We start from the raw sequence: 276319 nt of genomic DNA on the forward strand, positions 1-276319 counted from the left end.
TTACTCAGTGAACTGTTATTTTGTTACACTGCCTCGTTCCCATAGCGGAAAACTTTCTGTATTTCTTTGCATTTATGTCAATGAATTCATTCTATGATGCAGCAATGCAACTATAAATCCTGCTGCATACATTTTTAGTTCCCTTCACTTTCTTTCTTGGTTAAGAAAGAAAATTCTTTAACAGCAAACCAGAGCCCCACCCTACTCTCTCTCTCTCTTTTTAAATAGCATGTTTAAAAAAATCAAAATCAATAACACCACAAATCTCATAAATATCAAAGCTTTCTAAATCCTGGCATATTATTGTTAATTTGCAGACATTGTTGTCTATTTCCCAAAATAATTTTTGAGCCGAGCACAAGATCTTTAGTAACTGATTATGTCAGTATCAGAAAGTTTATATCACTTGATCTTTTATTTACTTTTATTTTTTTAATAAACTTTTTTTTGGCACCTGGGAGTTTAATTTGACTAGACAAAGTAATAATGGCATGCTTATAAGAGTTGGGAAGCCAAACTTCAAATAAAAAAAAAAAAAAGATTTGTGGGAATTTCTGCTTTACTTTAAGAAAAGAGACTTCTAGAATTGTCCTAACTTGTGTAATTATTAGTCTGAAAATGCTTAGCTTGCTTTGAATAATCACCGCAGCATGCATTATTCAAATGGCCATAAAACCTTTGTTAGGGTAGGGGTCATAGGCCACACATGAGTGTTTGGGCCATTGCACTCACGTGTAAGTGGCAGCAGTGTGCTTCATTTTCAGTGAATGCTTGAATTAAATGATTTAATGAGGTGTTGGAGAACCAACCAAACATCGAAAATAATAACATAACCTTCGTGATGCATGGATCTCATGTCACTCTGTCCGAAACACTGTGTTCACAAGATACCTTTCAGGTATTGAGTGCTGAGGCTGACTGTTAAACGCTCACGTGTGTGACCCGTGAAGCAGCTCCAGCGTATCTTGGATCTTCACAATTCGCTGTTCACTTCATGATGCCTGAAGGCATCCTGCAGTGCCTTTGTTGAGGTTTGTGTGCAAGCTGCACAAGATGGAGGTGTGCAGATGGTAAATGTTTTTTGTTTCTCTGCATTTTTTCATTGTTGAATTGTTGTGTAAGAATTAAGCTGTAGGGGATACTTGCAACTCCTTGTTGATTTTGCAACCCAAAGGTTAGCTTGATATTCACAAAGTCAGCAAACAATCATAAATCTGTTTGGTTTTTTTCATGCATTTTGCCCGAATCTTATTATATGATATTAGTTAGGATTAAACACGGGGATAAACATGACACAGATGTGCAATGCCACATAGATATTACGTTAGGTAATTCTCCAGAGAATGCTTTCAAATCATCCTCAGAATGCAAGAAAAGCAAAACTACAGCACAACTACAATACATACATCAAAAAGTCAACATTTGCAGTAACATTTTAAAGGCTCTTGTGAGATAATACATGAATCAGAGATGCTGTCATCATAGAGTAGAACATAAGAGCATGTTTGTCCTACTCGGCTCCCAAGGGAAGTCATGAAAACTCTTCTCTCCTGTATTTTATAGAGTTGTAAAAAACAAAGGTTTTTCCTTTGTCTGTCCCTAAGCCCTTGTCAAAAAAACAAGTTGACGCAGGCATAAATTCCACCTGACAGCCTCTGCAAAGCTTTGGACAATAAACAAGAAATTAAAGTGGATGTTCCCCTGCCATAAAGGTTGTAAGTGGATTGTGGTATTGCCCGTTGATTGCGCTGACCATTTCTAAGCAATTATTGTACAATAATTCAAACCGATAGCGAGGGGCAATTGTGTTTTATACAACCAACGATGCTGAAATTGACGCAAAATAGCAAAAATGGAATTTAAATTGGTAAATCTTAGCTTTTAACAACCCGACGGGCTTGGATAGGGTGCTTAAATTACACTGATCAAATAATAAATAAGTGGTCTACTATTCAAGATGACCGATATTTGTCCTGTTCATTGTAAGCACCCATTTCCCCAAGATAACAGTGGCTATCCTATTATTTCTACTCCAGTGGTCAACCTCTTTGCACTCTCTCAAAAGCCCATAAAAGTCAATGGCAAGAAACAACAATATGCATAAGGCAAACTCATTAGCTTGGTGCAATGTTTGTCAGTAAACACCAAGAATGTAACAGGCCCCTGATAATAGAAAGGGCAGACAGTGAAGTTTTCACAGTAGAATAAGCCCCAGCTAATGCACTTCTGAAGAGCAGTTTGGGCTCCTGCATAGAGGTGAAGTGTTTGGATTGCCATCAAGGCCAAGATAATAGCACCTGCAGGGGTGCCACTGATTTCAAAAAACTTTTTCTCTCTTGTCTTGTTCAGTTTTACCAACTTTTCTTTAGTGATATTGGTGCCGCTGATGTGTGTTACAGCATTATGTATTACATTTAAAATGAAAGACTTCTTTAGCTTAGCAAAACTTAAGCAAATCTACTTACTGTAGGCATTTACCTGCATTCTCCAAACGTAGCCCTAAAAGCTTTTCTCCTGTAAGTCTGTCTTTACTTTAGATAGTAAACCCACCTCCATTTCCATTTGCATTACACAAGCTAGTTCCCAGTCCAAATAAGAACACACACACACATATATGCAGGGAGTCCATTGTGGTGTAAGAGCAATCTGCCTGGAGAATGTCTGACTCCTTCCTGCCTTTGCAGACAGTAAGGGGGAAATGATTAGGCCCTTTTTATTTTGCCTTATCTCCCGAACGGGGTAGCAGCTAATATGAGCAGAGTGCTTTTCAGACAGCCAGGTCTGTTTGCACACCTCGGGAGACAAAACGGGGCTGCCCACCAGCAAAGGGCAATAATTCAAGAGCACATAAGTGGCTCGAAAGGGGTCTATGAGGGGCGCTGTAGATGGGAGGCCAAACATAACACACATTTCTCTTTCACGGTACATACTTACTGTCTGTCTGTCGATGACACATGTGCACACACACATAAAATGAGCTTCTTCGCCACAGCAGGGTCAAATAACAGGTGCACAAGTCACTGCTTCACATTTTCTCATTTGGTTTCCAAACCAGTTATACCTCATATTATTTCCTTTCTCCCCTCCAGGGGCTTTCTCCGCCAGCTGCAGCATTCATCGTGACCATTTGTCTGTTTTGGGAAGCAGAGCTGACGCATTACATCAATATCCCGCCAACGGATACGTGTATGAACGAGCTGGCAGCGGCAGTCAGATGGGCGATGACACACAGGTTAGACAGCTCAAGTGGGGCTGATGATTTAATTCGGTGAATGTCCTCAAATATATTACAAATTAAGGAAGCCATTGTGTTATTTAGGTGCCCAACCTGTCCCCTGAAAATCTGTCACGCTCTATAATGTGAGGTGTAAGAAAAAAGGAGATCATACTAGATGTGATTGCAAAGCAGCTCATGGAGATATTTGATATTTCCTGTAAGCTGTGGGGATTTTGAATCTGTGGGGGATTGATTTGGGATATCTTCACGATGGACTTGGCAATTACTCAAAACATGGGAGAATCTAAATGAAGAATGCGCCCTGGAGCCTAACAGGCACGGTGCACACCTACCAAAGTCAATTCTTTTAGTAATTACACCAAATGAGTTTCATGGAACTAGTTGGTCATCAATAACTAATCAAGCAACAAAGAGAGTCATTGTTGTCTATGAATGCACGTGTTGTGTGTCCATTTTTAATTCACAAAGGTTACATGTGCTCCTTGGATGCCTTAAAAAGCCTTTAATTAATGCAAACTGTTATCATGATTACTGTTATTGAGCTGTTTCTTAAAGGGGACCCGTGCTCATTTCCTGCTACTGCCAGAGCTGCCTGCCTGAGATGACTGTATTAAGAATATCCCCTCTCACTGATCATCATATTCGCCTCAGCTATTTTTCTCAAGTTCCATTTCCCATTATAAGAAATTCTAATGCAAAGTCTCGGTTAAATGGCCGGACAAGAGTGCAGACATTTCAGTTAATGTATGACTTGCTTAAGTGCGAAATAAGGCGTGCATAATACGAGTCAAATTATATAAGGGCGTCGCAAAGTGGCTCAGAGTAGGTTTACTTGAATGAAGGACCATTTTTTTGAACATAAACTAACCAAGACACGAACATCCAAGCAGGTGGATGCCAGGTGGAGAGGAAGAGACTGAGCAGTTCATCTGGGCCGGCTTTTATAGCCTGGAAGGCCCAGGTGAGCTGCATTACTGGTGACCCACCCATGTCAGCCAATTATCAGTAAGCGTAGGCCAGGACTTCCTTGAGGTAGTGGGAGGGGTGACGCGATGAGTTACTCTACAGGTGACTGGATTCTTAGACACACAGGGTTAAAGACAGACTTTAGCTAGGAGTGATAAAAAAAAAATTAAAATGTGCAGTTTTAACATTTATTTGGTGAGTTGTGCTCTTAATAAATGTTGTAAAGTAGCCAAAGACAACATTTCCAGACCTCCAAATCTCACTGATGAAGAGGACGGTGTAGCTCAGATGGGAAGTCAAGAAAACTATTCGGTGCCCCGAAATTCATGGTTGCCAGTAATGAAAATATATCCATCCCATATTCTTGATTTGAGATGGTTCCTAACAAGATCTCTGGACTCTTTCATAATAATGTATCTCAACAACTGCACTGACTTTGTTTAATTCAATATGGTGATGATAGTCTCCAAGTAAGCTTTTAATCTACAGTGGGAGAACCACCCATCCCACATCCTTCATCAAATCCCTGCTACTGTTCTTATTATTCTTTAACCCTTAACCTCCTGAGATCCAGGCACTTGTCTGGGATGAATTTTTAATTTCTCCTGGTGGAATTAGTTGGACCTGATAAAAACAAAAACTAACAATCACGTTTGATATAAATAGTGCAGAAAAGCCGAAATGTGATGCCTGTAAGTGAGTTTGTCCAGTTTCTGGGTGTTGATGCATCCACACAAGGGATGATGGCTTCCAGATAAAACACACAAACTCATTGGCTTTCAATTAAGCATTCCTGGTGCTAAATCAGCTGCTGCAGGACACTTTGAGCTATTCTGTTACAGAGTCGGCGTTCTGTGTCAATGACATGATGATAACTAGTTGCCGTGGTGCTCAAATGTGACTCCAATGCAAATGCAAATAAGGAAATTGGATTTATTGACTTTGGGCTCCATTCCCAAAGTAACAGCTAACATGTATGCCTATGTGAATCAGTTAATAATGTGGATAATATATCTTAAATAGGATTTGTATGACCCAACAGGTGCACATATGGAGTGTGTCATGTATACAGTGAGTCACTATGAAAACCTCACTTTTGCAAGGAACACAATGCACGCAATCTCGTGCACTTTTGTGCATTGGCAGTATCTTTACAGATGTGTAATGTAACAAAAAGAAATATATTATATAAACTTTTGAGCTGCGTCAGTCCTCGCTTGTTGCGTTGCCAATTTGAAGGAAAGGTTTTTACAACAGATTGCCTTCCTCGGTGAATGGAAACTTGAGGCAAATGGCTTGTATGAGTGTGGCCACAACTAGTAATGTTTTTTTTCTTGACTCTGACCAGCAGCAAATACCCTGGCAGTTTTGCAATCAATCACTTTAAATCTCAGGCTTTAAAGTGTGTGTGCGTGCACGTGTGTGTGTGAGTCTTTGTTTACCAGCAGAGCCTTTGAAAACAAGCGGTGATATTGGAGTAGCCTGGAGAGCCGGTGAAAGATAGCGCCATCAAGAATAAACCACAGACAACAACAGTAATTGTTTCAGCTTAAAAAACAAAAAAACAAAGACACAAAGAAACTTGAAAATAAATCTACAAAGACATCCATCTATTTTCTTAACCACTTACCGACTACAGCATCAGAGGGTTTGGAGCCTACGTCTGACTTTGGGAATAAAGGGTAGGGTATTTTTTTTGGGGGGGGGGGGGGTTGTTGTTGTTTTTAAAGTACTGGGTATGAATTCTGGAATTATGTCAATCATCACAGTTGATTTTGTGACCACTGATCATAAAATCTAATCATGCTTGAGTCCCATGTGACCATTTGTGTCAAATTTAAAGAAATTTCCCTAAGGACTTCAAACGGCGTCTCCTTGACGATGACGGGACAAATGGATGGAAAATTCCTCTCGCTGGCTGTCACAAAGGCATAGCGAGGCAAAGAGGTGGCCACCTCTGGATTTGCCCTTGCACAACATTGAGGAGCTAAACAATGCAGAGGCAGCTCTTCAATCACAAGAGGCAAATAAGGCAATAAGTATATAAAGGTTATGTACACTTTGTAACTATAAAGTGTAATAGCTGTCAGATGTGATTTAAATACATAACGACGGCATGTTGATTATACACACAAGCACTTGCATACACATTTAAGACATGAGACACGCTAATTCCATCTCTTAAAATGTGTCTATATGTGAGACGCTTTGCCTTGATTGGTTGGAGGGACCACACTGGAGGTGCGAGTCCGCCGTGTAATGGCTTATGCCATTACAAACGAGCTAGCCTCGGTACTCAACTGAGCAGGGAAAAAACCAAGGACAAACCAAGGTCATTTAAAGATACAGCGCTGTGCAGATGCATATTTGGTAAGTTTTACCGTTTATTGTAGTTTTATGAGCCTAAAGTGAACAATAAAGGGATCAATTGATGTGCTGGGTGTGTTTCACATTTCCTATGTCCGGTTTTTGCTATATTACTTTGTCTTTCTTAATAACAAGACTTTCATGTCCGGTTAATCTGGAGATGGAGTCTTTGCAAAGATCCATCTCCAGATTAACCGGGTTAGGGTTAGGTCTTCAGCTTGTTTAGTCCTCGGGTTGTACAGTTTGTACAGTTTGTACAGCCCGAGGACCCCATGTTTATTTTGTTTTAAAGGATACACGGCACACCAGGCTAAGACTCACTTTTTCCGCTCATAGCTCTTACGACTACTGGCGGCAGTCATAAATATTGTAAAAACATAAATTGCGCCCTGATGATGGCGCAGTTTATGTTTAATGGCAATTAAAGCTCTGGTCATGCATTTGTGTGCTGAATTTAATGGCAGCCCTTCCAGTTGTTGGTTCTCACCAAAGGACTCCAGGTATTCTCGAGCTCTTTTTCAGTCCAGTCCTTGCCCCTGACCATTTTCAGAGGAATATTTGTTTGTTTGTTGTTTGTTAGGCCACTTAGCAACACTGATGATTCAAGCAGAAAAAAGGCAAGAACGATGCTATGATTACACATAACAGACAACTTAGCAAATAACCAATTTTAACTCGTATTTGTAGGCACTTTATTCCTACCAGCCTGTCATAAAAACACACGTCTTTAGTCAAATCTATGACAAATCCCAAAGATAGTTTACCTGACATGAAATAGTATTTTTGTTCCAGCAAGGTGATTCCCAAAGAGCTGTTAACATGAAAGTTGATATATATAAAAACTAACTGCAACAGATGACGAGTATGTGAAAGTCATATCCTTTGGAATTAGAAAAACATCAGCAAAGACCTGTCACAGAACCTGCCTGAGCCTTAACATTACTGAAGCAGTGAGAACAAAAGGCAGCCAACATCCAAAGAAGAGCTTTGAAAGTCCTTCAAGACATCTGGAGAACTAATCCTGAAGACGATTTTTAAAAAATATGACAAGAAGTAAGAGTGTTCAGGATGCATTGAAGAATAAAGGTGGTAACACCAAATGTTAACTTTTGACCTCATTAGAATTACTGTTTTTTCTTTATTTACTCAGAAACACAGATGTTTGCACATTTTAATAAGTCAATTTCCATTATTTTGCTTACAAAATGTAAAGGAAGGAGGGGAGGATTGTGAAATATGGGCCAAAAATCAAACCAAAACTGCACATTACCACAAGTTTCCTTTTTTTAAATAGCAGTCAGACCCAAAATACACTGTGAATCGTGAGGGATCACAAATATCGTGACCGGCTGGGTCATACGTTACAGTTTCCTCTGTAATAATGTGGCAACAATAAACATCCTGTCATTAATGTGAACCAGCGTCAGATTAACATGTACTATCTCATCTCAACACTCTTTATCATCACAGCTATCTCCATAGGCCTATCTCACAAGCAGACCATCTGTATTTCCCTATAAAAGTGAGATGAATGATGTTAATCAGCACATGGGAGCTCTGTGCATCCCTCAGCTCCACCTTGTCCTGCTGTAATAAAGAAGACTGCCTGCCTGAATAATTACTCTCATCTGTCTAAGTCATATGAGCACAGAGCCGACGAGGGAAACAGAAAAAAAGAAAGCTTCGCCCAACGTCTTCTTTCTGGAAAACCGTGAAACAAACAACTCTATTTTTGCAAATTTATTACACTTTACAACTCTTTATGTAAAAGAAAGTGTTGAGAGGAAGAGTTTTTACAAAAGGACTTTATTCAGCTGAAAACAAGATGTGGAGCTGTCTAAACCAAACAGAATGACTTTAAAAATAAGACAGTAAAACTAAGTCACGTTAAACTTAAAAATGGGCCAATCAGAACCTCAAATGTGAAATATTCAAGAACTCAGAAGCACAAACGTACAGTATGAATGAAAACCATTAAAAACATATAATACACAGCTGTTTGTCCCTTTTTTTAATGATTCATTTACACAGCATTTACTGCATCTTTTTTCATAACTAATACAAAAAAAATCTTTCATTTAGGGAAACATATTGCCTTTTAAGCACTAGCCTCTTCTTTTTCTAACAATGTCTCTACCATCTTGGGTAAGAAAGCTTCCAGGAAATGAAAGAAGTCTTGAAACACTCCTGTCTTGTCGCTGCTCGGCTCTAACTTGAGCACTGCCCTTGTGCTTTCTGTTCCTCCCAGCATCTGGGGCTGAACATTAAACTCCAGGGGTTCCTTGAGCTCTGGCTCTTTTTCAATGATGAAAGCCGTAACCTGGGACTCCAGCTCCACACAGCTGCCCTCTGGCCTCGAGTCAGCATCTTTGATCAGCTCCCGTTTCACTTTCCTCCTGCCCGCCCACACTACGTGTTTTTGCATGCACATCCACGCCAGGAGCTCAGGCTTCCCTCGTCTCGCCATTCTTGGCTTTTTGCCTTGCGGCGACACCGAAGCATCACTGCCAGAAGACAGCGGCCTCTTGCCACCGATAACAACTGTACCCAGAGGGCTGGCTTCGATTTGGGCTTCAGCACCGTCAAAGCTGTCACTGAGTGACGATGTGACAGAAGCTTGTGTAGTTTCCATTTCCTCAGCAGAAATGGACGAGTCCTCGCCAAATACAGCATCTTTAGAGGGAGCGAGGTGACACTTGAGAATGTTTTTCAGTACTTCCTCCACAGCAGAGCAAACTCTCTGAAACCACAGCAGCCGGAAACCGTCTCCCGCTGCGTGCAGTTCGTCGCGCAGTCGTTCTGGGAGCGAGGCCGACTTGAACGGGATACTGATGGTCAGCTGCTCTGTTTTGCACGGTGTCGCTTCCCCATGTGGGCTAAATAAGCGCACCAGGCCCCACGGTTTCCCCTTGGTAGATTTTCGCTGATACTGCAGGCTGCGGCAGTACTTCTCAGCCTCTTGGCACTCCCTCTGAAAGCTGCGCTGACAGCGTTCATTCAGGTTTCCCGCTACATTGTGGGAAAGCTCAAAGGGGTCTAAGAGGTTTAGGGGGCCAAGTTTGGGACGTTGCTGATGGGCCTTGGTGGACTGGTCCTCTTGCAAAGCATCATCCTCTTTATTCTGACTGAGGAAATCTGTGATTGGAAATGAACGGCCCTCCCTAACAGATATAACACTACTTGCAAAATCAAACTTGGCATAAAAGGAGAAGAAGGCAGCCAGCAGGGTACCTGGACAGAGAAACGATTTGTTTAGAGCGAGGAAATCTCTGACTAACACATTTCTTTCTTTACATTTTAACTTTAACTTACAGAGCTGCTGAGTGTTCTTGCTGGGGGGAACAGCAATTGGCTGACTGGGGAAGGTGCAGTTCCAGCCTTCAATCACACACTCTTCCTCCTCACCTGCAATCAAGTTAATAATTATTAACACAGGTTAAACAGTTAATACATAAGCTAAAGTCACAGCATACATTATCTAAGTTACCTTTAATAGAAACGGTCATTTTAGTCTGTCTGCAAGACAAAATATATTAAGAAGTATTTTGTTTTTTATTAAAGTTTTTCTTTAAATTAAACAGTTAATTGTAAAAGTAGGGTCAGGTAACTCTTGGTGCTCATACACACAGATTTGTTCCTCAGTGCAAGTGATGAGAGTTAAGGGAATTCAAACTAAACAGTAGTTTAAGGAAGAAAAATTTATTTATATAGCATATTTGACACCAAAGTGCTTTACACTAAAATAAATTCGAATAAACAGACACGCATTCACAGGGTTTACATGAAAAACCAAACAGTAATCAATCATCCAAACAGAGGTCTGGCAAAGTTTCCAAAAGCATAACAGAAAAGCTGTGTCTTTATTTTAGATTTAAAAACAGCCACATATTTGTCTGAGGTCATTTGGGAGGTCATCCCATAATTTTTGGTGCAACTGCAACTTCTCTGGAAATAAACTTCAACCACAGAGTGATTGAGAAGCAAACCTTAAAGATCTCCAGGGAGCGTATCCAACACGAGACAACAAACTGTGCCACTTTATACTGGACTCTGTAATGCACCAGAGCCAAAGCTGCCAACGCTGGAGGAACGTGACCTCGCTTCGTCCTACTCAGTAATCAGCAGCTGCAGCGTTTTGGACTAATAGTAAACAGGCAAGGGATGATTGATTAACTTTAGCATACAGTTCATTACAGTAGTCCAGTTTATGTGTAACAAAGACATGCATAATCCTTTCCAGATCAGAAGGATTTTGTTTCTGAGCTCTTGATCTATTCCTTTGTCAAATTTCTAATTTTTGTCAAAGATTGTCTCAATGTTCTTAACCTGTGTTTTGGTACAAAAAGAAATCTTAAGGGGTCGTGAGCCGCTGAAGGAGCCATGAACAGTTTGACTCTCTCTAGGACAAAAACCCCCCCAAACATCAAAATGGAAATATATACACGAGAATATATTTTTTCTCTTCCTGAAGCATTCTTCAGGAATCGTTCTCCAAGCTTCTTGAAGGACATTCACTGTAAATACATTGGAACTAACATTTACGAGGTGTGTTTGCTAGTCCCGAAAAATGTCTATTAGCTACAAAAAACAAAACAAAAATAGACTGAGAAAAAGAAAGAAAGAAAGACAAGTACTTTTTTTTTACTTAAGTCAGAGGTAAAGCCGTGTGTTCAGCTTGGGGAAAGCAGATTGCTGTTTAATTACTACAGTTTGGAGAAAGAAATATAAAAACTTGAATGAGCAGAACAGATATCTAAAGCTTTGTTAGCCAAGCTGCAAAAAAGCCTTTTTCACTGAGCTGTACAAATCTAGGTATGCAGCCGTCAGGACCAGCTTTGTGATTTCCCAGAAAATCACATAAAATTAACACTGAGCAGAACTGAGTTCAGCTTATTGGTGCACCCACAAAAGCACCTCATGTGGACCCTTGGGTAAATTAACTGGCCACCTCTGACGATCACTAAATACTCACTGTTCTACCTCTACCAACCTCCGTGCATATTAATGATGATATTAACCAAAATTTTTCATTTGGATTCATCACTCCATCAGACCCATTGCCACTGGTTTTCAGCCCAGTTCTTTCTCCCTGTGCCTCCTCCTTAATAATGGCTTCTTGACAGCCACCCTTCTACTGAGACTATTTCTCATGAGGCTTCAGTGAACAGTAGGCAGATTAACTGGTCAGGTGCATCTCTCACATCCTGTGTCAGAACTTTGCTGGATTTTTTGTTAACGACTTCAGATACTGTTCATCCGCTATAGATAGTTTTTTAGGCCTTCCACTTCTTCTTTTGCCCCCCTTGTCCAGTCCGCTCATTTTCTAAGCAAACACTGTGCAGAGATAAGCCAGGCTTTAAAATTAATATTCTGTGTGCTTTTGTTCCTATTAAACAGTGTTATCTTTGGCATTTTTCATAGATTCAACTAAATAAAAAGAGAACAGATTATGTGTTTTTGTGACAGGCTGCTAGTAACAAAGTGCCTAAATTTAAAAATTGCTTAGTTGCTTGTTATGTGTAGACACAACACAGGTTCTTGCTTTGAATTAGGTGCCTTTTTTATCCTTGGATGACTCACAGCTCAGTTCTAAGTGACTTAATAAACAAAGAAACATTCCTCTGATATTTGTCAGGCACAACAACTGGATTGAAGAGGATTTAAAAAAGCAGCCAATGCCCAAGGAAGAGCTTTGAAAGACCTTAAGAAAGCCCAGAGAACTATTACTCAAAACCACTTTAAAAATGATTAGCAAGTCTGGCTCCTTGGAAGCAAAATATAAAGAAATGAGGGGTGGCTCAAAACTTTTGCACAGTACTGTATTTAGTTGGTTAAGTATACAAAAATGTCCTTGTGTGAAGTGTAGAAGCGATGCAGCACTTACAGGCCAAGTCTTTGAGCTGATCCACTGTAGGGAGGACAGCAGGCTCACAGTTTTGCAAGAAGAAGATGATCAGCAGCGTGAGAGCGTAGTTGTTCAGAAGGGGACCGGCACCACTGGGATTACCTACACACCACAATGTGACAGCATGACTAAGAAGAAGAAACGAATCAGAACACAGCCACAAGTTTTTTGGGGGGTTTTGTCACCTGTTTGTTTACGCACTCGGACTGACGGTGACTCACGCAGCCATAACGTCATTACAGTTCACTAATAAACCCGAATAATTGTTGTGCTGCTGTGACAACTGGAATAGAGGAACCATGGCTCAAGAGTAAAGGTAATCACCAGAAAGGCAATTAGTAGTGTCAGTGAGCAACATTCATTAAGATTTTAATATGAGTCGACACTGGCAATACAAGAAAAAAAAGCTGTTTGTGTCGTCTTATTTCATCATAACAAGGTAATAAAATTGTAAAATCACTCTTCTCGCATCAGTGATCTAAGAGGCAGTGAAGTTCTACTGACATCTGTTGACCAGAAAATGAAATAACCACCTAAAATACAGAGGAAACTGAAACACGGGCATCCGTTTCAATGATCTTGTTTTAAGTTGCTGCGTCTTACCGGCAAGCTGCTTCTGCTTGGCCCAGTACCGGATCGTGTACACAAGAGGCCTCAGCCTTTCATCAATCCCTGAGCACAGCTGGAGGAAGCGGGTGTTTCTTACTGCTAGTCTAGTGAGGAAAAACAGCTGTTACGCTCACAGATAAAATAAAAACAGAGCTGAAGACAGCAGATGCTGCACAATATTGCATTCGCTCACCAACCTGTTATTAATGGTGATGTCCCCCTGCAGGTTAAGCTCACGGTGATGGAATTTGACAACGGGGAGACGAGCGCTGCTGACCACGTGGACTTTATGCACGCTGGGGACGCAGCGTTTCAGGATCATCGCCAGGAGGTCGAGAACCTCAGCTGGAGCGGCTGTGGACAGGTCGATATCAGACAGTATAGAGTCCTCAGACCGCCCATCGTCTGACACGCCTTCCCCTGGCTGAAGAAAGAGGGAATCTCACCAAAGGCGTCTTCTTTATCGAGCTACATGTGTGATATTATGTGACCAAATGTGCGCATCGAACCTGTTCTGTGGTTGACTTGGCATGAGCCTGGAACACCTTGGTGTGTTCTAGGTCTAAGAACAGGTCCAGGTCACATGAATGGATGCCAAACGTGTTGACAGATGAACCAAATGGGAGAATCTGGCTGTCTGCAAACCACCCAACATATGGCCACAAAAGTTAGAAAAACATTTCCTTCTGCTCTTTTCCCCTCACCAATATGCATGCAAGACCTGTGTACGGGTATTTACAAAGATCACCTGGGAAAAACTCTACAAAAATCTCCTGCATGAGTTGAACCAGCAAGCTTCGGGCATTCTTTTCATTTTCTCCCAGCTGAAATTGCTCAACAACATGCTGCATCTGGGCGTTCACCTAGAGGGGAACAAAGGGCAACACCGTAGTCCCTTTGTTAACAAACATATATGTTATAAGCTTGTCTAGTCTATTCTCAAAGCTGCATATTTTAGATTACACTAAACTTGTCTATTAGCAGAGTTGAGAGTTTCATTGCTCCACAAGCACCAAACAAGTGTATTTGTCATTTTTTAAAGACACACACATTTTAGCAAAGTTTAAAAGAGGATGCTTACAGACACCAACTGACACAAGTCGGGTTTAAGGCGGTCAAGAACTTGTTGGAGGTTCTCGGGATCGTTCTTCTTCTTGGGAATCAACTTGAAATTCTTCTTTTCCCGAGGTTTGACGCGCAGCTTCAGGCCTTTCAGCTTATGCTCAATACAGGACAGAGCTGCTTGGATGCTGTCTGTCTCGCTGAATTGCACGATGGCATACACACCCTGTGAGCGCAAAGAGATAAAGTCATGCTTTAATAGAAATGCAGTGATTTGGGGTTGCTTTAAGACTGTGCACATCTGGATTGCGTATAGTTGTCTGACCTTGTCTTTGTCAATGATGACATCTGCGACTGACCCAAACTGCTGAAAATACTCCGCTAAGTCAGTTTGGGAGATCTCAGGATTGATGCCACCAACGAACACGCTGTGGTCTTCCTGGGTCTTCCTAGTGGCGCGCACGCCACTCAGTGTCTGATGCTTCTTCCCTTTCAGATGCTGATCCAAACTTGCCGCTGCAGGACAAAAATAATGCTTCAATAAAGTTCAGGTACGGGCTCTGGAACGGGGCAGATGCATCTCTCAGGTCCTGTGCCAAGTGTTTGCTGGATTTTTTTTTTTTTTTTTAAACTTTGAGACACTGAACATCTGCTACAGATAAGTGGGTGTTTTTTTTAAGCCTGACATTTTTTAAGGACACACTGTGCTGGTTAATAGCTTTTTAAGAATCATCTTGTTTATTATTTTGTGCCTTTTAAATTGTGTTATCTTTGGCAGTTTTCATAGACTCAACTAAAGAAATGTGAACAAAATATATATTTTTGCAGCATGCTGCTAGTAACAAAATGCCCAAATATACAATTTAAAGATGGTTTATTTTTTTTATTTTTGAATGAGCCAAAGGTATGCGTTAACCGGCTTAACAACCAAAAGATTACTCTGAATATGGTCAGGTAAAACGACTGGACTGTAAATGAGTGAAAAACAGTCCATGTCAAAAAAACAAAACAAACAAAACCTTGAGGCTGGAGAACTAGTGCTCAACAACACTTTACAACATGGCAAGAACGTCTGGCTGCTTGGAAGGAAACTATAATCCTTCGGATCAAGACTTTTGCACAGTGTTGGAGAAAAAATTACGAATTTTCTGAGTAATGTTAAACTTTAAAGCTACGGAAAATAAAGCAGACATAACTTAGTAATTATGTGTAATTTGCAAAGTGCGGTAACACTCATTAAACTTATGACGGAAATGACTGCAACGTTCAAACTGTAGCCGCAGTTTTATTAGTTATCTGTAAATTAAAGAAACTATTACATTCACAGCACTTCAACAGACTCGTATATGGTTGAGTTAGCTTCCGTTACTTACAGTTGGGTAAATTGACGTTGCACAGGGTGCACTGAAACCCTCTCGGCGTTGTTTTTATGTCAATGTCCTCTGACATGATGTAAAGAATAAGTTATAACGACAAACGCAGGAAGCACAAAAGTCGCTTGTTGAGGCCAACAACCTTCCACGCGCCTCTCAAATCTCCCTCCAGCGTCGACTCCGCGTTTGCTTTCAGTCCGTCACCTAACTCCGTCCGGGTTGCTCCCATGTTTTTAATCATAAAGTTCCTCTTAGCTTTTGAACTAGAGCACTCACTGTAGCAGGAATAGTCTATGGAAGTTTATTTATAAAGGGGTGGCATTGAGGCCATAGAGAAGCGCTAACATTAACTAAAAAAAAAAAAAAAGAAATATTTTAAAATTTGTCCAATTTCACTTGAGGTCTCTAAAGTAGAATTATAAAATGCATCATTTTTAAGCCAATTTATTTCAGCTTGAAACCTTCAAGCCTTTCACTTAAGGTAAACTGTAAACCTACTGCAGAATAGAGCTTAAATTACAACCTCTGAGGTAGTTACAGCAGAGGTCTCAGGACACATTTAATTAAAACATTGTCACAAAGCCCACTATGATAACAGGCTAAACATACTATTATTTTCTTTATCACTAATTCTATTACACTAATAACTATTTGAGTTATAAACTGTGTTTACTTCTAACCTGATCATCTATTTACCAGCTGAACCCAATATGCAGATGCATTCAAAAATTGTGATTTAAACATTTTTTAATAAAATAAAAACAATTTCCACACATTTTCCAATGTAGAAAAAAAAAATTTAATAACCAATTTTTTGAACCATAAAGTATTTGCAGAATCAGTGAAGAATAATACAGCTTGACACCAAATGATTAAAAACAAAGATTCCCTGCTGAACTCAGTCAAAGCTTTTTCACTATAAAACTATGGACTGCAAAGCATTACAATCTAAAAAATAAAAAAAAAAAAGCCACAAGTACAAAAATAGATTATCGTTAAAAATGTACTGATGTGTACAAATACATCTATTTGTTTGCTGATCTTCCTCTGCGGGTTTTAGGCTGCGTTTTGGCTTCAACGTTTTTCCCTGGGTTGTTTGCAGGTTCCACTTTGGCAGCAGTCTTCGCCCCTCGCCCGACTCTCTTAACAGGTCTACTGTCAACAGCTTTATCTGAGAGATCCTCCTCTTCAGTTTTGTTGGCATCATTTGACACATTTTTGCTTTCACTGTTGATTTGGTCTGCAGCTTTAGACTTCCTACCTCGCGCTGCTTTTACAGGTGTCGCCTTTGGAATCTCAAAGACTTCCAAGTGTGATTTCCACTTAACGCATCTTTTGGGCATCTTTGCGTTGCTCTCAACAGCTTCAGGATTCTTCTGGTCAGTAGTTGTCGTAGGCTGTTCTGTTGTGGACTTGAATGCTCCCCGTCTTCCCTTTCTTGCTGGTTCCACTGACGTGGGAGCAGGCTCGGAAACCAAAACTGTGGATTCTGTGCTGACCTCCACAGGAGAAACCGTTGTACCTCTGCGGGCTCTCTTGGCTGGAATGGCTTGTGAAGTCTCACATTTAGCAGAAGCCCTCACTCCCCTCGACCTGCTAGTTTTCATAGACGAGGAAAGTGGCTCAGCATTTTTCGCCTCCTCAGCCTTCGGCTTGTGTTCAGGACTTTCGGCAGTGGCTTTAGTTTCTTCGGCAGCTGGTTTTCCCCTCCTGCCTCGTTTGGGTTTATTTTCTGTGCTGAGAACAGGGACCTCAATGGATTCCACACTCTCTGTGTCTTGTTTTGCTTTCCGCCCTCCTCTTCTGGGCTTCGTGGCCACACTGGCCTGTTCGCTTATCTGGGCTGGTTCTGTTGTCTCTGAAATGACCATTTCAGCAGTTTGGGCTTCTGTTAATTCCGTTTGGGCCTCCTCAGACTTTCTTGTTAGTTTTATTTTTTTAGCAGGCTCATTCATCTTTTCTTCATCCTGTTTGGCATTTCTGCCCCTCTTTACTCTGGCTGGAGGCTGAGACTGCTCATTCATCTCCACTGCTGCCTGCTCGACCACCTCTTCTGTCACCTCATTCTGTTCAGCGGTATCCTGTCTTGCCTTTCTCCCTCTTCGTGGTTTTCCAGCAGTGGGAAGAGTGGGCTTCTGAGGCTCAGAGTTTTCCACTTGGCTCTGTTCCCCACTTGCTGTTTCAACCGTTTCAGGCTCTGGTTGAGCTGGCTTAACAGGTGTTTGTTTTGCTCTCCTCCCTCTGACTGGCTTAACAACAGCTTCTTCTGTCTGGAGTGCAGACAGACTGGTGTTTATCAGAGACGCTTGGGCACTGGCATCAGCGGAGGTCTCAGAGGTGCTCTCCTGAGACTTTGCATTTCTGCCTCTTTTTGTGTGTCTAGCTGCAGGTGGCGCTACAGCTTCCATTTTCTTCCCTCTTCTTTCTCCTCTCGCTGGAGTAGGCACAATGGGATCTTCAGCAATTTCAGCTGCCTCTTTTTTATCTTCAAGTTCCTCAGATTCGGCCTGTTTTGCTCTTCTGCCTCGGACAGATTTCTTCTGAACTGAAGCTGGTGTCTGCACGTGAAGTAAGCTTTCAGCTTGACGTGCTTGGACAACAGTTTCCATGGCATCAGGTTTGTTTTCATCAGCTCCGCCTGGCAACACCTCAGGCTGGTCACTGCAGGCTACATTTGCATCTAATTTAAACAAGAGCAAGATAAAACAAGGGAGAGAAAATTATACATAAATTATAAACATACATATGATAAAAATGAAATAACATAATGCAACATGTTCAGTTATCAGTTATACTTCCTAAGAGAAGACACTAAATAATCTAGAGTGTTATACCTGGTGTATCTTGGGGAACATCCTCAGTTGCATTTCGTTGCTGTGACTTTTTGGGTTGCTTAGCTCTTCTTCCTCGCTTGGGCACAGCACTTTCATTTGTTTTCTCCTCAACATCAAGTGGCTGGCTCTGAACACGCTCAGCTTCAGCAGCAACTTCAGGCTCATCAGAAGACTGCTGTGCACTTCTACCCCTTTTCGGCTTAGGAGTAACTTTGGGAGAAGAAAGGCGATTCTCTTCTGCTGACAGCTCAACATCCGCGCTTTCAGCTGTCTTCGCATTTCTGCCTCTTGTCGTCTGTCTAACAGCAGGTGGTGCTGTAGCTTCGGTTTTCTTTCCTCTTCTTCCTCTGGATGGAGCAGGGATTACAGGCTCTTCTTGTTTATCCTCAGCTGCTTTAGATTTCACCGTTTTTGCCCTTCTGCCTCGTACAGATTTCTTCTCATGGGCAGGATCTGCATTCACAGCAGTCTTCACCTCAGCTTCCTCAAGAAGTACTGCATCTGCCTGAGAGACCGTTTCCATGGCATCTGATGTTTTATCATCATCATCCAAAGGGGGGGGGGGGGAGAGAGAGAGAGAGAGAGAGAGAGAAGGGGGGGGGGGGAGGGGCGAAACAGTTTAACGCTGAATCTGTTTGGAGGCTGATATGTTTTGACAACATTTCAAAAGAAAGTCACACTGATCAAACCCTTTTCAAGTCCACGCTCCCAAGAACAAACATTTAACAGTTTTAGTCAACCTAACCCACCTTTTACCACGTTTCCACTGCTGTCGAGAGACATCTGAGCTTCACTCTGCTAAAAATAGAACAAAACCAATTTGGACAATGAGGTCTTGTTAGAAAACTGTAAACCATGCACACCAAACAACTTTCTAAAACCAGGGATTAGAGGCAATGGCATTGATAAGAGTTAACTCAGTAACAGACAGATGTTCAGACTTAATTTTAGAGTGAAATGATCAACCAAACAGTCTTTTTAGTGTTTTGCCCCTTTTTTGGGGGGCATGTATTTTGTATGAATACTGAATGCATTACCTCCTTTGCCTCTGGTTGTACTGTGGGCTCAGTCAGTGGCTCCTCCATAAGTTCTTGAAGTCCCTCGAAGTCCTCCACTGGAGCATTACCCCTCAGCCTTGGCGACTTCATGAGTCTCTTGAGCCCGAAATTCGCCTCAACAGGTTCGCCTTTCTGTCTGGGAGTTCTCATGAGCCTCTTCACGCCAACCACATCTTCGACAGGAGCACCTTTCTCCACGGGTGTCTTCATCACTCTCTTGATTCCAATGAGGTGAACCACTGGAGAGCTCTCCGTTTTTGGAGTTTTCATGCCTTTTGCATCAGATTCTTGCAACTGTGCTGGCGTCTGCAGAAGCTCCTTACCACCACCCAAACTGGCATCACCAGCTTCTGGGACTTCGGGGGTCTTCAGAATCTTCCCTTGAAGGTCTTCAAGCGGTTCAGCCTTCTCCTTTGGAGTTCTAAATATTCTCTTAACCCCAGTGAAGCACTCTTGCTGTTCAGGCTTCTGTTTGGGAGTCTTCAGAAGATTCCCTCTGATGTCCTCTAAAGGTTCGGCTTTCTGTCTCGGAGTCTTCATGATCCTCTTGACTCCAGTGAGGCACTCCTGTTTTTCAGGCTTCTGTTTTGGAGTTTTCAACAGCTTCCCTCTCAAATCTTCAACAGGCTCAGCCTTCTGTTTTGGCGTCTTCATGATCCTCTTAACTCCGGTCAGAGAATCTGGTAATTCTGGCCTCAGTTTGGGAGTTGTTACAGTCGACGCCTGCAAATCTGCATTCTGCCGTTCACTTGACTCTGACTGAATCTGGCCGATGAAGGTGGCGTCTTGATCTTCATCAAGGAGGCGTTGGACTGCCTCATTGTTGTATCTTCTGCCTTTTACTGCAGATGTAACACTCAGCGGAGATACTATCATCTCACCTGTAAATAAGTCATATTTTTGTTTTCCTTTATAACAATTTAATGTCCCAGCCAGCTTATTTGGACTATGCAGAACTCAAGATTCACTACCAATCAAAACACCACAAATACACAGCTTACCTGGTTCCTCTGGTGTGCTCAGCACTGATGGCTCCATCACAGATGCGCTCTGACCTCCTGCTGGTGTCTTTGTGACGCTGTTATCATCGATTAAAGACTTCCGCTTCCTTTCGTTTACAGGAGTTTTAAACATTTCAGAAATACCTGAAATCAAACAGCACAATGTAAGAAGGCACAAAACTGAAATTGGCCACAAGTTTCACCACCTGCTGCGGATGAAGGAGAGGTGCTTACCAGTCAAGTCTTCATCCATTTTCATGTTCTTTTTGAAGAGTGCAACATTGGTGACCACTCTTGGTGCAGCACCAGTTGGCTGCACAAGGGTCTGTCTGTGTGCTCTACCCACAACAATGGTGGCGGGCGAGTCTGCATGTCCAGTGCTCACGTAGCCCTTCAGATTTCTGGCAGGTGTCTGATTGGTGTTTTGGAAAGACAAGTAGATTTGATAAAGATCATTATAAAGATTCAAAACAACAGACACATAATTGTTAAATTCATCTGCAAACACTAATTAATGCATTAATGATGTGCCCTAAAAGTTTAATACTACCCAATCTCGACACATAACTTAAGAAATAAAAAGATTCTACTTAAAACATAACTGTACTTGGTACAATATGTTTCTGTACCTGTGGTTTGGGCACTGCTTTCTTCTTAGGCTTTTGGCCAATGGTTTTTTTAAGTGGAGCAACAACTTGAGCCTTAGGTTGACCAAATTTCACAATGTGCGCCCAAGGATTGGAGACTGGATGGACATGAGAGAAAAAAGAAAGAAAGAAAACACACAAAATTAATCTTCTCATCGTGTTACCAAGATCATCAGATTTCTTTTTCTACAACAACTGCATTAATTAATTATAAACATAGGGCTGCACGATTAATCGTTAGAAAATCGCGATCTCGATTTATACTTATGTGCGATCTCATTTCCAAATGACAACGATTACAAAAAAAAAAAGAAAAAAGAAAAAAAAAAGATGACGATTGTACCGCATTTTGATCCGGGACATAATCTGCATGAAAACAAGCGCTCACTCTTCCTGCTCAACAAATGACAAGGGCGGAGCCTTATACCACGTGATACAGAAGCTGTGCCGTGTGATGCTAAAATTAGCAGGGAAAAAACAACGGAGAGCACGTCAGGGATGACGAGAAAGTGACAGGAGAAAATCCGTCCCGGTCAACCAACCAGACATCAATAACGGGAACCTTATACAGCGCTTCCCTATACACGTCGAACTCCCGCAGGCACAAAGAAATTACGGAGGCTATCACTTATCACCTGACCAAAGATATGGCTCCCATCAACACTGTGCAAACGAGGGATTTAGGAAAATGATCAACACCCTAGACAAATGCTACACAGTGCTGTCCCGCAACTATTTTTCTATTGTTGCACTACCTGCTCTATACACGCAGTGTCGAGCAACGGTGGAGACGGAATTTCAAGCAGTACAACATTTTGTGGCAACAACAAAATGTGAGACATTTGTTGTTTTTATGTTTATTTACTGTTTTTATGTTCAGTCTCAACTGTTATGAAGTTGATGTGCAGTTAATAAGTGCAATAAATATTTATACTGGAAAAGAGAATCGTGATCTCAATTCTAAGCCAAAAAAATCGTGATTCTCATTTTATGCAAAATCGTGCAGCCCTATATAAACAGCTTTGAAAGATTAAATTAAATTTACATTTTTAAAGATGATAAAAAGAAAATGAGTAAAACAAGTAGCTTTCAGCTACTCCCACTAATGACCTTCATTCTGACTGGAACTGACAGATTTCTAGTGCTGGGAACAAAAACCAAGAGTTGAAACCAGCTATCAAACATTTCAGCACTTATCATACCTTTTATGGATGCTCTTGAAATGCCACTTCTTCTGTGCATCTTTACTGCACTCTTCGCAGCACTTGGAGTCTTCTGCGAGGCGCTTTTCCTTCCCTTGTGTGTTTTAGGGGTGACGGTGGGCAAAAGAACCTGGTCAGTGACCTTGTCGGCTTCAGCTATTGGAGAGGGTGTACTAATTTGTGACACAGAAAATCGCCCCTTGACTGTGGGGGTCTGAACTCCTGAATTAGTGGGAGTTTTAGCTGGTGTAAGGACGACAGCAGGGACACTTTCCAGAGAAGTACCAGGCAAACCCACAGTTGCCCTTCTTTTTCCAGCAGGAACTTGCTCGTGGGGAATCTGCCCTGGGGCTGAAGCCCTGCGTTGAGTTTTCTGCTGTTCATTGGTTTTAGGAGTTTCCACTTTAGAAGGAGATCTTCCTCTTGCAGGAGATGGGCTCTTGGATTTTGGCGATTTATTCGCGGTTGCTTTAGGAGAAGCAGATCTGGATTTGGGTGATTTATTGGCAGGAGAAGCTGCTTTGGGAGACGAGGACCTGGACTTGGGCGACTTCTTCGCAGGAGACGGGGACCTGGACTTGGGTGACTTTGCAGGAGATGGGGACCTGGACTTGGGCGACTTCTTCGCGGGAGACGGGGACCTGGACTTGGGTGACTTGGGCGACTTCTTCGCGGGAGACGGGGACCTGGACTTGGGTGACTTTGCAGGAGATGGGGACCTGGACTTGGGCGACTTCTTCGCGGGAGACGGGGACCTGGACTTGGGTGACTTGGGCGACTTTGCAGGAGATGGGGACCTGGACTTGGGCGACTTCTTCGCGGGAGACGGGGACCTGGACTTGGGTGACTTGGGCGACTTCTTCGCGGGAGACGGGGACCTGGACTTGGGCGACTTCTTCGCGGGAGATGCTGCCTTGGGTGATGGCGATCTGGATTTGGGAGACTTCTTCCCAGAAGTTGGAGTCTTAGGAGAAGCCATTTTCTTGCTCGGTGATTTCTTAGGTGATGGTGTTTTTGTTTTTGCAGGACTTTTTGCACGTGGGCTGCCCTCCTATGGAAAACAATATATGTTTTAAATAAGTGTATAACATTCCAAGTATACTGTCACTTTAAACTGCCCATTCTTACTTTTAGCAAGCCGATGACGGATGCTCGTCTAAGCAGTGACTGCTTGGGTCTCAAGAGAGACAAGCTCCTCCGTGGGGTAGCCCCTTTGCGTAATGGAGAGTCAGGAGGCAACCGTTTGTCAAACAGCTCTGGGCTCAGGTAACCTCCAAAGGAAACGCGTTTCCTCTTCGCTTGCTGTTTGGGCACGTCTTCTCCGAGTTCTCCACTCTTGCGTTTTTTGGACACTTCTTTTCCTATGAAAACAAAATATGCTCGTACATTAGTATCAAGCTACCAGAAGTGTACAATATCAATTATACAGCCACACCCAGAAATATTATAATTCAATTTTGAGCAGTAAAACCTTTTCCAGCTGAATTCCTGGGTGATGCCTTTGTTTTTTCTTCTTGGTTCTTGGTCACTGGAGTTTTGCCAGGTGACATTTCCTTACTCCTCCTCCTCGCAGGCGACTTGGGTGTTTCAGCTGTAATTTGCTCAATAACCTCATTTACAGTAAACTTCTGAGGAGTTGCGCCGTTTCTTTTCCCAGGTGAAGCCGTTTCAATCACGCTGCCATTTTCAGCCTTTTCTGCTCTGGGTTCAGCCGTCTCAGGAGCTGGAACCTTCGCTTGCTTCCTCACAGACGCTGGGGTTCCCTCGTTTGTACTTCCAGGTCCAGCTAGAACTTCACTTTTCTTAGGAGTGCTTTTTCTCTCAGTGAAAATGGCACTACCTTTTCTGACCAAATTGGGTTTTGGAGAGGCGACCTTTGAGGAAGGAGTTGCAAGCTGACTGGCACAAGATTTCCGAGGGGTCTTGACATCCAGAGATTTTTTGATCATTTGATACAGGTCGCTGAAGGGGGAGTTGCTCTTGCCTTGTAGCAGGCTATCATCTGCCTTGGACTCCAACTCTCCGGTTTTCTCCAAGGAACGCTGAATATTGTCATGGCTGGCTCCATCTTTAAGACAAGTATCTTAAAAAATAAATAAATAAAACAAATCAGTCAGTGGCTGTTTAGCTGCTTGTTCTGCAAGACCATTTACAGCTTTGGTTACATGGGTCTGCTTATTTTCAGACATATTTAGTAAGTGTACGCTGCTTCACATAGCTACATTGCTAAAATGACTGTTTCTAAATAGAAATCACACCTGATGACACTTCAGAGAATCTCTTTTCTCCTTTTTCCACAATAGGGGTGTCACCCACTTGCTGGTCTTGAAGAACCTAAGAATAAGACGCCCCCATTAGTAAAACAATCGAATTTTTTTAGAAAGGTAATAACTTTTTTAAGAGACTTGTGGAGGGCTGAAATATTCAGAGTGGTTTAAAAGGAAAATAAATAAATAAAATTACCTTGAGGGTTTCAGGTTTGCCTCCGATATCAGACCTCTTCTTTGGCGTTGGTGCCGGAGGATACTCAAACCTGAAATAATCAAAAGCAAAGACATAGAAGACGCCCTTTAGGGTGACCATTACAATGCTAACATGGAGACGCTAAGTACAGGACTGTTTCATTTCCACTGCAAGCAGTATAATCTATGAGCTCTTAAAATATGTTAAACACATCAGAAGATTCCAATTACCCACCACTTTTCTACAAGATAAATTATCTCATTTTTATTTCTACATGAAAAACAATAAATTAACTCCAGTGCTGCTCACCTGAATTTGCATTTAGCAATAATAACCAACAAACCAATATCATGTTAACTGAAACGGCCAACACAGATTTCATATTACGTGGTATTGTTGAGCTTAAGCATTACATTCTGTTTCAGCGGGTTCCTCACATCCTTGACTTTTTGCAGGTTGCATTTCAGAGATTAGACTTCTGTTCCAACAACACACTCTGCTAAACGCAGCTTGAATGCCCTTTACCTCAGCGTTTGTCTAACGGCTTATGAAAAAAGGTTGTTAAAATGTTTCTTTCACACCACACTCACCTGAAAGAACGGTCGATAATGGTTATAACATCTCCATGCTTCAAGCGCTCAGACTGCTGCAAAACCTCGCCATTGACACGCGTTGGATTTGCTGAGCTTAAATTGGTCAAAATGACCTGGTAGAAAGACAGAGCGAGAGAGAAACACCACATGAACAATGAAAACATTTCAAAGCAGAAGCACAACTACATGATTACACAGCATCTAAGCAAACATTCCCCACAGCAATCATTTTTTAAATATCGGCAAACTAAGGCCATTAAAGCAGTCGCGCTCCTTGTATTTTCTTACCTCTTTATTCTCATTCAAGTCAATCCGGCAGTGCTCCTTGGAGACTTGAGGAAGCTGAATACGAATATCACAGTCAGGCTTCCTGTAAGGTCACAAGCAGAAGGCATTCAGCTGCATGGATAAGTGGAACCTCTTCATATTTACATGCAACTGGGAGCTGATCTTTAAAGGCTCATGAAGGGTTAGTATCTTGCCCAAGGATACTTGACATGCAGACTGGAGGAGCCAGGGATCGAACCACCAACCTTCCGATCAGTAGGTGACCAGCTCTACCTCCTGAGCTACAGCCGGTCAGATGGTGCAAAACTGATGTGGATTTGCTTGAGAGCTTTGATCTAACAATGTCTACTGTATATGAGAACATAGTTTCTTCACTTCAACAGCTTAACAGTAAAGTTTTTATAGCCCATCACAATCGCAACATGAGAAACATTGATGAAGTGTATGCGTTTTCTGTAGTATACGAGGATGTCTTACATGTATGAACACTACTGTAAGTGGGATTAAAACAGAAGGTAAACAAAGGCCAACTCTACCAACCTTCCAAATAAACATGCTGCAGTCAGAGGAAATTCAGTCCCATCTCCTCCACTCCGCTTAATCACGACAATCTTACCGTGCAACGGCATTTTTCCAACGTTACCTGGGAACATTACGAAACACAAGTGTCAGCAGCGAAAGGCACAGTCAAATCCACATTAGACAATCAAACTTTAAATGTTAAATAGCATTTAAATGTCGTTCCAAGCCGAGGAAAGACATTTACTAGGCGGCAACATTGTATTCATACCTAACGATGACATTTAGCTATTTTTTTTAATTTGGTTTATGACATTTTAGGTAGTTTTAGTTTATTCTACACTTCTTTTTAACTCCATGTAGAATTAATCTAATCCTAGATTTGTTTTGTATTTCAAACAAACCAGCAGGACCGTTGGTCCTCAGTAAAGCGCTAGCAAACGTTTTCCCAGTATCCCACGTGCATGGTGGCCTCGACTGTAGAGTTTTCGTCTTGCCAGAAATACATAGCTAGCTGTAAGTTTGATTGTTTTCTATCATTTACTACATGCTCTAGTTAAAAAAGAAAAAAACGTGTATCGTTATAACGCCACCGTTAAAAAAACTTAATGTCGGGTCGCCACTTGTGTTACACGACTTATTAAACTCTAATATAACGGTAGTTTAGGACTATCGTATCCTCACCTGAAAGTCACTTTGCAGATGCGTAAAATCCTGGGAAATCCATAAACATAGACAAGGATACAACGAGGACTTTAACTACACGATCATATCAGCCTAAAGTTAAAACGACAATCTGTCATGCCGACGACTACCTAACGTAAGCAACCTTCAACAGCGGTCCCTTGTTGTCCGTCGCCTGGTCCAGGGAAGTGTTGTGATATCAATCCGCCGGACTTAAATGCACTCGGTCGCCCCACTAAAACTTGACTTCACTTGTGTTTTGTAATGAAATGCGTGTAATATTTTGTCATACTAGGTTTGTCATGCACTGTGTATTTGCTCTGATCAAATTGAACTCGCGTTTAGACAAAAGGGACTATTTTGTTTACAAATTTGGCGGAACAATATCACATCGGTGAATGGATGGGCATTTGAAAATATTTGAAATTCCGCGCGAAGAATCGTGATTGGCTCAGACGTCATCGTTTCGTAAAATGGGTGGGGCTAGTAGCGCAGAGTAAACTTCTCGAAGCAGCACTCCAAGCGCCCAAGTAGTACCTACAGATATTATTGTAAACAGGCACTGATGGCTGGTTACAGCTTTTATTTACATGATATGACAAATTTTATTATTATTTAAAGCTCAGCAGCATATTCAGTCCACTTTGATGCAAATAAATACAAAAATAAAAAGTTACTAGTACTTACCTTTTTCATTCACAGCAGCTCCACAATGGTGAGAAATACAGTCTACACAATCACAATAGACATTTTTCACACATTTACTGGATAGCTTACTGGCTAACTTGGGATATTTATTGAAGAACATTTACTGTATTGTTTACAATGTTTTCTGTACTGGTATCTTTATCTTGACACTGGTTTCTTTTCCAGTTAGTATATGCTGCACACATCTCTTTTCCACTATCTGCATATAGATTCATCAGCCAGTTTTTTTGTTTGTTTGTTTTTAAGAATATCTTGCTACTACTGCGTTCAACCCCTTTTCTTTCAAGGTGCTGGAAAAATTCCTCTGATATTTTCTGACCATACTGACATAACAGCATCACATAGTTGATGGCGATGTGTCGGTTGCACATCTATGATGACAATCTCTTGTTCTACCACCTGGTGACTGTGGAGACCATTTGAATACAGTGAACTCATATTCTGAAAAGCAGTTTCAGAAGATTTGTGATCTGTGACATGGTGCGTTATCCTGCTGGAAGCAGCCACTGGAGGGATAGACGTGGTCAGCAACAACACCCAGGTAGGTTGTGGCATTTAAACAATGCTATTTCGGGATTAAAGGGGCCAAAAAAGAAAATATCCTCATACTATTACACCATTATCAACACCAGCCTGAAAAGATGGATCCATGCTTTCATGCTGTTTATGTTAAATGCTGAAGGAGACTCATCAGACCAGGAAACATTATTCCAATCTTTTTCCATTCAGTTTTTTTGGTGAGCCCATGGAAAATTGTATTTTCAATTTCCTGTTCTTAGCTGATAGAACAAGGTGTGGTCTTCTGCTGTTCGAGCCCATTGGCTTCAGGATTTGCTATGCTGTGCTTTCAGAGATGCTCTTCTCCATACTTTGGTTATAACAAGTGTTTATTTGAGTTACTGTTGGCTTCCTATCCTTTCAAAGCAGCTTTGCCATTCTCCTCTGTCATCAACATTGTCATATTTTCACAGAGAACTGCTGCTCACTGGATAGCTTCCTTTTTTTGATCATCCTCTGTAAACCCTAGAGATGGTTATGTGAGTAAATCCCAGCAGATCAGCAGTTGCTGAAATACTCAGACCAGCCCACCTGGCACCAATGACCAGGCCACATTAAAAGTCACTTAAATCACTCTTCTCTGTGTTGACCTTATTAGGACATCTTTACTATATTTTCATACCTAAATGCACTGAGTTGCTTTGATTTGAAAAAAAAAAAAAAAAATACCCAAACCATTTCAAGAGAAAGTATTTTTACAGCTTACAAATTTGCAGTGCTGGATAATGTTTTACTCTGACATTACTGTAATGGAGGTTTTCATTGTGGTCATAAAGCTTCTCTGTTATATATTCATGCAACACAGCTCCTGGCTGTTAATAGTGGCCCCAAACCTTCCAGAAAGCATAATTAAAGTCAGTGACTGCGTGTGGATGGTTCACCAGTGTAAATGAATGAAAAGCTAATGAGTGCGATGCTGTAAAGAAAAGAATTGAAAAGACCACCATATGAACAACACAAACGTTTAATTATTAAATGTTGGTTTTATTATTTTTTCTAAATCTTTTTTCTCGTTTTGTTTTTTTTTGTTTTTTTCCAAAGTCGCTTGATAATCTTGACAAAAATTGCAACATATTCCATACTTTTCAAACTGACGGTGTGTCTGTTGCCATTTCAGATTCGCTGTGGAGGGAAAATTTGTGCACCGTTCTGGACAGGTTAAGTCCTAAAATGACGAAAGCAGCTTTGACCGTACAAGAAAAAAAAAAAAAAAAAAAAAAAAAAAAAAAAAAAAAAAAAAAAAAAAAAGGAAAAGAGGACATGTGAACGACTCGGAGAGAGTCCACACTGGCATCCTACGGATGTTGGAAAAATGAGCGGTCAGGGGTCAGTGTCTCTCGGCACAAGTCCTGGTTTTGCCAGGCCAAACAAAAGCGAGTGAAGAAAAATCTGAAGGGCTCAGTAGCAGAGGTGTGTGTGTGTATGTGCATCTGTTACCGGAGAGGGAGGGGGTTGCAGCACAGAACATATACAAATGACAGGCCAAGCACACAAAAATGATTCCTTCCTGAGACATTGGTGCGCGTACAGTAATGATGGTCTGGGTGACGTGTAGCAATGGTGAAGGCGTTTTTGGTGTCACAGGGCACGAGGTTGCTCTGGATTCAGTTAAGTCACATATTGTTTCTACCACAGGTTGCCAAGGTGGAGGTGAGGGGCGGGGAGTTAGCTGACAAACATCACATTTGGGACCTCGCCTTGCCTGATCGCTGACAGGGCAGAGGTAGAGGAGGGGGATCAACTAGAGTCTAGTCTTCTCCTATTGACTACAAATTGATGCACTGAGAGAGAGAGCACTGAGATTTACTTGTGTTTAATACAGAGTGTATGTACACCATTGTTCACATTTCAACTCTCTTTGAAGCAGAGCCGCCGCCGCTTGTTTGAGCCCGTCAGGCCACAGAAGGCGTCTAAACCATTTCCTCAAACGCCACCTTCTCTTTCTGCTACATGGCCAAACACACAAAAAAAGCTATGCCCCGACAGGAGTGCTACTTTCTTACCTACTGTACATAAAAAAAAAGAAAAAAAAAAAAAGAAAAGAAAGAAAAGTGGGGTCGGGGGGGCAAAACTGTTCGTGAAGCCAAAACCTTTAGAGCCAGTGATTTGTGATGGGTCTGCCATGTTTTTGTTTTGTTTTTTTAAAGTAGGACACGAAACATGAAAGAACTTCCTTCAGTAAAATGTGCTCAAAACGTCTTTTCTTGAATCACAAACCTAAAAACACATAAAACGGTATTCTTTTAAAAAAAAAAAAAAAAAAAAAAAAAAAAAAAAAAAAAAATCGATCAGGTGAACCCTAAAACTCTTCATAGTTTTAAAGAAATGAATACAGCTTATATACACAAACTCAAAAGGCTACTTAAAATACACCTTAATAATGAATCTTCATTAATTTGATTTCTTGAAAGGACCTGTGACCATATCATACAACTGAGTTCATACAATCATTTCCCCCCCCCCAATCTCTTGGAAGAAAAAAAAAAAAAAAAAAAAAAAAAAAAAAGGGAAAACAAATCTGACCTGGAATAGTAGGTGATAATCATTGCGACTTGTTTTCTGTGCACATTTGTGTGTGTTTGCTTGTGTAGACTGGAAAGGGAAAAAAAAATAATCTTTTATTTTTCTTCCCCCCGTCAATTAGAATATACAAATGTGAAACCAAAGCATTTTTCTCAATACTCGATGGGTATGAAAAAGATTCAAACAGTGAAGGAGTACAACAATTTCTAATCTCAGCTCAGAAAACATGTCCTCATTTCAACCTGCCATCCTGTTCTGGACATGTCGATCGCAATAGGTCCTTAATTTTTCTCTATATATTTATATATCTTTTTTTTGTACGAAATCTGTTATTTTTTCATGAAACTGGAAAAGAGGAAAAGACCCAGAGTCTTTGAGGAGTGGGTTCTTTTGACAAGTCCCAAAAGTTCAGTTGTAGTCTGCCTCAGAGCACAACAACAACAACGAAAAGAAAAGAAAACAAAAAAAAAACAAAACAAAAGTGTCTGGTGTTTGTCAAGTCAGTCTGTGTTCATTGTTCTCGTCCTTATATTTGTTCTATTGTGCTCCAACCGCTCTCGGGTTCATCCACACCTCATCTCCGTTAGTCTTTTCAAAAAGAAAAAAGAAAAGAAAAAAAAGGTGGAGAAGGGAGGGAGAAGGAGGAAGAGTCATCAGCAGTATTTACGGTGTGGTATGTTGGAGGCATCCGGTTACCCCGGCCTGCTCCAGCCTCATCTCCCCTCATGTCTGGATAGAAATCCAGAGAGAGGGGAAAGCGGATCAGGAGATGGGGATTTTTGTTGTCGGAGAGGAGGTGGTTGGCTCTGCTGGTCTCCTGTGTTCAGCAGTTAGGGGTCAAGAAGACCCACCTCCTTCACCCCTCCTCTTCAGAACATTAATGGGAGGAGACAGAGCGCAACACAAAGAAAAAATGAAAATGAAAACGTGGGCCGTGACTACGGCGATTGTGTAGCTGGACTGCTTTGGGCAGAGCTGGGGGACAGGCTGGGGCTGCAGCTGCCTGGGGGGGCGCCGCTGGGTCGTCCGCCTGCGGCTCCGCTTTCCAGACCTTCTGAGTTCTCCAGCATCTCCTGGATGAGAGGTGGCATGGAGCCGGGAATCTCCATCTTCAGCGTGATTACACGCTCAGCTCCTGCAAGATGGAAAAATGTAAGCTATCAGTGTAAGTTCTGGTAAAACATACTCATTCATTCATTCATTCTAAAATGGAATATACAAAAGAAAAAGTAGAAATGATCAATTGTACACCTGAGTAACTAATCACTGTAGCACTATATATGTAGAAACACAAGGGAACTACAGACCTTTAGCACTGATGCTTCTAAGATCAGTGATCTTCATCAGCATCTTGGGGAACATGTGCGGTTTGTGTGGCCTCCTCTTCCTTACATAAATCTTCAGCGCCTCCAGAAGGGGTTCCTGCAGGATGTCCACCTTGTCTGCCTCTTCCAAGTCCTGTCGATCTGTAAACAAAACAAACAAACAAAAAAAAGCACAGAGAAAAGGGTCAGCCAATACTCTTCGACTGTTAGAACCACAGTGGCCACTAGATGGTGCTAAGGAAAAGAGTGCAGCATTGCTACCCCGCTGCTGTTTCTGACACAAACATGACCCAAGCAAGCTTTAAGGGCCTTTTTCTAAAGACCTGCCGTACCTCCACACAGCAAACAGATGGCACTAAGCAACCCCGTCTCTGCATCATCCATCTCCAGAGGAAGGAGCTGGTTGGCGAAGGCAAAAACCAGATCAGTGAGGGGACCGAAGCCAGCGTTGTGCATCTGGTTTCGGTTTAGCGTAAGTCCATCTGAGAAAGTCATCGTGTCTTGCTCTGGTGTGTAGCGTGTGCAGATCCGCAGTATCTGTGGACAGCAGACAGACTCTGTTTGTGAAAAAAATTAAAACCGAACTTCCAGTTTTATCCATTGAAAACATCTAAGCTAGATGTTTTTTGTGTGTGCGTTATTCGTACCAGGATGTCCAGACAGGCAGCTTTGAGCAGAGTGATCTGGTCGGCGATGGTGAGCGTCGTGAAGCCGGGCAGCTGCTTGGCAAACTCCACTGTCTTGATGATGCACTTAGTGGACAGCTCACTGAACTTGTCCCACAGGTCTACGTCCAAGGACACACGTCGTTCTGAGCTGTTAGTCTGTACGAATAAAGGAAGAAAATATTTGCAGATCAATTTTATTTCAAAGGCAAAGAAAAAAACAAAACTCTCACACTTGAAAAAGGTGAATGAACATAAGGACACACAGACTGTCAGTCTCATGCCACTGACCGTAGTGTATTTGCCCAGCTGGCAGAGGGAGGGGAAAGTATCCTGGTGTGCCTTGCGAACCCTGTCGATCATCTGCTCCGTGTCAGGACTCAGCACGTAGCTCTCTGTGCACTCCTGCTTCTTCTCATCCTTTTTCTTCTTGTTCCGGTCGTTCCTCACCGCTAAAGGGACGGAAGGAACAGAGAGATTAGTATGCATCTCGAACCCTTTCGACAAAACACAAAGTCTTGGCAAACTTTACATTTAATCTTGTATTCTTTTTCTCTTTAAACACAGCGGTTCATGCAGCAGCATTTCAGAGCTATTTCAAGTGTAGCGTACAGTTCATGGAGCTAATTACAGTCTGCACGCATTCCTTTATCAGTAACCCCTGACTGCAGATCGAGGTAAAACTGAGGCGAGTTATAAGCAGGAACCGATCCTCAGTGTGCAGCAAACAGCGGCAGCAAATACATCTTTTCTTATCCGATACTGTAAGATAAATGTTGTGAGACAGCTCCATCCAGGATGGGCTATGGTAATGGAGAGGGAGAGAAGGGGAAAAAAACAAAACAAAACAAAAAAAAAAACCTTGAAATAATCCTCTGTCGTTTCCCTTCGGGCGCTCTGGCTGCGAGTGGTGTGCTCACCCCAAATGACAAAAAACACTAGGCGGGGTGTTTAGCATTGGAATCCCATTATGAGCTCGATCCATTTCTCCCATCCACGTTTGGATGCGGTTTTGCTTCGACTATGGTGTGTGTACGTGTGTGCGCTGAGGCTGGGGTGGGGGTGTGTTGGGTGCGATGGGGTGCTAGTTGATAAATAGTGGTGGGGGATGGAGCTATCCATAAGGCTGACAAATTGCCACAGCTTTCATTAGAGGTCCCAGCTAATCTAATAACATAATATGACAAATATCCTGCCTCTAATGGTTTTAAAAGGGCTCGGCTGCGGAGACCATACCGGGGAGAGAGAGAGAGAGAAAAACCTTCCAGCTTTTTCTCTCTCTCCCCTCTCACATCTCTCTCCCTCTCCTGGTTATACAACACGTTCTCACTTTCCTAGTCATCCTCTCAGTGTGTCTCATTCTCAGCCAATGCACGCCCTCTCTCATTTTCAAAATGCTTTAAATCATCCACCTTTCCAACTCTATCACTTCTCCAATCTCTACCTCCCCTCAAGGTACCTGCACCCCCCTCCCCGCCTCCCCTAGCCACTAACCTGAGATCAGATTTTCCTTGTCTTAATACCAACCTTGACCATTAAGGGCAAGAGCGCTCGGGCTGATGGGAGATCAGTGTCTTTTGACAGAGGGGGCCTGGACCAGGGCCAAGGAGAGGGGGGGGGGAGCACTACTCTGTGCTGCTGCTCATTCATCAGCCCACAGACAGGCCTCCCTGCCTGGGAGAACAAGAAGGCGAGGAGGAGGGCGGGGGCTGGAAGTCTGATCCGGCATTATGTTATTGCTAAGCACCGCTCACCACAACAAGAAGTGAAGAAGACCCCGCTGCGATCGTGGTAATGCATTATTTTCCAGCATGCACTGGTACTTGCACAGAAAACGCTGCAGCAAAGAAAGGCCGATGAAGAAGAGTATGCTGTGATGAGACCGCTTCATAAACTATGTGGGTATAAACACGGAAAACAAAATGTTTTTTTCATTCCCATTTACTTTAATGAGCTAATTATGACTTAGTTAGGGAAGGAACACCCTGTTTAACAAGCCCTCATCTTAGGAGGCCGGTTGCATAACACTGTAGTAAGCTGCTGAAGATATTTGGGCCAGCCCTGTTTGTGGAGCTGATTGGGATTCTGTGTCCTGTGTGCAATGAGGGGAGGGGTGGAGGGCTGCAACGCACTCAATGTCCAATTAATTCACAAATAAAAGTGGGGCATCCCTAGTGCCCAGACATTACCCTCGCTGACAAATCGGCAGCACAATCATAAGCCGCACAACACAATTTAATGAAGTCATTAAAGAACTATTAGGCACGACTGGCGATCTGTCATGGCGAATTGCCACATGCAATAACTTGGGGGGGAAGGAGGCCTCTGGCAGGGGAGTGCAAATGAAAGAAATACTGCCTTGCCTTGCTTTTCTTTTTTAAAAGTATTTATTATTATCATCATCATCATCCGCGTGTGGATGTGTGTAGATACAAATGTACATTTGATGTTTGTGTGTCAACTTCCAGCCATGAATCTAAAAAATGTATTATGAGAATATGAATGCTAATGGAGGGACTTGCATCATGGATTGTCCACAGTTGCGCGCTCGTTGCATAAAAAGGATTTACATGAGCCGGTGTGCAGCGTGCACAGAATACTGCGTCGGCGCACACGCGCGTGCACGCCCAGCCATCACTCAATCATTCCCTCTCGTAGTGGATTTCGGCTGCGCACGTGCAACTTAATAGACAATTTCGGTGCCACGGGTGTGTATGCGGGGTTTTTTTGTGCCGCGTGTTTGTGTCTGTGTACAAGACAGAGGGAGGTGGGCAGACAGGGATAATTCGTGTGAGGAAAATTAAAGCTCTGGCAGCTCGTCCATCACACAGATTAAATTCAATGGAAAGATAAAAATGTCAATGTTACCCCTGCTCCTGCTGCTCGCAGCGCAGAGCCACCGTCGACAGTGATGAAACTTTCCCCCCCTCTTTCTCTCTCTTTCTCTGTCCTCCAGCCTCACTCCTCCCTTCCTCCCCCGACTCCCCCCTCGGCTCTCTCAACTCTAGATTTTCATTCTTGCTCACACCGGGTTCAGTACTCTTCTCTCCCTCTCTCTGCCTTCATCTTTCGTCGCTATCCTGCCTCTCTGGTTGATGTTATCCCCTCTTTGCACCATTCTCCATCATTCTGCGCTTCATCTTATTTTGCTTTTATTACTTTTTCTATCGCTGAATAACACCTTCCTCGAGGAAAGGGTGATTACTTTGGGAGAAAAAGGTGGGATACTGTTGAGAGGACTCCAACATGAACGCAACATGGTAGTGAACTGTGATTATATAACAACAGTTAAAAAGTGGAACTGATTTGCTATAAATACAGCCTTTTACTTGAAACTTCTGCTTCGTGTCCCTTCCCCCCCTTTCTTCTTGAGAATGTACATATTTCTCACAAAATTTAGAGAACAATGTTGCAGCTTTTGCAATCCCTTGGAACAGCTGTTGCTCGTAGCTGTCCGCTTCAACCACACACCGTCAGGTTGAAGCTGGCACTAGCCTTTACAGGCGTTTCCCTTGTAACCCTCCGCTTGCTGCCAACGCCCTCCCCGCTCCTCCCGGCTCTGTCTTGTGTGCCACTGCCACCTGGCAGCAGGCATGGCACTGTCATCTGGAGCTGTCTGCCAGCAGACACAAGGTCACCCAGACGTCCCCCGGCACTAGCGGGGGGTCCACCTTCTGCGTGTGTGTTTGACAGGGAAGTGTATGCCGTTCCAAGCGAAGCTGTCGGAGTATATTTCTGTTACAGGCTTTTTATTCCTACCAGCTTGTGTTTGTCACCTTGTATGCGCATAATTTATGCATACGTGCGCATGGAATTATGGTGAAGAGTGCACTTTGATGAGCGTGCCCGTTCTCGTGTCTGTGTCAGAGGCGAAGAGAGAGTCCCTGCTGGCCCCAGATGGCCAGTCCCTCCCGCCTCGCCACACCAGACCAGTTCCACTGGCCAAAGTCAGCACTGTGTGATATGAAACCTGCAGAACATGAACACACTCCGGAAAAAAAGCATTCAAGTAAAAACCAAAAGCAGCTCAACAAAAGGAGCCTGGAAAACTATAAACTTATAACAATCATACATCCTTCCCTTGAGTCTACTTCAGAAAAGCCCTCCCGCCTGTTCTCTCTCTTATCCAGTACTATACAGTCACCACTAGATGGCTCTCCAACTCCAGTCTGTTGTGTGTTGGGTGCCTCGGTGCCTGTGTGTGTAAAAGAACTGGCTGCTGTGATCTTTCTAACCATGATTAATGGCCCCATTCAAAGGTAAGGAGCTCAGAGGATAACTTCTTTTACTGTAAGCCACAGTGCTGTGGCGTGGGGAGCGCTCCCTGCACTTTCTGCAGCAGAGAGACGAGGTAAATAGCTCCGGGAAGACAGGAGGCGCAGAGAGACTGAGCAAGGAAAGCTGTACGCAAGAGTGTTTAAACAGGAAGGAGGCGTGCTGCACTTTCTGATCACGTGATTTTTATTATGATTTTCAAATCGACACATGCCCAGTTTCAGACCATTAAAAAGTGTTTATCAGAATATAAAAGCATCCCCCTCCTACACACAAGCACTCTCCCTCTCTTTTCTGCTGGGAAGTAAGTATGTGTGTGTGTGTGTCATGTGATCTGGTTGAGGTAAAAACCCTGCTGGCCTCTGTGGTCACACCTCTCCCAATTACTTTATCAAGTCTGACTGCATGCGTGTATGTGTGTGTTCACACAGCCCCCGGGGGTGCAATGATTGGAGCAGACGCCTGCTCTTTCACTCTCGGCAGGTGAGAACATATTCATCACAGAGGCCTGCCAAGCCTGGAGACACCCTGACTGCTAATGCCAGTCTGCATCACGACTGCATCTCTGCCGCTCGCACATACGGTGGATATTCTTTTCAAATGGAAAAATCGGAACAGCTTTGTGCTTTAATTTCTTTTGATAATCTTGATAAGACTCCATTTATCGAGTAGATTATGACATGTGTTGTCAGATTGTGCTGGAGGATGGGGATGAATTCTTACGCAATGTTAGCAAAGGAGCAAATGTCAACAAACGCTGCGACTTAAGACTTCCTGCGGTGGCCACAATCATGTCAAAACCCCTGGGATTAAAGAGCTGTGATGAGATCTGTGCTTGTCCCTAAATGCCCTGTGAGGGCAGGGCACTCTGGGTAAAAATGATCACGTTTTTACTCACACTCCTTCGACATCCCGACTTCCAGGCACTTCTGCAACCGACAGTACTGGCAGCGGTTGCGGGTGACTTTGTTGATGATGCAGTTCTTCTCCCGGTGACAAGTGTACACCATGTTTTTCTGAATGCTTCGCCGAAAGAAGCCCTGCGTGACAGAGAGACAGACGTAAGGTATTGAAGAGACATGGGGAGGGTTGTGTCGGTGGAATCATGGGTAGAAATATGACTGCCATAGGAAATGGAGCAGTTAGTAGTAAAATTATAAGCAATTTTGCATACTACATGTGTTTAGGCTTCCTCGTCCAAATTGCGCCTTTGTTATGGCATTCGCCTTTTGTCCAGTTCACATTAAGCAAACAATTTAGAAATAAGAAGCAAAAAGAGGCCATGCTGAATACTTAGAAACATCTGCAAATAAAAGGCAAACAACAGCCAAGTCCAGCAGTGGCGTAATCTGTGTGTAATCACTACAGAGATAATGGTCAGTGAACTGTCACCAACTTATGAGGCTGCCCACCTGCTCGGAGAAAGCTCAAATGAGAAACCTAAACAATAAACGATTCGGGAGGTTTTTCCAAGTCCAAAGGCTTTTGGGGTAAAAGGCACAGGGTTATTGGGTGTCACATAACCATGGCCTAGTTTAGAGAGCCAGAAATAAGCAATTCTAGATCCAGGCCAAGTGCATATAATTAGAGAGAGAGAGAGAGCGAGAGAGAGAGAGGGAGGGAGAGAGCGAGAGAGAGAGACTGACTATAGGCTAAAAGTGTTGTGTAAGAAATAAAATGTAATCCAGCCCCATGGGAGATGAGGGAAAAAAGGATAATGAACTCATTTTTGGTCAGTAGGCTGAAATGGGAGATTTCTGGGGACCACAAACTAAAAAAAAATATCTGATTTATACGACACACACACACCAAGAATGTGGTAAGATCATTTTTAACTCCCTAAAAATTTAATTACAAAAAAAAAAAGAAAAGGTAAAAAGCAGTGCAAAGTTCAACCTGAGAGAACCCAGACCATCTCACATGCATTGAAAAGTAGTGCATCCCAACCTATATATTCCTTAATATGCCCATGCAATAAAAATCAATGTTCACCCGTGCAGCCTCACTGCTTAAACATCCCTATCATGTCAGAAAGATAAAGAGAGGTTAATGCAAATTAAGCCCAATTGAGTGAGTACTCAGCAAGCAGGTCTCTGGACAAATGTAATACAGGTCAGTGTCAGTATTGATGCGACGAGGTGGGTCATGTTTTGTGGGTGGGACCAGCTGGGGCGGGCGAGAGGGAGCTGGGGTGGAGTGGGGTAGAGGAGCTGCCAGGGAGCCCCATCCCACGCAGAGGGATTAGCTTTGCTAGCTGACAGATGGCTGATGGATCTAAGCCCGCAATTTGTCCTTCCCGGATCACCGGCCTCTTTCTACATCTCCTGTCCTCCCGCCACAGAGACATTCAGGCTCCTGATAGGGGAACTGTGCGCAGTTTGTCACGTTTGTCATCTGTTTCAACAAGGCACTTTACAGGTGTGGGCGATACTTGTGATTACGTATGATGGACTCCATCTGCGGCTGGAAAAGAAAGCCATTTGGTGCTCAGGTCACCTCGTCAAAACCTTTTTTCCCCTGACTTTGTAAGCGCCTCACATCTGTGCTGCAACATGTCAGGTTTTTTTTTTTTTTTTTTTTAAATTTGAAAAAAAAGGGGGTGAAAAACACAATTTCCAAATAAAATGTACATTTTATTGCAATGCTTCCAGCAAATAAACAATGCATTTTCTGCTGCTTTCAGATATTTCCAACCCCCTCTCACCCCCAGCCGCCACCCTGGAAAAGAGCTGTTATCTCACAATAGAACAGTGCAACCTGAGCAAACAATCAAGTGAAAAAGAACAAGGATTGTAGCTTATTTATAGCTGCCGAAGCTGAGGGATAATTCTCCAGTCTTTGTTTGGGCGAGTATCATCTCCTCTTTGATCCAATAGTGCCGCGACCCTGACCCCAGGGTCATCAGAGGATTGACCACCGCCTGCAGATAATACAGAGGCTCAGGTGCCCGCTTGCAGCACCTCCTGATTGGCTGTTGCTGCTGGCTCGTGGGGCAGTCGATTGTTCCTGCCACCACCACCACCACCCCCCTCCAACTCCTCCTTTTAGGAGTCATTGCTTCCTGTGGCCCTTAAGCCTCTTTTTGTATCACCGCTTAATCCGCCCGGCGACAAGAGCCCTCAGCAGGCCTGTCAGCCACCCTGCAGAGTTCAGTGGAGATGAGGGCGGCAAGAGGAGGGAGAAGGGAGGGAGGCACGAAAAGGACGAGTGAATGGTTCCTAGTGCATTTGTGATTGCGAGTGTCATGTGCTCCTAAATTCCCAGCTGTCTACCTGGTTAAGAGCTTCGTGTGCTTGCGATCACGTTCCGCTCTGTGCATGTGTGTGAGGAAATGCTTTACTAAGTGGGATGTAAGGAGTGTCTAGAGTTGGTGAGTTCACAGGGAAGCACAGGAATCTTCTCTGACACGAATATCACACTGCGCCTGGATTAGGAACGCGTTCCCAACCTCCTACTGCGGTCATGGACGTGTGTATATGCAGGCCTGTGCTCTTGCTCCTATTACGAAACAACTATTGCAACAGCCCGCACACTAATAAAGGCTTTGTTTAACAAAAAGAAAAACCGCAAATAGGGGACATTCATCACGGGGAGGTTGGGGTTTTTTTTGTTGTTGTTTTTTGGGGAAATAGCCACTTCCCTTGCACTGCAGTGCATACCAGGAAGAAAGAATGCCTGCTTTGCACTGGCATGCCTCAAAGACAAAAACATAAACATGAGGGGGGTGGGCATGCATATTTAATGTTTAAGTGTTAATATCTGCAGGGGGAAAAAAAAAAAGAAAAAAAAAGAAGTGCAATTCTAGTAAGTGTATGCGAGCGGTAGAACTTAAACAACAAGAGAATGAGCTGTCTCCAAGCAGCAGAGCTCGATACCCCCCCGCTCCTGCTTCCTCCGTTCACTGCAGCCCCCAGGAAACGCCTTTGTAGTTTGGCATGCTGCAGTAAAGCAGACGCTGCTAACCCTCAACTTACCCCAGTCTCAGATGAGACACCGTATATATTCTCACGCCTGTAGTGTTGAATTATTGAGTATGCTATGCCAAGTCATCTCCTCTGAAGTGAGAGATGCGGTGAAGGCATGGTGAACTTTTCAAATTATTACTGCAGCTACTGAGTGAGGAAGGCAGCGGTTTGTGAAGAGGGATGGGACCAGCAGGTGACAGCGGCTGTCGAACTAATGAGGTTTTAGGAGTTTTAGTGCGATTATGACAACATGTTACTAACCTGATGAATTGTTGTGCTGTTAGGGCAATGAAATTATTTGAATGGAGCACAGAGGTTTATGTTTTTATTGCCTGCCTGTTTGGTAATGCAAAGAAGCGCCCAATTAACTGCTCCCTCCCCCACCTCTGCCTCAGTCTAACAGTGGCTCCCTCCCTGTATCTACTCAATATATCTGATTGACTGAGTAGAGCCGCTCATTATTCATGCATTCTCTATCTGGTTAATAATCTACCATTCACAGTAACACACCTATTCAGCTGAGAAGGCACGCATGCCAAATTTGCTCGTGGTTTTCTAGATAAAAATTTTATGACCTGAATGCGAAGAGATGAAAGAGCAGAATTTGTATATATAACGGAGGTGTTGCAGGGGGAGAGAGGCCGTCGAAAACTGACAGTGAAACCTATCTAGAACGTTACTGCTTTTCATCTGAAACAACTTATTTTGTGCAGAATATCTCATGACTGACTAAAATATCAGTTACATCTCCAGTGCATGAAAGCCTTCAAAGGCTGATTGCAATATTGGTTCTGACACAACTGCTCTACAGTCAGAAAGAGCAACACTCCAACCACTAAAGATGTCTTCATCATGTGCTTAATACACCGTTTAGAGTTTTTATCCAACCAAAGGAAGTGTATAATAACCGATTCAGTTCGTTAAAGAATAATATCAAATCAAATCAAATCACTTTTATTGTCACATCACATGTGCAGGTACATTGGTACAGCACATGTGAGTGAAATAATAATAATAATAATAATAATAATAATATTATTAAAAAAAGACTATCCACATTTCAGAATGTTGTAGTGTGAATTTTACAGTTGTTTTTTAACACTGCCATCTGAATATGTGAAAAAAAACTGCTTTATATTTTCCATTTTTATATCAAAAACCTCTCAGATTAATGCAGATAAAACTGCCTGAGGTGACACAAGGTGTGTTCAAAATCAGTAGAGACACACACACACACACACACACACACACACACACACTAGAATGAGGTGTGATTTAGCCTCATTATGTATCTTATAACCCTGCTTAATTATTGCCTGTGAGACAATGGGGATACATGTTAAGTGAAAACATTAAAAGCAGATTAAGACTTTGAATAGCCGCATTGTTGCAGTGCATCTTTTGAGATCAAAGTCAGAGCTCATTACATGCCAACAATCAGAGGGGGAAAAATGGATACGCCCACTCAGCTTTGCACCAAACCTGATATCCACTCTCTGTGCCACAGACAACTGAAACGCATTAAATGTCTAGAAATCCCAACTTGCTAATTTAAAAACAAAAAACAAAAAAAACAAATTGTGTATTCCTGAATTGGTCATTCCTTCTTAATGATAGTTTCACAGGATAACCCTTAGCCACTGAGGTCGTTAGCATCATCAAATCCCAGCATGATGGTTCTGGGAAGAAAAAAAACCCACCCATCAACTGTGTTTTTTGGTTTTGGTTTGGAGCTTGCATGCTCTCGACATGCCCGGGTTTTCCCTGTACTTGTCCAAGGTGTACCCCTGCCACCTGTCTTATGACAGCTGGGATAGCTTCCAGCCCCTGTGGCCCTTAACTGAAGATGATGAATGTATAACTAACTGTAGCAGGTAACAAGCTTACTAAATACAGCATACTTAAGTAGCTGTGCATCACCATTATCTGCACATCTGTGGGGGTGAAAACTAGGCATGCACCAAATATGAAATCCAGCAGTTCCTGACGTTTAATATAAAAATTAGACTGATCGCACATGCTTTCCTTCGTACCAAGAAAACAAAGAAATCTTTGCAATAAATGATGTTTTCAAAGCCTCTTTCAGCTCCTTGAAAATAAACTGGCGCCTGACACTGGTAAAGGTGCAAAACTGACAGATGCAGGGAAACCTGACAACAACATGTGCGCAGTTCACTGCTGGTGTAATGCTAAGCATCATCCTGTTGTTCAAACTGTTTGCTATTATAATCTGACACCACTCACAAAATGTCATGCACATGCCGATTCTAAATGAAATTATTTCAAATATATTTTAGACATTCACGTATTTAAATGGATTCATACATGTTTTCACATATTCAGATATGGCAGCACACAGTTATGACACTTCTGACCCTCCTTTGCTTCCAAAACTTAAAACAGTAAAATAAATACATATTCAGATACTCTAGTTCATACATGATAATTACAAAAGCGGTGGATAGTAAAAATATCAAGAGCAACTACAACATCACCATTCTCGTGCATTCAGACGCTGAACATCTTCTGCTGTAAACATGAAACAAAGACTGACAGCTCTGCCAATATTATACTTACATATATTTCCATTACTACTTATCACACAGGTAAGGACATGCAAAAACTAAATTTCATCTTGACCAAAGTGGTGGCTGGAAACTGCTGTCTTTTGCTAAACCATCAGTTAAAAATGCTACTTGTTAATTGTCAAACTACCAGGATTTTCCTTGGAAAGTGGATGGAGAAGCACAATAAGCAGCATTGTTGTTGGCCCAATTTATTTACTCTGCTAAGTATTAACCTGCTGGAAAGCCGGGTGTACTTTGTATCACACTCCCAACTTTCCTGTGCTCTCCTCCCTTTGTGCATTCTTTTCCTTACTTTTCCCCTTCCCCCTGTGCTCTGGGGCGCTGACCATCTTTTACTTTTGGTGTCAGTGAGTTCAGCTGTGGCCCCTGTGCCCTAATCGGCTGCCCCTCCAGCCATCCCAGCTTCTCTCTCTCTCCTCTTTTTTCTTTTTGCTTCTTCATGCCTTCCAGAGCACAGTCTGCTCTCTCGCTCTCAACCAGCTTAGGCCTCTCAGTCTTTGAATGGTAGCGTCTGCATTTCTACATCCCGCCTGAGTGTGTGCCCTTTAATGTGGACTTTTCTTTTTTCAGTACCCGTTTCCTTTCATTAGGCTACTATCCGTGCACGTATGGAAACAAATACACACTGGCCGAGGAGCCATTGGTCACAACTAGTACACCACCCTGCCTGTGCCAAACATACAGCATGTTTTAAAGGCGAAGACTTTCACTTTTTTTGATAGCTAGAAGACGACCAGAGCGTAAACAGAAAATATTAACAGCACGTTGGGTTTGTGAAATGCACACACCGCGCAGATATAAGGTATGCACCTGGCAGTAACATTACATTAGATTCCACAGATCCCTGCTCCTCATCTCTATCCTCCTCCGAGCTTACACAACTCTGGCTCCTTGCCTTGGGAGCCGTGAGATAAAGAAGTCTGTGTGCTCACACTAACAGGAGAGCGTGTACACGTGCACACAGCAGCTATCAACTGATAACAGAACAGATGGGCGTTATGAGGCTTCTTCTGCACCTGTGCAACATGGCTGTATTGATAATGGACAACCGATGCAGACACGTCAGCAAGAAGGCGATACGAGGAGCAGCAACACTCAAAAAGAAAAAGAAAAGAAAAAAAATGATGACTAGATGACAAAATTTCACATTTTGTTCATGATAAGAGGCACATTTATCATATACGTGTAAAGGCCTGAGTTTTCATATTCTTGATTAGACAGCTCAGTGATAATTCTCAACATGCATTCAAAGACATCTAAAGTCAACAGAAGAAGAAGAAAAAAAAACTGGGGGTGTGAAATACTCAAAATGACGTGATTCATCATTTTTATCATATGAGCTATAAAAAGTTTTTTTTCCTTTTTTCTTTCCAGTGGAAATCAAATGAAAGCAATAAGATTGACAAATATCTTGCTTGCTTGGCAGATTCAGAGGAAGGCCGGGAGTCTCACCTTGCAACCCTCACAGGCGCTGACACCATAGTGGTACCCTGAGGACTTGTCCTGGCACACAAAGCAGGGCTTGTAGACGCGGGGTGGAGGGGGAGGCGAGGGCGGGCTTGGCACTATCTCCTCTGAGCTGGTACTCTGGGTCTCTATTGCTGTGGAGAGGAAAGAGCAACAAGAGAAAAAGGTTAGTGGACGCTGCCAGATGGAGCTCCGGCACACTAGCAATAATCAATGAGTGGGATAAACGCATAATCTCATGTAGACACTCACACAGATCTTAAACAATCCAGTGCAAACAACATGAAGGGGGAACGCTCTCAGTTTCAAGTGTTTTCAGATCAGCCACAGGAAAGATGCCTTCAAAGAACAAACACTCTTGCACACACAGAGGGAGCACAAATGAATCCACCCCTCTACAACATTCTTATTTACAGCTGAATACGTGGTTTCTCTGCCTCTGTTTGGACATTACAGCAGGGGGTTACATCGCAAGCAGGGTTCAAAGGCAGGTTTTCTCCAGGCGGCCTCGAGTTGTGCCTTTTAAATTTCATGCTCTTTTTAAGTGCTTCAAAATATAAAAAGGATAAAGGGTACACGCTGTACTAGTCAAGAGAAACAAGCTGATTCTCACCAACCAAGACAGGTCTTTGAAACTCCACTACCCCACACAAGCTTATTTAATATCACACAGGTAAACATGAGGTTAATTACTAAGTAAAGGGTGAAATGACAAACCAAAGAGCAGTAAGGTGCATCAAGTTATTCCAAAGTACATTTGGTATCTTATTGTAGCATTTCTAAAAAAAAAAGTCCCTTCATTCTTATTTTGAAAGTTCAGTCACTTCTGACCAGCTATCTCTGGTTGGCACGCTGACCAGGTTGCTTTAGTGACTGTTATCCACAACATTTAGCTGCTTCACTGGCGCCTCGTCCAGCAGTCGGATGTACTCCAGCTCCACAGACTTGGGACTGCAGGTGGCGAAGGTAATTCTCCTTCCACATTGGTTATCAGCTGCGAGCTTGATGTGCTACTCTAAACAGAACCAGCAGCAGGTGGATAATAGATTCATGAACCACTACACCGAGCTCATTGAGGCAGGAATACAGAAACGTGGACCGAGGGCCAGTTCGGCTATAAAAGGGAGACTCACTGAAGAGGCAAGACGATCGCTCTGCACCCTTATTTATTTGTCACAAAGAATAAGCACCACTTTATAAATTGCATAACTGTGTGCGGCGGAGTCTCTGTTTGAGTGAATGACACACACACACACACACACACACACACACACACACACACACACACACACACACACACACACACACACACACACACACACACACACACCATGTATCCTGTCATATCATTTGTGCATGTACATGGTAAACAAAGCGACCAAGGATTATACAGAAGTAATCTCCCTTCACTGGCCTCAATGTTTTGTGTATTACAAAACACAGCGCTTCCATTAGATATAACAACACACATTCACAGCAAAGACCTTCACCCTGTAACTTATAAATGAAGCCTGTGATCCAGCAGCGTGTTCTACTTGTCATACCGACGCCAGAAAATAAGCCACAAACACACGAGTGACGGAGCAGACTGGAGCTTTAGAATCCCATGCTATGGCACTCAAAGCAGGTTCAGGTTCATGACATGCAGGTGTGCACCCTTTTAACCCACATTGTACCACCCAGCATCATCAGCTTAACAGAGAGAGAGAGTGTGCGTTGGCAAGAGGCTTAGGAGTTACCAGCACCTCAGTGCTTGTGTGTAAACAAGCCGTGTACAGTATATTATCAGAGGGGGTTGGCTCAGCAACACACTCCACGTGACTACACTTCAGACAAACCCTGCGCTTGCATGGTGCCTGCACTGCACAGTGGGCAAAAATAACAAAAGAATGCCTGCCTGCCTGCCTGCCTGCCCCCCACATGCACACACAACTATCCTTTTATACTGTCTCTGTGCAGGTGTCTACTTGCCAGTCTCTACGCGAACAGAGCAGATGGTGCAAGAGAAGATTATATTCAGAACAATCACAATAAATCTGACACCCTTATATGTTCCTGTTTCCTGGAAAAGGGTAACAGACACAATCACACTACACCAAAATCTAGTCCCTCCAAAGCCTGCTTGTTATCTCTGCCATCAGGAGAGAGAAAAAAAAAAAAAAAAAAATACTGCGTGTCCGAGCGGGTTTCAGGTGTCGGAACAGCTAAGCTTCAAAGTAATAAAGCTCACTTTGCATCAGCTAACGGTGACACTTAATAAGGCCTAGCATAGCGAGAGGCGTCGTTTATGAGGCCCAGATGTCGTATGCCACTTTCGCACCGACGGCGACCTTTAAAGCTCTTGGTGTAAATTGGTCAATGTGATTTAAGGGGGGAAATATGTGGCTCAGAGGGGGGAGATAGTGGTTTTCATTATTTTTAAAAGCAAAAAAAAAAAAAGTTTTATGGAGTGAGCAGAGGGGGGATATGGGGAATGAAAATTATCTTTTTGGATAATGAAGGGTGGAGATAAAAGGAGGAACAACAAATCTAGTTTTAGGGAAGAAAACTGTTGTTTGAGTAATAAAGCAAAAGATAAAAATACAAAACAGATGAACTGCCTACAGACATCAGCTTTACTCCTCCCTGAAGCTTCAGAGTCATCAGCAGGTGGTATATATCTGTCCAAGAGACTATTTGAAATCAAAAGAAATCTTCAATCTGACTCACGATTCCCCATTTAGTTGAACTCGTGTGATCACCCGTTTAGTTGTGCTTGGATACAAAGAACGGGACTAAAGTCAAAGCAAGAAGGTCCAGCTCCAACCTGCTTTAGATCATATTTTATTGGTAAAATTCGGACCTGAAGTGATCATTTTAATTGACAAACACAGAAGCCTGGGAAGGATAATCAATGCCAAAATCAGCTGTATCCATCTCACACCCGCTGCTGATGGATTCACTGCCTGCAGGCATCGTAGATGGAGAGAGGGGGTGGAGGCTGTCTCACTGCGCAGCAAAGTTTACAAGATTTGCCAGATTTTAAGATGCGCGTCAAATTAAGCTTTCATTTTATCTTAATCATAACAATTCATATAAGCCAGACATGGGCACTGTAGTGGTTTAAAACACTCTCAGACTCAAAAGTATAAAAAAGCGTGATAAAGGGCACGACTGGCTTCTTGCTCAATGCGTACACACATAAAGAGCACAGTTATCAGCTCTAGATTGATCTTTCACTTCACTTGGGTTCATTACAGAAAGCATCAAACTGGAATCTTATCCAGAGCAGCAGGTGATTTAACTGGACCAGAACCTCACCAGCATCTATCATCACGGATATCAAAGAGGTAACGTGTATGCAGAGCCTAAAGGGTACTAAGAGACGCTACAATACCCTGCCATAGCCGGTTCATCCTGGCGCCATCTGGCAAGCAATTAAAAATAAAAGAAATAAATAATAAAAATCGAAAAAGAAAAAAAAGATGTACCACCAGACATCAGGGTAGTTTCTTTCCTCTGACTGTGAGGCCACTGAATTCACCCTCCTACGCTTCATCATGAATTAAGCTTCAGTTATCAAATATCTCATCATTCATTTTTTTTTGGTAATACAAAGGGAACGCATCTGTTTGGTTATACAAGTTAGTGTTGTATAATGATCACTGAAATTAATCTTGAAAGCGGAATCAGTGTCCTCATCGCCGCATCTTTAAAGATTTATGCGTCAGATGAGAAAACTCAAGCTGCAGCTCAACCATGAAAAAAATAAAATATTTGCACTAAATCGGCAGGTGGTATGGAAAGAAAAAGCACCACCCTAGACTTAACTATATTACACATACTTCTGTTTGCACTTCAATCCAGGCATTCAATCCAATTATAAACATAACAGAGAATAGAGGGCAGGAATAATACATCCAAGAGAACATGTGTGGACATATCCAGAAAAGAAATTACAAATATAGGAGGTAATTTTGTCCGAAGGACGTGAAGGATTCAGTCTGAATGAACATGACAAGGACGACAGATTGTGGGCAGGGAGACGGCCTGCCCTTTGTTTGCATATTGCCGTTTTATTGGTGTCATTATGAGCCATCTTTGCCCATGCCACTGGGCCATGTAGTCACCACACTCATGTCAAACAAATTAAACTTAAATAGAGCAGGCCTTACATAACACCGCATCTTTTCTCATTACGGATAGAAGGGAAAAGAAAAAAAACATTCACAGTTTTGCGCGCTCTTCTGCGTCTCTTGATGTGGACTGATTACAGCCCTGCATTATTAGGGTGACCACAGAACTATTCATCCACATTAAAGCTGCCTTCATTAGAAACACATAGACAAACAGATGTGCCACCCACCCACCCACATGCATACACACACACAAAAATCACATCTATGCTTACATTTAAAGCAGGCTAAAGGGTCTCTAACGGCCATTTAAAAAAAGACCCAACAGTCGAAAACAAACACACACACAGAATGTACACTCGCTTAATGAGAGCACCCATGGAAATCTGGGACACAGGGATAAGAGTCTGTGAGAGGGCTGGCGACTGTAATTAAATACAATGGCTGGCTTCTGGAGCCTTGTCAAGCTGAGGCATGGAGCAAAACAATGGCAGGCCTGTGGACAGAGAGGCAGAGGAGCTCAGAAGAGAGGACAGAGCTACTTAGTCCTTAAGCGGCTCTCACCCAGGCATTATTCAACACCACCCTGCATCCAAGCTCTGATCAACACCACCCATCTTACAAGCCTGCCTTTTGTATGATCTGCAAATATCATACGCACAAGCAGTGGAAAAACTGACTCACGCTCGCCTGGAGAGCTTCCCTCAATATCCTTGAAACACGTTAACACTGGGGATGTGTGTGTCTATTAAGGTTTCCAGATCCGAGCCCCTTCCAGAGCTAAGTCACCGCTGTTAACTTCAGCTAGAGTATCACTCCTTTAACCAAGGCAGAGCAACAAAGAGCAGACAATAACCTTAGGGGATGTCGGTAGGAGTTACTGATAAGAAATCTATTGTGCTTCGGTGGGGAACTCAAACACAAACCATATGGTTGCAACAGTTGTTGTTAAGCAGACACAAGGGTGAATGAAAGTCTGCAGAAGCCTGGAATTTTGTCAGACGAGTCCCAGCAGCGGGAATAAGCGACACATACTGCCAGGTGTAACCAGCGAAAAACAAACTTGACATGGCGATGACTTGGAACTGCAGAACTTCCCTTAAAGGAAGCTTTGTCTGACCGCTGACTCGTGACCGTGTCTGAGAGTTACGAACGGCGGCTAACAATGAAAAGTTTGAAGCATTCTTCGGTTAGAAATTGTAGCGAGGAGCCAAACACAAAAAGAACAGAGTTATCTAATAAAACAAATTCTGAATGACCAGTATGTCCAAGCACCTTGATTTAATTTAGTTACACATCTCCTTTGATTCCCAGACAAGTCTTATACACATGTGCGTGCATGTGAATGTGCACGTTCGTGCAAGCTACCCCCAGATGTCTTAATAGCTTAATGTAGTGCGGTGTTCTCGAACTCAGAGCCAAAGCATTTTTGATTTAATTAAGTTCAAGTGTGAGTGGTCTGTAATGCTGCTCTTCAAATTCACTTTGCATACATCATGAGCCACAAGTGCACTTAGAGCGAAGCCGAGGCCTCCCAGCCACATCCTCCATAAGCAATTACCGCAACACTAGACTTAAATGGACAAATATGCACGAGAATGAAATGAAATTTATTCTTATGATAAACTATCCTTAGATGTAATACTGACACAAGATAGCCTGGCTAACATCAGCACTTCAAAGGCATCAAGACCAAGAGGCATACACGCTCTCACACATACACAAACCCCACTGGCTATTATCAAGCCTCCAGACACCAGGCCGTCTCGGCCCAGTGCTGCCGAGCAGTTCTTGAGGTTCAGCTCTAGGTTAGTCCTCTGAGATTTGATTACCTTCATCCCCACTGGTTACTGGGGCCAGCTGTGAGGCATATTAATGAGATTTCACCATCATTAGGGAGAAGCTAAGTACATTAGCAGGCTGGCTGGTTGGCTGGCTGAACTGTAGTAAAGACTATTGCAGAAGAGGAAGGAGAAAAAAAAAAAAAAAAAAAAAAAAAGGGATGGAGAAAGAGACAGAGGGCTTCATCGGGGTCCTCCACTTAGCTGAACCCTATTCAGTCACAGACTATTGCGCTCTCTGGGTTCCATTAGATTATCTGGACACACAGACATGCACACGTACAGACACATGCCGGCCATCTGTACGCTACGTACGACATATAGACTTCCATTTGTGTTTCTGTACAGTGAGTGTGCTGGAGAAGAGACATCAGACAGACCACCATGCCACAGGCTGCTGCATTAGGACTCGCTTTGAAGTCTGCTTAAAATAATGAGGTGGGATGGCCGATGGAACAGCCCTGCGGATAGAGAAAGCCTAGGGAGTTGTAAGCCAATGTATCATGACTGTCCACAAAAACGAAAAGCAGCAACCTAAGCGCTGTAACAGAGCAGCAAGCGAGCAGAGAAGGGCATCATTCATGCACGGTGTTTGACTTTTACCAAATATTCAGACTTTATTTCTGTTTTTCAATGTAAGGAATGCGTGTAAGCATAACAACTTACATACATACATATGTACAGGAATGCTTTGTCAGCACTCTTCAATTACCGAAGGGGGAAATGGGACCGCTTCCTTGCTTACGGGGAAATCCTGCCATTCTCTAACAAAGCGTCATAACAGCTCTCTGCTGAGAATGGACTGGGGTTCCATTCGCCGCTTTCACACCGATTACTGATGGCAAAGTCACGCACGGCATCTGAATATGAGCCGGAGCGAGGACACACACACACACACACACACACACACACACACACACACACACACACACACACACACGTAAGGAGACGATCAGTGGGGTGTGTTTGTGTTCAAACACAGAGTGCGAACAGTTATTAGATGGGAGAAGGGGGAGGAAACTGGTGGCGAGGCCGACAGGCGTAAGCGAAAACACACGCTCACAAACAGGAGAGCCTGGGGAGGTTAACATCGGGCAGGAGTGGAGAGCAAAGCCTCCTCCGCTAAGTGAATTTTTCCAGTTCATCCTTGCCAAAATGTGAGTCCCAGAGCTTTGAGCAGCAGTCATATTCAAATTTCTGCTTGTCAACACACAAAATAATCAACAATATATAACTGAAGTTTTCCTGGTGGAGGGCTAGCAATGGTAATCATGTCTCCACAGCTGTTTTCATACAAACTGCTGGTAACGATGGGAGAATGGGGAGAGGACAAGCGGTCCATTCGCTTTAGCCCTCAGCAGGAGATAACCTGCTTTGGATGTGTTCACACTACAAGCATAGATAACAACAGGCTGCTGACTGTGAAATCACCTGACAATTACCTGTGCTGCCCTAAAGCAGAAAATCAGCATAATCAGACATCGCACGGACTCTGTACTGGGGGCAGTTGGTGTAAAGACCATTTAACCTGTGATCAGCCTGAGATATTGAGACATTTGCGCTCTCATGTGAAGTTCCTTCGAGCAACATCTTTTAAATCAAAATGGCTCATGATTACAGCTTAGTTTGAACAATGTGAGTGTGCCACCTAAACATGCAAAGACAAGGACTCATAGGTAAGACGAGCAGACTGCTCACAATCAGTGCTCATATGAAGCTGGGTTAGGGAGATTATTGGGGATTGCCTTACTTCCCTGGATGTGCTCCACCTAAGCTGCTGCATGTAAAACCTTCATTCTACCATCTCAACGTACAGAGAGGGGGCAGAGCGAGGTGACGAGAGGAGGACAAAGTGACAGAGGAACGCATGAAGTTACAGGACTCTGTCACTAGTGGGTCTCCAGGCTTTCTGAGCATAATAGCGACCACATATTTCCGGAGTTGTGCAACAACAACTGATTCCAAGCCCTGTTTGAAGGTCACATGATTCACATATATATTTAAAATAAAGCATCGGACGTCACACTGCCCTTAATGCAAAGGAAGGGAAGCTCAAACTGACAAGTTTAGCCTGATTATATCATTTTCTGCAGCAGATGTAACATCACTTCCACTTAAGTGAGCGCACTGTGGTCTACATTTCAGGGAAATGACAGACTGGTATTTTGCAACCATTGCAGATATCCAGATTCTGCAGAGAGAGCAGAAATTGATGTGACAGCTTAAGTTTTTATTGTGCACCATGTTTTGAAGACTTCACCGACTCAAGACAAAACATTTTTTGATGGATAATGCACCAAATTGGGGCCAAACACCCCAAGCCGCCAAAATCGTCCCATCCCATCTAGACTGCAAGAAAAACACACACGTATGTGAGTGATAAATGAGGGCCCGAGCAGAGGCCGAAGGGCAAGGCGGTTCCCGAGTAGGGACTCTTTCTTGCCTGTTACTACGATCTCTCCTCAACACCAGGAAATGGTGATGTTTGTCTTGGACCAGGAGTGGGGAAAACAGCAGGTTGGGTTTAGCATGGGTAATTTATCTTCACACCTGGATGAGCAGGAGTGTCTGCATGCATAAACGTAACAGTGAGATGCACTTTTATTTTCTGCTTTATTAAGGGAAATAACTAACAAAAATGTAGTTAATCAAAAAGTCTTGTATGAAAAGAGCAAAAGTTAAAGGATTTTAAATTGGCAGTTGTCCCCTTTAAGGTATCCTCGTGCAGCAAACACAGCTCTGAGTGCAGATGTTATGCTTGGATCTCTCATAGGAAGTCCTATTCTGACCACCTGCTGGTTTGCACTTGCAACTTTCACTGGATATCCTCAATATGTCTGAATGCTGCGTTAAATTTCAATTCTGAGAAGGGGACAAGACATTTTTGGCTAAATTTAAGGTAGTCAAACGTTTCTCAGATACAACAAGATGATGAAAGAAATTCACACGACACCGCCAATAATAGGGTGAATTTACGATACAGAACTTTGGGAATTTTGAAGAAAACTATGTTCCTGGTTGCACTCCTGATCTGATAAGCGTTCTTTGGAGATACAGAAGGTTCTTTCACAAAGACCGCTGCTTGTTCTGTCATTAGGTCTTAACCAGAGACCACTCATCACCAATTATGATCCTTTTCGTGACTGCATTAGCATTACAAAAAAATTTGTTTACTCCTTTACAAGTTTGGGGTCGATGAAATTGTAAATGTGCACCAGCAAATGCTCACATTTCCAGGAAGCGCTCCAGTTCTAACACTGGAAAACTATCTCTGCATTTTAAGACAACTGATGTGAAGCAGCAAATAAGTTTATATTTATAAATGCAGTCAAACTGTATCTGGCACTTATGTAAATGTGGATCTGCCTCTCCAAACATGTATACTGTGTCATATTCTGTATGTGTCTCAGAGCATGTGCGTGTGAACACCAGCATCTTCTTGTCAAGGCGAGACCTGGTTTTTATCAGCGCAGTGGCCCCCATTATGTTCCCAAAGTCCTTCTCCAAGGGGCCCAAGAAAACTTCCCACTCTGTGCTGCCAGGACTCTGAAATAACAACACGCCAGGTTTTCCTATCACAAATGGAGAACGAACTGAGAACATGTGTGGACAAACTGGATCGTGGGGGGAGGGAAAGAGCAGAGAAATGAGTGATTCAGCATATGGCAAAGGTGAGCTCTACGGGTGCTAGACTTTTTAACGGAGACTTCGTGTTAACCTCAGTAGCTGCTATGTCCTGCTGCTGCTGCCGCCACATGCTGGCTTTTGGTACGGCTAATTCTAAAACACATTTCATAAATACAATAAAACACTCCAACATTTAGGGACCCAACTGAAAGAAAAACAAAAAGACAAAAACATCAGAAGGCATCCAAAGACTGCTATCTAGCTGGAGAGAACCACAAGATCCCTGGCAACAACGCTCCCCTGCAACCGCGAATGACGCGGTGTAACTCTACCCAGCAGCTGTCCATGCCTGCTGACTGACACTGGGACTATGTGAATTGGCACTCGCCCCGGGCTGACTGGAGATATCTGGCATGAGCTGATGGTGTGGGACATGGTGGTGAGCACAAGGGGGCAAAAGGCAGCCCCTGTAAGCCAGAGGATACCAGGATGTGCTCTGGAAAAGCAGCACGTTTTAGTAGCCTGTCGAACTATAGTGGAGACTCCGTGATAGTGAGTGCAAGAATATAAGCTCTTGATTAGAGAGCCATTAATCCACATGATGCCCACAATGGATCTGCCATTGAACATGGAGTTACTTTAAAAAGCTGATCACACACATTTAGCAGCTGTATAGAGCTGAGTATAATGACTGACCTACATTAAGGGAGAGAAGGGGGGAGGGAGGGGAGCGGGAGGAGAGAACATCTGAAGAAAAAAGACGAGATGAGCGACAGGACCAAGGGAGGATGGCGACACGTGAGACAAACATTTCAAAAGCAGGACCCAGATAAAAGCTCCGCATGCTGGCATGTTTGCTTTTAGACGTTTAGTTCAAAGTAAGAAAAAGCAGAAGGTGTAACCACAGTGTAACCTTCCTTTGTCAGCCATTATAAAAAGGGAATTTACGCAGCGTTTCTGGAGTAACATACAGCTGGGTTACTTCAGTACAACTCAAGATCAAGGTCATCATCGGATCATAACAGGAACACATGCAAGTAAAACCCCGGCCCTTTGCAAACTGTTCTTTAATGTTACCACTCTGACTTTAAAAACGACTTCATGAAACATTAAGCCTCTCTGTTACAGAGTGCCTGCATTGGTTAATTATAGAACTATGCATGAGCAGATGACTGTGTACATGTTTTTGGGCTTTTTCCCCCTAAGACAACAAACTGTACTCATGCACACTGTGAGCCAGGAGGGTGCCAAAACAATACTAATCCTGGGCCACCCAATACAGACTCAGTGTGTGGTCTGACAAAAAAAGCCTTGAAGGTTAGCATTTACTCATCTGGGTGATGCCGTTTTGCAGAGCCACTTAGAAAGAGTGCAACATAAGCTTCAATTCCCTCTATTCCCATAAAAGCCTCAAGGTCAGTGGCATTACAAGCAGAGTTGGAGGGTCAGGGGCCTGGAAATATTCCTGTGACCTTAAAGTAATCATGGAGAGAGACAGGTGCTGGGGAGGAAGGAACAATGGTTTAGAGAAAGGGTGAGTTTGTGAACACTGCAAGTCTTTTTCGAAAATTACAGTTGAGTGATGCGAGACAGATGATTTCAGTTAGACTGGAGATCATGAACACATTTCTGCCTTCAGCATTTAAAAACAACGACACACTAGGAAATGCTGGAAAGTGCATTTCATACAGGAACTGAATTACGTTCACACACATTAACCGGGCCCTATTCATCTTTATTGGCAGGAGTGCCACACACATTGCCTCTCCTGGTGTTTGAAGGCCAAAAGGCCTTCATGAATACTTGTGCTCTAGTGTTTGCACTTCACTTGCTAACAGAGAGGTTATCTGCCCATTGACACTCACTAATCCAATGTGGCTGGCAGCATTCAAAGTCCTCCGTTCTTAAGCGCATATTCAACAGTGGAGGAAGCGGGTCGTAAATATGGGAGGGAGAAAAGGGCTATTTGCATTAGAGGGCTGAAGTGGACAAGGAGAGGCCTCGAAGAGGTAGATAAAAAAGGGGGGACGAGGATCAAGAGGGGGGAAAAAAAGAAAAAAAAAAGAAAAAAAAAAGAAGAGGATCACGAGGATCTGGAGAGAAGAGAGGATCACCAGGGACAGGCTTTGTCATGTTAAATCGCTTCTCTCAGCCCATGTTCTCCCTTTCTCCTCCTCCTCTCTCTGGAGAATACAATAGTCAATCACAGGGGAATAGATTACAAGGGTCCGATCTTCTCAACTTTAGAGCAGGATAGTGACATTGGAAGTGGGCTTGAGGTCGCAAATAAGCGTGTGCGGGACTCAAGTGGGTGACGGCGTGTGCTCAGGGCAGAAAACAGAACCCAACAAAACCTACAGAATACCTCGAGCGCACACAACTTGAGCCAATTTCAGCAGGGCCAAATTTTAAATTTACAACATTGAAATCTCTACATCTATATATGCAAAAACCCACTGTTTCATTTGTGTGCTAGTTAAGTAAATGAAAAACACACTTTCTAATTTTGGCCTGTTTCGAAACAACACAGCAGAGGTCAGAAGGCAAATATTGGTTATGAGGCAATAAAAAAGGCTTTAAAAGGTGCCTCTTCATCACGCCATTTCTCCCCAAAATTAAGAATCCTTTTAGGTTTGTCACTTCATTTACTTGTCAACATGAGTTACAGGTTCTAGTTAAACCTTACATCTGCCTTCAAGCCTCAGCAGGTTAATGTGCATTCCTCTAACATAGACTGCAAACATAATGACCATGGTTCCCTTCATAAATTAGCTAAAAGTACCAATGTCAGCTTTAGAGTTAAAAGGGCATTGTGCATGTAAATGGAGGCATCTGCAAGAGTCTGGACAAGATGATGCAGCAGGCGTGCCATTATCCTGTCACTAGTCTGTTAAAGAAGTCAAAGATGCTATGACCCAAGGGCTTTTTTTTTTTTTTTTTTACTAGATCGGCAAAGTGGTTAGAGTGGCCTAAAGACCCCTCGGAGACAGCTGACATATGCAGAATTGCCAGACGCAGAGGAAAACAAGCTAAATGCAATTTAGCGCGGCTGCCCATCCTTCATATACAGAGATTTGGAGCCTATATCATTGCCTGACGAGGCCGCACATTTGACAGAGCCATTCTGCATAAAGCAATGCGAGTAAATCCAAAGACGAGAATAGCAGCTTTTAACAAAAGTTCCCCTAAAGGCTGCACAGCCAGCCAAATCTTCTCCTGCTCATGCCCCCTAATGATGAGTGATGACAGGCGTTTTATTCAAATGTCTGGTGCACGGTGTCGGTGGGGCTCCTCGGTGAAGATGTGGGCAGAGTGAGGGGTAAAACTGGGAGGCAGCAGGAGGCACATTCAATTGCATTTGATGTCAGTGCCATCGCAATAAAAAATAAAAAACCCAAAAGCAGAGGTGCATGTCAATAGCGCTGGGACATTAGGTTTGCTCTGTGTTTAGGACAAATGGCTGCTGACAGCAGGCAGAGTCATTAAGGGAGTGCAGTGGGATGTTACTAGAATTTAATGGAGGACATGTTTAGCTTCCTCGGGTATGGGTCGTGCTCTTCCCTTCTCTTCCCCTCTCTGTGGGTGCTGTCTCTGTCTCTGCAGACACTAATTTCCTGCATGGATCCCTGACCTTTCAATATAACCTGGGGGAACCATTTGATCACAGCACAGACACACATAAACCACACACCATTTCCTGTGATATGGCTGCCCACCAGTCAGTGGGACTGTTTTTTGTCAGACGACATTGCCTCTTAGAAATGGAAGCCTTTATCATAGAACATCAAGTAACTATATCTTCCTCAACTTCCCTTTTTTCCTTCTTTTTTTTGAGAAACAGTAACAAAACTGAAACTGACTTTCAAAAAAAAAATCAAAAAAACAAAAAATCTAGTTTATAAGTTTTGTGAGGTCGCCATTATTGTCAAACTAGTTTAAAAGTGAAAACATGAGTACAGTTGTGCTCCAAGCCAAGCGCTTGGATTAGCCTGGTGTTAAAGCTTCCACCTCTCCCTCCTGTCCTTTTCCCCCCAGGGTTCAGTTAACCCCAGCTGGCCTTTGCTGATTCAACTGCTGCCTCTGCCAGCCCTGTGACCTGGGCTTCATTATGACCCTCGGGGGCGACTGGGTCTCGTTTTGCTGCGACCCAGTTCCACTGCAATAGCAATGTATGCCACTCCCAGTTAACTCTGTCCATTAAGCTAAGTGGGGCCCGTCAATTATTCAACAGTTTCCAATGTATAATTAAAGAGATAAGGTGTACTGTCATGAATAGCGGCGCACGCAGGTGAGGAAAGACAGCAGTACTTTTAATTCAGCGTTCTTTGTTATCATATATCTGAATGGCAAATTTTTTCCAATGTGATGAGAGGGATGTTCAGAGAAACAATAATGTTAATCAGTAATAAAAAGCAGCAGCAGGGTGTTTCATAATCATTAGATAAAAGACAGGCGAGAGGACAAAATGAGGAAGTGGAGAATTAGGGGAAGTGGTTTAGCATAGGGATGATGAGAAGATGAGAGCTGCATAGAAAGAAAAAGATGCACGGCCCGAAGGATGGGTAGAACACACTCTGTGTTTATTCTTATGCTTTAAAAAGACAAAAAAAAAAACAAAAAAAAAAAACCAACTCATTTATAAATCACACTGAACTCAAACGAGAGTGAGTGCAGAGAGAAAATTAGGCCATAGTTTTAAAAGCAAGAGAAAGCAGATTTACAGAGCTGCCCGCCCACCCTCCCCCCTGCTGTGTAGGTGTGCGTCCTGGGGGAGCCCGTGATGTTAATACAGTTATTAAGCCTCTCCACTGAAGCCTGCTCCACCTCCTCTACCCCGAGCATCAAGGAGTTCTCTCTGCCTGCCAGGCAACGGGCAAGCTTGCCTCTTCCACAATGAGATCAAACAGACCCAAGTAGGCCAGCTCAGGGGAAGCCTGTGATGAAGCGTCCCACTGAGCAGCGAGGGCAGGTGGGGTTGGGTATGTCAAGCCCAAGGAGAATCCCAGCAGGCTTTAGGAGAAGGGGTGGGGGTTAGACTTTAACCTTGCGATAGCTCCTCCTTCACTTCTTCTTCTCTTTAAAGTCAGCTGACCAAGATTCCCATGCACCTCTTCTTGGAGTTGGGGATTACAGCCATGAAAGGTTTTAGTGAATGTATATGAGAGCTGACTTTTTCTCTCGTTAGCTTCAAGGATATGTGCAGCCATCAAGGAGGTTTGCAGGTTGATAAGACGTGCACGGCGTACAGCCAGGAAAGCCCCCTCCCCTCTCTCACACACAACCTAACTGGTTACCCCTGCAGCAGGGTGTAGGTGTGTGTCTAATCGCTGCGTTACTGCGTTATAATTCAGACAGGACAGGGAAGATTAGTGTTGCCACTCCTGCCTGTAGCCAAAGGGAGCAAATTTGGACAAACATCTAGACAGCATGCAAAAGTTGTTTTTCTAAAGGTTTTTTTTTTTTTTTTTTTTTTAAATAAAATCTGCAGCAGTTTTTAACAGGAATATAAATGAAATGGCTAAGTTTTGACAAACATTGTGACAATGCTGCCAACTGGCTCGCACACATTAAGAAGATCACAGGAGGGCGTTTTGTGTCATGATGACACTTGAAATTAAATGAAAGGAAAGAAAGTTAGTGACTAACGAGATGGGCAAGATAAGGCGTAATGTGCTGTAATGTGGTAAATAGGACGGGGATATAGGTCATTCTGTACCAGACTCAGTTCGCCAACACTGGCCTGTTGGCAGCTAATGGATGCAGGCCAAGTCTCTATCAGTCGCACTAGAACACTAATAATATGAGTCACCGTGCCAAGAATCTCTCCTTCTCTTTCCCTCTCCCAGTTTTATCCCTTTACTTGTTTGCCCCTCTTCCTCCTTTGCCATTTGTTCTCTGCTGCTTTTTGTTCAGAAGGAGAAAAGGCCAAAAATCCAGAGACCAAAAAAATGACATTAAACCCCCTGAAAGGCTCCACAGAGATTACTGTTTGAAAATGCCAGCCCCTGCCCGCCTCCCCCTCCTTTTCCCTGCGCCTGAGATCTCTTTTTCCTCTCTCCCCTTACCTCCATCTCAATTTCTTTCAGCTGAGAGGTGCTGACAGCCCAGACACAATAATCTGGCTCTATTGTGGAACTGCCACAGTGGCAGCAGCACTGTGCAAAGGTTTCCCACGTATGGCGCGAGGGCAAAGCGGGGTGTCACGTCACGGCGGTGCCACTGAACAGTGCCGCTACAAGGGGGTGGGGGGGACTGGTAACTACTTGCAACAGAGCACCATGCAGAGCTGCTTGACAACTCCAGTTCAAAATGTTGTCACCTTTTCCATTAGTCAGCTCCGGGGCTCAAGCAGAGACCGAGAGGAGGGGAAGGACTATCTAAAATCAGAAGTGTAGGAGCTCCTTGGCAAAGCACAAAGAGGGCTTCTCTTTGATCACAATGCTATCACTGGGAGCACAGAAAAGATTATTTGAAGGTTGTTAGACTATGGTCAAAACAAAGCAAAAGCCCAACACTGGAACACCAACTGAATTATTTAGTGAGCTTCATCATATCTTTGGGCAAACCTAGTGGAGCAAATGTATTTCTTCATACACTTTTCTCCGTTTCCTCCATCTTTTCAGCCAACTATAAAAAAAACTTCTACAGGTTACTGTTAAAAATCTCATGGAATAACAGAATGTGCCCTCCGAGCTCCAAGTGCTGCATGGCTGCATATTTCCCCGTAAGCCCAGCCTTAAACTAAAAGGATATCCATGAAAACAGGACTATTTTTTTAAAGAAAAAAAATAAGGAAAGGATAAGGAAAAGAGAATCATTTGTGTCTGATTTTTAACCAGAGAAGAGAGTGTGTGTCATCCTGAGGGTTGTTGACTTAACTCCACTCACTGCAAAATGAACAAGCAGCTAGGAATTCCGGCACATTATTTTTCCCCGGAACAAAAAGGACCTCGGCATCTGACATAACCATTTAATTAACATGATATGGGCCTAGAAACGCTCTCTCCTTACTATCAGCCAGGGTACATCAATAACAGTAGCCCAGATAAGAGAGAGCAGGTCACAGCAAAGGTTAGACGTATCTTTAAAAAGACAATACCACTTCCCTTTTGAACACACAGCAACTCCACTCGTAACAAACAGGATCGAGTTGTTTCAGTCTGCACTCGTCACCTTTCATAACCCGCACTGGTTTGGAGCTGCTCAGCTAGGATGCATCTCTTGGCTCACAGAGAGCACAAACATATCAAACGTGGTTACGGGGGAACAAGTGGCATGTAACCCGAGCCCGTCTGCCCCCTTCAGTCGGACATGCTGTCCTATCCATCACTATCCAGCTCTATACTCTTCCTTCCCACCTCGACCACACTGCTGGCAGTCTATTTCATCCTGGTCCCAGGTGGGTCTTTAAGAGTCAAATGTCAGAGGCCGAGCTGCAGCCAGACACATAATGAATATGAAGCGATTCAGAGGGGCTGTGGGAAAGAGAGGAGACTGGTGTCCAGACAGTCCTGAGTCATGCTGAGCAGACCTTTGGCTGGGATGATATGAGAGAGAACCACAGAGGAAATGCTACACAACATGGACATCTGATGTTATTTAGAAAGGTGCTTTCATAAATCAAGACATATGAACAGGTCTCATCTTCCTCCAGACTCTGTATGTTCCTGCGGGGCTTGTTAGAAACGGAGATAGCAGGTTAAATATAAACCAGAAAACAGACTCCAGTTATTAACTACAATGAGATCATCAGAAACACCGAGACCGTTTGCTATGTTAGGAGCTGGCCTGCTGGCTTAATAAAAGCATAGTTGAAGCCAAGGGGATTTTGTTTTGATGTGCACAAAATAACTGCGGAACATTTTGTGATGGGATCACACCTGCTGAGACGCGTTCTCAGACCAAATATTTTATATTGACAGCCCAGATGAGGATGGGTCACCTGAGGATTTATGAAATAGATTACAAATGAAAAACAATGTGGGACGGCGGTGTAAAGCTATCATTCCCACACCCTTTACACACTGCGCTTGTGGGTCGGATCGCACACGTGTTTGAACTTGACCTTCATTCTAATCTCAAATACACATGTGCAAAGTTTCACGGCTGCATATTGCACAGTTGAAATGCTACAGGGTTGAGAAACTCTGCCCACAGACTGAAGGGACATATGAACACCTGCCCTATAAAAACAGCCTTTAAAAGGCAGTCTCTGCTACAGCAGGTGTCACCGGGGAGCACACAGACTCACTAGGTGAAAACAATGGCAGTCATGCTGTTGCAGCTGATAAATAAGGGCAGGTCTGATTCAGGACTCCGTGCTGATTTTTTTTCCCCCTTGCATTCAACGCAAACACGAGCTGTGGCAGAGCATTCGTTTTCAGTTAACAACACCAACTGAGACGGCAGCAACACGGTGCTATTTTTTTGTCCCGCTCATGTGAAAGTGCCAGGCTTTTGTATTTTTAGCACACTAACCTCTAACCTATTTTTCCCCCCCTCGCTGTCCCGCTCTCAAAATAGGCGGGCATTCCGCTGCGGTGCATGTGCAAGTGTGCGTTTGTGTGTGAACTACTTGAGGTGTGCACAGTTGTCATCCATGTGATGCTAACACAGATCCCCAGAGGCAAAAACTGAGGATGAGTGTGCTGGTGGGAAGCAAACAGTCCTGTGCTCTGGCCTGGAGCTAGTGGCCTGAGAGAGCCTGGCTGACTGCACAAGAGAAGCAGAGGCATGCAGCGGTCCTCTGCAACTGATGAAACAAGGCAACATTCCATGTAATCACTCTATATATAGAGGATGCTGGAAAAAAAAAAAAAGAAGGTTGGAGGGCAGGAAATCTTGTAAAATATGAGGAAAAATTAGGGCAGGGAAGCATTAAAGATTAATCGCCACACTGACTGCCCGGCTCAGGCTTGCCATGCGGAGAATGCCACCACGGAGATGGGAAACAGGGAGGGAGATAAAGTGTGAGAAAGGACACACTTTAGGAATGAAAATGCCTTGCAGATGAATTCTGGGATGATAAATGTCCGTGGTTCAATACCCTGATGAATTTATGTGTGTTCCATTGTGGGAGGGTGGGGATAAAACATGGAGATGGGGAAGAGATGGGAAGCGCAGAGAGAGAGGGGAAGAGGGAGACAGTGCCGGTGAGCTAGCCATGCAGAGCACATTGCGAACAAGCCATCTGTAGAGATAAGTAAAGAAGTGATTACAACAGGCCCAGCTCAATTTCTGACAGTTGACGCTTGACTGCCCCTGAAGAGCAGAATTGATTTAAATGAAGAAGCAATGAATATTTTAGAGGGCAGAATCCCCCTTTAACCTGAACAGTTTTGATCTCCCTCCCAGCCCCGTGCGTGTGTGTAACGGTGCAGACACCAGGGAGAATGTAATTATTGATAGTGAGATTACAGCCCTGTTGTCGCAACGGCTGCAATCAGCTGCCTCCTTTAAGCCCTGATGAATCAATGACACTGCCTGGATCTTTTCTGTCTGCACTGCTTTGTTCATCAAAGTCAGCTTTGCAGTGTACACCAACCCTTGTTTGGGGATTTAGCGGCAAACCAAACTGGTGTACAGTACACTCTGACTTTTGCCTCCGGCTAATTCTCTCCGCAAACAAGCTGAGGCCCATCAGTTGGTTTGAGCGTGCGTTCATGTGTGCACAAAGGAAAAGAAAAAATGAAATGCCCAGACAAAAATATGCTGAATCCGTGATGTACTCGATATGCAATAGCAAGGCATTACGTCGCGCCACCTGCAAGACAACATCAAAGTTGCGAGCCAGCTATAGCAGTGTTTGGAAGTAAAAAGCCGGTTATTCTGCCACTCTGTTCAAGGTGAGGGACCACACCCAGTCATTACACTTTGTGGAGTGACTGAGCCAACGGGCATTTAAACAAACAAAAACACGCATCTTTGTTGCTCTTGGTAAACTTACTGCAGCGACTGTTGTAAGTAACTGTTGAATTGCATTAAAAGGGCAACGACTGCTCCACAGGTAGGTGGCAAGGTGCCGTTTTTGGGAGCAAGTGATGGCAGGTTGTGAAATGCTGCCCTGCAGCCTTTCCCAGGAGAATGGCAGGAGCAATGCTGAACTCCGGTCACTCCTCTGCCATTGCAAACATACCTTGATGACACAATTTGTTATTGATGTTACCCTGAAGGTGAGAGCAAGCGTATTCCAGTGGACAATCAGATTGCACTCTTTCACCCACACACATATCCCCGCTCTGTGATGTCCCAGGCATGCAGGCTACTAAATCACAATCACCTTTGGTTGATCGGGTTTAGATAGATGTGGCAAAATGAGGAGACTGCCTAATGCTTTCCTTCTCTAGAAGAACAGATGACCTTGTCTCAGAAGTGTACATCATTTCTGCCAGTCCCATCAAGTCCGGACCAATAAAGCCCCACAATAAAATCCTGATGTTCATGATGGCACCAAGACACATTTGTGTACAAGCAAAAAACATAAGACTCAGGGACTCCACAGTCGCATAAAGGGCACGGTCATTCAGGAATACTAAGGCCTGGAATTTGCATTCTTGCCTTATATAAACAGTCACAAGCTGTAATGTTATTAAAGTGGCTTTGCCAAGAAATCCTTGATTGTTCCAAGAAAATAAAATTTGTACTTTATGATCTTCCCCTTGTAGGATAGAACCCCCCCCCCCCACACACACACTTCTGTGCCAGAAACCGACAGTACTCTAGCCAGTTCTGCTTAGTGACCGGACTCACCGTTTATTTTCTGTTGTTCATGTTTTTCCAGTTTCCAGCATGCACTATAAAAAAAATGCACATAGAAAAGGTGCAGGAAGTGATATTTGCATTTCTTTCGTAAGGCTGACACAATCTGTTCTCCTGCACAAAGTCCAAACACATCACCCACTTTCCGTGTTTCAGTGTTGCTTCACAACACAAACAATTACGGGTGCTTTTTGTGGTGCTGTCTGATACTGCAGACTCAGAAAAAACTAAATGGACTTGCCTGTAAATCTGAAACTTAAAAAAAAATGCAAATTCAAAAAACTGCTCTTACAGCCAGAAAAAAAAAGAAAGAAAAGGGGGGGGACAAGGACTTAAGGACTAAATATCAAACAACTCAGATTAAGACACATACTGTTCATGTAAGCGCACTTTCATCATCTTTCATCATCAGAAGACAAACATGACAAAGAATGCTTTGCTCTCCATCTCACATATGCTCTATGCAGTGACTGATTCTTTTACACTATAGACAGCCTGAGAAAAATATACCCCAAAGAGCAAGACGCCCATGGGCTGCAGAGCATTTGAGCCTACCGTGCAATCCCCCCTTTCCACCATATCCCCAGTTTTTAGTGTGTGACAGTCATGTGAACAAAGCCGCGTGCATTCTTTCGTGCATGAGCCTATAACCGCTGTAAGGATTCTGACTGTGACTCAGTGAAAAATCAAGTGGATTTAATCTGCAAGGCCACAGACTTTTCACCTGAGCCATTCAGAGCCTTCTTCCAAGTAGAACCAAATTACAAACAGCACACAATGCCTATGACTGGGCAACCTGGTGATAAACAGAGGCTACATGTAAACAGTCAAACCTCTTAATACACACCATCTTTTAAGAACTTGTTTTACAGGCTCATAGTGTGCTGGATTATATCAACTGATGTAAAATGGAAACATAATCTTTCTCATATTGCACCTTTCAGTCTCTTTAAGGATCCCCTCGGGAAAAGACCAGTCTCCTATGATTAGTTAGCTAGCCTGGCAAAAGAGCACTGAACATTGGTTATGTATCATAACCTCTACTCTGCGAATGCTGTTGTAGGCCTTAACCCTTTATCATCAAAGTATCATACTTACTGTGTAATTCTGACTGTAAAATGACAAAATAATGCTCATCTTTCCTTTCTCTCTAGCCCAAAATGATTGAGGGGATATGAAAATCTAGGCAGGGCTGGTTTTTCTGTCTGTATTCAAAAAGCAGTACTTGCAACTGCATTGTGCTACCGTGATACACCGAATATCCCGGCAAAAACTGACTTCTCTTCTTTCCAAAAATCATTAATATTGTCTCTAGAACAAACAGTTATAGAGATGTGATCATCTGTCATTTAACTATAGCATTACAGATTCAAAACAGCCATGTCTAATGAAGTGCATGAAGGGGCTCTAACAGATGAATAACAATGGAAGAAGCTGCTGATTCCATGACTTAAGCTAGACAGGTATAATTCAAATATATATTGGTGATACAAGTAAGAAAATGAGAGGTAAATCTGAATGTCAGTAAATCCAAGCTGAGCAACAGCAAGTCCTGTACGACTTAATTACACCCCATTGGTGTGTGCTTTGGACTTTATAACGTTTAAATGCACAAAAGAAGCAATTTGAAGGAATATCACTAAAGGGAAGGGAGTAGGCTCAAAAGCATAATATGGCCTTGTTAAAGAACCAATAATACTGGGATGAAGCACCCATATGATGTGGATTTATACCCACTCACTTAGTGGGTCCAGAAGGCCGTTTTAGGCTAGATTCACTTTAGCAAAGATGTCACTGAGTGCATGCTTAGAGCCAGAAAGCTCTTCTGTGAAGCCTGTAATGAATAGTTAGATCCAATGTGGAGGGGTTGAAAAAACAGAGGACCAAAAAAAGAAAAGCACAGAGGGGGTAAAAAGAAAAAAAATGGTAAGACCTACCAGGAAAAGTGCAGAGGAACATACCATGACACTACTCTCTGAACTTCAAAAAACAAAAAAGCAAACAGATGTTTATGGGATTGTCTTGCGAATTTTTTTTAAATCTGGCTCATTTGGATTCCTGCGTGAGAGCGGGGAGTGACGAGGAAATCTCGCGCTGTTGTCTGGGTTGTTTTCTAGCCCTATGATCCAATAAGCCTCTGAGCCACGTGATGACACTTACGGATGTTGCGCCTCTCTGCTCTACACCCTCCCGTCAATGTTCTCTGGTTGTGCACTAAATTTTTTATTACATTCAAGCAGTAAGGCAAAGAGCAGATATGCTACCCCTCACCCACACACACACACACACACTCTCCCCCTGCAATTCCTCCATTGAGCAAAACAATGTGGAGTCGAGTAAAGGATCAGAGGTCTTTTCCTGGGCCAAACCCCCACAGTCTCCCCTCAGACGAGCTCACATGGTTTGAATCAATGCCGCCACTAGAGCTGTTTTAGTGGACCGGTTCAATAAATACTACCAGGCTCTTTGAATATCTGCTTAGAGAAAAAAAAAAAAAAATGTACGGGCTTCGCCTCTTTACTCAGGAGAGATCTTTTTCAAAACAAATAATGAGATGAGAAAGATGAAGAAAAGATTACAACACGTACAAAATAGTTATGGCTGCTTGTCTTTTGTTGTTGCTGCCAAACATTAGAAATTCCTGTCTAAATTTCCCTTTGTCGTGCGTTTCTATAGTCTTGAGACAAGGAGGAAATTGGTCCTTAAGAGCCCGTGGAGATTTCTGCCTTTTTTTTTTTTAGCTCCTTCAGCAGTGAAAGACAACAGAGCTATCCCTTTATAAAAAGGGCCTGCTCACACTTTATGCAGCCTGGCTCTACTGAGGTAAAGAATGGGAAGCAGCTCTTGCTATACTTTGTTGCTGCAATAAAACTCTCTCTCTCTCATATCTGCAGCAGATATGCTATCAGTAAAATTAAATCTCCCACGGCTGCTGGCGGATGCTGACCCAAGGAGATCATGCAGCAAACGCATGAACGTATCATCAATCTAAACGAAATCTCACTGATATAAAAGCACAATAAACCTGCCATTTATAAAGACTGCTATCCTCACTACCTAGCACAGGAGTCTACACATAAAATCATACTAACTGAAATATTGTTTTTTAAAAAATAAAGTTATGCGAGAACATCACTTCAAATTATTTATTAAATATAAATAAATGAGTGCAAGGCTTTCAACATTTAACAGATACAGTTGTCTGGTGAAGGCCATGGTGCTGCTGCTGAGGAACTTTGGCCTGTGGGTACAGCTTCCCAGATTACCAGAGGACCCGGGGATAACACTGGCATGAAAGTTTGATCTGATTAACGCTGGCATCGCTTGCACAAACCTGGTTTGCATTAAGTGCAGATTTCAGGAACGCAAAAGCTTCGGGTAGCGTGGCCTGGATCAGAGCGCAAACAGACTGGCAGGAAAGAGAAGGAGGGAAAAACCCCAAACCTGAGCGAACGCTCAGAAAGAAACGAGAGAGACGAAAGTGGGTCAAATATATATAGGCCTGTTGCAGCATTGACGGCTTACTGATTGTGATAACGTGCAGCGCTGTTGAGCACATATTGTGGGGTTTAAATAATTGAAGTGGTAACTCCAGAATAAAAAGGCCTTCAAATGATCGTTTCACATGCGACCGGCGTGTGCTGGGAAGCCCAGAATAGGAAATATGGTGATTATTATGCACACACACTAACAGGGAGGGTTCAACTTCACCAATTAGTGAGATGAAGGGGAGGGGGGTGTTTAAAAAAAAAAAAAAAAAAAAAGCACCTACAGTGATTGGAGCCGTTCCAGTGCTGGTTCCTGATGGACGTGCTGTACGGATGGGGCGCCCCGGGCACCAGTCCTTTCTCCGGGATCAAGCATCCTCTGCTCTGGTTGTAGTAATCCATCATTAAAAACGGGTTCGGGCTGGGATTCAGTCCCACAACGTCCACACTCTCATACATCATATGAAGCAGGGCGACGGCAGGGGGGAAATATTAGCAAGAGGGCAAAAAACAAAAACAAAAAACCCGAATTGTTTGTGAGGGGTTGGTTTTCAGCTCGCCACCAGCAGCGGTGCCGAACGGAGGGGGGGAAACTGCATTAAAATCGAGGGGAAAGTGGTAAATCCAAACACAGCAGGGACATCGGAACATTTGGCATCTTCTCACGGCAATGTGAAGATCGAAAACCAGACCGATGGATGAATCGGTGTCCGAATGCGCCTGATCGGATATGAAAACATAATCTCAAAGAGCAGTCTGCGTTGTGTCCGAGGTAAGAAACTCGACAACAGAAATACAATAAAAGGAAAAAAGAAAAAGGAAAAAAAAAAAATCGGGGACGAGCCGAATAACTTCAACAGAAGGTGTCTGTCTTTACGGCGCTGCTCAAACAGAGCAACATATGAGGCTGTATCCACACGACAAAGAATAAATCCAACCCCCAGTCCAAAAAAATCTTTAAATAAATACAACACAAATCTCCAAAGTCTGCGTGGACAGCGCAGGGAGATTTGGGAATGTGTTGCAGGCGCAAATATTAGGAGAGGGAATTCCGCAGAGTTGCAGTTTGTCCTTTTGGGTTACGGTCGGTTGTCCCGTTTGCGCCCGTCGTGGGTGGACTCCTGTCAGCTCCGTAAAACGAACCAGTCCCCCCTCCTCCTCCTCCTCCTCCCCCCAGCCTCGCAGACTCTGTTGCACTACAACGAGCGGCCGCTTCCCTCCGTCAGACCCTGCTCTCCAACATCCAGGCTCCCGTTAAAACGCGCAGCGCCGCCTTGTTTTGTATTCGGGGAAGAGAAGCCTAAAACCATTCCCACACCAAACCGTGCGGCTATCATGTTCTGCAGAAATGTGACAAGGCACAGCAGCTGAGAGCTTTGGCTCCACCTCCACTCGGCTCTTTCTCTCTCTCCTTCCCCCCCTCTCTCTCCTGCTTCCCCTCGGTGCCTTTCATGCGTTGCTCCGCCCCTTCTTTAACCCCTTCAGGGACGTCACCACGGATCTCCCTCTCCCGAAACACGGGCACTGCGGGAGTGTTTCTTTTTGGGGGGTGAGCCCGCCGGCCGCCGTCAAACTGAGCAGCGAGGGCTTTAAATAGGAAAGTATTTGAGGACATGATTAAGTTATATAAGCTCAGTAATTAGTCTTGCGTGTCTTTACAGAGTGATTGTGTTATAGCAGCCGCTGCTATAACACAATCTAACTCTCTTGTTTCTTTTTTTCCTGGAAGTCCCCGTTTATGTTCTCACTCTTTACTGGGCTCCTCCTTCCAACTAATTTGACCCTTTCCCCTCATCAGTCCCTAACCCTCCCGATTTTCTTCTCCCCCGGCCGCGGTCTCCCTAATTTGCCTAATGCTATGCGGCTGAACTTTTCCTGAACCCAGGCAAGTAGGCAGCCTCACCTTCTGGTGACCCACTGGCTGACTCGGATCTCTGGCTTGCTCTCATCCCCACATTATTCAAGGTTTCCCACCTTGTATACCCAGTGTAACACCATTACACTTTTCCTCTGGTGCTGCCCAGAGAGGCGCCTCGGTTCACACAGCACACACAAGGATAAAAAGTGACAAAGTCACCCAGTCATAGTAGCAGGGCGCTTAACTTTTTCTTTCCTCCCTCACAGTTTAGTTACAGCTAGAAGAAGTCCAGGAAGTTGTTTTCGGAGTTGCTGCCTTTATACCGCAACATTCCAGGTAACATTGTTCCAGCTTATTAAGCAAACCCTGCAGCTGTGTCATCCATGAGGCATAGCAAAAACTCACACTATAAAAGCAGTTTTAACAGTCAGCTGACGCTAATATCAGTGCTGATAAAATATAGTGGCAATGAAGTTTGTATCTCCGTGAGTGCATCCAAACTTCTCATGTTTTGCCTTTTTCCCCTTATGTGCTTCAGAAATCCCAGCCTGTAATTTTGTGATTGTCATGTGATCTGGAGGACAGCTGCTGGCCCAAATTGTCTGTGCATGCATAATAGTAGAGATTAAGGCCAGGCACCAACATACAAAACTGTGTGGGTTTTTTTTTTTAACCTTAACAATGTAAAAGCAGAAATGTAACGTTCGAAACACACAGAGCAAATTCTGCCCGTTTCATAACTCAGTGGGACGTCCCTGACAAAGTCGAGAACATAGGAGGACACTTTCCGAGCCGTTTTGGTATCTCGATGTGGACGCAAAGCTTTTCCAAAACTGCCTGGTTGGACAGTGAACATCTGATACCCGATCTTGTGAAATGTATCTGCGCAAACACAAGCACGGCCAAAAAACCCTGAGTGGCTTGTATTGTAACCTACACCACAGCCGAGACAATACCTCTCCTCCCCCACTTTCCCTACACCTGAGCCACAGGCCACAGCTGGGTCTGACCAGCATGTTTTTTTGTTTTTTTTTTTGAAAGGGATTATCTGCACACTGGCAGGGGGGCTCGGCTTGCTCCGCCTCCAGTGACTGTGACACTTATTTAATGCAGGCCCCTAGTGTGTTTACCCTGCCTGATAAGAGCCGATGTGCAGGCCTGGGCCATGGCGACCCCTCGCCTGCATTGATAGCGCAGCCACACATTCCTTGACAGGATTAGCCCAGTGAGTAATGGCTGTCAGAAAATGCTAATTTTCCAGGCTCTGTTTTCCTCTCTGAAGAGGGAGCATTCATCCCTGGGTAATACCCCATGATTGCATAAAACAAGCTGAGAGATAACAGACTGCTGATCATTACTTATTAAGAGAGGGGAGAATACAAGATTAGGCTGACATACAGTCCTTTTCCCACAGCTTTTTATTTGTAGCGAAAAGAGGAACTCCATTAAGTCAAAAAAAAAAAAAAAAAAAAAAGAACTGAATATATCCAAGTGGCTAAGAGTAAATACATGTGGCAATTTTCACAGGAGAAGGTGATATTGGAACAGCGGACTCCTCTGAGTACACAGTTGGAGAATTGAGTGTGTTACACTGCATTAGTGGAAAAATTAGGGCTGGTTTTTATTCCCAGTAATAATATGTAATATGTCACTCTCACATGCAAAGTCAAAATATAAGAGCCAGGACATACACTTGACGGCTGGTACCACAACAGCAGAAGTAAGAGTGGTAAGTTAAAGAGGGAGAGGGACGAGAGGCACGCACACACACACAGGTTTCAGCCCACATCAACACACACCAGTTCAAGTGGCTGTTCTTGTTCCAGCATCAACAAGCGCCACACTCCTGAGAACATGGAAAAGTACTTTGGCACTGGAAAGCCAGAGAGAATGAGATTGTGCCTCGATCCCCTAAGTTGACGCTGAGGACCCAGTCTCAGATTCGTCGCTCGGGCTTCAAAGTGGGGGTGCGTGAAGTGCCCACTCCAAACCGATGCACGGACCTGATCAAAGCTGCATTCAGACGCAGGGGCCTTGCAGAAAGAGTTATGCAACTGAAAATAATAGGGAGACACCACGAGCGGCAAACATAACAACCTTGATCTGAAGCAAAGCTGCAAGTGAGAGTCTGGTGAAGAATTAGAGAGAGAGAAATAGGGGGGGGGGTTTAGGAGAGAATTCAAAGAGTTTTATGGGCTAAGAGAGAAGAGGAGATTGCTGGCTGGACCTTGAGGGTGTCAAACTATTTTTACTGCCCCCACTTTCCTTCTTTCTGAGTCCAATCAGGGGCACTGGGAAGCTGTAAAAAGTGCACGCCTTGCCATTCCTTCCCCAAGGAGATGGGCAGACAGGTTAGAACAAACAATAGGTTGTTTTGTCATTTGGATTATGGCGCACGGCAATAGTGGGGGGGAGCACAAGTCCTGTGTAAGTGCACAAAGTGGACTCAGCAGTATCCTTCTTTAGAGCATGAGTGAGAATTTCTGTTTCTGGAGACGATCCACTTACATCTGCAATCAGCCCTTGGCTCTTGTGTTGCTACCTTCACTCTGGAGATCATTTCTGTCCTCTGTGACTAACGAACACTTCCTGCACAATGTGCTCTTTATTGAACATGATGGTCAAATCAAAACAGAATCAAATTGTCTCAATGTCATGGAAAAGTCTGCTGAGCTCTGGCTGCCTAGAGACACTAAACAGGCAAAACAAACAAAAAAAAAAAAAAAAAAGAAAAAACCAACCAGACCTGCCGTATCGCTCAGACAACAGTCGGCTTGGGTAATAGCCATCTCTTGACACGATAAGGCCAGAAATGTTCCAGTTAGAATGGCCTGGGCCTAATTTTAGAGTTCCTGTCTGCCTTAGTGGCTACTACACAAACACAGGCACTCATGGCTCACCTCCCCCAAAGCACTCCTGCACATGTGCCAGCAGATGGCTAATGCCCAGACGATAAAGAAGTTGGGGCAAGCCTCGGCAAAGGTTTCTATCTTTCTTAAATCTTCCCAGCGGCCTAATAAAGCAGCACAGCGGTGGAGAATTCAGAGAAGAAGCACTTTAAGGAGTTGAAATGTGTCCTAATTTGAGACGGCAAGATAGTGATCGAGTCTGTTCAGGTCTCTGTCACACTGTGAGACAAAACGGGCTCTCTGTATGTCAGCATTATCCCACGACTGATCAGCACCGTAATCCCACCCCACCCCTATCACTAGCATAGCCCTGGCAACCACTTCCTCCTGTCACTCTCCAACTAGAATCACATCTTTGGCGTGCATACCTGTGTGGGTTTACGCATGTTTGCTTTCAAGTCTACCTGAACCTCCGTGGCCCGTCTGTTACCACTCCGTTCCCCTTACTGCCTTTACAGTTTCCGTGTGTGTGTTTGTTTGCACAGCTGGTTTTGTGCAGCCTGTACAGGCAGCACCAGCCAAACCCAGCAGCTGTGCTCCCTGACATTGAGCCAGTGCGTAATGAGGGCCCGACCCTCCAATGTGAGAACAAGCTCCAGTTATCAATGAACAACTGTATCACTTCCACCTCCCTCTGTCAATCTAATGGAAACACATACACACGCATGCGCACGCATGAACGCACACAAACCTTGACCTAAAGTTAAACTGGTCTATAGATCTCAGCCTTGGTGCTTTGCCATCCTGTGTGTGTGTGTGTGTGTGTGTGTGTGTGTGTGTGTGTGTGTGTGTGTGTGTGTGAGAGAAAGAGTGTCTTTTCTAAAAGGACCCTCTTAGCCCCCCCCAGTCATTATCCCTTTAATGTCCTTCCAACAGCAGATTCCAGCATTTATGGTACAGGCATATATCTGCCCATAAAGCCTTTTATTGTTCAGCCCAGCTCTATGGTGGCCGTAACCTGGTTTTCCCATTTTTTATGGGGGACCTTCACTATATCACAGAGGGGGGAGGACAAAGCTGCCCACCATCGGTGTTTACCAAAGTATGGCCGACTCATAAATCTATCGTGGCCGGCGGCATTCTGGAAATACTTCAGCAGAGGAAGAGAACGAGAAAGAGAGAGAGAGAGGAGGTAAGCGACGTAGCTTATTGTATAGCTTGTAATTGTCCACACTCTACAGCCTTGAGTTAGAGAGCCATCTCCTCAACGATCATTAGGTCTATGTTGCTTTGCACCAAGTCCATCACTCAGCAAATCAAGAGAAAATTGCTATGGATGTTACCCTGGAGGAAGGATATCTCAATATCAGTCATCCAAGACTTGGAATGGCCTCCATTAGATGTCAGAGACGGGGAGATGTTTTAGTGCATACAGACGGATACTGGCTAATTCTATTTAGAGAAAAAAAAAGGACAAGAAGAAGAGAGAATAAAGCACAGAAACAAGGAACAACAAAGAGAGCAAGAAAACGAGAAAAACAAGGAAAAAAAATATGGCCAAATTCCTCCTGAAGTTTTGTTGGCAAATTTATAAGTTTTGTTGATTATCAATTACAAAAAAAGTGTTTATTCACACATTAACCATGATTAATCACAGAGAAACCATTGCAGAGAAACCAAACTGTAACCAAACCTTGACTGAGACTTGATAATCATTATCCTGATTTGAAATTATGTGCGCCTGTCAGCAGAGTCATCATACCCGTATGGTATATTGTCTGGACTGGTCCCGACACGTTGCTACCAAGCTATCAACCTCCAGGGCTGAAAAGTGAAGCCAACAGAGTTGAAGCAAGTCCCAGTCCCCATAGACTCCCGAAAGTGAAAAACTTCAGATGTTTACAGCCCAGCGCTTTAGTTGATTGCCATTGGTTAGTTCCACCTCGGCTAGTTCCAATAACTTCACTCTCAAAGCTACGCGGTGGTTGACGGCTGTGTTAATTACAGTAATCAATTACACAGATTGGAAATTAATTGCAAATTTAATGTTTAGCTCATTTTGACAGTGCTCCCTGCAATGGATCCCTTGCTTTTGCTTTTGCATACACGTTCCTGGATGACATCCTTCTATACTCATATTTTACCTGCAGCTGCTGACTAATTAACTAAACTGTGAGAAGCAGGCGAAGTATATTATAAGGAAGTTACAGAAAGGAGATGAGCTCTTGCAAGAAAGCGCAGAGGGAGAGTCAAAAGGCAAGGAAGCAGGAAGCTGGAAGAATAATCTCTCTGCTCTGCCAAAGCTCACTCAGAAACTGGCATTACTGATGCAATTACAACTCAAGCTACACTCATTTATCCAAGTCTGCATTTCCTGAATCCAGGTTTTCCCATCTCGTGGTCTTAAATCAGAGCTCTCAAAAACTAGAGATGTACTGATAAAAGGGGGGGGGGGGGGGAAGCAAGCATGTTCTGCATCTCTTTCAAGTTTTTGATTATGACCATGCTGTCTGCTTTTCTGGTTGAAAGCATTTCATCTCTTTCTTTTAGAGATCTAAGTATTTTCCCCACTCCCTCTTGGTGCCTTCTCTCTCACACTTCAGGATTTGAAGTGCTACAGAGGACCAATTTCCTGTTTTCTATTCAGAAGTGTGATGCTCGTGGTGGCCTGGAGGGGATATGGGAGGTGGTGGTGGTGGGAGGGGGTTAGTGGTTCACTTTAAGTGGATTGCCCTCATTCTTGTTGTGCCCAGCCCAAAGCATTATGATGCCTCGGTGACTGACCTCCGCTTCAGCAGTGCCCCTAACACCAGTACAGACAGGGCACACCAATTGTTGTGCTTGTTGCACAAAGGCTGAATGTGTGCCACGACCTGCACAAAAGGTTGGACAACTGCAGGCCAAATGTGTAGTCAACACTCACTGAAACCACAGTCTGCAGTGTGTGGAGTGGGCTGGGAGTTATTTGCGATACAGCTCTAATCCTGTGCTCGCTCTCTCATAAAAGTTGACTGCCCTCTCTCTCTTCTGGGCGCCCTTTCTCGCTGCAACCTGTTTTCTAATGCTTGTATGCATGTCCGTGTCTGTGCACAACTCTGCCAAATGATATGAAATGTTCAAAAAGTGCCGATCTAATTTGGATGTTGATGAAACGTGTGAAATCCTCAGCTTACCCAGCAAAGTTGGGAGCTGGTGGGGACAACAAAGGCCCTCGGGAGAGCGGCTCAGAGCATGAAAAATGCCCCTTGCCGTCATCACCGCCGTGGCCCCTGCTGGCCTGCCTTTTACAGAGAGGTGGGGGGAGAGAGAAAGAGGGGATGGGGGGTTGGGGATCTGCCTCATTCTAACTTGGGAAGGCAAGGAGGAGGAGGGTTAATGGAATGGATGACTCCGGCACATTAGATGAGAAGTGAGCAGAGCGATGAGCGGAGAGGGAGTCATCAGCGTTTCAAAAGAATGGGGTGCAGTGAAAGTAGACTGAGCAGCTACACTCCTTTCCCTGCCATTGCTCACCCACTCTGTAAATGTCCACCACACACTTCTCCCCTGCTCTATGACATCTGTGCGCGCGCATATATATATATATATATATATATATATATATATATATATATATATATATATATATATATATATATATATATATATATATATATATATATATATATATATATATATATATGTGTGTGTGTGTGTAAGAAACAGAGGAGTTAACTGGATGAAAGGCAGCCACATTTAGCCACAAATCCCAGAGGTACACATATGGGTCAGCTTCAAAGATATTCACTGTACGTGGGGTTGTTACTGCAGTCAAAAGGTTTACTCATCGTAGCCCCAGGGAGTAGAATAGAGCTGCGTCATTCTCACACAACTGCCACGTGAAACAGATATCAGTGGAAAACCTTTTGCCCTCAGACATTGGCTCGTCCTACCCTTGGCATTTAGGTGCACAAACATTGAGGTGGGGAAAAAAGGGAACTAGTGAAAGCAAAACTAACATCACATGGCTTATCATATGTTTAAAAAAATGCATTTGCATCTGTCAGCACAGAGAAACTTTTGTGCTTTTGCTTCACTCGGTTGCGCATAGCATTGCAATCCTAGTGAAATGTGACCGTAATAGAGAGGAGGAACCTTTTTAAAAAAATGAACAGATCTGTGAGAAAGTCAGGGTAGAGGCACTGCTAATTTCTTTCTATTCATTCACGCTGAAGAAAAATTTCTTGAAATGAGCTGCCTTTGCAGTTGGGCCTGCCTGTGATTAAAAAAAAAAAAAAAGGAGAAGAAGAAGAAGAGCACAGACTGGCTTTGGACTGATGGCATCCAATGGCAGTCGCTATGGCTACCCAAACCATCTGTGTTGTGAACCCATAGAGAGGGGGGAGTGTCTCTAAAGTAAGTAAATAGGCTAATACAAAAAGTGAATGGCTCAGAAGGGCAGATCATTAGCTGACCACATCTTGCTATTCTCTGTGTGATACCAGGACAGGAGGAGGGGGTGTTGATAGATTAAAAAAAAGAAGAAGAAAAAAAGCAGCCTGATAATATTTAACCAGCGGAGATCTGTCATCAATCTGGACCATCTTCCCCCCACCCCACATCATCTGTCCTCACCGCCAGCTCTGACCCATTGTCATTCAAACCCCAGCTCCCTTTCACTCCTTATTCAATATTTTTGAGCCATTGTTCCACCTTACATGCCCCGGCTACACTACATTACTTTTCCCAGTCAGTGGTTTAAAAGGGCGTAGAGCAACAGCCAAGAGAAAACAAAACAAAAAAAACCCCCATAATAAGTTATAATGTCAGAAAGTAACAAAAACATCAGCCGGCCGTCACACAAGTCTGAGTTTTGCACACATTTTCAAGCATGCACACTGTGACACTTTCTCCACTTCATACACACACTCCTTGTCTCCCCCCCCCACACACACACACACACACCCACCCAAACGGAGCAACCCTGTGGGCTTCACTGGGCTCTTTGAATAAAAAAGAGAAGTCATTTATCCGACTCATCTTTGCTGCACCTCGCAGCACCTTTTAAAAACACTCTATATTCCTTGCTAAGGCTAAAGCTGCACCTTACTGACAGCATGATGGAGAGCCCTATTCTACCCCCCTTCTCTCGCTCTCTCTCTCTCTCTGCAGTCTCCCATCTTTCCATCTTAGCTGCCAACAGCCCTGACTTACAAAAAAAAAAGTAAAGGCTAAGCTTCAGTGACGATGTAAGAAAGTGTAGATCCTTGTGCATCTGTCTGTGTGTGAGCTTCAGTGTGTGTGTGTGTGTGTGTGTGTGTGTGTGTGTGTGTGTGTGTGTGTGTGTGTGTGTGTGTGTGTGTATCAGTGTTTGCATGTTTAATCGGGGAAAAAAAAAAGTGGCACAGTTAAATGTGTAAAAAGGTGGAGGGGGAGTTCACAGATGAGCTTGCTCATGTGTGGAGGTGAGAACAGGAGTGCCAGAGGCTGCTGGGAGGCCTGTCGTGTCAGAGCTCATCAGCAGCTAACAAAATCATCCACCAGAACCTGTCAATATTCACTTCGCTACCCTCTCTCCGGATCAACTCGTTTGCTGTATTCCACTCATTCTATTCGGTTTTTGTTATTATTGTATAACCTGGAGAGACATCACAGGCACGCTTGTCAACTTTGCTGTTGCTAAATAAACTAGGTACATCTTTGCTTTCTCACAGATTACTTAGGTTTTAGTCTTTCATGTGTAGGGAGACCACACTATGCAAAGTGTGGACCTGTGTAGGTGTCACGTCACCATTTTTTTCTTTAAATCAGTCAAGGTCACTGCAGAAGCACATTACACTGAAATCGAGTTAAACAGCAGTATACCAACTGCACGCATTCATCTCAGGATCTCGTAGCATAATGCTCCATCTTATTGATTTTGGGGCAGTTGTTTTGCTTTCCTTTCAGGACATTGTGGGCCAGACGAGATGGTGCGCAGGCTGCGTCTCGCTTGATTAGGAGCGTGCTGCGTCCTCATTTTTAGAGTAAAAAGCAAAAGGTCTGTGTAAAAGGTTCTGTGGTGACTTGTGTTGTGGTATGGTGATATGGTAGCATGTAAATACAAATCATACAGATTGAACTGAATATAAATCAGTTGGAAATGTCAAAAAAAAACAGAAGGGAAAAAAAAAAGAAAAGAAGAAGATGGCGTATATTTCTGTTAGCACACGGTCGAGCATTGGGTTGTCTAGACTGTATTTGACCAAAGGTGTGCGCGCTCCACATTTGTGTGTTTATCTGGAACAGTTTCCATGTAACCGAGCAGACATCGACAGCAAAACCTTTAACCTACTTGGCAAACAGCCCGGTTCTTTCTATCTCCCTCTCTCCATGGACGGATCATTCATCATGCTCTTCCCCTCCCCTTTCTCTCCATACAGCATCGTGGTCTGCAACATTATCTTCATCAATACAGCTTTTAAAGCAGATAAAGGTCACGATCGAGACAAGATTGATTGAAAAGTGTTCTTATTGAATATATTGAATAAAGTAATAAATGAAGGGGGGGGGGGGGGTGTAAAAAAACTTATGGTATAAGCCTAAGAAAATGTTTGTTATTAACCTGTGCTGTTTCAAAGTCATTCATTATATTTTTTTTCCACCTCTGTGATCATCTGTATCTAAATCTAACTATGCATGCACCGATGCTCTCTGAGGCTCTCTGAGGCCTGGATGCTAACGGTTGCCTCTTCCACATTTTAACCCTTAAAAATATTAATATATTATCTGTTCAATTGAAGATGGTAAGGAGTTCAGAGTAAATAATCTCACACTGCTGCTATGTCTTTGGATTGTGTGAGTGGTGGGTCTAATTCAACCAAGCATCTGTCATGGGAGGTGCCGCTCCATGTCCTCCATCCTCTCCCCTCCTCCTGCTTCTCCACAGTGGTATCAATCTTCTGCCCTTAACGACTAAACTGATTCCTGAAGTGTTGCTGCTCGGCTCATCAGGGCAAAGTGTAGCTGTGATCTCCTGTGTGGATAACCCGAAAGCATTTTGTAACAGATTTTGAAACAAGTGCTGATAATTGTTACAACAGTGGTGACGGCAAAATACAGTAAGTGATGTCAAAAAGATACAAGCGCTGACAGTAAAGACCGATGGTTTCTACACTTCCCCGCTATCAAGCAACTTCCCTCTATTTCAAAATGGTTGACATCCATATTTCTGATACTCAAACACATTTTTTTTTGTGCGTGAGCAGAGTTTGTGTTGTAAGAGTTGCCAAATGTACTCTGATGGTGGTTTAGTCATTGTGTCATTTGCGTATCCTCCGGTTCAATTTCTATCATACTGCACTGTTGCGCACTGTTCAGTGTTATTGTTTCTACATCTGCACGTATATCCCAGCCTCCAAGAGCACTTGTCAATGCACTTGTGTCAATGAGTGTTTATCCAATGTGTCCACAGCTCTCTGCCCGAGATGTCCCAATAAACAGCTCAAAATCCTTTGCGCATCACTCGTGCTACATCCATTCTCAAGGTCAGGCCTCAGTATGATAGTGTTCTTAGTCTGCAGTGACTTGAAAAGGGCAAAAAATAAAATATCTGGAAAACTTCTGAGAAGTGACGTGAGACAACAACAGAAAACAAACAAACAAAAACAATCGGAACTATTCACTGAAGCCATTGTTTGCTTATTTCTCTTTTTGGTGAACGGTGCCGTTGTTACCATTTTCAAGCAACCAGCATTACACACAGCAGCACCAGCTTCAGGCTATGAGGAGGAGTCCAAGCAAGTGCATTTCTATATGCTCTGTGGTGGTTGAATTCCCAGAATTATCTATGCACAGCCAGAGAACTATGCAAATTGGTATCCACATGGGACCGTAAAATCCAAAACAACACAAAAACACAAGCAGAGAAAAGCACATCCCTATGGAGTTGGGGCTTTCTGTTTATACTGAACTATTGTATTGGGAAAAAAAAAACAGAGAAATGTGTTTTTTGACAGTTCCGCACATATGTATGTGTATATTTCTGTGTGTGTGTCTGAGTGTGTAGATGGTGGAGGAGATCGCGAGTATGAAGTGAAGAAAAAAATATAGTGTGAATAATTCATAAAGGACAAAAAGTGACAGTTAACGAGAGTGTCACAGGACACTAACGTCCTATCCGTCGAACCATCTGTATCCCGCCCCATCTCACCCTCTCCTCTAGGGAGTTCAGATAAAGGATAATGGATCTGCTGACATTCATCTGTCCTAAATAAAATTCACATAAAATAACCCTGTTGGTACGAAGGAGCATGAGAGTGCCGTACACGTATAGCAGTCAAATGAGATCACGCACGCTCTCAAGCCTGTTTGAGCTTTTGATCAGACAGGTGTATGCGCAATCAGTCCACCGCAGAGCATGTATGTGCATCCATACACCTGAAAATGTACACAGCTTCACAAAGTGGTGCACAAACGTATATACAAACATAAATTTATAAACTAAATATCACTCCACACATACTCTTTGCATTTACAAAAACTAATTCATAAGCGATTAAGCACGTTGACCAGCTAGCTTCTCTCTTTCTCCATTTTAAACACGCACATGCACAAAGTACCCTGCAGACCTGGATCCGAGATAATTGCTACACCTCGGAATTTAATCTTCAATTCAATTACTTTTGTACCATTAATTCACAACAACAGTCACTTCAAGGCATTTTATATTGTAAGTTAAGATCCGATAATATTAGAATGAAACCCCAGTAACCACAGAAACCCTATCAGCAAGCATGCGGGTACAGTGGGAAGGAAAAACTCCGTTTTAACAGGAACAAACCTCTGGCAGAACCAGGCTCAGGGAGGGGCAGCCATCTGCTTCAACCGGTTGGGGGAGAAGGCCAGGATGTGGAGCGAGAGATAGAACAAAGGGCACAGATGGGAGAGAGCCAGAATTTAATAATTGTTAATAATTAAATACAGCAGTAGTGTATACACACAGAGCGAAAAGAGATGTATAAAGAAGCCCATAACAAACTGAGTGGCAGCCTAAGCCTATTCCAGCAGGAGTAGCAGAGGATTCAGGTTTAACTGATCCAGCCCCAACTATAAACTTTATCAAAAAGAAAAGTTTTAATTCTACTCTTAAAAGTAGAGAAGTAAGTCTGTCTACCAAATCTAAACTTGGTTTCACAGAATAGAGCCCTGCTAACTTAAGTCTCTGTCTCCAGTTCTACTTTTGAAAACTCTAGGAGCCACAAGTAAGCCCGCAGTCTGAGAGCAAAGTGCTCTGTTAGTATAATAAGGTACCACGAGGTCTTTAAGCTGTGACAGAGCCTGATTATTCAAGATTTTGTATGTGAGGAGATTTTAAATCCAATTAAATGCAGGCAGTCAGCCAGAGCAGCGCAGGCTAAACATGGCTTTGGCAGAGTGTGACACCAGTGACGGCCACGTACGTGTCACTGCCACAGTTCAGATACCGAGTAATGGTCAAATGATCTGCGTGCTGTTTGCATGTGAACGCACAAAGAGTTGGATGCAGATGTACATAGGATGTAAATGGACAGAAAGTCGGATGTATGTGGATAATTAAAGAGACTGAATCAATAGATATGTGCAAACAATAGGTGACTTCAGCGTGCCAGGTCACCAACCACTAAGCAACACGCACATACTTGTGAGTATGTGCAAAAGTCACAGACCAAGCAGATTTTATCAGTTTTCCAAATCACTTCAGTGGAATTTTGATAACTTTTTCATTACTCTAAAATGAGTCATGAATGAATTAAAAGGTTATTTTATTTTCGTTTTTAAAACGAACTAAAGCAAAATGTTAAAGCATACCATTAACACACACACACACACACACACACACACACACACACACACACACACACACACACACACACACACACACACACACACAGATGGAGCAAATCCCACCATCAGCACCACGCAGGTGCACGATCATTCCAGCAAACCGATAACAATGGACACCATCCTCTCTCTGTGTGCCCAAAACCCAGTCATCTGGCAAAAGAGCTGAGTGGGACACATCATCAAGGGTATTTTTGTTGTTCCAAAGCACAACCACACAATATGGCTAACACACACACAAACGCATGTAGCTCTCACTCACACAGACAGACATGCACACTCAAAAGGACACACATTCACACACTTTTGTTGTGTCTGTAAGCACCCGTATTGCATACACCGACCATTCACAGCCACATACCTGCATGCACACAGTGCACACTCCACTTACCTGTTGTTTACAGAAAAGGAACGCAGGCTCAAGGCTCTGTTAAAACTGTAGGTGTTAATATAATAATTATAAATAATATATATAAAGATACAGATTTTATTCCCTGCTGTAATTTCTTTTTTTTTTTCCCTGTTTTCAGTCCTGTTCAGACATTTCTGGTGTGTACACATTATTATTATTATTTTTATTTTAGATAACAAAATGCCTTTTTATAAATGCACTTAAAATAACATTCAACTCAAATTACACTTCTGATTTGAAACCATCTAACGCAACTGAACAACCCCATGAAAGAATAATTAGACAAAGATCAGTGTGGCATTCATGTGACACTCAAATCACCTTCATGACGCTGCTCTCAACTTTGCCCCACTTTTACACAGGCAACAGGAAGCAAAATGGCAAACACCCGACGCTTTCAACCACCAGCTTAAAACTGCTCGAGCAAAAAGTGATAAGAATGAAGTGTCAACATAAAGACATGCAGATCTGGGTCGCTTGCTTTAAAAACCAGGCAACAGAATGAATACGGTGCACTGTTTAAGCATTATTACGCTATACGGATATATGGATGTTGCAGTCACTGCAGTTCTTTAAGCCAAACATCTCATGGTCTAAAAATCAGTGGGATTAAAACTCTTGTTTGTATTTTGGTTGATTAGAAACCTGAGACTGAAGAAAAAAGAAAGAAAAAAAATGTTGGCATGGTAACAAAAGCAGTACTAGCTTTGCTTGTTAAATATAGTACTTTTTTGGCAAGAAAAAAAAATATCCATTTTTAGAAAGCACATCCAAAAGTACAATGACTACACTTAAGGACTACTTGAGCGTCCTTTCAGTTCCGTCGAATTTGGGAGAGAAAAGGACGAACGTTTTTAGAACTGTTATTCTTATAACTCTTCCATTTACAGTTCTGATTGGCCAGAAGTAAAACTGAGTTTTACTTTGACTTTTTCAAATCTCACTCATCTAATAATAAAAGAAAATGAGACCTATTGTAGCCAGAAACATAAAAGTGTCTCTTTTCTATAGAGCTCAAGGTTTTGGGGTTTTTATTTTCCTAAGTTCTGTTCTGCACTTCTCTGAATTTCTGTGTTTATTCTCTCCCCATACAGCGTAAGAGCAGTTGGGTTGAAGGGCTTTTGAAGCTTTTATTAAGCAAGTAATAATTTGAAAAAACATTCTCCAGTAAATCCATGTTGTTTATTCCATCATACAAAATTACCCCTACAATTCTCAATAAGAACAACCTTTCTGAACATACTTGTATATTTGTTGACATGCCTGTTATTATGCTTCATTATCCACCATTATTTCATTATCCAGTTTGTTCCATTCTTGGAACTTACATTAACAGGATCCTTCCTCTCTTCTCCTTCACTCGGCATATCCTATATTAACTTATTTCTCCCTCCAATTACTCTCTTCTCGAGCATCACAAGTATCTCCTTAGCTCCCTGAGGCAATGTACATCTCTATATAATCAACTTAAGTGCTTTGCCGTCTGCCACTGCCCTGCTGCCATGAGGTTTACTGGTCACAGGACCGTACTAAGCTTGTTGTGCAGTCGTCAGAGGCCGAGGCTGGCAGCGACCGAGGATCCAGCTGTGCCTCGTATGCTGCTCCGGGTGGTTACGCCGACTGAGTAGCTAACAAAAGAAAGTAAGAGTTGGGGTTGTGGGCGGGGGTTCTTTTTTTTGGTTCAGTAAGTACAGTGTGGCAACAAGAACATTACTTTTAATACTTGTGGCAGAATAGGAGTAGAAATCCTGTGAAGAAAATCTACAAAATGAGTTTGCAGTAATTTTTAATAGTTACTGTGATTATTGATGAAGATGAAATTGCATCTTCTTTTTTTCCCCCTTTCCTTTTATCCAGCTTTCTCAGATATTAGAAGTGGGACAAAATATTGATAGGGTAATATGTCAAACAGTTTGCTCTCTGGATACAATTACTAACACATTAGAGTTAAAAAAAAACCTGGGTTTTTATTAAAACATTCAGCCGCTTTGGGCAAATTTCGCCACCAAATTTATTTCAAATCACTACTTTATGACTCCTTGCGGTGAAGCTTATCAAATGAACGAGGGTAGGGTGAACAGAAGCGGCAGTGGAGAAGAAGAAACTTACGGCGGGAAAAATGGCAGACAGCAGGGAAAGCAAATCAGCGAGCTAATGGACTGAACGGACGAATTTAAACAGACGCTGCGACGTACCGAACATAAATCCTGTATAATCTGTAAAGTATCACGGGAACACTGAATTGCGAGACCACTTTTGCTGCGTGGAATCAAGACAGTTTCAGATCGTGAGTTACTCCACATATGATTTAAAATGGAATATATTTCGAGGATTAGTTGTTGATCATCTTAACGGGCTTTTTGGTGTTTTTAGACGAAGTCATTAAGTTAACAAAACACACATTTTTCCTTTCTCTGTTTGTTTGTGCGAAGCTGAATGGTGGGCTAATGTGAATGCAGCAGCAAGAGAGGAAACAGGTTATAATCGGGTTTCCTTTTACTGTTAATGTTGCCAAGATACAAAATAATGCCTGCCTGTTACAAAGCACACCCAGATTCCTACTGAACGCAACTGGTCATAGTGCTTCTCCTGGCGCAAAGACGAAAGTCGACGGGGAGAGGTGCAAGCTTGACATTCGTCGGTGTGCCTACACTCACGGTTGCATGTCTTTATCCAGCAAAAATGAACTCTTATCCAAAATGCACAGGAGATGAGCCAAATCCTGCAACGAGGAAGGGAGGGTTGCTAAGGGAAGGATGGGAGGAGGTGATATGGAGCAGAAGAGGAAGATGGATGTCATAAGTGTGGGGGACTGTGTCGGCGAGGCTCGTGCACAGTTCTATCCGAGTGCTAAATGACTGTTACCAAAAAGGTTTTTCCAACTCTTTCTTAAAATACCTTTGCCAGTTGTTGTACACTGTAATCTGACCATTGCCTTTTCCTCTCTTCTCTTCCGTCTGTCCCACTTTATAGCAAGCATCCTACCCCCTCCTTCCCCTGTTCTGTCTCTGTCCGTCTCTCTCTCGGGGGAAGCTCTGTGACAGTGTGGGGTTTTATTTGTGTAATTTACATCCACCCTGACAGCCTTCTGTGCCCCCCTGCAACCCTTGGCTTTTACTACAGCCAGACCCTTGTAAAACAGCCGGTCTTTGTGATGAGAGAGATGGGGGGAGAGTGGCACTGTCTGAGCTACAATCCAGACAAAGCTGATTGTAAAAACACCACGCGGTCACTTGGTGTCATTTAGCTTCCTCGCCAGCTATTTGCGGGTGTGAGTGTGTGTGCTCGAGTCTCCAAATCTGGATGTTTGTGTGTGTGCCCTCGTGCGTTGCACTAAATAGGACTGGGGAAGTTGCACGATTGGTTTCTAGACCCAGCAAGCTCTAGTATATCCAGGGATCAGGCATTAATCCAGCAGTCATCATGGGCTTGCTGTGTACTTTGCAGGATCGCCCTTGGAGGTTAATGGTCAAACAGAAATCCCATTAATAGTTAGTAGGGACTTCCAACTCACCTGTAGAGGTGAAATCCCTTTGGGGTCAGGTACGTCGCAGAGTTAAGACTGCTAATTTAACACTAAGGAGACGAAAACAACCAACAAGAGTCTTAAAGCGAATCTTAAATGTAAATGGTTAAATTTGGATAACTTTTATCTATTGACAGAAGGAGAAAGAAAGAAAAAAAACATCAAAGAGAGCCAGCACCAATAAAATTCTGAGAGAAAATGCTAACTAGAGCAAGAGAGAGCAATAGGAGAACAAAAGACAGAAGCATGAAAGACTGAGAAAAATAGGTAATGAGGGGAAGAGATCAGTGAGTTGCTGCATCTCAATGAGAGAAAACACACAGATGAAGGCAGGGCGATTTAAAGCAAAGACTAAGGGGGGGGGGGCGCAAAAAGAGGCACCACCGAGAATATAAAAAGTAAAGTTGCTTGCTTGCAAGAATCGAAAATGTACTTTATGAAGAACAAGGTCACAGATGAATAAATCAGTGAAAGTGAGCAGCAACCCCAATCCCCCCTCTTTTATTCAGCTGTTTCTCAACCTCACTTGTTGTGATGTATTAAACGAGTAATGAACTCGTGGTGAGCTAACATCGGCACGGGCTGCACGCACAACTACACGCACATGTACTCGCACACGCTGGAACAACAGCAGAGTTTGAGAAGGAGCTTTGGGGAACAATGACCCCCAGTGGCTGCAATGATGCTTTAGAGTAGAGTGGATCAGAGATGTGTGGGTGAGAGCGCGCGTGTGTGTGTGTGTGTGTGTGTGTGTGTGTGTGTGTGTGTGTGTGTGTGTGTGTGTGTGTGTGTGTGTGTGTGTGTGTGTGTGTGTGTGTGTGTGGAAGAGAGCTGAGAAGGAGCTCATTAGGAGTGTTTGGCCAGTCAGCCTCTCACAGTTCAGAGCAGCCAAGGATGGTAAACAAGCCCACTTCAGCACCCACTCAGTAATGTCACACACATACACAGACACTCCGCAAGCAGCCTCTGTCTGTACGAGACAGCATTTGAAACGTGAACACAGCTTATTAAAGCTATGAACACACTAATACATGAAAACTTTGTTTTTATTTGTATTCTGTGAAAAGATAACTCAGACAAAAAGTTATTAGACCCACAGCGAAAAAGGCAGGTTGAGAGCATCCAAGCAGACAGCAAGTAGAAAAGCAAAGACGCAGTTAGCAAACACAAACATGCATCATGTGTCACCTGTGACCTGTTTCATCTGCTTTAATTGAAAACTTTATAAAAGGAGGAACAAAAGGACAGTGGACAAGAGAGGAGATTCCATGCTTTACTTTTTAAACCCACGAAATGTATTAAAAACAATCACGCAAAAAGCCATTTGACCGTTCATCAATTATAAAAATCATTGAATTTGCGCTATTAAATCGTTTTTCTACCTCTATAAATAACCAAACACCGGCAAACCACAATGTTTCACATATGCCCGTCCATCCATAAAATCTCAATCAGTGTTAATGTGAAGAATAACTCCCTCCTGTGATGTGGTTTCAGCCACAGTACCAGCAACATCATGACGGAGCGATGCGTCTTCTCAATGAAGGGGACCTGATGTGTTATTTTAATCAACTCGGCCTGCCGGCATTAATTATTCACCACGTTAGTGAAGTGGGACAGCCCGCAGGGTAGAAAGAGGGAGGGATGGGGGGGGGTTCCTTCTTATTAAGGGTTGTGGGGAGGGAAAAAAATAAAAATGAAAAGAGAAGAATGTGAGAGAAAATGAGAAAGAGGAGATGTTGAAGGAGATTTGTGCTATACCTCCTCCCCTAGATCGTGTTAGCCTTGTAGTATGTGCACGAGTGTGCGCGTGCATGCATGAGTGTTTGTGTGCGTGTGTGTGTAGGTAATAAAGTTGCTTACAGACACAATGGGAGTGTGAATGTGTGTCCTTTTGTGTGTGTGTGTGTGTGTGTGTGTGTGTGTGTGTGTGTGTGTGTGTGTGTGTGTGTGTGTGTGTGTGTGTGTGTGTGTGTGTGTGAGTGACAATGAGAGTGTCTGTGTGTGTATCAAAGGTCAAATCTAATCATGATGCTGCATAATCCAATTCTGAATGGCCAGGCAGGTCAGACCCCGCCTTCATGAAAAGAGGGACCACTGGATTGGTGAAATGTGATTGGTAGGACAGTATGTGGCCTGACGCACGCACGCACACACACACACACACACATCTGACACTCCTACAGTGCCTTCTAGGCTGGGATGAGATGCAAACCGATTGGACCAGATGTGGCACCCAATCTAAGGGCCAGTGTGTGTGATAAAAGTCTTAAGTGAGACCACATGAGCGCATGTCTGAGAGTGAGTATTTTTGTGCCAAAAACACAAGCACCCCATGAGTGAATGCCTGTGTCTAAGCAGCTCTGAGAGCCATTCTCACAGCAGAAACAGAAGGGGGAACAGAGCGCCCCTGCTGACACTCTCAGTGGGCTGACACAGAAAGCTTGTTTGGGGCATTAAATCTTAATACACACGGACACTGGGGAGGAGATAGGAGAAAGAGAGAAAATGAGAGAAAGAAAGTGAGAGGCTGGATTGAAGGTGGAAGGAAGATGATAAAAGAGGAGGAGCCGTGTTAGAAAAGGAAGAGGAGAAGGCTGCATAGCAGCACACTGAGGGGAAACTCCTGGGGGGCAGGAAGGATGTTGCAAGGGAAAAGAAAATTCTTTCCTCTCCAATCCACAGGAGGATAGCCCAAGATGCCAGAAAAATGTAGCACGGCACTAAATCAAACCACTTAAATCATCATGTGTTAATGACTCCGTTAACCCACTTCTCCCCCTCCCTCCCTTTTCTTTCCCCTTCACTAAAAGCCTGTACAGAGGCTTTGTCAACCCTAATTCATCCTCTCAGCAGACAGAGACAGACGATGGTGAGAGAATTTCGAGGGAGGCAGATGATTAAGGGCTGCGAACTTTCTCCTGAGATTTCTCTATAAATACATTCTGCCAATCATGCCTCAGTTTGTCGACAATATCACTGTAATGGCATCATTATGTTGCACCCCTGTGTAGCTGTGGACTGACGTGCGTCTCCACTGTATGCTACTTAGCATGTACAAGAATGACAGGTACACCTGTATGTGCTCATGTGCGACCCACTATGCACTGTTAGGTTTACCGTCATGTAGCAAGTTCCATGTAGCATAGTAAAAACTTTGTGTTTACTGCAAGAAAAACAATTTAGTCTTGTTAACAGAGTGTTTGTGCTGCTCTTCAACAAAGACTCTTAAAAGTGAGCGAGAATATTGTAATGTAGAGTACAGACTGTACTTCCTGTCAAGACGGGTTTGTTCTTATGACAGCGCGCCATCCTTCCACACCTGCTTTGTTTCTGCAACAGAACAAACTGGATGAACAAAAATTTTAGCATTTGGTGTCTACCAAAGAAAATCAATTTTATCCATTTTCCAACTGCTCGACCTGGCACTAGGAAAAATATGCACATAATCTCTGGATTACTTCAATCAGCCACAGCAAACTGGATCCATCATTGGTTGCTTTGTTTTGTGTTTTTTTTTAGTGGTCTCTCCCTCACTCTGAGAATTCAGCTCTGTAAAAAAGACCACAGCTTTGCTTCCCTTGTTCTTGTTTTGTTGAGTCGAACTAAAGTGAAGAACTGTCCACAGAAGGTAAATGGTAAATGGCCTGCATTTGTATAGTGCTTTACTAGTCCCTAAGGACCCCAAAGCGCTTTACACTACATTCAGTCATTCACCCATTCACACACACACACATTCACACACTGGCAATGGCAGCTACAGTGTAGCCACAGCTGCCCTGGGGCGCACTGACAGAGGCGAGGCTGCCGGACACTGGCGCCACCGGGCCCTCTGACCACCACCAGCAGGCAAACACGGGGTTAGTATCTTGCCCAAGGATATTTGGCATGCAGCCAGGAGGCAGCCTGGGATCGAACCACCGACCTTCTGATTAGTGGCTGACCTGCTCTGCCACCTGAGCTACAGCCACCCCACTGAAGGAGTTCCTCACCACTTCTGACTAGTCAGTGCAGTGATGTGAGACCTGACATCATATGGTTTATTTTTAACTAAAGAGCACCAGTGCAGATGTTCCCATTCATGCGTCCAACAGCTTGGTGAGCTGACAAGTTATCACAAAGCCCAAGTCAGGTAACCTATCCACACTTTCCTAACTCTTCTCCAACCTCACCACACGTTATAAGTTGCACACTCTTATAAATTAATAGCATGTTGTCCCCACTTGATTGATTATGTAGGTTTATATTATATTTTGACAAAATGCAGCCACATCAGTGACTGCATTGACCTGCTGTCAATTAGTTTGTAGAGGACTCAGAATCAGTGTTACTATACTCTACTGTAATCACCCTACATTTTTCTGTAACGCAGTAATATAACCCTTTATTATTCTAATTTCAGTAATTAGATTAGTTATAATTACGTCGTTACTTGTGTTACAAAGGTTCTTCAGTTATTCTTGCGCTACAGTCAGCCGACTTCAGTTCATGTGTGGGAGAAGGCAAATGGCGTGAGTCATCTACAGCGAAGATATGGAGATTACTTTGACTATTATTGCCCAAAGAGATAAATGTGCAATGGTAAAGTGCATCCAGGACAGAAATGACTGCATTATACTGCAAACACAACTTTGTCTCTTTGCACGCATCTGCACAGACAGCGTGCTAACGCAAAGCTAGCCAAGGACCCAAAGTAACATTAAAGCTGCTGCCAGACCCTGAACTTCAGCAGGTAACAAACTGATGAACAGTCAGGCTTGCAGGCTTTGTTTCTACCTGTTCATGTTTCTTCAGTATAATCACTGTGGAATTGCTTTGATTGCGTTGTCCGCCCTATGTTCATGCATAAACACTAAAAGAAAGATCCCATGCGTGTCTTTGTTGGGATACCTCAACATTGCTCTGAGTACATGTCTGTTAATAGTAGTGGCTTAATGTGTCAGTTCAAGCAGTTTCTATTATAGGATGGATGTTTTTCCATGGATTTGGCAGTTTTCTCCTCATAGGTTACACCAGTGCTTCCCAGACCAATGACTTGAGAGCATATTGAACAAATTGACCAGTGAATTTAACAGCTATTCTTCTGCTGGCATTATACTTTCTCCATCAAAAGCAAAGTTTGTGGCTACATCCTGAATTTAACAGTGATTCAGAACAGAGGACAAGTTTCTAACTTTAGCTCTCTAACAGTGCAGAACTAAAGGGTTAAAAGCTGTCATAATAATAAAACAATAAGACTGTGAGGAAGGAAAAATAAAAGAGCACATAATGTGTTCCGCTATGTTGTCCTGGAGGGCTCCAACACAAGGACACTCCTAACTGCAGATGTAAACACACAGTCAACACTTAAAACAGCAAGAAAATGCAATCGCAAAAGTCTCCCCGGGCGTTCTGACGCAATAATAAGAGCCTTCAGATGCTAATTACACGCAAAAACATTCATGTCTGCGCTACCTTTTAGCACCTTGTCACCATCCGCTGTTGATCAATCAACACAACGGAAATCATGTTTACTCCACTGGCTTTGCCCTTTGCAAACATGCAAAAATGTGCAATTAGTTTTCAACAGTCTTGAACAGTTTACATAATAAATTCAACAAACATCTTCAGTGGCTCTGCTTTGCCCTGTGAATGTGTTCAAGATGTTAACAGCATAATCATTTAATGATCCCTTTTCCAGAAACGGTTCCAGTCAGTCGGAGTGGTTCTGTATGCAAATAGCGGACAGGATCAGTGTTTCTCTACCCTGTTTTTCTTTTTGCTCCCCGCTTCTTCCCCCCCCAGCTCTTTTTACTCTGCCTCTCTCGGCTGAGTGATAAACGCTGTCTGTTGGCCATAAATCCAGGGGGAGTCCTGACAGGCGTCCCAATAAAGCGCTCTATTTTCTCCCTGTTTGGTGGGTTTGTCAGAGGCCCAGAGGAAGTGAGATAACATTAGGAAGAGGGAGAAGAAGAGGAGGTGGGGGTTGGAGGAGGAGATGCAATTTCATCAGTGGCGTACACACACACACACACACACACACACACACACACACACACACACACATTCATAAACAGTGGGAACGTCCACATGGAAGGATGAAATACGCTCAGCAACACACAGGCATACTCGAAATGAGTGATTCATGTGCCGAGCGGCCAAAACGCTCAAGCCGCAAGACAGCTGGTGAAAATGGCAGCCTGTAAGAGAAACACATTTTTTGCCTTTTATGTTTCTCACACAAACACACGCACATAAACAAAGCTAAGACCAAAATTCACAAAATCACAAACCCCAACTGCCTCGCAAAGAAAACAAGAACTCTCACCCCTTCCGTCTGCGGCAAGAGCCTGATGCATTTAGTACGTGCAAGTGTGATGCACTTACGCATCACACTTGCACTGATTAGTGTGCATTTCCTCAAAATCTACTAGTAAGATAAATTTATTGAGCCGATATCCAATGGTACAGCCTGGTTACAGCCGCTAAGATCACTGCCTAAAAACAAGCCATTTTAGCTCCTCAACCTTAAAAGACATTCTTGTTTTTAAGGGCTAGTTAAACAGCAGGTGGGTGGGACTCCCAATCAGACCTGTACACCTCACACTATATTAAGGATAACCACTCTCACTGACATCATACAGAGCATAGTAAGACACTTCAACTATGCAGATGAGGACACAAGTATTAGCCTCACTATGAAATGTGACATATTCGTTTTTATATTATATTAAATTATTAAAAGGATTATTTCAGAAAAAAACATTACATATAATATTATTAGGCCCCTGAGAAACTGACCTTTTTCTTGAGCCATAGCACAAACCACTGTTGTGCAACGAGCTGCTTTAAGGTCGTAATGCTAAAGTTAAAACTGAGGGCTACCTGCCAATTTACACACAGCATAAAAACTTCAGCAAGGGTTTGAGCTGTCACTTCATCAAGAAATTCAAAGAGAGCCACACAGTACAGAACAAGCCTGGCAGAGGTAGGAAGTGAAAAATTTCAAAGACTCTGGAAAGAAAACTAGTGAGAGACGTGTCTAAAGACCCCAGAACAACTGCCAAGACACCAGTGAATGACTTAGCCAAGTCGGGAATTGTAGTCTCAAAGAAGACAATCATTAGAACCCTGCAGGAATGGACTGCGAGGTTGCAGACCACAAAAAAACAACAAAAACCCTCCTCAGCTTTTGCAGAAGAGATACCTTCAAGCTAGATTGAAGTATGCTAAGGACAACTTGGAGAAGGATGCATAGTGGAAGCCTGTCATTTGCTCAGATGAGAGAAAACTAGACCTCTTTGACCTCAAAGACGTTTGGAGAAAGAAGGGAGAGCTGTACGACTCAAAGAACACTGTCCCCACAGTGAACCATGGTGGTGGGAGTATTATGCTGGGGGATGCTTCAGATCATCTAGAATCAGGAATTTGGTCAAAATGGAAGGAATCATGAAGAAAGAAGGACATGACTCTGAAAGAAAACCTCAAGCACTTGTGTTCGAACACAACGATGTATTTATCTATGAGCACCAGGAGACGCACGAGCTGTACGACTACATTTGAGTTTGAATAAAAACTTCCAGTGGCATGCAACATTGCAAATTTACTGCACAAAGACCAAGGACAATATTTCACATTTTATCTCATCTACCTGTTTTTTAAATTTGCATCTATCATTCACAACGTTCTCCCTCTGTTGGTCCTCATCGTTATTTTATACAAACACCCCCACTTCCTTAATTCATTCCATCCAACTTTTCACCTATTTTCACCCCTCTTTCAACTCCATCACTCTCTCACATGCTTAAATTTCACCACTGCTCCATCTCTCCCAGACTCACTGGGCTCCTTCTCCACCTCTTATCTTTTCTTCAATGACTGATAGTCGCGAAGTGCTGTTTTCTAGTGCTCGGGGCTAAGCCTTCACTTACACCACAAGAAATATAACAGCATAAAGTCAGACATGTTGGAGTGTGTGTGTGTGTGTGTGTGTGTGTGTGTGTGTATTTAATCAGCTTGGCGTTAATGAAGAAAAATGGAGAAGGGGACAGACAGAGGCAGGCACAAAATGAGATATGGAGAAAAAGTGGAGGCTGGGAGACAAGAGAAAGCAAGAAAGCCTGGCGTTTCTGCTCTTAAGAGGATTCCCACCTGGTAGCAATTTAGGTTGGGCCTGGTAAAGCAGGCCCTGGAAAGGAAAAAATAATGTCTTTTGGGTTAGTGGTTTCATTTTTCAATCAAATAAATCACGACCTTACAGAAAATAATTTTTGTCTTTTAATGGCCCCCACGGCGTTTGAAGTTTCTCAAGGGGCAGCTAGCTTTGAAGTCTGTGAGAGGAGGAGTGAAATTCCCTCTCTCCTTTCTGTGTGTGCGTGTGTGTCTGTGTGTATCCATTGCCTTCTCAAAGTCCTGTAACACAACACTTGAAGTAGTCCTGACAAAAGGCGTCCAATGAAGGAGCCAAAATGTTAGAAACACAAGCAAATTCCTACAAAAGCAAACACTTGTAAAAGATGAAGACGAGGGAAACTGCTACCCTAATTTAGACCATAAATAACAAATCTACCTACCAGCGTCTCTAAATGTCACTGATTAGCATGTTACATAACCAGAAAAAAAAAGGAAGAAAAATATGGGGGAAGAGGTCTGTGAGTAATTCAGATATCTCAATGAATATTCCTGTTCGCGGCCCATTTAGGAGAAGTCTATTAGGCTCCAGTAGAATGGTCCAAATGTGCAAATCTCGGGTGGGAAGTAAAGTAAGAAATGGACAGATGTGCACGTAAAGGTGACACAGGGGAAAACTACGTCAGCTCCTGGGCACACAGTTCAAACAGCCACGCCAATGTGTCGACAGACAGATGACTACCTTCATGATAAAGACTTAAAAATATCGCCCTGAAAACCTTTCCCCCCCTGAAGCTCCGCCACTACTTTCCATGTGTACTTTAAGTCCAAGCGATCTGCTTTTGACATAAAGGCTGTTTTTCAAAAGGTTTTAAAGAGACTCCGGCTTTGACGGCACATCTGTCAGGGCTAATGCACTTCAGAAAGACGTTCAAATACTCGCTGTCTTTGCGCCATTCATGTACGAGCGGCCAAGCCCACGGGGACAAAAGAAAGGCAAACTCAAACACACAAAATTAAGAAAAGGTGTGGACGTTTCCCGGACTTAATCAAATGCTAAAACACATTCACTTGTCTTGCACACGCCCGTGGGAACATCAGTTAGTGTATTATTTAAAGCAACATAATTCTCCAGGTCAAACCAGCTCACTCACTGTGTACTCTCTGTGTACACGGCTTGATTAGCATGTCCTATTTTTTTTTCTTTAAAGACAGTTGCTGTGAAAGGTTTGCAACAGTCAGGGGGGGGAAAAAAGGAGAAAAGGAATCTGATGCTTGAGAAAGAAGACGCTGGGAAAGACGGACAAACAAAAGCAAACCGGGGAGGGAAAACAAATCCCGCAAAAGTTTACAACGATGAAAGGGAGCGACATGAAAGCCTGCTCCAAGGGTGGGGGGGAGAAAAGGAGATAAAGCGAGAGGTGGTGCTGAGAGAGAGAGTGAGTTTGGCCTGACATGAAGTGCTTACAGGAAATAGTTCTGTTTGATGAGTAAATATTGAATCAGCAAAAACCCATCTGTGGCACAACCTGATCTCTCCGTCACTCCGTTTCAGGCTTTCTCCGTGTTTACAGTAAACAGAGTCATACCTACATTCCAATCACAAGTTCATAAACAGCTGATGTAACTAAAACTGCATCCACACCGCTGTACAGGCGTCTGAGAAACTGAAACACAGCGGCTCAGTTTATAGGGGTTTGGAGAATGAGGAAGCTAAACGTTTGTCTACATGGGGATACTTTCTCATTGCAGATCGTGCACCACCTGTATATTGCTGGAGGTATGTGAAAGAGTCGGTGGGCATCTGTGGAAAGCGTGAATCTGCTCCTGATTCTTGGTGAAGTCTGGGCCTGCTGTGATTTAAGATGCCTGCAGGGAGCCTTCACTACCTTCATTCGCGCTCTCCCTCTAACCATCTTTCTCTTTAGCCCTCGAGCTTTCTTTCAAAGAATCTATTAGAGGCATCTTCAGGTCAAAGAGCAAGGTCTTGGGCTCCAGGTATATAGTGTCACTCTAAATCTTTATCTTTGAGTATTGGCCCCCTCTCTTTGAGAAGTGCTGCTTTAGATATTCATAGTTGATACTGAATGGATAAATCATATGTGAAGGATCATAGTGTTTTTGTCTTGAATTTATTTCTCTTTGTTGTGATCCTGCAGACGATGACCAACACAGGCCAAAAGAAGAATGCATAAAGTGGAATATCCATAACTTTAAATTTGTACTTTATAGATCTAACACATCCTAAAATGTTTTTTTATAAGACATATGCTACAACCACAAGCTGATATATCATATTAGCCAAATATACATATATAGAAAACATATCAATAGAATTAAAAATTATTATTTGTATAGGACTTTTGAAAACAGAGTTACAACTTCAGAATATGAATATAGCCACAAATTATGTCGTTATTTATGTGTCCGTATGTTTGAAAATGTATACTTGTACATGTTTGAACACGCAAGATGATTCTTTACAAGCAAATGGTTGGAAACTACGGCCCAAAACACAGGGGAGAAGATTAAGAGTTAAGCTAACCTATAATAGCTTAATGTGTTTTCAGCAGTCGTTTAAAACAAATCAGAGATCTCACAGGCCGAGGAAGGCCATACCAAAGTTTGGATGCTATAGCTTCAAAAACATGATTGCCTCTGGGACATTTTGAAGACCCTGGTTAGAAGACCAGAGAAGCCGGCTGCAGTGATGACGTCTCAGAATCTCTGCTTTATAAGCGAGGGCTTGTCCGTGTGGAGATTTATATGTTAATAATTGGATTTTAAAGTAGATTCTGAAGGGAGAAGTGAGTTATACGGTGGATGAAAATTAAGTGTTTACTAAAAGTCTATGCATCTTTGCTTCTATCTTTACACCACATCATATGCTTTAAGGCGGGTGGAAAGCGTTTTACTTGTGAACACATGACCAATCGCTGTGTGATGAGACAAAAACACTTCTACAAACATAAAACAGGCTGATCGCTGTTGAACTACAGCCTGCTTGGCATCTAATGCTCAGATGACTATTTCAGATGACAAACCATAATCTTCCCTGATTGCATTGCTGTGGGACATAGTTTCTCTGTTTCAGATTTTTCTTCAGCACACAGTATATACAAACCAAGCAGCTGATTAAAAGACTTGGCTGCTTTTGTGTAATTTTGTGGTGTTGGTGCTTGGTCAAGATGTGTATTGTGCAAGCTTAAACAACTAAAAGAGACAAGATCCATAAAACCGCGTGCCACCAAACATCCCTGTTTGCAAGAATTAGAAGATTAAAAGAAAAAGAAGTGCTACAATCCATCCAAACTGATACCTGATATTTTTATCTTGGCAGTAACTGATCATTGTGACTGCTGTGGAAGTCCATCAAATCAAACTACACTGAAAACCCTGCACAGTCTAATCCACTCAGTGCTCTGTATGTCAGGTTGACTGGTGTCCCTGTGTTGCATGTTTTATTGTTGCCGGTTCATGTTTTGTGGCATTGCTCAGAATAATTAGGTTATGGCAGTGAGAGTTATTGTGCAAAACAGGCTTCTGTTACAATCCTGGCAGACAATTTTGTGGCTGGTATGACTGAGACTGAGCGAACATCTGTTTGTTGCATGAGATCAAATTAAGGGACTAATCAAGGCATAATGCACACCAGTTGTTTAGAAGGCCATTTCAAAGCGGTGTCACTAATCACATCCTCTCCGTCCGCTTAGCGCACTCGCATAATGTCTCTGTGAAATGAAGGAAGACTGGACCACGATGATAAAAGGAGTGTGAGGCCTGAAAGGGCTGTCAAACGCCAGGGCAAGTTTCAGGTGCCTCGTAGCACTAATCACAGGCTACCTGCTGAACAGCTGTTTTCTATGGATGAAAAGAAAACGACGCAGGGAATGAAAAGAGAGATCAGAGAGATGAAAAATGAAGGCAAAAGAGCGAGAGGTAAAAGGAAAATGAGAACGAAAAATGGAGCATTGAGACCACAGCACAAAAATGTATGGCCCATCACACCATAATTTGCAGGTTTAGAAGTAATTTGCACTGTCTTATATAACAAGTTACAATATAAACCCATTAGTTGGGTTAGACGACGCTTAAATATCTGTGTGACTGAACATCTTCTGTTTGAATTAGATATAAATTGCTTGATCAGTAAAAAAAAAAAGATTGCTCAGCGTTAAACTAACTTAAAGAATTTGATTTAATATCATATTCAAAAGAAGAAGCACTCCTCAGCTCTTTGCTGTGAGTTCAACGATGGGGCGATCGTGGCTCAAGAGTTGGGAGTTGGCCTTGTAATCGGAAGGTTGCCGGTTCGAGCCCCGGCTTGGACAGTCTCGGTCGTTGTGTCCTTGGGCAAGACACTTCACCTGTTGCCTACTGGTGGTGGTCAGAGGGCCCGGTGGTGCCAGTGTCCGGCAGCCTCGCCTCCGTCAGTGCGCCCCAGGGTGGCTGTGGCTACAATGTAGCTTGCCATCACCAGTGTGTGAATGTGTGTGTGAATGGGTGGATGGCTGGATATGTAAAGCGCTTTGGGGTCCTTAGGGACTAGTAAAGCGCTATATAAATACAGGCCATTTACCAAACAGGGGGAACAAAAAGGGCCAAATATAAGACAGCCTTTAATTTTACTGGATAACCTGCAGACCCCGAAGGATTTATGAATTCACACCCAACATCTGTGCCTCATGCAGCTGGAATTTATTTCTGTAAGAGAGATTTGTTAATTTTAATATTGCATGTGCTGATCGCTGATTTTAATCCCGTCTGGAGCACATATGCTTGTGTTTCTTTCCCCTCTATACACCAGCAATAATTACAGTCCTGAATATCTGCTTCTTTTCCTAACACAGGCCTTAAAGACACAGGGTGTGGTATGTGGTAAACACTGTAAAAGGTACTGTGCAATTTAATTTTAATAACATATAACCTGTGATTTATTGTTACTATTAGAAATGACACCAGGTCATAATGTTCTCTGTTTATAAAAAAAAAAAAAGAGCTGCAGTCACAGCTTGACAACTTTTACCTTGCGTTCCTATTCCAGTATCTGACTCCAGAAAAGGGGTTGCGATCTATAAGTCAAAGTCATTTTTTAAAAAGGACATAACTGGAAAAACAAGCTGCTGGCACCCCAGGAGGACACGGAAGGTCGAGAGATCATTAAGCATGCGTTTCCACAAACCTCTGGAATGCTAATGAGTATCTAAAGACAGCACAATTCATTCTGCATTAGCCAACCCGTGGTACACTTAGGACTGTAATGTGCTAATGTTGTCACAAGTGCATTATCTTTCCACTCTGAGGAGGTTATGTGTTAATGCTAGCAGACAGCCATGAGGTTAAGTGTGGCCAGAGGCCCCTTAGAGAAGTGCCAAGAGAGAGCTGGTGGCCCCATGAGCTCTGGGCGAACAGAGCTCTCTTAGCCCCTCTCCACAACACAGTTAGCCATTGTGCCAGGCTGAAAAAGCGCATTAGCTGCTGAGAAAAGGGCTTTCCCCTCTGAAACCCTCTTGGACAACAAGCAAAAGCCCTGCTTGATAATTCAATCACTTTCTGAGCGGTGCGGGGCAGACCTGCACAACCTCTCGCCACCTTTCCTTGCCACTCTCCTTTTCTTCCCTCTCTCGTCTCCTCTATTAGGTAACTGTCCTATATTTTACAGATGTCGTCATTCCTACCGCTTATGAAAGGACAATAGAGGAATGATGCCTGTGAGAGAGAATCGTTGACATTTGAATGTATGCAGCAGTGTGAATTATGGCTGTGCGCTATGCGTTTTGCAAAAAGGGCATAAGAAGATAGAGATATATGTGTGCGCATGTGTGGAAAGGGTGGGGAGGAGAGATAAAAGGAAAGAGAAGGGGGTCATTGAAAGAGTAGGTTGAGGGAAAGGATAGAAGAATAGAGAGAAAAAGGAGGGAGGGGAAAAAAGAGGGACTTCTTATCTCTTTACCCTTGTCTTGACTTCCTTCAGGGGCCTTTGAAGAGAGCAGAAATAAAGATCCTTGCACTAAAGCATCACAGAGAGATTTAGATTATGCCAGTGTTTACCCAACTGAGTGCTGCATGGCTGCTGGCGACAGCCTGCTGGTTTTGAAGTTGTTATGGCCCTACTACAGCTACTCAAAATATAACACTCGTGCTGCAGAGGAGGGGGGTTCTCCCTGCTTGTGTCACTGTATGCGTATGTGGATCTGCATGCATGAGTGCATGAATGCGGCAACTGGAGCGAATGTTTATGAGAGATAGCATGTGTCCTTGTATCCTAACACTGTATGCAATCCATGTGTGTGTTTGTCTGTGTGTGCAGCACTGGGAAAATGGAGCCATCCATCGGATTACTGGTAGACAGCTCTTTGAAAAGAAGGGCCTGTATTTGCATAAGCAACCGTGGAAGAGAAAAACCTGTAGAAAGAAAGACAGAATAAGAGAGCAAGCAAAAGAAAAAGGAAGGAGAGAGGACAAGAAAATAAAAAGAAGGGGGGGAGCTTGGGGAGTGGACCGCACTTGCCAAGCTACTTGGGGATAAATCCTGTGGTTAGGATCAAGTATTGTGGGCAGGGATTTGGCCCCAGGTCCCCTCAAAGCAAATGGAAAATAACAGCCTGCGAGTAAATAGGTGGCATGGTAATGATAGCTCTGTCAAGTCCTAAGGTGGAGAAAAGGAGGGTGGGAAGAAAGGGGGATAGGAGTAAAAATGTGGTGAATGAAGAGGAGGGTGGAGTGCAGGCATGAAGAAAGAAAAGGGAGTGCAGAAAGGTGTAATGGAAGGAGGGGAGAGAAATGTTGAAGAGGGGTTTGAAAGAAAAAAAAAAAAGAACAGGGGGAGCGAGGAAGGACGAACACATGGAAAGGCAAGCGCACTAACGGCGAGGGTGATGGGTTTCCTAGTGGGTACCCGTTGGCTAAACTCGCAGGTGTTCTGGTGCACGATGGTTGCACAAGACAAGGTTGCTGCCAAAACCAGAGTATGTGTGCCTGTGGCTCTTACTCCTAGCACACGTGCAAGCTAGCAACACTCTGATTTCCTGCCTTTCATATTTTTCCTTTTTAGACAAAAATAAAACAAAACAAACTCCACTTGCTCCTTTTTGCCCTTTATTTCCCTCCTAAAATGGGCACTCTTTTGTTGCACTCCTGTCCTTGCAATCCTAATGAACAAAGCCCAGAAGCTCATTTTGATACACAATAAGGAGGCCACTCTCATTCGGTGAATTCCCTAACACATATACAGAAACATCAGTAGTAGATTATGGCAGCTGCCAATAAAAGCCATTGATATTTTTGATCTTGTGCATGCTCTTGATACTAGGATAGGCCTATAACGCCTCATTGAACCTATATTTAGATGCCATTTATCACTAATTTATCATACGTTACAAGGTAGCACAAAGTTTGTTATACATTAAATGTGTTGTTACTCAACAAAAGCAAAGTGAAAATGGCTTTTTTTCTTTTTTTTATGAAAATGTAATATTAATAACCCATAAAGCCCGCTGAATTAGTCTAACTACTCCCAAAGTACCTTCAGAGACTATTGCTTCTTTGAAAACTTAAGAATAGGATAGTCCTTGTGCTCATTTTTCAACCTCCAAGTGTTGAGCAGTTAATTAACAAGGTCATTAAGCTGGGGTGAACAAGTGCTTTGCTGACATGCTGGATGTGTTTTACACACCATGTTTAATAAGCCCGCGTCTCCACCGTCAGAGTATTGGCACCCCTCAAATGACTTTCCAATAATGACAAGCAGCTCTCCAGAGGTACTGCTTCTATGTAAGAGTCTTTGTGTGTGTCTATCCGAAGGAGCTAAATAGCTGGCACCTGGTAACCTGATAGAAAAGGTGATTCTCACTGTCATTACACTTATCCCTTCCACACAAGCTATGTGTGTGTGAAAGTGTGTGCTTGTGTGCGTTTGTGTTTGCCACCCATGGAGTGCACTGACACGGCCCTCTGATTCCTGCAGACCACCATCGCAGAGAGGAACCACCTGTCTGTCCCAGAAACCAACACACACAGCCCAGTATTACCATATCCATATTTGCTCGTGGTTTGTACATTCCGCAACGGGCTGCTTAATGGGATGGGTAAAACACACACACACACACACACACACACATAACCTTCCTTGAGGTCTGAAAATATCCTTTAGTATTTCTCCTACTGGCCCCAAAGTACATTCATAAATGCCATTTCACCCTCTAATAAGTCAAACGAGATGGTGCTGGTGCGGGTTAGCCATCCTAGGAAACGCTCCTGTACCAAGCAATTACTGTGGCTACTGAAACAAGAGAGCTCTGTGGGGAAAAGCCAATTAGTCCATCGCGGCAGCAGGTAGGAAGCTGGCTCCATTCATTATGATCACTCATAACACTGCGCTAATGTAATAGTACAGTGTTAGTGAGCTTGGTGACAGACAGCAGAAGGCTTAAATGATAATGACGGGATCGATAGTTGCAGGTGTTAATGCCGGATACTTCCATATTCATACAGGCCTGCAGTGAGAGGAATTTAATCAAAAACACTAATGAGAGGTGTGCTGTATGTGCCTATGTTTGAGCGTGCATGTAATGAGCACATACTGTTCAATACAGCAACGTGCAAGTTCCTGGTTGCGCGACTGGGATCAATCCATAGTCATAATATTCCGTTAACTAATAAAGCTGCAGGCTATAAATGTATTATCAATATCTGAAACTGATCTGCTCCAGTGCGTAACCTAACCTGATGATTTTCAGATAATGTGATGTGAAGACGTAACCCAGGAGGCAGGATCTGAAGACAGAGGGAGAGAGAGATGAGCTGTAAGCTGAGATTAACCCTCCTGCTGTGCTTGGTCCAAATAATTGGCCTGTTGTGGTTTACTAAAAAAAAAAAAAATCCACAACAGACCAGAGCTGACTGGCAGAGTTAGCCTTCACTTTCTCATTGATGTCCGACTCTGAGGAAGGGGAGGCGGAGGAGTGTGAAGAGAGGGAGGAAAGCAGAAAGAAAAGACAGAATTTTTTTTTTTTTTTAAGCGAAAGTACTCGAAAAGCTTTTGATTGTAAATGATTTCCGCTTTAAACCATATGCCAAGTCCTGGATTCATGACTGTTTATTCACCATTATTCATTTCAAGAATTTCTAATGACGGTCTTTTACATCAGCGATTAGAGTGCAATTGAACAAAAAGAAAAATGCAGGTGTTTCTGGACCAAAAACACATTAAGGAGGCAAACAGGTGGTAGCAATCAGCTTCTCGTCACACTGTGTTCTTCTACAAATATTGACTCATAAATACTTTGGGAAACAAAACATTGCAGAGTGATATTAATCAGCTGCTTATCCAGTGAGTTTCTCAGAAAGACTAACTGCAGGATCTTTCGACTACAGCTGACGACGACAATCCTTGCTCTTCTGCAAGGATTACCATCTACTTCATTTGCTGCAGTTTGTAGATAGAGTGGCAGAACATTTCCAAAAAGGTCTTCAGAGCAGAGCTAGAACTGCCGCCAGCCTGCTGTTCATAAATGTTGCAATTGGTCTAGACCACCAGTAGGGCTCCTCTTTGGAGAGTTAACTGAATGACATGTCTTGGTTAGGAAACAAGATGAGAAAGGAGGCCGGGGCTAGCCGGTTCAGTCAGTCCATTTCAATGCCAAGCGCAGAAAATAAGCATGCTTTCTTTCAGCATTCAATATTACCACAATGTCGCAAACGTTAATAATTCAGTTTGTGTGTTTGATTTAAATCAAGGGCCAATCTGACCCTATGTGTGGAAAACAATGCACGAGGATTCAAATAATAATGTTATAAAATATGCAAATTATTTGCCACAAAGGTGATAAGAACAGCAGCTAAGCATTTGCACTAATAAAAAAATCCCTGTACCCCAAAGTCATGTCTGTGGACGATCTAGAAACAAGCTAATCATCAGATATGATTTTCATTCTGTTTACAGCTGTCGTTCATTCCCAGCTGCGAACATAATGAAGCTATAAAACATAACTGAGCTCTGTGTTAACAACTACAAAGCTTGACCTTGAAAATTTTAACAAGGTCAAAGCTATTCATCTGGCCAGCTGTAAGCAACTTTCCAGTTAAAAGGGGGAAAAAGCACATTATTTGCTCAAACATGTATGAGTGCAAACATGCATGCGTGTAATTATTAGCATTTAGGTGAAGAGTTTCTAAATCCCTCCTCTCCTCCTGCATTCAAGCTCCAAATACTCTCTCCGTCTTCCTCAGCAGCCCCTCTTCTTTCCTCAGTGCTCAGTACTGAATGGGAGCTTAGCTGGTGTGTGTGTGTTTGCTGATGTTTATGTGTGCTACGCGAGTGTGTGCGTGGGTGAGGAAGGAAGGAAAGGAAAAAAGAAAGAAAAAGAATAGGGGGAGAGCAATGATCTGCCAGAGAGCTAGATGAGGAGGAGGGAAGAGAAAAAGGGGGTGAAGGTGGTGTGCGAGTGTATGGAAGGAGGTGCGCGTTTCTGCTGCTCCGTGCGTGAGCATGTGTGAATTATGCCTGCAGTTATCTACATGCGAGGCAGAGCACGAGTGAGAGAAAGTGAGCCAGCATGAAGGGCAAAGATTGTGTTTATGTTGTCCGTGTGTGCATGTGCGAATGTGTACTCATGCACGTCAGGAAACTGTGGTGTCCCTGGCTCTCCAGTGTTTACTGACAGGAAATGTTTGTCCAGGCAAAACGGAAGAAATCTTGCCGCCCCACATGGCAAACACTGGGACAAGGGATACACACGCGGACGCGCATAGACGCACATGCAGGAATGTACACACGCACGCACGCTTGCAAAGAACGTTTATAAAAAAAAAAAAAAGAAAAAAAAAAAGAAAGAAAAAAAGAGGAATCTGACGAGCGCTCCAGTTTATGTGGTGAGGTGTGGTATCTGGTATTGGGGAAGTGGGAGTGACTGGGCTGGGCACGGACTGTTCTTTACTTCCCTCCACCCTGACTGCCAACACAAGCTCCAGCAGATAGAAAGTCAATACGCTGACCCCCTCTGAACCTGTGCGAGTGAGCACAGGGTTTGACAGCTTTGTCCACACTAATGCACACAAACTGATCGACTTCATTGCTTCAGTTATTGTTTCTGTTGCTCCCTCTACATTAGCACATTAAGAGATTGTCCAAGCGCATTACTGTTCTGTACACAGTGGTGGTGGTCCATTTACCATACATATCTATTACCTTTGTAATTCCACCAACCTATAATCATCTATAATTCACAATATTGTGATCTGTAGTTACAAGTTACTTTGCAGATCACGTATACAAACTGTACAGAGTGCATAAATCTGACTTTCTTAAGATAAATGATAAATCTGTCAAACCACTGCAGTCATTTCAACCTTTACTGGAGATTAGCATAACTGAAGAACAACAACACTGTGAGACTCTGAAAGCTGCCAGCTCTCCCTGTACTTTGTTTTATTTCAGCGTATTTGTCTTAGACTGAAGGTCGAAATACTTCAGTATGCTCTGAGAAAATTCTTAGGATGACCTTTGAAAAATGTGATGTATTCTTAAAGATTAAATGACACAATGGCTGCCCAATGATATATGGTGACTGATTCTAGCATTTTTCAATCTTCATTTTCAGTCTTCTTTCACATTATATTGAAAGTTCAGTCACAGGTAACCTTTGCGTTCCAATTTTTACCCAAAAAAACAAACAATTTCTTCCTGCAGTTATACGCCAGCATCTTTGGCTAGAGGCGATCCTATCTGTCACAGGGTGAGAGATGGGATAAACCCTGGACCCGTCTATCAGAGGGCATTCACACCTATTGCCAAATTAGAACTAGCTTTCAATATAATATAACAGCAGATTTGAATGGAGAACCTTCATCCTATCAGTGCCAATCACAGCACCACCATAATGTGGTGAAACTATGGAGAAACCTCTGAATGCCAGAAAAGCCTGCACGCACATATGGACACATGCACAAATATCTTATCCTGACTGACACCCACAAACCGCTAACTAACCCACCAACACTGTTCCCCCTGACTGAGCCTGACTGAGTCCAAATACTGAATCCAAAGCTGTGGAAAAAACAGCTATAACATAACATAACTAGTTTGGAGAAGAAAAAAAAATGATGAAGATTGTAAAATCTTCAACATTAGAAGTTCTATTTCCCACCACTGTTCACAATTAACCATATTTCCCATTCCATTTTCTGAATTAATAAACCACTAACACTTTAATTTACTTCTGAACAAGTACTTTTTCCACCAAGTCCAACTTTAATAAGCAACACTGCCAGTTCGCTCTGAAGCTTTTGATGGATTGAATAAAGAAGTTATAACAAGAACGCTGTCTGCGGCAGTATTTCCGAGATTTACTTTCGGAACACTTGCCAAATGTGTGTTCCCCAAATGAACAATGCTCCTTTCTGGCTGTCCTGCCTCATTTCCTTGTGATCTATGTTGACGTTGCAATGCGTGTGTGTGGGTTTGTAAATTAAGGACAGCGCTGGAGGCGACATGGGCATGTGGGTGTGTGTGTGTCTGTTTACCAACACACACTTACACACACACACACCTTTCAAACAAGAATGATCTAAACAGGACGAGATGAAAGTGTTTTACCAGCATACGAGTATGTACGCAAATACACACAGCAGGCGAGCTGTACCGGAAACTGTGAGCCACAGCGGCACAGAGAAACCAGGACACACGCACAAAGGAAAGTAAATCTCCATACCTCCTGTCACTCAAAACCTGCACAACAGCCAGAGCATCAAACACTTCCACATGCAAAACGCGAACCAACGCAGAGAAAACTGAAAAGTTGCTCAAACTCTACTCACTGGCTGGTGAGGGGGTGCTGTATCCACTGAGAGGCAGTCCCGGAAGGGCTGGAGGCGACAGGCTCCCCAACATGTGGGGGAAGAAGTAGGAGTAGGTGGGCACGGGGAAGCCGTTGAGGTGGGGGCCCGGCACCGGGTTGCCCTTCCCAGCCATGATGGCTCAGTCCACCTACAAGTCACGAAAAGACCTCACTGGGGTAAAGAAAAAACCCTCACTGAGAGGCAACAGCGCCACAGTCAGGAGTCAGTATGGATTCCTGTAAGGATTTAATCCCCCATAAGGATGCTGGGTAAGAAGATATTCCAACAGGCAAAGTTTGCAAAAAAAAGAAAAAAGAAAAAAGAAAATATCTCCTTAAGGTTCACAAGGTTGCCCTGAAAATGGCCGCAAAATCCTATTGGGTTTAGCGAATGTATGTGGGTGAGTGTGTCTGTGTGTGTGTTAAGGGCTGAGTTACTAAGGACACAAAAGATAAAAAAAGAAAAATGGGGCTGAAGTATAAAGGAGGAATGTGGAGCGTTTTATCCTTCCTTTCTCTGGGATTGTGAAACGGTCTTATTTGCAAGAGGCGTTGGGAAGTAACGCGGCCATTCCTTATCTCGAAGATGAAGGCAGAGAAAGACAGGAGGCAAGTTGAGTCAAGAAGAGGTGCACTTTGATGGCAACAGTCAGGAGCGGCAATGGCGGTGATGGGGGTGCTAGTGGTTGTGATGCTTTCACGGGGACGTCATTCCACTCTTCAACTGCAGAGCGCTCCTAGGAAAAGTGCAGATCACATGATGCCAGGAGAAAGCTCTTCTCCCTGAATGGGCCCCCTGTTCGCAGTTGCAGAGCCTCTGTCTAAGAAAAAAAAGGAAAAGGAGAGAGAGAGAGAGAAAAGGAGATCATTTAGTGCTTCAGTGGCAAGGTAAAGAGATCACTTCCCTTTGTACTTAAGTGTTTGAGCAAAACAGTGCTTTTCTTTTGACACTAATTAATGGTAATGTCTCATCTGAAACGTTACAAAAACACCCCATCCGCCTTAATTATCTAATGGAGTGTTAAAATTGCGATGCGAGCAGTGGGTGTGTGATGTCTCCTCTCAGCTTTGTGCGCTCACACACTCGCTCATTAACAGTGACAGAGTACAAATACTGTGGGAGGCGAGCCAAAACATAAATGAAGAGAGCGCCGCAAAAGAAAACTTTGCTAATTACACCAGTTGCAGAAGCCAGAGGTGAGACCCAAGGCGGCATTTCTGGGAACCGCTCGAGACTCCTGCTGCAGAGTTCGCTTCCAAATTACGAGCGAGACGTGAACAAACAGACCTGTAATCACCACGGAAAGCGTGAGCAGGCAAGAGCGCGCTGACATCTACACACCCGGAGAACAATTATCATAGAATGGTACATTAGCATCACAATATACACAGGGATATGAGAAAAGCCATTTATCCCAAACAGCTCATCATAAAATGAGCAAACTTTTTTTGTTTTGTTTTTTTAAACCATAATGACCTTTTTATGAGTCAGTGGATGTGATGCAGAGCAGTAAAACAACTCGAACCACACAGATGCCTCACAGAAAGAAAAGATGCATGTGGAATGTGTCTTTGCACGAAGCAGGAATGTAGCACTCTAGCATGAATTACACCGCGACATCATGGATGAACTCCTGTAAAGAGAGAAGGGTTAAGTCAGACGTGTTTGTGTGCCCGTTTCCACTTGTGTGGTGTACAGAAAGCGCTGGGATATATGACAGGAGAGGCATGCACAGATGTACAGATTAACAAATTTAGGAAAGGGGGGGAGGACGACATAATGAGGTGAAAAAATAGACCGTATAACTTTGGTATAGATAGAACAACTCTGATGTTACTTGTCATGTTCCCCCACTGTCTGTATCATCATCATCATCATACTACATTTGATCGTAGTGCCATTTAGATGGCGATTGATTCAACTATTTACTTCAAATAAAAGTGCTGTTTCTTCTTCTGTGTATTTGTATACAACGTAGATGCTGAGTGATCAAGTTGGTTTGTGAACATGAACAGTTACACGAACGTTTTAAACACTCACCAGGGGGTTTAAGTTTTAAGAATTGGAAAGTTTTTATTTCCTGACTCGCCTTTCGACATTTTACACCATTAACTAAGGGTGAAATAGGGTCACAACAGATGGCAACGACACACATCTTTACAGACATTTGTACGTTACTACCAAAAAACTATGATTGACATAAAAGACCAAATTTCCATCTTCATTTCTATGTTTTCAATTAAGAGCCCCTATTGGAAACATTAATGTGAGGTTAAAGTATCTGAGCTACAGCAAAATGTTAAAAGTCGTACCTTTTCCTCTTTTAGTGACCACTAATAATTGTTTAGCTAATAAATAAATAATTGTTAATAGTTTCACTGTAAATGGTAAAAATGAAACTGACATAAGTCTGACATGAGTATAGGCAACGTGGTGATGGAGTAGTTCTTTTCCTTTAACGTATTTAGTCACATGATTCTTTGATTTTTACAAAGAGGATTTTATGGCCTTGGACTTCCTTTAAGCTGCCTTATTTTCATATGCTTATTGCCAAAGTGCTATGCAGTCATTCTGTCACAATGAGCTGGTGTGTATGGTGGTCAGGAGATGAGCACATGAGAGCCTGAAAGCCTTTACAGCCCATGGGAGCTAGGTATAGTTTTATTTGCTTTTAAAGCCCCTGTTGACCTAAAAAAAAATAGTTAAGAGTCACATAGTAACAATCTCCATCAGGATATTGCATCTGGTTCAGACTACAACACAACAATACGCATTACGAAACACTGGCTTGATCAATTCTACATTGAACCTTGCTGCAATCGCGTAAAATGCAACAGCATTGCTGAAAGTGCACACTGAAGTGATGCAATGCCATATATTTTTTTTAATCTAATAAACTTAGGAGGCCACAAACGTTGAACCGATACTTTAAATGAGGAACTGCAACTCACCGGGACAATGGGAGACCCATAGACTGGAAATGGGCCACTTCATTCACCATTATCATTACACTGCCTCATATGGGCGCCATAAAAAGTCATACTAAATGATAAGCAGGACCTCATGTTACTGTTCACCTGCACCGACTCTGTTGTGCATTTCCTTTTTGCTGATGTTACAGTAAATAAACATGGCTGCAGAATGACTGGCTTTGGTTACATTTCGTCAGGGATAATAACAGCGTAGGCTGAGCTAAAGGCAGCCAAAGCTTCTGCTCACTTGTGTTTTGATTCATAGTTAGGTTGGACTGTTTAGAGAATGTAAACTGCCAACAACAGAAAGCATCCTACTCTCAAAATTGGGAATAAAGTTCAGGTCAGAAAACTACAAAACAGCCAGCTCATATGTGACATATCTAACCATACAAGTCACACAATACATACAACCAGTGAATTTTGTTGTCTTTGTTACTTAACAACCCCTAATAACAATAATCTAAATCCCCGTATTTGCTAATCCCAAAAACAATTTACACGTTGCGCTGTTTGTGAGCATCGGAGCGTTTCCTGAACGAAGCCCACATGTCTGATGCTGAGAGCTAAAGAAAAGCATTTTCTGATGCATGTAAACAAAGACTGATTGTCGCAGCTGAAGCGTTTCAAAGGCATTATACAATCAGTCATTTTTCCACTCATCCGTGCATACTTGCAAGCGTCAACAGTTGGAGGCAGAACGTAGCTGACTACCTGGGTAATCCCCTCTGCCAGGACAGAACAATCACAGGGAAAAGAGATCAAACACACACACACACCACTACATGAGGAACTGAGACTCACCTGAAAACCTGTCTAATCTGCTGTGAGAGGTGCACATACCACAGTCAGGTAAAGCTGCCGACACACATATCACAACTCTCGCAAACAGCTGTGAGCTCTGTGTTTGCAGTGGCTAGCATGTTAAATAACACACACTTCATCTTAAAACATCTGAATACGAGCATATATTCTCTCCACTTCACCCAATCTGATCTCCTCCATCCCTCTGTCAGGCAGCTCTTGAATCTCTGTGGCAGGTGGGTTAGGCAGTGATTTATGTGCATGATATGCCTGACACAGAGAGGTCATCGATATGATGAAGATAGAAGGGGAACAGTCGTGTGCCTAATGCTGTACAGTTTCTGCTCTTTTATTGTGTATTTGCTCAAGATCTCAGACTGAAACCGAATTTTTCTGTATGGCACATAAAAAATTAACTCACCCATCTGCTACATTAATACAGCAGAAATGTGGACAGATGTGGAATAAAAACAGTTATGGATAGAGTGCAAAAGTCTAACATCAAACAGTAATGCAATAGCAAAGCCAAGACAAATCCACAGAGACCGTGGGCCTAGAGCTCAGCCCATTAATGTACATCTTCTTAAAGATTTTCTAAGATTTCCTCGCCCATATCTGCCAAACTCATTTTAAAATGCTCAAACGCACACAGGCAAGATCTAGCATGGAGGCCAGCTCCAGGGGGAATGTACAGTATGTGATCACTTACAGTAGAAGGAAAAATAAACAAACATTCTGGGTCACTTGGTCTTAACTATGTTTGGCATGTAGCAGGCAGAGGGAAGAAAGGGTTAGAGGTCATGAGAGAATGTAATTGGATGTGTTGGAAAACACTGAATTAATCAGAAAAGCCAGCAAATGGCAGCACGAGGTCCGGGCGGACAGCGAACACAGAGACGCAACCAAGAGAGATGGTCAATGCGAATACATGACGTATAGTGAGATTCTGTTGAGTGGATAAACATAGATGTGTTCAAGTTCAAGGAGTTCAGAGTTAGAGCGTAAAACAGACACCTGTTTTTTTGTTTCCTTTATTTTTTTACCCCAAGACCTAGCACATGGACACAGCAAAGATACCAGTGAGTTTAGTGAAGATAGCCACATGTTATGATAATGCCACACAAAGCATAATTATAAAGGATCAACCCATCTTAGAACAAACCTGTGATTACCGTAAGTGCTCTTTTAACTAAATTCTAAACGTATGCAGTGCATTGTGGGGATTTTACCAGTCATAGAAAGAACAGGTTACAAAAGCAAATACTCTACAGCCATAAACACTGCATCAGCTCAATTACTCGCAACAACACCTGCTACCTTCTGAACACTTTGCTGCATGCATGTCAGTGAAATGCGGCTGATTTGTTGCATGTGCAGACAGAAATACTGCTACATATATGCTTTTACATTTGTAACCGCCTTTAGGTACTTCCCCTACAGCACCGCACTTCATTGTTTAACAGTGAAGGCCTAAACAAAAAATGTGTATGGCTTTGCAGTGGCACATGTAACGGAAGTCAGTCAAGCACAATGCAGTAAAATTTTCATGAGGATAGCAGCGTGGGTGGATATGCATGTCAGGTGTGAGTGCAAACAAGCATGTGTGAAGATATGACTGTGTACATATTATACTTTTTCAAATGTCACTTACTTGCTGTCATATAAACACCATTACTGTAGATAATGCTCATATTAAACTAAAGTTTCAACTAATGAGGTCAGCGACAGCAATTCCTGTGAATCCAAAGCACAGGCAGTTTTTCTATTCCAAGCTCTGTATGAAGTTAAGAGGAAAAATATCAGACACACAGCTCTAGCTGTGTACACAGCAGCCCCTCCAGTTTCCTTTTTAAACCTTCTGTTTGTGAGGAGCAGCCAATCAGGAGAAAGCTGGCTTAAAAGGGAGAGGAGCTGTAAGAGCTTGTTTCAGACAGTGAAGACTACATACAGGGGTGTACAAGAAAAAACACATGCTTATGTAATATATCAACAAGTGCGTGGGTATAAGGGAGCGGTGTGTGTGCTCATGCGTACAGCCTGTGTGGCATGTGATTATTGAGGTTTGTCTGAGTGCTAAATCCCATTTGCACATCTTTGTGCCCCGGGGGAGTTTCTACAGTACACTGCATTTACTGTATATGACCAGCTCAGATGGGAGGGGTTTTGCATAAAGAGCAGACTGCGTGTTTGGTGAGGTCCAGTGAAAGGGGTGGGTGCTGGCTGATTATGATGTAAACAGAAACAGGTTACACGTGGAATCACTCTCAAGTCTATTCTGGCAAAGTAAACTCAGATAGAACATTTTAAAAGACCCTACATTAACATACTTACATTATTAATGAAGGCTCCTCATTTACTGTGTATCTTAAGAACATTCTCATTTTTTTTTCTCCGACCACACTAAGAAGTCTGTGATTGTTCCCAGTGTAAACATAATCCGGGAAGACTGCTGCCTCTAATCACCCTACTTCTAATTCTAAAGCACTTTAAAATGTCTAATAAAAAGGCTTCAATGGGACAAAAGTGTAATGAGACATGCTCTGTTTCCATTTACCTATTACTCTAATAACCTGTTATAACAATAGAACACCCTGTTCTCAAAGCACAGTCTAAATCGTGCTTCCTGGAAGTACAATAGGATACAGAGCTTTTAACTATCAGGTTACTCTCACGCAGAACCAGCACCCAGTTTTGGATCAAGACACATGAACCCGCTCAACTCTCTACTATTAAGATTAGGCTTAAAACATAGTTAGGGCTCAATCAGGTGACCCTGAGCCATACTGATCCTTAGTTAAGCTGTTATAGCGCTGGGCTTTTGGGTGGACTTCCCACTGGGGAGCTGTAATCGTGCATTAATATACCTCTACTGCACATCGTGAATTTTGTCTCTTCTTCTCTCCCATGCGGTACCTGTTTGCTAAGCTCTGGAGCTGTAAGTTTCTGATCTGCAAGTTATTTGTTGTTTCTAGCTTCTAGTTTTTCTCACAGTGCTCTCACCTCGTCCAAGGAAGGTGGCAAGGAAGCTGACGCGTTTTGATACTATATAAATAAAAGAATTTAATTCAAACAGAAAATGCTAAATGAGTGGCCCTTTCATCCAAAATCCCCCCAAAAAACCTGTGATGCATTATCTGAAGTGCTGTCGTCAGTAATTCATGTTTTCTGGCCAAACCACCACACAGAAGAGTACTGCTACTTTTATATACAGTAGCTGAAAGGGTAAATGATTACATCCACCTCGCTGCTTCTTCCACCTGCATAGTTTTGAGACGGTCAGAATCGCAGCTTGCTGATGCATTGTGGGAGAGTGAGCAGGAGGTGGGAGCTACTTCTCGATGATGATGGTCAGAAGGTGTGGCGCGAGAAAGCTAAAGGGTGCTAAGTGCACTTCTAAAGGTGGTGAGAATCCTCAGCTGTTTTGACCGAGGCTCCCTGTGGGGTGAATCCACTTGTCAGTGGAGCAGGCTGCGTGACATTTCTGCCTCACCTCAGAAAGGTCAGCCTTTAATTATCTCAAATGCCAGCAAGCACTGCACCTGCAAAAAAAACAAAACAAAAAATAAAACCCAGAGACGAGCTGAGCGCTTGTCAGGGTAAGACGGTGGCCTGTTTTCTTCACGCAAAATGAGCGCGGCTGTGGCTGTCCGTGCAGAACTGGACCATCTGCCCACCTGCGTGTATGCATGCAGACTCACAGCCAAAGCTCGCATACGCACAGACAAACCCTGACAGATGCAGACACACACACATTCTCTAACTGTGTCAACCAAAGTCACTAAAACCTACAACTAAAGTTGCTTGCCAAGCTACCCTTTAAATAAGATGAAGCGGGTTGAATCCCTGGAACAGCGGCAACTTCCGGGAACACTGATTTAAAAATAGGCTGCTGACAGTATGTGTAGACAGATTACGGAGCTATAGATAGAAGAGTAACATGGGCCAGTGCTTCCTCTAAATATGGGTAGGCCATGCGACGTAAACTCGCATCACATTCTGTTAATCGATACGAAAACTAGGCATGAGTCAGAGGAGAAGTGAGCGTCTGAAGATTAGAAAGCTGAAATATATGCAGCGAGAACGCAGTTGCTGTCAAAACTAAAACTGCAGGCATATTTATCAGCGGATGACTCGACTGTTTGCATTTGAGTGACTCACTGTAGTTTCAACTTTGTTGATATTTGCAGGGGCTATGGTAACAGAAAGCTCCCATACCTGAATAAACACCGTCCTGTACGCTTCAAACTCAAACCTCACACACACAAAAACCAACATCGCTGCCCAGAAAATCCCACTTGAGCTCAAAGGAGGTCGGAGAGACAAAGGGCCATAGATCATCCGTGTGGACGGCGTGTGGCGAGCTCCTTGTGTCCAGGTTTTTCCGCCATTTTTCTCTCGTTCTAAGAAAACATGGAGGGTTGGTCCCTATTGTTTACACAGCTGGCTCCATGGAAAGGATTGCCTAATATGAAATATGAAGAGTGGAGAGGTGAGCGAAGGAGAGTTGGGAAGAAAACAGGGAAGGGAGCCAAGCGAGAGGGGTGTGGTGGTGGTGGTGATGGTGGGGGTAACACACCATCGAAGAGAGCAAGAAGGACGGCTAAAGGCGCTCTGAAGTGGGAGACACAGGAAGTGAGTAAATTTAGACAGAGAGGGAGAAGAACTGGAAGAGGAAGTGAAAAATGGAAGGAAGAACACAATTGCGCATCTGAGAGGAGAAGACACCATGCGGACAACTAAATGAGGAGAGAAGAAAGAGCAAACAGAACATGGAGCAGAAAGCCCTGAGGTTTCCTCGTGGTGAGGGAGTCATGCCTCCTGCGGTCTGGGGTCTGCAGTGCATGTTATTCTTTCCCAACAGTCGCACACTGCTTCCATCCATTCAGTCATGCCTCACAAACCATCTGGCAACTGTCCTGCCGATCCCTTCTTCTAAGCTCTGTCACTTGCATCTTTTATCTGACAAAACGTGCGCTCGTTGAAGGACACGTGGACGCACAAATAACTACACTATTTTAAATCCGTGCCACACACAGATATAGTGTGTTTTATTTATTTAGTTTTTTAAGATAAGTGCAGTGCTTTCATAAATTTCCGTGAATAGCCTTTCCGGGAATTTGGATTAAACTGGCCGGATCCTATTCAGAGTATAAGTGAGTCATGTCATTTGTATAGTCAGAATCATTTTAAGAGCAGAGTGGCATTTTTCTGCTGAATGGTAATAACACAAAATGCTGTTTTGGAAAGGGGAAAGCAGCAGAGCTCAAATCTATGTGTAAGCAAGTACATTAGCGTGTATGTGACAATGAGAGCAAGAGAGTGTAGTGGCTTCCTTTGCCTAGTTTCAAACCTGTTCCAGGTAGTGGAAGAGGCTTCACACAAATTAAGTCTATATTTCTGAGAAGAAGAAGAACAGTCAACACCCACCACCCGCTGACATACACACGTGTCTATAGTATATCTACAGTCGAAACACTTCAAAGACACGTGCACCGTCGCCAAGGCATCCGCATCACTGCGCTGCCTCAAGAGGATGTTTCAATCCACTGTGCTGGTACTTTTTTGTCTCCGTCACCTTAGTGTACCTATCCAGGATATCGGGCTAACAATGTTATGTGAAACACTCCAGCACATTTCAACACAGAACATCCAATGACACGAGAGCAAATGACGCACTAAAGCACAGGGCCCCTTCCTGTTTATACTGCTTGCTTGCCCACTGGAGGATCAAACAAGATCTGTTCCTCCGAGCGGGTGTGCCCCCTTTAACAGTCTGTCGCTCCTGCAGCAGCTTCACAGACAATACCAGGATTAATAGGTAGATATTTTATTTAAAAAACAATAATAAAAAATTCTGGTCTGTTGAGGTGTAAAAAATAATCAGCATTTTAAGTATAGTACAAGTAAAAATGACTCTGACCAAATTAACACTTTCCTATCCCAATGTGCAAATGTGTGACTTTAAACGCACTCATGCATGACCACAATTCTGCACAGGAGTGTCTGAGTGTGTGTTTCTGTGTGCTGCAGTCACTATTGTGAAAGTGTGCGATTAGTTGATATCAAGTAGTGTGCATATACAAGGCAAGTGTGTGTGTGTGTGTGTCCACATGCATGCATTGCAAAAAGCCAGTTTGACTCACCAAACTAAGTGTCCTGTATTTCCACCAGGCTTGTTGAGTCTTGTTTACAGACAGCTTTTTTCAATTACTTGAATGATCCCCCCATAGTGTTTAGAACTGTGCGTGTGTGTGTGGGTATAGTCATTTGTTTTTCACACTTACAGTAAAACAGTAAAAAAAGGCCATAGTGCAGGCCACTGATAACAGATCAGACTTTATACCACATCAGCAAACCCAGAGTTTTAGGTCAAGGTCAGATATCTGCATCTAGTTTACTTGTTCACGCTGCTGCTGCTCATCATTAGCTCACATACATAAAGGTATTTTTCATGAATAATTTATAAGAAAGTCACATAAAAACATGCAGCGGCTACACTTCTATTATTCTTGTTGCCAAACAATAACCACACTCAGATAAATATGATTCAAATGTGCTGATTTTGAACCGATTCATGAGTCTCAAGTTGAGCCAAACAGGACTGGAATGCTTCAGATCTTGACCGACAACCAGTTACTTATGAGTTCTGAGCGTTTCCCTAAAGTTAACAGCAGTACGTTGATAAAAACTCGTTTTCATTGTTTTGACTGCACTGACAATAAGTTGTTATCAGATTGAGCGCAGTTTCCTTCACTCCACCCATTTTTCCTGTTATCTGTTCTACCCACAACCCCAGCCCTCCCCGACATTTCCACACTCACCTGGTGAAACAGAGAGCAGAGGAGAAGAGGTGACCACCAAGCATGACTCACAATGATAGCCAGTTTGGGGGGAAAAAAACCCAAAAATCAGTTTCCATGAAAACCGAAATGTGGACAAGTGCTGTCACAGGAGAACTTGCAAGTGTGGCGTGGTTTGATTGCACACTGGGAGGGAGATTAGGAACAGAATTGCACTGAGAATGTAAGTGGAGAACTGTAAACACTAGCCCAGAGAGGTTATGTAACCCAACAGCAAGCAATACTGATGAACCACATTTTCTCATCTTATACCTTATATAGGGTATCGAGAAGTCAACATGACTCTAGCAACCCGAGCAGGAGGTTTATCAGACACTAAAACATTGCACAATAGTCTGACAATTCTTACAGGCAGGCTTGCACAATAATCTCATCCTCAGCTGCTTTGTCTTCCATTCTGGTGATTGCAAGGTAAACAGAGAGAAAGAAATATAGCAAACATAGTCATCTAACATCCATGTGTGCTTTTCTGGCCTACAGAAGCCTCTGCCAGATGACATCACATTACACTGGAGCAAAAGTTAGGGCGGGTGCCAGACAACCCTGAGTCATTTTGTCCGAGACCCCTTTGTTGGCAGCCCCTCTGCATCGACAGACTGGCTCCATTCAAATGAATGAGGGCACGGCTTTTTTTTTTTTTTCCCTCCACCTTACACTGATCACTTAGTGATGTCATTTTATGTTTAAAGTGCAGACTTGGGTTGAAATTTCCATGTCAACTGCATGCTACAGTATAGGATCACCAGCCTTCCATGACAATGCTGCCCATTGTGTTTTTGTGCACGTTTCATACCACAATAACATTTTTCTAAAAACACTCCATGCAGGCAGTTTTTACCTCTTGAGGGGAAATGAAAATCTCCATAGCCTAGCACCAGGGCCATCTGCAAAACAACCAGGCCTACAGTTGCACTATGTGGGGCACACTGCAATCACTTAAAGCATTTGCACATGTGTTTTCATGCTTATATGGCAAGAAGAGTAGAGGCAGGGGTTTGTGGGTCAGTCCATACACAGATTAAGCCCTATAAAGTGCAGGTCATCCTGATATGACCTCTCTAGGACACATCCATCACTAACCCAACACTGTCTAAATGAGAATGGCATTTCTAGAATGACCTTTGGCCCACTCAAAGCTGTGAGATTAGGAACATATACAACCCAAATGCACACACTGTATATCTATATAACTAATGCCCCCCTCCCCCCGCCAAACAATGCAGAAACATAAAGACGACAGATCCAAACAACCTTGCAGGAGAGAGAAACCGTGAAAGCGAGCACGAGCAAGATTATGATACTAATCTTTTCTAATGCCTCTGTCCTCCATTTTCCTTCTCACACATAAAAACATCAAGCATATGCCTGGCTCTCTTTCCTTGCCTCCTCTTCAGGAGTCATAAAACTCACATTTAAAAATGCATGGACTCCATAAGCTGCCAGGCCTATCTATTAACTGCGTTATAGTGTGGATGGCTATAGCTGCTGACGGCAGCCAAGGAATGCTGCTTTCCATTAAGGGAGAAATGGAGAGACGAGGAGGAGGAGGACTGAAAGGGATGAGGGATGAGGAATGAGGGGGAAAACAGAATTTAATCATTTTTCTTTTTCCCATGGCACTGCAAACTGATGCCTTGGCATCCGAGCATGTGGAAAAGAAAAAAGAAGAAAATAGAGGGAGGCACTGACTTCTTCACAAAATCCCACATAATAAGGATGAATGCTGTAAAACTGCATCAAAGAAAGAACATAAACACGTGGATATAAGTGGATCACACACCCCAGTGACAGCCTGTGGCCCAGGTGAAAAACTAATTGATTCAAGTGTTTCAGGAAGATTTTCCCCCAGTGTCCTCAGGCGCTCGCAAGATGACTATTGATTGGCTAATTGACTGATTGACATTCGCTCGACACCAAGGCAACAACATCATCACTCTTCATACGAACATCACCACCAACCTTCCCCATTTGGTACTGCTGTTTGTAAAATCCTGCATGCTGCATGGATTTAATCCTCGTCAGTACCTCCAACCAATAACTCCCTCTTAAGTTAAGCTTAAAAATTCATTTCCGTTTGCACTTTTCAGCCTTGCACAGAAGCTGCTCGCTAATTTGCACAAACTTCTGCTGTGCTAATCGGATATAATGAATCTGCATTAAAAACATATCATTAACAAAAAACAAAAAAAACGAAATGTTTTAACTTAAAACAATGAAAACTGAAAACTTTTAAGACTTTTTCTTTTCATTCACTCTGCAACACAACTCTCCAAAGTGTCCTTGAGTAAGACGCTAAACATCAACCAGCACTAGATATGAGCATCTGCTTAATGACTTTGCATTAACATGTAAATGAGTTTTCAATGGCTTGGATGAGACTTCGACATGCCAGTGCGCATTTCTTCTTGGTTACATTTACCCCCACCTCCCCTCCGCCCCCACCTCTCCGTGCACATATAAGTCAAACATAAATTAACGAGCTCGCGCCTAAAGCCGCGGCGACACTTACGAACGACTCTCGCCCCTCACCCCCACCCCCGTAATGGACCTTACAGACAATGCCTGTGGTATTTCAATTAACAGACAGTGGCGTGACATGAAATAATGACATATAGCAAGAGCTGAGTGACATGTGCGAATGAGGCAGTAACGGCAGCATCTATTCCCTTTAATGGACCATTGTGGTTGAGCGCAGATAATACGAGTTAATAGGAAATGTAAAATTATGATGTAGGCTCTTGTCTAAAAGGGTGAGTGACACCTGGGAGTGAGCTGTTACATCTTAATGCACTGCTGCCACCAGGATGAATCATCTCTCCACATAGGAGGTGGAAACCATCTGAAGGTTGCTAACGGTGGCTGCTGTCAGTCTTACATTAACCTTGAGAACAGCCAGGGGACTGGTTAGCCCTGCTGACCTCTCTCTGTCTCCCTCACGCACAAACACACATGCACAATCTCCATTATGACCACATTTATGACTAAAGGGTGACTTGGTGTGGGTGTGTGTGTGCGTGCACGCGTAACTTTGCCTCTTCCTGTGTCTTACGAGCAGCATCAGTGGGATTAAATCAGTCCATCATCGGCTGCTGTAACACCATATAGGCTGTCTGCGCTGAAGAGAAATCACCTCAGACCTTTCCTGTTGCCCCCAGGGTTAGCAATAACACTCTCTAAGCTGGTTTTCTGAACACTCTATGTACATGCTCATATTCACTGATCAGCTCAGAATTAAGAACAATGTCCTACTATCTTTGATATCTTTGTGAAATGCATACAATAAATCCTCCCCATACAATCCAAGCAGCTAAAAATCCCAAACAAATGCAACCATTTGCATTTGGAAAATCCAAAGCAAGAAGCATAGTTTTGGTGAAAGCTGCTTATATTTTGCTGTTTGGTTTGAACAACGCCAAGTATTGTTGTGTGCTGAGGCATAACTGGGCAAGCTGATGCCCATGTGTTTTCAGTCAATTTTCACTGACAGCGGGAGAGACAGAACGTGAGAGAGGCCGAAGGGAAGAAACGGAGAATGAGCAGGGGGAAACAAAGAAGTGTTTTATACAATAAAATTGTTGGGATGACTGCCTGGGAACGGGCGAAAGCGCGATCAAACACACTGACCTAATTTTCCGCCACATCCTGCAGAGAAGCGAGAGGAAAAGCAGCCCATGAACACTGGAGAGAGTGAAATCGAGGTTTTTAATACTTTAATACTTCCCTGCAATCTGTGAATGAATCCATTTTCACGGTTTTCTTGGAATACGATAGGATCTGAACTGGGACGGATTATTATTTGTTTGTTACTGTTTGGTGTTTTTTTTTTTTCCAGCTTTTGTTTAACGTCTAAATTTTGCATTAATTACACTCTTAAAAAGTTAAAAACAATACAGTTCATGTATTTGTAACTAAGCTGTATCTACTGGGAAACTGCTGATTGTAAACAATCCAAAAATCACATCATTTTAACTGAATCAGTATGAAAATGTAACAGTTAAAAATTTAAAGCAAAATGAAAAATATATATATCTTATATTAGTTACCACTGTGACTGACTCCACACCACAGGACGGGTAGTATGGAGATGCGGTCTAATATAAAAAACATTTGTTTGTTTTTCTTTTTATATTATTCATAAGCAATACCGGGTTTACTATATCACTGATGCCCTGCAGGGATATTTACTCTTGTAAACTCAAACATTGTGAGTTTATATTATTTGTGGAAACTCTTCTGATGGAAAGCAGCAGTCTGGCACTGGTAAAAATAAGAGAATAGAGTCTTATATCTTCAAGAAAGAGATTTTAGATATGCATACCTTTTGCACAGTTTTTGGAAACTTAAACTTTCATTTATGTTGATTTCTGAGATATGTTTGGTCATTAAAAAGACATTCCTCTATATCGGAATGCACGATGAAAAAAGTTCAACATTTAAAGTTGCCTTTTCGGGGCTTTTATTAACAATTTGAAAGATTTTCCAACTTCATTACAAACAGGGACCAATTCGTGTTTAGAGCTGTACGTGGCTTGTACACATCCAAGAAGGCTAAAAATCTGCTTAAAATTGATTCAAAAGTGGAAGCTGCAGACAGTCAAAAATTAACTTTCATATGCTAAGGTATCAGAGGGATGCAGCAGTTTACAATGTCACCTCAAAGCTAGAAGCTCTGGGCTTGAAGCTGCTGCTCGACTTAAGCCTTGATTATACACCGCTATGGACACGGACTGCTAGAGAGCCAAAGGCTAGATAGTCATTCCTGTTATTCCGCTTTGAAGTCCGCTTGAAGTTCGCCACCTGGGGCGCATCCATCGTTGGTGTATTGTAAGGGAAATTTTCCATGGGCAAGTCCATGTGGTCACAAAAAAAAAAAAAAAAAAAAAACAAAAAAAAAAAAAACAGGCAGGGACGCGGACATACGTGCAAACCCTGTCCTCACCACCTGAAGATGAAATTGTTGTCACTTTGACCCAAATGGACCAGAGCAGAGTTGTGGACAGGGGAAGTATATTCAAGGATTGAGCTGCTATGCTGTAGAGAAGGAAGAGTTCCTTCCTGCTTTTTAACAAACTTCAGAGATAGACATTGTTTACATGGCCGAAAAAGTCATCATCGACGTCTTTCCAACAAGTTTTGCTGGGTAGGCTGATGTTGATGAAGCGTGTTTGGGTCTGAACTATCAAAAAGCCCAAATTACTGCCAGATAACAATCTAGTAATAATCTTACTGAATGGGATGTTCACTCTTATTATCCCCATTATCGTCTCTGAGTTTGAGGCTATTTCAAAACTTTACCCAACTTCCTTCTTCCTCGGATGATCAAAATTACAACAAATTATTGTTGTTTGGCTGAGGATGTTGTTTTTTCCGTAGAGAATAAATTCTCTTTCAGACAGTCATTACTGCATCGATGCACCCATATGCACTTGCAAGGAAGCCATTATGGCCCATACTCAAATCTAATTGTCAACCCCTGTCTTCTACTTTTCCGTCTGGTCTTAGGACAGTGCAAAAAGCTTTTAAAGGGCTAACATTTGTGCTTGAGTGGCCAGAACACCGTGTGCAGCCCCCGCCTCTGCCCATCGCTGCATCAGGTCCGCTTGTAGTGCTGCTGTGTTACTGTGACTGGACTGGAAAGGATATTTATAGAAAGCCGTTAACAATATCCTGTCCCCAAACGGGTGTAATCGTATTATGCTGGAGGTGCTAAAAGCCTCGAGTTGGGAAAGCACATCATCGGAGGAAACGGGCTAAGACACACAAGGACCATTCCTGGGGAGTCTTCAGAGGAAGAAGCTCAGAAGCACACTGGAAGGAGTAGATAAAAAGGCAGACACACATACAAACTCAGCAGGTGAGGAAGAAAGAGTGACAGAGAGAAGATTAACTGAAGGTTTACTGACAAGTGAAGAAGTGACAAGTATAAGATGCAAATTATGCTGCTGACTGAGAGCAATAGGCTTGTTGCTGGAGGAGTGTGGAGGTGGTGCGGGTTGGAGGCTCGATCGTTTTGACAGTGTTTGGTATCGGCAGCTCTGAAGGTTCAAGCCGGCCACGGCGATGATAGATGGAAGACTGAACTTTAATCAGAGTGGCGCCCGGAGCATTTTCATGGAGGTAAACAGGTTAATCAGTCAAGCCCTCCTTCCATCCTCCCTCTCATTCTCCCCTAGTCTTTCCTCAGCACATGACCACTTCCGACACTGGCACGCCATTCGTCTATTTCCCATCAGCACCTCGCCCTTCTCCTTTCCTCCCCCTCTCATTTTCCCTTACCTTGCTTCACATCTTTTGCAACCAGCCAGGAAAACAAATGACCCCCCCCCCCAAAAAAAGAAAAGAAAATCCTTCCCTGCAGCCCATACCATCAGGCACATCCCACTATCTTATAAAAGGGCATTTCAAACCGTTCAGTCAGCTCATTTAATACCTCCCAGCATCATCCACCATGAAACTATGAGGTGGGAGGAGAGCATTCAGCAAACAGAAACTGTTCATATGCTCTCAGTTTCTTGCATTACTGCCCTTCCACTAGCCTGCATCGAGGGAGGTAGATAATTTGCAGTCATAACCCTCAAACATACTGTGCCTAAATCTAAACACAGTGAGGCAAAGAAAAGAGAAAATAGCAGGAGCAGCCTTGCATTTCCCATTGTTTCTGCTATATCAAGGGTGTAGTTATTAAAATGCCCATATCTTACAGTCTCTCCAAGAAACAGCAAGACATACTGACCTCCATAAAAACTAAAGCAAGTGCTAACCGGTGCCAAATCACTGCATGCATAACCACCAAAATTTTTAAAACAAGCAACCAGTGTACAAAGCAAAACAGGAACTAAAAACTCCTGTCAGTTTACGGTTTAAGCCGCATTTCGTGTTGTCCGTCAAAACTTCCTCTATCTCTGTCCCCCAAAGGAAAATTAACAATCAACTCTTAACAAACCACGCTGGCAAGCCAAGCGTGAACTTTAGAAAAGCCTTAACAGCTCCTGTGGAGGTGGGCCATGTCTAATCTTTGACCACACTGTATTTAGGCAGACTTGGAAAGTGCGATTATACTGTGTTGTCTGGAATTCCAACCACATACTTCTGCGAGCCATCAACAAGGGCTGCCCTTTGCCAAGATAAACTTCAGAGAAAGTTGCCACATATTTACAGGCTTCGCTGCCCCACTTTGCTTCTTTGTAGCTGCAAAGTGTCGTTCTGGTTGCCTTGAAAATATTTCTCCGAGCCTCGGTTGGAGGGCAGAGTGGGCTTGAAATAAATGCTCTTCTTGTTCGTATTTGTCCAGGATATTGCTAAAGCGTGCTCGTTGTGCAACACGAGTTAGGAAATACACTTAATAGGGGGCCTTCAAGGAAAACAAAGGAGGGAATACTTACTTTGACACCATACATGCTGTATGCAGGGAAACTCTGAAACTATGTTGTGTTATTACCTCCTACTTATCTCCCATTGAGTGATAGAGAGAACTCAGCTTGGTCCCTTATTTAATGATGTGAGGGTTCGTGATCAAGTTTGAATAATACACGCGAGCTTCTTTAGAGAGAAGTGATGCTTTTAATGATAGAGTGACCCATAACTTAAAGGGGCAGCAAGAAAGGAGGAGGAGGACATCAACAGCCTCACCCTTTGAAAAAAAAAAGATACAGCAAGTAGAAGTTAAGAGAAGATGGGACAGAAAAGTGAGACAGTCGTTACATTGTTAGGCAACGGGAACTGGCTAACACCCACACACACCCAGACACACGTGCACACAAGGAAATCAGTGAGTGTATTGAGATTTCTCACGAGATGTTGTGTACACATTGCTTAAAAGTTGTCCAACATATTGGACATGCTAACAGACACTAGTTGTTAGCAAAAAAATGTGTATTTCCTTACTGGTTACGGCATTAAGTAAGTGAAGTTTATTTATATATTGCTTTAAAAGACACAAAAGTGCTAAACAATAATTAAAATGTAATTACTATCAAAATGAAACATGCAAAAATAAGTTTAAAAAAAAAACAAATGAAAAAAAAAAAAAAAAAAAAAAATCACACTATTTCTGATAAAACAATAAAAAAACTGCGACACAAACCAAAAACGGAGAAGCTTTACCTTCAAATTAAAAGTTTTGTGGTTTTTCAGAAGGCACAATTGTCTTTGTTTCTCTACTCAGAGAGTAACTGGACAATGTTTATAGACAAGTCTGCCATTCAAACCATAACTGCAGCAATATGCTAGTAACCAAAGCAATTACAGAGATTTTTGCCAAACAGTTGAGGAATACACATTTTTCTTACTAACATGTGGTAGCCAAGGGGTCATGACCCGGCCTGTAGGCCTGTGTGACTGGGTCTTTAGCAATCACTTTCCCAGCGACTGCCATCAACCTCCAGCAACTACTCACAACCAGTTGGGTAATACTCATTTCTCCCCTCACGACTAGGTAGTCACATGGTCACATGTCTGCACAACCTCAATAAATTACACAAACATCTATACACAAACGTATGCAGTACATGTAAACACATCATACGCTTAAGTCCTCGAGGGCCAGAAATCCCGTGTGAGTTTACAACATCACATCCATCCTCAGGGGGGATTTCATAACAGCAAAAATATCTAATGCTACATACAGTACCGCAGTGTTCCAGTACCAGTGGATTAGCACTGCCTTCCCCCCACCCACCACCATCACTTCATGTTAATAGCTGCTGTTTTCATTTTCCCCGAGGCCACTCTCAACTTCCCTTCATTCAGTATGCATACAGTTTTCTCTCTCTCTCTCTGTTTCTCTCGCTTAAGGGAGTGGTGGCCAGAGAAAGTTGAAGATTTAGTAAGGACACTGATTTGCTCATGCAAGACTTATGAAACCCTAGTTTCCTGTGCCTCATACAAACACCCATACAGAAGTCATTTTAAGGTAACATCCTTAGTGCAGCGAGCTCACTCCCATGCTCCTTCCCCACACAACACAGAGATCCGTGGCACTGCATCTCTGTACATTAACTTTATGAAGTTTCTGCTTCTGTGTGTGTGTGTGTGTGTGTGGGGGGGGGGGGGGGGGGGGGGGGGGTGTCTTTCATCCCTGATGCCATACAAATCCTCACTGCTTCGAATCCTATTTAAAACAAAACCGCTGTTACACGTTACCACTCTTATATAAATAGAGAGCAGAAAATGCATTTATTTATAACAAATTCAACCCTCAGACAACCAATTCTGCCGGAACTAAACTGAGATTTGCTTGATATGATTTGGAACTGATGTATCATAAAACAATCTGACAAACACATTGAATGAAACACAGTTTGCCAGTAGGACAAGGTGCTGGACACAGACACATATTCGCCATACCCTGTAAAGTGTCTCCACAGCCTAATAATGCAAGGCAGATGAAGCCCGTCAGAGTGACGGTCCAGCTGTAAGTAATTTGGAGGGCCGAAGAAGAAAAAGCAGAGGAGGAAAAAAAAAGAAGAAAGAAAATATTAGACAGCCATCAGGCCCTCTCCTGACATCTCTCTGCAGATCTAAATGAATTTGACCTGACAACACAGGAGCGATGCAGACAACACCTCCTGCACCAGCTGCAAACCACAAGGGCACACAAACTCCTTCTACAGCCAAGAGAAGAGGGAGGGAGCAAATGAGCCTGTGAGTGAAATAAATAAAAACATACTGAAAGGAGTTAAGCGTGCCTGAGAAAAACTACTGACAGCGTAGAGCGAAATATAGAGAGAGAGAGACAGCAGATGAGGGACAAATCGATTTTGGTAAAGAGGCAGAGCAAGCAATGAGCATGAAAGAGGATAAGAAAGACAAAGAGCCAAGAAGGCATGAATGATGGCGGAGGATATGAAGGACAGCTTGAAAGAGAGAAAGTGAAACAGATAAAGAATAAAAGGAGGGGAGGAAAGAGAGGGCTTGATGGAGGGAGACAGAGGGAAAGACGCACCTTGTCAAAAAGATTGAGAGCACAGGAGAAAATGAACAGGGAGCTAGAAACTGAGAGAGGAATACAAAGAATGAATGAAGATAGAGAGAGAGTGAGGGAAGATGAGAGGATGCCTTATTTTCTTCCATCTCAATTTGCACAAAACTTTCATTACCACCAATTTGGGCTGGGAGCCGTAGGCTGGACCATTAGGCGAGCCCAGCATCAATCAGCTTAATCTCCCTCCCAGGCCGCTAAATTACAGCGCCCAGTTGCTTATTAAAATTTGTCGCCCGTCTCCCAACACCCGGCACTGCTGGAGATTAGACAGGGGCCCCCAGACAAATCTGTTACAGAGAAGAAGACGGAGAAGAGGAGGGGGAGGAGGAGGAGCTGAAAGGGAAAAAAGGACCGAGAGAGACGGAAGGAAGCAAAGGGACAGTAGAAATGAAAAAAAAAGGGAAAAAAAAGAGGAATGCACTAGCTGAGACAGAGTGGATCAGAGTGGGAGGACGATCATCCGGTTTGATTTATACACTTCTGTAGATCTGCCGTGCTCTCACTCACACATTTCTACGCACGATCATACATCCCAATAAATCCTATATACACTCGCATGTGCCCACACCCCCCCAAATGCAGTTTTCCATTCCTGTCAACACCCCCAACACATAAACACACACACACGCACACACACACGGAGGTATAGAGAATGCAGGGTTTGCAGTGCCTCCCATTGCACACTCAATCAAACCGGCGGCCAGATAAGATGCATGATGAATGGCGTAATTGAAGGCGGCGGCAGAGTAATGCTGCATCGCTCTGCATTCAGTGGGGGAGGGCGGGTTATTGGTGAGTGTGTGATTAGCCTGTAGGATTTATTGTTATTGCCCAACTTATTAAAAAAAAAAAAAAAAATACAAAGACTGTCTATCTCGCCTACAGTAGCACACCTCCAGCTACAAAGCATACCGAGCCTACACTTTCGGATGGATGAGGAGACAGCAGCGCTGCATCATATAGAGCGGGGTGGGGTGAGTTCTTTGAAGTCTGTGCATGTTGCAGAAATGCGGCTTGGCTAATTGTATAGGTTGCAAGGCAGAAATCTCGATGTCAAAATCTGGAGGAAAACCACCCACACATTGAAGAAGTAGCGGTAAAGTCTCTGCTCCCTTTAAACACTTAAATAAGAGAAAGCAGAGGATACATAAAGCATACAACAAAGTGATAGAACCTGCAGGTCAATGGGTAAAGGAGGGAAATAAAGCAATTCTACTTCACACTGGTAAGCACTCAGCGGAGAAAACACTAATGTATCAAGAGTTAGTGAAGGTCCTTGAAAGAAGCAGACCAGAGAGTGTCATTAACACCAGTGCACTGTCTGCCTGCTGACATCATGTGTGCACAGGGGTTTCTTCTTCTTCTCCTTGTTAATACCCATGGCATCTGAAGACACTGAGCTGCTATGGTTTACTTTGGTTAGTGACCTAATGTAACTGCCTTAATTATTTCAATTAGTGAAGCTTAGGATGTGACATTTTTAGATACTCCAGCCAATATTAAACCACACAATCTTGGATAAACAGTTATTATCAGATTCAGATGGGTATTAATCAGTAATCATTTTGTTCTAGTTTCCTTTTTGACACTGAAATTTAAACTCTCTAAGATTTAAAGTAGAACAGCAGGAGCAAGTACTGCATGCAACTCTCCATCTTTGGAAACTAACGAATTCCTATAGCTGCAGGTATGAAATAAACTTGGCAGTGAGACCAAAAGCAGCTACCCAAACTAACTCATGCTGTAGCTGTTACTGCTGAGTCATGTTAATCTGTGCTGCCGCAGACTTTTTATTCGCTCAGGTAAATAATTTACTCTTAAGTAGTGTTTTATAGGCAATTTAATCTGTAATGACGGGAAAGTCAACATACATGAAAAGTTACTTTGGAGAGTTCTGTATGTGTACTTCCCCAAAGATGCAGAAAAAGTACACTCAGTTCTAAACTTGTGCATGCCTCTTCATTAATAGGACCATTTCATTCAACCTCAAGCGCTGAATCATACGAGGCTACGATATAGACTCCGTAGCTGAGCCACGCGTGCAGTTAATAACCTTGTGGTCATGTCCCGGTGTTTTATGCAGGGCCAGGCATTATAAAAACAAATAAAACCCTGAGACTTCTTCCCCCTTCAGGGGAAAGATGTTTGCCGCTGAAGTTTCTCTACTTCTTCATACATTCACTCACATTCAATCCGACAGTTTCAGCAATCTGCACCCAGGAATCCTGTTGACATATCTGAGTCCTTATATTAAAGGCTGTGATTACTGTTCTTTATATTAAGGCAGTAATAATATTCGCTCTGATCCATCCAAAACATGAGGTGAAGAAATATTTGAAAATCTAAATAAAATATCAGCAGATAGAAGCACAGAACATTACATTTCTGATTTAGATTTAGCTAGGCTGTTTAGGTCACCAAGTCTCAAGGGTAACCATGTGCTACAGGTTCAAAACTAGCATGCTTGTCACAGCTTTTCCTTTCTGTAAAAGCTGTAACAGACACGAAGCCGACGCGCTGAGATGCTGTCAGATGAATGAAAAGGAGCGCGTGTCTGAAAGGAGCTTATGAAATCATAAACTGCAGCCCTAAAAATAACTACTCACTTCTGTGAGCAAAAGCTATAGTTTCTTATTATGATGGGAATATGCAGCTCTCATTAATCAAACAAATGGAGAAAAGAGCAAGGTACTATTTTTAAGGGGAAAAAAAAGAGGGGGGATTCCTGCCTTTTCCCAACTCGACACAAATTGAGACAAAGAGCAGAAACCCCTTTGTACTGCACACTTACAAGAGATTAACTAAGAACAAATACACCACTTACATATTTTAAGGTTAGCAAAAAATACACAATGCCATGAATGCAATGAAACCTCATATAAAATTTACAATTCAGTCACACACACACACACACACACACACACACACACACACACACACACACACACACACACACACACACACACACACACTGCATCTTCTGCACACGAAACCAGTGAAAGTAAAGCAACTACAAACAGTGTGGTTGTACAGAGCGTGTCCACTGTCAACACATACTGACACAGTAACCAGTACAGGGAAAACCACACATGTACATACTGAGCCAGCTGTGGTCTCAGACAAAGCCTATAAATAGAAGGAAAACAAACAGCTGTTTTGTCTGAAAGTTAAATTAGCATATCACCTAGAGTATTCAAAGATATATGGGCTGGCGGTGGCAAAGAGTCCCCGTTCCAAAACACTCTGGCATGTCTGCGCTATTTAAGAGATGAGTGTGAATGTTTGATGTATTGCTGTTGATTCATTTGGCTTCGTTTCGATATATAAAACTTGGTGCATGACATTTACTGCTGTTGCAGGATATGTACATGATTTATCAAATGAGCTCAGTTCAGGATCTACTGCTGTATATATAGCGAGAGTGCGTCTACCTCAGTTGGTTGCCAGAAACCCTGGGTGTTGCTGTTCAGACTGATTGAGTGGTGTGCTGTTCGGCCAACTGGGCTTCCGGTTGGTGGACTGCCTGCATCGATTGCTCGGAGAGGCCCTTCTTCTGGCGCACAGACAGAAAAATTGAAAAACAGAGGAGGAAAGGAGGAGAGTAGCAATGAGGAGAAAAAAAAAAGTAAGAAAAGAGAGAGGGGGAGGGATGGTGAGAAGATCAGGGGAGGAAAAAAAGAGGAACATTAGCTTAAATGAAAGTTTATTAGGTGTATCAGTCAGTCAAGTCGATGGGGTGGGGGTTTTTGCCTCAGGCTCTCCATCCTTCCTCTCTACCCTCCCCCCCCCCTTCTGCTTGCGTGTGTGTGTGTTTGCAAAGGAAGGGGTTTCGGGCCGGTGGGGGCAGCCATGACGGGAAAACATTAGGTTGTTGGCGAGTCGCCGGTACACCAGCCAGTAATTGGCTTGGGTAATGGTCATGTCCAGACAAATGGTGTAGGCCCTAACCGTGTTACGAGCAACCAACTGCTCCGCCTGTATTCACAGCATAACTCTGAGCACTGCTCGGATACCAAATGGCACCAGCGTGCGTATGTGTTTGTGTACAAGACTCACGAAACATGTGATTTACTGGAACAAAACATTATTACCCCCCCCACTACCCCCACCCACACATGCACACACCACTCCCCAACTCAAAACCAGCGTGGCGTGCACGTGTGATTCATGCCTCTCTTGCAGTCTGTGTGGGAAACTATACCACGATAAGGAGGAAAAAGATGGCAGCACAAGCGCCCGCTCACCTCGAGGGACAAACCGACATCTGCTGTGTCCTCCAAACAAGTGACGGATAGGATATAAGCAGGAAGAAAGAAGGAAAGAAGAGGGGGGTGAAAGAAGGTGGGGAGGGGATGACAAGAGAGAGGGAGTAAGAGGATAAGTTCCATTTTTCATCCGTCCCTCCCTCTGCTCTGCATCACTTCGCCTTCTGTCTGACGGCAAGCTGAGCCGCTAATGTCCATTGTGTCTGGATGGGCTATAAACGTGCGTGTGCGTGTGTCTGTGTGTGTGTGTGTCCGTCTGTTGATGTTATTTGAGTGAAAATGAAACATATATGCTCCCACAGAAGCTATCCAAGCTAAATGGCATGCATATATGGATAAAGCTGAGTATGTGCCTGTGTATGTGTGTGTGTGTGTGTGTGTGTGCGCATGTGTTATGGAAGCCCTTCAGCCATCCAGCTATCATCTCCTGCCAGACAGGCCCCACCAAGCCGACCCAGCTGGATAATGAGATCCATTATGATTTACGTGCCAAGAGGACAGCCAGACAGAACAAAGACATGTACACACACGCACTCAGATGCACGCACACACACACAGGGGGAGTTTGGTGTAGTTGTCAGTGTGTGTATGAATGTGGGCTCTCTATCTTATACTGTATGTGCTGATGTGTGCTGCCACTGTTTCATATTTCAGTTTCTTCTCTGTGTGTTAGTTGCCTGAAGGGCATCCTGCAGTGGGTCCTCTTTCAGTCTGCAACTAGAGAACACTTCTTTCTCATTCTCTCTCTCTCTCACACACACACACTTTCCTCATCTACCTCTCACCTGAAGAAGCAAACTAAGTTGAAGATAGAGAGTTCGCACAGCAACCTTAATCTATTTCTATCTTTTAGTTTCTCACTTTCTCCTTACACACACACACACACACACACACACACACACACACACACACACACACACACACACACACACACACACACACACACACACACACACACACACACACACACACACACACACACACACACACACACACACACACACACCCCGATTAAACCGAGTCAGGGATTTGCTACAAAACATTTGTGAATGTGTGTCTCCATGCAAGTGTGTGCTGGGATTTGTTAGTGGAGAGCTTGGAGAAGCTGTCAAACACATTCTGGAAAAAGGAATAGACCAGTGCTTCATTTCTCTTTTCTGGAACGAGGGGTGTGCTCAGCTGAGAGGAGGAGGAGGAGGAGGAGATTTCTTCAGGGTAAGCAAGACAGAAAGTGTAAGAGGATAAGTTCCAGGTTTAATTTCTTAATCATGACTGACTGTATTCTCAAGGCTGGTGCATTTATGGTTGCATGCCATGAGCTACTCTGTCACACTGACTCTTATATTGGTAAAAAATTATCAGCTGTCTTCATGCAATCAACTCCTAAATGTACAGACAGTCAATTCGGGCAATGCACATTTATGAAACTGAAAAATCTTTACATTTTTTTTATTTGCCCCCCCTTCCATTGTAAATGCTCTCTCTCTTACCCAGACAGACTGGCCCTGCCTTCTGTGTCTGAACACAGGGTACAGAAAACAATGGTGGGATTCTCTGTTGTTCTTTTCCATGAAGTATTCAAGGGATGCCAGCTCAATTAGAGGCCTAAATGCCAAGATCCAGACTGGGGAGAGATGAGTGGAGATTAAAAGATGAACAGAAAGAGAGGGGCAACGAGGGCAACAGCAGAGGAGGATGAGCGAACAGGCCATAAAGAAAAAAAATGGAGGAAAAAGGGATGACACTGAGATTTCTTTAAAAAACAAACACACAAACAGATGTATTAAGAGGAAAAAATGGTTTGAGGTGGAAAAACATCATAAACGCTGGGAATGTAGAGCTGAAGACTCAGCAGAAGAAAAGATAAAAGACAAACATGCATAAACAGTGAGATTAATACCCTCTACAGACACTGGCAGGGCTATCATCACCTCCACAATCTGCTTTGTATATATATACACACACACACACACACACACACACACACACACACACACAAACACAATCCTCAGTGGTATGCGTTTCCATCATCAAATGTGATCAGAGCTACTGTCCGCAAGCCAACATTCACTCAACTGTGATAACCCCTGTGGGAAGGCGCACAAAAAGCGCACCACACACACACACACACACACACACACACACACACAGCGACTGTTTCTTACAAGTGAAAACCGAATCTTGGGAAAGGTCCGACATGTCTGGTTAAATTAAAAGGTCAAATAAATTAAATACGCATCAAAAGGAACAAGGCTTCAGATGAATGGTGCAGCAGCCCGGAGGTACAGCCCTCTTCATAGTTTTGGCTGCCATTTCTGTGGGTAATAATAACACAGTAGTCACACAATTTATTGCTGAGAGCTAAGAATATGGTCACATGATTTAAAAAAAAAAAAAAAAAAAACAACAACAACAAACGAAAAGTCAGCAAAAACAAGAAACACAGGCAGACTGTTTTAGAACACACCTCCAGGTAAGCCAGATAAACTCAGGGGATGTGATGATAGCTGGCCACAGCAAGAACATTTTTATTAAACCTTGTAAGGTCTAAGTCATCACTAATGATCATAAACAATAGGGGTGGGGGAAAAAATTGATACTGTGTAGTATCGTGATATTTTGTTTGCTAATAATGTATCGATACAGGGACAGCAGAAATCGATATTTTGTTACAAACAATTTTTTCGTGGACTGGAACATGCTCTGACTTCAGAGCATGTTGATCCTTTTTCTGAGCAAGAACCCTGACATTCCTTCACTGTCCAAATGTGTTTACCTTTTTTTTTGGCAGCAATAAACATGACAGTTTACTTATTTTAATTTAAGACATGTTTTATTTTAATTAAGTTTAAAACCTTTTTATTTAATGTAAAATTATATTTTGTTTTAATTTACTTTCAAATTCTTCAGTTGCTGAATGGGCTGCATAGTTTTCATAAATTGCATAGTTCAGAATAGCTATAATTGTACCAGATGGTTGCATTCAGTTAAGTTGGACTAGACTGTAATACAAACCGTTCAGTTTGTCAACAATAAAACTGACTGAAATGAGAGAAAGACTGAGTGTGAGACTTTGATATTAGATAAAATGAATATTGATAAAGTTTACCTTTATGTACAGAATTTGAATATCGCAAAATATTTTAAAAAATTGCAATAATATCGTATCGTGCGTTAAGTATTGTGATAATATCGTATCGTGAGTTGTATGGTGATTCCCACCTCTAATAAACAACCCAACAACACAAGGAAAATTTGTGATCATCTATCTGAGGCTAGCTTAAATAGAAGAAGGCTATTCTGAAGGCTTATTTGTTATAGTGATGCACTGTGACAAAGTCCAATGAATGCCATTGGTTGTAGCTGTAGCATGGGTGGGCCATGCAACAGCTAAATCTTGCCATGCAAAGATTATCGCCATTCTCTGTGGATTTCCAGACATTTTTGAGGTTGCAATAAAATTCCCATCAGTGCAGAAAAAAAGCGTTAATCTTCCGTATGGTTAGCCATTTGCGCAACTATTCTGACTTCTAAGTTGGTATGCATGTAGTCTGTGTGGGAGCTGAACCCACAACCCCATTGTTGTGGCGTGTCCCATGCTCCAACCGAGTCGGCAACCAAGATCAAAACGTAAAACACATGCTGCCACCAAAATAATTCCCTCTAATTGCGCACCAACAAAACAACATTGTGTCTCAGATCTCGCTCTGACAAAAACCTAATGTCAATATTTCTCCAGCAAACCAAACTCAGGCAAGATTCCACCTCCCCCCCCCCTTTCCTGCATCTCAATCCGCCTTAACAAAACAGCTCTTCGCTCACAGCAGTGCCAAGCCTAATCACATTCCCTCAGCACCAGGTGGTTCTCATTGACTGAGGCCCAGCTCCTCCACTCTGCAGGATGCTCCGCCAGAGGAAATTGGCTCGTCTACGAGCATTTATTGCTGGTGAGCTCGATCGAACGGAGTTGTGCGGGCCCTCCAATGCTGTCGCTGGACTTCGGCCTCTTTGAGGAGCCTACTTCACCGAAACAGCTGTTCAGCACACACTGCCCTATCCAAAGACACAATTAGAAACACCCTTTTCCTATTACTCCCTGCCATTAAACGCCATTGAGTGGAATTAGTGGCAGTCTATGGAATAAGTGGATTCTAATTCATGCCCCTCTTTACATGGGCCACGGCTGCTACCGTGGCTTTCCTCTGCTAATGAAGAGGATAAAAGAGAAGTCTTAATCAAACTGAGCATCTCATCTGTGGTAATAAAGAGCACAAAAGAGGCCTTGGAGTGGCTCACTAGTGGTGCTTGTGTACACATAATCATGTGCGTATGGAAGGAAAAGGAACGTTATATACATCCCTTAGAATATACTGAATTCAGCGTTCTGTGTGGTGATAGTTAAACAAAACAAAGCAAAAGTAATAAACACATAAATGAGGGAATGCATGAAATAATGTTTCTCTTGGTCTTGTTTTCTAATTGCTTAGCCTTGCCCTACAGGGATCAATGACCCACTATGGACCAATGCTTCTCTGCTGCCTTTTATCCCTCCCAGGCTCCCTCTTGTCTTGGACCAAAGTGCTAACCAGCAGGGTCTGATTAGATTTAAATGTCAAGAGAGATAGGACAATACAGTTATCTTCCCAAATTATGGCCCATTAAAGGGCCTATGCAGTGTGCCTCCCTCCTCTACTAACTAATCACCAACCAGATTCATCATCTCGCAGACTGGGGCATAATTTGGGGGGCTGCGGTTTCCCCTGCTTCTCCCTTTCTGTGTGTGTGTATCGCACCATGTGCAAGGGCATGCAGGAGTCTCTGTAATGCATGATCAGTGTGTGTGCACGCTGTATGTGTGTTGCTCCAGAGGGAGCAGGTTCGGCGCCCCAGGCCAGTGCCCCATTAAAGGAAAGAAAGACAGAAGCAGTGTGTATAAGGGAGAGACACAGAGGAGAGGAGGAGAAGGAGGAGAGCACCTCCTCATTTAGACAGCAGGAGTGGCAGGCTGTGTTCCACCTGCAGCCAACAGACAGACAGAGGGAAGAAGACTGGGATGCCTCCCATCTGCCTCCTTATAATTCACCTGCTGTCCTCAGGGTGTCATAAGAAGCCAGGTGCCAAAAATGGAGTCTCCCTTCTAAGCCCTGTTATTAATTTTACACTTTTCCCTCTTATGTCATGTTCCTTCACATACTTCTTCTCTCCTTTCTTCATATGCTTTTGTTGTCCTTGTCCTTTATATTCATCTTTCTTCTTCACTCTGCTTGTTCCTCCATAAGGAACCCCATCACTGATCTACCATACATTGCAGCTTTCATCCTACCATCACAGAGGTGGAGATGATAGCGGTGGTGGTTGGAAGTCCTATGGGAGAAGGAAGAAAGTGGAAATGCAGGGCTCATATCTCAAGGTGGTTTCCTCCATATTCTCGCCTCTTTTCACCTCCTTCCGCATTTCCATTACATGCCTTGCCCATCTTTCAGTATGCAGCCTCTATTCATCTTCTCCACGTGGGATCCTCTCTCCTCCTGTGGCCCCTTCTTTCTTTCATAAGAGCTTTTGTCTCTCCTTTAATATCTCCTTCCTCTCCATCTCCCTTTTGTCTATCATGACGCACTCATACAAGGCTCTATCTTCAAACTTCTGCCGGCAATTTATGCACAGGAGCCTGGCTGCTGTGCATTAGGGCCCATGACATAAGGCAACACATTATGGATTGCACTATAAATAGTTACTGTGTGTCCTGTAAAAGCTTTTCATTACATGGAGACATTGAACAATCAATATAAACCCTCTACTGAATCTAATTACCAAAAATGACAACAGCTAGAAAATATATACTTATTTTCAAGATGATCAGTGAAGGAGAACAATGTTTCCACCAAAGAGCCTTCAAGAGGCCTCTTAGTCAAGTATCAGGCCCATTAAAAGCTCAAGGCAATACGGAGATGAATGTGTGAAAGATAAGTACTTTTTTTTTTTTTTTTTTTTTTTTTTTTAAATGGAAGACTAAATGATGAGCAGCAGCTGCAGAGTGGTTTTAAATATATACTTTCTCAGTAATGTGTATCCACAAAGGTACACCATTCAGTTCTGGGTGATTTTAGTTTATACCCCCACAAATCTATATATGATGCATCTATTATGTTGCTACTGGAGCCCAGATGAAGCTCCATGGGTGCCAGTGGTCTGAGCCAAGCACACAGCAGACCTTCCTATGAGGTGCAGCTGTAGGTAGAGTGCAGAGAAAGCCAAGAAAGAAAAGAGGAGTGAATAGGAAGGAAGGAAGGAGAAAGAGAGAGAATGGGAGGAGCCCCGGGTGTCATTTCTCTCTCTGTCAGCTCCCAGCTCTCCCGTCCTCCCTCCCTCCACCATCACCCCCTGAGATGTGGATGCTTCGCGGGGACAATTACCGACTGACACTTCATCATGGGCTGCGTGACAGCCGCTGACGGCCCTCGTCCAAACAAATGATGCTGAGGTCGAGGTTGCAGGCCTGCCTCCGAGTCTGCCTGCCTGTAGCCCTGCTGTATGGCCCTGCACTGCATTAGCAAGCACCCCCTCCCGTGCACCCCCCCACACACCCACACACACACACACACACACGGGAAAAAAGCTACATTAAAAGAGACTCTTCTAAACCAACCACCTTCTTCCTTTAAGAAAAACACATTTATCAGCAGCGGGGGATGGTGTGTGAGGGGAGGGGTGGAGGGGGTTTCAATAGAAGGATGGAGGGAGGGTGGGGGCGCTACAGTACTGTCAAACCCCATTCCCCTTAGGTAAAGAGAGAGCTCTTCATCTTTGTGAGGCAACTAGGACTCACACGTACACACACACACACACACACACACACACACACACACCCAACCTGCCACATACGGCTTATCAGATAATGGGGTTAAAAATCAACTTAAAAAGCCAACAAGGCAAAAAGGCAAGCAATCACCACAGTGACACTAGCGTGCATCAATTAACCCTGTGTCTTTGTGAAGCACAGATAACACCGCCCTCCCTTCACGAGCTAAACTCACAATCAAATCGCTCCCTTGACTCGGGGTTGAGTGCAGCTAAGTTTAGATTCATGAAGTAGGTCATTTGCTAATAGTTTAAAAAAAAAAAAAAAAAAAAAAAGGGGGGGGGGCAGTGTATAGTTTTAAGAGAAAAAAAAGAGAAAAAGGAAAGAAGGCATGTGGTGGACCTGCTGCTAGCAGTCCCTTAGCTGTGAGTGTGAACCTGCAGATTAATAAATGTTGCCTGTGATCTCGGCCCAGGGAGGCAGATGAACAACAATCGAGAAAGACATCAAACGCTCGACTAACACTGAAACAACACTTGACAAAAAAAAAAAAAGAAAAAACAGAAAGCCCGCCGGTCTCTGAAAACATTCACCCGACTAGATGTAGGATGGAGAGGAGCAGAGAGAAACTGAGACGCAGAAGAAAGAGCATAAACAATGAAACATTTATCAAAGCGAGCAGCGGAGCATCTTCTGCACGGCAGGGGCAGCCTGCTAATGCAGGTGGCTTTGCTGTTTTTGGTATCCTGAGATGACATTGGCAGGAGGTGGTGAGCAGTTATGCCTCAGGTTTGACAAAAACCTTAAAAAAACAACCCTCTTTTTTTTTTCTAAATTTTGAACTACACTTTGTGCATGTCCTCTGGTCTCCTGAAGGAAAGCACATTTTTACTCTTTGTGGCTTTCTCTCTGTTTATTATCAAATTCTTTTCATTCATGCTCTGAATGTTTTCCCTGTTGGTCACTGCTCTTTATAAATGTGCTTGGCATCGCTTGCATCTTCAAACTCCTGCACAAGATAAATAAAAGAGCAAGCAATGGAGGGGGGGAAAAAAATCCAGACCTATTTGTCATGTTGGAAAGGCCCTTGAGAACACTTTCAATCTTTCCATCAATAGTTGGCGTGTAGGCCTGTATGTGCCATCATTAAAAAGTAGATGCTTCACTGTTTATTTATCATACGGACGCATGGCTGACAGCTTCCTGTAAACAAGTCATATGTTTATGTGCACGAGTGTGTACGTACAGTCACTGTAGCTTTCTCTCTGTCCTTTATCTGCAAAAAATGGATGGCTGCTGCTCACTAGTGTGTGTGTGTGTGTGGGGGGGGGGTGGAGTTGGCCAGAGTGCTTTCTGATAATGACTGCTACAGAGCTCATCACTGTGTACCAGGCGAAAATGCTATTTCCTCACTGACCGGTGGTTAAAGAACTCAAATCACTTCAGTGGGAACAAATGAGGTGGTGTTTGATGCTTAACAGCCTCAGAGATAAACGTACAAATGGCGAATGAATCATTCGCCTGATGTAACAGAACTGTCGATGGATCGCTCAGGTAGTGAGAAATAAGGAATGGCTTTTTCCCTTTAATGCTTTGGACACTTTTGCCACTTGCTGGCCTTGCTTTTTAGCAGGTGTGGCAAGAATCAACTGAACATTACGCGCAGCATAAAGAAGCTACCATATGTCTCAGGAACATCACTAGTTTAGACTACCGTGTTTAATGGTTAAAAGCTGAAAACGAACATGTAAACTGCATATTTTTTAAAGCAAAAAGAAAGTGTTGTTCATTGACTCTGTCCATCATCAACTGAAATCACTCCATTCTCAGAAAAGGTCAAACTAAACAGCTCTTGGATAAAAAACAGGATATTGTCAGGCTGTCAGTCAACGCTTCAAACATGTAGGAAGAAATTATATCCGGGTGATTATCAAAAGCAATGTAATAACAATATCCCCTGTTGCTAGGCATCAATCCTTTAATACAAAGAAATGTGCAAAGTGTGTATTTAAATATAGCCACAGAAAAGGAAATGGTTACAATGGGACATTTTGAGGATTCTTCAGCAGGTGAGCGTCTTTGCATGCTTGTGTGTATCTAGGCTGATGGGTCTACAGAGAAAGACAAATGGCTACAGCAGGGGGCCGTGCTTGACATTTAGGTTTCATGTGGTAATGGACGTTGACCTGCTGGGGTCAGGCCTGCCAGCAAGGCAGCACAGAGGCCCATTCCTGCATCCCTGTAACTAGATACTAGCAAAACAGTGGTGGACACACACACACACACACACACACACACACACAGTAGAGGAAGAGGACATCCCAGAAGGTTGGACCACATAGGTGGGATGTCATTAGACAGAAGAGACAGATGTGTTTGGTATGTGGTTTTAAGTCTCAGGAGCAGCATGTGCCGACCAAACAGAAAGGTGACGTGTGTGTGTGTGTGTGTGTGTGTGTGTGTGTGTGTGTGTGTGTGTGTGTGTGTGTGTGTGTGTGTGTGTGTGTGTGTGTGTGTGTGTGTGTGTGTGTGTGTGTGTGTATTTATTTTGTATACATTTCCTATTTTCTATATCTGTATAATGCACGTCTGTTTCGCCTGCTAAAGCGAAAAGCAGCTTCTCTATCGTTCCAGCAAGGCACAGCAGTGGTAGCTGCTGTTGTTAGGAGAATGCCCTGTGTTCACCCACGACTCGGCAACAGGAGGCTACTTTATATACTGTTTGTGACAGCTTTGTGGTAATAATGGAGCCCAGGCCCCCGCTAGTACAAGTGGCATGCTCAGTCAAGTGAGACTTTGCCTAAGAGAACACACATACACACAACAGGCAGCCTCCTTCATGCCTAATGAGACCACTGGGAGAGTGGAGAGCAGGAGGCAGGGAGAGTGAAATGAGTAGAGGGAAGAGAGTGAGGATGGGAAATAAAGGGTGAGCGAGGGAAGAGGAGTGGAACAACAATGGCAAGAAGGGAGTGAGAAAAAGAGACACAGAGAGAGTGAGAGCAACCAACTGATTTTCCAGGTTCGGGATCATAGAAAGGAGAAGAAGGGAAGAGGTGATGACCTGGATTGCTGCCAAAGAAGAAAGAGGAAGATGGAGGGGGAGAGCAGGGGGCGTGAGGAAAAAAGAGGAACAAGGGTGTGAGAGAGAAAAGAGATCGGGGGGAGGGGGAGTTGAGGTGAACCTCTAGGCTTAGCGGCGGGTGGTTATGCAATGTACACAACGCAGGAGTGCAGGGGGAGATCAAAGACATGGGGTGCATACATAACCAAATTTGACACCATAGTGCAGCAAGTGGTGATGAGCAGGAGGGGGGGGTGTGCAAAAAACTCACTAAAATATAAAGAGAACAGGCACTCCCTGGGGATAGAGCTAGGGAGAAAGAGTACATTTGGTACAGGGTACACATTGTCTTAGTACAGTAACAGAAAAGGTAATGACAGAGGGAAAAAATCCAAAAAGATGGAGGGGAGAAAAAAAACAAAAAAACAAAACAAAACAAAAAAAAAAACCACACACACATGGCCGTGCTTCCCTAACTTTGCCTCTAGCACTACAGCATCATCTGCTCATCCGGGCAGGTGCACATTGCAGGGTGTGTGTGGCTGTGTTGGGGAAGGGTGTAAGTGAGTAAATAACTTGCAGTCCAAAATGGGAAACGGCTTGAATGTCCAGTGACAAGAAATCTGGACAGACAGCCACAGCTGAGCCTTTTGGTTTTGCTTCCAGAGAAAGCAGAGGATAAATTATTAACAGACGCTCAGTCTAATAAAGTGAAGATGGGCCACTTGGCTTCAGATTCCCTACAACAGGTGAACGCGCTGATTCAAACCCCTCAGCAGGTTTCAGTCTCAACAGATGGCATTTTACCTAGACCACTTTAATAAACTCTGCTTTATTTCTGTAAAAAAATAAAAAATAAATAAAATAAAAAAAAAAAAGAAAGAAAGAAAGAAAAAAAATGGATGTGGGGTGGCTTTTAGGTCGCCACTCATGAATTTAGTTGACTTTGCAGTTTCTTTTTATCAGGAAAAAATCCTAAGCTTCTAAGTATGGATGAACAGAGTTTCAATTCACCTAGTTTAAAAGTTTAAAAATACATTTCTACTGCAGGACTGCCAGAGACACCCACGAAAGTGCAGTCACTTTCTTGTGGAAAAGGAACACGCTGCCTCAGTCCCTGTGTTTATTGTGAAAAGTCCAAAATGGATTTTCTCATCAGCCTTCTGAAAACACGCCAGTTTATTTATTTATCATGTTCTCCGCTTCCCATACCATACAAGCCTCAAACGGGATGTAAATATTGCATTTGCCAACTGCCCCGATATTCAACATGCTCATCTCATCTGTGACAAAAATCTTCTGGTTCTATAGAACAATTCTGCTTGAACAGCCTGTCACCACTTCCGGCGGTCCACATGCCACGGCTAATCCCTCTGAGACCCACAGGAAGGCTTTGGGATCATTCTGTATGAGAGCTGGAAAAGACAGGAAGCTGGCATGCGTACATCATCTGGGTGAAAAGCAGTGGAGGAGGGCTACACGCTCATTGGGAGAGCTTCACCTTTCCTCTACATAAGGTATACACAGTTTGGCAAAGAGCTGCTGGTGTTGCTGTTGGATAGCGACCTTGCTGACCAGCTAAGCTATTCTTACATGTGTTTGACGCATAGCCAACGGTGATTAAACCTTTGCTTTTTTCCAACATACTGCTGGTTGGTGACATTTAGAGAAAACAAGGGGGAATTTCCACAAGTTCAAATCTGATTATTCTATTAATGCTTAAATTGTGAGTCAGCTGAATCACTGTGCCTAATATCAGCCCGTGGCCAATTAATAAAAAAGGCTTGTTGATTAATACAATTTTATTTTCAATTATGTTTTGGTTTCCAGTCATTATGAATGCAGACTCTCGCCAAGACAGGATGATAACTTACCACAGTTCTTCGATTGGTTTCTGAGTAAAACCTCCCAGCCTTTTTGGAGCACATGCTGTTCTGTGCAATTCTCAGAAGCAAAGCAGAATTCAGCATCAACACAACCTATAGAGCCACAAAAGCCATAATAGCCGCAAATACAACTAAATATATATATATATATATATATATATGAAGATTAAAGAAACAATAGCGCTGAATGCTTTGTCTTTATTGGCTTACAGTGTATAAAAAGGGTCTGAATATAAATGTAGTAGAATTGCTCAGTGTGTCAGTACCATATAGTATAACTGAACACATAAGAGTTATTAGCCAATATACCTACTAGGTAATAATTCCAGTGAAAACATGTTTAACTTTGGCATCAGGCGCAGCCAATTAGACCATACCAATGCGGCACAAACACCGAGTGTCAGGCCCTGCCATTACGAAGACAACTAACGATAAAAACCTCAGTGCAGTCACAGGGATAATATGCTCAGTTATCATTCAATAAGGCAATTCAATAAAGCAATTCTCATCTATAAGACTGTCACGGGCGCAGCACTCATTCCCGAGGAGCCTGCAGGCAAGAAACAATACTCAGGTGTTGAAATGACTCTTTGCTACATTAAGATCAGTAAATACGTGCACTTTCCCACCAGGGGAGGTAGACCTTAGCAGGATAAGTATATACTTTAATGAACACACACAGAGGCCAGCGTAGTGCGACTAAATCTTAGTTACCGACAGGCAGTGTAAAAGGCAACACCCAGAACATGTCCGCCCGGGACTGTATATATTAAACACAACTCCTTCATCTCGATAAATCTGGAGTGTGCAGGAAAGTCCTAGATCACTGTATACAATACATCAGTGAGTGCTGTCGTTAAAGTCTTCGGTCCCTCCTATTCTCTCGCTCACTCCTCGGGGGTTTCCAGTGGCTGTCCGGAGCACACGTGTTTTGGTTTACCTAGAGCGAAGCCCTATCTGAGGCCATGCTGAGAGCAGACTATGGGCTTTGTCTGTGGCACCATTAATCAACTGTCCTTTAACAAAAACAGAAGACCAGATGAGAGACAAAGGGAAGAGACGTGGGGGGTTGGCTCTTATTTAGGTAGAAAAAAGGCAGAGAGGGTTAAAAACAAGGAAGAGAGGAGAGAGAGAGAGAGAAAAAGGTGTGTGTGTGTGTGTGTGTGTGGTGGGGGGGTGCTTGACCCAGATCCAGGACTTCAATCAATCAAGTAGCAACAATAACAAGCAAAGTTTTCATGTGGCTTGACTGATTAATCAGGGTTTTCTTAAAAAAAGAAAGAAAGAAAGAAAAACATGCGAGTCATTTTTATCTCTTTCTGTCTTTTTTCAACACTGCAGAGTTACTAAGTGAGTCTTTTTATGCCGGCTGCTTAGGTCTTCATGCTGCAAGGTTTTGGACATGGAGCCCTGAATCGTTCACGATTTAATGACAGCGAGGCCTTCACTCCATGCTACAGCGGAGCGATTTTACTGAAGGTCTCCAGCCACATTAACAGAGCCCAGGAAGGCTTGACAGAAAGACTGGACGGACACTCACAGCCCTACGCACTCCAGACATATGAAGGCAGGGCTTCTTTTCTAGTAAACAAACACGCACTGTTTTACACACATGCACACACAGTATAGACGCACAGCGTGTCACGGCAACAGGCTGCGTAGCAGCCCTCTGAGACCCTGCGAGGTGCCGATCGATGGGGATTGAGTGCAGACAAGGAGGCATTGGGATCGATAAAGGGCCGTTACAGAGATGTGCCTAGTGGGACATAAGAGAGTGCAACGGGGGAGAAGATACATCTGAGGCTCTTGATGCTGTCTTTTTCACCTCATCGATGTGAGAATGTACTTACTCCCCTTGAGTACTGCGACACACACACACACACACACACACACACACACACACACACACACACACACACACACACACACACACACACACACACACACACACACACACACACACACACACACACACACACACACACAACAGAAGAGCTTTACATACTATACATAATATGTGCATGCACACCCAAACTATTCCAAGAGACCTTTTCTTAATCTCCCAGTTTCACTGTTCTCATATAGAGTCTTCCTGTGAGGGAGGAGGGGGAACTTTAACTCACTTTTGGTGCCATCTTCTCCATTTCCTCCACATTCCTTTAAACAGTCTCTCCCTGTGCAGTGCACTGTCACCAGTTCAGCCTGCACAGTGCTCTGTCAGTGGAACAGCTTGATCCTAAGACTTTCTGTCAGCCCCTCCTCATCCTCCACTCCCCCCCCCTCCTCCCCCCAGCTCTGCTGTTTGCAGAGAGCACTGACTGTTCTATTCTCGCACATGAACGCGCGCGAGCAATAGGGGAAAACGACAGCATTGTTACTTCCACAAAATATGTGGCAGTGACATAATCCCCGACACTTCCTGTTTTTACATGTTCTTGAGAAGTCCACAATGATTTTGCATAAAGGTTTACTCTACCAGTCATTTCAGCTGTGCAACTGGCCCACTGCAATTGCACGCAGCTGAAATTACTCGTGGAAAGGGTTGATATGAATGCAGTACAACTTTTTTTTAAAAAAAATTAATGCTTAAGCCATTATTGCCACTCACTGAGCTGAAAACAACCACTGTGACCACAACTTTATACTCCCAAATAGTTTTAGATATAAGGTCTTTCCTGGCTCAGAGGGGCCCATCGGTGTTTGCTATGTACAGCTGAATGAGTGTGCATCTACATTATTTTAATATATATATATTTTATTTTATGTTTTAGTTTTAAACTACACACTTGATTGTGACTTTTACTAAACAGATTTCACATAAGTCCTACAAATATACTACTGACTATGAACCATCAATGAGGTGACAACAAGAAACTTGGTAATTTTGCTTGTAAATACAGGTGAAACAGAGCAGCAGAGCAGCCAACACTGTGAGTCAGTGCTGATTTTAATCAGACAGCTTCTTTGTTATAAAATCAAGACTGAAGAGAAGTAGTCTGAAAAAGGGTTTAAAAATATAAAGGCTGCTTTACATTAGCTTCAGTGGGCGACCTTTCATATCAGTCATATTGCAACAAAAACAGGAAGGTATTGGAATGTAAACAGCTTTGTTTTCAGTTCAGCTGCATTTCAATAGTGTTCTGTGAGCACAAACAGATGTGACTTCAGCTCTGACCTGTCAACCACATGTCATAGTCACACCTGACTTTCCCCTTCGATCGTCCCTCCTTGTTGCACTTATTCTAGCGTCTGGATGAATACTTTGAAAAAATGCACACAATACTGACCAATATGTCCCGCTAATCAACATTTAAAACAAATACATAATGCAGTAATCAATGTCAATTGACTGGGTTCTATCATGTGTTAGTCTAAAGGTCTAATTAAAACATTACAAAAGAAACTAAGGTCATCATTCATCATTATAAAATCTTGTGCAATTGAGCTTGTCCTCTCAGAGCTTGGTGCTGAGAAAAAAAAAAAAAAAAAAAAAAAAAAAAAAAAATCACAGTTTTAACTTTGTACATGTGAGCTGCTGTTTATGAGCATTGCTGCTCATTGGTGTTTATGAGTAGAATAAATAATTATCTTTCACTCTCACTTGTCAGGCACAGAGTCACAAAAAATAAAATAAAAAACTCAGCCCTGGAAGTGGTTGGCACGCAAGCAAGATGCAGACAGACCGCAGACTGAGAGGTGTGCTTCCCTATTTCAGTGAGACACTTCAAGCTAGCATGTCAACTTAATCACAATAGTTTCTTTTTGCTGACATCAAACTTGAGCAATGCAACTCTGAATTTTTCTAGACATAACCAGCCAGACTGACATTTGTGTTTTCACCTCTTAAGAGACAGACAATCAGCAGTCTTTAGCCTTACAGTTCCACAGCAACTCTACATGAAGTCCGACTGTGCCGATCTGTGACAACAGTGCACATTAATGGAGCATTTCCAGTAGTGAGATTGTGGCTGGAGCTACACCTGAGAAAAGACAACTTGGATAGTGTCCCACCTTGATTCTGCAGACACTGCCCCAAGATTATGTGAGAAAAGCTCTGGAGAGAACATAAGATTACCTCTTAGAATTCACTCTTTGTGTTTTGTTTCTTTTCTTTTCATGACCAGAATGATAGTCTCGCTTAATCATCTCATTAAAGTTGTAAACGCTGACACATGTTTCAACATGAGGGAAAAGCCCGACTGTCCAGCTACGTACACACTCGCCTGGATATGCAGGGGAAATGTGATTTTCTTTTTGTGTCTGTGTGTGTGAAAGAGAGATCGACAGGAAAGAACTAGAGAATCTGTTTTAAAAAAAAAAAAAAAAAAAACGGCAAACAAAAACCCTTTGTACTAGTGTTAAGGATACAGCCATCTAGTATATCCCATGCAGAATACATTGAACATATTTCACTTAATGCCCACCCCAAGACAGACAGAAAATCCAGCCTGTTGAAGTACTTTAGTGTGCCACTATTCCACATTATTACAGGTGCTAATCACATGTGAGAGCACACAGACGAGCTGCTGAAGCAGATGACTGAAACCACCGAGGCATTTAATCCTCCTAGTGAGAACTGAAGGAGGCGAAGGGTCTTCTCCTCCTACTCGCCTGCTCCAGGAGCACCGCCCTTAAAGGACGGTTGAAAATAGTGCATTTGGATGATGTTATGGAGAAGGACTATTAAAAGTCAGGCAAATGCCTTTACCAGTGCTTATGAAACTGCGCTGAGGTGCCATGTCGGCTCCTGCAAGTCCTGTCCAAAAACCTCCTCTGTGGTTGATCAAAAAGAATACTCAAGTGTACACACACACACACACACACACACACACACACACACACACACACACACACACACACACACACACACACACACACAGTTTCTGGCCTCAGCCAGAAGTCCCTGTTGGTTTGGAAGGCCACAGCGGGCTATAACAACTACAGCCTGGCCAGCCTGTTAGTAGTGGCCCCTCTGTTTCAGCAATCTGGGTTCTCTTTGCCTTTGGACAGGGACCAGGTCAGGCTGCACAATACACTACTGTGTTTGAAGAGGGTGAGTGAAAAGAAAGAGAAAACTGCAGACATCTGAGTTTTTTTCTGCACACAAATGCATAAATACAACATGTGCAACACAATGCATTTTTTGGTTGTGCAACTGTTTGGGTATACGTTATGACCACTTTAGCCATCGTGTCCCTTCTCTCTTTCATTCCAGATTGCAACAACTGCATTCGCTCCGATCTCCCCCAACCGCCATCGCTGCCATCATTACATCATCCTTGCTTTGGCTTTTTGCTCACTCAGCACAAATTCGGGGACCCCTGGCTACAGTTCCCCTCCCCTAAGCATGAAAGGTGTTTTTTTGGATCTGTCAGGGGTTTGTGCAGGAGGAGTAACACACACCGCTGTCAGTCTAGAACAACACAATGAAAACAGACTGCAAATACAGAGTGGCCCTGTGCCCTATCATGGAAAGCCAGCAGCACCTGTCCCTTTAAGATCTATTTCTCACAGCTTGTGGGTTCTGAGCTGAGCATGCTAGCCTGAGCTGGGTTGCGCTTCGCTGTGCATGTATGGTAATGGGGGGGGGGGACCGCGCCGCCCAGCCTGCCAGCCCACCACAGGGAATTTGTTTATGTTTCCTTGCTGCCAAGTTCCTGTCAGGAGGCGCCCCAAAGAGGAACTGCAGACTACTCAGTACTGTTAGCTACGCCCTCTCGCATAGAATGACTGGGGGTTTCTGCATCCAGTATCGAGTAGTGATTTGTAGCAATACTCAAATCCAGGGAGGTCTCTTCATCAATTTTAGCGCTCACACACACACTTCAAACACTCCATCTGTTGTTCCAAAAGCAGCTCTGAGAGCAACAAACTTCATAAAACATGTTCTAACAAAAGGCTTAATTTATGAGCCCCAAACAGATTAACACCAATTTTCGCAAAACACAGTGCATAAAACAGCACAAAGCATAGTTTCATTAAAACAACACTTTATGAGTGGCACTTTGTTAGGCTCATGGATAATGGGTATTGTAAAAACTGAGCACCACCACATAAAAACATAGTAAACAGGATTGGTAAACTCGTGGGCATTAATCCAAGCACTTGTGGGAAAAAGAGCTAAAACGAAATTACTCTCCCACTAATGCAAAAGAGCACTGCGACTTCCAACGACGCACGCACATTTTCCCAAATCATTACAAAAATATGATGTACCGCTTCCAGTGAATCAATAACTGCAACACTTTAGCACATTAAGCTTTAGAGTGACATAGCCAATGCACGAGCAGCCTAATTTGACCGGCGCGGTCAGCAAGTGTTGGAAACTTTAATTTAAGCACGGCAGATCTCACCAAGTTTGTTTCTGGATAAAAAGGAATGAGCTATTTTTTGTCTTTGTATCATACATGTGTAATGTCCACTGTGTGGTAGGTGACGCAGTGTGTTCCCATGAGCAGGTGATGAAAGGAGTAGTGAGACAAGGCACCAAAACTAGATGTGGGACCCACGATGGTGCGACACAGGAAGAGTTAGGGCGGGGCGGGGGTGTGTGTGTGTGTGTGTGTGTGTGTGTGTGTGTGTGTGTACAAAAGATGGAAGTATGGATGGAAAGATGTAGGCTGAGATTGAGAGCAGAGGGTGAAAGTAAAAGAAATTTAAAAAAACAAAAAAAAAAAACAAAAAAAAAAAAAACAAAAAAAAAAAACCAGGAAGCCATTTACGTTAGCCTGGATGGCCACGTGCTGGCATGTTTCACTACCTTTTGACTGTGCAGCCAGAAGCTGGCATCTGCATTTGTTTGAATGGGATTAACGCTGTGAAATTGCTCAAATTTGTCACTGTGGTTGGAGTATTGAGCATCACTTCTGCTATTTTGTCCTTAGTGAGGAAGTAACATGCCACGCAATGTCTTGCTAGTCAAACGCCTTATAGTAAATGAGCTTGGCAGCACAACACATTAACTGAGCTCGAAGTAGTTTAGCCGACGATTTAGATCGGTTATTCGATAGTGAAAAATTGGAACAGCAACATAATCGCACCAAAACTTATAGCCAGATTTACCACAATGACAGGAGAGAAATTACCATTAGAGCCACTGGAGTCAGCAGTTCACTCCATGAAGTTTCATCAACAAGAAAAAAAAGAAGATACAGAAAGTGTTATAGCCTGGCAGGTAAACACAGATCCAACTGTGTCCAGCCTCTGAGTGAGACTAAGAAGCACCATTACATGTAAATAACAGTGTATAGCTATGCACTTCAACTTCCCTTAAGTTTCCATGTATGGAGTAAAAAAAAGAAAAAAAGGGAACAACACTGTGAAAAATACAGGACTCCTACTCTAGACGGAGGGAGAGGCAGCGGGCTCGGCAGCCACCACCGACCTACCGCACAGAGTGTGAATCATTAAAGGCATGTGTTCCACATCAACTGCCGGGGCCTCTTCCCAACCCACTTATGAGACTGGATCTAAATTATGAAGGGAGGGAGGGCAGCAGAGGGGGAAGGGGAGGGGAGCTTCAGTATAGTTTTACATTGGGATGAAAACCCCAAACCTGCTAACTCGGAGATAAAGTCCAAAATGGCTGCAACTATCCTCTGCCAAGTCACAGAGTAATGGCTTAACTGTGTGATTTCCACAAAATGTGATGAAGTTAACATGATGAAGGCAATAAACAAAAAACCGAACAGCTTCAATTTGTACCTTTTTTTTGTCTACCTTACAAAAGCTAAAAACACAACACACGGACGTCTTCTGTGGGTGTGCGTCTGTCCACAAAGCATATCTCTGTTGTGTGGGTATGCCATGACGGAAGTGATCTGCAGAGAGAGTCTGCATTTTTCTGGGCATTGGCTGGCATACTGGTACACACAGCATTCAGTTTGCTTTTGCTCAGAGGCTGGTATGAGGGCAGGTGCATGTCTGAGAGGAAGAGATTACCTTTCTCCCAAGGCCAGGAAGAGCCGGTTTAAAAACAGGACAGAATGGGACAAGACGGGACAGGACAGAGGAGTAAAACAAGTCTGTACAAACAGGACAAAACCAGACTGAGGAGGACAAACTGCGATCTTTGATTGGCTGAAAGATCGCAGTATTGCTGTTTTCATCGTAGTGAAAATTCTTTCACTACGATGAAAAGAATTTGTCAAAACAGTATGAAATGACAGAAGGGATAAGAATAAACTAATAGTATTCATTTAGCTGCCAGTCTAATACAAAGAACCAAAATGAATCTATATTCACACAGCAATGGTCTGTGCACTTCAAGCCAATATAGCGAATGATGAACGGCTGTTTGCGTTTGGTCTTTGTCACTTTAATATGACAGGGCAAATCTCCCTGCTGCCAACTCCAGCTCTGATGCAACAGTCCCTGCCCCATCTCTGATGCAACAGTGCTCATCCTAATGCTAGCAGCACGCAGGGCACAAGACACAGCACCCCCTCCAAACAGACGCACAGTGTGTGTGTGAGTCTGTGCAAGGGTGTGTGAAAATGATTGGAAAGACTTTAAAAAGTCAGCTGTCCACAAGCTTGAACTTTACCCAGCCAGCGAAATGCAGACCATGTGTCATGGGAAAAACAAATGACAACAGAGTCGACCTCTCCACGACATTAATATGGCAAAGAGCAACGCTTATATAGAGACATGCGTGCGAAAAAATTGGTACACACAAACACACAAAGTGTTAAATGTGGAAAACCAAAATTACCCGGAGTCAAAAGCAGTGACAAATTCGGGCTTACCCCAAAAACGTCAATCTCGCCGTCCTTGAATCGATTGTGGCTCCTAAGCTCTGAGAGAGAGAAAAAAAACAGAGAGAGAGAGAGATTTGAAATCGAGAGCTTTGTGGTCCTTTATCCACGTGCTGCAGACTCAGTGACTCCCTGGCTTTCTGGCGCAGAGCTGCTTTACTACATGAAAACTCTTACACACTTTTTCCCCCCTCTCGTTCTCCCTATGATCTCCCCGCCCTTTTCCAATAGATTGTACTTTCTCACTTGCTGCATTTGTGCCCCAGACATCATGTGAAAAGTGGAGTAAAACAGTGCTTTTGTGGTGTGTGAATTACCTAGGGCCTAGGCAGGCACAGTAGTGCTTATGGCCACAACTCAATTACAGCAATGTGAATCAGGTGGCGGCCTAGAAATCCCCTCAGCCTGATGCACAAATAGGGACACAGAGGCGCCTTCATTGCCAAGACAGAGACAAATCTGAAGTGGCGTGTCATCTTTTCATAGTAGAGCAGCTTAGCCGATGCTGTGCAGATGAATGGCTGCTACAGACAACGATCTAATGACTCTGGTTTTCAGTAAGTGTATGAATGCTTCCATTTTGTTTATGCAAACTGCTCAAATATTACAAGTGTTTACTAACCGGTCTAGTTACAGATCTAAATTGAAAGAGTCACATGGTACTTAGGCTATCTGATAAATGGCACCTTTGTGCTGGAGAAAGCATGGAAAACGCTTTGTGGTATTGTTTTCAAACCAAAAACAACTAGCTGGAAATTACAGAATGGTGGTTAGTAAATGTTAAAAGGCACTTTCATGGATGCAACGTAAATGCCAAACTGCACAATCACGGTCAATCGTATTTGAATAGAAAATTGGCTCACGTCAAAAGCAGTGAGTTTATCCTGTCTCTCTCTTTCTGGGGGGGGGGTAGCAAATCCGGCTCCAATAAAATGTAGAACTGTGGACCAGGACAGGGTTTTCCAAAAGCAAGAGAAACCTATGACATTTAAAACTGTGGTCTGTTTGGGTATATTTCACTTCACTTGTCACAGTGAGAAAGCAAGTTCCTTACACTTAGTTAACAGCAAGCTGTGGCACAACAGAGCTTTTCTGACAGCCAGGCTAATAGTCGCTCTTTAGAAGAGTCAAGATACTGCTGGAGGAAAAAAACAAACGGGGAAACACCATCCCTTGAGGAAGAAGTGGCCTTTTATAGGCAGCAAATGAATTTTGCAGTAATTTGTTATCACAAGCTACCAGGGACAGTGAAACAACAGAGCTTTAAATATAGCATTTTTAAAATTTATTTATTTATTTTTTACACAAATAAAGATTTGGGGTTATTACAAAGAATGGCTTCATTTGCATACAACTCAATTACAAATGGCTCTCAGAGACACCTTAATTTGGGGTTAATCAGGAAGCAAATTTACAAACTAACATCAAATGCTTGTCTACAATTTCTATGGTCAAAGAAATATTGCTCACATCCTTTTACTACACGCTCACCTTCCTCCTGCATGTGCACATGTCAAAGATGTGGCAAAGTGAAAGGACTACGAGCATTTCGAAGCCAGCTTCATTTTTAGATGTTTTTTCCTATGAACTTGTCTTTACCTTAGACTTTTTAAGTTTTAACCAAATAATGATTTACCAGTGTAAAAAGCAGTTAGCGAGCACAAAGGTGACATAACACAACAGATAAAGGCTCAACACTTGCACTATTGATTGCTATCTTGTTTGTAGGCTGATATGACTACGCAGATATCACCCAAGTGTGATAAATCTGTACATCCCTACATGCAATACTTACACTTTCCAGAACTACAGGATATGGACACATATATCAAAATATGTTATTCATTTTGAGGTGCATTGTGAATAACAAAAAAGTAGTTTCATTACCCATTCCACCCTCTACCCATCAGTTGGTTTGTGCAGAAGCTCCTTGTGCCATTTCCTGTTTTGTTTTTTGTTTTTAAACACACCCTTACTTCCTGTTTATGAATATGAATGGTATCTAAATAATGTGTTCCTACTGGTCCTGTAGAGGAAGAGCAGCATAATTTCTAGAAAGATGAAACAAGGACAGAGTTTGTGTATGTGTGTGTGTCTGTCTGAGCCTCCAGCCTGCACTGATGAGAGTAGAGTGGACAGGATGAGCCCAAGGTAATCGCATCTTTATCCTTGCTGATGGGTGAAAGCAAGTCGCTGTAGACGCTCACCTTAAACACAAAGAAGAACATGGTGTCGTCACTGTTGACGCGTGGTTTCAAACCAAAGCTGATATCGCCACACATAGGAGGTCTTGAGTGCTCAGGAGCTCGCAAGGAGTCTAAAATAATAATTCAGTGGGATCACCCATCCTGAGTGTACAGCCCAGCATCTCAGCAACTGTAACTATGCTCAGGGTTGCTCAACCGTTCAAGGTTTAAAAAGGTTTGATGGGAAGCAGTCCAAGTCTCAAGTAAAATTATCATCGGCCCTTGGATGTTCACTTATTCACTGTGACAGCATCGCCCCTGCGTAGACTATCAGTACAAATAGAATCTCTGATTTTGAGTATGACCAGCGGTCTCCAAGCGTGTGCTTACTTGGGAATGACAGCCCTGCAGCGAGGGTCATGAGCTCACATTAAAACAGACACAATGTGTTGTTTTAACTTACTTGGTCCTATAAAATTCCACCGGCTGGCTGCCTACGCGCACACACACACACACACACACACACACACACACACAACATAAACCCCCTGTTCTTGAGGCTCTGACTCTGAGCGGTGGAAAGCCCCTTCAGTGACACATAGATCGCATAACCTCTCTTGACACAAGAGGACACAACTCCCAATGGAAAGATGCAGATTCACACACATACTGATTGCAGGCCAAGGCTCCAGACTGCTATTGTCCTTCAGAGCCATCCAAAGAAAACAATGAAGAGGGTCACGCAAGGCCCCCTGTGGAATGGTAAATAACCAGAGGGAGTGAGACCGAGAGGAAGAGAGGAAGAGACTGAGGAAGTGAGAGAGAGAGATTGAGACTAATCCAGTCTGACAGCGTTATATGGAACACCAAGTGCAAAATATGACCATCTGGGGACAGGTGAATTCCACTAACGTTCAATCATTCAGGAAGAATCTGACACTGCTTGAATGGAAAATATGTCAACTCCATGATGCAGAGAAGAAAAACACACATGAAGAAAGAATGCAAATCATTTCACCTCTATATGGGATTCAGATTTTCTGTAACACACTTTGAAAATGCAGCGCATTTCTTCAGCCGAGTTTCACATCAATATTTTACCAACTGTAGTGAAATAAAGGGAACCTAAATCTCACGCAGTGCAGGAAACACTCTTTTAATGAGCAAAATCAGTTTAGGTGAGTGCTGCCCAGGTCAAAGCCATGCACAGACAGAAAAAAAGGAGGGATAAAGTCCAAACAATATCAAAGGCTGAGATTGTGGTGATGTTAACCATTCATTAGTGCTGAGTGACCCTTATTATAAAATCATCTTTGTTGTCATTATTCATCTGGCATAAAATGCTGGCCTGTTAATTCAGACCCAGGATGTTGACAATAGGCGGTCTACAAAGGGCTGAGAAGGCACAGTCTCCCTCCCGATTGGTCTTTCATATGCTAATGAGGGAACTGTTTGGGGTTTACTGGCCTGGTTGGAAATGATTTAGGGCGACACCGGTGCTCTGAGCCTTTATGTTAAGGTTGGCCGTAGGGGCTCATATATCACCCTGATCATTAATCAATTAGCGTCTCCTAGCCACCTGTCGGACACATCGGCACACAAAACATTCCTGCCCTTGGGCAGTTGCTAGACGATGATCAGCAGTAGCAGCAGCGCCACTGCTACCTTCTAGCCCCTCGATAGCCCTCCCCACTCCACTTTATGGTAATACCCTGATGGATTACATAATCACACCCAAATACTGTCACTGACGTCAAGGGCTACTCTCCAAGAGCAGCAGATCTGAGTGGAAGCTGCCACAAACCTTTTACGGGTGCCCCCACCCCCTTACCTCCCAATTCAACACAACGCATTTGCTCTCCGCTGTCACAAACAAGAAAAGAGCGGGCAGAGAGGAATTGATGCGGACCTTGAAGGAGAATCAATAAGCTGACGCCTATTCAAAAGTGCTGAATGCACACCAATGCTGTGTCCTCCGTTGTTTTAAATGCAACTGCCTCCAGTGGGGTATTGATGGTTGCTTGGTATTGACGATGTGACACAACAGCCAAACAAGTGCGCGATGGAAAGGTTCAAACTAACAGGGCATTTGTGAAATAAGTCCAGAAAAGTAAATTTGTTTGTAGATGAACTAACTGCTGACTTGCAGGGTGACAACCAAGTGCTAAACAAATGCACGGCAGACTTCTAACTAACAGCGCACACTTTAATCGTACACAGCCTGGATCTAAGGATCTGTTATGGAAAGAGAAGGTGAAAAAAGCTGTGCTGAATTTTTTATGGTCTGGGCTTTTTTCAAAACACCAACTGACTTTGTGATCTCATGGAGTCACTCGAGGCACAGGGTGGTGGGACTGAAATACTCCTCAAAGATTTCTGTTAACAGCTGCCCCTCTACTCAGCTGCCACAAATTGAGTTTTTTGTTTTTGTAACTGGAGATTTGTATGTAAATTTCACCTCTTATGCAAAGAGCCCTCACTGCCACTAGACAATCCGTTTTCCGCAGCCTTGCTTCCTCTGACAATAGACAATTCCCTCCCCTCCCAATTTTTTGCTCCACGCTTTTTTTTGTTATTTGGAACTAATTCTTAAAAGCAGCTGAAGAAATAAGTGGCACTAAAATTAGCACCTAATCCGCCAACCCTCAATGTGAGGACATGGAGAAAGCAGATTTGTCAAGCCTTGATTTAGCAGTATTCTTCCATTATAAAAGTAGCACTCTTCACGCAGCTTAGCAGGACGAAACGGCTCAATCAGTCTCATGTGGAACGTTTAAGCACGAAGGGGGGGGAAAGGATGGTGCAATGGCCTATCTGTGAACCCAGAAAGCCTGGCGTCACAATGGTGCCGTTATTAAGCTGCACTCATTGTTATTCCTACCTGTGTTGCACTTTTCACCTTCTGAGGGTTACCCTTTGAAATAGACATTCGCCATCCACTTCCAAAGCTCCCCCAAAAAACAAGAGCTGTTTTACTGAGGGACTGCAAAAAAATCTGGGCCACTATGTAGGATGTGCAATGCTGGACTGGTCACTGGAGACAGAGCTTTTTTCTCCCTTTTTTTCTTTTTTAAATCCAACCAGCTCAGGCAAGGAGCCAGCTCCCAACATTATCAGGTGGATTTTCAAAAGAACAAAAGCTCCTGTGCAATTCTTTACACTGCCAGTGGGGAGGGGGGAAAAAAAAAGAAAAAAAAAAAAAGCATGAAACAAACAGAAACTCCACGAGTGTGTGCGCATACACATAAGCCCATTGTCCTTGATATTTCAGTTGAATTGATTTCAGAAGATTATTTCAATGATAATCTCACACTTTCTTCCATTTGCTTATCTCTCCAGCTATGTCCCAAAAAATGGCAGGGATTTAGGTGTGTGCGGGTCAAAACTAAAGCTGAGAACACTGAGAGTGGAGCTATCTGTTCAGGCTTCGCATATCTAATCATGAATGTATTTCAGAGGCCACAGGACAAATAATAGATATCTTTGGAAAGATAAATCAGGAGGAGGAAAACATCTCACACTTGACTGCAAACACGGAAAGTGAATAGCTGTGTTGCCTTGGTATCTGTATGGCGGTCAAGCAGTATTGGAGAGAAAAATGTTGCCTGAGCAGATAAAGGCTATCCACAGGGTTTCAGGGGCAACTAGAAGACAGCGGGAAGGAGGAGGATGATGGGTGACAGGGCAAAGGCTTGACCTCATGGGGTCAATAGGTGATAAGTAACATTTATCATACTTACCCAAGCTGCTAAATGAAAAACCAGGCAGCTTCTCTTCTTCACATTTCAATGCCCTAACTCCAATGAAGCTCACACTACTGGCAACCAGATGCCCTGTGTTTATGACAGAGACAAATCCTGGAATCCCTAAGTGGAAAAACATGCCATGCTGGCACACAGTAGCGCCACTGAAACATTACATCACTCTGACGATTTAATGAGCACAGCCTGGATCAGATCAGAAGTTTAAATACCTGCCAAAGCTAATATAAAAGCTTGTATTTCACGCTTCATGAGAGAAGCTGAAAAACAAGCTTCATTTGATAGGACAACAATGGTTTCCACGATGAAGGGCTTGTGGTTGAGGGGGAAGCAAGGAGCGCTGTCTAAGTCCTGAACGCAGGGAATCCATGGAGCCACAACTCAACCACAATGACATTCACATGGAGAAAAATGACAAAGAAGCAATTGAGTGTTGGACTAGATTTGGCACAGACCTATCAGAAAGCACCCCACCCCCAGGGGGCTCCTCGACAGTGGCTCTCTGAAGGATCACGGCAGCTTGGTATTGTTTTGGTGCTCTGGACAAGTGGACAACAGTTGTAGTGGGTACCCTGGGCCATAGGCCAACCGAGAACGAAGACAGCGTTGTGCAAATGGACAATTAGGGCACACTCACGCAACGGGCATTCATCAAGTGGAGATGACAGCTAATTTCAGGATTAAAACAAACATGGCCTTCTTGTTGGCCATTTCATAACTTGTGCATGGGCAGAGCATCTACAATGAGGCTACTGGAAGAGAAATGCACATTGAAAATACAAATTAGGGATGGTGGTTCATTTTCATAGACCGCAACTCCAACGCACAGCAATTTTCATACGTTAACACAAACTACATCTTGTCAACTGCAACACTTTCTCCATCAAAGCACTCGAGCGTTTCAACTTTAAAGTAAGGAGACATTTCCAGGATTTCTCCATCATCCGATCATTTTAACTTTGTAAAAATACATATTGTGACATACAAGTGTCTTTCTGCTGTTGCTGTTCTGCCAGTATCTCGCATGCTAGAAGATGTGGATCCATATTTTTAAACAGTGGTGTGTTGAGTGTGTGTGTGCCCTAAAGTGAGTGACAGATATCCCATCAGGCTCAGGGAGACATCCTTTTTGCTAGAGTGGGAAAAGCAAAAACGTGTCCTAACAAATGTTTTGTTCTTATCGCAAATTAGAAACAGGGATCCAAATCAATAGTCCTTTTTTCCCCCTCAGGTAACTGAAGAACTCACAAAAGATGCACAACAGAAACAAGAGTCAGCTGCAATCATTCATGCCTATCAGTTAATGTGACTGCATGCAGCTCAGGCTAGTGCTCTGTTTAAAGTGATGTCTAAATACTACAAGAGATTGCTGTTAGACAAAGCTGACATTCAGGAGACCTTTGATTAATGCAAAAGAGTGCATGTCTACAAGGAATGAAGAGAAACCAAAACGATAATTACTGTTATCTTTATACAGGGTTCTTCCTCCAAAAGAGGAATTTTTAGTTCCTCCCAAAAAGGTTTTAGAGTCAGAGAGAGAGAGAAAAATGACCCCATTGTCATATACAATTTTCAACGAGGTTGACTTTGAAACTCCATTCTGAGTCTAACAAAAACTACACAACGTAAACCCATTTTTCACTTTTCCTAACACTTGCAGCAGTGCACACCTGTTTCTACTTTGTCAGCAATTGAGCTGCTGACCTGCCAACTGAAGACAAAATTATATATACATTCTACTGTCTCCACTATAATTTAGCAATTTCTTTAAACGGTTATGTTAATTAATCAAGTTAAACAGCCAAACGTTAAGTGTCAAAAACAGAGAAAAGTGAAAAGGCAGTCTTCTCACATGTGCAAAGGTGTGACAACGGGCAGAGTTCCAAGTGTTCTGCAAGTAGTTTTCTCATCATTTCTCACATTCTTGCTTTCCACCACTGTCCATATTCGCTGTTGAACTTTAACAGTCACTTCTGTGCCGACAGTGATGGTTTGACAGTGAACAGTTTGCGCTCTCCTTCTGACTCTTTTCCTCAAACGCACAGTCTGAACGGTTTTATTTCTCCACAGCCATCCTTTTACATATTCAAGATAGGAAAAGCCACAGTGTTACTATTAATGATAACTTCAAGAGTCCCAGCAGGGTATACCAGTGAGCCATCATACACGATGTCATTACCCTGTAACTGGCAAATGCAAATGGGATGCAGATATTAAGTGTGTTTGTGTAAATGGCACATGATGGAATTTATTTGTGTAAGACTTCCACATGAAAAGACAACTTCAATATCCCTTTTTATGAGGTCAAACAAAGCAATCTTTGAGTCAAGTCTAGCTCATGATTCGAGTCCTTGAGTGTGGCAACAATCATTTTGTTGACATCTGAAGCTAGTGTTTGCTGCAGGGGTCTTAGGTTAGCAGCTAGAAATACATAACATCACAAGGTATCAGCAGGAACCATTCAACACCAACGTCCCTGGGTTCTTTTGCAATTTTTCTTTCTCGACTCTGTGGATCCTTTTTATGTATTAACAACAGCATCCTGTTGTGCCTGGATTTGCCCCCACTCTTTTGGATTTTACATAAATGTTCCACAAAGATAAAAAATATCAATAAACAGACTTGTTGTTATTAAGAGGTGCCGCTTGGATGGGAGGAAAAACATAGTATTGCACTAGAAAGATTCACGGTTATCAGTGATGTAGTAATGCTTTAATTTACAAATAACCTAATCCAGGAATAAAACACACACAACTCAAAAAATAGTTTGTGAGTGTATCAAACCTAAAGCATTCTAAGTTTGTTGCAGAGTTATCTGTGGGATGAAGAATGAGGCCATCAAGGCATTTTTTAAAATATGCTAAATCTCACCAATCCATTGCCCTCCTTAATTTTCTAAAGCAGGGGTGGGACTGTTGTGGAGGGCCACAACAATAATTTTACAAGCAGAATTAAATCCAGCTTATTTGTGCAGCAGTCCACAACAGTCCCAGTTTCTCACATGACCCCCTTGGGGAAACTAATTGCCCACCTCTGCTCTAAACACCACAGGGCACTGCAGTAAAGTGTCTTCATAATGTAGTGGTTTACACATTCACGATGCAAACGAAAGCCCGGTGGTTTGATTCCGGGAGGGGACATAAATCCCTCTGGGGTTGCGTCAGGAAGGGCATCTGGCGTAAAAATGTGCCAAATCAAACATGCGGAGCTCCCCGCTGTGGCGATCCCTCGTGAATAAGGAAACAGCCAAAAGTAGCTTTCTTTATCAGGGCGTTGCAGTGAGCGAACCAAAGGAGTGTTACCAAATAAAGCGTGAAGTATTAACAAAAGCCCCTTTTGGATATCAGCTAGAATTACAGCCTCACACTTGAATGCCTCTGGCAACCAAGTCAAGCTGCAGTTTAGAATCATCCCTGCTTCTGTTATAAGGGCACCGAATAACATTTAATGAACATTTGGTTATAAAACATCATCGGTCCCTCCGTTTCCTCTGGGCATTTGAGTGATTTACTAGTTACTATTAAGCACATGACTTAGAAAATTGTGAAAAACATTTGAGGTCACAGTGAACTTGAACTTTGACCACCAAACACTAATCAGTTTATTCTTGAGACCAAGTAGATGTTTATGCCAGATTGCAATTATTGAAATGACAAGAATGACAGGGATGGGGTGGGAGGTCAGAGCGACTTTCCTTTTAAAAATATAAAAATAAAAATCAAACAAAGAGTTTTTGTGCTAAATTTGAAGAAATTCCCTCAAGATTCTCATAAGATCTTACAAGCACAAGAATGGAACTAGTGGGCGATGAGTAAATATACTCTCACCATAACAAAAGAGTGCTTGAACGTGGAAAACACCTCTAAAAGGTCAACAGTTGGCTAAAACCTGCACTCAAACCTCAGTATGTCTACATCCTGTTCAGACCTCCCTGCCACAAGAAACATGCATGTCACAATGCAAAGCAAAGGCACCAAACTATAAAGTTCGGGTCCAAACAGATGTGGATGAATTCAATGATAAAAGTCAGTGTATGAATTGGCAACAAAATTGAGCAGGCAGTGACGGATTACGAATGCGTACAAATGTGAGGTTCTGCAGATATCACTCTGAAACATGAAGAAGAGTGATGCAGAGAAGCCTGCTGGAACAGAGTCAACACACTTTACACGCACAAGGCCTGGAAACAACACGCTTGGGGCTTCCACCTTCATTGAGATGAAAATGGACCTCCTCGAGAGGAAATAAAGCCATTTTTAACTCCCCCCCCCCCTCGCTTCGAGTCGGCCTCCCATAATATGCCCAGTCAATGGACTGTGGGTCTATTCAACTGCAGGCAGCCCACAGCACAGCCATAAATAATGTAGGGCAGCTCACATGAAACCCTAATCACCATTGTGCTGTCACCCAACAGAGAAGATTGCTTGTTTAATTTACTGCACCGCATCTGTCTCAGTTCTGCCCAATTTAGTTTCAGAGTTTCAGCGGGCAAGTACTCCAAATATTTATCAATATGCTTTTCACACAATGCCAAATCAATAAAAAACAAACAAATAAATAAATAGTAATGTGCAATTACGTCCGGCCGTGTTTGTCAAAATTCTTTTGGTGGGGTGGGGGGGTGTTTGTTTGTGCTTTTTGGGGTGATGATGTGCGTTTTTGTCCTGAACAACAAACCAGAAAAACCCAAAATTGCATGTTGTGTAACAACAAAGGCTGGCTGAGAAAAAGCCATCAACACTCAATAACCAGAGCTCATTACTGGCAATATACAACATACTTCATTACATTACTATTCCATTAGCATGCTTCCATTTGCATATTCCAGTCACCTCCTTACCGAGGCAGTTGATCATAAATGGCAGCCATATGCTGCGTGGTGCGCCATATTACAGAATTATTACTGCGACACAAAAAGCAAAAAAAAAAAAGAAGTGAATTATGTTGACATGAAATGAAGTACAAAACCAATCAAAAGGATCCACCGTTAACGATAGCGTCTCGCAGTCTCATTGGCTGAAAGTGTATCATTTCAGGCCACAGGTTATGGTGCCTCGGTAAAAAAAGAAAAAAAAAATCTGCAAGCCTGACAGCCTAGTTTAACAGACAGGGTGCATTTCTGCTACACCTCCTTTAGTTGTACTGTACATCAAGTTTGTTCATGTCTAAACTGCCAAAATAAACATTGTTTTGCTGTTTTTATTGGAAAAATTGATTGGGGCACAACAAAGCTACAGAAAAGTAAATGTAATTGGTTTTAAAAATTCTTTTCTACACTCTTTTTGGGTATTTCTGGCTTTCCATCACCTTCTCCAGCTGCAAACGCAGAAATCCTGTCATCTAATGGGCTCTGTGCTGCAACGTTCCAGCACGACGATGATTTGGTGTGATGGCTCTTCACCGGGGCTGGCTGCATTGAGATGACAGACCATGGAGACAGAATAAGTAGCAGCGGCTCACTAGCTTCACAGACTCGGCGGGCACAAGCCAAGACAGCAGAGCAGTACGATAACGATGCTATGTGCCGAGCCACTTACAGGAGCTGCCTATTCGTGCTAGCAGCAGCGAGCGCGGTATCATCTTGTTCAGGACCATTATCTCACCACCGCGCTGTTCTCCTCACACTGATAAATGTGGCCTATAGCAACTTGAGCTAATGTGCAAGCAGCTGCAACCACGGCATCTGGGTAATACACTGTTGACGGCCACATACGCCCACACAGGAGGCACAATAGAGAGGATTTGTTCCACTAAAATCAGTGTGAAGATGCCTTGGTTTGTGCAGTGGTTTAACATTAGCCAATGCTACTTCTCGGGAAGGACGCGGGAGCTGTCAACCGCCTCACTTAGAGAGATGTTTGTTTGTTTTTTTAAATGGGGAGCAGACCAGCCAAACGTTATCCTCCAAGTAAGAACTAAAATATCAGTGTAACAAATCAAGGCAGAAGATGAGATTAAATCTGCATTTTCTCTTACACACCTTTTTGGAAATATTTAACTAACAAATACATTCAAATTACATCGGTGTCAGCAAAGTGGACATGAAAACTGAATGCTATGACTGACTGCACATTCACACTTGGCACAGAGAAATACGCATATTATCAAGAAGCACTTAAGGACAGATTGGCCGGTCAGACATCTGTGTAAGTGACACTGGCTATCTAGCTAGCTGTCTGACTCATGACAGCAGAAGGTTAACTTGGCAGCTCAGCTGTACAGCGCAGCTCTAAAAGGAATATTAACAGCATGTCCCTCAGTGCTGACGGAGAGAGAAAGAAAAAGCAGAGAAAAAGGAGAGATGGAGAAAACGCAAGGAGCAAAAGGGGTGGGTGTGCAAATCCAATTTCCAGTGACGGTGCGCTCAGGATCACCGTTTCGCTAAAAGAACATATCATCTGTCAAAGTTAATGGCAGTGTCCTCGGGAAAATGAAGGAAAATAGAATGAAGACCGTTCATTAAGGAGGTGGGGGACGGGGGTGTGTCGAAGCCATCGGTCTGCTCCGCCGTCTCCGCGGGAAAATAAATATATACCCGAGCTATTATTTGTGCATTTAGAAGGTGGCAGTGCAGTCGCAATCAAGAGCCAGTTCACATGCGGCAGAGGTAATATTAGTGCAGGAGCAGTCTGCGGGCTCAAACACCGAGCTATCGCTGGGAATGAAGAGGTCGCCCGGGCTGCCTGGGAGGACGGTTGGCAGGCTAGCTAACAGGCCCAGCCAGGCTGTCTCTCACTCAGAACTGTGGATGTACTCAGTGGAAGCAATTGATACCATTGTTTTATGGAGAGGAGGGTGGAGGGGGATTAAGAAGCAACAATAGGTCTCTTTCACTGGAAATGTCAGCCGTCACGCTGGGGGACTGTCCGACTGGGCAGAGACACTTCTGCAAAAAGCCAAGGTACAAAATGAGTGTGGAAAATAGTATGAAATTCTGTGACAAGTGCAATGAAACACTGCGACACAGGCCAGAAACATCCACATGCCAGCTGGTAGAAATGCAATCTCAAACATGCAAAATAAGCTGTGGGAAACTTTACAACAAAGATCAGTCAAGCCATGTCAACCATAAATACAACCCCCTCAGTGTAGTATTATTTTATGTGATCTTGAAGTGGGGAAGGGGATCAGCGCTTCAATTCTGCAGTAAAACATCAATGGTTTCAAGGTCTATCAAAACAATGTGCAGCTCGAAACAGATTCTAAATCAATAACCTGGATAATAGGTTATATGGGTCTTTAGCTCAGCCTCATTAGGAAAAAAAGGAGACAATCGTGGCCTCATTCTTCAGGCAAATTAACATAGCGAGGAACCTAAAATAACAACCGATGATCCATTCTGGGACGTTTTATTAAGAGACTATACAACAGAGAGACACAAAGTTCTTTCTCTGAGTGCTTTGATAACCCAGCTGGCCTTGGACCTCTTTGAAAATGTTGCTCCGAAGGGTTGAGGTGAATATAAAGAACAAATGGAAGCGAGGCAGCCTGCCGCTTTAAGACTGAGATGATACCAAGTTATTCTACCACTCTGACCTAATTGCTCTCTTGCTCTCCCAACATGAACACTGGGAGCTGTGCACTCTGACACGTAAAGATTATTTAATACCATCAAAGCCATTAAAAAAAGAGGAATAAAAGGAAGGCAGCATAAAAGGGAAGGGGGAGTTAACCCTCACGTGACTGGCAGCACCAGGCACGCTAGTTTGCTATGTGGAGAGCTACAGAATTGGAATCAGTATGCAAAAGCAGGCCTGTCTAACTGCCGCTGGCCAACATGAGCGGAGCTCCCACATCACAGCGGCTCCACTCCCCCTCCAAAAAAAAAAAAAAAAAAAAAAAAAAAAATCCCACTCGGCTTCAGCTACACTCTCCTCCCACCCTTCTTCTCTCCTGCTTTTCCCACACTCGCCCCAGTCCCAAAGGCAACGACTACGTCATTGGGCACCACAGAAAAACCACAGTAATATCCTAATTTATTTCTACTTATTCTGACAGACCGTGGGCCCGTTTCATTTGGGTCAAGGCTGGTTTTATTAGTGTAAAGCCACACTGTGCGGTTCCACTGGACTCCATTTGTAGAAGCATGTTTGCTGCTTACTACTCTTTACGGCAGCATCAGTAGTCAACCAACACCTGTGCACACCAAATAGATTCTAAGAAATAAAAGACAAAAAAAGAAACAAACCCCAATCTTCACATCAGTTTTTCCTATTTACAGCAAGTTGAACTCTTATTTCTGCTGTGTGGTTTTCACTAACAAAACATCTAGCAATCAAAATCTGACAGGGCGTTGGTGCGACTGGGGTAGAGGTGTTTACCATTCAAAAAGCACTGGGTGACACCTCTAGTTGCAGTGAACTTGGTTCATCTGTCAGCACATGCTGACTTCGTACTGTACAGTCATAACCTCGTGAGTCAGCCTGGCACATCATCGACAGGGTAGCAGGCTACTGTGGCCAGCAAGACTACTACAATCAAAGCACCTGACAGACGCCATCCTTATAACGATAAAAGAAGAAAAGAAAAACATACTTAAGTCCAAAAGGAGGTCACTAAAAATGCATTAATTCAATACACAAGCCTTATTATAGTGATATAATATTACACCACATATACATATTAGTATATAAATGTGTGAATTGTGCAAAAAAAAAAAAAAAAACTAAAACAAACCTTCAAATAAATTCCTCTCATCAAGAACAATCCAAACAACCGTTAATAACTCACCACGTATCATCTGCTGAATTCACTAGTTCCATGTATGATGAGAAAAACTGTCATCACATGTAACCAAACTCATAGAGCAAGGAGCTACTGACTCACCACTGCCATGCCAAACCAACAACAACAAAAAGAGAGAGAGAGAGACAAAAAACCCTTTCTAGTGTTTGAGTTGAGTCTACAAACTGTAGAGGAAGCAGAGGGACACGCCGAGGGCGTGGGGGAGGTGAGGTGGCAAACTGAGTGTGCCACTGCCTCTGCTGACATGATGATACATTTAGGGCACACGAGGCCTTTGACTGGCACGGTTCACACGAGAAGAGTCGCTGCTTTCCGCCAACACTTGTCACAGAAGTTCTGACTGCATCACAGAAACCACTCCTGTCACTTTTTTTACTAACAAATGCGACAGTGGGCAGTATGACTAGGTCTTTAGATCTTTAATAGACCTTCTGAGAACAAAAAACAAAAAAACAAAAAAAAAACCAACCTTTAAAATCTTACTAGCATGAAAACGGTGTGTGACTGCAGGAAACCCTTTCTCTGAACCTCGCTCAATTAAAACACTACTATGAGATCTGCTCGCGAGTGCCAGTATCATGCCTTTCATATAACCCCGCAGCTTATCGGGAACTGTATTTTTAGAACACAATGATGAGCATGCGTGACATCGGATCAGGTATCACAAGATGGCTAGACAGCAAACACAACAATTTTATGCAAAATGTCTGAAGGTTATTATCAAAAATTTTCATCAGAGTGACAGCTTACTGGGTAGGAAAGAATAATCTTGTATTCAGGCCAAGCCTTGCCAAACCGTGGTGAGGGCACAGCATTTAACTGTGAATCACACCAAGACGGGAGGTGACAGGGTGGGAAAACCCTCAAACACCCCAGATTTCCCAGTGAGTGACTCTTCCCCTAATGCATCTTGCTCTGAATGTCACAGACTGTCACAGGAAAGGTCGGGTATCTTTTTTCCTTTCAGTGCCACCCTGCGATCGCTTTCCCTTGAAAACAATCGGTCTGCCCTGCCATGCAGCCAGCAGAGAAGATCTAGAGAGTCATAGCTTAAATAAATAAATCACTCAACAAATCCTACACAGGAAATGAGGGTTCATTCAAACACAGGGAAACATCTCTACAAAGTACCGCTATCAACAGAGGGTACAGAACACTGTAATCTGTGGTTTATAAGACAACATTTTACAAGACAACACTGCAGGATTTTGATGCTGCAGGGTATACTTAAAGACTCCTGACATTTAATTTGAGGTGATGCAGACGCCTTAAATCGCCACATTATCTTGACAGCAGATAATCGAGAGTGTTAACAAATTGGGGGAGATATCTGTCAGTTTGCCAATGTACCTTAAGGCTATAAAGAAAAGCAACAGAAAAAAAGCATGTGGCTGTTTTTGTTACAGTACTTTTTTCCCCCCTTCTCGGGTCAGCAGGTATGCAGCTCAGTTTCAGAGCACCTTGAAAGTATTGCAAGCAGTGGCCGGTGCCTCTAGTCTGCACACCGAGGAAGTGGCTCCCTGACATGACCGGTATTAATTATGCACTGGAGCAAAGTTTACCTCCAGCCTGAAGTAGCCCACAGCCAAACAATGGTGAGCGAAATGTGCATAACGCACCATGTGAAATGAAATACTATCTCCCCACATTCCGCTGTCCCGACGCTGCCAAAAACACTAGCTTTTCTCTGAGAGGGTAACAGAGACACCCAGACACACATTACAGGGTTTTCCCCTCCTTCTCTTTTAATCCGTAAATCCCCACTTTCTCAACAGCCAAGCTAGGTGGACACCGAAACGGCTCTGCTAATTAAGTAAAGGAAGCTGTCAGCACTTAAATGTGACCCGGTGTCTTCCCAACCTCCACCTAGGCAAAGACGCGTTAGCTCTGACATGCTAGCCGACCTAAGAAGCGTCGGATTCGCACACTATAACGTCGCTCGGTTAAACACACCTATGGTTTATTTATTTTTTTTGCTTAATTGGCCATGAGAACGCCAACTTGACAGGGAGTTTTATGGTCAGGCTGTCCCGTACGCTTCTGACAATGAACGGTGTTAAAACAAACAAACAAACAAAAAACTGTCACACCCGTGCATTTAATGACCGTGCCGACTCGTGACGCGTTCAAAGTCCTCCAGGTGTAAAGCGGACAGGTTACTACGGTGCCTGGCTAACCCCCCGAAGGAGACCCGAGAGCTGGACACATGCTGTCAAATGTTGTCTGGCTGTCAATGACAAGTGTATGGTAATACCTGGGACCTGTTGACTCCTCCTCCTGCCGCTGCTGCTCGCCTCGGACTGCTGCTGGAAGTTCAGTCGCGCCGCTGTATTTCTAACGCGGGTTGTACTCTCTTTTTTCTTTTCTTTTCTTTTCTTTTTTTTTGAAAGTTTTCCGCCGACTTCTCAAAATCTCCAAAAAACGGTGGCCCTCACGAGCGCTGAGTGAGTTAACCCCCACCGGGCAAACAGCGGGTAAGAAGTCGGCGAGTGGCGTTCAGAGAGCAAGCAAGTTCGAAACGACGTTCGCAGAAGCAACCATGGCAGTCACGTTCTCTGGCTGTGAAATCCAACACCAGCCCTGACCCCGCCCCCTTTCTCTTATGGGGCCTGTCATCGAAAAAGTGGATGTCCTGTTTCTCTCCAGATGTGCTCCGCGCGCTGCTGCAACCAAGCGAGGCAACAAGAAGGAGCACTCACTTTGTTTTGGTTGCATTTTTAATGCGTTTCTTGCAGCTCGTTTATGCTCCATTAAAAATACACACAGTTTTCTATCAGTCTCTGTATCTAAACAATGAAACCAAGCACACAGTACAGACAGATGAATTTTTATTTTATATATATTTTATTTACTTTTTTTTTTTTGCAAAACAGCTTCAACTTAAAATGATTTCGACACTTTAAAAAATTCAGTGATGTTATTAACTCCATATCATAGCGGTGGGACGGGAAAGCTGTGCAGTCTTTCTGATTTTTGTTCAAATATGTATTATCAGCATAAAATTTTAAACGATCCCGCCGCCGTTGCGTGACTATGCCTCGGTGTCCTGCTGAGAACACCATTAAAACCTCTAAAATATCTTCCATCGCAGGTTGTGCTGTTCCCTTTTGTCACACCGCATTTGGGCAGTCGGCTTCTTCTGTTTAATCCTCCACTCAGAGGAATGCTCCACCTGAGCGCATAAAGAGGGGCCGCGCTGTCAGTGGCTTTCAAGCATAATTATGCATCTGTTTAACAGCCATGTGTTCGGTTAGTCTGCATTTTAATTTTGTAACACGCACCTTACATTTGTCTATGTTGAAAGAGCTGTTATGCATATTATACGGTACTGTGCAAAAGCCTTGAGCCACCCATAATTTGGGAAATGGATAAAGGGATTACTCAACAACATGTGCAAACATACAAGTAAATACAGAATATGAAGCAAAAACTGAGTGTTTTTCTGACAAATTTGATCATATTTGGTTTAGGATCACCTAAATTCTACTACACTCTCTGTGCTCCTTCAATATTGCTATTCTCTGCTTCAGTAGTGTTGAGGTCCGGACTTTGGGGAGGCCAGTCAATGGCTGAGAGTGTTCCATGTGTTTTTCTATCCAGGTATACTTTTACTGCATTGCTAGTATGTTTGGGACCATTGTTGTGCTGAAAACTGAAGCAGATGTTTTCCAGATGACATTGTGGATCCAAATCTGACTACATTTCTGCATTCACAACTCCAACAATTTTGACAGAATCTCCGATTCCAAGGGCTGAAAAGCAACTCCAAACTGTGACACAGCCTCCACCATGTTTTACAGAGAGTTTTACTTACTATTTTTGTTTTGTTTTGTTTTTTTGCTTGAATAATTCACAGGTCACTGTTAGGTGGGTTAACAAACAAACAGACAAACCGACATTCCAAAAATGGTCAGGTACAAGGACTGGACTGAAAAAGAGTGAAAAAGCAATCGATGTCCAAAGAAAAACCACAAAGCACTTGCTTCGATAAAAAGGTTCACTGTGGGGACCAACATTTATATCTGCCTTCCCAGAACCACTACTGTTGTACTTTTACCTGTGTCTTTGAAGGCGTACTATTAAAAGTAATCAGAAGCGATGGCTAACTGCTTGAACAAAACGCAAACAGGTTTGTGTGGATATGCCGTCATCAGCTGTAGCACTGGTGAGTGTATACAGACTGGGTAATCCAGTCTGTATACACTTTACACATAAACTGTATTCCAGGAAAAAGGACAGGTCCTCCTCTGTCTCTCAGACATGGTGGCTGCATTCGAATGCTTTCCAACCCAGAAAGCAACATTTTGTGACAGGTGGCAGATGTGAAAGCCCTTGTCCCTTATGACTGGGCAAAAGGCCACAAGAGAGCTAGTGACATATTTTCCCTCTGTGGTATCTTCTCAGTTGCTTTTCATCTTTCCCTCAGAGCACTGACACTGCTACAGAGAGAGAGCAAGCGTCAGTATCCTCCTTGTTCTCCCCTGCTGCCTTTAAGGCTTTCCTATACAAAAGCTGTGAGTGTCACTAAACTGTGTCAGTTGTCACACATCACCACACAAGTGAGGAATGCATTGCTGGGGGGGGTGCTGGTTGTGACACGGGACACGCAGGCATGCGAGTAAGCGTGGAATGAGGGAGTCGTCAAATGCTAAAAGTATGCTCTGGTGGAAGTTGTTGCTGTCATAGGAGAATGGCTGTAGAGATGGAGCTGTCTTATTTCACCGCTTCCTGACAGGTGAAACTTGGCCCCAGCATGCATGTGTTCATCTAGACTGGATAGACTCAGACTCATTTACCCAACTGCAGTGTGGGGATTTGTATTGTGAAGCTTTGTGTTTCCTCTACATATCTCTAGGTTGGATAGTGAGGCCTCTAGGGTCTCCTTAGCCCAGCTGCATCCTCTGCTTGTAGCCAGCTTTAAAATGGAAGTTACTGGAGCTGAATTTTAACGGTTCCCCAGTCCAGCGCTGTCTAGCAGAGCTAGCCTCTGCTCTGTAATAGTGATATAGACTGCATTTCAGCATCTACCGTAGAGCCATCAGAACATGTTAAGCAAAGTGAAACGCCGTGTGCTGCATGCTTCGTTTAATCAGCCTTTAACATGCCCTCCCTGTAAGCAACAAAGCTCTCATACTGTCTGGCTTGACAGTACCTTTAAGGCACTTGCGCTAACTTTTTGTTCAGCTACAGGCAGAAAATGTTGACATTGCTGAAAAATACAGAGATTTCTAATGCCGCTTTCGCTTTTTTCAAAGAGCAGCAAAGAGTAACAGACAAGCCTGACAATGGCTTGAAGGATTAAATACAGCACGCACACAGCACATGCAGGTTGGAGAAGCTCACTCCAAAACTTGAACAGCTCTTGAGGGTTAGGAGTCACCAGAGAGCAGCGGTCTTAAGGCACCAGAAACAGAATAGGAAAGGCAAACAAAAGTCTTCAGTCCTCTAAATAGCAGACAGAGGTAAAGACACTTTGATTCACATATGCACTGAAACACAGAATTTTTCCAGGCATTACTCAACCGACTTGTATGTGAAGTCGGATGTAAATGTTTGGCACAGGCGAACTGCAAGTCAGAATGTGTCTGAGTATCTCCCATTGTTTGCTACATGTGAGAAAGTAATTATTTTACATTTAGACAGAAATAAGCCAATATCCCTTTATTTCTATGCTTTCAAAGCTAAGACCGAATACTACTTATTTATCACACAGACAGCTTATCAGCCCATATGTTCATTTCATTGATTAACAGAATAAACCTTCTGGGATCATCAGACTATACCTTTACTCCAACAAAATATTAGCACCTACTGAATAACTTAAGTCAGACACACTTTAAGATGCTTTCAGAAGGCCTCAGGGTTATTTATACTCTTAGTCCTGTCATTTCCCCCCAAGAAACAATAATATAAAACAGTCCGTGTCAATGGTTGTTGTTACATGACTATAACAGAGAGTCCCTTTCATGTTGCTTTTTACAAGGCACCGTGTGAGCCCTTTAGCAGGTGCTCGGTTTCTGCCTATTTACTGTCCAGCGTGAAAGTCCAGTGCTATTTGCAAAGTGTGGTAACATTAGCCAGCCTGATCAATGTGCTCAACCCCAGCGTGGGGCCACGTACCACATGTCACATCCTGGTTCACAGAAAAAAAAGAGAAAAAAAAAGAAGAGGGTGTCAGAGACCCCACACCCCCTCTGTGTAGGGTGTCACCTACACCCAAGAGAAACATTTCCAGCTCTCCAAATGTCAGTGGGCAATTACAGTGGGGTGTTTAATGCACTAAGGCAACCTGAGAGGAGGAGGCTGGCATGAAAAAGGGAAGCAGTCTGGCAGTTCTTCTTGGGTATACTTCGGGAGATAGCCTGCAGCTGGAAAACTGTGAAGGTGTCAAAGCTCGGTGGTCAATCACTGTATCCCCTTTTGCCCCCTTTTAAAAACCAGATTTGTTGGAATTTTCCATTACTATCCATTCATCACTTTGCAACTCCTGTTTATTAGCTTGTCATTCATAGCGGAGTATAATGGTAAAACCATCAAGCAGGCACCATAAAAAAGCACCTCAGGGTGAGGCTTAAGGCTACTTGATCAGGCTTAATAAAAGAGGCTTTATGGATATATCTCAGTAAGATGAAGTAAGTAAGATGAAGATATCACACCACTCGAACACTCTACTGCTACTCCGCCAGAAGCTTGATGTGCCACTCGTGTCTGTAAGTGTGTCTGGACAGGCATGCTGAAAGGCTGCATGGCTTTCACGTTGGTTCACTTTATGGTGCTAGACTGTGAAGAATAAAGAAGAAATGGAAACAAGGGGGGGTAAAAAAAGAAAGAGAGAGAGTGCAGGGTAGATGGTATCAGCCGCATGGAAACAGTTAGCCAAGCCTCAAAGCCTCTTTTGAACTGCAAATGGCTGTTAAGAAACAGCTTTCACTCAGAACATGTTCAAATAACATGCCACCAACATGCAATAGGACTTAGGGAGAGAGCTCCCCTTTGCACAGCAAAAACACAGGTATCCCACCCACCCACCCACTCATCCACCTCCCTACCTTATCTCACCTGGAGAGAGAGAGAAAAGCCTTTTAATTTTCTCTGTCTCATTTTTTCCCTTCCTGGCAAATACAAGATGATTTTTTTTTTGTAATTTTTTTTTTTTTGCAAACCTCTGACAGGCGAGCCTTTCGCAGGATTTAGTCCATCTGAAAACATGTGGTAAGCCTTGAGGAATGTTTCAAATGATTCCCAGATGTGGGCCGCAGACAGGTTTAACCCATTCTTCTCTCGATCGGTGGCCCAGATGAAGCAGAGAAGACGCCTTGCCAGGAGAAAGTCTGAGCAATATCGCGCAACTCTTATCCTTTTCTGTCAATTTTTGTTACTTTCAAAGCATTAGGGCTCACTGAACTGTAGCTTAATATAATTTGCTGCGAGGCTAAAAATGGAAGTTCTCTCATGGTGCATTAACCAAAAATAAAGAATGCGAGAGCGCTGCTTTCTTTTCTTTCTTTCTGTCTTTCTTTCTTTTTTTTCCAGACAACTCAGCAAACACAGGAACCTGGCAAAAAAACAAAACAAAACAAAACAAAGGAAAACACCTTTAAGAAGGGAAAATTCACACTCCCGATACAGTTAACTTCCGAGTGCAAGCTCAACAGAATGCATTCTTTGCCCTTTTCTCTTGCAAAGTAACCTGGAAAAAAAAAAGATAAACATCTCTTAGTCATTTAATATATTCCACCGAGCGCTGACAGTGCCAGATAAAAGAAATGCAAGACTTAAGCTTACTTAATGCTTCGGCTGAACTTCATCTTCAGTGTTTTATATTGCACGATTAAGCCGGGACTCAAAACAGGGCTGCTGGATTGTTTTATGAAGAACATTGTTGTTATAGTAACACTCCCAAAGATGGCAGTTTTGGTAGAGATAGAGAGGGAGGTAGCAGAAAAGCCAGACTACTAAACGGGGTGGAGAGAGAGAGAGCTGCTTGATATCCTATGAGCAACAAACTCAAGTGACCCCTTTCCCAGTTCTCGCTCTATCTCCAGCTCTGATGTTCCCTCCCTCCACCCTTTTCTCTCTTTCTTTCCTTTGCTCTCGCTCCTTCTCTCTGTACTTCCCCCTCGCTCACCAGCCCAGCCAACTGTGAAGCAGTTGTCCAACACGCCCGTCTGCCTGCCAGCCAGCACGCTGGACTGAGGCCCATTATACACAATCATAACAGACAGAAGGGGTACATGCAGACAACTGATAGAATTGCGCTAAAATTGAGGGCAGAGGAGAGTGGCAGGCAGTCACTCTGGCAGCACATTGGTGAGCAAGCAAAGGAAGAAAGGGGAGCAGTCAGACAGAGAGCCGGAGATAGAGAAAGAATAGTCCTGTGCTTTGAGGCTCTTAGCAGGATACTATAGGCCATATGAGGCCAGAGCAGGCTGGGAAAGATTGTTGCTGCTTTGAGCTTCCACATGTGAATGCACCGCAACCCCCCACCCATTTTTGTGCATCCCTCCCACAAGCCTCCCCAAGGAAAGACCAATGTTTTAAAAGAATCACAAACAATTGCCAACTCCGTATTTTGCTTTTTATTTTTGAAACAGAGTCAAACGTGCTTTTGCTTTTTTGGCCATGCTGTGTTGCAAGCAGCTCTATGCTCTTACTCAGTGCAGCTATTAGGACCAAATAGGCCTGGGGTCAATTTCCCCAGAAGGGATTGGGCTTACGATATGATGTGAGTCACACAGCTGTATTTTGTGTACCTGTCATTTCAATTGCTTGAAATCAAAAGCTGTTACCGTTCATGAGCAGAGGGTGTAGTGTGATGCAGGAAGAATTAGACGCAAACTGCTGGATGTCAAAAACCTGTGACAATCAGCTGATCACCCCCACTTGTTAACATGCCCATTAGAGAAGCAGAAATTAGCAGGTTGGTACCCATTTTGGTTTTGATCTCTGCAGACCAATCACATTCAGTTTTATTGGGGTGTGGCCACTTTGCTTGACAGGTGAAAGCCTTTTGGTCCTGTTTTTATTTTTTTTGGTTGTACTAAAGCATACTCTAATCAACTGTAGCATCTACTGCAATAGCTCAGTAAATATAGGCACCTTGTTAACTAGGCTAGCTAGATATCTAGCTAGTGTGATGACTAGCTAGCTAGTTTAAAAATGGTCATGTGCTGTTTTACAAGCAAAAACAAGATGGCGACCGCCATAATACTGAAGTTATCTGTAAAGTTCCTGCCAACCAATAGTTTTCTGTCACAAATTGTTTTAAGGATCCAGGATGGAAGATTAACCCACTGCAGACATGCTTTAAATCTTTAGCATTTTGGCTACCAACTTATTTAACAAGCCATTAGCCAATGAGCAAGTCCGACCTGCCCCTCCTCATCACGTATGTTTTTTATAAACAAGATGGCGATGGTAAAAATGCCAATCCTTGGGCTTCAAAACTTTAAAAACCAGCAGGTGATGCTGTGGTAGCTATTTGTTTTATAGAGTTTATAACTGAGGTGGGCTAGCTGTTTCGCTAAGCTCTGCTTGTTGTTTTTATAGAGTGTGCCTTTCAAGGTGGAGCGTTCATTATACCCTTACTGCAATATAAGTGAGCAGCACGCTTCAACAAGTGTACATCAACAGAAAAGGTAGGAAACTGTATTTCTGCCATTTCCTTCAAAAAAGCAACGATTACTTTGATGGTATTAGTACCTAGAAATAATTCACAAAGGTTAAATTGTGAAACCTTGCAGTTTCAAAGGTGTAGCTTGACAAAACTGATTCAGATGCAGTCTACAGTGCAAGGGTTTCCTGTATTCAGACTGGCAGATCAGTGCTAAGAGGTTAAGGCTGGCAGAGCTTTAATTAAAAACACAGTTTTATACCTTCACCTCTGAAGCATCTGAACCCACCATGTCTTGTAATAACACCATGTCGAGCAACATGAATTCCCAAACTGACTACCTGGCAACCTCTGTCTGCGCAGCATCTTAATTCTCACACATAGGGTTGTGTTACATGCCCTCCCACTGGGTCTTCTATTTTGGATCACCAGGGTGCCAGTCGCCAACATGTTCCCCTTCCCAGCATCTCATCAGAAGAAACCCAGAGAGTATGTCCCTTTAATTAGACCGCCCGTGAAAATAATGGTGCATTAATGACTTTTCTATGGGGGCCAATGAGCTGGAACAACAGAGGAAAGACTAAATCACAAATCAATTCCAACAAATGTAATTAAGGCTTAATTAGCCTCCAGGGTGTCACTGCAATGCCATAGAGGGGATGATGTGGAGGAAGAAAGCAAGAGAAAGGGGATATGAAACAGAAATTTAAAGACAGAAAGCTAGTCACAGGCCATGAAACAAATGAGCGCTCTCTTTTGTGACGATTTACAGTCCTGCGACCTACTGCTTGTATATCAGTTTTAAAGAAAGTACTACATTTGTTGCTACGCTTTAACAGCATAATATAATTCAATGCTTATTGCTTTGATTACACTCATAAGGAACGCTAGCTTCTGTATGCTAAATGTGTGGTTCTTGGCACGTGCCTGAGCGGTTTTAAAGGGGAGGGCTGATTTAAAGGCAGCACTTCCAGTGTGGAGCCACACAGCCAGTGCTGGGTAGAGAAGTGCTAATTCTCTATAAAAACAGCTGCATGTACGGTTAAGCCCAACAACATTCTGGTGTAACAAAAAAAAAAGAAGAAGAAGAAAAAAGGAAAAAAGAAAGGAAGAGGGGGGGAAAGAAAACAACAGAGAAGGAGGTTAAAAAAAAAGAAAAGCAAAAAAACCACAGGGAGGCTTGGATAAGACTGGCCTGCCTTGCTGGATGCCACATCACACAAACACAGACTCTCGAGCCAATAAATGAGCTTCATAAACTGCAATTAAAACCCTGGGCACTAATTTAGTGGAAATGGCAGCCTGTAAAAAGGGAAGAGTGTTAGAGAAAGGGGGAGAGGTGTGAGAGAGGCAGAAAGTGGGAGAAGTGGGAGTTTTTGGACTTTAGTAATGGTGATTTTTTTTTCTCTCCTCCTTTTTTTTTTATTTCTTTGCATTAATGCAAAACACACGCACACTTTTGTGTGTTTTCCTTGCTTGTAACACACACACAGAACAAACGCAGGCACAGCGTGCTACTCGTTTTAACTCGGGAAGGGTCGAATCCAAAAACACACATGCTCTTGATTTTCATACATGGTAACTTTAATAAACTTCAAATAGCGCTGATTAAGATGAAAAGCCCTATTTCTTCATTCGCAACACACACAAATACACACTCGTATACACGCAGTCCACTCATAAAACCACTGTGCTCTCCAGGAAAGCTGGCGGGCAGGTTTATCATATCAGAGGTGACGGGTAGAATTGGCTGGACGTGGCTGATGGGTGACATCTGCCGCATCTGCCTGCTATCAGGTCAAAGAACTAAAGAATGAGGTGACAGTAGTGTGATTAAACAGGCCACACACATGCTCGAAAACAATGCCAAGAACAGAAGTAGGAAAAAAAATGCCGGGAGCTTAAAAAAAAGCCCAAACCCTATAAACACATCTCACTCCCACTACCCTAGCAGACAAGACGGTGTAAACCGTCAGTGACACAATCGATATGCTCGTCAGGTTTGTGTGTATCTTAGGGCAAGCACAGCTGTAATTGGGGGTGGGGGGGTGTTAGGCGATGCAGTGCAACAGCGTTAAATGATGATGTAAACATCTCTGGTTGCTGCAGCCAAACATCAGATGCTTTGAAACGGTGTGACAGTCACAGGCGCTATTCGTAAATCCTTCATAAACCACAGGATGGGTGGCTTCAACCACTCTTCCTGGTTAAGATTACTACGAGTATCGACTGACCTTGAGCTGGCTCGTCTTTTCCCCTCCTTTAATCAGAAGCTGGGGGCTTTAAATGTTATTCACGGAGCTTGCATAGGCAACTCATTGAAATGTCAGGAAAATGGCAAATGCGACAGCAGAGTCAATAAAAAAAATGCTCCAATATCGTACCTGCAGTGGCAGATATAAAAGCTACCATAGACTTTGAGCTGCTTTTGTAGCTTTCGTGCTTGCCAGGCACACACACCAGTGGTCTCACCTGTGCATTGTGCCCCTGAGAGAGAGCCAAACGAACATTGGAACTATAAGCAATGTAAGGCCTCTGCCACGTTGCCTTTTTTAATTGCTTATTGATTAGAATGTCATGCTGTGACAAAAACAGGGAAACAACAAAGGAAACCTGGAAGTGATGAGAACTGGGGGTTGTAATGCATGGCTGAGCAGGAGGCTGTCTCAGAGGGGGTAAAGTGAACTCTCTGCTGGAGAGTAAATAAAGGGTTTTTTTTGTTGTTTTTTTTCTTTTCTTTTCTAAAAGCACACCCTACAGTGGCTCTTGGGAGGAGTTTGCCTAGAAATGGAAGAGAACTACGCAGAAAAGCAAATGTGTCCTCAGCTGCTAATCTGGGCATCAAGCACATCGCGAAAGAGAAAAACAACACGAGCTTGGCGACGGAAGTTTGAGGTTAAGACATTTATCACCACCCAAATCCTCTGCTGTATCTCTTTTTTGGGTTTCCTGTGTAAGTCACCATCGTACTAATGTGCCCCTGAGGATTGTGTAAAGAGGCAGTCACATGCAGTTCAAATAGGAGCGCAGTTCTGCTTGATTTCTAGGTAAAACGATAGCGTAAACACACACCGAAAAATGTTATGACTAGATAAATTATAATATGTTTGACAGGAAGATTTTCCCTGCGTGATGAGCAGAAATGGAAGGTCTGCGTTTATGAGATGAAAGGGGGTTTAAGAGTAGATTTTATCACGCATTACGTACTTTCACTGCCCTCGTTGCAAAATTCTCCAAAAGTCAAGGGTTCGAGTTTGCTGATCGTTAAAGATGAAGAGGCGCGGTTTTCAGGGCTGCCGTTTCCTTTCGAGCGCTATATTTTTACATTGAGATAATTATCTTGGCGCTTCAGACATTTCAGTCACTAGTTTCAGTGTCTATATTGGCACTCTGACTCACTGTCACTATGACTCATCGCACGCAGGCACGCAAATGGGAAATGATACCCACTTATAATGATCACTCGGGATCAGATGTTGCTCATCTGTGACTCCTGCAGCCTTTCCCAGGCCTGCAAAAACAAGAGTGGGTGCACTGATACTGACAGAAACAGCCTGTGAGTAGTGACCATAATCCTCAAATGCCCCCCCTGTGATCCACAAGGAACCTACTGCTGATCTGATCTAAATGAGGCAGAGAAGGAAAACTCCTTCCCTTGATCTCTCTGGAAGAAAAAAACACAATGGCTGCCACAGAGCTGCAGCAGTATGATGGCTGCAAGGACTGCAGTTCATTATAGAATATAGGAAAAGTTGTTCCTTTTACCAACTGGTAGAAAGTGGTATTCCCAAATATGAGACTTTTTTCTCTTTAACATGATCGTGAATATAAAACAAAGATTAACTGTCAAGCTAATTTAAAAAAACAACAACAAACTATGCTCAGTTGTGGAGTTTTATGGTCAAAGGAGAGTGCCGCTACTAATGCCCTTGAAATGAATCACAAAAATGGCAGTTTTGCTTTTTCCTGTTGTCTTTTGTCTCTGGCAGTGGCAGTGTGGTGTGTCTGTGTGTCTGTTGCAAGCAGGGAGGGAAGAGGAAGTATAGTTTCTTGTGTATCTCTACAGTGCTGGCTGCATTTTAAGCTACTTTTTCAGCATTACATGGAGAGCATTTCAAACCCAACCCCCTTTAAAAAAAATGAAACCACATGGGTACTTCAGATCTTGATGTATTTACAGTATATGAACAAAAGCTGGCAGGACATTGCCGGGCAGGGGGGACTTTGGTGGCGCAACAGTCTAATTTACCTTATAAATAGAAACTTCCCCTCTCAGCAGATAATTTATTAGTACAATTGCTACTGTAACAGAACTGGAAAGCGGTCTTCGCAGTGAGGTTGCTGGCAATGTGGCAAAATAAATGATGGATGTGTTCTGCATGAGCAGGAAAAATGTTCTGCAGCAGAATCCTGCCTTTTTTGTGCAACCAGAAAGCTTCATTAAGAGGTTGAATCTAAACATAATCTGTAAGCAGTGAAGCTTAGACTGATGGTAGGATGGGTTTATGGATGGTAACGCGGTGAGCGTTTAATCACTCTTAAAGATCGTCGTGTTTCGTTTTGATCCCCAACATGCCTGAGCTGATCAGGGAGTGCAGTTTAATAAGCGCCAATCCATGGTGATGCTGTGATGTGCAACCAGTAGGGGATTATTATAGTCACTGCAGGGCACACAAGAACAGCAGAGGCAGACATTGCTGTTGAATCCGGAGATGTGCCAGATGTGTCAGGAGCTGGGTTACAGGTGAAAAGATTAAGGTCGCATTGTCCTGGCTGGATTAGCGCCATGAGCTACATGATGCTAATGGGCTGGCACTGCCAGGCGGAACGAAGGCGAAGATAGGCTGGCAGATGTCGGCACGCCGGTTTTATGGTTGCACCTGGATCCTCCCTGCACATGGCTCCCAGTTCCTCCTGCAAGCTGGCGTTGCTCAACTCAAAAAAAAGATAAGCGGTGATATAAGAGGTTTGGTAGCAGCAGCAGGGTTACGAAACAGCCCGCACCAGCCAGAGGTCCCAACCTTTTGATCTAATCGTGGGCAAAGAATTAGTCTCCAGAATATTAGGGGAAATGTACTTTCTAGATGCTGCAAAAAGGCATGCAGAGAGTGAGAGAGAGAAGCTCAATATGAGCACAACCTAATGCTTTTCAGTTCAACACCTAAATCAAGCTCTGTGAGGTAATTATTGTTGGATCACAGAGGTCTTCTATACCTTATAGATGTGGTTTGATCCTGTGGTTAGATAGTTGTTTGATTAGTTTTCACAGGATAAAACTTGTAAGATTAAAACCTAAACGGGAGGATTACTTCATAAAAACAGGAGTATATGAAACTGCCTTGTTTTTAGAAATCCACCCAACAATGGTTGACACAAGTGGGAGGAACTTGCTGTGATCAGTGCACTGATAATAAGTAGTACAAAAACATGTTTTGGTATTATTGAGGTAACATAATATGGTTTCCCATTTAGATCGTGCTGTCTGTCTGACACTGGCCCTCATCTACCAAGTGACATCGATTAAGTCTTTGAGGGTTTAGTGATTAGTGATTCCCACGTGGCTCCAAAGAACTAAACAACTGTAACCTGGAATCAGCAAATCCTGGATCAGCCACTTGATCTTGGATCTTTTAAGCCGTATACATAAAACGAGTCCCAGAATAGAGTGACGGGGAATGTAACAGTGTAGGATGCAGAAGAAGAAGGTGCAGAGTGGATGGGGCCTTTCCGTGTGGAGTTGACGTATGCTCTCTGTGCCCGATTGGGTTGCCCCCAGGTTAGGTAACTTGTTGATTCTAATTTGGGAGTAGGTCTGAATGATAAGGTATCTGATTGTGTGTGCCCTTGTGTTAGCCCTGTGATGGACTAGTGACCTGTCCAGGGTGTACGTTGCCTTTCTCACCATCTCAGCTAACCTCAAGCCTCCCACACACAGCCCACAGTTAGATAAGGAGTCAGAAATATGGATGGATGGATGACATCCTGACCTGATTCTCCTTGACGTTGGCCAGAGTTCATGTGTGACATCAGCTTTAGCCCATCAGTCAGTCAGTCGATCACAAAGGTAAATAAAAAAAGACATCTAAAGAAAATCAGATTCCAAAGACATTAATGCCAGAATATGTTTTAAAAAGCTGGAACCAACTTTTTGGCTTTTCTGTTTAATAAATTGCTTATTTGATGTGATTGTAATTATGCTATGTTCTAAAATTCAATGAAACACCAATATCAAATGTTTAATTTTTCTAAATAATAAAAAACAGAAATAAATAAGTCACAAACATATTTTTTGTTAATGCTTAGTAACTTCCTGGACCACTTGAGCAGCGTTTTTGCAAATGTTACTCAAACAGGTGTTAAATTATGCATTTGTTTGCGGCTTTTGTCAGCTGTCCCCAGCTGTGCAGAATGTAATACTTGCAGCAAAAGCTGACTCAAAATAAGCTACAGTCCCAGGTGGTGATAAAGGAACTGGTCAACCAGTGCAACAGTTTGACTCATGTCTGTGTGTTAATGTTTAAAAAAAAATAGTAATATTCATGGTTAAACATGCGAAAGTAGCTTTAATTACCTATTGAGTGTGGACTTGTATTTGATATGTTGTAGAAAATTACATTTTGTTTTGGTAGCTTTAACTCAGGAAATGGCCCAAACTCTGAAAAAAAAACCAAACTGCTACATGAGCTCAGTGAAGGCAGCACAGTGGACGGTGAAATGGCCAAGCAGGCAGGCAGACGGCAGGCAGGCTAGCTACTCCGGGGAATGGATGGAAACGGGAACGTCCACATTTCTAGACAGTGACTGGCCTAGTTTCAGGAGTACAGTTCATTCGCTTTCTCCCTCGCTCTCCCTCGCTCTCTCCTCCTTTCCAACTATCCCTCTGTTTGCCGCTACAGTGGAGCAGCCAAACAAATCATGCAAAGTTAACATCAAAGTTTGCTCTCAAAGGTCACCGGATCTCTCATAGAACAGTTGACCTCTGTGCTGCTGGAGGGCGGAGTCGACCCAAAGACAACAGTGTTTTTGAAAGCTGCATGTCATTACTTTTTATTTGGTTTCCTCGTAAATTTAACCCACCCTGTCTTATCTCCTATTGTACTATTTGCACATCTGATTGTTTTTTATATGCATATTTCTCCCTCCTTCTATATTTCTCCCTCTCTGTTGTCTCACATTTCTTCCAAGTTTTAAGGACACAAGCATGTGGAAAGCTGGCCTGTTGCTTGATATTATGGCCAACATAACACCAGCGGAGTGACGCAAGGTGGCGAAGCCAAAAAAAAATAATTCAGCCAGACTAGAACATTAGCTCTTTCTCTCTGTCCTACTTGCTTCTCCGTCCATCCTTATCCCTCAGGATGGGAACAAACAGAATGCCTAGGCCACGGAGGGAAAAAAAAAAGATGTGGGAGAGTGGAACATAAAGGAGGCGAAATGACTAGCATAGCACGTAATCGAGAGAGGAAGGACAGAACAACGAAAAAGGAGAGAGTCTTTGGAGCGAACTATAATCCAATAAAAGGTCTTGTGAAAAGACACGCTGACCATAAAAACTCTACAGAGGTTACAGGAGGACTTTGCTAGAAATATAGAGCTCGTCCAGATGCCAGAGGAGGATGATGGGACAGCAGAGTAGAAGTGAGGACAGGTTTGTTCGTTTGTTAATCCCCAAACACCCCCCACCCCCCCGCGATCTGTTCATCCCAATCTTTCCCCCCAGTCGAAAGTCACCTCCCCCCGCTCTGCTGTGATGAGATTTCCCTGGAGAGAGTCAGATGGTGCCGCTCCACCCCCACATCCCCGTACCTCCATTCCTCCTTTTTTTCTCCTGTTTTTCGTCTCTCTGTCACTTGTTAAGTCTTCCCTTCTCTTCTTCTTCTGCCATCATATCACTCATTCCCATGGCAGTGATCTGTGAAGACTATTGGAGGTGGTGGTGTGTGTTGTGTTTGTGCGTGTGTGTCTGTGGGGGGGGGGGGGTTACATTCACCAAGGGGCCTTTTAAGTATTCAAGGTCACCGCTTGACAAAGCGTACGCTGCAGCGCATTGAGTGTTTCACAAGGCATGTGATGTTTTGTAATTTTTGATGAGCTTCCCTGCAAATCTGATAGTGTGTGTGTGGGTGTGTGCATGTGATGTGTGTGATGGCGATGTGTGTTTGTGTGTGTCTATCTTTGTGAGGACCAGTTTGGGGTTTTCAAACCTTGGAAAGTGAGGACATTGCTCCTGGACTTCAGTCTGGGATAGAGCCTCAAAAGGCAGTTTGATGGTTACATTAGTGTTAGTGTTGGGACTTGAGTTTCTGTTAAGGAATGCATGATATCAGTGTGAGTCCTCACAGTAATAGATTTCTATCTGTGAGTGTGTACGTGTGTGTGTGTGTGTGTGTGTGTGTGTGTGTGTGTGTGTGTGTGTGTGTGTGTGTGTGTGTGTGTGTGTGTGTGTGTGTTTGCAGTTTGTGAAACAGGATGACCTGTGGACCGGGTGTGTCCCAGCAATGAGAATGTTTACACTCTTTCAGATGTTCTGTTTCAACATCGTTTGCTTTTCTCAAGACTGAGTTGATTCATATGGTTCAGCCACAGTTATCACATGCTCCATGTCATCGCTTACTCACGTTACTGCATCAGAAATGTGTTTACTTTAAAGGAAGCAAACTTTGTTTTTAGACTAATAGCTGCGTAATTATGAATGCATGTTTATTAGACCAAGATATTAAATGGTACTCAACCACATTGAACTGCTGATCCTTTAGCTGGAGTTAAATGGTACTTTTACTACAGTCCACCCTTGTTACATTCTTTACACTTCTTCCTTGCCTCAAGACACTTTATAAAGTTTAGTTTGTTGTAAAGTAAACACCCCACAATATCAGAGATAACCCCAATGATCAAATGACCACCTAGGAGCAAACACTTGGCGACAGCGGGAAGGAAAAACTCCCCTTTAACAGGAAGAAATCTCTGGGAGGTCCAGGCTTTCAAAAAGATATATTAAAAATCCTTCTTCTTTTGATTTTTATATGTATTTTTTAAATTTCATTAGCTTTCTGCTAATACGATGTTGTGTTCCCATCGTATTGCATTTGTTTCATGTGTTAGGTTCAACTCACAACTAAACACAATATGAAGGTTTTTGAAAAAGCATGTGGATAAGTTGGTGAGTTACAAGAAAATCTCAGCTGCTGTTATAAATTAGCAAAACTCATCTACCAGGAAGTACACATTTATTTTAACAGTCTATAGACAGGGACCAAAGACAGTATAAAAGAGGAACATAGCCACCATGATGTCACATTAGCTTTGGACACCAAACTTTGAAGCTGTAATATTAGCATTCGGCTGTGGCTATGTTGATTTTTTGGGGGGTCAGGAGTTGTGGTGGAGTGCTAATTTATCGGCTAACACTAGTTAGCATTCATGAACTGTATCAGTTGAGTGGGGGCAAGTGTGGCTTAGGAGATAGAGAGGGATGTCTATCATTTAGAAGGGCGGTGGTTTGATCCATGGCTCGGTATGAGTGTGTCCTGAGAGGTTAGTCTCTTCAGTCACTTCAGTTCAGTTGAAGTATTGGATGAGACCTAGAAGAACATTGAAAAACAATTGGCACTTGACATGGCCACAGCCTAATTATCCAGGTAGATGAGTTATAAACAAATTCATCCCACACTTTACACATAGCCCGAAACCATTTTTTGCTTGACTGTAGGTAAGATTTTTTTAATCGTGTAAACTTGGGAGTCTATATTTCAGTCCTAAATTCAGATACATATCAGATATCAGATACAGTTACAATTATGTTTCTTCAAACATGTTTTTTTCTTTCTTGCTCTACAATCAGCTGATTTCTATACAAGGATGAGAACAATAGAGGAGCAGTCTCCAACTTTAATTACGGATATCACCTTGATTTTTATTGCTCAAAAGGATAAGTGAAGTGCAAACTTTGAACGGCTAAGACAACTTTAGCTGTTTGCAAAAGTCTGCACAGACAGCATGCTAATGTAGCCGTTAAAACTGGTGGACCCAAGTCTTCACCTCCAAGTCCGTTCACATACAAGAGGAAGGGGAGTGAATGGGTCATCGAATGACTCGTGGCCTAGCAGCCAGTGCCTGATCTTCGACAGGCAACAAAGGCAATGGTGAGCATTCACACGTGCAACATTGCCTGCATTTATACCTGTAAATGTTTGTACAGCACAATGACTTGCTTTGAAGTTTATTTGGGCTGGTTTTTAACTATGAATTTTGTTGCTATTTTTATGTTCATATGTAAAACTAGTGCTGTCAGCGTTAATCTCATTAAAATGACGTTAACGCCATAACCGCATTAACGCGACAAATCTCCGTTAGTGAGTTAGCGTGGATCGCCCCATGCGTGTGGCTGCACGGCGCTAACTTGTTAACGAACTAACTGTTGACGCTAACGCGTTGACGGCGGGCAGCCCCACGCACGGGGCGTTAGCATCATTTTAACGAGATTAACGCTGACAACACTAGTAAAAACTAAAAGAAAGATCATATACTAATGTCCTCATTAGGACAGGGATTTCCACTGGGTTGTGGAACTGTGGGTTTATATCGTTAGCTGATAATTATGTCACAGCTCTTTTCAGGTCATGTTAAAGAGTAATGAAAAGTAATGTAACAAGTAGTTACTTTCTTTCAATTAAGTCCTTACTTTTAAGAAAAGTAATGTGTAATACATTATTTGAGTAATGACCCCAACAGCGAAGGGGCCTGACTGTCTTCTGGAGTCACCCCCAAGTGCTCACTAAAGAAAATGCAGGTTTTTTGGACGTCCTCATTTTTGGCGGCGTGTGTTACTTTGTGAGGTTGCGGCTTGTTTTAAACAGTATATGCTTAATAAATCTGATGCCAAATATAATATGACACCATAAAAATAGAACAGCTCAAAAATAATGGAAGTAATAAAAGATACACACACATACTGTGAATGACAGTGATGCACGGTCTGTGGCTGTCATCCAAGTTAACATTGATCAGAACTGTCAGCACACCACCAAATCAATCATGCTCATTGATCTGACACAACATTGGATTGGGGAGCGTTTGTTGTTGTAGGCTAAGAACATGATATTACTGTACGGGTAAAATTCGAGGAAAATCAATTTTGATTTTCATGGTGCTTGGGGAAAAAAAAAAAGTTGGATCCTCACTTTCTCAGGAAAACAACACAAGATTAAAGCTAAGGCTAAATGGAGCTTGAAGGTAATTTAAGGTCATTAACAAATGTGCTTAATTTCTTTTCTTAAGAAGTCTTAAGAAACAGAAGAATCGTGTCAGACTGAATGTTTTAAAGTCAGATCTGCTGCTTGTCAGAAGAAAGTATCAAAAAGAAAGGAGGGAGTTACATATCCCATTATACCAAAAGAGATATTAATAAAGTACATAGAGAAAAGTTTAGCCATAGAATATAAATTCTGATCATCCTGTCTTCGACCTCGGGGCAGAGATCAGAGCATAGAGGGAACTAAAGGAGTGGGAGAGACACGGCCCCTAGACCTGTGTGTTTCGAGTATATCTCTTCTTGTCTCCATTTTTCCACAGTCTGCCCTGGCAGAGCTGAAGATGTTTGACACAGACATTGTGATAAAAGGGTGATGAATAAAGAGAAATGAATGTTACAGTTGGGTGGGATAAGAGCGAGGAGGAGAGAGCGTATGTGTGAGGGAAGGGAACTGTTGCCATGCTGGTGGAATGAAGCATGCTCTTATCTGTCTGGAGAGGAGACAAAACAGAGTGTGTATGATACAAGGGCCAACACATAAAAACCCGATGGCGGGAAAAGAGAAGGAGTTAAGCAAAGAGGAACCCCACCACCACCACCACCACCAAAAAAATCAAAACACCAGACCTCCCCCAAAAGACAATTGAAACATGAAACGCCTGCCTTCATGGTTTAAGAACAATGTCCTGCATTCTTTCTCTTAACCACAAAACTTGCAAGGAACTTACCCTTCTGCATCCACACACACACACACACATGCGCTAAAGGATTTGCACACACCTCTTTTTGAGCAAATGAAGCCAGGCGCCCTCGCACACACACGTTCATGCACAAAGGTGCGCTGCCTTTTTCCTGTAGAAAAAAAAAAGAAAAAAAAGGAGGGGTGGGAGAGAAAAAGGGCAAATTACACATGAAAGGATGTGGGGAGAGGTGGTGGGCGGTGTGCTGGCGGTGGGGGGAAGCGCAGGGCGGCTGTTTTGAGTGAGTGTCTTTTTATCAGGTGAAGGAGAAGCAGGGAGGGGGGGGGCTGGTGGTGTAAGATTTATCTGCTGCTGTCGGAAAACTTTGACCCCGGAGTTGTAAATCTGTCAAAGGAGTCTAGCCAGCTCAACAGGAAACACGAAAAGGAAGGGGGGGGTGAAGGGGCGGGAGGGTTGGCGTGGTGGTGGCGGGCGGGGGGGGGGCACACCCTTAAGCTGAAGCATGAGGGGTTTTGTTAATGGGGGGGATGTTTACAATCTTGAAACTGATTCCTCACAGCCGGTGGATCTCTGCCTGCAGCTTCACCTCTCACCCACTTACGCATGCTTGCAAGAAATAAAGACATGAATATATTTATTGAAAAAACTGTGAATGTGCAAAGACATAACTGGCTGGAAATGACTGTTTTGATATGTAAATGCGCACTGCGGTTTGTAAGTGCGAGTATTTATTAATACTCTGAATGTACGTCGACATGTTTTCATTATGTTTAGTTTCCACTTCCAAAAATTAAGCGTTTGGACGCATGAAGAAGTTGACATGGCCGATCTCCATTTGTGAAAGAGCGACTAAAAAGTCGACTTTCTGTCAAGTACTGTTATGTCTATGATTGCTCAGTATTACATTCAGGATGACTAAGCACACATATTGGCATCCTTATGTGTATTAAATATGGTTATTTAAATGACGGTCTGAATGCAGGTTCACAAGAAAAAACTCACATTCATTCTGGAGCAGCCATAGGAGTACACAGAGCAAAACAGTTAAATGCTCTTATTACTAATGATTTATAAATCTCTACAAGCAACGAAAGAGGATTATAAAAGCTCACGCTGACCAGGAATCGGAAAAGAAAATGATCATTTTACCTACACGGAGCAAAACGATAGCACACCTTGTACCTTTCACCTCACACAAGAAAGTTCTGGGTGTAGTCCAAAGCCACGCATGTTAGGTTAAGTGATCATCTGAAATTTGCTGATTTGATTGGCTGTCTTCCTCTTACTGTTAGCTGCTGAGGTTGTGCGAGGCCTTTCATGAATGCCAGATGTGACCTGTTCCAGCCTCATGTGACCCTCTGCAGAAAAAAAGATGCAGTAATGGATGGAGGGATGTTGCCCTCTAGCAACCGCTTATAATGACTGGCCAAAAAGAAAAAAACCCTCGCTTTTATTGAACTAAGCATAGCATTTGGAAATACAACAAGGTAATGATCAGGTGCGGTACAATAATGCATATGTTATTGGCTCCTTTTTCTGAACTCAACTGCAGTCACAGGAGATGTTTGAATCCACATCGGGCACAATAGACTCACTCGACCCAGCATGTTTCAGCCCAGATGAATGTGCTTTGCATCCGGTACTGTGAGCCTTCTCTGTGTCATTGGGCAGGGTAATTGGACACACTTTACGTAGACTAAAAGCATCTATTCTTGAGCCCTGGGAAACGGCAACACCTTGGCACAGAGTGGCACGCTGTTAGAGGCTGCCCTGAGAACAGCTCAATTAGCCACCTGGCCACTGCCTTCCCATCACAAAACTGTGCCTGTCAGCCCACGCATACTGTAGATGTAGTGGATCAAGAGAATGGGAGGCTGTTTTGGCAGCAGACATCGCACAGACCGGCTTACGGGAACACATTTCTTGGATATTGTCCTTTTTCCTAATCAGCCCTTGAACGTCTCCATGACACGAGTGACCGGTCACGAGAATGAGCTCATCCAAGAGCTTTTTGTTCACTACTAGCAGCCCACACCTTCGCACTGCATCGCTTTACCCAAAATTCCCGGGAGAAAACACTGTGAGACAATGAAAAAGCTGAGCCATTGTGTCAGTGGGTTCATTCACAAAAAAATAAAAATAAAAGCAGAGCAGGTTTTGAGGCTACACTGTGAATGTGTATTTGGATAGAATGTACTGTCTACAGAGCTGTAAAAATGAACACACACACACACACACGCACACACATATGGATAAGGATAATAAAGTGAGGTGTGGTTTGCCGATCTGATGCTGATTGACTAGCTGCATGCTGGCAGACCCGGAGCCAATATGTGTGAGAGGGGATGTGAGCTCAGACTATTTCTGCATGCGTGTGCACATGCAGTGCATCGGGTATGTAAATGACAAAGACGTAGGCCAAACAAGGGCATAGTTAGTCAGTGCCCTAGACAGACACTGAAAGCATGCACATACGCTGCGGCTCACACACTCACACACACACACACACACACACACACACACACAATTCTCACATTACTGCGGGGGAGGGATTTTTTTCATGCTTTCATTGAGTGAAAGAGAGAAAGAGAGGTGCGAAGCCTCAGTCACGCAATGCTGCTCCTTTTGGCTTGCTATATGTGTGTGTGTGTGTGTGTGTGTGTGTGTTTTGGATGCCATGCCACTGATAGTATGTCAAACTGAGTTTGTATGTATTAGTCAAATTGAGACAGTGGCTGTGCACACAGAGGTGAAAATCTGCCACCAAAGGACCTGCACACAGGAAGTCAGGGTTAGTGACACCCTCATTCTAAGTTCAAAAACAACTTAACACCTCTAAAAAAAAGAAAAAAAGGAGATTTCTTTCAAAATTCTTACCATTGCCCAGGGGTCAGAAAGCATCACGAGCTTGCAACAGTAAACACAAGAGACAACCTCACTGCCAAAATAACCTGCTGGACACCCTCCTCGTGAAGTACGGTGGTGTCAGTTTTTCTATATATACATATATGTAAGTACACCCGGAGGCACACGTGTGCATGTGTTGGCATGAGGGAGGCACAGAGGGCATTAGAGGCCACGTTTAGGGAACTTGTTGTGGTAACAGATACATGTGTGGTTTCATAGAAGGGGAAGTGAAAGCAGAGGGCTGCAGCTGTTCATGTCTAGAAGGCCTCATCTAGGCTAACAATTGAGAGAAAGGAAGTGAAGAGCAGAAATTGCCCATGTGCCACAGTTATCTGAGTGTTACAATCTTCCGTGCGTGTGAGTACAACCGTACATATTGGTGTGTTGCGTATTGGTGCATTGCATATTGGTGTGTTATGCCTGCAAGACAGAGCGGTGAAACTTCTTCCTCGGTTACCACTGATAAGATACAAATGATCTGCCATTGAGAGATGATTTTTTTTTCTTTGTGTTACTGAAACTGAAGTGATTCGTTATGCTTTCTTTTGTGCTGACAAAGGAAACTGCCTTAATTTAGAAAAGGTCAAAGTTACACCACACAGAAACTGGCACTTACCCTCACCTAGACTATTTCCTCTATCAGGCTGTGTCATTCGCAACCACAAAGGTCATGATCTGGCAGATAGTGGTCATGTGAGCACTTCTGGGTTAAAACTGTATCATATCTGTTATGCTAGTTTAATAAAGAGGGATTTAAAAAAAATGTTCTTAATGTTATTTGACTTGTGTGAACAAGTTGAAAGTTTCTCTCCCCCCCCAAAAAAGAAAACTCTACATGTTTGCTCACTTAAAACACACACACGCGCAAAAAAAGCTAAGTGGAGGTGAAGGTTGTTTTTGGCTTGATCCCAAACACCCCCACGCTCTCCATGTTCCCCATCTCACAGACTCCCACTCTAAGCCCTGAGCTCCAGTATGAAATCAACATTGGGCCTGCAGGAAATGAGAGATCTCCACAGGAGATAGCGGAGGGAGGCAAGGAGGTGGAGGAGACAAAAGAAAAACAGCAGAAAGAACCATAGATTTGACTTTTGACATCGGAAAGTCTACTTTCCATGTCACGGTCCCTTCTTTTTCCTTTATCTCCTCCTTCCCTCTTCTCTCTATCTCTCTGTCTGCGTCTCCTCCGACATCTGCTTGCTGTGTTCGAGCGTGCAGCTGTGCCTGCGTCTATACGGCGAGCTTGAAGCGCTCGCTCCCGTGAAAGGCTCTGGGCTTGTTGTTCTTTCCTGGCACGGTAATTCACTCGGCTAAGCCAAGAAAGTGGACAAGCGGCAAGCTATTTCAGCAGGGCCTTGTTTTTGTTGTTCCACATTCAAAGACAACATGACCTCATGCGACCCCCGTCCTCCCTCCTTCCCCACTTAACTACTCGCGCCTGGAAAACGGCAAAGTTTTCAAGGTGTGGGAGGCACATGACGCCGTGATCCCGCAGTACACCGGCCTCTGATGAGTCTGCGCTTTGCTCAGACTACTTGAAAGCACGGAGGTTCAACAAGAGAGGCCACTCGAAGAAGCGCTTTCTCGAATGCGCCGCGCAGGGCCGAGGGGGTGTTTTGACTTGACTTTCAGCGCGTACATACGAGTGTGCAGGCAAATGTGTCTGCGTCTCTGCGCCCAGATAAGCGAGACATAAAAAAAGAGAGTTGCACACACTCATATACACAACGGGGTGGGGTAGCAATGAGGGGCTCGGCTAATAGCTTTTAAATTTCCACTGAGTGAGTGACTTACAACTGTGGAGGAGCACAGCTGTTCCTGATTTGGGGAACAAAGAGGGGGAAAGGCAGCGATCTGAGAGACTGGACCGAGCTGTGCTCATTTAATGGGCTAAAGTCTCCCAGGAATGACACAGATGCATGTGTGCGAGGGAGTCTGTGTGTGCGTTTGTGTAGTCATACATGCTCATAAGTATCCATGGTCATCCTTCATGTGCTTATTTCACTGTGCAAAGTCCCTTTTGAGTGCACATATGACTGGATGTGTACGTGTGCGCTTGTGTGCAGTAGGTTGCTCGGACAGCAGGATACGTCTGCATCCACAGCCGTAGATTAAGGCAGCAGAGCAAGTGAGAGCAGACTTATGGCTTTGCGGAGCTGAGTGATGGTGAAGGTCAACTCATGGGGGAATAAATGAGAGAGCTGGAGAGGCAGGGAAGAGAGAAAAGGTTCAGATGCGCGAGATTTAATGCGGGGAAAGGGAGAAGGAGATAGGGAGTGAAGGAGAGAGGAGATTAAGGCCAGAGCTCATCTTAGCATGTCAATTGGACTTGAGAAATATATGTGGACCAGGTGAAAAAAAGAAGAAGAGAAAAATCAAGCTGCTCTGATCAAAGGTTTTCCATCTCAGGCCAACAACAATGCAGCACGTTTGAACGCTTCGTGATGTCAAAGTTTTTATAGCGGAGTTCCATCGCTTGAAATACTGCTTCCTGATCCCCCACCCACACAATCGCCCCACTCACACACGCACAGACACACACTCCCCTTCTCCTCTCCGACTTTTGCTTTGTTTCCTGCCGCTGGTGAACGCAGCCCTTTTCCTCAGAGGCCCCCTCACTGCCCTGCAGCCTTGTAAAACATAGCAGGTCAGCGTCACATGACTTAGGTCTAGGACACTGTAGGCTGGAGCCAGCCCTCTGCCGTGCTGAGCAGGAGTTGGGTGTCAAAGTACACATGGGTGGGGCAGAGCAGAGGGAGAAGGAAGGAGGGGAGTAACTTTAGAGGGAAAGAAACACTGAGGGAGAAATATGGAGAGGAGCGAGAGGAGAAAGAAAGAAAGGAAGTAAAGGAAGAAGGAATGAGCGTTTGCAGTAAACCAATAACTTTCCAGAGAAGCTGAAACCACTAAAAGAATATTGTTTCCATCCCTCCCTCCCTAAAAACCACCTTTCTCAACTCAATTTATCACCTCCTCCCAAAACAGTGGAACCTTTTTTTATCACCTCTGTTCTGAAATACACAATCTCCATCTACATCATAGACTAATGTGCATGGAGAGTATGCACTGCCACCCCGCCCCATTTCCACTGAGTGATCGGAGATGACATACATATGGAACAAACTCATCTTGGTAGCACTCAGAAGAAAGGGGGGGGGGGGGGGGGGGGGGGGGGGGAGGGGAGAACATGCATACACCAACACGTAGATTCACATGGATTCACATGTAGGCCCATCAATCTCCACGCACATGCACACACACACACACACAATCTACATAGACAGTAAATTCACTTTTCAATCCAGCCAGTAAATAAAGTTCCGAGTTGCATTGGCGGGCTCAGTAGCAATGGTTTTTCCATACGTGCACATGTGCAGTACGTGCAGCATTTTCTTTCTGGGCCTGAGATTTTGGCTTCTTTTACTGCCTTTAATTTTAGCCTCCTGTCTCTTCTTGTGTCTCTTTTACCCAGCCTCCTTCTGTTTCATAGATTTTTTTAATGTTTTGGGCTAAGCACTTGAAGTCTTCATCTCCATAGGTGGCCTACCACACATAATAGATTTCGCTTTCTCTCATTTTCTCTCTCTCGCTGTCATTGCTTTCTCATCTGCTGCCCAATACAGGCAAAAATGTCTGCTCAGTACAAGATACTTCAAACCCACAGAGACCGATGAATATCCACGGCTTTATTGTTTCCACTGGCGGTGCTGTAAAATTCTGATTTTTGTTTTTAATTAACATCACGCTTCTCACAAACTGCTGATGTTTAGTGCAGAAAAGGGAGTCTGTGCAGTTGATGCAACCTCCCCCAGGTAGTAGCCTACTGTGCAGAGATGCTGTTAAAGGCAGACATAAACAGCAGCAACACAAGTCATTGTAGTTGCTTAATATGATGTGGCCGGCAGCTCACTGAGATAAAAAACAATAACAATACATTCAAGCTCATATTCCGGTACAATGAATGTGCCGTGTTAATGTTTGCTAATTAGCACTAAACTGTGTCTGGATACGTGCATTAGACTTCTGTGTAGAGCAGTACACTTCGTACTTACATGTGTATAAGAAAGAATCTTGACATTCTAGTTTCCAAAAGCACATGATGTTGTGCACTTATAGAAAATTAAATTTTAGCTAATTGTTGTGCTAGCTGCAGGATTTTTTGATCATTTACCACGTGCAAGGGCTCTGATCAATCAATACTCAATAACTCTATGGTGAAGGTAGGAAGTCAGCACACAAAAACATGTATGTGATGTTAAGTAGCTATTACCTTGCAGGTACTGTTGTCATGATCAGTGCTGATAATTTATTTTCCTGCTACTGGCTGAAAATTGGTTGGTGATCCTGTTGCTTCTGCTATATAATCGAGACACAAAAGTTTTAGCACAGACTATAATACAGACAGATTGTTGATCTAAAAGGTAAAGCCAGTGCAGACGTGACATAAAATCTGCATTCTTTCTAATGGCCAGCAGGTGGTGACACTTGCGATTGTAAAAATAGGTGAAGTTACGCAAAAGTGTGATGGTTTTTTAGCCTCAAGATTAGCGTTTTCACCATTGGTTTTAAATAAATTAATGTATCAAGGAAGGGTGTCTCTGACTGTGAAACCATTTGCTCATTGGCTAACAACTTAGCTACTAAACATACTTTGAGCATACTATGGCTAGTCCACCCAAGATTTGGAAAATAGACTTCATTTTCTTTATTTAGGATTACCCTAAATGTGTAACTAAACCCACAAGTTTATCAGGAATGTGTTTACACAGGTCACGTCAGAAAGTCATTTTTCCATAGGACCACAAGTCCTTTTGCAGCCACAGCTATTGCCATCTGGTGGCCTTCAGATGGAATGCATGTTGAAGGCACTTTCACATTGGCTTCATTTTTCTTACCTGGCAGTTTTCACCCGGTTTTATACCGTCTGTGGGTCTTCCCTAAGCCACTGTTGATGTTCTGGTGGCGGTAGTCATCTTTTATTTACAGTCTATACAGAACAGCACGTACTCAGGTTTTTGACTCGTATGAATGCACCATTTAGATAGGTGTAGCACACTTCATGTAGCCGTACCTGCTGGTGAAAATGCACTTACAGTCTCAAAATAGATAGCATAAGTATGGAACTATGCATTTTGAGACACAGCTAAAGTACAGCCAAAACTTAAGCAACTGTGGCCACTTTTGTTGGCATGTCATGAACAAGAGTGGGCTACTGGATAGAAAACCCCCGACCTGCAAAAACACTGGAATATTAACATGACTGCCATTCACTGGATATTTGAGTTTTGAACAGAGTGGTGGATAAACTGACAGACTGTGTAATCCATAAAATCCACTACAGTCGATTATAACCTGCTATGTTATGATAAATTCCCACTACATGATATTGAAGATTTCCATGTCTTAATAGTAATACCAATATGCTGTTGAGTGTATTCATGCTTTAATGTCTTTCTGCATTGATTCAAGTGCTCCGGTGGAGTCCTGTCAGTGTTAATGTTTACCTCGCTTCACGGTTATTTACTTAATAAAAATCTGTTTCGCTCTGTCTATTTAAAGTATGCAGGAGTTTGTCAGAATGCAGTCAGTCTGCGTCCCTGACAGCCCGACTTTGTGCATCTCTCAGTCTTGTGCTTTGAAATGTCCCCTAAAATCTACCTTCTGGATCCTCACCTATCACCCTTTTCCTCTTCCTCGTCCTCTCTCCCCCCTCACTCCATCTTACTCATCCCGCATGTCACATCACATTTCTCAGGCAGCCTCAGGAAAAGGGCAGAGGCCTTACGAATTGATGTGGGTCGCTTACAGGAGCATGGCCAACACAAGGACAGGAACACAAACACACACTCACACTCACACACAAAGGTGGATGACGTGGCGTCTGTGTACACATACCGCCCTTAACCTGTCACCTACTTTCATCTGCAGTGTGTTACTGACAGAACCGCAGCCTCTGCATCCGCACGCAAAATATGTATTCATAAATCAGCGCACTTTAATTTACGCGGACACACTCGCTTGCCTTTGTTGTCTTTATCGTGACAGAGCTACAGTGCACGGTTACACCACATCTTGCTACAATAGGTCTGAAAGGGAACGATCTCTCTCCCCCTTTCTCTCTGCCGGCTTGACCTGAGAACAGGCTGGGCAATGACGACACCTATTGGTGGCTCTGTGACTCTGTGCCGCAATGGGAGCATTTCAGAGAATATATGAGATGAATAACCAGCGATATTGAGTGCATTCATCATCCGCTGACAGTAAATTCACAGAAGAAAATTGACATTAGCTCATAAACATCTATCACGGGCCTGTGTATTCGGCAACACACATTCGAGTGTGGAATGTGTGACGGATGAATCAGACGCAGTGGGGCAGAAGCGGCTACGTTGTCATATTTTCAGCTTTTTATATCAGTGCTTCATTGTTTTCACACACACACGCTTCCTATCTGTCCTTTCTCGCCATAATCTCCTTTCCCATGACACTTCTTTGCTACTCCTTTTATCCTGATTTATTCCTGTTTCCCACAGCCTACATGCAGTCTTTTACATGTCCACTTAAGTATTTATCCCTTCTAATTGGTTAGTGGGGAGCAGAGAGAGAGAGCGGGAGGGGGTGGGGGGTGGGGGGGGAGACTGGTGTAAAAGGGAAGTCCCCGGAGCCTCTGAGGCCTGCTCCATGCCCACTGGACTGGAAGGGAGCCAAAATGTAGTCTCCACCAGGCATTGCCCTTACGCCTTCAGTGGACTGGAGAACATCCAAGATGGATGCCTTCAGGGCTGCGTTGCTGTGAAACTTACACTATTGTAGATAAATCTGCAACAGAGAGAGCGAAGCTGTCCGTTAGCGCTTGAATTTTACATACTAAAAACGTGATAGCACGACTCAGAGCTGCCCATCTTAAGCCACTTTTGAAACCCGAATATGATTTTAGGACGGTGACAAGCACAAAGAAATCATTTTGCATCAATAATGCATCAAAACTTCATCCATTAGCTCACCGAACAAATTCCAAGGCAGGAACCGCAGCATCATATCAGCTCAGCGCTTTAGAAAAATGCTCGGTGGAAGAAAAAAAATGGAGCAATTTTTAGAAACGGTGTCTTGAAGCTCAGTGATCCAAAATGCTTGTGCATGCAGCTGTCTCCCTGAGGATAGAGAAAAACACGGGATGGAAAGAGGGGAGGAGAGATGGCAGAGAGGGAAGAGAGAGAGTTCACATAAGCCCACAAAGAGGAGGAGAGGTGAACTGGAGAATGATGCAGAATAAAAATATAGAGAAGCTGTTCAGTCTTTATATAGATTCTTTTGTATAAAAGGTCAAAGTAGCAAGAGGGACGAGTAACGCCGTCCCCTCTGTGGCCTTAATTCCCCCTTTCCTTCTCTCTCAGAGTATCTTTACTATCAGCAGTGGTGTGAAAAGTGCCCTATTTTTACTCGCCGACATCAAGCAAAGCACTTACTTTTGTTTGCTATAGGTGCCTGTAAAACTGCAGTAGCCCACCACTGCGTATCCTAAATTCTCTCAAAATCCTTAATGTACCACAAATGATCCTTATTGTCTCATTAATCATAGTAGCAACAATACTGACATAACTCTTTTTGATTTAGTTGCCAAAAGGAAAAAGTTAGTCATATGAGGCACCGAGGACATAATATCACAGTCCTGAGGTAATCTATATATGGTTTGAATTGCACACACACACTTTATGTTTTGTTTAGAGATAGACTGGAGACCCCCACCAACTGGTTGATGTCCAAACATCTTGTGCTGCGATACTCTTTCTTTTAAAAAAACAGTCACAAGCACAGTCCAGTAAAATCTTGAACTTGCTGCGCTCACTTTTGCTGTTATTCTTGGACTCTGGGGTTGCACTGCATGATTCACAGTTCAAAATAAACCTTATATACACTGGGTTTTGGTGTGACCCCCCCTCCCTCAGTTCATCTTCTCTCTGAAACAATTCTTTTTTAGCTCCTCTCCCTTTTAACCTAACTTTCTTCTTAGTGGCTCCCCTTCGCAAACAGAAGGTTTGTACAACAGGTGTGTTAGGGACACCCACCCACACTGGGGTTCGTGAGTAGAAAATACTGTCAGCTGCAGCTATTTGACAAATTACAATTTTAAAAGCAAAAAATATGATTGGTTTACATATGTCTGTGAAGGTTCTCAGTCATCCAGGTCATCGTAGTCAAAGGAGCTTGCAAAGAAAAGCGTCTGAACTTCTTTAAGTTACTTGAAGACGTTTCACCTCTCATCCGAGAAGCTTCTTCAGTTCTAAGGTCAAGTGACCTTAGAACTGACCTTAGACACACACATGTAAAGGAAGCACTCAAAACGTGCGGCTATCCTAAATGGGCGTTCTTAAAGTCAGCAAAGAGGCACAGAAAAGAAGATCAGACACCAGCGAGGGAGGATAAGAAGGACAGACGCAACAACATTGTCATCCCCTATGTAGCCGGTGTATCAGAAAAACTCAGGAGGGTTTTCTCCAAGCATGACATCCCGGTGCATTTCAGACCCAGCAACACGCTCAGACAAAAACTGGTTCACCTGAAAGACAAAACGCCAAAACACAGACTTAACAATGTGGTATATGCTGTACAGTGCAGAGAGGAATGCCCAGACCTCTACATTGGAGAGACCAAACAGCCACTTCACAAGCGCATGGCACAACACAGAAGAGCCACCTCCACAGGACAAGACTCAGCAGTCCATCTGCATCTTAAGGATAAAGGACACTCTTTCGAGGACGCCAATGTTCACATTTTGGACAGAGAGGACAGATGGTTTGAAAGAGGAGTGAAAGAAGCCATCTATGTCCACTGTGAGCGACCATCTTTGAACAGAGGCGGGGGTTTACGACACCAACTCTCTGCCATCTATAATCCAGTTTTGAGATCCCTTCCCAGACGCCTTAACGCCCACTCACATCCTGGGCCATCTGATCTCAGGAATTCGCATGATAAGGTGGGGCCAGGTTTCACAATGAGCTCACCCGAAACTCTGGCTGATTGGGACCCACACCCAGTTTCATACCTTGGCTCAGGCGATTAGAGGATCATCAGGGGGTCCTTTTGTCCCTCTGTGGGGGGTTACTCCCACTAGGTTTATATCTGGGACTCTCCACCATTTGACCTTAGAACTGAAGAAGCTTCTCGGATGAGAGGTGAAACGTCTTCAAGTAACTTAAAGAAGTCCAGACGCTTTTCTTTGCAAGCTCCTTTGATTGGTTTACATAATACAACTGCACTTATCCAGGTGAAACATTTCTGCAGCATATAAAATTGTTGAGGCTGCTTCCAGTATGACAAACTGAAACAAGAAATATATAATAAAACCTGCAATCTTGACTCATCTCCACCTATGGACATGAGTTTAAATGTATTTTTTTGGCTATTTCATGCATGTGCATGAATTTTGTTGATGTTTCCGTACTTGATGATATATGTATTTCCTTTTGTAAAACATTATTGATTTGTATCTGTGCTGGTCGGCAGGTACCTGAGCAGCTTTTGCTTTTTGTCATGGTTGGGGTTTGCGAATTGGGAGTTTGGGTGGAGTGTGTAAGTTGGGGAAAAGGTGTAGGGAAAATTTTTTTTTTTCTATTTTTATACAGATATAATAAATCACTGATGAAAAATTGTATACCAGTCAGAGAGGAGCTATTTATGTGAGCGTTTTTCCCTGACTTCGTAAGTATAGTACCATACTGTACCATCAGAGGGGAGAAAATGACCTTAATCTAGCTTTTTGTGTATTCTAATGACACCCGTTAGAGCCTACTCCAAGCTTGAAAAGTAAAGCAGAAATGTCCTTGAGCAAGGCACTGAAATGCTCCAGTGGAGCTGCTTAGTGGCCAGAGAGTAGCCTTTTATCCAGCTGTATCCAAGCGTGAAAATGTGTAATGGTATAAATATGAGTCGAGGTGCTGCATGATAAATCAGCCGTAGCCTGAAGGTTATAAGAAAGATGTCTCTGTGTTCTTTGACACCGGGACTCTAAGATGAGAAGATGGTCGCATGGTATTTAAATTTCTCCTTGTCCTATCAGCTTGAACCCGCCAGCTGCAAAGGAGCAGAGGTCAGGGTTCAAATTGTGACAACTGCAAATGTCAAATGAGTTTTGTCCCCTACTGGGACTGTCACCTTGGTTCACCGTTAAGGAAGCCAACCAACCGGTAAGGAGATATTGAAAGAACGAGAGAGCGAAAGCAAAGTGGAGAAAAAGGACCCATCTCAAGAGGGTGGGTGGATGAACACATGAAAATTTTGCGTTGCATAATGGGACATTGCGTAACGTGTCCCATTTCATACCATGTCACACACTGATATTAGAGTAGGGCCCTGCATAATGCTGCTAGTAGGCAGCCAAATGGGGAGAACGGTTTTTCGGGGGTGAGGTGAAATGAAGGGGGAGGGAAAAGCATGGAGGGCTCATGGTTCTGTCTCCGAGCAGAAGACATGGAGTGACGGAAGTAGACAGCCAATGGGGTGCGGGCACGGTGCGGTGGAGAAAGTGGGAGATGGAAGGGGGGGAGGAAGTGGATGGTGACGGGATGGAGATCGTGTGTGTGTGTGTGTGTGTGTGTGTGTGTGTGTGTGTGTGTGTGTGTGTGTGTGTGTGTGTGAGACGGTGGGTGGGCGAGAGCACGGTCGGTACTGGTATTTCTACCCTGTCACATCGTGTTAGTGTGCAGCCGAGCACGACTGCTGAGCACACCACTCTGGACAGCTTTGCACGCACGGGGTGAACCATGCATGCACACACTTATGCACACACACACACAAATACCGAGGTATACGTTCACAAGGACACAGTAGCTACACTTGAGTGCGCACACACACTCTCTGTAATCTCCCACGAGGACCGCAAGGACATCGAAAACAAGTGAACACCAACGGAGAATTGACAGAAACCGGGGGAGAGCTCAAACTCCCAACTTTACTTCCATCCATCCATCCATCCATCCATCCATCCATCCATCCATCCTAGAGCAATATTACTTTTTCCAGACAAATGTGCAAAGGAAATAAAAAAAAAAAAAAGATACAAAATTAATCGAAAAAGCATTCATGTTCATAAAATATTGCAATCTAATGTTCCTGGCTCTGTGCTTTAGCAACCCAGGCAATACCTTGTTTTGGAAAGAAGCTCTCAAAACAAGGCAGTCAGCTCATCCACTTTCCGGTCACTATTTGCAACATGGCCTTTTTTTGTGGCCATAAGCCCAAAGGCCTTTACGCAATATTTTCCTTGAGAAAACGATAGCAGGGGTAAGGGTGGGGGTGAGATAGGATGACAGTGTATCATTCACATTGTAGCCCAGCATCCCGTAACCCCCACCCAGCCCCTTTGGGTAGAGGAAACAGGAAGAAGCGAAGAAAGCAGATGGAGGGAAAGAAACAGAGGCGACGAGAACATTTCCTTGCAAATGCTGCGCACAGTGTGCCCCGTGGCAAAGGAAAGAGAGGAAGGGTGGAGGGTCCAGATGGATGGATGGATGAGGAGGAGGACTAGGAAGAGTGTCGAGGTGTGATGTGCGGTGACCCGAGCTCTTTAGTGACGCCATAAACATAGAGGCACGCTTCAGCTGTTTTGACCGAGGGAAAAGAGATGGGATCCATCAGCTCTGTGTCCGGCTGTGTGACGGGCTAGAGATCAGCAAGTACACACAGAACTGTACGGGAAAGCGTCAGCATTACCGAGGGTCGGCGAGGTCACGGTTACATAGTTGCGTAACTTGGCCCTAAAAGACTCTAAAGTGGTAATCGAACTTTTCTGGTAAATTAGCACCAGAAAAGCACATTCAGTCTGCAGTGACAAATACATTGTTTGCACCAAAAATGACCTCATGCCTTTGCATGGCTCTCTGAAGGGAAGAGCTCAGAGTTTTGGAAAATGCTGCATTTTACTTTTTTGCCAACATCCACTCTTATTTTCTTATTTTCATGAGCATGATCAGCAGGTAGCGACTAGGTTAGATTTTTTTGGGGGGGAGTTGCTAAAAAGCTGGTGAAGCCAGCTGCAGTCATAAACTGTGTAGGTGTATAACACAGACACAGATACCTGCTAATAAAAATAGAATTTCATTCCCTGATACTTCACAAGCCTCATGACAGATAATTCCAATAAAAATACTACAAAAGGCATCGACACAACAACTGTCACCTCAAGGCACTTTATGATACGAAGAACTTACAATAATAGATAAACCCCCAACAATCAGATCCCCACACCCACCCATACCCCATGAGCAAGCACTTGGTGACAGGGGGGAAGGAAAAACTCCCTTTTAACAGGAAGAAACCTCCAGAACCAGCCACAGGGAGGGGCAGCCATCCAAGCGACCGTTTGGGGGCGAGGGAGGGACAGGAGAGAAAAAAGACACTCTGTGGAAGAGAGCCAGAGATTAATAATAGCTAATGATTAAATGCAGAGTGGTGTATAAACACAAAGTGAGGGAAGGTCAGTGAAGAAGAAACACCTAATGCATCATGGGAAGCCTCCAGCAGCCTAGGCCTATTGCAATGCAAATAAGGGGGGGCACATGATCCAGTCCTGACTATAAACGTTATAAAAAGGAAAGTTTTAAGGCTAATTAAAAGTAGAGAGGGTGTCTGTGTCCTGAATCCAAACTGGGAGCTGGTTTCAGAGAAGAGGAACCTGAACGTTGAAGGCTCTGCCTCCCATTCTACTTTTAAATATCGTAGGGACCACAAATAAACCAGCAGCCTGAGATTTTGAGTATAGGCTAATATAAGCTGAAAATATCTGTGTGACTGACTCAGTTATAGATAAATATGTGTACTTGAGTCAGTTTTTCCAGCATTTGTTGTTTTCCTCTGTCATTTCTTCGTTTTGTTTTGTTTTCCAAATAAGCATTTGTCATTTGGTTGTCACAGGAAATACTCTCTGTTTGTTCTCCTGCCATTAATCACTAATCAAACCCCCATGCAAGTTCATTAGCAATAAAAATACATACAAATGTAAGACGTCTTCTTCTGTGACTTGTTCGCCAGTGTTTACTCTAACCCTCGGAGACTTACATCAACATCATTGGGTCACACGCTACCAAAGTCAGTCCGGTAAACAAGCTGCTTGATTTGCTTAGAACTGGGCGCTGTGCCATAAATAAACCAAATCAAAGAGTGACGCAGTAGCTGAGAGTGAGCTGTTCATACTTTGTTTGGAGCAGAGAAAGCAAACTGTAGGAGTGATGTTTCTGAGGGTGGGGGGGGTGGGGGGGAGAGACATCTTGGCAAGTTTTGTCCCCACACGACTGAACAAGATGTGGGACGCTCAGAGGCACTCCGCACGTGGAGCTGTCACTCAGGTCGGTGTGTACTGAGGGAGCCTCCGAGGAGCGCGCAGAGGACACAGGTAGAGCGCGGGGAGCCCCTGAAGTGTCTCATTCAAGGTGGAGAATGAAAGAGGGGTGGGGAGATGGAGAGAGCAGAGAAAGATGTTATCATTTCCATCTCCTCCTCCGTGTTGGTGTGAGGGGAATCGCAGAAAACAGATGACCTACATTTTCTCTGAGACAGCACCGAAGCCTCCTTGGATTCAGAAGAGAGAGAAAAAAGAACGAGAGAGAGAGTGTGAAGTGTAGGAAAGCATAGAAAGTGGAAAATAGAGAGGGTAGAGAAAGAAAGAAACAGACAGGCTTCCAGTTTGACGAGACAGACTTAAAAAGGTAGAAATGCAGGCGGGCAAAAGGAAAGAGGGGAAGTTTTGACGGTAATCCTCTTCGACTCTTCCTTCCTTCCCTCTCGAGCGGTTATATAAAACACATCTAGAATTCTGCTCTGTGCAACATCAAAGAAGCTGCACCACTTTGCAATCTGCATATATGATGCGTCCAGGGAACTGCAGGAGGGGTTTGTGTGTGTGTGTGTTTCCTGGAGGACTGCATAAAGCAAAAAATAAGCTCCTTTGGAGATTATTTAGATTATCTTTGTGTTCAGATGAGCCACTTGGACCTATGGATGCTTTGGTGTTCAAATGACGGTCACCTTGTTTTTTTTTATGTTCCATCGCTCTTTCTTAACTGAAAACACAGAACCAGTTCATTCAATTTACTCCAAATGACAAAGCTTTAAAGCAAGTAAGATATTGCACAGTTTCAGTCTGAACTGTTCGTGAAGAAAAGAAGCGAGGCCTAAAAGGATTGATATGCATGAATAAACCCTGCAGTGTAAAAGATACTGTCACTGGGTGTCACTGGGATAATGTGGCTGCAAATTGAGTCATCTTACAGAAGATGAGTGGCATAAGTGTGGGATTTAGTGTTCCACTGCTGCCCCCTACTGTTGACAAGACGAACTTGACAGAATAATCAAGGTCATCATTTTTGCTTTAGTGCAAAATTTCTTTTCAGCAAATTCTTTCGTGGTATATTATTTTAAACTATGATGTATATTGACTTCTTTAGCAGACTGTAGTCCAAAAATTGTACATATGCTCCTCAGATACTTCCACCACAACCTGAAGTTGATCTAAGATGATTTGAGGCGTGTTACGTGGAACATCAGTGTGTACCCAACAGAAGATGTAATCACTGTGGTCATTATTAAGGCACGGTCATGGTTAGCAACAACACCCAGGTATACTGTAGTGTTTAAATGATCATCTGCACCCTTCGGCCACTAGCAGCAGGCTGAAGTGTTGATGCAAGGATCCACGCTTTTGTGTTTATGATTGAAACTTTTTTTTCCAGTGGCCTGTTGGCCGATTCTGATGAGCCTGTGTCAGAAGTACCCTCGGTTTGAAAGTCTTAGCCAGCAGGAGTGGCACCAGGTGTGGTTTTCTACTGATGTAGCCCATCCGCTTCAACGTTGTGTTGTTCAGAGATGCTCTCCTGCATTCCTTAGTTATAACGAGTGGTTCTTTGAGTTATCTGTAAACTTTCCATCAGCTCGAAGCAGTCTGGCAATCTGACCTCTGCCATCAGGAACTGCTCACTGGATTTTTTTTTTTGTTGGCGTGTGGGAAAATCCCAGTCTGAAATAATCAGACCAGCCCATCCAGCCCCAACGTGCCGTGTTCAGAGAACCTTAAATCACCTTTCTTCCTCATTCTGATGGACTTGATCACGTCAACATGGCTAAACTCACTGAGTTGTGACATGTGTACCTATTAAAAGGGCCAATCAGTGAAGGGTAAGTTATATCATTATTACGCAACTTATAATTATGCAACAGTGGTTACACTGCAGGGCACAAAAATTCACTGTCTGGAGTTTCTGGAAGTTTTTGTTATACAACTGGTGTCCCAAACCAGTTTTGTCACTAATCCTGGCAGGAAAAACACCTGCTTGCCAGAAATTTGAGGTGAGCAGAGGGAAACCATCTCTGTCATTCAAAAAAACATGAGAGAAATAGCTTTTACACATACACTGCCCGTACCGTCAAGGTCAAACATCCAAGTGAGGTAACAGCAAGCAAAACAAGTTCCTGAGCAGAGGGGGGCTTTAATATTCATGTTGTGCAGCTGAGCGGTGATCAAATGAGACTGCTTTGATTAGAATATTTTACACCACCTGTGCATGTGACACAAGTATTTAGGTCAGAGTCAGTGTTGGAGCTACAACAAAGACACTAAAATGAGACAGGCAAACTGAAAAAACACCCAGCAACAGCAGTTTTGAGATCAGATGATCGCAAAGGGTAACGTTTTTAAACCGTTAAAGTCTGAAACATGAAATAACTGCCAGAAATGTACATTTTTTTAACCTTCTTTCAAATGAAATAAAAAAGAAATGAACTAATAAATCTTTTTTTTCTCCCAATTTATTGCTTTAAAATGTATTGTGCAATTTATTTAGGTTTTTCAGGAGGAAAGAAAATCCACAGTGATGATGCAGAGGTCTCGAACACTCACAAAAACTCATGTATCAAATATGATTCTCTTGGCATTACAAGGTTAAGGCTTTACATAACAATTTTTTTGACTGCACACTGAATGAAATTCAGCACGATAAACTCATGAACAAAAACAACAGGTTCGTGTCCAAACTTGCGCAGCAACGACTCTGAAAAATGCCACAGAGCTTGTTTCTTATGACATGATTACATTCACCCCCCATGATCCTCGGCCACAAACAGAAACGGCGCGCATGCTGTCTCGTGGTGTGTGGTGTGCCGGCACTAGAGCAACTTATTGACGGTACACTACGATATCCTTTGAAAAAGGGCGCCGGGAGAAAAGCTGCTGTGTCTGATTATTAATAGTGAAATATGTTGTGACATCAATAAAAGGAAACACCGTTGAACTCACAAAGAGTCTATTCATTCGCTCACGACCGTGTCGGAGACACAAATATAAAAGCTGAGCAACCAGTCCAGCTGCCTGCTGCTGGTGTGAGCCTCTGAAAGTTTCCCAGCCGTCGAGGCTAAATACTCCACTTCAAAAGGAGAAATTCAATTTGTTAAACTCCACTTGAGATCTTTGTTGTTTAAGGATGCTGTAGCATTTTTAAATAGGAGTTAGAGTGAAGTGAAGTGAAGTCATCCTTTAAAAAATGTAACACCACTTTTGTAGACTGTACCCTCTATTGAAGGTTTGGACATTTTAACCATGGTTTTGGTTAGCAGATGATTAAAAATGAAGATGAATTTTAAAAAAAAAGGTTAATCGACTGGGAAAACGCAGTGCAGATATGAATGCGAGTAATGCATTCCTTATAATAACTGGAGTTTGTCCTCTAAGGCTTTTTTTTCTAGAAAGGAAGTGTGTGGATTTTTCACTTCCAGTCAACCCACACTGGGTGGAGTGAGTTGGCCCCGTAGAATGTCAGCAAATCTTACATTAACCACTGATAAAACCATTAGTCACAAGTTATGAACCCCACATAAAGACATACCTTGAGGTACCAGGCAACCATGACAGGCGTACCTCACAATAATATCACAATATGGCTTTAATAACCTCATTTAATTCAATTAGAGTCATATCGACTGTCCATTCATTAAAAAAAAAAAAAAAACCACATTTGAAAAACTAAACAAAACAAACAAACTGAAAGTTACGAGCTCCATCACAAGAGTTGGAAACCGTGATGTAATTATATTTTTATTTTATTAAATAAGTTAGCTATGATTTGATGAAAGCAGATTTTATTTGCTTTGAACAAAAACACAATTACTGTATCACAGTCATGTACTGCATATTTATCTGAAAAGCTGATCAGCAAACAAAAATAATCAGTGAGTAGTGACTAATTTGTGACTAACTGTAAGTAATGAGTAATGAGCTGAGTGAATAACCTCAGTCTGTGATCTGCTAAGTAAAGTGCTGATGCTAGGTTTTACTTTTAGCTCGTGTGTCATGTCTACATTCAATTATGTTTCCTGTTTTATTTTGAAAGTTCTTTTCATTGTTTTCATAGTTAATCTTAGTTTCCCCTCGCCTTGTTTTTTCTGTTTTGTGTATCAGCTGTAATAAAGGTTCGCTTTGTGTTTAAACCTCAGTTCATGTCTCCCGTGTCTGCATTTGGGTCTGCTTCCCAAACACACCAGCTACTCTGACAGAACGGACCCTGAACAGAGGAAGACAAAGGACTAAAATACACAGAAGGATAATGAGGGAAGTGGAAACACCTGGGGAAACACACCTGACACAATTAAACATGATGCCACAGGGGAAGCAAAACTAAACACGCTGAACACGGAAACACAAGACTTTCAAAATAAAATAGGAAACATAATAGAACGTAGACATGACACACAAACTTTACAATGTGGACACATAAAGATGAAACACATGACAGACTAGACAGGAAACATGATATATAAACCAAGGGGTATGGAAATATTAACTAAAATTCATCTCAGACAAACTAATAATAATAATAGAACTTAACACTATTTCAATATAACATAAGAACTCAAAAATACAACAGAAGTGAAAATGGAGACCCAGCCCCCTGACAGTTATAGAAACTCTTAAATCTCTGTCAGAAACTCAAAAACACAATGAAAAAACCCTGAAAAACAGGGTGACCAGACGTCCCTCTTTATGTGTGACTTTATTCCTTGTACCCCTCCCCTACATCTTGAGACAATGCCACACATTTTGACTAGTACTGCTGGCTGTGCACTTTTCTGAAGTCTGGCATTTGAAACAGAAGGGAAGTTTTTTTCTGATAGTCAGAAGGTTAACGCGCCTAATGATATACTCACAAGTGGCTTCAAGTCGAGTAAAAGCTTTGCAGATTTTGGTGAATACGATGGAAACTACCTTGAATGAAATGAAGCAGCGATATATTCCGAGTAACAGAGTTTGCATGTTCATCCTACAATCTGATAACATGCAGAATTTGGTGTATTTGTATTTTTAAAGTAGACACGAAAATTTCAGACTACTTCCCAGCATCTCACTTTGTCTTCACATTTACTTTGCTGGGAATTTGGTCACTCTACCTTGAAATAATTCCAACATTACAGATTGGATAGAGACAGATGCCTCCATTTACAAAGCCTTACTTCACTTTCCAGATCTGCTTAAATAAATTAATCTTCACACGCTGCCTCAGGGCGGATTTGTCCTTTAAAGTGGGAACAACACAAACACAAAATGCAATCAGTCTTAACAAGTGTTATCAAGTGAATTCCAGAAAGTTCTCCTTTAAGCCTTTAATCAGTCATGAGAACGAACAAGTCAACAATGTCTCACATGCATCCTTCTTGTCCTTCTTATCATCTGTGTTGTCTTTACTCATTTCCTGAAATTTGATGGGTTAGCTTCCATGCATTTTTTTTGAAGTGTGTAAAAACTCCTAAAAAGGGAAATTCTTTCAAGTGAAATGGAATTAGAAATGTTGCTGTGAGTTTAAAATAGAAAATAGAGGATGCTTTGATTGCAGCATGTGCTACTGCAGAGTCATCTCACACTGTAAGCATCTTCCTTCTCACATATTTTCCTCTTGGACTCTTGCACTTGCAATAGACCTTTCGACCGGAGCTGCTTCTCACTGATCCCTTCTTCACTTTCACACTGCTGGCTGTGCTCTCTGACAACGTCTTTCCTCCCGATTTCTCCTGTGTCTCCTCTTTCTCGAGGTTGTGGAGGTTCTCACAGTCACAGTAGTAGATTTTGTCCTCGTCGTTTGAGCAAAACCACTTTCGAGAGCTGTAAAGAAGCTCAAAAAAGCTGGAAAATGCTGATATCACCCCTACAATGAAGTAGAAGAAGAGAAAGATTGTTTTCTCTGCAGGCCGGGAGGTGTAGCACTTCACTGTCAGGGGGCAGGGAGAACGACTACATTCAAAATAGGCTTTTACCTCAAAGCCGTAGAGATACCACTGGGTAAATAGAAAGACAATTTCTGCCACCAAGCGGAAGATCACAGTGATAATGTAAAGCCTCCTTAAAGCTTTTTCTTCTCTGTTCTCGCTGCTCCACCTTTTACTCGATGGGGGGGGATTAGCACTCTTTTTATGCTGGTGTGTGGCGTACACGAGGAAAAGCAGAGAAGGTGTAGCGATGAGGACTATATGAAACACCCAGAATCTGTACTGGGAGATGGGGAAAGCCTCATCATAACACACCTGCTTACATCCTGGCTGGAGGGTGTTACAGATAAATTCCGCCTGCTCGTCCTCAAACATGTCACTGGCCACAGTTCCCAGGATCACTATCCTAAACACCAGCATGAGGAAGAGCCAGAAACGGCCCAGCATCGGCGACTCGGTCTGGAGGGCATCGAAGAATCCACCGATGAAGCCCCACTCACCCATGACTGCGGCACTGTCAGGTCTGGCTTCTTGGAAGTCTGGAGGCTTGTTCACCTGTCTGTCTCAGAGCAAACGCTGCCTTTGTTTAAAAACACTAAACTAAAATTCTTGTTATAATCTCCCATATATGACTCACAGTGAAACTAAACCCAATAAAAGTGATCAAAAGAAGTGGGTTCATAGTTTTTGCACTTTAGGTTGATTGAGTTCATATTCCTGCAAAGACAGTAATTCAAGGACATCACTAAAGGAATCAAACAATATCACCAGCCTACAATAAATCTCTATATTTCTTTTGCTTTCAGTTAGCGTAATATTTCAAAGAACTAGGAAGCTGACAAACTTAAATTGTAGAGTATAATAATGCATTTTTGCAGAATACGGGATTTGTAAATGATTTTGATTACTAAAGGCTGACTCTCATTGACATATACAGGCTGGTTGAACTGCTCAGTCAGAGACACATGTGCTGCCACAATAAAAAAGGTCGAGCACACATTTGATTTAGGATTTAATCTGCAGTATCTAGACAAATGAATGACCCACACCCCTTAAAAAGCTTTAAAATTCTCCTACCATGTATAAGCTCAGATAAACCAGATAAAAAATGGTCAATTCTCATGCCCACACGATCTTATAGTGTACTCACCCTTAGCTCTCTCCAAAGTGCCATGTTCCTAAGGCTGGCTGGCACTTATGATTGAAAGGGCGGCAACAGTTGTCAGGAAATTCCTGCTACGTCCTAATCAGTGTCCATCCAGCCCCAGACAGAAGGTGTTTATCCAAGAAAGGCAAACTCTTGATGAGCATTTCCTAAATGGCAGGAAATATCTCTTTTAAGTTGGTCCACCAGTTTCCCTGGTAACCGCATGAGAGGCCGCATGTAAAAAGAAAAATTGGGAATGTTTTTCCTCTTCATTTAGTCAGCTATCACCAAAATCAAAAGAGCTCATTGGTTTTCAGTTCAGGCTTTGTTAGCTATAGAAATGTTCCAGTAGTTTTGCATTGACAAGCTTTTAAAAGAAGTTTAAGGTTTAAAACAAACATGTTAATGGTATGAAACTCGAGCTGTGCTGTCTGCTGAAGTTACAACAAAATATTACTTGTTTCCCCCTACGTAAATATTTAAATAGTTCTACAGAGCTCTGATTTTGGAGGCAAAATATGTGGCAAGTGACATGAAACAGGACACAATAGTAACACAGTAATAGCAACACAACTTCAAATAAACCATATAATTAATGTAAGCAAGTCAAAACTGTGTTTTTTAAAGGTATAACATGACCAGCCAAAAAATATTTACAGGTAAAGGCGAAACACTAACAAGTGGATTATAGAACAGAGTCCCTTTATTTTAGTTAGTTTTAACTTACTGAGTCTTTCCAATTATTTAAGCCATCTTCTTATAGGTTGTGTGTATTGTAACATAACCTTTATCTTCTCTTAAAATTCATCAAACAAAACACATAATTTATAATTCTTGGTAGCAGTTTTGAAGTGAAGAATGGTCTGCTTGCCCATCTTTAATGCTGCTGCACATAAGCAATGTGTTTCTTTGTGAACTTTAACAAAAATCTAAATTGCAATTTGTTATTTTACTGACGTCATAACTTATTTATGACAGACAATGCTTTTGAGTGCTGTGATATGCTCTAATAACCGTGCAAGACTAAGCACCTGGTTTCCCACAGTCCAGCAGCATACCAGTGCAGGACTCTGCAGTTTCTATCATGTTGTTGAAAGTATGCAAACTAAAATTTGCAAAACATATGTAGCAATATTTATATGACTGTGCTACAGGGACACTACAGTTGTACTTTCATATGTGAATAACAAGATATACTTATGACTGGATATGGAGAAAAAACAAACATAAAAACCACTTAAACCTTGGCACTCTCTGCTCCCAGGATGCCTGCCAACCTGTCCTCTCAGCACAAATTACTTCATCTGTAAGTCAAAGAAATTTTTGAGGATATCCTGCACAGACTCGTACTTTTTATGGCTGCCCACATGGCTAAATAGAACTTGAAAAACAAATGGAAAAATGTTGATGTTTCACATGGTTTGTAAATATGTAAATAAATTCTTGGGATTTCATAGAAAAGCACCCAAAGACTTTATTCATCCTGCTGTGAATGTGTGCAAGTGAAGTGGCAATCGTTACCACAGAGTTGCAGGTGAGGGAGCTCTGAAGCTTGAAGACTTTATGGAGGCCGGTGGCCTCAGCCTCCCTCAGCTTCTCTTCTGTCATCTTGACCACAAAGCGCAGTGTGATGTAAAAGTGTGATGTTCTCTTGTATTTTGGTTTCCTTCCCTGTGTCCCTCATGCTCGCCTCTGTATTTAGTCAGTCTTGTCCCAGTGTTTGTTTACGCTTCTCCACCGTGGTCTCAGTGCCAAATTCACATTTCATTGTCTTTGACTCAGTGTGTGTCACTTCCTGTTTTATTTTGACAGTACCTCATCTCGTGTGTGTCTTGTTCAGTGTTCCTTTCTCTGTCTCTTTAGTTTGCATTAGTTCTAGCTGTGTTCCCTTCTGTTGCCCAGCCTCTCGTTATCCTGAACGAAATTCTAACTCTACTCAGTCTACCTCTGCTCGTTGTCACATCATCCCAATTTGCCGTGTTTCCTTTGTTTATCCCTAGTTTCAAGTTCCGAGTTTTACAGTTTCCTGGTTTCCTCCTGGCCTGCATTTTTGTATTTTTTGTTTTACAGTTTCTTGTTACAGCAAATGAAGCTGTCTCCTTTAGTTTATTCCCTTGTCTCCAAGTCCTGTGTGTAGGTTCTACCTTGCCTGCCACACAGATGTTACATGACACAGAGGTTAATAACTGTCTCCATCAAAATGGTCTAAGAAGTACAACAAATGAATAAGTGTATATTTATTAAAGTCAGTTTAATATACCTACAAAACCGGCAAATCTTGAAAAGAAAAGCATCTGGACTTCTATAAGTTGCTTGAAGACGTTTCACCTCTCATCCAAGAAGCTTCTTCAGTTCTAAAGTCAAATGGTGGAGAGTCCCAGATTTAAGCCCTGTGGGAGTGTCCCCCCAAAGGGACATGGAGCCCCTAATGATCCTCTACCTAATCACATGAGCCAAGGTGTGAAAACGGGTGTAGGTCACAGTCAGCCAAGATTTCGGGTGAACTCATTGTGGAACCTAGCCCCTGTCATGTGATTTCCTGAGGTCAGAAGGCCCAGGATGTGAGTGGGCGTTAAGGCGTCTGTCCTCTCTGTCCAAAATCTTTTGGACAGAGAGGACAGATTGTTTGAAAGAGGAGTGAAAGAAGCCATCTATGTCCACTCTGAACGCCCCTCTTTGAACAGAGGTGGTGGTTTATGACACCAACTGTCTGCCATCGGTAATCTAGTTTTGAGATCCCTTCCCAGACGCCTTAACGCCCACTCACATCCTGGGCCTTCTGACCTCAGGAAATCACATGATAGGGTGGGGCTAGGTTCCACAATGAGTTCACCCGAAATCTTGGGTGATTGTGACCTACACCCATTTTCACACCTTGGCTCATGTGATTAGGTAGAGGATCATTAGGGGCTCCATGTCCCTTTGGGGGGAAACTCCCACAGGGCTTAAATCTGGGACTCTCCACCATTTGACCTTAGAACTGAAGAAGCTTCTCGAATAAGAGGTGAAATGTCTTCAAGCAACATAAAAGAAGTCCAGACACTTTTCTTTCTAAGCTCCTTAGACTATGATGACCTGGATGACTGAGAACCTTCACGGACATGTAGTTTATAAAGTTCCTGCTGACCTGAGCATGGTGAAGGGCTGGCAGAATCCCTGTCAGTGTGACACACACAAATATGTAATTACTTTATTAAATTATTTTTGTTATATATGCATTTAAAAAAATTATATTTCATACTAATTAAGTGCAGGTGGTTTGAGTGTCTCAAGTCCTGCATGTTTGGTGTTTCAAGTCAGTGTATTCCACTATTATATTATTTGTCCGTTTTTACAGGTCAGGAATGTGTCCAGAAGCAAATAAATATGCTTAAATGACCTCTGAAATTTACCCAATATTATTTCACACAGATGTGTAATGGATTTCACTTTTTTACTTGAACTACAGGTGTGGGTACCACTAGCAAACACTCCTGTTCCTGTAAAGTGTAAAGCTATGTGTACAGTTGCAGCGCCCCTGATTAATTTCTTCTCTTTAAGATGTTTTTTATTTATTATTTTGGAAAATGTGTTAAGCTAGTCTGAAGTCATTCATTAAAAAATAAGCTATCTCTCTGTTAGCAGCTAACTTGCCAGAGAAGATACAAAGCCAGAAAACTGGGTTAGACTTCCTGCCTCTGTCCAGCTACAAAAGGGCAACAGGTCCAAAAAAACAGCGTTAAACAAGTTTATCAAGTGTAATCCTGAAAACGTTTCCTCCTTGAACTGTTTACAGCATTTTATCATTTACCAGAACAGTGTCAACAAGTCAACAATGCCTCGCATTCGTCTTATCATTTTGTTGCATTTGCTCATTTCCTGATCTTAAGCATTTCCTTGTGATATGTTCCATGGAAAAAGTCCTTAACTGTGAAATTATTCATCATTTCATTTTTAAGTGAAACAGCACAAAGGAATTAGAAATGTGTCACAAATTTATAATAGAAAGAGAGGATGCAGTGATAGCAGCATGTGTGATTCAGAGTCCTCTCACACTGTAAGCCTCGAGCCACTCACATATTTTCCTCTTGGACTCTTGGTCCTGTTCCCAGTGTTGGAGGCCTTTCGACTGGAGGTGCTTGTCACTGATTCCTTCTTCACTTGCACACTGCTTGTCTTTTCTCCTGGTTTCTCCTCTGTCTTCTCTGGCTTGTGGTTGATGAGATTCTCGCAGTCACAGTGGTCATCTAGTTCTAAGTGCTTTTGATTTGAGCAAAACCACTTCCTAGAGCTGTAGAGAAGCTCCACAATGCTGGAAAATGCTGATACTACCCCTACAGCAAAGTAGAAGAGGAGGAAGATTGTTTTCTCTGCAGGTCGAGAAGTGAAGCACTCCACTGTTAGGGGGCAGGGAGAACGACTACATGGAAAATGGGCCTGCACCTTGAAGCCGTAGAGGCGCCACTGGACAAATAAAAAGCCAATTTCTGCCACTATGCGGAAGATCAGAGTGATAATGTAGAGTGCCCTTAAAGTTTTTTCTTCTCTGTTCTCTCTGCTGGTCTTTTTTCTCGACGAGGAGCGGTTGGCTCTCTTGTGATGCTGATGTGTTGCATATATGAGGTAAAGCAGAGAAGGTGTAGCGATGAGGACTATATGAAACACCCAGAATCTGTACTGGGAGATGGGGAAAGCCTCATCATAACACACCTGCTTACATCCTGGCTGGAGGGTGTTACAGGTAAATTCCTCCTGCTCGTCCTCAAACATGTCACTGGCCACGGTTTCCAAGATAACTATCCTAAACACCAGCACGAGGACAAGCCAGAAACGACCCAGCATCGGCGAGTGTGTCTGGAGGGCATCGAAGAATCCACCGATGAAGCCCCACTCACCCATGACTGCGGCACTGTCAGGTCCAGAGGTTTGTTCTCCGATCCGTCTCAGATTCGCCACCTTTGTTTTAAGAATGAAACCAGAATGCTTGTTATCATAATCTCCAATCCATGACTTTCACTCAAAGTGAAACCAAATCTGGTCAAAAGTGGGCTCAGGATATTTGCGTCTTAGGTGCTGACTGAGTCCTGTGGGCTTAAACTAAAAGCCTACAATAATTCTCAATTTCTGTTGCCTTTAGTTAACACATCAGCTCGAAGAAATTGTAAGAAACTAACAAGCTAATAGTGTGGAGTCTACCGATGCAGTGTTGTCTAAAATGTAGGATTTGAAAATGTGTCTTATACCGACTGGTTGAACTACTCACCTATGATTTAGAGATGTCTGTTCTGCCAAGACAAAACAGGTTGAGCATAGATTTTCTTTTTGTGTTTGTTTATTTAAGAAAGACAAAATCTTGATTAGTATTTTAAAAAAAAAGTTTCCTTTACTGGATGGAAGAATATCTTTAAAGTTGTACCAACATATTTCCTGATCACAGCATAACATGTTTTGTTAAATATAAAATTTATACATGTAGTTTCTTAATTTAGTCAACAAGAACCAGAATCAAAACTCATTTTTTGTTTTTTGTTTTAAGTTGTTAGATTAAAAATATTTCTTTTGTGACCCTGGATATGGCATTTGTCTAAATTTGATCAGAACTTAATTACTGAGTACTTAAGTAGTAGTTAATTGAAAAAAAAAACCCTTTTAAGTTATATATCATCTACTTTTGAGGTATAACCAATCAGGGAAAAACAATCAACCTTCTCTGTTCCTCAGTCGTCCTCTCACGTGTCCAAACCTGTTTAAAACTCCATTCCCCTCTCTACACAAGTATGTCATCTAGACTAACGACGTTTCCACTCTTCATCCTCTTCATAGCTTCCCTCCCTTGCTTCTTGCTAATCCTCTCTCATCCTCTACATTGCATCCTTAATACAGTCACAACATTCTCCAGATACTCCTTGATAATAAAACATTACTTACATGTAGATATTTCTGAGTGCTGTGTCGTCATGACACCCAGCGCATCGAATGTTGGCTGCTCCTCCCTCTACATACAACATGAATATTACCCAGAAGCAAAATATTTAACAGGTTACATGAAACAGCCCACAATCAACCCGTGACACGACTTCCAACTTACTGTACAATTAACATAAACAAGCGGATTGCACAACACATTTCGAGAAGCTAAGAGGAAATAAGCCTAAAACTTTGTGAATTCATTATACAGTATATACATGTGTTTCTGTGCATTTCACTCTGTTTGCATGCTGGTATGATTTATAAAGCCCTACAAGTTTGGTGTTTCAAGTCAGTGTGTACCACTATGGACAGCAGAGGGCAGCAGAATGCCTACTATAGGTCTGCCTTGTTTCCGTTGGTGTCATGAGATCGCTATCCTAGCAAGACTGATCAGGCTAACATCGGCATGTTTCTTCTTCTCATTATTTCTGATTTTTCACAGGTCAGTAATGTGTCCAGAAGCACAGAAAATATCCCTGATTGGTTTCTTTTGTTTCAAATGTTGTTGTGTGTTATGCTTGTAAAATATGCTAAGCTAACCTGAGCTAATTTATAAAAATGGTTAACAAAATTAATAGAAACCATGTGGATGAATTAAGTAACAAAGGAAGCAAAGACTCTGGCAAGGCTAACCAGGCAAAAGTTAGCATGTGTCCTCTCCTTTTTAATAACTTTTACAGGATCATGAGGACCATACCATACGACAAAGTCACGTCCGCTGTCGCTAGCCGCCATTTCTGCCACTGGCCGGGGTAGCATTGTTGTTTTTTAATGATGTTTTAATCAGTCAGTACAGAAACTTAGATATTCACAGATTATACAGAGGATATGCTACAATATGCTACAATAGTTTGAGAAATTTTGACTTCTCCTGAGTGGCAACACCTAGTACAGGAGAATACTGCAAATTCAAATAAATTCAAATTTTATTTGTCACACACACACACAACCATACACAGTATGACATGGGGGTGAAATGCTTGTAGCTGTACAATGCCCGACCATTAAATGACAGAAAGAAGTGGGCAGTGGGTATTTATAAATCCTAAAATGGAGAGAAACCTGCATCAGTATACACAGTGTATACTAGGGGTGCAACGATACTCGTATCGATATTGAACCGTTCGATACAGTGCTTTCGGTTCGGTACGCATATGTATCGAACAATAAAATTTTTTAAATTTATTTTATCAACTTTCCTTCTGACGATGCTGTCTGTGTTGAGCGCTCAGTGGATCTGCGCTCGACAGTGCAGCCTAGGCGGAGTAGTCGAACGCAGATTCACTGAGCGCAGGGCAAGCTAGCGAGACAGAAGGCTCTCCTTGCAACATGGCAAATTGAACCTCCCCCACCCTCATTCAGATGTGGCGTTTGGAACTATTTTGGTTTTCATGTGACGTATGACCCTGAAGGTAAGCGCGTCATGGACTAAAGTAAAACAGTATTTTGGATGTGCCACGCAATGCTCAATTACATGGGTGGGAACTAGTGTGTTAGCGCAGTTAGCTCGTTAACGTGTTGGCCGTCCAGCCCCACGCACGGGGCGATCCGCGGTAGCTCGTTAACGGAGATTTGTCATGTTGTGGCGTTAACGTCATTTCAACGAGATTAACGCTGACAGCACTAGTGGAAACACAACGAATATGACTGCACATTTACTCCGACATCATCCTAGTGCAAAGACAAGTGGAAGCAGACAAAAACAACAAGCACGCATGCTACAAACTTTACCCGAGTCATTTAGACAGCCGTTAGCACATGATTCTCCTTATGGGGACCTGATATGTTTAATATGCTGCTGAGAATATAGCCCAGAAGAAGCGGATAGTATAGCTTTTATTTTGGAAAGAGCCATTTCTCTGTAATAAACTCTCTTTTCCAAAGATGAGTGATTCCTCAATCAGATACAGGGCTCGCAAAATCGCTAGCCCGACGTCCCGGGGCTAGCAATTTTTCCAGTCGGGCTACCAAAATCTATCTCTGCCCTGCCCATCGGGCTATCGTAGGAAGGAAAAATATATGTCAATGCTTTTGCATTCTTTCGGAAATGTAGCTGGGTAATTATGTCATTGGCATCGGTGAGCCACTGTCAATATGTGACATATTGAAATCGCGTTTGAATTTGCGCTTGTTTTTTGCTTTCACTTTGCAATCGCGTGAACTGTGTATAGAGAGCGACAGCACTGACTGGTGAGTGACGATAATTTGCGCACCAATTCCTCTGACATCGTCTTATCAATCGTTAGTTTACTATGCAAACATGACAAGTGAAATCTCCCGCAGCAAGCTTAAACATGTGAGAGGTTGATCGCGCAGAGAATCGCTGACTGTTATGTGTGTGTGTGTAAAAGTAGCAGGATATATATTTTAGTTCTGCTGAGCCAAATAAGACAGGTCAGGGTGAAGAAGTGACAGCCAAAGAAAAGTTTACCACAAAACGGAAAAGTTATGACAAATCAGACTATAAGGCAAAAAGAAAGTGCAGCTTTATGGTTTCATGGAGAAAAGAATTTCTGTGGCTGCAATATGACGAGCTAAATAACCAGGGCTGCACATAAGTGGTCCGCAGGTGCGCATTCACTGTCAAAATAAAAAACGCGCACAAGATAAGAAGTTGCAACGCGTGTTTGCGTACATACGATTTTCTGGAGGAGGACAGACATTTGTTTAGAACTCTTAAAGATGTCGAAGAAGCTCCTTTAAGCAATTACTTTGGTGTTCCTCTACCTCCAAAGAAATGTCAGAAGGAGTCCGAACCACAAAAGAAGCGCGTATTCTCGGAAAAGTGGTTGCAGGAGGTGAGCTGGCTTAAAGCAAATGATGAACGCACAGAGATGTGGTGCAGAATGTGACGTGAAAATCCCACTCTAGCAGACAAAAACAGTGCTTTTTATATGGACGCAAACGCGCGTTGCAACTTCTTATCTGGTGCGCGTCTTTTATTTTGACAGAGAATGCGCACATGCGGACCACTTACGTGCACCCGTGTAAATAACATAATGTTCTGCCGGGTGTGTTGTTGGTTTTCCCTCGATTTCTGAGTCGACAACGCCTTTGTTACTGGGACCAGTCATTTTAAGAAAGGCCCCCATTAGAACCCATGAGAAATGCAAGAAATGCATTATTGCTCAGTCTGCAATATCTTTCCCAGAACAAACACCAATTGCAAATAACATACTAAAAATAAACCTGAAAATCCGTTTAAAACAGCGTACTATGTTGCAAAGTTGCAAAATTTAGCAGTCTTTGCAAACTTCAAAAAGCAAATAGCCTAGATCTTGGTTCCACTTGCCTCTTACCCATGACTTCAGTGGAAATCTCAAATTCAGGATCTGACACAGACTGATTCATGTCCTACACAGTTCTTACAAGTTCATAGAAATTTCTGTTCAATTAGAACCAAGTATTTGAGTTGATGATTGTAATTTTTATACAATGTTGTAATTTGTTTTTCAACAATTTTTTGATTAATGTTTTGTTTCCTTTACAATATTATACTTTAATGTATAATATTGCAAAGGAAACAAAACAGGAAACAAGACATCAATCAAAATATTGCTCTCTTTTTTATTCGGGCTACTTAAATTTATTTTGGGCTATCGTTGCACCCCTAGTGTATACAGTGTTAGCCTATAACTCTTTCTTACAATTTGTAAGAAGATAAAGAAGCAGGTATGTATTATACGCTGCTGTTAATGTTTTATTACTTTAGTGATATCATAGAATTGATATCTCTACGTGTTCTAATGCAGTGTTTCAATTTTGATTCCGGGCAACTGGAATATGAAGTCAGTTAACGCCCAAGCTGGATAAACCTCCAATCTACCTTTAAATGGACGGGTACCTAAAGCGACCAATGCACCAGTGAGGTCATAATCTGATTCAGGTTGTTGATTGCCACAAAATTCTGGCCCAAAACAATGATGGCCATCATCAGATATACTGCAAAATAAGAAAGAATTGAAACCCAGTACAAGAAAATTCAGTCAGTGTGGCTCACCAGGAACTACAAGAAGAATATTCATTTTCTCTAAAAGGCTGCCGTGCTTATTTTTCCTATTAGTACAACCTGAATCCTCTGCTGGATTAGAGTTTCTGCCTCTGGCAGCTACAAAAGGGACACAGTTACAAACAAAACAATCAGCGTTAAACAAGTTTATCAAGCGTAGTCCAGAAAACGTTTCCTTCCTGAACTGTTTACAGCCTTTAATCATTTAAACAACAACGTCTTGCACGCATCCTTCTTATCATCAGTGTTTTCTTTGCTCATTTTCCAAACAATCCTTGTAAAGTGTCCCACTATAAATACTGTTTAACACATCAACAGTGAAATCATTTCAAATGAAATGGAGTTAGAGATGTAGTCACAGGTTAAAAATAGAAAAGACTGTGAATCACACATGCTGTGATTGCAGTCAGTCCTCTCACAATGTAAGCCTCGAGGCGCTCACATATTTTCCTGGTGGATTTTTGCACTTGTGACCACTGCTGTAGACCTTTCGACTGTAGCTGCTTCTCACTGATCCCTTCTTTGCTCTCGCACTGCTGGCTGTGCTTTCTGACGTCATCTTTACTGATGCTTTCTCCTCTGTCTCCTCTTGCTTGAGGTTGTGGAGGTTCTCGCAGTCACATTGGTCATACAGTTCCAATTTCTTCTGATTTGAGCAAAACCACTTCCCAGAGCTATAGAGAAGCTCCACAACGCTGGAAAATGCTGATATCACCCCTACAGCAAAGTAGAAGAGGAGGAAGACTGTTTTCTCTGCAGGTCGGGAGGTGAAGCAGTCCACCGTGTAGGGGCAGGGAAATCGGTCACATGGGAACTGGGCCTCCACCTTGAAGCCGTAGAGATACCACTGGACAAATAAGAAGCCAATTTCTGCCACTATGCGGGAGATCAGAGTGATAATGTAGAGTGTCCTTAAAGCTTTTTCTTCTCTGTTCTCCCTGCTGCTCCTTTTCTTCGATGGAGAGGGGTTGGCACTCTTGTTATGCTGGTGTGTGGCGTACACGAGGTAAAGCAGAGAAGGTGTAGCGATGAGGACTATATGAAACACCCAGAATCTGTACTGGGAGATGGGGAAAGCCAAGTCATAACACACCTGCTTACATCCTGGCTGGAGGGTGTTACAGGTAAATTCCTCCTGCTCGTCCTCAAACATGTCACTGGCCACAGTTCCCAGGATCACTATCCTAAACACCAGCATGAGGACAAGCCAGAAACGACCCAGCATCGGCGACTCGGTCTGGAGGATATCGAAGAATCCACCGATGAAGCCCCACTCACCCATGACTGCAGCACTGTCAGGTCTGTCTTCTTGGAAGTCTGGAGGCTTGTTCACCTGTCTGTCTCAGAGCAAAGGTTGCCTTTGTTTTAAAAATGAAACTAGAATTCTTGCTATTATAATCTCCAATATATGACTCACAGTGAGACTGTACCCAATAAAAGTGATCAAAGGTAGCGTCAAAGTGTATCCATCCTAAGTGTTGATTGAGTTCATACTCCAGTGGCCTGAAATAAAAAATGAAACATCATATAAGAACCTGCAAAGACAGCAACTCAAGTATCTGATTAAAGAAATAAAACAATAACAGCAGCCTTCACAGGCATCATGATCTTTGGCGTCACTGGTGTTGTCTAGCCTTTGTCTTTGTGTCTAGTATTTAGTTGGACATCCTCTGTCTCATTATCATTGATTGATTTCAGCTGTGTGTCATACCATACCCATCTCCCTTTTTATATCATGTGTCTATTTAAATCCCCAGCCTGCTTGTGTTCTTTGTTGTACTGTAGTGTTTTTCCACAGCTGTTTTGGTCCACCTTCACATGCAAAGATGAGATGGAATCAGTAAAGTTTATCTTATCATATAACACATAAAACGAAACCATCTTTCAGAGTTCAGTATAAAAACTGACCTTGGCGCCAGCAATCGTCTCGATATGGCGTTATATGAGGTTATTTGATGAGCTACTATCAGTCGTCACTGAGGGATTTTTTTTCTTGTAATCAAAGGTTTCTGTACTCTCTTTTTTTCCTTTTTAACAACTGTGTTCAAATCTACATGTGACTGTTATAAGACCAAACCAACATCTGCGTTATAAAAAAGCACATAGCTCTAATTGAGCCGAACAGCTTTGTGTTGATACCTGCAGCCTTCTTCTTGAATGCATGGTTTCTTTGGTTGAGCCTCTTTGGTTTTACTCTGAGATTCTCAAACTCATCACACTAGCATTCTGTGGTTCTAACACTTGTAACTTATATATATTTTTAATGGTAATTTGAAGCTTATTTTATGCTAGGCTGCCACTCAATCACACAAACCGTAAAAACAAGGGTATTTAGAGGTCATGTAGTTTGTAAAGTGCCTGGTGATCTGAGCATGGGGCATGGAAGGCTGGCACTGTCCACGCCACTGTGACCCACACAAATATGCTGTCGCTTTTGTGAATTAATTATGCAGCATATGCTTGTGTTTCTGTACATTTCACTCTGTTTGTGTGCTGGTATGATTTATAACATGTCCTTCAAGTTTGGTGTTTCAAGTCGATGTGTATCACTTTGGACAGTAGAGGGTAGCAGAATGTCTGCCATGGTTCTGCCTTGTTGACATGGTTCATCATAAGATGGTCATTCTGGGAAGACTGGCCAGGATTAGTGTTGATGCATTACTGACCTGTTAAAATGCATAACTGAACATTGAAGTTTACCGTATCTTATTTAAGGCTAGATTTATGATGTGCAATATATCTTGATGCATGCTCTATAATCCAGTTAAGGAGTTCCCAAAAAGCTGATCAGTGGGAGAAACGCTGGGAAGGCACCTAAAGAATGCTTCAGGCAGTCCAGGAGAGATTAACTGCTGCCTAAGCAAAAAATCTTAGTGATCCCTTATGTGTCAGGAGTATAGGAACAGCTGAGACGCATTTTCTCTAAACACCGCGTCTCTGTGGCTTTTAAACCTCAAAACATGCAGCACCAAAAATTGGTCCATCCCAAGGATCGGTTCTCCCGACACAAACAGAATAATGTAGTGTACGCTGTTAAGTAGCAGGAGGATTGCTGTGATTTATACATCAGGGAAACCAAACAATCTCTGCTCAAGGGGATGGCACAACACAGTAGAGCTACCTCACCAGGTCAGGACTCTGCAGTCTATTTACACCTACAGGCCAGTGGACACTCTTTCAGTGATGAGGATGTACACATCCTGGACAGGGAGGAACTCTGGTTTGATTGAGGATTCAAGGAGTCCATGTACATGAAAAGGGAAAGGCCATCTCTGAATAAAAGAGGGGGCCTAAGGGTACATCTTTCACCATCTTATAATTGTGTGATTGCAGCCATTCCCCAACTCTGTGAATGGTACTCATGGTCTTGGATCATTGGTCTTTGGTTGGTGGTTTTTGATCAATCGACATGACAATTTCCATATTAATGGTCAAGGAACTGATCTCACAGCCCATTGTTTGTCAGCGGTGCTAATTATAGTCATTATGCAAATGTACTGTTTATAAAGTCGGGAAGCCTGCAGTCAGCTGAGACTGAAGAAGTCCCTCGGATATGTGACAAAATGTTTCTCCCACCAAAAACGCTACATCCAGATGAACAGAATCAACTTTTTGGGATGTGGTGTATTTAATTTTTTTTTCTTGAGCTACTCCTGTTCTGCCACTTTGATTAAGTGTGCTACCGTTGTTGGTAGAAACACTAATGTCCTTTAGCAAACACTTGCGCTCCCATACAGTGTAAATTCTGCAGTTCATAAACAGTTCTGATTGCAGTTCTTGTGCACTTGGTTAATCTCTTTATGTACATTATGTTTCTAAACTGTGCTAAGCTAGTCCGAGGTAATTTGTAAAAACAAGTGCAAGGGTTTTACTAAAACTTTGATGATTTATTCACAGTATTGAGATCAAAATCTTTATTGTTTGTATCTATTTTAGTCAGGTACATTTAAAAAAATATTCAACTACTTTCCAACTTTGAAACTTCGTCTCTGTGAATTTTAGCTTTTAACATGTTTATATTTCTGCTCATTCAACTCTTTTTTTTTCACCAAACATTCAGCAATTTTAAAATAAATTCAGCTCAAATGTTTTGAAGGTCAGCTTTGACCTTGGAAAGCTGACCTTTCCAAAATAAGTCCATGTGCTTATTATTTATTATTTTTTTTTATTGATACTGCTGATTGATGGTGAGCAAAATAAGAAAGATTTGAGATCTAGTCAAGAAAAAAACAGCTAAATTCGGTCAGTGTGGGTCACCAGGAACTGTCAAATTAATAGAAATTTTGTCTATCAGTACAACCTGAATCCTCTGCTGGATTAGAGTTTCTGCCTCTGGCAGCTACAAAAGGGACACAGTTACAAACAAAACAATCAGCGTTAAACAAGTTTATCAAGCGTAGTCCAGAAAACGTTTCCTTCCTGAACTGTTTACAGCCTTTAATCATTTAAACAACAATGTCTTGCACGCATCCTTCTTATCATCAGTGTTTTCTTTGCTCATTTTCCAAACAATCCTTGTAAAGTGTCCCACTGTAAATACTGTTTAACACATCAACAGTGAAATCATTTCAAATGAAATGGAGTTAGAGATGTAGTCACAGGTTAAAAATAGAAAAGACTCTGAATCACACATGCTGTGATTGCAGTCAGTCCTCTCACAATGTAAGCCTCGAGGCGCTCACATAGTTTCCTGGTGGATTTTTGCACTTGTGACCACTGCTGTAGACCTTTCGACTGTAGCTGCTTCTCACTGATCCCTTCTTTGCTCTCGCACTGCTGGCTGTGCTTTCTGACGTCATCTTTACTGATGCTTTCTCCTCTGTCTCCTCTTGCTTGAGGTTGTGGAGGTTCTCGCAGTCACATTGGTCATACAGTTCCAATTTCTTCTGATTTGAGCAAAACCACTTCCCAGAGCTATAGAGAAGCTCCACAACGCTGGAAAATGCTGATATCACCCCTACAGCAAAGTAGAAGAGGAGGAAGACTGTTTTCTCTGCAGGTCGGGAGGTGAAGCAGTCCACCGTGTAGGGGCAGGGAAATCGGTCACATGGGAACTGGGCCTCCACCTTGAAGCCGTAGAGATACCACTGGACAAATAAGAAGCCAATTTCTGCCACTATGCGGGAGATCAGAGTGATAATGTAGAGTGTCCTTAAAGCTTTTTCTTCTCTGTTCTCCCTGCTGCTCCTTTTCTTCGATGGAGAGGGGTTGGCACTCTTGTTATGCTGGTGTGTGGCGTACACGAGGTAAAGCAGAGAAGGTGTAGCGATGAGGACTATATGAAACACCCAGAATCTGTACTGGGAGATGGGGAAAGCCAAGTCATAACACACCTGCTTACATCCTGGCTGGAGGGTGTTACAGGTAAATTCCTCCTGCTCGTCCTCAAACATGTCACTGGCCACAGTTCCCAGGATCACTATCCTAAACACCAGCATGAGGACGAGCCAGAAACGACCCAGCATCGGCGACTCGGTCTGGAGGTCTTTAAAGAATCCACCGATGAAGTCCCACTCACCCATGGCTGCAGCTCTGTCAGGCCTTTTGGAAGTCTGGAGGCTTGTTCAGCTGTCTGTCTCAGAGCAAAGGCTGCCTTTGTTTTAAAAATGAAACTAGAATTCTTGTTATAATAATCTCCAATATATGACTCACAGTGAGACTGTACCCAATAAAAGTGATCAAAGGTAGCTTATCCATCCTAAGTGTTGACTGAGTTCATACTCCAGCGGCCTTAAACCAAAAATAAAACATCATATAAGAACCTGCAAAGACTATCAACAATATCATTAAAGACATAAAACAATAATAGCAGCCTACGAGCCTTTAAGAAACTCTTACCCACTAACATTATAGAGTCAACTGCTCCAAATTTCTTTCTATTTTAGGATATATACGTGGTTTTGACTCTTTGAAATTGACTCTGGAGGAAATATACTGACTTGGCTATGTTCCAGAGATGACAGTGATGGCAAGATAAAATGGGTTGAACATTGATTTGCCTTTCAGTTGTACCAACTTGTGGTTATATGAAATTCTCTACTTTGTTTTATTTTTCCCATCCACTGTGGTTGGTAGCATCTTTGTGTCTAGTATGTGCTTTTACTTCCTCTATCTCATCGTCATTGATTCCTTTCAGCTGTCTTGTACCGCAGTTTTCCCCATGTCTCTGTGTACATCAGTGTGTCTGTTTAAACCCTCAGCCTGTTTGTGCGTTTTTGTCACGTTGTGCTATTTGTCCATAGTTTTTGTTTTTCTCCTCCACTGTCTGGGCTATTAGTTGCCTCCTGGACTTGTGCCTCACTGAAATAAAGGTTTGTTTTAGTCTATTCATTCTGTCATTTGGGTCTAACGTCACACATAAACATTGCATGGGATTCACAAAGTTTATCTCATCTTATAATAGAAAATATCACTGAGAGTTGAACTGTAAAAATTGACCTTGGTGTCAGCAGTTGTCTTGGCTTCAAGGCGTGATATGAGTTTATCTGAGAAGTTGTCAGCGTCGTCACTGAGCTCCTTTTTCTTTCTGGAGCTTTGCTTTCCCTTTCGAAGTCATTGGTGTCCAATGAAGAGACCCTCTCGGTGCAAGGAGCACTGGTTGCAGTGATAAAAAACCCACGCCAAATATAAATGTGCTATGATTTCTTTTTATTTCTTTTTATTTCTTTATTTATTTTATTTCAAAAGAACAATCATTCTGAAATCCATTAGCAGAGACAGCAGTCTGGTTCATCAGCAGATTCACCTTTAGTTTTATGTTCACTCTGCACTCTGTGGGCACATCCACTTCCTCTATCTCCATTTAACACTCAGACAGGCCATCAACCCTCATCATCTGACCCAAGGATTTTCTTGGCTTTCTTGGTAACGGGCATGAACCAAAGAGCGGTGCTGTTTTTGATGCTGCTTTGCATAAGAATGGGTTTCTTTGTGAAACGTTAACAAACTTGTACAGTTTAAGTGCAAATCTTCACAACTTATGTACGATTATCAACATTTTTAAGGGCTCTGATATGCTGTAATATCCATGTCAGACTAAGTTTTCCACAAGACAGGTGTACACTGGTTCAAAATAAATATCTACTATTGTAAAATAAATATATAGATATAGATAGAGATAGAGATGGGTGGATGGAGAAATCTAAGTTGTACACAAGCAATATATAATTCTGCCAAAAATATTTATTTATCACAAAAAACAACACGTGGCTGGGCTATTCATAGACTTGAGAAAGGCATTTGACACTACAGATCACAATATATTAATAAGAAAACTGGAACATTATGGTGTCAGAGGGGTAGTTTTAAATTGGGTTCTGAGTTATTTAAGTGACAGGAAGCAGCTTGTGAAATTAAATGGCTGTTGTTCCTTGTGTATGGACATTGCTTGTGGTGTACCCCAAGGGTCAGTTTTGGGCCCAAAATTCTTCAACTTACACATCAATGACACTTGTAAAGTGTCCAGAGTATTAAAAATGGTACTCTTTGCAAACATTTTCTGCTCTGGTGATGATCTGCAGCATTTACTGGATGAGATGACTAATGAAATAATTAAAGTAAAATTCTGGCTTAAAAACAACAAATGATCATTAAATTTGAATAAAACTAAAATTACGTTGTTTGGAAATAGTAGTTTAAATACAAATGCTAAGATTCAAATAAATTATAATAATTTCTAGGGGTAATAATACATGAAAAACTTAACTGGAGAGCTCACGTAAGATATATTCATTCCAAAGAATCAAGCATTGGAATCCTAAACAAGGGAAAGCAGGTATTAGACGGGACATCACTTCATATTATCTACTGTTCACTGGTTTCACCTTACTTAAGCTATTGTGCAGAGTACAGTACGTTACATTACATAAAAGTACATTACATTCACTTTTTACTCTTCAAATAAAAGAAGAAAACAAACAGTTTGAATCATCCACAGTGCAGGTTATAGGGATCATACAAACTCACTTTTCTTGCAGTCTGAAATATTGAAATTGGCTGATCAAGTGAAATTCCAAACAGCACAAATTCTATTCAAAGCAAAAAACAAGGAACTGCCAGGTAATACTGAGAGTATGTTTTTCTTTTTAAACAAGGAATTTATAATTTAAGGGGTTTTTGTAACTTCAAAATTGTGAAGGTACGTACTACAAGAAAAAGCTTTTGTGTTTCTGTGCATAGACTGAAGCTGTGGAACAGTTTGAATATGGAGTGGAAGCAACATCTAAACATAAAGCAGCTCAAAAAGAGTTATAAAGATATAATTTTCTTGAATTATAAAGAAAGGAAAAATGTTGAAATTCAGTGAATGTCTCTATTTCGAAAATGTCATGTGATGTATATATTATCAGAAGTCTGTTTGCTATTTTTACTACAGATTATATCAGTAAGGAAGCTGACTATATATTGACTGATAGCTTATGGCAAAGGGGTGGGATTAAATAAGTGTGTACTTCTTCCCACTCCTTTTCGATGTGTAACTGAATCGGAACAGATGAAGCAATATTGAAATAAATTAACTTTATTTGTATAGTTTTTTTTTCTCTTCTTTTCTTTGCTAAATGTACCCTTATATTGTTTACATGATCGAAATAAATTAACAAACAAACAAACAAACAAATAAACAACACACGATTGTTGTCGTTTGTTGTGGCTAAAAATCTTGTCTGCCGAAGCCTTGACTGGGTTGAATCGTAGCCCATTTATGCAGAACAGGAATCGCTTCCTTCTTTTAGTTGTTCTTGACACACACACATGCACAATGTTAATATATCTGATCAGAAGCATGGAGGAGATTCCAGGAGCCAGTTACTTAGTCTAGCAGAGGTGGAGAGGGTTGTAGAAGGTCTTTAATCCACCAGCAGGACTAGTATCTCCTTGTTCATGCAAGTAGGAGCACGATAAACACTGACATTTGACATGTGGGTCATTTTGTTTCAGTCCATCTGATTCTGCCAGGTTGCACCTCAGTTTGTCCAGGAGCTCAGTGATGCCCTGATCCAGAGCATGCCCTGAAGTAGTCCTTATAGTCTGTGATGAGAGGAGAAACCTTCTTTGTGCCATTTAGCATCGGCTCCAGCACACTCTCCTTTTAGGTCTGGACCAGAAAGTCAATAAAGAGTTCGGCAAAGTGGACTTAAAAGTGGTGTTAAAAGCACCGGAAATATATAAGTATATTTATTTGAGGCAGTTTAATAAAGCCTAGAACACTCAGGAAGCCATTCTCTCTCTTCACCATAGGCAGAGGGTCCTCGCCCACTGGTAGTGTAGCATGCAAATGAAGCTACACCGAGTGGTGCAACAGCCTGGGGTCAACTGAAGGAACTCCTCAGCCTTAAGAAGCCAACAAGCAATCAGCAAAGTCAACACAGTAATTAGCCACAGTCTGGAAATGTGTGGGCAGGTAAGGTTGAGGCTTGACTTCTGAAACACAAAAACCAAATGCCAACATTCACACAAACAAAGGGGAGAGAGAAAGCAGAAGAGAAAGGAAAAGATAGAAGAGCAAGTCGAACCAGTAGGACCAAGGCGTGGCTCTCCAAGAAATATAAAAATAGTACTCATTTTCAAGGTTTCTTGGGTCTTATTTTCGTCTCGGCATGGCCTGAATCCCCTGCTGGGTTAGAGGTTCTATGTTTGATGAATCTGACAGCTACGAAAGGGCAACACTGACCAAAAACCAATCACCTGTAAGGAAGTTTGTCAAGTGTTTTCCAGGAAATGTTTCTGTCAAAATGCTTGCAGACTTTCATCATTCAGCAGAACTAACAAGTCAATGATGTCTCTCATGCGTCCTTCTTATCGTCTGTGCTCGTTTTGTCATTTTCCCATAAGTTTCTTCATGATGTCGCCAATACACATGAAGAGGAAAACATGTAGAGGGAATTAGAAATGTAGTCACAAATTTATGATAGAAAAAGGAGGATGCTGTGATTGCAGCATATGTGTCCTCTCACAATGTAAGCCTCGAGGCGCTCACATATTTTCCTCTTGGATTCTTGTACTTGTGACTGATGCTGGAGCTGCTTCTCACTGATCCCTTCTTCATTCTCACACTGCTGGCTGTGCTCACTGACATCGTCTCTCCTCCTGATTTCTCCTCTGTATCCTCTTGCTTGTGGTTGCGGAGATTCTCGCAGTCACAGTGGTAGATTCTGTCCTCCTGGTCTGAGCAAAACCACTTACAAGAGACGTAGAGAAACTCGACAATGCTGGAAAATGCTGATACTACCCCTACAGCAAAGTAGAAGAGGAGGAAGATTGTTTTCTCTGCAGGCCGGGAAGTGAAGCACTCCACTGTTAGGGGGCAGGGAGAACGGCTACATTGGAAATGGGCCTTCACCTCAAAGCCGTAGAGACGCCACTGGACAAATAAGAAGCCGATTTCTGCCAGTATGCGGAAGATCACAGTGATAATGTAGAGCGCCCTGGAAGTTTTTTCTTCTCTGTTCTTCCTGCTGCTCCTTTTCCTCGACGAGGAGCTGTTGGCCCTCTTGTGATCTTGATGTGTTACATACACGAAGTAAAGCAGAGAAGGTGTAGCGATGAGGATCAAATGAAACACCCAGAATCTGTACTGGGAGATGGGGAAAGCCTCATCGTAACACACCTGCTTACATCCTGGCTGGAGGGTGTTACAGGTAAATTCCTCCTGCTCGTCCTCAAACATTTCACTGGCCACAGTTCCCAGGATTAGTATCCTAAACACCAAAACGAGGACGAGCCAGAAACGACCCAGCATCGGTAAATGGGTCTGGAAGTCTTTAAATAATCCACCGATGAAGCCCCACTCACCCATGGCTGCAGCTCTGTCAGGTCTGTCTTCTTGGAAGTCTGGAGGCTTGTTCAGCTGTTCGTCTCAGAGCAAATGCTGCCTTTGTCTTAAAAATGAAACTAGAATTCTTGTTATTGTAATCTTCAATCAGTGACTCACGGTTTAACCTGAACCCATCAAACCTGATTAAATGTTGCTTCAAGGCTTATCCACCTTCGTTGCTCAGTGGGCTGTCTTAGTGGGCTGAAACCAAAAATGACGCAAAGAACCCGCAAAGAGAGTACATAAAGCACAACACTTCAGGAAAAAAAAACTGTAGCAACAGCCTGTAATATATCCTTTCAGTTCTTTTCTCCTTCAGTTAGCATAAAATACAACCAGCTAACATTGTAGAGTACAGTAACCAACCTCAAGACTGATCCAAGGTTCCATTTCATACATTTGAACTTTGCGAATGGACAGGTTGAAACCTAACGCCTACATTTCAGAGATGCCAGAGATGCCAAGATAAAATAGTCTGATGACAGTGTTAATCTACTATGCAGATACTCATGACCTACCGTCATGTTTGTTTTCCCAAGTAAGGAAAACAGTAAGTTTCCTAAATGGCAGAAAGCTGTACCTTCACATTCCCTGGTCATATGAGTGCTTGTATCAAAGTTTAAAATCCTGCATGTAGTTTGGTTGATTCAATTAGTAATAACCAAATGAAATCACTTTAGTTTTTGAAGTTTTATATTTTTATTCATTCATCCTCTTTTCCAATTTAGGGTCCATGGGGGTGTGGAGCCTATCCCAGCTGTCTTAGGGCGAGAGGCAGGTACCAATCCAAATCATTGGATCGTGCTCCAATCACTTCCATGACCACATGTGTATAACAAATGCACTTAGGCATGCAGACTGCTTCTACAAATATTTTAGATTAGCTCAAGAACAGTGCGTAGGGTGGCTTTTCATCACTGAGCTCAATACAAAGTCTGGGATGGAACCACTGGACTCTAGAGCTGTGGAGACGTGTTCTCTGGAGCAATGAATCACTTTCCTGTCTGGCAATCTGATGGACGAGTCCACCAGTGCACAACGCAAGGGCCATAAAGACATGGATGAGTCTGGTGTGGAAGAACTCGACTGGCCTGCAGAGCCAATATTAAACCCTAAGGATTAAGAACGGGGAGTTTACTCAAATTCATGTGTTTGAAGGCAGATAAGTGAATACTATTAGCAATATAGTGTATATTTGGATGCTCCTACTGCTGCATTGCATTAAAATCTTTCTACAAAATTAAAGCAAGTAGCTTTTTTCATTAAACAGGAGCCCCAACACAACCCGGTGACACAAATCAAACACACCATGCAATCAATAAAAACAAACTTTATTTTTTAAAAAGGTATAAACTGAACAGCCAAAGAAATATTTACAGGACAGCACAAAACACAAACAAGTGGATTACAAAATACGCCTAGAAGCTAAGAACAAATACTATTAAAACTAGACTTTTATACCAGCTTTTTTTTCCCTTCTCGTTGAAATAATACGATATTTTATTTTATTTTATTTTTTTTAAATAAACAATGGTGAGTTTTTGTTTATGTCTTTTTTTAAATTTAAAGGTTACAGATTGCTGGTCCAAGGTCCATATATGAGGCGAGTGTAAATGCAGCTGAACTTCAACAGATAAAATGAGTGCAATATTACCTGCATGGCACACTACAACATTTATGACTCATCTTTTCGAAATAACAATTTGGGAACTATTATTTAAAAATCTTCATCTGAATCTGAGTCCAGGTTGTAGGTGATGGGTTTCCGGGCCCGTGAGGGTTTATCCCGTGGTGCTGCAGCTATAGGAGCGGCTTCTTCAGGGTCTGAAACCTGGAAACTCTCATCCTCTTCCCACTTCTTGCTCTTCTGTAGCAGAAAAGGAGATTAAAAGGATTAACAGTGATTATATTAGCACAGGATGGATACAGGAAACCTTTAAAATCTAAACATGTGTAGCAGAGAATCATTTGTTCTACTTAAGTCAGTAGTTTTATTTCAAATGTCACCATTTAAAAAGCTACTTTTATTCTTTTAATAGCTTCATTGTTGAGCCACTTTTTCGTGGTCAGAGTTTATAGTATTTCATTTTATATTTAGAGTTTTACTTCCTGAGGTTGGGCTACTGTACTGCAGGAATATGCCAACTTCTGAAATACTTGAATCACATCTTATGACGTAACACATAAATAGAAAACGAGTGTTCAGTATAAAAACTGACCTTGGTGCCAGCAGTCGTCTTGGATTTGAGGCGTGACATGAGGTCATCTGAGGAGCTGCTGTCAGAGTCATCACTGAGGTTCTTTTTACGTTTAAGAACAGGTTTCTGTTTTGTGACGGGAGCTTTCTTTTCAATCTCTGAGTCGCTAGAGTCGAATGACGGGACCTTCTTGGCAGCAGGAGCCCTGGACGCAGGTTTGGGCTTAGAGAGAGCATCCAAGATAGATGGCTGCTTCACATCTAGAGAAAAGAAAAAAAACGACATTCCAAAGATAAATTTGTTGATTTCTTTGTTTTATAATGATCATGTGCTCAAATCTACCTGTGACCTTTATACCTGTGACCAAACAAACATCTGTGTTACCTGCAGCCTTCTTCTTGGATGCAGCTGGTTTCTTGGCAGCGGCGGGCTTCTTCGGTGCGGCCTCTTTGGTTTTACGTTGAGTTGGAGGCTTGGATGCTGGCTCCTGATCGTCTGACAGAGCTGTAAAGTGCCACAGAGACAAAATATCCAGTCCTCAGAGCCTTGGCCCCACATTTTGCAAATTCATCAAACTATGATCCTAAGTGAAAATACTTACAGCTCGACTTTGTGTCTGTTTTTTTAACTGTCGATTTGCTTTTTGCTACCTTCTTCCTGCAGACAAAAGACAAGGTTTGTTTTTAAGTTACATTAAAACAAAAGAAAGATACATTTTAAGGTTTTTCTTATACTCACGTGGGTTCTGGAGCTTTGGGAGGTGGAGCTGGAGAGTCCACATCATTGTCCGACACAGTGCTGGGATCTGGGGCGAAGCTTGCATCATCATCGTCACTTATTAAAGCCTTCCTTTTTGGAGCGTCCTTCTTCCCCCAGTCATCAAAATCATCTTCACTGTCAGACATGCTGTACTTCACCGCAGCTTAAACAGTAAAAAAAGAACAAAACGAAAAGGCAGCTTTAGTAATGCTGCGCTTTGTCAAAGAAAACAAGCATGAGAAGCTGAGGTGTTAAAATGCTGCTCAAAAACCCTTCAATTTGGCTCATTTCCAGATAAGTTAATAATCTTAATAATAAACACCTTCATTTAGAAAAAGCATTTTATGTTTACTCTATTATCTTGGTCTAATATTTACATTTTTTAATTATCTAAAACATTTAGGTGTGACAAACATAACATAAATAAATAGGAAATCACACCACTTAAAGAGTTATCCATCAGCAGAGGAAGCAGTGTGGGCCATCAAGCAGATTCACCTTTGGTTTTCCGTTCTACGCGCTCTCTGGGGGCAGCCGCTTCCTCTGCCTCTACTTCACTGTCCGACAGGCTGACATCCTCATCTGACCACGCGTTTTTCTTGGGCTTCTTGGTAACAGGCTTGAACTGAAGAGTGGTCTGCTTGCCCGTCTTTGATGCTGCTGCACACGAGAAATGCACTTCTTTATGAACTTAAACAAAAATGTAAAATTTAAGTGCAAACTGATATTTATTATAGCAACTTGCTTATGATTATCAACATTTTTGAGTGAATGTTATAGCAAGCACCAAATTTTACACAATCCAGTTTTGTGTGCATGAAGGAACGTCTGTATAGTTTGGATTAGGTTGTTGAAAACATAATCCAAACTTTAATTCCCCAAAAACGGAGTTTGTATCCATGTTGGCGGAGTACAATATCATTTAGTTGAGAGCCGGCAATTTTCAAAACTTGAGAGGCTAATTTTGATTTTGCTCCAGCGAGGATTGTGGAGGTCAAGTCTGCAAAATGTGTATTGTTACAGGTTTGCCACTAGATCTCACTAAAGAGCTTCATGGTTACACCAGTAAGCAGAGGTGTGTGGTCATAGTTGAAATGATTTCCAGGCGATATCCTGAACAGTCATTTCTACCTTTTTCTGCTGCTTGGGTCTTGGTTTTCTTGCTCAGCCGTGCAGCTAAGCCCGTTTCCTCAACCGGCTCTGTATTTTCTGCATCCTCTCCAAACTCCATCTTCATCACAACATCTTCACTCTTCAGAGACAGAAATGAGGTCAAGAAAAATGTTACTTTTGGGCAGTTTGTTGTTCTGAATGTGTTAATGTAAAAAACAGTTTATATGCACAATCACATATGAAAACATACCTTGATTTTCTTTCCTCTCTTGCCCTCTCCTTTCTTCAGATCAGCCTTCCTGTTAGCTTCAGCCTTCATGGTGCTGGTGACACGTGGAATGACGCGGCGGCCCTGTGGAGTGGGCAAAGTCTCCTTTTTCACCTTTACTGCTTTGCCTTTTCCAGTTTTTACAGGAAGGGTGGCATTTTCCTTTTCCTTTGCCTCAACCCGCTAAACACAAGAAGAAGAAAAATACATCACAAGTTTGACCAGGAGCAAAAGCACCGATCACAGTTGTTCTTTAGATATAACATTATCACAGTCTGATCACATGACTAACAAAGTGCACTGATTGGATATAAAGCAGAAAAAGGAAAAGAAAAGAGGAAGACAGAAAAGATCCAGTACCGCCAGTTCCTCAGAGAAGGCAGCAAGGTCCTCCCTCCACAGGTCTGCTGGACTCTTTTTCTTTAGGGTGTTCAGCTCTGTCACCTGTACAAGAGTTAGGACAGAAACACACGACCTTAACACAGGAGCTAATAATCTAACATTTCAAGCTTAAAGCATCACTAAGTTTGCCGCATAGCTCACCTTAGCATCCCTCTGTTTGCACAGCTCCTCCTTTTTCTCTTTTGTCAAGAACCACATGGGCATGCTCAGCAGATAATTGTAGTCCGGTCCAGTCGAGTCGTCTTTTTCTCCTCCTTCCCCCTCCTCCTCCTCCTCCATCTCCTCCTCATTCTAAGAGAGTTCACACAGGTGGTTATTTAACATCCCTCTCTGTTGTAGCTGAACTTTGTTGGAACTGTCGGAATCAGAGTGTCCCCACCTTCTCCTGAGCCTGTTTCCAAGTCTTGACTGGGTCGGAGTCGTAGCCCATCTGTTGGAGCATGCGGATCAGCTCCTTCTTTGGCTTGTTCTCTGCACACACATGGACAGTATTAATACTAATCAAGGAACAACCAAACTAACTATAAATAACTATATCAGAAGATATACAGGATTTTCCACTGTTATTGAAAAATGTGCTTGAAAACAAACAAACAAACAAACAAACAAACAACAACAACAACAACACAGAATCTATTTGAAACTTTGCACTTACCAATGACCAAGGTGCCCTGAATTTTCTCCAGGATGAAGCGAGCCTGGTTGCTGAGCTTGGCGCTCTCTGCTCCCAGCATGCCTGCCAACCAGTCCTTTCTCAGCACGTAGTACTTCATCCTCAACTCAAAGAAATCTCTGATGATATCCTGCACAGACTCATACTTTTTCAGGCTACCCACGTGGTCAAACAGAACCTGGAAAACAAAGGGAAAAATGCTGATGCTTCACAGGGTTTGGAAATATGTGGATAAATGTTTGAGATTTCACAGAAAAGCAATAGACCTTTTCATCCTGCTGTCAATGTGTGCAAATAAGTGGCAATCATTACCATCGAGTTGCAGGTGAGGGGGCTCTGCAGCTTGAAGACTTTATGGAGGCCAGCAGCCTCAGCCTCCCTCAGCTTCTCTTCTGTCATCTTGACCACAAAGCGCACTGTGGTGTCAGTGTGGTAGTCCTTGTAGTCTGTGATGAGAGGAGGAACCTTCTCTGTGCCATTCAGCATCGGCTCCAGCACATTCTCCTTGTAAGCCTAGACGAGAAAGTACATGAAGAGTTCAGCAAAAGGGTAAGAGGGTATTTATTTGAGTCAATCTAATAAACACTATGCGTACACATGGTAAAATGTTCTGGAAATGACTTAATTGACCAACCTGTGTCCATGTTTTTACAGGCAATTCAGAGATTTCAATAGTGGTCGAATCAAGGATGGAGATCTCTCCACTATTCAAGTACTGGTTATCCATCACCTGCTCAATTGTGCCTCTGAAGTCTTTATAATTTGGAAGCTGTAGGAGGAAAAACAAGCACTTAGTTTTTGCACAGCAAATCACCCAACATGGCAGATCTCAGGAAACCATCCTGACCATGGGCAGAGGTTCCTCGCCGTCGAGCATACGGTTGATGTTGCTGATGATCTCACGAATGTCGTAGTTTGGAATCTTGCTGGCCCAACCTGTGCCGATGCCTTCAGCTCCGTTCACAAGCACAGTGGGGATGATGGGAATGTACCATTCAGGCTCTACGCGCTGGTTGTCATCATAGTTATACTTGAGCAGGTTGTCATCCACTGCTGGGAAAACAAGGCGGGCGAGGGGGCTAGAAGTAAAGATTGGTGGGAGAATTTTCGTTAGTGACTCAGTAACTAATCCATGTAAAAAACTGTCCCCATTTTGTTAGATTCATGAAAAAAGTGCAGAACATGGGCTGATAGTTCTTACATACAACTCATTCATCCACAATGCATGATGTAGCAGTGCAAGAAGTGACAGCGGTTTAATTACAATAAGCCTTCTTAACACTGACCAATAGTAGCCTCTTTTCGGTTGCTGGCTCCCTACATAAGCACTTCGGTATTAAATCTATGAGAAATCCTGCGTACCTGAGCATAGTGAAGATGTATCGAGGGCTGGCAGAGTCCTTGCCACCGTGCAGCCTGGTTCCAAACTGTCCCAGAGGCTGCAAGAGATTCATGTTGTTGCTTCCCACAAAGTTCTGGGCTAAACCAATGATGGTCATCATCAGAGAGACCTGAAAACAAGAAAGAGTTTAGAGTAAATACAACAGAAACAGCTATGTACAGCCAGAATGACTTGCATTGTTTTTTTTAAATCTTTCTATGAAAGATCACTGCTTCTACTTTCCTTTAAATAAACTTTATTTAACCGGAACCTTCTCCATGTGTAACAATTCAAGTTCTGGCAAAATTGACAGCTACCCTTAGATATAAGAATTTGATGGCTAATAACATACAGTATTCAAAAGCAAAGCCTATTTAAAAAGAAGTGAACAATTTTCTGAACATAAAAATGATACAGTTAAACTGAAAAGTCAAACCAAGAATCTAAATTAGAAACACACTGACAAAACCCACACATTAAAGCCACCTCACCTCTCCATGGTGATAGGCCGACATCTCAGCCACTGAGCCTGCCAGCTGTGCCACCTTCACCTCTCGCTTGTCGTTCCTCTTGAAACAACAGTACAACACCTTCCTCTGACCTGGTTTCAGTCCTGATGTAAACACAAATGCATCCAGACATTAGACCAGCGGTTCACAACCTTTTACACCTGTCAAGAAGACTCAGCAAACCCTTCCTTGAACACATGCTCAAATGACTTAAATTTTAAACTGGATCTGGACAACTCTCAGCTTTCTATTTCTCCATAATTAGTTAATGGTTTTAAATCTTTCCTTTTTTCTTAATTATCATTATTTCACGTACCATCCACCAGGCAGGGAATGGACCTCTCGTTATCAGAGTTGGAGAAAAGTACCAGCTCCTTGTTGACGAAGTCGTTGTACGACAGGGACTTGGTTGACTGACCGTACAGGTACTCCTGCAAAGAGACAGTAAAACAGTCAAACTTAACAGAACAGAAACAAGATATTGAGTTCACCAGTTGCACAGACATTACCTCAGGCAGGTTGTGCTCTCTGCGCTGGCGTCTGTTAATCATAAAGTTGGTAAGCCACTCTTTTCGCTCTTCCACTTTCTTCTTGCTAAAGGCCTTCCCAGAGAGAAAAAAAGAATTGTAAACACAGACCCAAGAACTAATGCTCCAACTGTTAGTCATGGCCTACAGGATGTTTAAAAAGTCCAGATCAAATATAAATTGGCCAAGGAATGATCCACACAGATGGCTAACATCTTACAAGGGTGATAGCTTCATCGTCTTCAGGTCCTGAGTACTTGAATGGGATACGATGTCTCTGCATATCAGAGAAGTACTCCTTGGCTTCCTGTGATGTGCTGGTTCCCAAACCTAGATGGGCAATAGCCACAAAAGAAAAAAAGAGATGGTACAAGTTACAACAAAACAATATAGAAACTATAACAATGACAATGGCCATATGCATTATGTGTTGCTTACTTGTCCGTTTTACTACCACACAGGGGTTTGTAACAAACCTTTGTAGTATTTTATTTTCCAAGATTTGTGGTTTTGCTGGCTCTCCTTCCATGCATTGAATTCAGGAATACTGTAGAAAGACAGCTGATTTTTCTTGAAAGACGCCTGAAGAGACACAGAAATAAGATGTCCATCACCATGGTTCTTGACACCTAGTCATTTAAAGCTTTTCACATTTTAACATTATTAAAAAATGTGGATTTTTAATTTAAAAGTAACTTGGAATTAAAAAGAAAAAAAAAGGGGGGGGGGGGGCAAGCTTTCCATTAAGCTCTGAGTATTCTGAGGTTTTGACAGCAGATGGCAGTATCGTTTCAAATTTCCAACATGGTTAAAAACTCAGTCACATTAACAAATAAGCACATGCCATAGCTCAACTGTGCATCTCTCAGGTGTCTTTGAGGGAAGAAAAACAAAAAAAAAATGTGTGCATGTTGCGAAGAATGCTCATAAGAACAATAAGATCTTAGAACAGGGGTGGGCAATTCCAGGCCTCGAGGGCCGGCGTCCCTCCAGGTTTTAGATGTATCCTTGAACCAACACAGCTGATTTAAATGGCTAAATTAGCTCCTCAACATGTCCTGAAGTTCTCCAGAGGCCTGGTAACAAACTAATCATGTGATTCAGGTGTGTTGACCCAAGGTGAGATCTAAAACCTGGAGAGACACTGGCCCTCGGGGCCTGGAATTGCCCACCCCTGTCTTAGAAGAACAAACTCATATTACTCAGTTGTAGGAATGGGTATCCTAACGGTAGTAATCAGACCGAAAAGCAGCGCACATTTCATTGCTTTATTTCGGTGCTTTTTTCCCCCCCCTGAGATGTCATACACTTTGGATTCCAGCCAATCATTTTACCTTTGCAAGCGTAGTAGGCGGGCCCAGGTACGTACATACTTTTAGAGCAGAGCTACAGATTAAAAATGCCCAAAGCGAAGCGGTCAAAGTCTGGCTGTACTTCACAGCAAAAGATGCAAACTCAGCAGCTTGCAACAAGTGCTTTAAGGTGATACTGTGCAAAGGAGGTAACACCTCGAATCTGATGAAACACCTGGCGACGTACAGCATTTTGTTAAAAGCCGAGAAATGCGCCGTATTTGATAGCTTGCTGCGAGACCTCACACCGTGCACATCTACTGTGCGTGGGTTGCCTGTTATCTGACCCGGAGTTAGCAACATCCCCCAAAAACCCAAAGAGGAGAGTCCTGGCCCCTAGCCCTGCCAGTGTAGCAGAAATGATGAGGATGATGATGGCAGCAGCAGCCGTTCTTCTCTGCGTGAGTAGCTTAATGTTGTTTATGTGTAATTTACGTTGAGTAGGCTAACCACGTTATTACATGAATGCATGTAAGGTGAACTAGCAAACACCGTCGTAGTTACATGCGGCTGTCTTCTTGTTTGATGGCAGATACTCCCTTCACCCTGTCCAAAAAGGCTAAAATGACCAAAGAAAAAGTGGAAAACAGCTAAACATGAGAGGTTTTTGGACAAAGTTTGTTTTTTTCCATTGTTTAAGCACTGCTTCCAGCCAAGAGTGATGCCATAAATCCCCTATAGCTGCAGAAAAGGCTAACATTGTTATCTTTTTACAAAAAAAAACCCAGCTGAAAATGAGGTTTTTGGACCAATTTTGTGCTCTCCATTCTTTAAGCACCGGCACCATTTCAAAAGTACCGGTTTGGTACTGGTATCGGATAAAACCTAAACAATACCCATCCCTACTCGGTTGTGTTGTAACAACAAAACATGGCACATCACAACTCTCTCTATTGCTATTGTAGGTATGAAGTTGTAAGTGATCCATGTCTGAATGAAAGAACACATCATGTAAACTGCCAGATGAAGCCAACAATATTGCACATGGCAAGTCTGCAAAGGGCTTTTTAGAGCATCTACATACCTTGATGATGGGAGTGATGAACTCTTCCAGGAAGTTGTGACGCAGCAGCGAAGGCCAGTTGTGGTGGATGAAGTTGATCAACAAGCCCTTAATGTGGGAGCCGTCTTGATCCTGTGACAATAACACAGGTCAGATATATTGCAACAAAGTAATTGAGTGTAATTGAGTGATGACAAAAAAGGTTAGTAAAGTGCTCTGTGACAACATTAGTAGCACTAAAATGGTTTTTAATAGTGGGCTGGGATTTTGAAGTCCGTCTTTAACATGCATCCATCCACCAATTCAGAGTCTATTTCCCCATATATGTGAGAGGACATGTGCATTGTTACTAGAAATCATAGTGATGATCCTGTTTTTCCATCTGAAAGTCAGTGTTGGCAAATGATGAACAAAATTCATAAGCCTTGCTCGATGAAGAAAAACTAAAAATTCACTCAAACATCCATCTGAGGCTCATATGAAGCTTCAGCTGCCCCACTAATCTAAATTGAGTCATAGCTTTCAAAGTCATGCTCAGTGAAAATTACTTAGTAGCTCTCTTCACAGCTATAGGGGAAGGATACCTTCCTCAGGTTAAGTGCATGTTTCCTCTTAAAACTGGGCTCACAGTTAACATTACACTGGATTTGTACCTGCTCTAACCATCCATTTGTTCCTGCAGCACCTTATGAAAGGCTTCAGGGCCAGTATGGACAGAAAACCATTATGGTCACAAAGACCTATTCTTACATATATGTAGGCACAGAAACATGAACATCCTGAATATTATCAACACAAATAAGACACGGGAAGGTAGGAAAGGAGTGAAAATAAAGATCAGCCAAAACACCTGATCTGTCATGATCATGATCTTGCCGTAGCGCAGACTCTTGAGGGATTCTGGGTCACTGTAGTTCTTTTTGTACTGAAGACCGATGATTTTAATGATGTTGTTGATTTCTGCGTTTTCCATAATCTGATTAGAAAAAAAAAAAAAATCAAACAAGTTTTACTTACAGCTGTTAAATAAATAGATGATTCAAGCAATCATTATATTTGCTAGCCTAACCTGTTTATGTGAAGCCTCCCGGACATTGAGCATTTTTCCTCTGAGAGGGAAGACGCCATAGCGGTCCCTTCCGACCACTCCCAGCCCAGACACAGCAAGTGTCTTGGCTGAGTCTCCCTCTGTAAGAATCAGCGTGCAGCCAATGGAGTTCTTCCCACCTGTAAGAAAATATAGTGAGTACAGTAGGACTGCAGGTCATCTCCATTCTCGGGATGCTGGACTGTACCGACTGCGGCGCACATTACCTGCATCGTTGGCATCATCCAGTTTTGGCACACCTTTGATTTTTGTGTGTTTAACAGCTGAGCACTTCTTGTTGAGCTGGGACTGAGCCTTGAACTTCACCCAGTTCATGATACTTTCCACAATCCCACAAGATGTGGCCTAAGTGCAACAAAGGATGGACACCAGTTAGTGAAATCGATGAATGATTAAACTTGTGAGAAATACACTGCTGGTGGCTTTTCATCAGCACCTGTTTAATGAACTTGTCACTCAGGGGACACTTGGAGCCAAAGCTCTTCTGCTGCAGAGTCATATTCTCTTTGGTCTGAGAGTCGAAGGTGGGGTTTTCAATCAGGCAGTTGACAAACAGCCACATATGGTTCTTCACCTAAATGGAAAAAAAACGTGACGAGCACTCAGTTGTGCATTTTGTTAACAAACATTTTTACGGAATACACTTACATATTCATTTTCATTAAAAATAAATAAATAAAATGAATACCTGGAAAGGCTTGACTGTCACCCCAGCTTTGTTCTTCTTCTTCACCACTTCAATGAGCTTGCTAACTACCTGGTCAGCCACATAATCAATGTGCCTGCCTCCCTAAAGTCCAGAGGAAAAAAACAAGATCCATTTAGAGAATAAACACCGTAGGTCTTAATCATAGTGACACAAAGTGGCTGGAGAGCAGCCGGATTTCTGCTTGGCTGCCAAGAGAACTCAGTCCAGTTCAATCATTCTTAAACTATTTCAGAGCTGCGCAAAGATGTAAATTTAGACAGCTTTCCAACAAACTTAATCATTTAAATTACTGATTTAACAACAGCCTACACATAGACACAATATATGCATTAGATCAAATCCAATGCACTGAGTTATTACCTTTGTTGTGGCAATGCTGTTGACAAAGCTGACTTGCTGGAAACCTTTCTCGCTCATGGTGAGGCAGACCTCCCAGCGCTCGTTGACAGTCTCATGGATGACAGTAAGAGGACCACCCAGTTCATCCACCTTGTCTTTCACATACATGTCCACATAGCTACGGAAACCTGTAACCTTAAGTGTGAAGTTCATACAGTTTATATCAGTTTTCAATGCATTTTAGCCCGAACAAATTAGGACGTAACATGTAAGATTTGTCTTGCTAACATCAAATATTTCATTAAATGAAGTTAGTAGAAATAATTTTAAGTCAGGTAAGTGACTACTTTTTATAAGTCCACAAAAAGCTTTGGATTTTAGGTTTAACTTTGTGAATGAAGTCTTCAGTCAACATTTAAAATACACATAATGGTAAATGGTAAAATGGCCTGTATTTGTAAAATACACATAATATATTAAAAAGTTTAATAAAATTACTTCCCAAAACATTAAGAATTAACGGAAAAAAGTTAACGATCACAGTAACTTACTGGTAGCTTCTTGCTATTGAAGAACACCCGGACACCCTTAGCGGATCCAGCAATATCATAGGCTCTCCTGGTCATCAGAGCCACTGTGTCTTTGTCAAGGATGCTCATCTTAAACTTGGCCAGATCTGGTCTGAAGGTGATGCAAGTGTATTCCTCTCCATCAAACGGTTTGATGCTAGCCTCCCCTGCTTTGCCCATGTTGTCATACCAAGTCTATGGAAAACATGGGCACAACAGAAAATGACATTCTCCCCAATCAAGACATAAAAATGAAAGTGGGAAATGAGGTCGATCTTCCTTCATACCTGCTTGAAGCACTTCTTCGACTGTTTACAAGCAGTCTCGACAGTGAACTTTGTACTGAAGATGTTGCAAAGCTTGGCACCGTATCCATTTCGTCCACCTAAAGAACATTTATAGAGTTAGGAACAGATTGAACATTAAATTAGGCTTTTTTCCTAATAAAACGCTAAAATTTCAGCATTAATTGTGTTGGACATAATGATGTTGGAGGGAGTCTTTGTAATTATACAGAATATTTTCTCATTAAGAATGACAGAAAACAATCAGTATTATATAAAGCACTCAAATGTATCAATCTTACCAGTGACTTTCTTCTCGTCATCATCATAGTTACTTGAAGTGAGGAGCTGTCCAAAGATAAGAGCAGGTACATAGACTTTCTCCACTTTGTGCTCCACCACAGGAATACCCTTCCCATTATTCCATACACTGATGGTGTTGTTTTCACTAAAAGGAACAAAAACATACACAAGCGCTTGATTTGTCAGCTGGTAGCTGTAGTAGAGTTACTTTGTATTTTAATATCTTAAACTTGGTAGTGCACCATTATACACAACTCACGGATCAATGTTGACCTTGATGCAGGACATGCCCTTATCTCTCTGCTTGTTATCAGCTGCATTTACTATGGGAAGAGAAAGTAAAATCTATTTTTACTACATTTTACTGGAGCTAAAACACTGTTTAATAAAAGTTTGTCATGGACATCTATAATTGCAAGAGCTTTTTACTTACCAAGGATCTCATCGAAAATCTTGTAGAGCCCAGGCACAAAGGTCACATCACGGCAGTTCAGTCCAGCATCCTCATCAAACACCCACATTTGCTAATGAAAAAAGTTAAATAATCACAAGGAGCTTGCATGTGTTCATTCAATAAGAACCATAACTGTGCAGTCAAAAAACAAAACAAACAAAAAACTGCTTTAAATCTACACGTGACTGTTAAAGAAATTTTAAAACTTCTTACCTGAGTGACAGGCTCAACAGAGCCTATGTAGGAGTCCGGTCTGAGCAAAATGTGCTCCAGCTGCGTCTTCTTCTGATAGATTCTCTCCACTGACAGCCGCTTAGGATCCTTCTTCAGCTTTTCCACCGGCTTGTTCTCCAAAAAGGCCTGATGAAAACGACACAAGGTTATATTTTAAGATTCATCATTCAACACTCTTTATTGTCATTGTGCATAACGAAAGCAATTGTCCCTCACACAGTGCAAAAAATAAATAAATGAAAATAATATCAATATACTGATATCTTCTATAGGCCTTGCACCGTAACGAAGATGTGACCTATCTTTGTACTGCAGGAAACCTTAATATAATGATCAACATCATCTATAGTGCTACTTGCTGACAGTTTTGCATGTTTTACTGCACAAAAAAAACACAACAATGTAAATGTACGGGGGGAGAGAAAACACCCCCCTGAAGTTGCTTGGCTCTGATTACATTTGAGGCTCAAGGACAGGGTTTAGCTCAGTATTTAAGGACAGTTTTTATTTCAAACACAATAAATAATGCGAGGAGAATGAATGCAGGGGTAACACCATTTCAACTGGCTTAACAGCATTAGCTATAGTTAATGTTTACAAGCTGCTGTGCCAAGAGTTAGGACTAGTTGTTAAATTACTAAAAGGGACACTCTGCAAGTAGTGCATTATTACGTCTAAACACCGCGCACTGTTACATTAAGCAGCTCACGACGTTAGCCAAGTGCCTTTAACTGTTTCTTAGAAGTTTAGCTTACAGTTGTAGCAGGTTAGCACGTAAGCCTAATAACACGTTAGCAGCAAATATGAAAGCGACAGTAACGTTACCTTCAACGGTTCAGCCATTCTTCTTGTATTTAATGTTAAAGCCCTTCGTTTGAAATATAGTACACTCTAGGTTTGCAACAAGCTAAATAAATCCCAGCTACCCCCAATAATAACGGCTGCCTGAGCTGAGGTCCCAGTATGAATATTCGAAATTTTGTGGCAACATCTCCCGCCAGCTATATTGACCAATCATACTACTGAGCGCGTGACGAATTCCTCCAATGAGAGCAGCAAATCCGTTCTTTTTCAGTTAAATAACCAATCGTAGACGGTAAAAGTGGCATGAGCCCACCCATCTCTTGTATCACAGCCAATCAGCATTCAAAAAGAAGTAACCTACGTGCATGGGAATTCAAGAACAGACAGGAAAAGAATTAGGAGGGAAACAAAATAGCCTGTTTCCTTGTTTTGGATAAAAAAAATTCCTGTCAGCTCTATTTTGATAGTGTCTAATGAAGAAATGCGACCTATATTTTATTATTACTATTTTGTTTTCAATGTTCTTGAATTTTTGTTCTACAAGTACAAACGAAGCTTTTTTTCTCTGATGATTTCACGTTTCTCGTTTTTTTAATAGAGGCGGACTGAGCAGTCTCAAACGTGAATCTTCACTTTTTATCAACTGTAATACAATGATAATAATAATAGTAACTATCATAACAATTTCCAGAAACACACAATAAAGGAACAAACTAAGACGAAGTTATAAAGAAATTACAAATCAACTAAAATACCGCATCCTATATGGCAAAAAATTATTGTAAAAAATATACTAAAATTAATTACAAAAAAATATCTTTCAGTAGACATGAGTGTTTGAACGTGATGTAAAAGAAGACACTGATGAGGCAAGAGTCTTTGAAGGCTGACATGTTAGTTTATAATCCTTCAGGATTTACAGAGATCAGAGAAACTCAGAAAAAAAAGTCAGCTGCATAATCCAATCAGAAGTCATATCTGAGGAGGGGAGCTTGAACATCTATGCATATTTTATCACATTTCCAACAACTCATGCATTCATAACAGACAAGTAGTTTTACAGGTAAGAGATTCACCTCACATAGGAAATAAAATGCTGTTTCAGATAAACATTCACACCAGTTCAACTAAAAGAAAGATTTTCAAATGCATTACGGATGTGCACTGATTGTAGACTGGCTTGCTCATGCAACAAAAGCTCACTAATACTGAGATCCAGGGTCAGCAGGCTCAGACCCCCACTGATGCTGGCAAAGGGACCATAGCCTGATTGATGTCGCTTTCCTTCCTCCAACTCCCCAACTGCAGAGAAAAAGAGGACATGATGTGAGGAAAAAGGGAAAAAGGAAATGGATTTTGTTGTCTGGTGTTATGATTTTTGACACTTTTTGGTCACTTGGGATATAAAGCATGAGTGGCCTTTTAAATGTACAAAACTTGCCTTGCAAGAAAAATGTTCTGTTTTTCTGGGACCATGGTGCTCACTTCTTTTTTCTTTTTACACTAGAGTGTACTGGATCTTTCACTTGATTTATCACCACCTCTGCCACTTTCTGTCCTTTGTCTCTCTTTTACCTGCATAAAATACAGGAACTGCTTAAAATCTGTCTAGTGCTCAATATCAGATTTCTTCTTTTATATTGTTCCTTCCTGTCCTGGACTCTTCCCATGTAGCTGCACGATACCCCTAAACTGTGTTTTTTAGTCATTTATCAGATAGACTTTTTCCCCAATCCTCTATTCTACTGGGATAAAAAGATTCATATGTGATGCTAAGAAAGCATTACTTCAGTAGCACAGTTTTATTCAGCTCTAAGCAACCATCTCTCTTCATATTTCTTGTCTTGTGGCTATCAGTCAATGGAAATGCAGTAACCTGATTTATCCTACCGTTCTACCATTCTTATCTGTCTTCCTCTGCTATGTTGCCCACTCATCTGACCTTAGCATGGTAATAATAGGGCGGAGGAGCTTGAGTAGAGCTGCCTCGGTCCGGTCGATGTAGTGGATTGCAAGTACACTAATACACCCACAGCTGCACACATGAATGAAGGAGCGAGCACTTTTTGCACTGTTTATCTGATATTTTTTGCTTGGTATTTTCAGCCAAAGAGACTGAGTTATCTCCTTTAAGAAATCTAAAAGAATGTGCCTGCTGCCCTCACACTTTCAATGCACACAGGGTTGGACATGCTAGCTTTAAAAAAGAAAACAGACAGTTTATGCGGTACCTTTACAATAAGGGTGCAGAATTTTGATCAGATTAACATATCACATTTGTTAAATGTATACAAACAACATGCAAAAATAAACATTTGTGGCCTTTCAGGGATTTTTGTGTCTTTTGGACACTCAAAAATTATTATTTATTAGATTCCAGATATTATATATCTGGACTATTTCATCTATCTATCTATCTATCTATCTATCTATCTATCTATCTATCTATCTATCTATCTATCTATCTATCTATCTAATATCAAGAATATTTTCTTTAATGATTAATAGAATACATAAACCTTTGATTTTATATATTTCTGTTGCATTTTTTACTTTTAATGAGGGCAAATGATTTTTTTAAACACTGTGTAAGTCTCACACAGACTTTCTCTTATCTAGCAGAAGTGGGCAGTTTGAAACAGGAATGCTAAGTACTTAGCATCCAAAAATAGTCACCCTGCAAAGTAGATGGACACTCTCAGTAGCTACCACCTGCCTTCCTGTTTATTTATTGATGGCTCTGTGTTTTCTGAAGCTTGACTGCTGGGGACGGTGGGAGAAAACGAAACTTGGAGTGTCACAGACGTGTTGATAGCTGTCTGAAGGAGATGCTTGATGTGGCTTGATGAACAGTGTCTTACAAGGAAAGGGCTCCTTTACGGATATTAGTGTGACAGGTAAAGAGCTGCTCCAACTGAGCACTTGACAAGCTTGTCAGAGCTTGTCCAGGAGAGCGTTTTGGGATTTGTGAAAGATGTGACAGCCAAGAGTGGAAAAAAAAAGATAATTTTCTTTATTTTGGCTTTGCATCTATCATAGACCACAAAAGATGAGCCAAAGATATTGGAGTTAATAATGACCCTGCACTGGAATCATTTTGATTGGTAGTGACCAGAATGGGCAGGTTAGAAATGAGTAAATCAGAGGGACGGCTCAGGTCGAACAGACTAGAGAGAAAATAAGAGCGGCAGAGCTGAGACAGTTTGAACATGTGCAGAGGAGGGATAGTCGATAAACTGGACAAAGGATGCCGAATATGGAGCTGCAAACCAGGAGGAAAAGAGGAAGACCCCAGAGAAGATTCATGGCCTCTCTGAGCCTGGTTCTGCCGGAGATTTCTTCCTGTTGAAAGGGATTTTTCCTTTCTACTTTTGCCAAGTGCTTGCTCATAGGGAGTCATGATTGTTGGGGTTTTCTCTGTATTATTGAATGGTTGCATTACAATGTGAAGTTGCTTGAGTTGACTTGTTGAGTTGAGTTGTTGTGATTCGGCACTATATAAAGAAAACTGAATCATGATGTGATTTGATACAATTAAAAAGTCTTGTTTATTTTATTAGAAAGGGGGTTCATCAAATATAGGGTATATGTATAAATTTTGTTGTCCACCATTGAACATAAAACTATCTACTGCATTATAAAACTGTAATAACAACTATCTTAAAATTACTTACAGTATAATCATTTCTTATTTTCTGTAAAAACTTGAATTGCTACCCTAAGTATTTGTGGGTGAATATAATTACATCATAATTTCAGATTTTGGAAATTATGCCCTTAGCAGGCCCTTATATAAAGTGCTACCAAACACTCTCTATGACGAGTAAGTGTCACAGCAGTGTTTTCTGTTGGATTTTACTTATATTTGATTAAATTCCCCTCAAACTGTGTGTAATTATTTCCTGGCAAAGGCTTTTCCCTGCGAGTAGCAGGATAAGAGAGAACTCCAAAAAAGTAATAATGATGACAATGAACTAAAATGAAAACAAAATTACAGCTTCAGGTCCACTGTGAATATTTTGGCTCAGTCAATTTCAAGGTGTGTGACAGATAAAACGACTGCCAGTGAATGGCTTAAGGTAGAAAACAAAATCTCAGTAGCTCAGGCTGTGCTGCATGTGAGGAAGAAGGAGGTGTTACTCAATATTTAAACCTTCAACACTTTTTATTAGAGACAACAGTGTTTAGGAAGGAAAATAACATCTTAGAGCAAACGTCTAACATTCACAGCATTAATATACAGATTTTTTTCTCCTCTGGTTGCTTTCTGGGTCATGTTTTGACTGTCACATTTCCAGCTGTGTCCTTGGAGGTCCACAACATGACCTTTAAGGTGAACACCCCTCCCTGGCTGTCATTGTGAATACAGTGAGGGACTAAGAATTATTATTAGTTTGAAAGGGCAGCTCAGACCACCTCTATCCTGTGTTTGCAGGCAACTGCGAGCAACAATAGTAACTTAACATTTAAAATTTAACAATCGGTGATGCAGTGTTATTTAATCACACTTGTTAAAAGTAATCTTACCATGAAGTGTTTTCCCAAACAGTACAGTTTATTATATTCAACAACCTTATTTCCTAAATGTTTCTGTCTGCAGATCTGTCATGTAAAGCTTTTTGTGTATGGTGAGCAGCTCAAGCCGGTAGTCTTTTTTTCTACATGTGCTTTTATTAAGCACTAAATCAAAATGATAAACATACAAAAACATTACTGATGCTAAAGAATTGTCACGCTGTACCCACTGGGAGTAAAAATAAAAATAAGATGTAAGCGCTAAATGCTGCAGTTCCTCGTATGTTCACGGCCTCGTACAAACATTGGTTTAAGTCCATATTACTAAATTCCCTCTTCATGTCAACTTTGAAGGTTAGTTTTTATGTATAATGCTGTACAACCTGTTTGCACTGCTATGATGCTTAGTAAATAACATCTGAATAAATAAGGTTGTGGCCACTTTAACTGAAGGTGTTGTATGTAATTCAAATATCTGCTGCTGCAGGGGAAGACACTTCAAGGCAGGATTCACAAGCGTCAGCTCTTAAATGTGGGCGTTCCTGACATTTGCTCATGTGATCGTCATGGCAATAATAACCAATCCTCAAAAGACAAGCTAAAAAGAGCTTCAATCAGCAGGTAGCCAAGTTAGCTGCCTGTTAGCAACAGGTTGATTATTTGCAACAATCAACAATGAAATGCTACATTTTTACACTTAATGCTCTACAGTGAGTCTTTTATTATGTCTCCCTCCCCTCATCCCAACTGGTCATGGCAGATGGCTCCTCCTCCCTTAGCCTGGTTCTGTTGGTGGTTTCTTCCTGTTAAAAGGGAGTTTTTCCTTCCCACTGTCGCGAAGTGCTTGCTCACAGGGGTTTGTTGTTCGCTGGGGCTTTCTCTCTATTATTGTTGGGTCGTTTCCTTACAATACAAGTGCCTTTAGTGAAACTGAAATAAAACTGAAATGAGCTGTACAATGAAACCCTGTTGCTCTCTCAGCATATCTGCATAGCATGATTTTATTTCCACAGAAATTCCGGGTCTTTCTGTGTGGAGTTTGCATGTTCTTTCAGTGTTTGCGAGGGTTCTCCCCGTGTACTCCGGCTTCTTTACGCAGTTAGTGGGGTTACGTTAAGTAGTGATTCTAAATATCTGTACGTGTGAATGTAAGCGTGCATGGTTGTCTGTCTCTCTGTGTTAGCCCTGCATCATATTGGCTACTTCTCCAGGGTGTATGCCACCTCTTGCCCTATGGTAGGCAGGGATAGGCTCCTAGAGACTAGAGACTGGATGCATGAATTTCATTGGCAAATGGCTGCGCTGACATGACACGAATGCTGACACCTGTGCTGCAACTCCAGAGGTTGAATTTTCCCTTCAACTTTCAGCATGAGCGAAGTGAAGAGGCATATCAAAAATTCAGTTCAGCAACACTCGATGTCACCCCATTCAAAGAAAATGAAAAGCGAGGGTGCTTCACCCGGAAACACATCTGTGCAAATTCTGCTTTAGTTGCTCAGAATGTTGTTTTAAATCTTTTTTTTAAAAACATAAACCAACATTGACAGTAATTTCCAGTAATTCTCTGTCACTTGGTTAATGTCACAGTGGTAATCCATCTTTTCTATACAGTCTATGGGATCAACATGTCAGCAACTGTGATCAACTGACTAATTCTAAAAACTTGATCATGTACAGTTTATGAAAAAAGGTTTTCTATCCTTGATACATCTTTTGACCACGTAGCTCCACTTTTGGGTTTCCTACCCACAAATCTGAAAGTGAGAGCCACGGCCCTGGAGCATATCAAAAACAAGATTTATGTACAGAAACAACATCACCGTTTTCCAGCATACCGCTAGAGCATAAAGTCATTCATAACCTGCTTTTAGTGAAATTTAAGACTCCAAGGTTTGCACTTAGAAGCTTTTGAAATGGCTCTGGCAGCCGCAGCTCTGTGAGTGGCGAAGGCTCAAATGAATATCTGCAATACTTTCATATCGGCACCCTATTGTTTAATGTCAATAATATCAGACTTCAAAGACAAGACTCCTCGCAGAGAAGATGAGGTGAGGTGACCTAAGCAGGCGAGAAATCCTTTTAATACACTGTTCTCACAGCTTTTGATTAAAAGGCTCAAGACAGGCGAGGAAATAAATAAATAAAGAAGGTTAGCGTTGTATTCACAAAGACAAGGCAGGGCTTTGATCTTGAGGAGGAGTAACCTGGGAGCAGGAGACAGCGTGTGCGTGTTCCTGTGCGCTTAACTATATATGTATGCATGTGTAAGACTTTGTGTGAGCAGACCAAATGAGAATGAAAGAGCGGGATCTCATTAACATGAGTCCTTTTGTTCCACTGGAACTCAGAGTACATAGAAAAAAAATACATTCCCACCCTTTTGAGGTGACATTGTAAAAAGTTTGGTGCTAGCATTTTCTCAGCCAAATCCCCACTCAGCAATTTGACTTCATGGATTAATGTTAGCTTGTAGGTATGCCACCTGCACAGGTACTGTGGTAATACAGAGGACGCTTGAAGCTGATCAGGAATGCAGACATAAAACCCCCCAGTTACATAGAAAAAAAAGGGAAACTTTGATCCACTTGGAAGTGTACTCTGTCAGGACTAATGCATGGTTTTTAATGCACCATCTAGCTGCCAACCACCGTGGAGCATTTAAAATAATCTGATTAAGCTGAGAAAGACTGACTGCCAGTGCACTTTCCTCTGTCGATGAGGAAAGTAATCCTATTTTCTGCTGTTTCTCTGTCATATGCTTTTCCACCTATCTGATCCTTGTCTAATTGACGAGAGCAGTCTCATAACCTGAGGGCTGCAGAAGGAGCACCAGCACGGAACGCCATGTTTCATGTATCTCTCATGAGGACTGAGACCCACAGATGTGTTATGATGCTTTTATCCAGCCTGGATCTCATAACACAAACAATTACTAGTCCCTAAAATAATCTTACAGTAATATGTCTGGACAGACAAAGAAATTATACGTTCTAAATTGAAACAGGCACTGGGATGGGAATTTGAAAAGGATATGTTGGAAAACAGTGATTTTTATTTTATTTTATTTTATTTTATTCTTTATCTCTCACTGCTCCAGGATTATACAAAAAGCAGTTCATAGATGCATAAAATACTGTATTTCAACTCAAATAATCAAAAATTATTCATGTTTATGCTTGAATCTCTTCCTTAGCACACATTCATCACTATCAATGAAAGAAAAAAGAAGTGAATCATATGCCTTCTGTTATTCCAGAGCACCAGTTTGGGTGAAGTATCCCATTTTATTGATTTTAATTCCATTAATACCTTATGACTGGCTGCTTGGCAGGCTCTCCCAGGCTAGTGGCCATGCACGTCTGTTTTTATAGTGTATTTGATTGGACATCCTTATCGGGTGGCAGCAGGCAGGAAAGGGGACTGGAGACCGGCAAAGATCCACAGCGCTGGCAGCCAGGCTGCATGTTTGAAACAACAAGCTTCAGATCAAACATGATCAGTGTAGGCTGCCAGCACAACCGAGCCATGTTTGTGCACTGCATTGTGCATGAGCTCATTTCTGCGTTTGTGTGTGATGGTGTGGGAGGGACACTCTTTTACTTTCCTGGCACCTGATGCATGCACACTGAACTCACGTCAATCCCAGCAATTAGTAGATTCAAACGAATGAATGGATTAAGTCATGCCATCACATGGACTTTTCCTCTGTATATATGTCCAGCACTCAGCTCCAAGCAGTGGCAGAAAATATCCGACCAGTGCGTAAATGCGCCGTGAGACTGTGCATTAATATCAATTTTGCCATGTATTTGGATCAAAGTCAGTGAGACACCGCCGTCACTGAAAGTCATGCCCTCGCTCTGTTTGCTTGCCAGTTCGCTGAGGCTTGGGCAATGTTGCCTAGTTTTCTCGTTGCGTGGAAACTAAAAGGCTGCTCTGAGTGAGAGCCCTGGAGTGAAGGGGCATTTCCACTGGCGCGTCGTAGTTTCCAGAGCGGCTTTCGCCGCAAGTTTGACGAGCTGCAGGAGGACTTACTGGAGGCGAACCAAAATATCGAACAAGCCGCTTGTTGGAAAGCGCACTGATCTGGTGGAAGATATTATTTTTGGACACTTGCCTAGAAACGCGCCATGGAAGGAAGAGGGAAAGCGGCAAAGACGTGAGTGTTTGTGATACTGGCCACGATGCATGTGTTTTTTGTTCTTTGTGATAATTTATGCAGCTAATCCCCCCCCCCCCAAAAAAAAACCAACAAAAAAAAAAATCGCCGTTTAAACTAAGATTTTAAAAACGTAGCTGCTGTTGGGAAAAGGCGCTTAATGATGCTGACTATAAGCAGGATGAAAGACAAACTTAACAAAGGTATCGGTTCCACGAGGTATCACCTTTATCTGCTTTCAGTTTAACCAGATGCTTGTACGTGAGGAAAACTGGTATTTTTGCAGGACCCGGTAGCCGGTTTAAGCCACTCATTTTAGCTCCTGTGATGTCAGCTGGTCATCACTAGGCTGTAAAACTTTACGTTGAGGATTTGAAGATTCAAGTCAATCTTGAGGATACACTGATGAGTCAGTGACACAGTTTTCTAATCTCCAGCACGGAGTGAAAGCCATTGCATCAGAAGAGCTGGCTGCTCGGCAGTATTACTGTTTACTGTACTGCTCTCTAAGTCAAGTCAAAAAGATTTTTATTTGGAAATGGAAATCTACCGAGTGCAGTGTTTTGCTGCACGGAGCCAGAAAAGTGTATCCAGAATAGGGCTTCATGAGCTGAAATCAGTGAAATAATATTTGGCCTGCATTAAAAGGACCAATCCAAGTTAAACAGGCTATATCGAGGATGTTCATTTGTCCTTTCCTTGTTGCTGTTTACCCAGGCCGCCACAAATAACGGTCAGCTCAGGGGAGAGTGGGGTGAATTGTGCCAGTTTTTAGTTAACGTGACTTTAAAGCGAGGCCATGACAGTAATGCTTTCAAATAAAATATGTACATATATTTCAGGATGTGGTGCATCCTTGGGCACAATCACTTTGAATCGGAAATATAGTATTTAAGAAATACAGCTTTCTGGAAAAAAAAGTGGCACAGCATGCCTCCGATGTGGGGTAAGTTGTGCCTTTGGAAAGAATACCTTGTGGTAAATTGTGCAACTGATTATAAAAGATTCTTTGTGCATACTCAAAAGCCAGTTCAAGGCATTTCATGGGACTTATACCATAAAACATTGCTTCTAGTGCCTTTATATATTCTGCCAGTTCTTTCTCCTATGCTCATCAAAGACTTGATTGGCAAGTCCAGTTCTTCTCTTCTCACTGTATTGTTTTAATGTCATCCTGCATATGTTCATCCTCCTTGCCACCTGACGAATGGACTTCTCCATGTCCTCTAAAGGAGTGGAAACCCTGCCTGTCCTCCTCATTATAACTCCTTGGCATGATAGTCTAGTATTAATTGTTGGTCTGAAATTAAGATTGTAGTATAGTTTTAGTGGTAAACTGTAGAAATAAAAGCTACAATTACAATAAAATAATATATTTAAAATATTCATAATTGGGGGTGAGTTGTGCCACTGACACAGCTTAACCCAGGCCCCTTGGCACAAATCACTCCAACCCTACTATTTTGGAAAAAATGCATCATCCAGCAGTTTTGAACTAACATCATGCTAGCTGTGTGGACACAGTGTAGCTTGTCAAAGCATTAAAACATTTGTGCAATGTTTTCAAACTTGTCTATAACTGCTCAGACAAATCAACCGAAAAACCTTGAGCCTAGAAATTTTACTTTGAAAACCGAAAAACTGTTGTTTTCTTAACTTAAATGTGCTTAATTCTCATGCAGTGTCGTTCCCTTCTTTGCAGGATAAGTAAAATGGCTGACTGTTCAAAAATGTGTGGTCACATGACCAATTTCTTCTATGGTTCCCTAGAAACAGGGGGTGGCACAACTTCCCCACTGGCACAAATCACCCCACTTTCCCCTATTTAAAATTCACGTGGTGTTCACAGCTGCCGCAATAGGCTACTGTTGTGAGACTACACACAACAGACACTAACATATATTAGATCTTAATGACTCGGATGTCTGCGTGTGTGTGTGTCCACGTCATTGCTCCATATTAAAATGGTCCCAGAGTGTGCGCAGGCCTGACAGCAGTGAATTTAGGAAGTGAGAGATTGACCTGTGGCTGCAAAAGCAATGCATTTGCAGTGCCAGCTGCATCGTTATTTATCACATTACGTTAAGAAGACTAACTGTTTCTAGAACATTTGCATGCATGCAATCTTTTGCAAATACATTACAGATTTTTCTTCATTTTTTTTTCTTTTTGCAGACCTGTGCCCCACCCTGCTACTCATCCAGCTTACACCATGTCTACTGTCTTGATCTTATTTACAAGTGTCCCTTGCCTTTTCCCTCTCCTGCCTATCCTTTCTCTTCCAGCTGTCTTTGTCAGCTGCCTCTTTGGCTTACTAACATCTGCCCTTTTCCTCGATCTCTCATTAGTGTCACGCAATGTTCTCTGTGCTGTCACTGCAATGTTACCCCTCTCCTTAAATCGTTGTGATATCATTCTTTCTCTCACAACCCTGTGCTTGTGTGTCCAATTTCCCCGTCTCACCCACATGCTTTCCCCATCTCTGTCACCAGCCCTTTTACTTCTGCTCCCCCATTATCTCTCAGCCAAATACCAGGCTGGCATGCTATGTGATGGGAAAAGTACTGCCTTTACAGAAGCATAACACTAGCTGTACAAGACCCTTAATTTCCTTGGGTTTTAAGCTTTTCTGTCGTGCTGTTTTACGTTCTCGAACACCCTGCTGCCACAGAGTGCAGAGGGAAATCCTTTGAAAGTTGCTTTCCTGGCCTTGATGAAGACTGATAAATGGCATATCTGAAGGAGGCAAACCGCAGCAGTCAGTGCTTAATAGCACAAGCTTCGTCTGTGCTTTGCATCAGTCTCCCCAAATGGCTCATTATTGAGGTTGTCTGACACTCATTTGTTAACTAGTGTGCACTGAGGGTTTTAGCTGCATCTCATGTACACACCACCAGTGCCACTACTCACTACCCCCAACCCCCCCAGTCATGTGATACTTTGAGGTACTTAGAGATCGATTTCATTTTTAATCTTGGTAAGTGGATCTTGCTCAGTCCCTGACCATTTTGGAGAAATTAAGCAGCCTGGTGAATTCTTCTTTCTCTTCAAACAAGGCAGATCATCACATTGTCTGTTTAGTTGTTTTGGGGGCATTAGCATTTACCTCAGCATAAGGATTGGGTGGCCAGCGCTAACGTTACACTGACTTAAGGAGTTTTTCCTGAAGAGGATTAGTAACAGGATAGGAGTAAGCCCTTATCAGCTATTAATGAAGTGTGTTAAGGTGGGTTGACCTGCAATTTTCAAAGACTTGCCTACAAAATATAAAAGTTTTATCATTTACAGGACACAAAGACAAGCTCTTATCTCTGTGTTACTTGCACTTCCCAGTAAAACTAGAACATGTTAAATAAAAAATCTGGAAATTTGACAAAAGATGTTAAAGAAAAAAAGTTAAAATGTAGGTGGAGTTATGTTTTGTTTAGAACATTTTTTTTCCCTCTTAGTGTCACACTACTATGTTAATGCCCGTCTATGTGTGCTGAAATAGCCCTGCACTGCAGGGATGTCAATTATAAAAGAGGCACAGTGACAGCAAAGTATTTTCTTAGCTTGTTTATTGTGCTGGGATGAAGGGAATCTTTGATCCTTTGAGTTTCTTGGAAACACCAGTTGTTGCTAGTTGGCAACACGCTGAAATGAGCGTACAGTATTCCCGCTGCCTCCACAGTGCAATTAGATAAGCTCCTGTTGCTCCCTTAAATAACATCACCGCTTCTGAAGAACATTTACAATCATCAGTGTTTTACAAAAGAAAAGTTTTTCACTGTACAAGCTGCTCTTCATTTCTTGCTTTCAGAAGGTAAACTTCCCACAGCCCGTGTCACTTTCTGTTGTTTTTTTATGCAACAGGTTCAACAGTTACTGGGGAGGTTGACGTGGACTTCAGCCCTCAGCTGAGGTGGTCCTCCCTGGAGCATGCCCACCGTATCCCACAATGTCCCTTCTTGCAGACTGGCTGCTACGCCACTCGGTGGTCATGTGTTTGCTGCTGCATAGTTTGGTGCTAATGACCTTCTGCTTTCATCATGCTGCCACGAGTTGCTCCAAGAACTGCTACTGCACCGAGAGCGAGAGTGGCGGCAAGACGGTGCGCTGCAGCAACCTGCAGCTCACAGAGATCCCGCAGGACATCCCCAATGACACACGACGTGTCTACCTGGATTTTAACCTCCTCACCACAGTTCCAACAAATGCTTTTGCCAGTTTAACCCAACTGGTTGAATTAGACCTTTCACACAATGAACTAAGTGAGTTAGAACCAGGTGCGTTCAGAGGCCTCGGCTCCACGCTACAGTTCCTGGACCTTTCTTCTAACAAGTTAGGAAACTTGACCCCTGATGCCTTTGAGGGGCTGCGAGCTCGCGCCAACCTAACAAACAATCCGTGGCACTGTAATTGCAATTTGCAGATGGCCATGCCTCGTGTGGACCTGGAGCCTGCATCACTGACAGGCGTTGTGTGCCACACTTCAGAACCTGAGAAAATAGGAGTTGAAGGACTTGCCTTCCTGTTGGCACCGGACATAGACCTCTGTGTGGAGATGAAGAGGACTACAGATGTGGCCATGCTGGTTGTTATGTTTGGCTGGTTCACCATGGTCATCTCCTACCTTGTCTACTATGTCAGGGCTAATCAGGAGGACGCACGTCGACATCTGGAGTATCTCAAGTCACTGCCCAGCAGACAGGGCAAGTCAGAGGAATCTTCCACCATTAGTACTGTGGTGTAGGACTGATGATGGAGCTTTGCGTGGGAACTGAAATGGTATCCCACAACAAATAGGACTGAGGTACTGCCCAGCTGTTGTCACGGAGCCAAGTTGGGCAATAAAACATGTGCCTGCACAAGAAAACCAGGCAACCTAGCCCAGATGAATAATTCATGTTTCAGCAGCCCATTAGGAGTTTTCGTTGGGTGAGTTGATTGTTTAGTCTGCGCGCTAAAGAAGTAAAAGCTGTGGCATCTTTTTTCTTGAACTCCAAACATGGGGATACAAATAGAATTTATCCAGTGGTGCATGCACATTGATGTACCTCTCTCACAAACAGACAAGTGAGGAGGAAGCATCAAACAGCAATGTAAACTGTAGGACAAGGCAACACTACAGTATGGAACTCTGTACATCTGTTTCCCATTAAAGTCCTTACAGTATTCACCACTATAATATAAGTGAAGTGTTGTTTTGGGGGGTTTCTTATATTCAACTGAGCTGAAAATATATACAGCATTTGGAATCCTAGTCACTCTTTTGCAGATGCATCACTTCTCATGTCTCCCTGCAGATGTATGCACGATGAAGCAATACTCAGTTATTCTGTGATGAGTTTGATAGCAGCTACAGTACCAGAGCACCATATCGATGAGAACAGTCGACGTCCACCTGGCTCTACATGTAGGGAGTACTTCACAGAAAACTCCTGCTACCTTATGCCTTAAACAACATGTGCATTCGACACATTGTGTGTGTGTGTGTAGGAATGTCCTCTGGCTATAACTGCACATAAAAAGACATGCCTTTTTCTGGTTGTTAAAGATTTAAGAGGATAGATTTGAGAGATTTGGTGGTTTATCTACTTCTTAACAAGCAACCTTTGCAAAGTCATGACAATTATAGCCTACATGATATCACAAACACATTGAAGCTCTGGAAAATGTGCTAATCATATATCATTCTCAGGAAAAAAAAAAAGATTTCAGGAGGTAAGAATTTGCAATTATTTGTTATTTCATATCCAAGCTTCTTTTTTCTTAGCTGGTCGGAAAAGCCCAAACATACATTGCTTTTATCCCTTTACACAGAGGAATCCTTTATGATACCTGGTTATCTAGTGTCTGCTTTTGTACTGTTTTTCATATTCTCTCAAGCCTTTAAAAGGCTCCCATGGTGCCTGTGGGAACCATATTGTCTGATGCGGTCACTGGCATGGGTTTTCAAAATAACATTTATGAGGCCATGACCTGCTGGGTCCATTTAAAGAGCTGGCGGGGAAGTGAATCTCCGATTTCACCAGAGGATGGAAAATAGGAGGATGCATTTGTATCTCCTTTGATGAAATCGTGTTTTGTTTTGTTTTTTTTTCTTTTTCCTGGTATAGAAAGGTAAGAATAGCCCAGTGCAGTGCTGAATAATGAAATTTGATGTCGAAGATGAGGGGAATGGTTTGTCAACAAGGGCTTCCCTGTGTCGGACACACAAATTGCCTCTAGAGCAGAGCAAGACCAATGAATGATTTATGGTGGCCATAAAAACACTTGAGCAGAAAGACTGGGACTGCACCCTTCATCTTCTATGACCCAGTTCTTAAGGAGAAATTGAGGGAGAATGCCACAGGGGATCATCTGCCCCCATCTCTACAGCCCAGCTTACTCTTGCTTGGGTAAAGCACTTTCCAAATGTCCTTCGGCTGCTCATTGATGGTCCACAGAAGTTGCAGTAAACTCTGAGCCAGTTCCATCTCATTCTCAAACTCACTTTCCCAAAGGCAACCCTGTGCCTGTAAGGAATAGTCTGACAATTTAGGAAATACTCTTTCTTGATGGGGGATTGAGATCAAAAACTGGGGTATACTCCAAAAAAATAGCTTGAATAAATAAGTTTCACTTTTATATATCGATTGATTTATTAATTACCTGTACAAAAGCTAAAGTACCAGATTATTTCTTGGCTAAGATCTAGGGTTAAATGAACATGTGCTACTAAATGTATTTTTAGACAGTCATGCTGGGGCTATGCTATGCTATGCTAAGGTAAGCTATGCTAAGCTAACGTCAGGGGCGAGGAAAAAATCGCTTCATACCCAAGTTATGAAGCGGTTCTTTAAGAAAAGCTTAGAAAAGATTGAAAGTTTCTGGGGAAAAAATACAAATTTAAAGGTGGTTGTTGGTGTTACATGCTTGAGTAACTTTTTCTGTTAGCAATATCTGATGAAGAGGCTTTGTGCTCCTGAGTTTCAGGAATTTGTTACAGAAAACAATCATCTCTTTGGATTTAATCTTAAAGAAACCCAGGTACAGCCTCCCACGATGAGCAGGAGCTTCAGCTGCACTGAAAAATAGATGGTGTACCTCCCTGTGACATTTCCTGCCACAGTCACTCACACACACACACACACACACACACACACACACACACACACACACACACACACACACACACACACACACACAAATAGTGATCTCTCCTACCCTCTTTCCTCCAATAACACACTCTCACGGTGGCTTTGAAACCAGCCACCGTAAAGGGAGCCTAACTGCAGGGGGAGATAAGCATTAAACTAGTAGCAGACATGTGTCTCAGTAGCTCTTCCAGCTAATATATGTGAGTGTGTACATTCGTTCGTATCAGAGGCGCGGGTGCATGGCGGGTTTTGAGGGTGCCGGTAATGCAACACCTGTTCCCCATGCACACATAAATGTTGCTGAGGTTAATTTAAATTTCAGGCCAGCTCAGCTTGCCCCGCCTGCTACCTTGGACACGTTACACTGGTGTGAGCATTACAACTGCTAGGTAATGGGACACAAACTAGGGGATAAGGTGACTCATCCAATCCCACAGAGCACAGCGCTGTTTGGGATTGGGTTGCAGGTGAAAATGTTTCCAGGTTCTGAGATCACATAGTCCCCGAGTGAGGACCTGAGTGGGCACCTGTCAATTTGCTTTTTTAGCCAAAAAGGTAAGTGACACCTTCAAGGCTTTATCTGAGGAGACCGTCAAGGACATCCTCTGGGTAAGTGTCAATATTCTTTGAGGCTGATCTGAAGAGACTTTCAGGAGACATTGTTTCAAGGTCCCAGCTTTATTTTGTGTTACACAGCTCCCCCTGCGGTGGAAAGTGTGTAAGTGTGAGGAAAATAAATGTCCATGTCTATACATTACAAATAGAATTTATTAGTCAAAGAAGATTGCATTTAAAAGACAATAACAAGGGCAAAAGTAGATAGCATACTCTAACTAAAAATTCATTTTATTTAGAGTATACTGGGAGCAAAATGACCTGCGGGACCCAAATTGGCTTGCACGAGTTCCCCCTGACCCATTTTCCTATACTGTCATTTTTTTAACCTTATCAGTGACTGCTAGAGATCAGGTTGTGATTTTTTTTAAAGAAAATAATGTAGCTGAGCAGTGCAAAAAAGGGCAAAAAAGAAAATATCTTTAAAAAATTACAAAGTTATATCTACAAAATTTCAGGACCTGGAGAAACCACCATTAACTACAACTACTGGGTAGTACTGCATTAAAAACAGATGGTTCTGTGGTGGAAATCACTGCATGGGCTTGGCAGTGCTTCTGAGAAATACTGTGAGCTAACCAGGAAAAATACAACATCTGCCTTCTGATCAATTAGAATCTGAAATTCTTTTTAGAAATCGTGGAAACTCTTTGGGCTAAAGAGAAGAGATGTCTTTCAACCTGTCACAGATGTTGACAGATTAAAAGTCAACATCTGTGACGGCACTGGTGTCCATCAGTGGACGGTATAGGGGAACCGTCCAACCGTCTCTGTTAAGGCAGAGATATACAGGTTGTGCCATCTGCAGGCTGTGTTGTTCAGGGAAAGTAAAAACTACATTTTGCATGCATGTACGGGCATCTATACAGATATACAGATTCTAGTCTTACTGAACACTCAGAGAAGAATGCTCAAAATATTTTTTTGCTGGATTAATATTCAAAATGAGAATAAATTTGAAAATAAGAATGACAATTCTCAGTGGTAACCTGAATATGATTTAAAAACAATTAACAACACTTTTTGTAATGATTTTAAAATCAGCCCAACTTTTATTTTCAAATGCAACAAAGTATAACGGCCAACATGCTGGGCACTGTTCTGCTGAACAACAAACAATTATATTGCCATCACTATTATAATCTTACAATGAAACAAAGTCTCATATGTAATTATTCTGAAACTAAGTTTAGGCCTACCACAAGTTTGTTTTGTACTTACTTATATAAATCAAAATAAAATATTTGTTGTTCTGTCACAAATGCAGTCTTTAATTTAAACAACACATTTGTTTTTCATTCTAACACATGAGCTGGAATGTTGTAATATTTTAAGGATGGCTTCTTTCCAGTCCAGGCATTACTGCCTGCATGACTATCATGGATCGAGGTGATCCAAATGTAAGTGCAGAAGAAAGTCTTTAACTTCCCTTAAGTACAGTGGCAGTGGATGTGGGTTGGAGATGCAATGAGCTTGAACCTGCAGGCGACCATCTTCACTGACCACACCATCTGTGACGGAGGACTCATCTCTCCTGGTGTCCTGCAAGCAAACGATCATATGTTTTAGAACACAAACTTAATTGCTTTCTTAAAACATTTTTTTCTGCATTTGGTATAAAACAGACTCCAATTTAGAAAATCTCAGGCTCCCTCCCCACCGGAGAGGTGACATTCAATGTCCCACTTGTCAGTCTGGATAGCCTTGACCACCACCCGACACACAATAATGTCATGAAAGCATCATTTTAAAAAGGGCTATGCAAACATGGCCAATAACTTTCATTTTAATGATGTGCAAAATGATTTGGGCACAAAACAAATTTTGCTGTTTGAAAACTTGCAGACTTCACTATATACAGTGTATACCAGGGGTCGGCAACCCTAGGCACGAAGGGTTAACTGATGGCACGACCATAGCTGGACCGGCCATCGGGCATACCGGGCATTTGCTCGGTGGCCCGATGATTTTTTTTTTTTTTTTTGTAACGGTATAAACAATGAAAGGTGGTGGATTGGCCAGATGCTGGCCGGTGTGTAAAAATAACTCAGTTGTTTGGTGGTGGCTATGGCAGAGCTTCCACAGATTCAGTAAAATTAACAAGTGGTGGAGGCCAGCAGGTGGATGAGGGAAAGGGGAGGCAGGAGGAGCAGAGACCCTGAGGCGGCTGCTGGTCCCAGTGTCAGGTGAACTGAACTTCAGGTAAGAAGTTATGACCTGCAGTCTATCTGGGTCAGATATAAACCAAGTTTAGGTGGAGTTTATTTTCGTTGTGCTGACTTTTTACAGTCAGTTACAATAACTCGTACTGCGTACTAGCTAGCATGACAGAGTTTCTATACAGCTGGATCGGTGCTATGATGTTACTGATAGTGAACTTTATTTTATTCATAAGATTAGTTAGTAGAGTTGCCAACACTCCCGTAAAAAGACGAATCCTCCCGCATTCAGAGAAATTATTACGCGTTTCGTGTTGAGCTGAGAAGGGACGCAGTTTGTCTAGGATGGAAAAAGACACAAAGCTGGATTTATTCTGTGTCTTTGCTGCACAGCTGCTTCTTCTTCTCTCATTCTCTCCCCCTCCCTCTCCTGTTGCTACTTTAATCATGAAACTGATCAATGATCAGCTGATCGGCTTTTCTCTCTTGCTTGTTTATCGCCCACTTTGCGCCAGAAAGAAGAAACCGCCGGATGTCGCGCTAAACAACAGCAGCATGTTTAAGCTTGATCAGCTGTTGTTAGAATTTATTTAATATTAATTTCTAGTATCAGCTGATGTTTGCTGGAGCCACAGCTGTAAAACCTGCTGGTCATGATATCGGTTTGTTTATGTGATGAGAGGGAAACATGAGGATGAAACCAGGAGATGTCCTTACTGAATCATCAGAGCTGAACAGGTGATGGAGAAACAGGTTTACCTTTTAGGTGACATGAATGAGTTGAAGGGAAGTTATGAACTGTTTCTGAGAGACAAATAACACCAGGATCCTTTTTTAGGTAGCTGACAGCTGGTAACTGTGCAGGGGCGGGTCTAGCAAAGTTTTGACAGGGGGGCCATGTAGGGCATTAACAGGGAAAGGGGGGCACAAAGAAATACTTTCTTATTCTCATTTAAAATGTCTGGCTGTTATTAAATAATTATCTGGAGCTTACAACCAAAGTTTTTATCTGACATAAAATGTATAGAAATCATACATATACCAACAAGATTGTACATCACTGTCACAACAGCGTTTGTTTTCATTCAAAGACTTTATGGCTTTAATACCTGGTGGGCCGGTCTCTAGTCAAAATGCCCGGGCTGTTTTTTTTGTCCCAGTCCAGCCCTGGGCACGACACGCAGTGAATTAATCTGAGAAGGTGCATCAAAAAATAAATGGCCGCGCCAGCCATGCACATCGCAAATCAGCTCGCATAGACACATTAGTTGTGCCTCTTCTTAATGACAGTATCTTAGCCAACAACCCCAACTACCAGATTCAACTTATAATTGGCTAAAAATAACTTGTAACTGGTGAGAGGGACGTTGTTAGCTTTCCACATTCCAACACTTCAAAAGCTTCAGGAGCTTTCTGCTCAGCACAGCATCAGCACCATGGAAATACACGGATACATCCGTAGACTCGAGACACAATGCATTTTTGGGACTTTCAGGTGTATGGACCAATGTTTTATTTTCTGAACAAACCAGAAATCTTTAATGAGCAGCTGGATTTGTCTCGCATTAACTGGCTGAGTTAATGCCAGTTAATGTGACATCGAAGCAGCTGGAATCCATAGAGGTGTGTGTTCATGGAGCTTGCATTTTCACCTGCTGGACATCACTACCTGACAAGTTTAACTGTCTTCAGAACATTGCAGAGGCCTTATTGACAGTATTTGGCTCTACATATCTGTGTGAGCAGATTTTCTCTCACATGACGAGTGTCCTCAGGTAGCCGTCTAAATGCTGGACACTCTGAGACCTGTGTCTCTGAGAGGGAGACCAGAGATCACATTAACATGTGTATCTCTGTATTAACAAACATGCCATATTGGCTTAGTTTATTTTTCTTATCATTGTTGTGAGGAGACCATAAATAGCATTTGTATTTTCTGTTGTACAGTTCATTTGCTGTTATGGAGTTCTTGTTATGGATAAAAGATGTCTTTTTTTGTTTCAAAATAGCTGATAGCTATTCGCTGATAGCTGCCAACATCTGCAAACAAATATAATTCTATAAAGTGGTTCTATATATTGTGTAACTGTTCATATAGAGCCTTATTAAATTTATTGCTAATGCAATCATATGGCACACTGACTTCTGAGGAAATTTTAAATGGCACTTGCCATCTGAAAGGTTGCCTACCCCTGCTGTATAGCGTTTTTCTATAACTATAAAACTAGGTTTATCTGTGTTGATGACACAAACTTGGTCCTAGTGATGAAGTTCATACAGGTTTTGGTTACAATCGTCGAATATAAATTGTTGTTTATCATCCCGTTGGTTATCAGCTCGAAATGATTTAAAGAGGTGAAATCGGGTCCTTCAGGGAGAGTTGGGCTCTCTGAATGCTCTTGTTTGACATGTAAATGCAAATTAGATGTAACACATTTATTTCTCTTTTTTGCCCAACAAAACATAATGAAAAGCTAATGGTTCATTTGCAGGATGGAGATTAACAAATGACAAATGACTTGTGGTCTATGCAATAACAGCAAGTCATAGACCAAATCCTCATAGTTCGTGTGTACAGACAGCTGCACATTTTGTCATGACAAAGTCAGAATTACTAGTTATATCATCATCACTATGTCTGTGACATGACTGACACTAAAACACTTCCCCAACATGATTTTTTCCTCTTCAGACATCTTTTTTCTGAGGAACCTACCTCATTAGTTTCAACGCATATCTACCCAGACGGGCTGAGATTCCACGTAAAACGAATGATGCAAACCATCTTTCTCAATCCACATGAAATGAAAATCTTTAAAACTGGCTTTTGTAAGCAGTTACCGGTATCAACTGATTAAACACAACCGTCTTCATAGAAAATCAGTGCACAGGCCTTAGCTTTAGTGGAAAAACAAATACAGAAACAGATGAGGATTTTCAGCACAGTGGCGAATGATTCTGTTTTAAGCATCATTACATTCAGAAGAGCTCTCCGAACCCAGGAATAAGACTAAAATATTAAGAAAACCCCTTTCCTTTAATTCCTTTAACTATTTGTACATTTTATGGTAATCGTGCCCTTTAATCATTTTCTGGAGGGGTTTCAAGGCATTTAAGGTAGAACTATCTGTTTCATGTCTTCACATGCCAATTAAAATTCCATCTTAACCACCACAGTATGTCCAGATTCATCCGTGGATCCAGCGTTTACATTAAGAGCTGAGCATTTGTCAATATAATTCAAAGTTCACCATACCACAAGGCTTTCAGGCACAACTGACATATTATACAAAGTGTAATCAACCCATGCATCAGGTATCTATCCTCTTCCACTACGCAGGGCACGACTGTTCAACCCTTCTCTGCTTAGCCCAGTGCAGGGCCAGCACATTGTTCCTCTGTTACAACCAAATCATGTTTCCAACAAGGTCGCTGCTGGGCCGTAGAGAGAGATTACAGCAGTGAATGAATGCCTCCTTTCACGGAGAGGAATGATTGGAGATCAGAGCAGTGTAGATTTCAGGGATCAGATTTGACAGCTTTATTTCACAACCCATCAAGCATGGCCACATATCAGAGCTACACCGACTGATCAAGTGCCTCATGTTAGAGCGGGAAGAGAACCGATCCTATCGACGGCTACAGAGGAGACACAGGACTGACCTGCGAGGTGATTACACTCTGATTATGATGTTTAGACATGTTTCCAAGTCACACCTGATAACCAAGGCAATGAAACTGACCAATAATTTTACATTTTATTGTCTGATTGTGCAAACAACAGTCTGCAGTAAGGATACAGGAAGTATGACTTTAAACATGACTTAACATAAAATCTTGTGATAGAGCTGAAATGTACATGAGGGAACTGTATCTCACACATGCCTTGCTACATCAAATCTTAATGATTCATGAGTTGTAATAATGTTCCCGCCTTTTTTGTGGTCAGGTCTGCAGAACATGTAATAGACTAAAACCCAAGCCAGTAATGACTTGAAATGAATTCCTAATGCTGTAATCATGATTAATTCAGAAGAACTTCATCATCATGCCATGATGACTTCAGAGGAAGTGGTGACCAGATCCACCTTTAGCACTCTTAAATAAAGGATAAACAACATGTATTTACGGAACAGGTTGGCAATAAAACAAACAAACAAACAAAAAAACCTAAAATAATACATGATACAATTAACACTCACATAAAAGCCTTCTACCACCTGAGGAACATTTCCAGACACCCATCAGACTATGCAGATGAAACCCTCAGTCCTTTCTTCATCACTTCCTGGCTAGACTCCTGCACTGGTGTGCTGTTAGGTCTGCTTAATAAAGCCCCAGAGAGACTGTAGTGTGTTCAGAACTCAGCTGACAGACTTCTTACCCTCTCTCAGTCCTGGTAACTTCTGCAACCCACCCATATACACCTCCACTGGCTCCCAGTCAACTCCAGTGTCTCCTATAAAATCCTTCTCTTCACCTGCAACTCCCAGATGCTACATGACCCCCAGCACTTACTGGACCTTCTCCTCCTCCACACCCCATCATGTAAATATCACTACTTAGGGACTGTCAGGGTTCCTGGGTCGTTGACCCAGTGATTTCAGTTTGTTCATGTTCAGTTTAGTTCGCCACATTAATGTTCTCACTTCCTGTTTTTTCCCGTGTCAGCTTGTCTCCCGTGTCATTAGTCAGATTATGTTCAGCCCTGTACCCACCTGTTTCCAATCATTGTCATTATTCAACCTGTGTATTTAAGTTCCTCAGTTTCACCAGTTCTCTGTCGTGTCATTGATGTACATGTGATGATGTCGTTCCTGTCGTGTGTCCGGTCCGGTCCAGCCCAGCCCAGCCCAGCCAGCCAGCCAGCCAGTCAGTCAGTCGTCCAGCCGTCCAGCCAGCCAGCCAGCCAGCCAGCCAGCCAGCCATTTTCTACCTCTGTTCTGTTCATCCACTCCTTATAATAAACCTTCACCAGTCTTCACCTACCTGCGAGTCCTGCGTTTGGGTTCCTTCCTCCTCGCCTCCACACACCGCTGACAGAATGACACGACCCGTGCCACGAAGACACGTTTTCGGCCCAGCGGACTCAGATCTGTTCGAGCGGCAGGAGGCAGCGCTCTCCATTTGGGCAGAGAAGCTTAAGGAGAAACAGCGGCTCTTCGCGGAGCGAGAGCACATCTTCGAGGGTACTCGCCTGGCTCTGAGCGGGCCTCGGAGACACCGCGTTCTCCCACTTGCTGTCTCATCTGCACCGGAGCATCTGCCGCGGAGAGTGGGCGTTTCGCGCCGCGCTTCGGCGGCTCCCTCTCTCGCGAGTCCGCTCCTCGCTCACACATCACCTGCCTCATTCACCGGACCTTCAACCTCGCCACGGCACAGCGGTTCCGCCTCCCACCTCGGCTCAACAGAGGCTCCCATGCCAGAGGCTCGGACGTGTACCCCGCCCGCTTCCTCCTCCCGGAGAAAGCGGCGCACACGCCGCCATAAAATGGACTATTTCCAGCAATCCCCGGTGGTGAGTTCCAGTGACTGTTTTCCACCCTCATTTGACTCTCCACGTAGACCCAATAATAAACCCATCTCTCATTCATGGGATGTTTCCCTCCTGGAGGATTCTGTGGACTGGGAAGATTTGTTCTGCTCCGCTCCCCCAAAGACTGTAAATAGTGGTGGCAGAAGGACCAGCATAATCCCTGAAAAACCTGGCAGATTCACCCACCCAGTCATTATTTCCACCCCTATCAGTCAGCCTACACCCAAACCTGTGCCAGCTCCCAGGACGAGGGCAGCTGTGACCCAGTCTACCTCCACGCCCGCTCCTGTTTCTCGGGTGGGGGTGACTGGTGTCAAGCCACCTCCCGTGCCTGTCCCAGCGCCCAGGCTGAGGGCAGCCAGAACCCAGCCTGACCCCCCCTAGAGGTGAGGCAGAGCTAACCGGTTCAGCTGCTACTTCACCAGTTCATCCACCACCTGACCCTGCCTTTCACGCCCTCGCACTATCCCTGGTTAGGCTAGCTGAAGTGTCCCCTGCTCAGGCACCAGCTTTACTAGCCCAGGCTGTAGCTTTATCTCCCTGTCTAGCCCAGTCTGTAGCTCAGCCATCAGCCACACCAACCTCAGCTCCGTCGTCAGCCTCGCCTGCCTCTGTTCCTCCCTTAGCATCTCCACTCCAGTCAGCTCCCTCACCTGCTGTTCAGGTTTCACTCCAGTCAGCTCCCTCACCTGCTGTTCAGGTTTCACTCCAGTCAGCTCCCTCACCTGCTGTTCAGGTTTCACTCCAGTCAGCTCCCTCACCTGCTGTCCAGTCTCCTGCTGCCCTCCAGTCAGTTCACTCGTCTGTAGCTCAGTCTCCTCCTGTAGCTCAGTCTGCTCCTGTCCCCCAGTCAGTCCAGTCTGCTCCTGTCCCCCAGTCGCCCGTCCTCCAGTCTGTCGTTCACTCTTCTGTAGTCCAGTCTGCCGCCCAGTGCCCTGTAGTCCAGTCGCCTCCTGTTTCCCAGTCGCCTTTCCACCATCCCGTTCAGTTCCCGGACCGGCAGCCACAGCACCCAGAGCCAGCTGTGAGCTCTCCAGCTCCTCAGCCAGGGGTTTCTGCACCCGCTGGCCCGGCCGCTTCCCTGCCAGAGGTCCCCGCACCTGCTGGTTCTGTCCTGTGTGTGCCAGGGGCTCCGGTGCCCACTGGTTCTGAGACAGTTTTCGCTGGAGGGCCCGAGGAGCCCGTCCAGCCTCATGCCTCGTCAGCTGGAGGGCCCGAGGAGCCCGTCCAGCCACCATCTGCTTCCGCCTCGCCTGGCCCGGCCTCTGCTTCCGCCTCGCCTGGCCCGGCCTCTGCTTCCGCCTCGCCTGGCCCGGCCTCTGCTTCCGCCTCGCCTGGCCCGGCCTCTGCTTCCGCCTCGCCTGGCCCGGCCTCTGCTTCCGCCTCCTACAGCTGCTCCTCAGTCTCCGCCGGCTCCCGAGCCGCCTCCTGCAGCTGCTCCTCGGCCGCCTTCTCCTCGTCGCCAGCGCGGTCGACCACCGGACCGCCTGAGTGGCCGCTGTTGCTTTCCGCACGGCCGGACCGCCTGAGTGGCCGCTGTTGCTTTCCGCACGGTCGGCCTCCCGAACCGTGTCCACGTCGCCGCCGTTGCCGTCCGCACGGTCGGCCCCCTGAACTATCTCGTCTCGACCGCCGCAGCCGCCCACCGGACTGGCTCAGTGGTCGCTGCTGCCTTCCACGTGGCCGCCCACCTGAACTGTCTCGTCTCGGCCTCGGGCCACGTGGCCGCCCACCTGAACTGTCTCTGTGTGGGTTCCGTCCCTCCGTCCTGGGCCCCCTCCGCCTGCCCTGTTCTGGTTCTTTTTCTTTTGGCCGTCGGGTGCCGGCCTTTGGAGGGGGGGGGGGGTACTGTAAGGGTTCCTGGGTCGTTGACCCAGTGATTTCAGTTTGTTCATGTTCAGTTTAGTTCGCCACATTAATGTTCTCACTTCCCTTTTTTTTTTTTTTTTTTTTTTTTTTTTTTTTTTCCCCCGTGTCAGCTTGTCTCCCGTGTCATTAGTCAGATTATGTTCAGCACTGTACCCACCTGTTTCCAATCATTGTCATTATTCAACCTGTGTATTTAAGTTCCTCAGTTTCACCAGTTCTCTGTCGTGTCATTGATGTACATGTGATGATGTCGTTCCTGTCGTGTGTTCAGTCCAGTCCAGCCAGCCAGTCAGTCAGTCAGTCAGTCGTCCAGCCAGCCAGCCAGCCAGCCATTTTCTACCTCTGTTCTGTTCATCCACTCCTTATAATAAACCTTCACCAGTCTTCACCTACCTGCGAGTCCTGCGTTTGGGTTCCTTCCTCCTCGCCTCCACACACCGCTGACAGGGACATGTACAGTTGAAATAGCTTGTAAAATAAATAAATAAATAATAAAGAAGAAGAAAAAACGATGAGATATATATGATTATTATAATTAGATAGATCACACACTGGAATTAAGTGCATTAAATTCCATAACTGTAGCCTTTAATGTGGAGAACGTATTGAATCGTGGTGTTTTGTTTTTTTTGTTTTTTTTAATATATTACCGATGCATGGCAAGTGTTCAATACATATACTAAGACGAGCCCACCAGGGGGGACTGTTGTATCTGTTGTAAGCCTTTTCGCTTCTTCTCTGCAGACGAGGCAAAATCCGATGATTGTCACTAACCCCAAATCAGTGGGCAGCTGTGTGAATGACAAGAGGAAAAACTTTGATCATCCTTAATACCGCAACAGCAACCACAGTAAATAAATAAATAAATAAAAAGTGTGGGGGTGCAGCTACGTGTGACTTCATCTCTTGACAGATTAGGCAGCTACTTTTCGGCTGCTCCCTTATTGACAGGGGAGCTGTTTGATCCTGGGATGAGATGTCACATGTTTCAGTCTATTAATAGATTTTTTTTTTAAAAGGTACGTCATCAGATGACTCAATGGACTAACAGGAAAAATGACGACTGACAACATTAGAAAACTAAAGAACACTTTCAGCCCAAAAATCCAGTGTTTCAAAAGGCAATAATTCACTGACTTCTTTTTCATTTCCGTTTCCTTCTTTCCTTTCCTTTACATTTTACTATATGACAGTTTTGCACAATCTGTAGGACGACAGTAATTAAGGAAATTTCACTTCCTAAAACGTAATTCTGGAATTGTATGACTTAACTGTCAAATTTCTTTCTTCTTTCTTTCTTTTAAAAAAATATTTTGTTACAATAAATAAATAAATAAATAAATAAAAAAATAAAAATCAGGTCCATCCATTTAACAAATTTCATTACGACTTTTTAAATTTACTTTTTAATTATTACTGTTATTATTATTATTATTATTATTATTATTTGGATTTATTTGATATTGTGTCCGTTTTTCAATTTAGTTATTTTATATTT

At 42.8% G+C, this 276319-nt stretch overlaps 10 protein-coding genes across 36 annotated transcripts; 1 reads left to right on the plus strand and 9 right to left on the minus strand.

Annotated features, from left to right (window-relative positions):
- Window positions 1-8359: 8359 nt before the first annotated feature.
- On the minus strand, window positions 8360-15834 carry tut1 (terminal uridylyl transferase 1, U6 snRNA-specific). The gene is made up of 10 exons (XM_040023321.1): window positions 15521-15834; window positions 14473-14663; window positions 14167-14373; window positions 13834-13948; window positions 13595-13722; window positions 13283-13509; window positions 13080-13189; window positions 12456-12578; window positions 9884-9976; window positions 8360-9802 (listed from the first exon to the last, which is right to left on the minus strand). Exons 1-10 carry the CDS (start codon window positions 15594-15596, stop codon window positions 8670-8672), a joined length of 2403 nt encoding a protein of 800 aa, XP_039879255.1. The 5' UTR covers window positions 15597-15834; the 3' UTR covers window positions 8360-8669.
- A 461-nt stretch (window positions 15835-16295) lies between these two features.
- Window positions 16296-27135, minus strand: mki67 (marker of proliferation Ki-67). Of its 18 annotated transcripts, XM_040023312.1 has the most exons (19): window positions 26810-27126; window positions 26147-26249; window positions 25607-25688; window positions 25316-25431; window positions 24726-24795; window positions 24521-24596; window positions 23734-24345; window positions 23391-23623; window positions 23141-23313; window positions 23060-23095; window positions 22982-23017; window positions 22263-22948; window positions 21043-21158; window positions 20648-20825; window positions 20414-20557; window positions 19392-20293; window positions 19104-19152; window positions 18355-18882; window positions 16296-18200 (listed from the first exon to the last, which is right to left on the minus strand). In XM_040023312.1, exons 2-19 carry the CDS (start codon window positions 26233-26235, stop codon window positions 16546-16548), a joined length of 5781 nt encoding a protein of 1926 aa, XP_039879246.1. In that variant the 5' UTR covers window positions 26236-26249; window positions 26810-27126; the 3' UTR covers window positions 16296-16545. The 18 variants fall into 18 exon arrangements, with proteins under 18 accessions (XP_039879246.1, XP_039879245.1, XP_039879244.1 ...); XM_040023311.1 differs by having other exon boundaries at window positions 22263-23017; window positions 26810-27129; XM_040023310.1 differs by having other exon boundaries at window positions 23060-23313; window positions 26810-27129.
- Window positions 27136-29093: 1958 nt separating this feature from the next.
- On the minus strand, window positions 29094-170797 carry raraa (retinoic acid receptor, alpha a). 9 transcript variants are annotated; one of them, XM_040023324.1, is made up of 11 exons: window positions 170478-170797; window positions 153523-153572; window positions 132193-132311; window positions 108123-108963; window positions 44869-45017; window positions 37762-37903; window positions 32880-33040; window positions 32571-32747; window positions 32256-32460; window positions 31906-32064; window positions 29094-31733 (listed from the first exon to the last, which is right to left on the minus strand). In XM_040023324.1, the coding sequence occupies exons 4-11, from the start codon at window positions 108274-108276 to the stop codon at window positions 31537-31539; spliced, it is 1344 nt and encodes a 447-aa protein (XP_039879258.1). In that variant the 5' UTR covers window positions 108277-108963; window positions 132193-132311; window positions 153523-153572; window positions 170478-170797; the 3' UTR covers window positions 29094-31536. The 9 variants fall into 9 exon arrangements, with proteins under 9 accessions (XP_039879258.1, XP_039879262.1, XP_039879257.1 ...); XM_040023328.1 differs by having other exon boundaries at window positions 108123-108959; window positions 132193-132314; XM_040023323.1 differs by having other exon boundaries at window positions 132193-132314.
- Window positions 170798-208494: 37697 nt separating this feature from the next.
- On the minus strand, window positions 208495-215388 carry LOC120728429 (gap junction delta-3 protein-like). Its single transcript, XM_040023331.1, has 2 exons — window positions 213085-215388; window positions 208495-212651 (listed from the first exon to the last, which is right to left on the minus strand). The coding sequence occupies exon 2, from the start codon at window positions 212436-212438 to the stop codon at window positions 211587-211589; it is 852 nt and encodes a 283-aa protein (XP_039879265.1). The 5' UTR covers window positions 212439-212651; window positions 213085-215388; the 3' UTR covers window positions 208495-211586.
- Window positions 215389-216518: 1130 nt separating this feature from the next.
- On the minus strand, window positions 216519-218374 carry LOC120728430 (gap junction delta-3 protein-like). The gene has a single exon (XM_040023332.1). It carries the CDS (start codon window positions 217957-217959, stop codon window positions 217111-217113), a length of 849 nt encoding a protein of 282 aa, XP_039879266.1. The 5' UTR covers window positions 217960-218374; the 3' UTR covers window positions 216519-217110.
- Window positions 218375-223110: 4736 nt separating this feature from the next.
- Window positions 223111-224667, minus strand: LOC120728431 (gap junction delta-3 protein-like). The gene has a single exon (XM_040023334.1). It carries the CDS (start codon window positions 224319-224321, stop codon window positions 223455-223457), a length of 867 nt encoding a protein of 288 aa, XP_039879268.1. The 5' UTR covers window positions 224322-224667; the 3' UTR covers window positions 223111-223454.
- Window positions 224668-227107: 2440 nt separating this feature from the next.
- On the minus strand, window positions 227108-229528 carry LOC120728432 (gap junction delta-3 protein-like). Its single transcript, XM_040023335.1, has one exon. The coding sequence runs from the start codon at window positions 228559-228561 to the stop codon at window positions 227695-227697; it is 867 nt and encodes a 288-aa protein (XP_039879269.1). The 5' UTR covers window positions 228562-229528; the 3' UTR covers window positions 227108-227694.
- A 144-nt stretch (window positions 229529-229672) lies between these two features.
- Window positions 229673-234205, minus strand: LOC120728433 (gap junction delta-3 protein-like). Its single transcript, XM_040023336.1, has 2 exons — window positions 232724-234205; window positions 229673-232459 (listed from the first exon to the last, which is right to left on the minus strand). The coding sequence occupies exon 1, from the start codon at window positions 233832-233834 to the stop codon at window positions 232989-232991; it is 846 nt and encodes a 281-aa protein (XP_039879270.1). The 5' UTR covers window positions 233835-234205; the 3' UTR covers window positions 229673-232459; window positions 232724-232988.
- Window positions 234206-235365: 1160 nt separating this feature from the next.
- Window positions 235366-249044, minus strand: top2a (DNA topoisomerase II alpha). 2 transcript variants are annotated; one of them, XM_040023338.1, is made up of 35 exons: window positions 248863-249044; window positions 248017-248163; window positions 247783-247873; window positions 247609-247672; window positions 247349-247494; window positions 247050-247147; window positions 246745-246957; window positions 246215-246388; window positions 245834-245935; window positions 245582-245719; window positions 245352-245490; window positions 245107-245264; window positions 244888-245013; window positions 244059-244169; window positions 242159-242264; window positions 241903-242012; window positions 241665-241757; window positions 241472-241586; window positions 241138-241259; window positions 240628-240776; window positions 240113-240344; window positions 239900-240034; window positions 239578-239778; window positions 239248-239443; window positions 238972-239063; window positions 238734-238883; window positions 238551-238634; window positions 238173-238373; window positions 237941-238061; window positions 237308-237466; window positions 236789-236972; window positions 236652-236707; window positions 236435-236554; window positions 236072-236310; window positions 235366-235719 (listed from the first exon to the last, which is right to left on the minus strand). In XM_040023338.1, the coding sequence occupies exons 1-35, from the start codon at window positions 248878-248880 to the stop codon at window positions 235570-235572; spliced, it is 4740 nt and encodes a 1579-aa protein (XP_039879272.1). In that variant the 5' UTR covers window positions 248881-249044; the 3' UTR covers window positions 235366-235569. The 2 variants fall into 2 exon arrangements, with proteins under 2 accessions (XP_039879272.1, XP_039879271.1); XM_040023337.1 differs by having other exon boundaries at window positions 237308-237469; window positions 248863-249043.
- A 7717-nt stretch (window positions 249045-256761) lies between these two features.
- lrrc3ca (leucine rich repeat containing 3Ca) lies at window positions 256762-264130 on the plus strand. The gene is made up of 2 exons (XM_040023339.1): window positions 256762-257518; window positions 261374-264130. Exon 2 carries the CDS (start codon window positions 261459-261461, stop codon window positions 262251-262253), a length of 795 nt encoding a protein of 264 aa, XP_039879273.1. The 5' UTR covers window positions 256762-257518; window positions 261374-261458; the 3' UTR covers window positions 262254-264130.
- Window positions 264131-276319: the final 12189 nt, after the last annotated feature.

This window comes from Simochromis diagramma, unplaced genomic scaffold (assembly GCF_900408965.1).
Source record: "Simochromis diagramma unplaced genomic scaffold, fSimDia1.1 OVJJ01000208.1, whole genome shotgun sequence".
NCBI lineage: Eukaryota > Metazoa > Chordata > Actinopteri > Cichliformes > Cichlidae > Simochromis > Simochromis diagramma.

What these genes read in the sequence shown, in the direction of transcription:
- tut1 (XM_040023321.1), bottom strand. Translation starts at nt 15,596, where the DNA reads ATGTCAGAGGACATTGACATAAAAACAACGCCGAGAGGGTTTCAGTGC. An exon ending in CCAAGTCAACCACAGAACAG is followed by an intron (nt 13,510 to 13,594) that starts GTTCGATGCGCA and finishes CTCTTTCTTCAG; the next exon opens with CCAGGGGAAGGCGTGTCAGA. An exon ending in TCAGCTCAAAGACTTGGCCT is followed by an intron (nt 9,977 to 12,455) that starts GTAAGTGCTGCA and finishes ACTTGATTGCAG; the next exon opens with GTGAGGAGGAAGAGTGTGTG.
- mki67 (XM_040023302.1), bottom strand. Translation starts at nt 26,235, where the DNA reads ATGCCGTTGCACGGTAAGATTGTCGTGATTAAGCGGAGTGGAGGAGAT. An exon ending in CCGTCATCGGCTTGCTAAAA is followed by an intron (nt 23,314 to 23,390) that starts GTAAGAATGGGC and finishes TGTTTTCCATAG; the next exon opens with GAGGGCAGCCCACGTGCAAA. An exon ending in AATGGATGAAGACTTGACTG is followed by an intron (nt 20,558 to 20,647) that starts GTAAGCACCTCT and finishes GTTTGATTTCAG; the next exon opens with GTATTTCTGAAATGTTTAAA.
- raraa (XM_040023322.1), bottom strand. Translation starts at nt 69,174, where the DNA reads ATGATGTATGAGAGTGTGGACGTTGTGGGACTGAATCCCAGCCCGAAC. An exon ending in AGCTGGGCAAATACACTACG is followed by an intron (nt 32,748 to 32,879) that starts GTCAGTGGCATG and finishes TTATTCGTACAG; the next exon opens with ACTAACAGCTCAGAACGACG. An exon ending in CTGCCTGTCTGGACATCCTG is followed by an intron (nt 32,461 to 32,570) that starts GTACGAATAACG and finishes TGCTGTCCACAG; the next exon opens with ATACTGCGGATCTGCACACG.
- LOC120728429 (XM_040023331.1), bottom strand. Translation starts at nt 212,438, where the DNA reads ATGGGTGAGTGGGGCTTCATCGGTGGATTCTTCGATGCCCTCCAGACC.
- LOC120728430 (XM_040023332.1), bottom strand. Translation starts at nt 217,959, where the DNA reads ATGGGTGAGTGGGGCTTCATCGGTGGATTCTTCGATGCCCTCCAGACA.
- LOC120728431 (XM_040023334.1), bottom strand. Translation starts at nt 224,321, where the DNA reads ATGGGTGAGTGGGGCTTCATCGGTGGATTCTTCGATATCCTCCAGACC.
- LOC120728432 (XM_040023335.1), bottom strand. Translation starts at nt 228,561, where the DNA reads ATGGGTGAGTGGGACTTCATCGGTGGATTCTTTAAAGACCTCCAGACC.
- LOC120728433 (XM_040023336.1), bottom strand. Translation starts at nt 233,834, where the DNA reads ATGGGTGAGTGGGGCTTCATCGGTGGATTATTTAAAGACTTCCAGACC.
- top2a (XM_040023337.1), bottom strand. An exon ending in TCAGGGCACCTTGGTCATTG is followed by an intron (nt 239,064 to 239,247) that starts GTAAGTGCAAAG and finishes ATGTGTGTGCAG; the next exon opens with AGAACAAGCCAAAGAAGGAG. An exon ending in GACCCAAGCAGCAGAAAAAG is followed by an intron (nt 237,470 to 237,940) that starts GTAGAAATGACT and finishes TCTCGTGTGCAG; the next exon opens with CAGCATCAAAGACGGGCAAG.
- lrrc3ca (XM_040023339.1), top strand. Translation starts at nt 261,459, where the DNA reads ATGTCCCTTCTTGCAGACTGGCTGCTACGCCACTCGGTGGTCATGTGT.